General features: G+C 47.2%; 3 protein-coding genes and 2 long non-coding RNA genes across 8 annotated transcripts; 2 read left to right on the plus strand and 3 right to left on the minus strand.

The window, feature by feature from the left end:
- The first annotated feature begins 4026 nt into the window (after nt 1–4026).
- Nucleotides 4027–41198, plus strand: SLC16A2 (solute carrier family 16 member 2). Its single transcript, XM_056491445.1, has 6 exons — nt 4027–4366; nt 31585–31729; nt 35934–36396; nt 36758–36901; nt 37345–37573; nt 39104–41198. Exons 1-6 carry the CDS (start codon nt 4027–4029, stop codon nt 39322–39324), a joined length of 1542 nt encoding a protein of 513 aa, XP_056347420.1. The 3' UTR covers nt 39325–41198.
- A 1555-nt stretch (nt 41199–42753) lies between these two features.
- On the minus strand, nt 42754–45677 carry LOC130253130 (uncharacterized). Its single transcript, XR_008840520.1, has 2 exons — nt 44501–45677; nt 42754–44449 (listed from the first exon to the last, which is right to left on the minus strand). It is a non-coding gene; the product is annotated as an uncharacterized LOC130253130 (long non-coding RNA).
- A 10821-nt stretch (nt 45678–56498) lies between these two features.
- On the minus strand, nt 56499–70297 carry RLIM (ring finger protein, LIM domain interacting). Of its 3 annotated transcripts, XM_056491449.1 has the most exons (5): nt 70126–70297; nt 69443–69543; nt 60786–60974; nt 59889–59972; nt 56499–59054 (listed from the first exon to the last, which is right to left on the minus strand). In XM_056491449.1, exons 3-5 carry the CDS (start codon nt 60952–60954, stop codon nt 57520–57522), a joined length of 1788 nt encoding a protein of 595 aa, XP_056347424.1. In that variant the 5' UTR covers nt 60955–60974; nt 69443–69543; nt 70126–70297; the 3' UTR covers nt 56499–57519. The 3 variants fall into 3 exon arrangements, with proteins under 3 accessions (XP_056347424.1, XP_056347423.1, XP_056347425.1); XM_056491448.1 differs by lacking the exon at nt 69443–69543; XM_056491450.1 differs by lacking the exons at nt 59889–59972; nt 69443–69543.
- Nucleotides 70298–70376: 79 nt separating this feature from the next.
- LOC130253133 (uncharacterized) lies at nt 70377–74521 on the plus strand. Its single transcript, XR_008840521.1, has 3 exons — nt 70377–70578; nt 72963–73088; nt 74195–74521. It is a non-coding gene; the product is annotated as an uncharacterized LOC130253133 (long non-coding RNA).
- A 10849-nt stretch (nt 74522–85370) lies between these two features.
- Nucleotides 85371–240724, minus strand: NEXMIF (neurite extension and migration factor). Of its 2 annotated transcripts, XM_056491447.1 has the most exons (5): nt 240623–240724; nt 136998–137132; nt 101340–101464; nt 93054–97332; nt 85371–92296 (listed from the first exon to the last, which is right to left on the minus strand). In XM_056491447.1, the coding sequence occupies exons 3-5, from the start codon at nt 101413–101415 to the stop codon at nt 92092–92094; spliced, it is 4560 nt and encodes a 1519-aa protein (XP_056347422.1). In that variant the 5' UTR covers nt 101416–101464; nt 136998–137132; nt 240623–240724; the 3' UTR covers nt 85371–92091. The 2 variants fall into 2 exon arrangements, with proteins under 2 accessions (XP_056347422.1, XP_056347421.1); XM_056491446.1 differs by lacking the exons at nt 136998–137132; nt 240623–240724 and having other exon boundaries at nt 101340–101476.
- Nucleotides 240725–252579: the final 11855 nt, after the last annotated feature.

A 252579-nucleotide genomic window follows, 5' to 3' on the forward strand; every position in this document is an offset into this window, starting at 1 on the left:
TTTAATACAACATAGATTCCTTTAAGACAATATAGATTCCTTCAATACAACATAGATCCATGGATCATATTTAATTTAATACAACATAATTTTAATTCAACATAGATTCCTTTAACAGAACACAGATCCATAGATCATATTTAATATAACAAAACACAGTTTTAATACAACATAGATCCACAGATCATATTTAATATAACAAAACATAGTTTTAATACAGCATAGATTCCTTTAGTAGAACATAGATCCATAGATCATATTTAATTTAATGCAACATAGTTTTAATACAACATAGATTCCTTTAAGACAATATAGATTCCTTCAATACAACATAGATCCACAGATCATATTTAATTTAATACAACATAATTTTAATACAACATAGTTTTAATACAACACAGATTCCTTTAACCCAGCATAGATCCACCCTGTTCCTCAGTTTGGGCCAGAAAGAGTGGTTTTGCTCAAGTGCATGAAAATTCACCATCTGAGCAGCACCACATTCCCCAGCCAGCCTGGAGCCCCTGGAATGGACCCTGCTGTGATTTCCATGCCAAAATGAAGCCAAATGTGGGATTTGGTGGCACGTGGTGCCCTGAGAACCCACTGCTCACAGCAGCACTTTAAAGCTCATTTTTCAGCCAAGCTAAGTAGAATCGACTTCAATCATGCTAAAAAAGGTGGAAAATGCCACCTGTGATATTTTTGTTCCTGAGCATTGGGAAGATGAGGCAGAGGAAGGATGTTGCAGTGTGCTGGTCCTGCCTCTGCCTTCTCCCTGGGACAAGCCTTGGGCTCCACATGCTGCATTCCAGCATCCCTGCCAGGGAGTGAGTTCTGCCACATCCTTTTTTTCTCTGGGACAGTGTCCCTGCCAGATGTAGCAGCTGTCTTTACAACTCCAATTAAAGAAAGGAGCATTGCTAATGACAGGAAGGGGCTGTGCCCAGCATGTGGATGTCTCAATGTCTCTGCCAGGAGCTGCTCACCACTAGAGATGTTTTCCCAGAGCTTTTGGCCCTGCAGCCAGTGAGGTTTTGTCCTCAGGACAACCCTACATGTCCCTGGTGCATTGGGAGTCTCCCTGGAACAGAGGCTGGACAGGGTTAAAGGAATAAAGCAGGGATTTATTAAAAAACCTTCAAAGGATTCACCTTGGCTGAGGCTACACCCAAGATGGATCCCAGTCACAAATTTTCACACTTTTATAAGTTTTGCTCCATTTCCATACTGGGGTTCACTGTCCAATTCCAGCTCTGAGTCCTGCAGTCCCATCCTCTCAGATTCTCTCCTCAATTTGCTGCTGTTTGCACTTTTTGGGCCTGAGCTGCCGTGGTGTCCTTGGCTCTGGGGCTGGAAAAGGATTGTTTTGTCTAACTAAGCTGTGAGGAGAACTTGCTGACACTTTATATGAAGTTCAGAGTTATGTATTAATCGAGTACAGAATCTGGAAAATATGAAAGCTAAAACTTAAGGCATCATCCCCATGTCACTAAAAACTGCAATTCCACTGGGAATTTGTATTCTCTGAGGCCACATCCTCCTGAAACAGAGATGTTTGCACAGATATTCCCATTCCTCCTCCTCCTCTTCTGCAAAACCAGGCACACACATTGAGCAGGAGCCAGTGCCTTTGTCAGAGGTGGTGGCACCACAGTTGGGAGCCAAGCACACACTGCTGACAGCCACACTTTGCCTGGTGGCTGGGGGCTCATCAGCTGGGACATGAGGGGCTCCCTGTCAGCTCTCCAGGGATGCCAGATGTGGATCTGGAGAGCCTGGAGGTGCTGCTGCCATCCTCTGCATCCCTCCCCGAGCTGGCAGGCTCAGGGCTTTGAGGAAAATCATGTGGCAGACACAGAAGGGTGTTTTAGCACTGTGCTCCACCAGGGAAGAGCAGCTTTATCTGGTTTTCCTCGGTGTTTCTTTCATCTTGTGCTTATGAAGCTGCAGAGCCTCTGGGTAGGATGCTCTGTGCTCTCACAGCAGGCACAGCTGCTCCTGCCTGGGTTTCCCAGAGCTTCCCAGACTGCATCTCCCTCCTCCATGAAACCTCCATCATCTCACCCAGCCCAGACTTTTAACCCCCACTTTTCCAGCCCTTTCTGTGATTTTACTCCCCAGCCTCACTGGTCCAGACCAGCCCAGTGATGCCTGAGCCAAAAAATGCTCTGTCCAGGCACCATGCAGCCAACATCCAGCAGAGATGCTGCTCCCTGATTTTGTGTCTGGCTCGAGGTCCAAGGAACACCAACCTCCTGTTTCCCACTCTGAGAGAGCCTTCTGCAGCTCCAGGGGGAAGAAGTCTCTATAATATGGTGTTTTCTATGACAAAGAGCTCTCCCATCTCTCTCACTGCTGTTTTTAATCCAGCCTTGCTTTGCTGCTGTGGAGAATGAACATTTTGGGGGGCAGCTTCCCTGTGCACCACTTGGGGTACCCCGAACCCCTTCTCTCTCAGCTTGCAGGGGCTTAAGGGAATAAAACCAGCAGGCCAGGAACCTCAGCCCGCTTTCTGGTGATGTGGATATTAAAATCTAGCTGCTCGTTGCGTCGGCAGAGGGCAGTGGAAGATGCTTCCAAAGATCCCGAGCCTCCCCCGGCCGCGCTGTGGAGATGGGGATCCGGGGAGGAGACTCCACCAGAGAGGAAGGGAAATAAAAATGCAGTTCCTCCAGCAGCGAGGCTGAGCCGGGCGCGGCGTTCCCGCCGGGCACCCCTCGGGCCGGGGGGATTTGGCTCCTCCATCGCCCAGGAGGGAAGGCGAGGGGAGCGGAGCGCGTTGCCCATCGCGCATCCCTCCCGCTCGGGTCTCACCGAGGCTGCTCAGAGCCGCCGCTCCTCATCCCCTGCCCGGGAGGAAGCGGATGGCGATGGAGCTGGCAGGGATTTGCCGGCGGGAAGGCCGAGTGAAAGGTTTTCCTGGCTGCAGCCGGGTCCCAAATCGGCTCTCCAAGCCCGGCCAGCCGCAGCACGTAGACAAAAGTCTCCCCAAGCCGCAGCCCGTGGCCGGGTGCTGCTCTCCGGCTGCGGGAGAGGCAGGGAGATGGTGCGGCCCTGCCCTGTAATTAATATCCCTGGAGGTAAAGAAAGAGCAGCGGGAGGTTGGGATGTATTATTTTACTCTGATAGGAATCTGACACTGACACAGCCATTAGGGGAAAGAAAGAATAATAACTCAGACTTGGCATATATGAAAGTGTAAATACCTTCAGCGTGTGAAAAGACAGGCTTTAATATATTGGTGGGTTTGTAATTATTTATTGAAAGAAGAGGAAAGGCAGAGGCGAGGGAACAGCTCCCGAAATCACTGTGTTTGGGTGGAGGAGAAGCGGAGAAGGCAGCGCGGGGTGACCCTGGGGACAGCCCCGATGTCGGGGTGATGCTGGGGGAAGCCGCCAGCTCGGTGTCACCCAAACGCTCCCCAAACTTTTCGGGGCCGGGCACGCCAAAAAAACAACAACAACAAAAGAAAAAAAACCCACTGGGATGGGCGGCGTGGAATGAAACGCGTCCCCTCTTTGCCGGCTCTTTGCCACCTGCTCGGGGGGCTCCGGGGGCTTCGCTGCGGAGGGGAGCGGCGGGGCCACCGAGAGCCCCCCGGGCCACCGAGAGCCCCCCGGGCCGCGCATCCCGCAGCTCTGGGGGGCCGTGCGGGGCCGGGGGGGCGGCGGCCGCTCCTCCATCGCTCCCTGCCGCCCCCCGCTCCCCGCTTGGCCCCGCGGGGGCGGCGCTGGCGGGGACCCGCCCCGGGCCGGGCCCTCCGCAGGATGCGGCGGCGGGGGCGGCGCGGAGGCTCGGCGGGCGATGCGGGGCCGCGGCCGGGCCCGGGGCCGCCTTTGAGCGCGGCGGGGGGACGGGAGGGGGGCGCGGGGGGACGGGCGGCCCCCGCCGCAGGTAGGGACGAGGGGGCCGAGCGGCGCGATGGAGGAGGAGGAGGAGGATGGAGGCGGCGGAGGGGAGGCGGGGAGTGAGGCTGCGGCAGGAGGGGGCGGGCGGGGGGGCCGGCCGGGGGGGGCGGCGGGCATGTGGGACCGGCTGCGGGGCAGTCGGGCGGCGGGCGGCGGCCGGAGCGCGGCCGCGATGGCGCAACGCGACGAGAAGGTGCCGGCGGCGGCGGCGGGCGAGAGCGAGCCCGGGGCCGGGGCCGGGGCCGGGGCCGGGGCCGCGGCCGAGCGGGGACACAGCGGGGCCGCCGCGCCCTTCCAGCCCCCCGAGGGCGGCTTCGGATGGGTGGTGGTCTTCGCCGCCGCCTGGTGCAACGGCTCCATCTTCGGCATCCACAACTCCTTCGGGATCCTCTACATGATGCTGCAGAGCGACCTGGGCGAGGGGGAGAAGGACCCGGCGCTAGAGTTTAAAACAGGTACGGGCTCGGCGGTCCCTTCCCCGGGGCTGGGCGTGCGGGGGATGCCCGAGCGGAGCGGGGAAAGGTGCGGCGGCGCGGCCGGCGCTGCCTCCCGGAGCTGGAAGCTCCTTCGCGGCTGTGTTGAACCTCGATTGCTCCCTGCCCCCTCTATCCTCGTAGCCGTGGCTATATTTATCTCCGTCAGCATCATGTGTTTCTAAGCTCCGATGTACTCAATTAAAAGTAATTCGGCTGAAAAACACGCCCGTAGCTTGTCCTGCCGGTGTGTCTTGGGGTAAAGCAGAGCAGCGCTGGTGAATCAGCTGCTGGGTGTGAGCCACCCCCTCTAGTTTTCTCTATTATTTTTCTGTTTTATGGGTTTTTCGAGCTTTCTGTCCGGCTGCCTGGCCGGCCGGGGGTGGCTGCAGGAGAGCATCTCTCACGCTCCGTGCGAGCCGTGTCCGTGCAGTGGCACAGCCGGCACGGGGCAGGGCTGGCAGCGCCGCCTGCGCGGTCACTGCGAGGGCAGCGCGGCTTCACCCGCGCTCCGCGTCCCTGAAAAGCGAGATCCACGGATCGCAGCTGCTGCGGGTGTTGGTAGGAGCGACGGGCCCGGCCAGGATGCAGCCTGGGTAGGGTTAACCTGGAGAAAAGGGATGTTTCTCGCTGCCAAGACCCCGCTGTTGGAGTGGGCTTGGCAGAGGGACACCAGCCTGCTGGCGTGGCGGTCCCGGCTGGACACGGCTGTTGGGAGGCCCAGCCTTGTCCCAGGTCCTGGAAGATCACTTCCATCCCTGGGATGGACACCTGTGGCCCACCTTGCTGTCATCTGCCGGGTGGAGAGGAGCACTTGGCGCTGAGGGAACCTGCTGGTGGTGCTGTCCTGACTCTGGAGCCAGCAGTGTGCTGGGGACAGATGAGTGCCAGGACCTCAGAGCCTTGTTTTGGGGAGCAGCGCTGCCCGCGCTCCCTCCCTCAGCTGGCGCACGGCCGGCGGGGAGCGCGCCAGGATGAAATTCATTACGGGATCCACCGCATCTCCAATCCCAAATTAACTCCGTGATACTCTTACCGGGGAAACGCCGCGACCATGTAATTACGGCCGCTAACGGAGTGCCACAGCGAGCTGCGGACGTGTGGCCAGTTGTAATTAGGGTGATTGATGGGCTGGGAGTGCGTGTGTGTGCTGTGTGATGCCCAGGAAGCTCATAGTGTAGCTCTCTGTTTCCTGCTGCCTGTGATTGTATCTAGAAAGCCTAAGGCAGGGCTCTGAAGGTAGAAGCGGTAACAAAAGAAATTAAATGCTGCGAGTTCTGGTGGTTTAAAGGCTCGGTGCCCAAGACAGAGGTTGTAGGAGTCAGCATCTGCCTCTTGCTCCTGCCACCTATTTATTTAAGGCTATGACCGCACAGAGGCCTCGAAAAAGCAAGGCGTGTGGGTGTGCGAGGTGAGCCCAGGCTGGGTAATTAAATTGCCTGGGTGACGAATATATTCATTTTGGAATGGGTGCTTAATGAAGAGGCCGCTAACAAGCTCCGAGGTTGCGGCGGCGGTGCCGGAGCCCGAGCGCGGCACCTCGGGGGCTGCAGCTGCTCTGGCTGGGGCTGGGGGCAGTGGGGTGCACCCAGGGCCCCCCTCCAGCCTTTCCTCCCTCGCTCCCACCCCTCCCCGCTCAGCGTTGCATAATTTCCCCGCGGCGCTCGTTTGCGTGCAAACATAATCAGGAAAATATCGCAGCTCCTTTCCAAGCGCTAAGTGATGTGGCCCTTCCTGAAAAGACCGGTGCTGTCTGTTTGTCCTCCGACGTCGGTCTGAGCAGCTGAGCCAGCTGCAGGCTGCAGCCGGACCCCAGGGAGCCCCTCCGGAGCAGGTTGGGAGGATGAGGATCCGCTCCTGGCTCCATCCAGCATGGCTGTGAGCGCGGCTCAGCCTTTTGTCTCCGCTCCTAAACCTCCTCCGGGTCTCGGGGAGGTGGGTTTGTATCAAAGAAGGGGTTTGGAGGCAAAATGGGGAGCGATGCTGTCAGCCGGTCCGGCATCCCTTTAAAAATAGGGTTCTGTTTATGCTAAAGCGGGTGCTAGTCGGCACTAAACAATAGCCGCCCCGGCTATAATTATCAAGGTTTATTTCTTGTTTGCATTGGTCACGTTTTCTTGCGTTTGATCTTGAGAAACGCAGGATCCGTGGAGTTCAGGTCTGGGGTCAGGCTCTGAAAACAAAACCCCGTGGCAGCAATGCATCGAATGCATAGGCTCCTGTCTTTAAAGAAATATACTGTGCTGCCTGTGTCAACAAGCACGGCGGGCAGGGGCGGGCGGGCTGCGACCACCGCGTGCCCCTTCCCCGCGGGACGCCCGGGCGAGCCGCACTCTGCACTCTCGCCTTTGTTTTCTTTCAGGGAGAGTGGAGGAATGCTGAGTCCGGGGTAAAAAAATAATAATAATACACGTGTGAGTGCTCGGCCAGGAAAAAAAAAATAAAAAAAAAATGTAGCTCAGCTGGAGAGCTGGAGAGGTGTTGAGTGATGCTCGAGGGTGTTTGCTGGGAGATGAGTGGTGATGTTTGCCTCTGGTTGTGCGAGGCTCGTTCTGCTGCTGGGGGATCCACGGGTCCCACACTGAACCAAAAGGAGCCAACCCAGCCCCCTCAGCTCCAAAAGCCCTTTTGAGAGGCAGCACATCCCTGGGCAGTAACTTTTACATCGGTGCCTGCTCAGCTTGGATGCTGCCCCAACCTTGGGAAAGGGGAGCACAAGGTGCCTTGTCCCTCACCAGGGCTGTGCCTTCAGCCTGAGGGTCCCAGAGGATGCTCCAGCTACCTGGGCAAAGCCAGGAGAGTGACATTTCTTGGTGCACCTTGTTCCTCCAAACACATCCTTGGTGCCATACCCCAGGTAAAGCCCCTGTGGGACAGCCTGCAGAGGAACAGAGTCTGGTTTTTAAAACAAAATCTCTGTTTATCTTTTTCTTCTTCCCTCCTCCGCTTTGTGTCAATATCCCAGGTATAGATTAACTCTCTTTGCTTAATATTTAATGTTTTGGTGCCTGGAAATGCAGCTGAAAGCATTCAGAGAGATGGCCTGAGGAGCTGGTCTGGTTTGGCTGCAGCTCCTCTGAGTGCATCCCTGTGTCCAGCAGCATCCTCAGACCTGTGAGCAACAATTTGGGGAACAGCTTCCCCCTTTAATCCAGCTGCAGACAGGGAGCAGAGGCTGCTGGAGCTCCCTGTGCTTAGGGAGGCTGGGATGGTGCATGGACCTGAGCCTGAGCAGATCCTGAGGCCAAGGCAGGGCTGGTGTCACCTTTATTCCTGAATTCCCATCCTTCCTGCTGGGGAATTTCTTTGTGCTGATTTCACATCCTTAGGACAGGTGAGCACAGGTGGAAAAGGCTGTTTTACTCCAGCATTGTAATGAAGGCTTGGTAAGAAACGGCAAGGGTTTGTCTTTTTTTGGGAAATTAAGGATTTCAGTGCTACCAGTCATATGAAAGAGGGGGTGGAGAAGCCCTGGGCTCCTCTCTGGGCTGAAGAAGATTCTGTGGGTGGGTGAGTGTGGCTGGAGCTTTAGGAGCTGAGAAGAGAAATCCCAAAGTGAGGGTAAAGCACAGAGTGCTTTGGGTTGGGAGGGACCTTAAAAACCACCCCATCCCACCCCCTGCCATGGGGACCCCTTCCCCTATCCCAGTCTGCTCCAATCCCCATCCAGCCTGGCCCTGGACACTTCCAGGGATCCAGGGGCCATCATTTCACAGCTTTATTGGCCAAGGGTGCTGTGGCCTCAGAATTCCTGGGGCTTTTCCCATGTCCATCCAGGCCCCCAACCCTCCTCTAACCCCTCAGAGGGATGCACTGACATGAGCACTATTTACATAGCCCAGATGGGGATGTAAATCCAGCAAAAAGAGATAAAAAAGACATTTTTATTACCTTGCCCTGCTAGCTGGGGAGTACAAAGTGCAGCACAGAGCTTTCCCAGATTTCCTGGGGGTTTCCCATGCTGGGATGCCAATGTGCCAGCACCAGGCTCTGCCCCAGCCCAGCTGCTTTGGGAGTTGTGACTCCAGGGAAGCAGGGGGCAGTTTTAGAGGAGCTGGGGTTCTGCCTGAGCTGATTGCAAGGTGCCATGTCAGATAAAGCAGCCTGAAAAGCAAACAAAGCCCAGTCATGTTGTTAAACCTGGTTCTTGGGAGTGATTAAGGTTATTAGGAGGCCAGAGTGCTGTTTCTAAGGGAGGTTCTTGTTTTTCAAGACTGCAGGGGCCCTCTCAGCCAGCACATTTGCCATTTTAGTGCTTCTTAATTTACTTTTAAGTGTTCTCCACCAGCCAGCCAAGAAGATGTGAGGTTGTATTTCCTGGTGGCCATTGTCCTCGAGTGGTGGCAGCTCCTGTGGCCTGTGAAGAAGTGGGACATAGAATTGTGCAGCTGGCTCAGAGGTTTTTGGTCCTTTTAGTTGTAATTAAATGAACAAAACCACCTCTGCTTTGTGGGGTTTGGAGCGTAGGTTAAATTGTGAAGGTGCTGAGTTGCAGCTCCATCAGTGAGACTGGGCTGGGAGCAGGAGGATGAGGAGGAGGGATTGGAGGGTGAAGGGGTTAGTGCTGCAGATCACAGGGCTGGGATGGACGTGGTGGCACCAGGGGACAATGGATGTGATGCAGTGCAAGGCAGAGCAACCCTTTCATTTCCTGTGTTGGGGAGAAATCCACAAGTGTGACAAGCCACCCTTTAGTTTCCTTAAAACCCCTCAGCAGCTGAAACTGCCCATCAGCTGGGGTGGTTCTCATCCAACACCTTCAAACAGACCTAACTCATGCTGGTTAAAACAAACCTAACTCTTAAACAGACCTAACCCATCCTGGCTAAAATAGACCTAATCCATCCTGGTTAAAATAGATCTAATCCGTTCTGGTTAAAACAGACTTAAGCCATCTGGTTAAACAGACCTAATCCATCCTGGTTAAAACAGACCTAACCTATCCTGGTTAAAATAGATCTAATCCATCTGGTTAAAATAGACCTAATCCATCTGGTTAAAATAGACCTAACACATCCTGGTTAAAATAGACCTGACCCATCCTGGTTAAACAGACCTAACCCATCCTGGTTAAACAGACCTAACCCATCCTGGTTAAAACAAACCTTACCCATCCTAGTTAAAATAAACCTAATCCATGCTGGTTAAAACAGACCTGACCCATCCTGGTTAAAACAAATCTAACCCATCCTGGTTAAAACAGACCTAATCCATGTGGTTAAAATAGACCTGACCCATGCTGGTTAAACAGACCTAACCCATCAGGCTGGGCCAAGCCCCATGGCTGGAGCTGCCACTGACCTCACTGGCTGTGAGGGGCTGGCTGTGTACAGCTCATGTGGGTGTTGTCACCTGCCTGTGTCCCTGGGACAGCTCCTCTGCCTCTCTCCCTCCTCATCCAGAGTCTCCAGACACATCTGCTCACAGGGATTATCCCCCTTCAGAGGCAGCACCATCAATCACCCATCCCACCAGTAAAAATCTAAAAATCCTGGTGGTGTCATGGGGACATCAGGGGTGGTGGGGGTGGAGCTGAATTCCCTGTAGGGCAGTTTGGGGAAGGAGGAACTACCTGAGTTTCCACCTCCCAGGGCTGATTTCTGTATCCCATGGTGTGCAGGGGGGCATCAAGCCAGCCCCATTCCTGCCATGGTGACAGGGAGGTGACACCCTTGGTGGGATGGTGGCACTGCCACTGTGCCTGCCAGGATTTGGCACCATTTCTGTACAAACCCAGAGCAGCATTTTGCTGTTTTATCCCTGTCACTCCTGGTGCTGGGGACCTCAGCCAGAGTGGCACTGCCAGCAGCAGGGAGACGACGTGTCCCCTCTTGGGGACATTGGGGACATTTGGGCTGATGCCATGGGCTCTTCCAAAGCTGTGCCCCCTTGCTGGGAACAAATGAGGCTCCATAATCATGGAACAGGTTGGAAAAGGGCTCTAAGATCACCAAGTCCCATCATATTGGGGTTCTGCCCACTGTTGGCTGCTGTCCAGGTGCCATATGGAATTTTCTGGCACATCACCAAATACCTCAGACTGTCCCACTCACTTTTTTTTTGAATGACCACCCTTCAGGGGTTTCTTGTGAGAGGGTCAGAGCATGGAGGAGGATGCCAGAATTCCCCAGCTGAGTCAGAGACCACTCACCCACACCCAGTTTTCCCTGAGGGATTGCTTTTCCCTGGATCTCTGCAACCTCTGCCTCCCATGGCATCACCAAGAGAACTGGACAGCAGTCCAGCAGGTGTGCAAATGGGGATACTGGGAGCTTCTGGGAGTTACTGGGATGGGAATACTGGGAATACTGAGGATACTGGGATGGAATTACTGAAAGCAACTATGCAGCTGCACCCATCACAGCGGGGATCTGTTGGGTTTTCCCTTCCTCTTCCTCGAAGGACCGATGATTCCCTATTCCAGGGAAGGAGATGCTGCCCTTTGGCGCCCAGCCCTGCGGATAGAGGTCTGGTGGAGGGGTGTGTGTGCCAGCTGGGCATGGCCGGGGGCCGTGCCCGCCCGTCCCGCCGGGCACCGCAGCGCTCGCTTCTCCCCGCGGCGCTCGGGGCGGTTGCAAAAGGCGCATGACGTGCGCTGGGAATTGCTGCAACACGCTCGCAGGAGCCATCCCAGCCTCTCCCCGGCACCTCGCACAACAGGTCCGGCCAGCTCCGGGGCGGCGCTGCCCGCACGCCCTGCCCAGCGCGGGGCTCCGGCCGGGACAGGGGACACCGCCCGGGGTAGGGGACACAGCCCGGGACAGGGGACACAGCCCGGGATGGGGGACACAGCCCGGGGCAGGGGACACTGCCCGGGACAGGGGACACAGCCCGGGGCAGGGGACACAGCCCGGGATAGGGGGCACAGCCCAGGATAGGGGACACAGCCCGGGACAGGGGACACCGCCCGGGGCAGGGGACACAGCCCGGGATAGGGGACACAGTCCGGGACAGGGGACACAGCCCGGGGCAGGGGACACCGCCCGGGGTAGGGGACACAGCCCGGGACAGGGGACACAGCCCGGGATAGGGGACACTGCCCGGGACAGGGGACACTGCCAGGGACAGGGGACACTGCCCGGGACAGGGGACACCGCCCGGGATAGGGGACACAGCCCGGGATAGGGGACACAGCCCGGGGCAGGGGACACAGCCCGAGATAGGGGACACAGCCCGGGACAGGGGACACAGCCCGGGACAGGGGACACAGCCCGGGGCAGGGGACACCGCCCGGGGTAGGGGACACAGCCCGGGATAGGGGACACCGCCCGGGGTAGGGGACACCGCCCGGGACAGGGGACACAGCCCGGGACAGGGGACACCGCCCGGGACAGGGGACACTGCCCGGGACAGGGGACACAGCCCCGCGTTCCACCCGCGCTTTGCGGGGTTTTCCCTCCCCTGTCCTTGCCTTTATTGTTGTAGATCCCTAAAAAAATTACCTGAGCTTGCCCCGTGTGCCCAGCGCATCCTTAGGAGAGCTGGAGCGGGATGAAAACGCGGGGGGGGAAACCTGCTGGGTCACAGCCCCGTGAGCGTGGCGAGTTGGTTTGCTGGAACTCACCCTGGGCATCCTTGGCAGCTGTGCCATGCTGTGCCACACTCTGCCACACTCTGCCACGCTGTGCCATGCTGTGCCATGCTGTGCCATGCTGTGCCATGCTGTTCTGTGCAAGGAATTCATCCTGGGCATCCTTGGCAGCTGTGCCATGCTGTGCCATGCTGTGCCATGCTGTTCTGTGCAAGGAAATCACCCTGGGCATCCTTGGCAGCTGTGCCATGCTGTGCCACACTCTGCCACGCTGTGCCATGCTGTTCTGTGCAAGGAACTCATCCTGGGCATCCTTGGCCGCTGTGCCATGCTGTGCCATGCTGTGCCATGCTGTGCTGTGCAAGGAGCAGCCCAGCGTGCTCTGAGCAGCCTCCCAGCCTCATATGGGATCAGCCCCAGCCCCCTCTGCATGCCCCAAGGCAGCTCCAGCTCGGGGATATCCCAAACCTCCATCCCCACACCCTGCAGGTGCAGGCAGAGGATCTCTGCACCCCACAGCTGCATGGGGAGCTCCTGGGGCACCCCAGGGCCAGGTGGGAAAGGGGTTTTGGGGTCAGTGCTGCCAGCAGCATGGTTCTGGGATAATCTGGCTTGCAACACCTCACACTGGAGGAGATGAGCTCACCAAGCCCTGCTGCTCTGCATCTTTGGGATTTTTTGGCTCTGAGTTCGGATTTAGCAGCTCATGCTGGTTTACCAAGGGGTTGGATGGGGCTTTGAGCAAGCTGGTCCAGTGAAGGTGGGCTGGACCTGGATCCCTGCAGTCCCTTCCAGCCTAAATTCCACGATTCCCTGCAGAGCAGCTGCCTCTCCTGGAGCAGCTCAGGCACTCGTGCATGGGCTGACTTGTTGGGGTTCGCCCCAGGCAAACACCGGGGCCCTTCTCCGGCAGCAGAAACAGCCCTACCACAGTGCCTGCAGCCAAAAACCTGCCCTGAGCACCCACCACCCCATCCTGGGCACCAGCTGGGGACCCCCTGCCCAGGGGCATCCCCAAAAACCCTTTTCTTGGTCATCTCACATCAGATGTGAGCACCAAAACAAAGCTTTTGTTTCAAGGTCTTGGCCTTAATCTGTCTGCCCTCAGATCCTGAGTGTAAAAGGGAGGAAAAATCCTCCCCTCTTGGGGGGATGTGGGTGTTTGCTAGGGAGACAGAGGGGTTTTTTTGCACAAAAGCAGGGGAAGCTCAGTGAATAAACCTGCAGGTGGGAATCACATCTAGTGGCAGCTCCTCCTGTGCTTCGTTTGATTCGAGGCCGGTGGAAAAGTATCATCTGTGATTAAAGATTGGTGGTAATTACATAATGGGTATGCACCAGATGATGCCCAGACAAGCTCCCTCCTGGGATTTCCCAACTTTTGGAGTGTTTGCAGTCATCCTAAAGAGCTTCCTTCTACCAAAGGCAGGGTTGTAATTATTGATTTTACGGCAGCGCCGTGGTCACCAGAGCGGGGCTGTGACCACCCTGCCTGCCCTGATAGCTCTGGGGCACGGGCAGGCACAACCCCCCAGCCTTGCAATGGCAATAAAAATGCCATAAAATAAAGGAGAACAAAGAAATGAGGCAGTAAAGCTGCTTTTTGGATCTGCTGGCACCGCGGTCGCAGCCGTGAGAGGTGACGAAAAGGCGACGTCAGGATGTTCTTGATGGTGGGCCAGCTGTTAATCCGTGTGTTTTAGCCAAATCCAGTTTGTTTCTTAAGATTTGTGGGAGTGGGGACAACTGGGGGTGTGGGGAGCTTGTCTGGGATTAAACCTGCCTGAGAGCCAAGCACGCCAAGCTCGCCAGCCCGGGGAGAGCTTAATTAAAGTCAACGGAGAAGCGTTTCCAAGAAAATAATACGGGGTTTTTAAAAGGGATATTTTCATTCTGGGCCCAGAACTTCTCTGCTTTTCCCTCTTCGGTGTCAGCTTTAATAAAACAAAACGAGATCTCCAAGAAAAACAAATTGGAGCTCTTAAAAGGCGCAGCGGAGATAAAAATCAGGAACAGTGTTGCTGGTAACACCTTGGGTTATTAAAAGGGAAAGAATGCTAACGATGCAAATCGCCCCGGCCTTTCTTGTGGCTGCTCCCTGCCCGGGGGGCTCGGGCACGGTGCCCCTCCCCTGGGGCTGCGGGGCCACCAAGCTTTGCCCTTCGCTGGCCAGGGCGCAGCACTTTGGAGTTTTCTTTCCCCAGGTTCTGGTGGCGGCTCCCGGGGTCAGGAGAGGTGTTGAGGTCGAACAGGAAAAAGCAAGGCTCAGGTTTTTAGGGGGCAGCAGGTTTTAAAGCAGGGTTGGTGCTGCTGGGAGGATGGCACAGCCCATCAGAGCTCCTTTAGAGGTGGAAACAGCAAATCGGGTTTTTTGTGGCTGGGGGTGGATTTGGTTGGAAAAGTGGGGTCACCTCCTCTGAATCCAGTGCCCAGTCTGGCACAGCTGGATCCCACACTGAGGGGCTGCTCTCACAGTGCCCTGGCCCCTGGCAGGCTCTCCTGGCTGCCCTGGCCTCCTGTTGCTCCCCAGGATGCTGGAGCAGGGATGTGGGAAGGGTTTTGGGGGTTTGGGTTTGGTCCCTCCACCATCTGCTTCTGCCTTCCCAGCCAGAGAGGACTCAGAGCTGCCCCTTTTGTTCCTTGTGCTCCCACCCTGGGGTGGCAGTGGGGCAGGGCACGGGCACAGGGGAGATGCTGCTGCCCAGGCTGGGAGGGGGGAAGCTGCTGCAAGGTCCTGTCTGTCCACAAAGCAGGAGAATCCTTTCTTTAAAACGCCCAGGGTGATGAATTGGAGGCCAGCTCCTGCTCTGCTGCTGTGCCCAGCTGCATCAGACAAGGCAATTGCAGCTTTACCAGTTAATTGCAGAGCATAATAATTGCAGTGGTATCAGGATAGGCAGCTGCCAAGGAGGGAATATTGGTGGTGTTGGGTTCCTACCTTTTTGTTTTTTTCAATATAAACTCATTGGTGCCTCAGCACTGCTGGAGGTATTTGTGAGACTCCTCCTGTCTGTTCCCCCCCCCCATTCCCCTACCCAGGGGAAAATTCAGCATTAAATAAAAGCTGTGCTGACTGTCCTGATGCCAGGGAAGCTTCTCAGAGTCGGTGAGAACCCAGCCTGGGAGGGGAAGGGGTGAGGACTGACAGGGATGTTGTCAACAACTTCGTGGACAGCTTTTCCCTTGCACCTTGGGAATGAGATTTCATCCCTTGCAGGTTTTTCCTGTCCTGCTCAGCAGGTGTGGGGTGCACACTCACGGCTGCACGAAGGCATGAGGCTAATTTTGGGGGTCTGGATGCCCTTGGGAGGGACAGCTGGGAATGAATCCCAAAGCCCTTTGCGCCAGGTTTTTCCACTCCAAACGTCACGTGCGAAACGCTCGATCGCTGCCCTGGAACCCAGATGGGAAAATGAAAATTTTATATTTGGCAACTCTTTCCCAGCCTGCTGGGGTGGTGTGGGAGAGGTGAGAGACATTGGCAGTGATATCCAGAGCTCTGCTTGTCTCTGACTCACGTGGTCCCAGTTTTCCACTCTCCCTGTGGAACCGCCAGGGAGGCTGAGCGCTCCCAGTGTCAGGATTTGGGGCATTTCCCCACCCAAACTGGCCTGGCTGGTGCTTTTCTGCCTCAAAAATGGAGATTTTCAAGACTCAGGGTGGGTTTCTCACCCAGATTTAAAGTTTTGCCTTGCTTGTCCTGATGTCTGCAGGGTCAGGTGATTAAAACTTGGTGTGGGGGTGAGGGATGGAGTCACAGGCTTTGAACTGGGGGAGCTGAAACCCCCTTGGGATCTGCATTTTAGGAGAGGACCTTTACTAAGGGAGATTCACATAAAATCCAATGTGCTGCCCAAAGCTAAGAAGTGAAGGCAGATTTTTTCTTAAAAGCTGTTGAACTCTGCCCTGCTTCAGTTCATCAAGCAAAGCGTGAAGAGCCTGGAGAGGAGGCACTGCAGGTCCTGCTCTGACCCCTGTGCCTGGCTGTTAACCCCTGCTGGCCCACCCTCATCTCCATCTGGAGACAAGATTAGCCCCAGTCTGGATTTTCAGAGCTGGTTTCCTCCCCTTGGGACAGCATCCTTCCAACCCCAGGGTTCCCAGCCACAGTTTGTGTTCCACTGGCCTCATAAACAAAAAATGACGCAGAAATAAAACCCACAGAAAACAGTTTTTTACAGCAGGCAGAGCTTTTCTACTCCACAAAGGAGCTTGTTTAGATTTTTATTGCCGGATGGAGAAGGACAGAGATTAAAAAACAACCCTAAAAGCTGTGGGGAAGATGATGTGAGGCAGAGCAGCGTGGAAAGGACGTCTCAGGGAGATTTAATGTTTCCTCTGCTGCCAAATCAGGATTTGGCTGCTGCAAAGTGCCAGGAATTGCTGGGTGATTCCAGCCCCTGGTCCTTTCTGTTTTATCACCAGGTTAAAGCTTCCCTGAGTTTGGGGGGATCTGAATAGAACAGAATTCCTGGCTGCCCCAAGGCAGAAATCAGCTGCAGAGTGCTCCAATGCAAGCAAGGCCTAGGCTCAGGCCATCAGCTCTTTTCTGATTTCATTTACTTGCAGCTCTCTCTCAGCCAGTGAGATCTGGCAGAGCTGCACAAAGATTTTGTCAGCAACTTTATTTCTACAAAGGGGTCAGACAGCAAATCTGAATACATGGAATATCAAAGGGGTTTTATAGGGTTGAGGTGGCTTGAAAAGTGACCAATAGAGTTATAAGCTGAAAACTATCCAATTACTTTTAGGTTTTAGGTAGAAAGTGACCAATTGCCTAGAAGAGATAAAGACCAATAAAAACTAAAATACAACACAGGGGCCTGCAGTGGGGGGGGACATTTCTCTAGCATGAGTCACCCTAAGGAAGGATTTCTTATTTTAGGGGGGAAGACTCCAGGGGGGCCCTACAGGGTGTCTGAGGCATGCAGAGGGAGATGATGAGCAGCAGGATGTGGGGCTGCTGAGGAGCAGCAGGTTGTTGGCCGGGTTCCCGTTAGCCAGGGTGACTGAGTCGCTCTCCTTTCCCATTTTCTTATGAATGAATCAGTTCTGGCTCGGCCCGATGGTCAGACTGGTTCAACCAGAAGCTGCTGGTATCAGCCTCATTAGCACAGGAGACAAAAACGAGCCTCTCCCTGGCTCTGCAGGCTGCCTGTGATCCCAGGGGCACTGCCAGGGCTCAGCTCCTGCATCTCCCCATCCCCTCCCTGCTCTGCCTGCCCCGCTCCTGGGCACGCTGCACCCCGAGCCCTGTGCTCCCCAAACCCACCACTGCTGCAGCAGGGGAGTTTTTAGGGGAAATTTTCATCTCCAGGTTGTCTGTGGGGAGCACAGCTCAGCTCTGTTTGCTGTCCCACTCACAGTCAACCCTTGGCCAGTGGAAAATGACAATTTTGTCACGAGTTCAGCTGGAGCAGTTTGGGGTTTGGGAGCCTGGCATCCTCCCATCACCTGCTTTTCCTCTGAGCAGGGATGGGCGAGGTGGGAGCTCAGGCAGCTGGGAACAAGGCTGGGGCTGTGGGGTGTGTTCCTACAGCCATCCCAGCCCTGGCACCTGTAGGACAGGGGTGAGTTTGTAGGGATGGGGTAATTTTGTAGGGACAGGAGTAATTTTGTAGGGACAGAATAGTTTTGTAGGGACAGGGATAATTTTGTAAGGACAGGGTAGTTTTGTAGAGATGGTAGTTTGTAGGAATAGGGCAGTTTTGTAGGGACAGGGGTAATTTTGTAAGGACAGGGTAGTTTTGTAGGGATAGGGTAATTTTGTAGGAACAGAGTAATTTTGTAGGGATAAGGTAATTTTATAGGAATAGGTTAATTTTGTAGGGACAGGGTAATTTTGTAGGGAGAGGGTAATTTTGTAGGAATAGGGCAATTTTGTAGGGATTGGGTAATTTTGTAGGGATAGGGGTAATTCTGTAGGGATAGAGCAATTTTGTAGGGATAGGGTCATTTTGAAGGGATGGGATAATTTTGTAGGAACAGAGTAATTTTGTAGGGATAGGGTAGTTTTGTAGGGACAGGGCAGTTTTGTAGGGACAGAAGTAATTTTGTAGGGACAGGGCAATTTTGTAGGGACAGGGCAATTTTGTAGGGACAGAAGTAATTTTGTAGGGATGGGGTAATTCTGTAGGGACAGGGGTAATTTTGTAGGGACAAGGGTAATTTTGTAGGTACAGAGTAATTTTGTAGGGACAGGTAATTTTGTAGGGACCCAAAAAAAGCCACATTTCCATGGGGAGGAAGAGGAGGCTCCCTGCCCACAGAGATGGGATGTAAAGCTTTTAACCCTGACTAGCAGCACCAGACCTCACCCAGCACCTGACAGAAGCCTTCATTAACCTGCCCTGTTGTTTATTCCCATTTCAAAGCCCTGGATGCAGCAAAAAAGGCAAAGGAATTTCCTCAGGAAAGCACATTAATGTTTCACCTGCCTCCAGAGCCCTTTCCTAGCACTCAGAGTGGTCGGGGCTGTCCCCAGATCCCCTCAGCCTCGTTAAACATTGTGTGCCTCTGGCTCCAGCCCTTGGGGGTTTGGATTTTAATTTATATGTAGATGTGTGCACAGATCCACACATTTCCCCACCGATTTCTGGATGTGGATCACGGATCCCCATCCCAGGGGCTCGGGGCTGGGTTCCTGGGGTCGGGATGGGGAGCAGGGGGCTCATCCTGCTGGGCTGGGGCTCTTCCCCTCCTGCCTGCAGCACCAAGGGCAGGGCTGGCCCTTCCCTGAAGCCACCCAGCGTCTGAAAAACTTTCAAATGAGAGCAGGTCAGCCAAAAGTGACAGCCCGTTGGCAAAGGGGTGTGACCTGCTTCTTGCTGGGCTTAAAAAAAAAAAAAAAAAAAAAAAAATTAGATAAAATACTGCTCCTTTTCACTTTCCTTTAGTGGTCAGATTTGCTTAATGACAGCCTGGTCTATTTTTTTTCTGAGATACTCAGTTGTTTTCAAATGTGGTCTTTAATGTAAGGAAGCTCCAAGAGATTAAAATCACATGGATGCTTTACCCTTCTCTTGCCCTCTGGGTGTCTGGTTTGATGATGATCAAGTGTTGTGTCATCTGGGGATCTTTTTCCTGGTGCTCCAGCAGCAGCATCCAAAGGCTCTGCTGTCTGTGCTGCAGAGCTGGGGGAACTCTCCAGTGTTGGGACAAGAAATAATTTCCTGCTGGGCCACCAGGAGAGGAGCCCAGATGTCCCACCATGGAGCTGTTCTGTCCCACTGACACTGGGGGATTCTGTGCCTGCCCCAGGGCTGATAAAAATGGCTTTCCTTCATTTATTTTGATTTTTAGAGATATTCTCAGTGTCATCACCTCGTGCTCCTCATGCCATGGGAGGGTTGGGGCTGAGCCTGGGACAACTTGGGGAGAGCTGAGGTGGAAAAGGCCGTGGAGGGAGGTGTTACCTCCCTTGTGAGTGAACCCTGGGGGCAAAACAACTTAAAAACCACCTGGGGAGAGCCTCCCTTCAGAGAACACCTGGAGCAGCCACCAGGATTTTCCCTTTCATATTCCCAGCCCTGTGCATCGTTGGGTATTGAGCAGATTTTGTCTTCAGGGAAATTTGGGAGCAGATAAGTAACATAACTGGAATATTTTGGTGATGTTGGGGTGGGTGCCACAGAGGGGGAATCCCAGCCCTCTCCATTTCAGGTTTTGCTCCAGTGGGGCTGAGGCTGAGGTTGCCACAGCATTATTTTTTTTTTCCTCTGGAGTTTGGAGGGCTCTGGGGCTGTGAGTGGGGGTGGCTCTGGGACAAACACAGGGGTGATTTATTTCTTCCAGCCTCACTCATCCTGGGGGTGCCCCAGCTTTGGCTGATGGGTGTTTGGGAGGTTTGGCTCTTCCCACACCATCCCCATCCTCATCCTCATGCCCATCTCATAGGATAACAGAATCATGGAATAGTCTGAGTTAGAAAGGACCCCCAAGGACCATCCAGCCAAATCCTAGACCTGCACAGACCCCCCAAAATTCCCACCCTGTCCAAACTCTCCTGGAGCTCTGGCAGCCTTGGGGCTGTGCCCATTCCCTCTGGGGGAAGAACTTTCCTGAAATCCAACTTCAAACCTCCCCTGACACAATTCCTTGTTGTCTCCATCCCCATCCCATCACAATGGGGAAGGTTTGGGCTGGTGGGAGATGGAGGAGAGCAGGGAGAACATGCAGTGCTGGGGCTGTTCCTCACAGGGGACAGAAGGTGCCTCACTGCCTTCACCTCCCTCAAAAATTGCAAAAATCAAGGTAATTAACTGTTCTCTGGCCAGTGGGGGACAGCTGCAAAGTGATGCTTGGAAATTTTGCAGCAGGGAAGGTGCTGGAGGTCAGGACTGTCCCTTGTCTAGGGGCAGGTACAGATTTGTATGAAACACCCTGCAAGGACTGAAAGGATGTGTTGATGAGGCACCTGGGGACAGGGCTTAGTGCTGGGGTAACAGTGGGACTCAACAGTTTCAGAAGGCTTTTCCAACCTAAACAACTCCATAATTCTATGATTCCAAGACTGGACATGCCCAGCACCAGAGAGTTTGGAGGAAAGGCAGTGCAGAAATCTGCCAGGACTGGGAGAAGGCCACAGATGTCCTGCAGTGGCAATTATTTGTCTAAAAACCAGTGCCAGGGCTCCTGGGTTTGGTGTCCAGCCTGCTGGGTCTCTCCCCTTAATGCTCAGGGCTGGCAAAGGGCTGGAAGTATTTTTCTTCCTGAGTATCCCTTAATTAGCTGAAAGGAAAGGCTGTCAAGTACCCAACTGGGAAGGAAAAAAGATCTTGGTGAGCCTGTGACCAGCCCAACATTTCACCTCCATTTATTTTCCCTGACTTCTTTGTTTCCCCCTTTGAAAAAAAAAAAAAAAAAAAAAAAAAAAAAAAAAAAAAAATTAAAAAAGGGTGTTTTTTCTCTTTCATTTAACTGCTATTTATTTGCTGGTAAGTGGAAGGAATTCAGCTGGGATCAGGCTGGCTCCTGCCAGCTCTGGAGTTGGAAGGTTTGTGTGGGGGAGATGTCAGAGCAGAGCAGGGGGGTTGTTTTCTTGTTTTCTTGTTTTCTTGTTTTCCAGCCGCTGCTCCTCGCTCTGCAGGTCCCTGGGTCGTGGCCAGCCAGGTTGCATGGCTTTAATTCTCCTTTTTTTTCACTGGGATGTTGACAAGTGCCCCTGGGAGTTGTGCTGGGAGGAGCGTGGGGCTGGGTTTCTTCTTCTCTTAATGGGAAACAGAAGATGGCTTGGGAGAAATTTGGCAAAGAGGGAAAATTTTCTGTCTCTTCCAGCTTGGAAAAAAGTGTCCTTTCTCACCCCTGTCTCACCACAGAGGGAGGAGGGTTCTCAAGCAGAGCCCAGGAGGGGGGCAGAGGAGGCAGAGAGTGCCCAGTGATTTCACAAGGATGGAGCAGCCACCAGCTTTGTTTGGGGGCTGGAGCCCAACCTGGTGGCCAGGATCCATCCCATCTTCTCCCCAAGGCATCAAGGGTTGGGATGCTCCAGGTGCTCTCACCCTGAAGCAACCCTGGGGATTTTTGGGATGCTGTGGGTCAGGTATGGTGCCACCATGCAGGTGGAGAGCAGTGGTGGGTCCTGTAGGGATGCACATGGGTTTGTGCCTGGCTGGGGCATGAAGCCCTGCCCTTGGCATGAAGGGCTCTGTTGGTTTGCAGCTTGTGAGCCAGCCCTGCTCTGAGCTGGGAGCCACAGGTCCTGGTGGGTCACAGGGCTGGCCAGGTGCCCTGGTTTGGAGGTGTCTGCCAGTATAGGCAGGAGCTTCTCTTTGAAATGGAGAATGTAAACCCCCTCACTCCAAATTATTAAAATTTTGAAATTAAGGGGCTCTCAGGCAAAGAGATGGGAATTAGGAATAAGAGCTCTTTACTAGGAAAATTAAAATAGAAATGCAGTATTACACAGAACAATCCCAGCCCTGCCAGAGTCAGAATCCAAGCTGACACCCGTCAGTCAGTCAGGGTGTTGGCACAGTCCCATTCAATGGTGGCTGCATCCTCCTGCAGGGGCAGATGTGGTTCAGCTGGAGCAGTGCTCCTGGAGAAGGTGCAGTTTCCTCTGAAGCTCCAGGGATGATGTGGAAAGGTCTGGCTTTCCTCTGGAATCCAGTGGAAAGAAGGTGCCTTGGTGTCCAAAATGTCAGTTTTTATCTGGGTAGGAAAGGCTTGGCTCCTCCCCTGGCTGGAGCATCTCCCATGGGATGATGGAATTTTATCAGTCATGCCCTGGGACTCACTGGCCATGAACAGGAGATATCTCCTGGAGGGAGGATGGGCTGTGGGAAAGATAAAGATGATTGCCCAGCTGGTTTAGAGATGGCCCATGAGCAGATAATGTGTGCCAGGAGATCAGGGGCACTGCCCCAGCTGGGGACAGAATCCACATTTCTGTCACATCCACCCAACACACCAGGCTGCTCCAGGTGGGAAAAGCCATGGCAGCCACTCACATGGGGCAGGGCAGGGCAGGGACTGCTCCCAGAGTCACATCCAGCCCTTTAGGACTTTCAGGTGAGTCCCCAAAAGTGGCAGTGCTCACCTGGATCACAGCCTGGGAAAGGGTGGCTGGCCCTGGCTGATCCCAGCTGGCCCAGTCCTCCCAGCTGTCTGTGGCTACAGGAACTGGTTACCAGTACAAACCTGCCAGTTACACAAAAACAGTGGGGTTCAGAGGAGATGACACATTTTGGGGCTGGAGAAGCAGAAGGGGTCACACTCACTGCTGGGGACAGGGTGAGAGTGCTGAGCTGCTCCCAGGCTTTGTGACCTTGCAGCAGTGGCTGCAGGAGGTTAATCATAGCCAAAGCCCAGTGAAGTTTGGTCAGGTCATGGCTTTTCCAGAGGCTGTTCAGCAGGCCCCTGGTGTCTGGGGCCAGAGCTGACCCACAGTGTCCCACAGTTAATCATTGCCATCAGCCTGGAACCTGCCTGCCTTCAGCAGTGGGAACTCTCTCCCCAAAAACACAAGGTGAGGAGCCTGGAGGAAACCCCAACCCACCAGGATGCATCAGGGTGGGGAGAGCAATGTCCCTTGACCCTAAACCAAATTGTAACCTAGACCCTAACCCAAACTGTAATTGTAACCCTGATATTGCCCTTGACCCTGACCCCAAAATTTTACTGTCCCTTTCATATTATAAGGTGGATATTGTGTTTATTGCCCTGGTGGAAATGGGAGAACCTGACACTGGGAGCCACCCAGGACCCCCTGTTGGGCTCTCACTGTCATCTGCACCTGGAGCTGGACAGAGGGGAGGGATCTGATCTGTTCTGATCTGTTCTGATCTGTTCTGATCTGATCTGACCTGATCTGATCTGTTCTGATCTGATCTGTTCTGCTCTGGTCACCCAGTCCCAGCTGGCAGCTCCTGGGGGCTGCTGGTCCAGCCTCAAGCTGCTCTGTTAGGAGATGTGGCTGCTTCTGGGAGAGTGGAAATCCCAAATCACTCCATATTAAGCCCAGGAATCATGAGACTTGGGTGAGGGCAGGCTCTCCAAAACAGAGCTGGGTGCTGTTGGTGGGTTCCCCATCCTCCCACTTCAGGGCTCCCATCCTCCAGTTGTACTGCAGGGACAACACTGAGGGGCATCACAGCTGGGGAGAAAAATGTGTTTTAAAGGAAGGAGAAGATGGATAAAATCAGGTTTTGGCACTATGTGTTTGGGATCTGGGGGCAGCTGGACCCTGGGCTGGTGCTGTGCTCATCCTGATGCTGGAAGCAGATTTTTATGGACATATATAAAAAATACTTTCTTCTCCCTGTGGGTGTGTTTTGAAAAGGGGCTTGGGAACAATGAGGATTAACAAGCAGACAGAGAATTAAATGCAGGGTTTGAGTCTTCAAATGTGTGCACATTTCAGAGAGTGTGTTTGTGCCAAGACAAACTCCATCAGGAATAAACATCGTTTTACATGAAAGGCTAATTACAGATTGGTGCTCCACGGGTGGGAGGAGGGAATTTTCACCAATTAAAATGGAACTTTTCTGTTTTTCATCAAATTGCTGGATGAAAACTCAGCCAGGGGCTGGCAAGGCGTTTGACAGCTCAGTCAAGGGGGGAGATGCTCGTCCCCAGGATTTGTTTTTTTCCCCCCCAGTTCTGAAGAATCTTTGCCAGTTCGTTTGGGTAGGAGCTGCAGGAAGCTCTGGTTCTGCCCAACAGCAGCTGAATTTTGAGACAGCCTTGAGCTGTCACCAGGGAGATGGGACATGGGCAAACATGGTCCAGCCCAACATCCCTTGGACTCACACAGCACCAGCAGAGCTTGGAGCAACAAAATCCTCACCCCCCTTGGGTGTGGAGATCATGGAAATTCATCTGGATGGGACCTGGCCCACGTTGAGGAGCTGCAGCTCCTGTCTGTTGGGTAACTTTGGTGTGTGGTAGGTGAATCATCCCTCAAAAATTGCAAGCCAGAGGCGAGGCAGAGGAGAAAAACCTTCCTGGCCTGTGGAGTGGAGTGCTGGGAAGAGAACTCCTGGGCACATGGTGGGTTTCAGCTGCACAGCACATGCTGCCTTGTTGGCTTTGGATGGGTTTCACAAGAATTTGCATTTCTGGAGCAGCTCTGGAGCCTCCAAGGCTGAGGCTGGGGATGGGGAGGACGTGATGCAGCCCAGAAACCAGCTCTGACACCATCTTGCTCCAGCCAGGGTCGAGCTTTATGGGTTTGGAATGAAATGGATGCAAAATGTGGCTGGGACTGAGTTTCTCTGGGCAAACCTGGGGTTTCTCCGTGCCTGCTGCTTGCCAAGCAAAAACCACAGATTTGCCTCCATCCCCTACTTAGGGCAGCTCATTTTGGGACTTTTCTCTCACACAAGCTGAGATCTGTCACTTAGTGGTTGCAGGAGGTGGCCTGGGCATCATCTCTTAGAAGTCCCTGGCAGTGAGGGGAGGCAGAGAGACAAAGTCAGGAGAGGTGTGGTGGGGGTTTTTAAAGCAAAATACATTCCCAGCCTGCTCTGCTCCAGGGCTCTGTGCTCTGAACCAGTTCAAAACTGGTGTTTTAAAACTCCCCCCATGGCAAAAGCTGGATTGGCACTTGCTGGGTGTGATCTCTGAGAAGCTGTTGCATTATCCATGGCCATGGGATCGTGGCAGGAGCTTCTATTTCTACAACATTTCCCTTACCCTCTCCTCATACCACCATGAACAGGGCACTGAAAGGGTCTTTAGCCAGACCTGCCCTTGAATAATTCCTCTGAATAATTCCATTTATTCCAATTTTCAGGCTGTTGTGGAATTGTTTTCAACAGAGGGAGGGGGGAGTGTGGGGAGGAAAGTCAGCCAAACCTGATAAAGGAGGACTTTGTTCTGAAGCCTTAGGGTATGGTACCAAGCAGGGCTTGCTATACAATTAATGAGTTTAGCTGGCTTTGAGCTGCACATGATGCACAGTGGCTGCCACCACAATGCCCTGCCCCACCAGCTCCCACCCAGAGAAGCCTGGCTGCTCCAGTCTGGTGCTCCCCACCCTTGATTTTGGCTTCTCAGCATCAATTTGGGGCTCCACAGCCTTGGTTTGAGCTTCCAATATAATTTTGGTGCTCCCCAGTCTTGGTTTTGGGCTTCTCAGCATCAATTTGGGGCTCCACAGCTTCAGTTTGGTGCTCCCCAGCTTCATTTTTGGGCTTCTCAGCATCATTTTGAGGCTCCTCAGCATCAGTTTGGTGTGTCCTGGTGTTGGTTTGGTGCTCCTCACCTTCAGTTTGCAGCTCCTCAGGCTCAGTTTGGTGCTCCCCAGGTTCAGTCTGATGTTCCTCAGCCTCAGTTTGAGGCTTCACAACTTTGGTTTGTGGCTTCTCATCTTGTCTTTGGTGCTCCTTGTCTTTGTTTTGTCAATTTGGTGGTCTTCAGTTTCAGTTTGGTGCTCTCCAGGTTAAATTTGGGGTTCCCCAGCTTTGGTTTGGGGCTCTTCAACTTCATTTTAGGCCATGTTGGTGTTCCCCAGGTTCAGTTTGGTGCTCTCCAGGTTAAATTTGGTGCTCCCCAGCTTCAGTTTGATGCTCCCCAGGTTCAGTTTGCTGCTTTCCAGGTTCAGTTTCTGCTCCTCAGCTTCAATTTGGTGTTCCCCAAGTACAATTTGGGATTCCCCAGCTTTGGTTTGAGACTCCTCAGCTTCAATTTGGGGCTCCACAACTTCATTTTAGGCCATGTTGATGCTCCTCAGCTTCAGTTTGGTGCTCTCCAGGTTCAGTTTCTGCTCTTCAGTTTCAATTTGGTGGTCTCCAGGTTCAATTTGATGCTCTCCAAGTTCAGTTTGGTGCTTTCCAGGTTCAGTTTGGTGCTCCCCAGGTTCTAATTTGGTGCTCTCCAGATTCAGTTTCTGCTCCCCAGGTTCAATTTGGTGCTCCCTAGATAAAATTTGGTGCTCCCCAGGTTCAGTTTGCTGCTTTCCAGGTGCAGTTTCTGATCCTCAGCTTCAATTTGGTGCTCCCCATGTACAATTTGGGATTCCCCAGCTTTGGTTTGGTGCTCCCCAGGTTCAGTTTCTGCTCCCCAGGTTCAGTTTCTGCTCCCTAAGTACAATTTGGTGCTCCCCAGGTTCAGTTTCTGCTCCTCAGCTCCAACCTGGTGCTCCCCAGGTTCAATTTTGTGTTCCCCAGGTTCAGTTTGGTGCTCTCCAGGTTCATTTTCTGCTCCCCAGGTTCAGTTTGGTGCTCTCCAGGTTCAGTTTCTGCTCTTCAGCTTCAATTTGTTGGTCCCCAGGTTCAATTTGGTGCTCCCCAAGTTCAATTTTGTGTTCCCCAAGTTCAATTTGGTGCTCTCCACGTTCATTTTCTGCTCCTCAGCTCCAATCTGGTGCTCCCCAGGTTCAGTTTGGTGCTCCCCAAGTTCAGTTTGGTGCTCCCCAGGTTCAGTTTCTGCTCTCCAGGTTCAATTTGGTGTTCCCCAGGTTCAATTTGTTGCTCCCCAGCTTCAGTTTCAATCTCCCCAGCTCCTTTCTGCTGCTCCCCAGCTCACTTCCCCACCCCTCTGTGCATGGTGGTGGCTTTTTCAGCTCTGACTTTCCCACCTGCCTTTGTTTAAGCCTTGCCCATCCCTGGCTGGGAGCAGCTCAGCCCGCAGGGGGTGTGGAGCACGAGGGGATGACGCAAATCCCTCCTGAAGGGTGAAACAGCTGCTGGGTTTCACTCCAGATGTGCTGTGGGAGCCCCACTGAGTGGGGAATGGCCACGAGGCTGCTCCCAAAACTCCAGTTTGGGCTGTGAAGATGCACAGTGAGGTTTGTCACGGCGGCAGCAGCGAGCCAAAAAGCGATTTATTCAGGAGGCGAGTTCCCCTTGCCTGCCTGCTGTCTCTGAGCAGCACCAGGTGCCAGGGGAAGGTGGCCCTGGCCTTGCTGGCCCATCCCTGGCCCAGCTGGGAGCGGGAGAAGCCACGGGAAGAGGGAAGACACTTCCTGCAGTGGCGGATCTGAGGTCACCTCCTGGCCCTTGATCCCTCCAGCCAGGGCTATGTGGGTCAGCGGGGAAGCACAGCTGAGTGCAACGTCCCTTCCTCCCTGGAGGCTTGGATTTAAAGGAACAAATGGCTTTGGCTTCAAGTGCTGCACTCTGATTTTTTAATGGGGTTTTTTGGAACAATGGGCAGGGTTTGGATCTGTGTCTCAGAGTGGTGAGATTTTCTTCCTTTCTCACCTTCCTGCTCCTACCTTGCTCTGCTCCCAGGAAAATGCCCGCAGCAGGAGAAGTTTGGCATCCTGTTGGATGGTCTGGCTGGAAAGCAAGCTGGTGTGGTGTCCAGGGGGGTGCTGACCCACCACAGACACACAGACATGTGCTCAGGGACCCCTCAGCATCACCAGCCCCACTGCAGGGGGGCTGAGCCCCCCAGCCCCCATGTGCCCATCCTCCTCTGCCACAGCAGCTTTGTCACCCACTGGTGGAGGGGGAGAAGGTGACCAAAGCATTTCTGGTCCCTCCTCCACCGTGGGCACATTGGTGGTGTTGGGCTGGTGGGCAAGTGGGTCAGCTCAGCAGTTTTCACTCTGTCCTGAGCCCAGGGTGAGGGGGGCTGGGGAGGATGGATCATCCTGGCCATGCTACTGCAACAGCTCAGGTGTCCCAGGCCAGGCTAGATGGGATTTGGAGCAATCTGGGATAGTGGAAGGTGTCCCTGCCCATGACAGGGGGTAGAACTGGATGATCTTTAAGGTCCCTTCCAACCCAAAGCCTTCTGATTTTATCATTCTGTGATCTCCTACACTCCTGCATCACTGCTCCCCTTGGAGATCTTCAACCACTGCATTCCCTGCCCATTGCTTTGGATCAGCCACCAGCTTTGTTATGTCAGGGTGGGAAGGAAGAATTTGTGGAGCTTCATCTGGAGCTTTTCCCCTTGTGTGAGAGCTGCTGGTGGAATATTCTCCTTGGTCAACAACTCTGCTCCAGCAAAGCAGCACCAGCCCCACACTGAGCTCTTCCCCTACCCCAGAGCATCCCCAGGACCAGCAGGAAGGTCCCAGCAGCTCTGAAAGTGGCTGGTGACACCTTGACTCACCTCTAGTATCAACAACCCAAAAATCAGAATTCACGTGCCTTTCCCCTTACCAAAACCAGAGCGCTTCAATGCTTTTTTTTTTTTTTTTTTAAATCTAAGAATATGGTTTCTGAAGCATTTTGTGTTTCTTGCATGTCATCAGCCAGGTTGGTTTCTCTGAAGACACCCCTGTCACCAGCCAGGACACCCAGCTCCAAAACCAGCCCCTCCAGCTGCTGCTTTGCTTGGACTCACAGCACCCTAAAACACAAATCAAGTCTTAACCCGATCCCTGTCAAAGTCCTGGCAGCTCCTGAGCTCCTTCCAGCCCCATCCTCAGCTGGATTCTCTCCACAGCTTCTTTCAGGAGCTGCTTGATAAGGCTGTGCCTCATGTGGGGGCCTGTCTGTGTTTCCATATCTCGCCCAGCTTATCAGCCACAGAGGGTGGGAATTAACCATCCCATTCAAACCCTCTGGAAATCAGAAATGAAAATTCCTCTCTTCTTTTTTTTTTTTTTTTTTTCTTCTCCTGTGGCTTTGAATCAAGAGGTAACTCCTGTAAAAGGGAGTAGGAGGGAAGGTGCTGAGCCCTGCCTGGTTTCCACTGGAGGAATGGCTGTGTCTGCCTTTCACATCCAGAAAAGTCCAGGAGAGTCTTCAACACCACAGATTCCCAAAAATAAACCCTTTTTTTCCCTGGAATTGATCCAAGGACTTGTCCAAAGGAGCAGGTTGGGGTTAGGCTTCACCTGAACTCTTCTTCCCCAACTTTTACCTTCGTGCCACGACTTCCCTCCAACCCAGGAGACCACTGGGGATAAAGCAGGGGATAAAACTCTGCACCCACTCTCGGGGGTGGGATTCCAGCCAGCACTGAGGTGTTTTTTCCCCAGCCCCCGATTTTGCCGAGGTTTCCTCCCAGCCCTGGAGCTCGCCCAGCCCTCCCGGCGTCCCGGGGCTTCGCTGGGAAGACAAAACCCCGCTCTGGAAGTCAGGCTATTGTTCTTACTAATTTTAACTGCATGTTCTTCCCAAGCCTATTTTTATTCATTGCTTGTGGTAAGCCCTTTCTCTAAGGTAGAGCAATTTGCCACGGGACTCTTCTTTTTTTTTTTTTTTTTTTTTTTTGGTGTGTTTACCAATTTTAATTGAGAGATATCTCCTTTTTTACAAACCCAGAGCTGGAGGAGCTTTTAAACACCCATTGCTGAGCCTCCTGCCCTGGGTTTGCTTTGATCTCTGCAGGTGAGTGTGCATTTTTGGGGCCAGAGATTGATCCTGCCTATTTGCATGTAAATCCCCGGGTTATTAAGATCCGAATCTGCCCCTTTAAATTTAATACTCTGCTTTATGCTTTTATTTCCGCGTTTCTTAAAGTAATTTCCAAAAATAACAAACTTCAAACATGATGGGGCCATCTAACGTTTTTACTGCCTTGGCTGGAGTAGAAGGAACATTTCTGGAAGTGCATTATCCCATTTAACGAGCCGTTCCCACCCTGGCGTGGCTCCCACCCCTCACCCCCTCTCTGAGCTGTTTTGGACGCCTCTTTGGATCTGTGCCACCTAATCCTATTAGAGGGACTTTGCTTGCACTGTGCCTTGTGTTTATAACCAAGAAAATCAGCTGGAGAGAGGGGGGTCCTCTCCCTCTCCCTTCCCCTTGTTCCATCTTTTTGCCTGGAGTAGAGACCAGAGCCCAGCCAGTCCTGCCCAGCCCTTGCTTTTCATTTTATTGCACCCACTCTGCATTTATTAAAGGAGATTTTGCAGTAAATTGGGTCCTTGTGAACTTGTAATTAATTTGGAAGGGTCAGCTCTTCCCAGCCTGGGGAGGGCTTCTTTGTGTGGTCCTTTTGTGAAGGGAAGAGGTTGGAGAGGTTGTTCTATAGCTGGGATTTGCTTTTAATAGGGACCTGGCTATTTTTTGAAGATCTCACAGCTCTGGAAGGACCATGAGGTTGTTTTTATGCAAGGCTGTGATGAAAAGGTTTGTAGAGCCCTTGGCTTGGGTAAAAAAAAAAAAAAAAAAAAACCCAAACAAACTCTTAAAGAGGTAAAAAAAAAGGTAAAAGGACCACATGCCCAGAGCTTGGCAGCCCAGAGCTGGCACCTGGAGCTTGGAGATGCTCCAGGAGGTCCCCCCACTTTGGAGCCAGGTAGGGCTGGGGGCCCCTTGTCCCTTTGTCCATCCTGCTCTGCCCCACACACCCCCCAGGGGACCTCTTGCTTCTCCTCAGGGCTGTCAGAACTGAAATTCTTTTCCTCACCACATTGCTTTTCTTGAAATCCTGCATTTCCTCCCCAAAATAGTCACCTAAACCATTAAAAGGAGAAGGTGGAGGGCAGGGAGAAGATGGTGGGCAAGAGGAAATGGCCTCAGGTTGTGCCAGGAGGGATTGAGGTTGGATATTAGGAAAAATTTCTTCACTAAAAGGCTGGTTAAGCACTGGCACAGGGCAGGATGGAATTGTAGTCCCTGGAGGGAATTAAAAGCCATGTGGATGTGGCCCTTGGGAATTTGGGGTAGTGCTGGGCTTGGCTGTGCTGGGGGAATGGTTGGGCTTGAGGATCTTAAAAGGCTTTTCTAACCTTAACAGTTCTATGATGGACTGAAAAAAAATCTGTGAATAATTAAAACAAAAAGATGGACAGACAGACAGACAGTGGTTTTCTCCAGAGTGGGCTGGAAGGAGACAGGGCATTGCCTGGCAAGGTCAGGGGTGGAATTTAGCCTGGGATAAATGTGTGTCCATCAGCTTCATCCTCACTGACCATGGGGAGAGGGGAAGGTGAGGGCTGGGTGAGTGGGCTGGAAATCAGCATGGGAAACTCTCCTGAGCCAAATCTGGGCAGCAAAGGGCTTGGAGGAGCTCAGGGGGGGTTTGGCTGTGGAAATTCCTGGAGTGGCATCAATGGGGTGCAGCAAAGAACTTTGAAACTTGGTGGCTTCCCTGGGACACAGGAACCCAGCAGAGAGCAATGCAGGGAAAAAACCTGTCCATGCTCCAAGCATCCCCAGCTCTCTGTGTCATTTATGAGTTGCACTATTAATTAACAGCACTGTTAATTACCTGCCTGGTGGGGCTGCCTCTCTGCCCAGGCACCTTCAAACTCCTTGCCTGACTCCCCTGTTGGGTGCCCCACCCTGACCAGCCCCTTTCTGCTCTCTCTCCCCAGCGTGGGTTGGCTCCCTGGCCATGGGGATGATTTTTTTCTGCTCCCCCATCGTCAGCATCTTCACGGACCGGATCGGCTGCAGGACCACGGCGGCCATGGGAGCCACCATCGCCTTCATCGGCCTCCTCTGCAGCTCCTTCACCAGGTAGGGCTGGGGAGGGGGCACCCAGCTCCTGGCAGGGCTCCTCTTCCTCCCTGTGCCCTGCCAGCACGGTGCTGCTGCCTTTTGGGCAAAGCTGGTGGGCCCCATCCCTGGGAGAGGAGACCTGGCATCCCTGCAATGTGTGCTCAGCTCCAAACTGTGCCCTTGGGTGGAAAGAGAGTGAGTTTTCCTCTGTTTGCTGGGATTTCAGCAGATTTCCCTCATTTTATCTTTAAAGCAGCAGGAGAGGTTGGTGTGCCTCTCACAGAGGAAAACTGTTCTCCTTTGCAACCATTTTCACATTTGGTGCTGAAAGTAAATGAATGCTTAAAATAATATTTGGTGGATTATGGCTAAGAGGGAGTTTCTGTGCAGGGCAGACAGGGAGGGGAAGGCAGACAGGGTTTGGAGCAGTTTGTGGTGTTCCTGCCCTGGCAGAGCAGGGCCACTGCTGCTCCTTGTTTTCCATGCCATGAATTTCTGCTGGCAGAAGTGTGCATTTGGATGGCAGGTGTACCTTGTGTGTCTTTCCAGCCCAGGAATCAGGGTTGGAATGGTTGTGGGAGCAAAAAGAGGTCAGCTCTGGGGTAATTTATGTGGCACTTATTAAACACAGTCTCAGAGGCTCCATGGAGACACCTCCAAAGCAGCATTTGCCCCACTTGTTCTGAATAAAAACATTGCATTGGGTTGGATTTCAGTTAAAATCAATATTGTTTTAATTAAAATGCTTCAAGGAGTGGGTTTTCAAAGCAAACACACACCAGTTTTCCAGAGGGCAGCTTGCCTGCACTGTGCTCCTCCTGGTGAGGGGATCCTTGTGCTCATCCCAACCCTGTTTCCCTGGATCCCCAAGCCCTCATCTGTGGGATCATGTCACTTCTGATGCCCAGACAAAGCCCCCAGGACTGTGGCCAATTGCAGATGGGATTTTTGGGTTGTTAAAACCATCTTGGGCAGCAGTGTGAAAGGAATCACAGTTCCCAAAAATAATAGCAGAAGGTGCAGTGGGTCCTGAGGGAAGCTGTGCCCTGCATGGATATCACAGGAGCTTCCAATGTAATCCTGCTTTCCTTCTAATCAACTGAGCTTGGACTTTTCTCCCCCCCATTGTAAAATGTTTGTGTGAAGAAAAAAGGCTCAGCTGCCAGGGACTTGTTGTGTTGGGCTTTAAAAAAAAAAAAAATAAAAAATCAAACAGTACAGGCAGAGAGGAATATCATTTCCAGGAGAGCTACAGGGCTGAAATCCCCATTTCCTGCCTCTCACTCTCAGACCACATTCCTCTGGCTGCTTTAAAGGGAGAGAGGAGCCCCTGTGCAGCTGGACCTCAGCGAGGGAAGCTGTGATGGCAGAGCAGGGCTGGAGCAGGGCTGGGAGCCTGTGGGGTTTGGCAGGGCTCCATCCCCATGGTGCTGCTCCTGAAACTCAGGGCTTGTGGCTCCAGCTCTCCCAGAACAATGGAGAAGCTTTTTTCTGGTCCCTCCTGCCAAGTCCCTCCACCACAGCTGGGGATGATTCCCCTGTGATGCAAGCACTGCCTTTGGTGGGCTCAGGCAGAGCTGGATCAAGGCTCATCCCCCCTTTATCTCCTCCTTTCTCTAAAATGGGTTTGTTTTGTCCAAATGGAGGAGCAGCAGTTCCCAGCACTGCACTGAGCTGTTCCAAAAACCCTCTGAGCCACCAAGACTGTGTGGCAAGACAGGCTCAGTGCCTCTTGTCTCAAAACATTGGGAATTTTGCATGAAAACAACTAAAGAAACCAAATATGAAAAGCAAAGCTCTGGGGGAGGCTGGTGGGGTCAATGCCAGGCTTTTCCTCTCTGCTGCCTTGCTCTGAGGTGTCTCCTGCACTTGTACCCAGCTCAAGCCACCAGAGACTTTGTGTGCTCACAAGAGAAATCCCAGTAAAGGTCCCCTTTCATCTACTTCTCCTTTCTCTCCACAATTTCTGCCCAGTTATTCCTGAACAGAGGAATCATCCAAATTTCTGCCAGCAAGAAGAAAACCAGGTGTCCTGGTTTGAAGGACAGGTGTCTGTCAATAAAGGCAGAAGCTTTTCTTTGAAATGGAGAATGTAAACCCCCTCCTTCTAAATTTTTATAATTTTGAAATTAAGGGGCTCTCAGGCAAAGAGATGGGAATTAGGAATAACAGTTCTTTACTAGGAAAATTAAAATAGAAATGCAGTATTACACAGAACAATCCCAGCCCTGCCAGAGTCAGAATCCAAGCTGACACCCGTCAGTCAGTCAGGGTGTTGGCACAGTCCCATTCAATGGTGGCTGCATCCTCCTGCAGGGGCAGATGTGGTTCAGCTGGAGCAGTGCTCCTGGAGAAGGTGCAGTTTCCTCTGAAGGTGCAGGGATGATGTGGAAAGGTCTGGTTTTCCTCTGGAATCCAGTGGAAAGAAGGTGCCTTGGTGTCCAAAATGTCAGTTTTTATCTGGGTAGGAAAGGCTTGGCTCCTCCCCTGGCTGGAGCATCTCCCAGTGGGATGATGGAATTTTATCAGTCATGCCCTGGGACTCAGTGGCCATGAACAGGAGATATCTCCTGGAGGGAGGATGGGCTGTGGGAAGATAAAGATGATTGCCCAGCTGGTTTAAAGATGGCCCATGAGCAGATAATGTGTGCCAGGAGATCAGGGGCACTGCCCCAGCTGGGTTAACAGATGGGGACAGAATCCACATTTCTGTCACATCCTGTATTGCAACCCAAGACACCAGGGCTGTTCCCACTGAGAGCTGGAAACAAGAGGAGGTCAATGGAGTCTCCTTGTCCCAGGAAAAGCAATGATCCATTGGCACCCTCACAATCCCAATGCCACCCTTCCCAGCAGACAGCAGCTGGCTGATCCCCAGTGAGCAGCTGGGAAATCCTGGCTCTTTAAGAATGCTGTCTCCTCTGAAAGGAGCCCCTGCTCATGCAGGGGTGTCTGAGCAGATGGGAGCCGTGGCATTTGTCTCCACTTATCCAACACATCAGCTCAGCTGCAGCACCAGGGCTGCTGTGCCCAAACCAGGGCTGGTCTGTGGGAGGTCAGGCATGGCCCACAAAGCCCAGCTGCTCGCCTGGCTCCCACAGAGGGGGCTTCTGATGTGGTTTTGTTCTGGAGTGGATGGAAATTGCCTTTCCTGACAGTCATTTGTCTCGGAGCCGTCAGGCACGGCGACCGTGTTCTGCTTTCTGCTTGGCAGGCAGGAGGGGTGTGTGTGATGGAAGGAATGATGTGCTTGTAAAGGTTTTCCCAACTTCCAGCTGCTCTGGTAGGTGTGGGCTGCTGTCTGCTCACTTTGCTTTGGGAGCAGCACTCAGTCTTGCTCCAAGGGTTGGAGCCTGAGCTGCCCAAAGGTTTTCCCCACACTCTCCTCCCGTGCAGTATCCCATGGCAGACCTTTGCAGCTGGATGCACGCCATGGGGAGGAAAAAAAAATTCCTTCATCTGGAGAGGAACACAACAGGTTGTGTGTGCTGCCTGAATCCAGGCTCCTTTGGCAGCTGCCTCTGCTGGGAAAACTGGGAAGCAGCTCCTTCCAAGGGCTCTCAGGACTCTCCATCTGCTCTGCAGAGCAGCCACTTCACTCCCTCCTCAAGTGCAGCCACCAATGTTAGGTATAAATGGCATCTATTAACTGTCTAATTTAAGCTCCCAGAGGAGCTTAAAGAAGAAGAGCTTAATTAGCCAGCCTGGAGCCTGGGCAGAAACACCACATTTCCTTCCTGCGTGCCATAACCAGCAGGGTTGGTGCCTTCAGCTTCCAAACACCGGGTGCAGAATGTTTTCAATTAGTCCTTTCAGTGGAAAAATTAAAAGGATTTCTAGCTAAAAATATCCCTACCTTAGAAAAACTTGCTTGCTGTAATTTAAGAACCGTTGAAGTGAGACACATTCGTGACACGTTGAAGGAAGTTGAAGTTGGAGTAAGTTGAAGTAAGTAAGTTGAAGTAAATAAGTTGAAGTAAATAAGTTGAAGTAAATAAGTTGAAGTAAGGTCAGCTTCCCAAGGAGACCAGGTTGGCTGCTGCCTTCTCCTGGTGGCAGAAAGCACTTCCCAGCTCCATGCCATTCTGCTGATGCCGTGTGCCAGCTGTGAGGTGAGGATTATCCCTGCTCTGCTGAGGGACTGAGCTCCCGCAGGTCAGGCTGCGCTACGCGAGTCCCGGGTCTCTGCAGGTCCCCACTCCGTGTGTTTCCCTCCCACCAGGTCGCTGGAAGTTCGTTATTTCACGTATGGGATCCTCTTTGGCTGTGGCAGCTCCTTCGCCTTCCAGCCCTCGCTGGTCATCCTTGGTCACTACTTCAAGCGCCGCCTGGGCTTGGCCAACGGCATCGTGGCCGGCGGCAGCTGCCTCATCTCCGTGCCGCTGCCCTTCTTCCTGAAGATGGTCGGGGGTGCCATCGGGCTGGCACACACTTTCCAAGTACTCAGTGCCTTAATGTTCATCCAGATCTTCTTGGCCATGACCTACCGGCCCATGCTGACGCCGTCTTGTGACTCCCAGCACGACGGGCACGACAAGCTGGGCAGCCGCAGCGTGAGGCAGCAGTGCTGGGCCCAGACCCGCAAGTATTTCAACCTGAGGGTTTTCAGGAGGAAGACCTACAGGATTTGGGCTTTTGGGATTGCTACTGCTGTCCTGGGATACCTCGTACCTTACATGAACCTGGTGAGAGTTGGGGCTGGAAGGGGGAAAGGAGGTGGGAAGGTGGGGATGGACAGGAGGGGCGGCAAAGAAGCGGCAAAACCCTCGAAGCCAAATTCCTGCTACATGCTGTGAGCAGGAATAGTGATGGATGTGGTTTTGTGTGTCCTCTCTGTGCCAGCACTTCCCAGTGCTCCTAAGGACCAGCAGCAGGAGAGGAAGGGGCTGTTGGGTTTGGGGTGGGTGGAGGGTGCAGGTCAGCACAAGGGTCACACAACCACCCCAAATCTGTGAGCTCTCTGCAGGAAATCTCATCATCTTTGGGGAGATGGGAGGGATCAAAGCACTGCAGCCTCACACCCTTGTGTCCTTCCCTCCATCCCAGGTCAAGTACGTGGAGAAGCGGTTTCAGGAAACCAAGAAGGACTGGATCCTGCTGGTTTGCCTGGGGGCCATGTCGGGGCTGGGGCGCCTGGTTTCGGGACGCATTGGCGACTGCATTCCCGGGCTGAAGAAGATTTACCTGCAGGTAAGGAGTGCCCAGCCCTCCAGGGAGCTGCTGGCCAGCCAGAGGGCAGGGATGGGATCTCTACATTGGTGTCCACACTCTGCTTAATATCTGTCAACCCCAAACCATTGCTGTGAGGGAACAAAATTTACTACACAATGTGTGAGCTACACTCTTGACCCAAGGGTTGGTGTCTGTTCAGCAGTCAGACTTCTTGGTGGCAACTCTACCCAAACTCCTGACACCCTTTCACCTCCTTGTGGTTTTTGAAGAACAAACTGCTGAAATCTAGCAGCTAATCCAGCAGCTAATCCTTCTTAACCCTTCTTAAAGGGTTATTCTTAAGGGCCTCTCCGAGACAGCAGCAGCAGCTGGATGGCTTTGCTGGGTCCGGGGGAGGCAGCAGTGACATTGACCCGCTCAGTGCCTCTTCCTGATGCCCATCCCCACTTCTGTCTCCCCAGGTGGCATCCTTCATGCTGCTGGGCCTCCTGTGCATGATGATCCCCCAGTGCCGAGGCTTCGAGGGCGTCATTGTCATCTGCCTCTTCCTCGGCCTCTGCGACGGCTTCTTCACCACCATCATGGCCCCCATTGCCTTCGAGCTGGTGGGGCCCATGCAGGCATCCCAGGCCATAGGGTACCTCATGGGGCTGATGGCCGTGCCCATGACTGCAGGCACGCCCATAGCAGGTTGGTGGCACCACCAGCACCCAGCACTGGGAGGGACGTGGTGCTGGCAGCCTCAGCCAAGGTGGGGTTTTGGTGTGAGACCAGAAGGGTTTGAGTTTGAGTTTTCTGGTTTATCACATCATGTGGTGCTGGCAGTTCTCACCCAAGGTGGGGTTTTGGTGTAAGACCAGAAGGGTTTGAGTTTTCTGGTTTATCACATCATGTGGTGCTGGCAGCCTCAGCCAAGGTGGGGTTTTGGTGTGAGACCAGAAGGGTTTGAGTTTTCTGGTTTATCACATCATGTGCTGCTGGCAGCTCTACCCAAGGTGGGGCTTTGGTGTAAGACCAGAAGGGTTTGAGTTTTCTGGTTTATCACATCATGTGGTGCTGGCAGTTCTCACCCAAGGTGGGGTTTTGGTGTAAGACCAGAAGGGTTTGAGTTTTCTGGTTTATCACATCATGTGGTGCTGGCAGTTCTCACCCAAGGTGGTGTTTTGGTGTGAGACCAGAAAGGTTTGAGTTTCTGGTGGAGGTTGGAGAATGGGGGTGGCATCACTCCATGTCACCTCTTGTGGCATCTCAGGGTTTTTCTCAAGGCTGATGGAAGGTGATCACTGAGCCAAGGTCACGTTAAGTGATTTCTATTTGCAGCTGAGCTAAAAATTGGCAGATAAAGCTTTTCTAGAAGTCCTTTGAGATGGAATAGAAGTTGGAGATGGAGCCTCCACAAGACCTGTGTCTGTGTTGCAGCACAGCAATGACCCCAACGCCCTTAACAGCCAGGGCTTTGCCAGAGCTGCCCTGAGCAGCAGGACCTCAGCACCAGCAGTGCTAAGCCAAAGCTGGATAAGAATCTCCAATCTCTCTGCTTCCGGCAGCAAAGTTCACTGCAGCACCCTCAGGGAGGAACATGGGGACAGCCCTGTCACTGAGGGTGCTGCCCCACGTCCCCTGAGGGGGCTGGCTGGGTGCAGGGGCCCTTTGCATCAGCCTGATCCCCAGGGAACACATCAGGAGACACTCAGAGAGATTTCCCAGCGCTGGTCAATGGCCATGTGTTATTCTCCAAGGATGCCTGGCTGGGTTGGAACTTGCCAGACAAATGCTGGGTTTTAAAGGCTTGGCTATTGTTTGTAACTGGAGATCCAATATCCATAAGGAAGGGCAGGGCTTCCAGATGGAGGCAAGCAGCAGAGGAGCAGCCCCTGCCCACTTTTCCCATTGCCTCCTGGCTGGGAAGCCTCTGGGAAGAAGTGCTGGGTCCAGCACGTCCCAGCTTGCGTTTGGGATTGTCTGGGATGTGCCGACTGTGTCCTGTTCTGGTGAAACAGGAAGGATGGCTGGGGCTTTCCTCCTCCCTTGGTACACAGCCTTGGCTGCACACATCCCAGAATCCAGGGCGTAAAAACTCCCAAGAAACGCAGAAAAAAAAATAAAATTAAAAAAAAAAAAAAGATTACTTAAAAACCCCAATCTCCCCGAATCTGGTGTGTGACGAGGGAACAAGCAGCTCAGCTCATTAGACTAAAGAGGCTCTAACTTCTCTCGCAGGATACCTCAACGATTATTTTGGGAATTACGACGCTGCCTTTTACTTCGCGGGGGTGCCGCCCATCATCGGCGGGCTGGTGCTCTCCGTGGTGCCGCTGGTGCACCAGAGGATGCTGAGGAAGCAGCGCCTGGACGGCGGCAAGGACAAGATGCTGGGCTCGGAGGCGGTGGTGAACGGGGAGCTGCTGCCGGGCTGCCCGGCCTCCGAGGCACACATGTGACAGCCCTGCCAGCCCTGCGGGGACACCAGCAGCCTCCCCGCGGCCCCAGCACTGCCCCCGACGGACCGTGATTCCCACTGGTTGCAGATGCACTACGTTTGTAAAGGAGAAAACGCGCAGAAATCTTTTTTTTTTTTTTTTTTTTTTTTTTTTTGGGACAGTTTTGGTTTCAAAGCCACCGTTTCTTGTTGTTGTTTTTTTTTTTTTTTTTAAATCCCCCTCCTCTAAGCGTTTTTCTAAAGGAGAGCTCTCACCAGGATTCAAACTTGATCGAGCTCCCTCTCCTCTCCCTGGTTTTCTAAACATCACCACAGAGGTTTACAGCTAATAAATGCCTTTTCCAAGCAGGCCACGGATGGAACTTGTTGAACCATGCAGCTGTCCATCCTCCTCCTCCTCCAGTGCCACTGGGGTGTCACATCCAAGTGAGACAGCCCCCTCCCCGTCCAGCACCTGGAGCTGTTCTGGAGCCAGAGATCCGAAGGAGGAAACGCTGCTTTAGTCTGATGCACAAACCAAATAAATGTCAGCCAGTCCCGCTTTCATCTTCTTCTTTCCTCCTTTCCCGCTGCTCTCCCACACCCCCAGGGAGCTGCAGCTGGGATGACAGGGAGCTCAGCTGGCTCCAGCCATGGGAGTCACACAGGAGCACACCCTTCCTGCAAAATATGCCTTAAAAACGCCTGGATGAGACCAGCAGCTCCCTTGGCCGCTTTCCACCTCCGTTTTCCCACCCAGCAATTCATGATTTGGGCTTTTGAGCTGCAAGAGAGAAGGGGCAGCTCCTTGTAGAGCCCACAGTGCCTGGCTCTGTGGGGCCAGATCCTTGGGATTGCCACCAAAATGGGAACTTTGGTGGCTTTGAGGGCTGGGACTGAGCCCTGTGTCAGCTCTGTGCTGGGATGTGACTTCCCTGCTGGCTCAGGGCACAGGGTGCTGTTTTGGGGAGCCAGTTGTGTATTGTGCAGCAATAAGCATGGTGGGGAGTCCCAGTTTTCCAAAGGGTTGCTCAGCCCCAGTAGCATTTAACTGTTGGCTGTGTGTTGTCAGTGGTCAGTGCTGATGCAGGGGGCAGGGAGAGTGAAGGAAATCACACAGTCAGTACCCACCACACTCAGTGGCAGCAGAATCAGGGCAGGAATCCATCACAGAAAACTGTAGAAATTCAAATTGCCCAAAAGCTGTGACTGCCCCAGCCCTGGGAGTGCTCCAGGCCAGGTTGGACAGGGCTGGGAGCAACCTGGGACAGTGGAAGGTGTCCCTGCCCATGGCAAGGGGCTGGAATGAGATGAGCTTTAAGGTTCATTCTAACCCAAACCATTCCATGATTCTGTGATCATCTCCAGGGATTGCTAATGAGCGTGGCTAATGAGTGAGGAGGGAAGTTCTCCTGCCCTGCTGGGTCCCTGTGTGAGCAAGGAGGCAGCTGGGACTGGGGAGCTTTTTCCTGGGAGAGAGCAAGAAACAAAACTCACGTTTATCCTGGCTGCAAACCCATCCTCCATCAGATTTTCATTTTTGTTCACCTGCCACTGAAAAGCTGAGGTGTCTGAAGAGGGATGTGAGTGGTGGGAACCATCCCTTGCTCTCCAGGCGAGTGTGGGGGTTTGGGACACCAGGACACGTCTGTGCTGTGGAAATTTGGGCTCAGTGGAGGCCCCTCCCACGGGCAGCAGTGGGACTTTTGTACATAATAGGCTCAGGACCCTGCATGTCCCTCTGGCCCTGTTTTTTAACCCCTGTTGGTTGATGCATTGTAAGGTCTCGTGCTCTTGTGGCCCCTCTGTCCCTGTACGAGCTGGAAAACTTCCTGGTGTGTTGTGACGTGTCTGTTTATGATATAAAATGAGATGTCTGCTTGTCTCTTGCTTGGATGTGCTTTTCCATGACTGTTCTTACCCCTCATGGCTGCATTTCATTGTCTGCTGGGCCATCCCTGAGTTTTGGGAGCCACGGGAGGCAGATGGAGCTGCAGGAGGAGGCAGGGCTGGAACCACCTAAGCCCAGCTCCAGCTGGGATCTGCCAGACTTAGCCTAAGGCTAAGGGTATTAATGTGGTGCTTTTTGGGTGGGAGCCTTGGCAGTGGGGCAGCTTCAAAGCCCTCTGACAGTTGAGGGAAATAAAAAACTGCTCATTGTAACTCCTTCTGCGAGTTTTGGGGCATTAATTCACACTGGAGTTTGATGAAGTTCATTAAATCATGTTTTGGACCTTAATGCCCCCCAAAGGAGAGATTAGGAGAGATTTAAATTCCAGAAGCAGCTTCTTCAGAGAGAGCAGAGCTGTCTCCAAACCCCATCTGGGCTGAGGCAGCAGCTGCACAGCAGAGCCCACTGATGGCTGCACCCAGTTTGTGTCTGGGCAAAGCCTCCCTGGCTCCTGAGGACATTTATGGTTCAAATTCCAAATTTCTGCAGAAATCCCCTTGCCTTAAACTGCTCCATGTGCCTGCAAAGGTCCTTGCCCTGGGAGGAGCCTGAATTTGGTGCATTTAGCACTGCAGTGGCATCAGAGCAGCCCAGGGGGGTTCTGGTACTCACATCTGTCCCCCCTAAATGTTGATCTTTCCCCTTGGCTTTTATTTCTGACCCTCTAGGAGATTTGGAGGTGCTTTCTTGGCCACCCCAGCTTGATCAGAGGAAGCCACCCCTCATCCTACCCCAGCCCCCAAAACCACACTCAGTCTTTGCTCAGAGTCCTGCCCTTGGTGGACACAGGGACAAACTGTGCAGCTTTGGACACCAGCCACGAAAGGTCCCATCAGCAAACACAGGTGGGGATGGGAAGGGGCAAAGGTTGGGGCAGTGTCAACAAGCAGGGAGTATTTGGGGTTTGTTTGGCAGATCTCTGCTGCTGCTGTGGGTCTGGCAGGGATTTCTGTGAGAGGTGGGATTGTGTGGCTGCAGCAGGGAGGGCTTGCACTGCTCCCCAAATCCAGCCCGTGGGGCTCTGCTGGTGTGACAGGAATGGGTGAAGCTAAAAAAGCTTCACCCCAAAGCCCCTCCTGTTCCATCAGGGTCATCTTGTCCCAGCCCAGCACATCCCCATCCCCTCTGGGGCTGCCTCTTACTCTGTTTTTAATTAAAACCCCAAATCTCTCCCTCCCTGCCAGTGCCAGGCTGTGATTCCTGCCCCTCTGCCTTGCTCTGGGAGGGAAGGGGGAGCCCAGCACTGCAGGCTTGGCCAGATTTGGGAGCCAGCAAGGCAAGGGGAGTGTGCTGAGCCCCTGGGGGGGACAGGGGTGGAAGGGAGCAGTGAGGGCCCCACTTCTGCCCTTGGCCAGGGAGTTTGCAGAGCCTTATGTAAGTGTGCAGAGAGCAGGACGTGTCCCAGCAGCTCCTGCTCGGGGCTGGGCTGGGGCTGCTCTTAAATCTTTACCTTAAGGCTGTTCAAAACCAACTTGTTGTCTTTTCTTTCTTTTCTTCTTCTTTTTTTTTTTTTTTTTTTTTTTTATTCAACTGCAGAGTGAGGCATTGGGTTGAACTCCTCTCTCTCTGCCTGAGGGATGGAGGGGGACAGCTGAGCTGGAAGGGCTCCAGGGATGGTTGTGTTTGTGACAGGATGGGCAGCAGGGCTTTGGGATTCATGGCTTAGAGCTTTTTTTCAGCTTTGAAACAATATGCAGGAGCTGCTTCACTGCAGCTTGCCCTGCCCTGAGGTCCTGCAGCCAGGCAAACACAAGTCACAAAAGTCACAGAGCTTAAATTGATCAAATTCTGGCCTCTCTGCCTTGAGGTTTCCTAACACTTCTCTGCTGTGGGAGCTGTGGGAAGGCCACATCCTAATTTCCAGCCAAGCAGAGAGCTTCTGCAGTCTGCTGTGGTGCTGGGGGGTTTGGGGACCCCCCAAATTCAGGAGGTTTTGGGGCTGCCACTCAAGGAGCTCCACCAGCCCTGGGCAGGGACCTTGTGCCCTGCAGTGCCATGGGAATGCTCTGCTGGCAGCAGAGGCTCTCCTGGCACGGGGGAGCAATTAGCTCTGGGCAGCCTGCTCTGAACCCTGGCTGACTCTCACATCCCTCAGTGGCCAAAGAATCCTCACCTGGGGAAAGGTGAGCTGGGATCAGATCCTCTGAATCAGAGGGACAGAGCCAGCTGGGACCTTTGCTGTCTCTCCATTCCTGGCTTGTGTGTGTGTGCTCCTGCACGCCACAATTTTGTTTGTTTTCTTTTGATTATTTTAGCTGAGACTCTGCTTCTCCTTTTCCAAAATTTCAAAACTGGGTTTTGAAAGCCAAGGCAAGCAGAGCAGCCCCTTCCCTCCACCTCTATGCCCCCAAACTTGGATTTGAGCAGCTCTTTTTTCTTAAAAAGCAAACTTTTTACAACCTTTAGGGACAGTGATGTGGGTGACAAATATTCCTTAAATCCTCCTCCAAGGTGCTCTGAGGGGTGGAACTGGCATGGAGAGGGGCTCTGTGGGCAAGTAACAAACTTAAATAAAGCAGTTTCTTTATTTTTGGCAGGAAAGCAAGCCCAGGTGGATGGAGCTCTGGCCCTGTGTCATTGCCCCAGCTCCTTTATCTGCTGGCACAGCCACTCTGTGGACTTGAGTCCTGGTGGCTGTGAGGTTATCATGGCTTTGGGAGGCTTTCAGGGGGGCTTTGTAGTTTCATTTTTTGCAAATATTTTGCCATGCCCTCGGTGCTCCCCTCAAGGCCCTGGGAGTGTCCCCTGAACCTCGGTGGTGAAACCCTTCAGGAGTGAGAGGAAAGACCAAATCCCTCCTGTTTTCTGCAAAATGTGGCTTTGTACCTCCAAATTTATCCTCTTTCTGCACCTCCAAATTTCTCCTCTTTCTGCACCTCCAAACTTTCTCCTCTTTCTGTACCTCCAAATTTATCCTCTTTTTGTACCCCCAAACTTTCTCTTCTTTTTGTACCCCCAAACTTTCTCCTCCTTCTGTACCTCCAACCTTTCTCCTCTTTCTGCACCTCCAAACCTTCTCTTCTTTTTGTACCTCCAAACTTTTTCCTTTTTCTGCACCTCCAAATTTCTCCTCTTTCTGTACCTCCAAACTTTCTAGTCTTTTTGCACCCCCAATTTTTTTTTCCTCCTTCTGCATGTCCAAACTTTCTCTTCTTTTTGTACCTCCAAACTTTCTCCTCTTTTTGTATCCCCAAACCTTCTCCTCTTTCTGTATCTCCAAATTTCTTCTCTTTCTGCACCTCCAGACTTTCTCTTCTTTCTGTACCTCCAAATTTCTCCTCTTTTCATACCCTCCTCCCCAAGGCTCACCCTTCCCCACACCTACAGCTTTAGAGACAAGACTTAGGGGCTGTTTTACCCAGAAATTCAGCTTTTTTTGCCCCTTTTGTACATTTTTCCTGGTGGTGTGCCAGATGTTTCCAGCTTTGTGCACAGAGGTGATGCTCCTCTGGTGCTGGGTGATGCTAAACTGCCTGAGCCCAGCTGGGATTTGGCTGCTGAGCCTGTTCTGCTCAATCCTTTTGGGAAAAAAAAACACAATTTCCCCAGGCCTGAACTTTCCCAGCATATCCTGTTTCCATTTCAGCCCGTTGGAGCCAGAGGCAGGATTTTTTTCTGGGGAGGCTGAGGGCAATTAGGAAATTACCTTCTCCCCCCTCCCCTGCCCTGAAATCCAGCAGGATGAAGCCAAATATTTGCTTTCAGCTGGGTGGATTTTGGAGCTGGCTCCACATAAGAGCACTGGGGTGGAGGCTTGAATTTTGGCCGTTTTGGGGGGTTGTTTTTGAAGCAGGACCTCAGCAGATTCCAAAGCCATGCCCTGCCCCAGCTGGCACTGCCCTGTGGCTGATGGAAAACAGCCTGCCCATGGGTTTTTGGGGTGGGATGCACCCTCTCCATGTCTGTGCCCACTAGAAGGACTCAATAAAAGGCTGCAGCACTGTTGGTAGCTTTGTAATCCCATTTTTTTCTGCTGTGCTCCAGGCTCTGAGCAGTGTGTGTGGCTCTGAAATTGCTCCTGGGCACCCTGGGCAGAGCAGCAGAGCCAGTGGTCCAAAAGCAGCTGCTCAATTCAATGCTGAAATCACATCCTGAAGCTTCAAATTATTCTTTCTTTTTTTTTTTTTTTTTTTTTTTTTTAATCTTTTATTTTACATCTGCTTGTAAATGATTTATAACCCCTCACAATTTTGTATCTGGAAGTAAAGTGAATGTGTCTCTTAAAAGTATGCCTGTCCTTTCAAAATGTGAATTTCTGATAGTTGGAATTTGAAAAAAAAAAAAAAAAAAAAAAAAGAAGTAGAAGAAGAAAAAGAAAGAAACCTACCCCATATTAGCACATTTTTGTAATTAATGTTTTATGAATGTTGTTTAAAAGATTTGTGTAGAATAAATCAGTTAAAAAAAAAAATAAAAGGGATTTGTTGCTGTGTTTTGCCAGGTCTCTCCTCATGGTTCTTAGCAGCTTTCCCAGATGCTGCCAACTCTCCAGAGGGGCTGGAGAGGCAAGAAAATGATTTTTATGAAGTGTTTGATGCAGCTTGAGGAAAGGCAGAGCCCAGCTCCTGGAACCTGATGGGGGAGATGTTCCCTGAGCTGGTGGCAGCTGGGAGTGCTGAAAGTCCTTGTCCCACTTATTTAGAAGTAAAAACGATTTTAAAATCCAGCCCTGAGAGCATCTGGGTGCCCAGAGGTGCTGAGGATGAGCCTGGAGCTGTTCTCCACTCCCCTGGGACCAGTTTTGGGTCTGGATTTCACCACCCAGCATCTCCAGGGGCTGCAGCATCTTCACCCCATGGGGGCCTCACTCAGCCACAGCACCAGGGCTGCTTTAGAGATTCATTATTATTATTTTTTTCCACTTGGCAGTGGTTGAGGGGCAAGATGAGGCCTTCCAGGTACCTCCTGGTCACAGGAGAATTAATCATTTTTGTCAATAAGAGAAGTCATGAAGGTTGGGAAAGATCAGGGTCATGAGTGAGGTTGCAGAGGCTGTGAGCTACTGAAAACACAGCTTTTCTCCAGGCTTTTCTATTAATGATTTGTTTATATCAGGTGCTTTAATTGCCATTAGATGAAAGCTGACACCTGCATTAATTTTGTATAACTCTCTCTTTTTTTTTTTTTTTTTTTTTTTTTTTAACGTGCGCCTCAACCCTTTTTCAAGTTGGTGATATTTACTGCAAATAGTGTTTAAAAAAAATAAAAAAGAAACCATCAGGAGATAAGAGATGGTAAACAGAGATGAAAAGGGAATGAGAGCACAGCAGGGAGCTCCTGCAGAGGAGTGTGTGCTGTGCAAGCAGGGACAGGGCAAGGGGAGGGAATGAGAGAGGGAAACACTCACCAGGAAAAGTGGGAATTTTGGCTGGATAGAAAAATGATCTTGGGATGGTTGGAAAGTTGTGGGGGAAGGGGGAGGAAAAGTGGGCTGTGCATCCATGGGGACACCAGAGAGGGGACAAGGGACACCTGAGAGGGATGGAGGGACAGCCAGGGGATAGAGGAGACATCTAGAGAAGGGATGGAGGGACATCCAGGGGATGGAAAGGATACCCAGGGGATGGAGGGGATACCCAGAGAGGGGACAAGGGACACCTGAGAGGGATGGAGGGGACAAGAAGAGAGGGATGGAGGGACATCCAGGGGATGGAAAGGACACCCAAGGGATGGAGGGGACAGCCAGGGGATGTAGGGGACACCAAAAGGGGGGATGGAGGGGACATCTAGAGAAGGGATGGAGGGGACACCCAGGGGATGGAGGGGACAAGAAGAGAGGGATGGAGGGGACAAGAAGAGAGGGATGGAGGAGACACTAAAAGAGGGGATGGAGGGGACACCCAGGGGTTGGAGGGGACAAGAAGAGAGGGGATGGTGGGGACACCCAGAGAGGGACAGGGGAGACACAAAGAGAGGGATGGATGGAGGGGACAAGAAGAAAGGGATGGAGGGGACACCCAGAGAGGGATGGAGGGGACAGCCCTCCCTGCTGCTCCAGCAGCTTCAGGAGCAGCAGCTCACCACAGCCCATCCCCATGAATTCCATATAAATAAATATATATACATCCACATGTATATGTGTATAAATATAAATATAAATATAAATATAAATATAAATAGAAATAGAAATAGAAATAGAAATAGAAATAGAAATAGAAATAGAAATAGAAATATATTAAATATATTAAATATATTAAATATATTAAATATATTATATATAAGTGCATCTCCAAAGGTGTTTTTAGGCATGGAAATCCCCTCTCAGCTAGGTTACAGGACAGGGAGCACCAGTCACCACCTCCTGCTCTGCCAGGCTGCTGGATCTGGCCCTAATTTATAGAAAAAAATGGGGAGAAAAGCATTTTTCCATCAGACAATACTCTGACTTTTTCCACAAAATGGCCTTGAATGAGAAAAAAAAACAAGCCACAACAAAATAAAAGGATGTTTCCATTACTGCAACAGAGTGGTTCAGTATTTAGATATCTGGTTGTACATTAACATTGAAATATCATTGATTAAATAAAGTTAATTAGATATAATAGCTGATATTTGTGCTACAAAACACGTGTTTTACATATTAAATACATATCATGACAAGTATGTTTTATATATCAAATATGAGCCACATGTCAATGTTTTGTGTTAATTTAATAGCTTCAAATTAAGATTTAGACCAATATGTGCAAACAGCATCTATCTGTCTATTGATTTTTTAAAGTTTACACACAGATTGAGGCACAAATATATCTATTTATGGATGTGCAGTGTGTACAGGAGCTGGGCACTGCTGTGCTCAGCCACTGCTGCTCTTGGGTTTGTTTTTTGGTTTTTTTGTGGTTTTTTTTTTTTTTTTTTTTTAATTTTTATTTTCTTTCATTGTCTTCTTCTCCATCTGTTTTCTTTTTGCTGGGCTTAAGTATTATAATCCTTCAGAGGAGAAAAAAATTAAAATAAAAAGCCAAAACTCCCATTTGCAAACGCCTTTGAAGGATGCACTGAGGAGTGGCAGATTTTTTTTTTTTTTAATCATCTCTGCGTTGAAATGAAAATTGGGAGGGGTTTAAATGCCGGGGAGGGACGAGGGCAGAGGGGAAAAGCGAGGAAAAAAAGACACGGGGAGAGATCTGAGGGAAACACGGCACAGGGAGGGGGAAATGAGAGACACCCCAAAACATCAGCTGGGGTGGGGCAGCCCGGGATGGTCCCGGCAGGAGAAATCCCTTGGGATGCAGGAGCGTGGATTGCCTTAGGATTGTCTTTGGGATGCAGAGCAGGAATCCCTTGGGATGCAGAGCAGGAATCCCTTGGGATGCAGGGCAGGAATCCCTTGGGATGCAGAGCAGAAATTCCTTGGATGCAGAGCAGAAATCCCTTGGGATGCAGAACTGGAATCCCTTGGGATGTAGAGCAGAAATCCCTTGGGATGCAGGGCAGGAATCCCTTGGGATGCAGAGCAGAAATTCCTTGGATGCAGGAGCAGGAATCCCTTGGGATGCAGAACTGGAATCCCTTGGGATGTAGAGCAGAAATCCCTTGGGATGCAGGAGCAGGAATCCTTTGGGATGAGGAGCAGGAATTCCTTGGGATGCAGAGCAGGAATCCCTTGGGATGCAGGGCAGGAATCCCTTGGGATGCAGGGCAGGAATCCCTTGGGATGAGGGAGCAGGAATCCTTTGGGATGCAGGGCAGGAATCCCTTGGGATGAGGAGCAGGAATCCCTTGGGATGCAGAGCAGAAATCCCTTGGGATGCAGGAGCAGGAATCCTTTGGGATGAGGAGCAGGAATTCCTTGGGATGCAGAGCAGGAATCCCTTGGGATGCAGGGCAGGAATCCCTTGGGATGCAGGGCAGGAATCCCTTGGGATGAGGGAGCAGGAATCCTTTGGGATGCAGGGCAGGAATCCCTTGGGATGCAGGGCAGGAATTCCTTGGGATGCAGAGCAGGAATTCCTTGGGATGCAGAGCAGGAATCCCTTGGGATGAGGAGCAGGAATCCCTTGGGATGCAGGGCAGGAATCCCTTGGGATGCAGAGCAGGAATTCCTTGGGATGCAGGACATGAATCCCTTGGGATGCAGAGCAGGAATTCCTTGGGATGCAGAGCAGGAATCCCTTGGGATGCAGGTAGCAGAAATCCCCTGGGATGCAGAGCAGGAATCCCTTGGTGTGACCGGGAGGGGCTCAGTGTTTGCCCCAGGCTGCCACAAGCCCGGATAAAACAGCTTTTCCCGTATGGAGCAGCTTTTCCCGTATGGAGCAGCTTTTCCTGGTGCTTCAGGCAGATTTCAGCCCCACGGCGCTGGGATGCGAGCAGACCGAGAGTTTGGGCTCTCAGCTCTTCCTGTGGCTTTGCTCAGTTTGCAAAGCGCCTTCTGAGGCTGTAGAGAAAGGAGGTCGAGAAAGCTGCACAGTCCTGCAGACACTTTATTTCATCCACAAAGGGGTCTGGGCAGCAGTCCGAATATATGAGGAATTAAAGGGGCTTTTATAGGGTTAGGGTGCCTTAAAAAATGAACCACATCAAGGATTGAAAAGCTACTTAAAGGTTTTGGGTAAAAAGTGACCAATCACCCAAGGGATCAAAAAATGCCCAATTAGCTCACAAAGAGATAACGCGGGGATCTGCAGAAGGGGGTGAAAATATTTCTGGTATTAGTCATTCTAAAAGAAGCAACTTCTTATCTAAGGGATGATTTTCCAAATGAGTCTCTCCCAATGACCTGCAGCCCGCCCTGGAATCGTGCGGGGGATTTTTGGGCAGGGCGGTGCAGAATTCCCCTCTGGGTCCCCGTGTCCCCCCTGTCCCCGTGTCCCCCCCGGTCCCCGTGTCCCCCCCCAGCCCTGGCAGGCTCCAGCCATTGTTCTGGCTGTTCTTCCGCCCAGCATCGCGATCCGCAGCTCGCAAATCTGTTCTCATCCCATCTGGAGCATCGCTCAGCCCGGCCCGGCCCCGGTCTACGTGGCTGACACGGCATCGCTGCCCTGAACCCCTGAACCTCTGAACCATGAACCCCTGAACCACGAACCCTGAACCTCTGAACCACGAACCCCTGAACCCTGAACCATGAACCCCTAAACCATGAACCCTCCTGCTCAGCCTCCCTGAACCCCTAAACCATGAACCCTCCTGCTGAGCCCCTCTGAACCCCTGAACCATGAACCCCCCTGCTCAGCCTCCCTGAACCCCTGAACCCCTGAACCCTGAACCCCTGAACTCCCCCTGCTGAGCCCCTCTGAACCCCTGAATCCATGAACCCCCCTGCTCAGCCTCCCTGAACCCCTGAACCCCTGAACCCTCCTGCTCAGCCCCACAGGACCAAGCTGTGCCCCCAGCCCCTCCTGGTCCTGCTCTGCACCCTCACAGCCCCCCTGGCTTGGCTCTCACCCCTTCTCTTCTCCCACCTGTGTTGATGTTTAATCCCACTCAGACTTTTTTTCAAAAGACTGTTTTTTCACCCTTTTGTTTTCCTTCCCCTCCCCATCCTCTGTCCTTCATCCCTTTCCATCTTTCCCACCCCCACCTTTCCCTCCTGGCCCTGTCACACCTTTAGGACACTGCTGGACACCAGCTGGCAGTGAGCAGCTCTCAGGGCATTCCCCACTCTCTTCCATCTCATAAATATTTCAATTTATTTAGATGTGTCTTTACAAATTAACACACAACCATCCCAAAGGTGCCAGCAGCAAAGGCTGAGTCATTTCCAAGTTTATTTAGGATTTATTTAGATTAGTTTAGCAGTACCCAGAGAGATTAACCTGTTTCTTCCACTGCATCTTTTCCAGCCCTTCACCTGCATGGTGAGCAGTGAATGATGCTCAGGGCAGGTATACACTGGTCCCACCTCCATTCTATAAATCCCTGCTCTGGAGAGGAACCTGAAATTAATTTATTTTGAGTTTTTACCCCTTTAATAAACCTTCTGGTACCTCCAAACCCACTGGCCAAGGTCTGGCTCTGCAGACTCCTTGGGTTGGGTCTGGAGAGGTGCCAGAGCAGTTCCACTGCTGGGAAAGGAAAGATTAAAAAGGTATTAAAGCCAAGAAACCAAACCAGGCACTTTGTCCTCCGTGGCATTTTCAGGAAACAATGAGCTGATGCTCCAAAGGGAAAATCCACTGGCCTCAAACTTTCAAGCTGGAGAAATCACATTCTGCAAATGCATCCTGAGAAATGAACCCAGAGTAAACACACCCCTGATGGGCACCAGGGGCTGGCACCTCCTTCCAGCCCTTTTCCTTGAAATCCCAGAACCCTGCTGCAGGGAGCCAGAGTTCAAGGAGCCCCCCACAAATGTGGGATGAAGTAATCATTGCTGAGGGGACCTGACGCCGGGATTTTCACATGCTCGGCTTAGCAGGGGATTTATTCAGGGGAACAGTTGGAGCATGTGGCAGCAGCATCTCATTAGTGTCACAGACAATGCCCAGCCAGTCTAAGACTAAAAAGTAGGGTTAATTTCCCCTATGTGAATTTATTGTGAGAGTTTAGGAAGCCACAACACAGCTGAGTTTGGATTTATTGTGTTAAAAATCCCAGAACAGCTTCAATCACACTTTAAACAGCTGGGAAGGGAAAAGAGGAGCAGTTAGTCTGTGCTGTTCTCCCCTTTCTCTTTCCAAACACTCCATCCCACTGAGGAGGGGTCAGAAAAGGGGAAAAGCCCCCAAAAGGATATCTATTCCTGCACAAGGTCACCAAACAACCTTTCTCCTCCCACCCAGCAGCAGGAGCAGCAAAGCAGCCAAACATTCCTCTGAGAAGGTCTGGATGTGCCACGGAAATATATCCTGAAGGGAGGAGTGAGACAACGTTAAAGGTTACAGAGTTTAAGCACCAAGAGGGAGGAACAAGGTTATATAAAGTTTTACAGGTCAGGACAAAGACCTCAGATATATTAAAGAAAATAAACAGAGGGGCGAAGTCAGCCACACATGAGAGCCAAGGTTGGCTTGGGCTCTTTAAGCAATCCAGGGGTTGATCAAGAGTTTTTGAGGAACAAATCCAGGGTTACCCAAACTGAAGGAATTCCTGCAGGGAGATGAGGGGCTGGAGACAGCTCCTGATACACAAAGTGTGGGAGTCACTTCATGAATAAAATCACTGAAATCAAAGCTAACACCTGTGTTAAACACCCAGCTTCAGACTGAACTGAACACTCAAAGAGCAAGAAGCATGTGGGAATGAGAGAAAAAACTCTTTATCTAAGAGCTCTCCCTATGGAGAGTGAAGCTGGAGCAGAATTCCAATCCCTGGAGCAGCCCACAACTTCTCCTTGCTGGAGAAGAGCATCACTGGCAGTGCTGAGGAGCACCAGCCCAGCTGTGACACACCAAAATGCCTTTTTTAGGGACACAGCCCCTTCCTGTCCCTCCTTTTGCACCGATGCCATCGTGCTGCTCTCAACTCCTGCTCCAGGAATGGCATTGAGGTGAGGGGAGCCCAGATAATAAACACAGCTTCCCACACCCTAAAAATCTTCCTTCCCACTCCAGCAAGTGTTTGCCTGTACCTCAGCTGCTAATTTTAGGATGGAGCTTTAAGCCACATGTGAGATTCTCCCAGTCCTGGCTGGATTTGCAGGGAGGCTCAGTTCTGACATGGGCACCTGGGGTCTCAGCTTTTCCTTGGAAAACAACTTGGAGATGCTGATCTTGTACCCTACATTATCCACTGCCAGATTTACAGTCTGGGACACAGAGGGATTACTTTCTTCAGTTTTATGTCCTAATGCAATAAATTCTTCTGAGGAGTTAATTCTGCACCATTCCAGCTCCTTCCTCTCTGTCTCAAGGGGAAAGGTGTATGGAGGAAATAAATTCCTTCCACATCCACCACTGTGTACTCCACTGCATTCCCACCATAAGAATGAACCCAAGGAGTGATGATCCAGCACAAAATGAACACTTCATGCATTTTATTGAGTCTATTTAAATTTGAATTATAACACCTTACATAGGGAACAAACTCCTCCTAAGTGTTAGCTGGCAAACCTGGTCAAACTGTGTCCAACAACCTCTGAGTACCAGTTTGTATTAAACAAGTCAAGAATAAACAAATGTAAAGCACTGTACAAAAAAAAAAAAAAAAAAAAAAAAAAAGTGTTACATTCACAGTGGAATTCAGGGCTTCCCAACCAACAGCCTTCCCAGCAGAGTGAAATTCAGAAAGGGGCTCAAACATTGTAGCTAAAGGGAATAAGAATCATAAATCAAATAGATTCAATGCTATGTTTTCCCATAAGACAAAGGAGATAGAGTCTGTCTGAGGTTGGGAAGCCCTGGTGTAACATGCAAACCTCATTTTTTAACACACCACCACTTATTTGTACTTTGAGTACGTTACCATTAATTGTGTCTCCTCAGCCTCCTGCTTTCCCCAACCCCCCAGTGGAGGGTAAACAAAAAGCCTACTGTACATAAGGGCTGGAAATATTTCTGAAGTTGTTATAAATTCCCTCCATGTGGCTCCAAGCCAACCTTCATCCAAAGCTCCTCCTCCTGGGAGAAGGCTGAGGAGCAGGCAGACATTTCCAGCTGGGCTCCTGCTCACTCCTGGCCTGCTCACACCGACCTTTCCCAAACCAGGACACCAATCCCATGGATGCAACATCCCAAATTAAGGGTGACACCTGATGGAGGTTTGTTCAGAACCCCCTCAGCCTTACCTGCACCTCTTCTCCCCCTGGCATCATCCATCCCCTCACTGTCATGATGAGACCACTGGGCTGTGTTTATCCACAGGAGCCTCTGGAGTGCCACATTTGCATAACCCAGACAAGTGACAGGAAACTGGGATGCCACTCATTATGGGCCATTGTGCCAGCTCTGGTGGGAAACCCTTGGTCTGCAAGTCCACACAATGGACAATTACAGCTCCTTCAGAGCCGTGGGTGTCCTGTCCTGCAGCTGCTTCCTGCAAAAGGCCTTCCAGATTCCCTGATTTCTATGCATGAAGTACCTACAGCATCAAATCGTTTCTAAAACTCAACTGCCTCCAAGTTCTCTGCAAAAAACTTGTTGGAAGAAATAAAAGATATGCACGTGAAAGGGAAATCCAACCAGCACCAGCAATTGTCTTGATAAAGTCCTCCCCCAAAAAAAAAATTAAAGTGAGCACCCACAAGTCTGTGTTGGTTCACAGAACTAACAGCAACTCATTAACTATTAATTATTAAAAGTGTGTGTTTGTCACAAGGCTTTGGCCTTGCTGTGGGCAGGGGTCTGTCCTGTCACAAAGGAATGAAGCTCATGCACCAGGAATTCCCAGCAGGAGTTTGGACATTTGGGAAAACCCCATGGTAACCACTGAGCCGGGTAATGAGGAGAATCCTTCCAAACCTAAATAAAAGCTGCTGGTGCTGAAGGCAGATCCCACACGGTGGCACTGTGGCCACACCTCTGCCTCTATTCCTACATCGTTCCTACAAACCAGAATGCCAAACTCGCCCTTTTAACCCTTCACACCCCTCCAGGCACGAGAGAAGATGCTGAGTCCCTCCAGAAACACAAAAAAAAAAAAAAAAAAAAAAAAAAAAAAAAAAAAGAGGGAAGAGCTAAATACACGTGTTCACTATCAAAATAATTCATGAAATGTAAATTAGTCTAATTATGAAAGTCTTTCACATTTTGTAAGCAACTGAAATGTTAATATTGGCTTTTCCTAACTCAAATCTAAATTTAGATAAACAGAAATTGAATTGCCCTAATTAAATGAGCTACATAAAGAAGTTTTTGCTGCAGACAATGAGCCCCCAGCCCCTTTAGCACACTCAGAGCTGGGAAAGGCAGAGAAACCATGGAGAACCTTCAATATCTCCCAAACTGAGATTAAATTATTTGTTCTTGGTACCATTTGGGAAACCTCCAAGATTAGCTGCTCTTGTTACAGAAAGATAAAGTGTTAAGACATGCTATTAGCTATAATAAAAGTGTGAGGGCAGCTCTACCAAGGTGGAAATTCCATGGCAAAGGTGGGTGACAGGAACCACAGCCATGCTTTGTGTGGGTTTGGGATAATGGGGTCCCTTCCTGGGGGTCACCAGCTCTGATTTGAGATGAACATCTCTGACTTTCAACACCTACCACAGTACTCATGGAGAGAGGGTTTTTTTATTCCTTATAATTCTACACTCTGTAAGTCTGGAAACTGCAAGTGAGAGTAGCTGCTCTGTGAAATTCAGAAGTGTTATTTTGCTGTGAAATTTTGGCACAGAGAACCCAGCACCCGGAATCAACAGCCAGCTCCAATTTTAACAGTGCTGAGTGTCCAAGGAAAAAACCAAACCCGTGAGCAGACTGATTGTTCTGTTCCCAAAGCAGCCTCGTGTTCCCTCTGCCACAGTGCTGAGCCCACCAGGAGGAAAGGGAGCTCATCAGGGCTTCCCACTGAAACAACAGCACAAAATGCACACGGAGAATTTAAAAAGAAAAAAAAAATGGAATTTTGGGATGCTGTGGAATCCTGAACTAGCTGATGAGATGTTAAAATGGCTTAGAGGAGTGATTATCATTTAGGCACCCACCACTGTAAAACACCAAAAATGTGTTTTAATTAGGAAAAGAGAGATAGGCCAGCTTTGGTTTTGTCATCTGAGGACCAAGCAACATTTCCCATCCAAGCAAGAGCAGCTCATACCCCTTCAGAACTACTGCCCTGGAGTGGAAATAAATAAAAAACACTTTCCCATTGCACATGTAAGCAAAAAAAAAAAAACCCAAACCTTGGAGAATAAAAGAAAGAAGGGGTAGTGAGGGTGAAGGATGTTTCCCCACACACACTCTGATGAGAGTTGAGGTACATTCTCCAATTCTCAACTGCAACACATCAAGTACATAATTTTAAAAGTAAATTCATTTTCATTCTGTCCACTGGGAATATAAAGAGCTTGTTTGGCTTCTACTCTTATTCTCAAGAATCTGCTACACATTTAAGTGCACCCATTTTTAAATGTAACCCAATACTAATGATGTGCTTTCCAGTTATTCCCTGTGCCACTTGCACCACAGGCTACCAACACCTGACCACTCAACACACCCAGAGGTTCAGCACAGCTGAAGCTCGTGAAGAACTGAAAACCAACCTGTCCACACTTGTTTGCTGAAATTACAAGGTTGCCTCCAAAATTGAGAGCAAAAGCTGATACAAAAATTGGGCACAAATCTCAGTGAACGAGCCAAGTACTCATGGGTTTGTATTATTCCATATTTGCAACCACACCAAGAAATAACCAGCCATTAGAACAGTTTCTAATTTTTATCATCTTTTTTTTTTTTTTCTGGTGGCATTACTGAGCCAAAACACTGCAATTATAACATTTAACTTCCGTTTCTTTAAATGCAATTTAATGTCTAATCCAACTGTTTTTATGTTACAGTAGCTGTTCACATAAATAGTACAGATATGCACTGCTCTTGACAGGTACACAGTCACAAAAGCAGCTCTCTTGTGTTCAGTTTGCTCTCTGTGTGGTGGGGTCTGTATGAAAAGCATTCTTGATTTCTAAGCATGGTACAATTTTAATTCTTAATGCGTTAGTACAACAGTGCATTGGAAAAGTACTGAGCTTCTACAAAAAAGCTTTACAATTTTAAAACAGATTTGTTGTTTCTCTTTTTCCTTTATTTAAACAAGCATAGGCAATTCTTATATTTCCACAACAAGATAAATATCCCAATTACGCTAACAGCTCATCCTACAGCGTGCCATAGTGATGGGGAAAGGGCTAACATTAGTGTTATTTACACAGACATATCCAATATTAAGCCAATATTAAGAGAAAAATTAAAAGTATGTTCAAATGTGCAATTAAATTAATATTATTTTTTTCAGAGAGTTGGATTTCTTGCAAAAATTCCTCTATGATTCATGGACACTGAGCTGGGATAACTTCTCAAAGAACTCCTCAGAAGCACAATCTTGAGGATAAATTGTTTATTGGACTGGGATGGCAAGGGATGGGCAGGAAAAAGAACTTAATACTCTTCACAAAAAAAAAAAAAAAAAAAAAAAAAAAAATTTTGAAGTGGGGAGATGTCTTTGGACAAGTGAAATTGAACACCCAAACCGACTAGAACTCGAAAAGCCTAATTAAAGAAATTTTCCAATTCCCAAAGCTTGAATCCAGAGAAAATGCTTCGACGAGGGAAGATTCACTCCGAGTCATTACTATACATTGAGGTACCACTCAAAAAGTGGCCATAAAGGAAGTGACTTCTTTGCCCATCACTATCACAGCAGCTGCCTGGCCAGGGGCTGAGCTCTCCTTCAGACCACGCTCTCCCTGTTGCCGGAGGCGAGGACGGCCCTGCGGCAGATGGGGCAGGTGGAGTTCTCCGACAGCCAGCGGTCGATGCAGTGCACGTGGTACTCGTGCGAGCAGGGCAGCTTGCGCAGCTTGTTGCCCTCCGTGTACTCCGTGATGCACACGCTGCAGGTTTTCAGAGCGTCGCTCTCGCCGAAATTCCTCATGGCCAAGTTGTCAATTTGTTCTTTGGTGAGTCCTCTGGGTTGGTCGTCGTCGTCTTCATTGAGTAGGAAAAATTGTGCGAGGCTAAGGAACGGTAGAGAACCGCTTTCTTCGAAAGTGACCGATCCCCTCACATTCCTGCCTTCCCTCCTGGCACCAGATGTGGAGCCGGCCTCGTGCCCACCCTCATACACCTCCCCTGAGCTAACATCCGCCCCCTCGCCACCCGAGGCGCCCCCCGCCCCGCCCTGCGGCTCAGCGGCCTCCACGGTGGGGCCGGGCGCGGGCGCGCCGGGATCCGCGTCGCTGTCACTGTACATGAAGTAGCTGAGCTCCCCGAAGCCCGTCATGATCTGCCTCAGCATGGTCTGGATGGCGACCGACGTGGTCTCGCTCAGGCCCGTGTTGAGGATGCGGCGGATGGGGATCCTGATGGTGCTGACGTACGTCCTGACGCCGGCGCGCTCCGAGCGCGAGAAGGTGCGCCGGAAGCCGCCGCGCTCGCTCTCGTAGGTGACCGTGTTGTTGGGGGTCTGCGAGCGCGAGCGGGTCCTGTTGGCGATGCTGTCCCTCTGCCGGTACTCGCCCGGGCGAACTCTTCTCACCTGCAGGTCCAGCACTATGGTGGGAGGCCTCTGCCCGGGAGCCGCGGGCTCGCCGGCGCCGGCGGTTTCTGAAGAACCTGCTGCTTGAGGAGCAGGCCTCGTTTCGGGGGGGGCGAACAGAACTGCATTTTCACTTGGCACCTCAGTCCCCGCCGCGTGCTGCCTTAAGGTCACGTGCTGCCTGGTTCTAGAGCTGCCCTCAGCCTCGCCCGCTGAGGAGTGCTCAGGTGTTTGAGATGATGTGCTGTGCTGAGCCCTGCGAGGGGCCTCGCTCACTGCATTGATGGGTGACCTACTTCTATCAGTCCTAGCCCGCGTCCGCCGCTGCTCTGGACTCCTGCTCCTGGCTCTCCTCTGCCCTCTAGGAGGGGAAGCCTCCTCAGCCGCCAGCTCCTCCGCACTGCTCCTTTCTGATCCAGGCTGCCTCACAGACGGTGATTCAGACCTTGGAATTTCAGAGTCACTTTGGCTGTTTTCCAAATCCTCCCCATTGGAAGGCTCTACAGATGGCTCGTTCTCAGTTTCTGGATTCGTGTTCCCATTATTCCGGTTGACATTTATTTCCAAACTGAATCTGAAGTCGCCACTATTGGGGTTAGTCCGGCTCACTGCTCTCCAGGACTGGTTTCCTCGCTGCCCGCTCCGCGTTGTATTTCCAGTCTGTCGGACTGAATTAAGCCAGTCTATTATAGAATCTCCATTTGAAACATCTTCTGCGGACTCTGCACCTGTGAAAAAGACAGGGAACTACCAAAATTAGAGTACTGAGCTAATTTTGGAGCCTTCTTTTCCAAGAACATAATTGCTTAGCTTAACAAGTGATAATTTAGAAGTGCTGAATCCTACCAAGTGCTACTGTGGTTTCACAGGCAGTGTGACAATTCTGTAACTACCAGAGCTCTTCTAAGGGAGCAGGAGTGGACATTGCTCCAATATGGACAGATAGGCTGCAGCCATCACAGAGCAAACAAGTCATCAAAAGAGCGTGTATTTTCTATCATAAGTAAATGGAAAGTCACATGTTAGGTGTCATAAAACATCGATATTCTGTGTTTTCCTTTCCAAACAATTAAGTGATCTATCGACCATGAAACAGAGAATTAAGTTTGTCCTGAACCTTTACCTGGCAAAGCTTTATATCAAATCTGTCTCACTGAAGAATGAACCCCAGTGGTCAGCTCTGTGCATCCCCCTCCAATCCCTACAGAAGGGTGACAACAAAAGCAATGCAGCATCTTTGGAAGGGAAGAACAGTGAATTAAAAAAAGAGGGATCACCAAAAAGCATCCCAGAAGGGAGCAAACAGAAAGGCAATCTTAAAAAATTGAAATAAAAAAAAAAAAAACTAAACAAAACTTTCTTTTGACAGAAGTAAGAGATACGTTATGAATGAAATCTGTCCCAAACTGACCTCTGCAACTGATACCAGACATAAGGTTCACTGAGTTTTGAAACAAAGCTCACCTTGCACCTGCCTAGGCTTAACTTGTTCCACTCCTGCACTCAAGTTAAGGTCCGTACGGGGTGCTAAAGTTAAGAGTTTGCACAAATACTGTATATACCTCTATTCTCATCACTGTTTTGCTGTGGCGGACCTTCTTTAACTTGGTGTAGCCTTCTCAGCAACTCTTCTTCAGTAATTTCACCTTAGAAAATAAGCAAAATTTTCCAAAAATATTTCCAAATCATTTATGTATGGCAAGCATTATCATAAGCTTCTAAAGAAGGTACAAGCCACTGCTTGTGTTCTGTCAAATTAATCCTGCCATAATGGCACTGCACGTTGCTACAGGGAAGTTCAGACACTTTAGCACTGCTGTCCCAAGTTTTCCTGAAGCTGAAATATCCAACAGTTCCATCCTATTCAAGAGAGATGTGCTCTCTGGTTCTGTAACCTCTACAACTGAGCAGCAATTTTTGTCATCCTACACCCATTAGAGTGTCCAGAGTGAAACATTTGAGGTTAACACTTCCACAAGCAGGAAAAGAATGTTTAAATTACTTGAGTTGTGGTTTGAATTAGGTATCAACCCATAAAGAGGAAATTTAACAAGTTGATTGAGAGCTGACATTAAAATGCCCATGCAGAATCTCATACCAAACTACTTACCCTGGTTACAAAGTCCTAACCTCACCAGCACAAAATCTGCACACTGATGCTTAAAAAAGATTTTTTGTCCATCTAAAGGTTCACAGCTGGAACTGGGTCAAATCTGGGTGTTCCTGCCAAGTTGTGCAAACACCAGACTTTTGTATCTGATGAATCCACACCATCCTATGTCTCCACAAGTCAAGGGACCACTTGAATTTAAATGTGCACAAATTACAAAAAAGCTACTTCCTACCACAGAACACAGCTGCAGCACACAGACGGGTGAAAGGGCTTCAGGAGAACAGAAAATGACACAAATTGCCTACAAGCAACTCTAGCAGGATGGACACAGGCAAGCATTACCTACCTGGTGTTCCTAGCAAATTGTTATCTCTCATAAGCCTGTAGTCCTCCTCACTCAGGCTGTTCACAAACTGATAGAAAGCTTCTTCTCGGTCTAATCGATCCAGCTGGCTCTGTCGTTGGGCTTCTGATTGATCAATACTTCCTTTATCACTAGAATCTGAGCTTTCCATCTTGATAACTAGAATAGTACCTACAAAAGGAGAGAACAAACCCTTCAGCAAATATGAAATACAGCATGAAATTTAGGCATGTTTGCAATGGAGAGTGAAGTACAGGTTAAAGCAGTTTGCTGATGAAGCTTTAGTTAGGAGCAGGTTCATCACCACAGGCATCAAAAACAAAGCATGAACCTCCTCAAGAAGTACAAACACTCCCAAATACTCAACAAAGCAGCAAGATGAACAACAGAATCTGCCATAAGTCTAAGCTCACCTTTGCATTCACAAAGTAGGTGACCATGATTATCTGCTTTTTGCATAAAATACTCCTAAATATCACAATATTTTATTTGTGATAAAGTATCACAAGTGCCTCTCCAAGCAGCCTTACAGAAGTGGAGTACAAGGCATAAGCCATCCCTGATCATGCTCTCTCTGTACAGCATTGTATGTTCCTTGCCTTTTCCTGCCTTCTACAGAAACACCCTATTCACCATACAAGTGAATTTTAACAGAATAAAGTGGTTATGAAGAACTCAAATAAAGAAGAAGATGTGGAACCCAGTACACAGAAAAAAAAGGAAAGGTTCTCATTCCCTCAAAAGACAAGAGTTTGTAGAATCAACTTCACAGTTTTACATCAAGAAAATAATTTGCTTTCAAGTTTTAGCTTTTACTGAACTACTGATGTTGATGAGCAAATTTCCAAGACAAAACTCCAGCACATACCAGGTACACCACTGCTTTAAAGAGCTGTCTTCTAAGGCTGCATATTTTAAAATATAATCTTTTCATATTGTTTTTCATTTGGATGGAATACTTGACAACCTCTCTCTTTCAAGGAAAATAATCGATGAATGCCGTGTCTGTATCTGATAAATATTATAAGGAACACATGCAAATGCAGGAGACATTCTGGCACTGGCTGTGCCATGCAAATGCAGCAAATGAAGATAAAATAACCACTTTCCTTGATCACTCTGCTCACTTCTCACAGCACCAAGACTTTTCCTGTACAACTGGTAGAATCTAGTTACTCAGAGAGGTGATTAAGAAGCTAATCTTCTGCATGCTGAAAAGCTCTGCAATAACATTCCCCATCAGAAAACATTCCTTTCATTTAAACCATACTTCATGTGACATGGAAATACTGGAAGAATAAAGCTTTTCTGCTTCTCACTGGAAAATTTCCAACACTTAGACATCTGTCTAGTGCAAAAAGCATCTTTTTTTGGTTTGTCAGCACAGCTGTCAAGTCAAGACTGCCCACAGTTTACATTAGTGCTTCTCCAGAGGAGCAGCACTGCATGATCTCCACGGGCACTTTATTTCAGCTGCTATGGTGAAAATTAAAGTCCACTGATGACCTTGGTGTGTAGCACCAGAAAAATTCCACAGGATAGGACATCCCATTATTGCAGATCTGCAAATTATGAAATTGCTGTTTTGACCCTCTCTCTTCAGTTGTGATGCAGCAGAACTTGATTTTAGGTTAGTGATATTAACTTATTGCCACTCGGGACTACCGGTGCTGTTTGGTTCTGTGAAGTTCTGCCATTTTACCAAAGCAATTCCACTCTCTTTTTCAGGAATCAGCAGCAATTACCAGGGTCACTCCTGAGTCAGATGGGATCCTATCAGCTTTCTCTGCATTTCTAAATCCCTGGTGCAATCTAAAGACTGCAGACTGGCATGTGATGTGCGCGGTGTGACGAGCTGTTAAACACCGATAAATGACCCCACTCACAGGACAGCTGAGCAACAGTTTCTGCAGGTGTGTTCAGCTCTGACCTGGCTCACTTAGGAAATCTCTGTGCCCTGCACATGCCAGGCACGTGTTTCTAAGGGCACAGCTTCCATCAACTCTTTTACAAGCTTTCTGTAACAGAATTATTACTCCAGGTAGCGTTACTTAAAGATATGCTTGAGTAGATACTTTTAAAAGCAGCTCTCGCTGGTTCTGGTCATATCTGAATAAAAGTCTCAAGTAGAATGAGACATTTGCATCCAAAATAAAACCCTGAAAAATACATCAGTTCTTTGGGAATACACTTCAAACTTGGAAACACATGGAATGTCTTCAGAGAGATGGCAATATTAACATCTTTGTAACCATCAGTCTAATTCTCCAGCTTTTAAAAAAGATGCACTACAAAAACAAAACATAACATTTGTTTACTACTTATTTACCACTGTCCTTTTATCTGAAAATCCCAGTGCTTGCAGGTACCTTGGCTACCTAATGCCTATGTGATGCAAAGGTATTTGCATCCTTCATTTTCTGAAATGGAATAGGCATTCTTGGTCAGGGAAAAAGACAGAGTCAAAGCAAGTCAAATGGGGAGAGGGGGAGAAATCTAAAAATATCTTTTTTATCAACAGGCTGATGTAGAGTTCAATATGTGATGCTTTAAGAAATGCCTGGAGTAAATCAGTACTACTCATTTCCAGGTTTGCTCCTCTTTTCTCCTCCATCACCTCTTCCCTCAAACCATAAAATCAGCTAGTGGTCAAGACTGAATAGAGTTTACTGCTAAGAAAAAAACTTGAATGAAGAATTAAATTTACATAAGGGCTATTTCTGCCAGTAACAAACTGCTGTATTTTCCTATTGAAATCTACTCACAGGTGACACCAGCCCCCTATATCCTGATGTCACAATCCCAGAAATGCTGTGAATCCCTATGGGATGTTTACACTGATGGAAATACAGATGACACAGAAACACAGCAACATCACATCCTCCCTACCTGACAGCTGACAGCAAATGGGATGATACTCTTCAAACCAGAGCTCTGACACTAAAACCAGGATTTCTAGCCCAAGGCTTCTGCTATTTTCCATCTCCTCCCTGTGCACTCAGCTCATTGAGCTCATTGTCCAACCTAAGCCTCACCTCCCAGCCTGCTGCAGAGCTCTCCATGGCCAGACTGAACTTATTGCAATGTTTAGACTGCTCCTGCCTCAGCATGGCTCCACAGAGTCCATCTGGCTGGACAGCAGGATTTTTATGGTGGGAGTTACCATGGCCCGGTGCAGAGAGGCAGAAATAACTTGAAAATCTGCCCCTCAGGTTGCTGCTCTCAGCTCACACCCTGCAGACAATTAAGACTGGCTGAAGGAAGCCAGTAATACAGGGAAGCCTGAGGAGGGAAAACCAACAGGTGTACTATTAGCTTAGAACAAAATAACCAACATTTGGTTATCTAATAAGCAGGTACAGTTCAACTCTGCTTTTCTTTCTTCCAGGGTAAGACCTTGTTCTTATCCAAGTTAAAAGATTCAGAATTTCCTCCTCTAGTATCCTTCCTTGTCAGCACTGAGTTAACACAGGGTGGGGAAGGTCACAATTATGAGCAGGAAGTTCAGATCTGCTGGTTATTGCCAACTTCAGCTGAGACACCCAGATATGAAAATCTCTTTATGGGGAAGTGAGGGGGTGACCACCTAAAGACTACACAAAGAAAGAGAATCAGATATAGGATAAACAACTTTCTCCTTAAGAAAAAAAAAAAAAAAAAAAAAAAAAAATCTTCAGCAGCTGAGTATCCAGAGTAGTGAATTCTTAATTGGTGTTCCCATCTTGCCACAAATCAGAAAAGTATCTTCCCTGCAGTTATGCTTGAACAAGCTCAGAGATTTCTGAGCACAAATGACTGCCTGTCTCCCCACTGCTGCTCCAGACTGCAGTAAGCTCACAAAAGCTATTGTTTGTTACATTCTTTTATTCAGGAGGAAGAAACACTATGTGTTTTTTTGATAGGGACAGTTTAAGAGTACTGGATATTCCCTCAATAATGCAAAGTTATCATTCTTACAGCATAAGAAGTATTTGGTTTTCTTTCATGCCAAGTTGTGTGCAAACTAAATCCAGTCAGGAATGTGCTACTGCCTCAAATCTAGTGAGACAGCAAGCAGGGATAATGTGTGTGTCACCCATTTGCCTTCAACAGCAGCACAACCTATCTCCATATTGCACAGCACTTGTGGACTACAGGATTCTTCCCAGAAAAAGTACTAATGGACAGTAATAAATCCCTAGTTCTTCCTTCTTCAATAATGTATAATATCTCCTGACATTAGTTATCTGTATTGAATACCAAGACACTCCCTTAGCCTGCATTCCTGGCTTTTTTAGATTTCAAAGAAATCCCATAAAACATTAGAACTCTCATTAAACCAACTAGGCAGAACTTAGAAAATCTGACAAACCCTGAAATCCCTCATTAGCAGGGTTAAATGAAAAAGCAATACCTTAAAATTAAAACCTTTCTGAGATTTATGGGGCAAGCCTCACATTTTAACAGGACAAGGCACAGAATTTAATTAAACTGAAGCAACAGCTCAGCTGCTCATGAGTCAGGTGTGCAAGGAACTCCTCTAGAACTGCCCCACGTTGGTGGTACCGGTATTTCAACCTCACCTGAGAATGTCTCGTGCCCTGTATGGCAGGAATGTTACCTGAGCTACCTCACGTCCCAGCATCTCAGTTAATACCTCTGGATAAACAAAAAAAGAGGATGGCAGTGTGGGTGCTTCAGAGGTGTCCTCAGCAGAAGGCCAACTCCTCATTTCTGATTCATACCCTCATCTTAATTAGCTACTCCAACCAGTAGCACCCCTTGCTTAGCTGCAGTCTGCAGGACTGATCAAACCCTTGCAATAGTGAGTGACTCAGGATGGAAGCCAGCAGCTCTGACTGCTGTGCTTTGGGTCCTTAGAGGCTGTTTTCCCTGCCCAAAGACACTTCAGCTGCAGGGAGGCAGAGCACAGCTGTGTGTCCAAGCACTTTCCATGAACTGTGACTTCAGCAGCTCTGACGTGCCATGGCAGCACGGCCCCAGCCAGCCCTCACTCCAATTCCATGGCTCAAATGACACAGGAACAGCAGCTAGAACAGGCAGTCCTCTCACCCCAGCTCCCTCAAGCACAAACAGAACCCACTTCACACACAGCACTCATCCAACACACCCCACCTCATTTTCCTAGAAGAATTTAAAGTTAAAAAATAGTTTCCATGCCAGTCGGTATCCAATTTCTCAATGCCTTGCTTCCAGCTAGTTTTAACAGAAACTACATTTTCATCTTAAATATTTCATCACTCAAGTCTGCAAGCTCAAAAGCAGAAGCAAAAACTGTCAGTGAATCCCATCATTAAAGGAAAAAGACACCCTAAGACAGTGAAATGAAAGTCATCTATTTGCATTATACATGGAGCTTCATTATGTCAAGTTTGTTTGGCTTTCTCTTTTTGTGCAGGTGCACAGGTTTCCTTTTGTGATCACACCACAGGCTTTGATACCACAGGTCCAAAATACTGATTTCCATCTCAGAAAGAGTAAAAAGGAACAAACTTTTCTAGTTTTCAAAGTGGCATCATGAATTTTGGCCCTGCTATTCCGGCTTTTTATTTCCACTGGGATGAACAGCAGATTTAGGTTCTTATTAGATTTTTAATAAACTTATCACAAGTTTTAAAATCAAGAACTCCCTATGTCCTCTTTAACTCAAAAATTATCATGAAACACACACCACTCTTGGAAAGCTGGAAGAAAGTTTTGTGTTCTATGGAAGTGTTGTGTGAAAAGTGCTATAAAATTTAAATGCCACTTTAACAAGGAGTGTTAAACACCAATTCAGCTTTTTCACTACCCCAGTGTGTTTCAAAGCAAAGGTCCTCAAACAAGATGTCATTCTGAACATACATTTCAAACAATAGAAGGCAAATGAATACTTTTGCAGAACAGTGGCAGAAAGTTCCACAGAATAAAAAAAACTCCAACAAACCAGAGAGGAAAAACACTTCAGCTGAACCAACTGTTGAGATAAAGAAGAGAAACACTAACAACTCCTGATAAGTCAGAAAGGAGTGAGGAAATCAGGGCAGAGCTTAGCAATTCCAGAGCACTGAGAACATGTGGAACCAAGATGGAGCTCTGAAAATAAAATGTAGTAACAACTGCCAAAATGCTGGGCTTTGCCTTTTATCATCTGCACTTACCAAAACAACACTATTCACACACAAGTGGAAAATAAAATGAAGATAACACTACCTTTGCCATCAAATTCAGATAGCAGAGAAGAGAAAGCTTGGTGTTTATGAGGTGCAGCAAGTTTCCAGCAGTGCAGGCTTGTGAAATAATGCTCTTTTAGCCCAGAAATGCTGCTGAGACAGCAGAAGGCCCACTCAACTCAAAAGAAGTAAAGTTACATACAAGTAACCAGTGCTGACCCTGAGACACAGCACTAGAACAGGCTGATATCCAAGGACAAGCAGAGCTTTGATTCCTGAAGAAACACAAGCCGTGGTTGGTGAAAGCACTAAGCCACAATCAACACTGATTTTCAACTAAAAAAGAAAAACTCATCTTTAAATTCACTGCTGAATCTGGCTGTCTCCACAGAACTGCTGCTAATGCAGGCACTGCTAGCAGTGACAGAGCAACAGGCAGAGAATCACTGCAACCACAACCACAGAGGAATTCCGATACGTGCGCTCCTGCTCTTGCTGGTAGCCGGAGCCCAACAAACACAGAAGTGGGAAATAAAATGAAGGCAAATTTATTTGAACTTCAACAGGTATCTGTACCATGAGAATTCCATTTCTGATGCCATCCCAAGGCAGGGAAGCTCCAGCATCCTAATAGGACTATGTGCACACACTCCTTGCTCATGGAAACCCAGAGTGCTCTGAGCACGAGATGATTTTAAATTACTGAGATAAATGTGTGCTGCCTTTTCCTACATTCCATAATCATCAGGTGGTTTTATGAGACCATCCAACCCTGCAGACCTCCCTGAGCCAAAAGCTGAGCCTCAGCACTTCTTCTGACAAGCACCCTGTTAATACAAACCTGCACAGCCTTGTGTTTATGATCTTACCTGCAGCCAGAACCTGGGCAAAGGCAAAACCAGCCCATGGGATGCTCCTGACTAAGTTATGACACTGCCACACTCCTTAGAAGTTTTGGGTTTGAGAAGCACAAGGCTCTCAAAGGTATTTGAAGATGGAAATGTTTCACATTTGGTTTTATCCTTTCACAAATAATTTCTGCAAGCTCAGCAGCTGATAAGTTTTCAGCAAGACTGAGTTGAAACCACAAAACCCTGGATAAACACCCAGTAATTATGTTTGCATTCAAGTGTTTTAACACATGGAAACTCAAGTTCTCTATAAGAAAAAAAGAATTTAGGACAGTCTAGTAATGTGTTAAGCTACATTAGGCTGGACTTAAATGCAATCTTTAGACTCAAGTATAGGGAGTCATAACATTATATTATATTGTGTTATGATTTTTAAATAAAAAGTACAATACCTCCACTGCAAGCGGAATCATTCAACTAAGATCTAGGGACTTATTCTGACACATTCCTACAGGGAAGAGGAATAAAGGAACAAGCAAGGCAGATATATTGATATAGAGGTGTTCTGAAAACATTTCCATCTAAGGATCACATTATCCAGTTCTCTAAAAAAACTCAAATACACATATTGGAGAGCAGACACTTGCAACACTCTCGTCCAGGAATTCAGTAGTATGGAAAATAAATATAATACAGATGGCAACCACTACAGGCTTGAAAAATACTGGTGTGTGGTTATTTCAGTGACAAACATTTACCCAGTCAGAGTTGCTGATGAAGGGAACACTGCAGTTGTTGTGCCTCAGTGGTCTAACATAACAAGAAACCCTTAATTTTATAATGTGTGGTGTGTTTTTCCTTCCCAGGACATAATTCTAAACTATCATTATTTTAATTCCAAAATGGTAAACCTGTAGAGGGAACAGAGTCAGTTTAAGTGCTAAGTGACCACTACAACAAAACTAAATATCTGACCCTCAATTAAGATAATTAATTGCCCAAGAAGCAGCCAACTGTTTATTTGTTTTAGAAAGACTTGACAAGTCGCTGCAATTAAAATTCAGGGACCAATTAGTGTCAGAAGTTCTTTTGAACATTTGACAAGTATTTTCAAGTTGAAATTACCCAATACTGTCAATGTGGGCAAGAAAATAAATGTGATGTGTGATGATACTATTGGGTATTATCAAGTCTGTATTCTTGTTTAGAAGCTTCTCTGTATCAAGGTTCCACATTCCTGAGAAACAGCAAAACAATACTACTATTATTTTAAAAATTCAGGTTTTTTTGCTGTGAAACTTTTTGTCAGGCTTCCACTCCACACTAAAATCAAGACATAAATTTTATAAACAAACCTTAATCATCACTACATTATATAAATATATATATATATATACACACAACCTGATTGCTCCTCAAAGTAGATCACGCAAGATAAACACATACATTTAGCTGGACTTGACAAGGGTTTTGAAACAGAGAAACAGAAACCTTAAATGCCAACAAACAGCATTAAAAGGGGCAAGGAAGCTACGGTGACAGAGCAAAGATGACGTGATTAACTGGGGAGAAACTCAGCACAGGAATAGCAAACACCACAGGTTTGAGCAGGTCACGAGCCGATCCAGAGCCTTACACAGGGATAGGAAGAGTTGTTCTCGCCTGTCTTCCACAACAAGGCTTCTCGCCTCAACTCACGGGCCCTGAAAAGCTGCGATTCCTTCAGCAGGCACTGAACTGCGGACGAGGCCCGGGATAGCAGCTATAACCACCCCTCCCGAAAGGAGCTGGTTCCAATTCCTCCCCCAGCCCAGCGGACACCCGGGGGGTGCCGGGCTGTGCTGCCCGCCCCGGGGGCGGCACAAACCCGGCCCCAGCCCCCGCTGGAGGATCGGGGAGGCCCTGCCAGGAGAATCCCCGGGGGCAGCGCAAACCCGGCCCCAGCCCCGCCAGGAGAATCCCCGGGGGCAGCACAAACCCGGCCCCAGCCCCCGCTGGAGGATCGGGGAGGCCCTGCCAGGAGAATCCCCGGGGGCAGCGCAATCCCGGCCCCAGCCCCGCCAGGAGAATCCCCGCGGTGACGGAGCGCGGCCCATCCGGGCACCGCCATCACCGCCCCCCGCTCCCTCACGGCCCCGCCGCTGGAGCCTCCCGCGCCCCGCCGAGCCGCCCCCCAGCGCGGCCTGACCCCGAGCGCGGCCTGAGGGGCCCCGCCGCCGCTCCCCGCTCCGGGCGGAGGCCGCCGCCGCCTCCCCCGGGTGCCTGGGCCTCTCCCTTCCACGGGCCATTTTGAGTGCCCGCCCCCGCCCCGCTGCTCACCGCCCGCCGCCCCCCCAGCTGTGGGTGCGCCGCTGCCCGCGCCGCTCGGGGCTGGCTGCCGGCTGTCCGCGCTCTGCCCGTGCCGCTCCGCCGCCGCGCCGCCTCCTGCCCGCTCAGGCGGCCATTTTCTGCTCCATTGTTACCAAGGAACGGGGGGCCGGAAGCGGCCGGCGGCAGCCGGAAGTGGAGGCGCGCGCGGCCCCGCGCAGGCGCGGCCCGGGAGGGCAGCCCCGCCCTCAGGGGCCGCCGCCATTTTGGCGCGGGGCAAAGGCTGAGGGTGGGGCGGGGACGGTATGGCTGCTCCTCACCTCACAGCCCCCAGGGAATGTAGAGAGGATTGGGGATCGGGGATCGGGGATCGGGGATCAGCGGTGTCCGCTCGTGCTGCAGAGCAGCAGGACCATCCGTGTCCCCGCGGTCCCCTAAGTGTGAGGGCGTTTCGTGTCACCTCAGGTGTGTGTGCGCCGGGCAGAGGTCACTCCTTGTATGCGGATGGTGCCAAAAACCCAGATAGATATTGGCAGTGTTATAAATGAGAAGCAAAAGTCTCGCAATTTAGCAAAATTTAGATTGCTTTATTTTATATAGACAGAGCAAGCAGCGCTGGGGAAAATGTGAGGGGTCACCGCACGCACCACGCTTCCACAGAACTTGGTTTGTAGCTCCCTTTTTATAGGATGGTTTTCCTTGTAGTAATCAATAATTGTTATTGTTTTGTTGTAGTAATTCTGCAAGGTAAGCAGTGGTGGTCAAAGAAACTTCCAAACTTCTGTGGGACAGCTCTTGGGACAATTGGTCATGTAACCATCTGGTCTTGGTGGATAAAAAACAGAAGTGGGATGTCTGATCTTAAGCAGATACTTTGTGATTGATCACACAAAGGCAGGAAATCTGATTCTGCAAAAAAACCTTTCAGATGATGGAAAACTTTTTTTTTTCTCTTTTCACAAACTGGTATACACAATATTCATAACAGGGGGATTTAAACAGAGTGGGTTTAATCATATATTTCCTTTTATCTAGGTCCATCTTTTTTTCTTATTTTACGTATTCTGGTTTATACAAACTCCAAAACTCCTATGATTAACACGAATCATTTATCAATTATCACAATGGGCATTCCTTTCCCTCCAGGCTTTGGCATTCCTCCACCTTTAACCATTGACATTCTAACCTCTAACCTATTCCTTCCCCTCTAACAATGGCAGAGTTTCCCCTCTCACCTGGTGTTATATAATACATACAGCTGCCATGCCATATGAAAACTAAGATATTCCTGTTTTCCCATGTGAGCCTTAATTAATTTAATGCCAGATTTCCCATGTTATGTAGGGTTAAGCACTTCAGCAGTTTCCCCCTCAGTGCTGAAATTATCAAGGGCAGTGGAGTTTTGAAAGATCCCATTTTAATGCCTGAAAAGTCTGAAGGTCTTGGAAGGAAATCATCTTCATAATATCCCATACATAGAGAAAAAAACATTCCTAAGGATTTACACCATTTCAGGAAGCCCACGAGACACCTTTGTTTCTCCTTTTGGTGGCTCATTATAAAAATAGCACTGTCAGGTTGAGGGGGGTGTTGCATTTAAAGGTTGTGAAAACTGTTGAGTTTCCAACAATACAACCCAAACTTCTTATGTAAACGAAGTGTTTTTATATATTCACACTTTAAATTTCCCCTGTCAGACTTGAGAACTCACAGGCAGCCACAGTGTCTGGGTGAGAGAAAAGGGAAGGGACAGGTACAGGGCATAATTCTCATCAGTTTTACTTGCCACAACCTTTGACCAGGAAAGGAAAATGCCAAAATCCTTAGTAATGGAGAGCAGGAAGGAATCCCACTTTCATCTGGAGCAGGTGTAGGTTCCCAACTATATTTTTGTTCAAATAACCAGTACATGAAGCAATTGAGTTCATTACAGCTGCAGGACAGGTGATACTTGATACAGCACACAGCTGGAGTGTTGGAGAGGTGATACCTAATGCAGCATAAAACTTGCTTGCAGATTGTTTACATTTTATGTTTTTGAAAGTAAATTGGGGTTGGGAGAGTGAGTTTGCAGACCTTTGCATCATTGCTGAAATTACATTTACTGCAGGGTTAAGCTGTGACCTAACAGCACTGCTTTGACTGTTAAATATGAGTAAAATTTAAAAAACAAAACAAAAAAAAAAAATACAAAACAAAAACAAAATAAGAAGACTTAATATAATGTCACAAAACAATTTTGTGGTTTTAATGCACCAAAATATTTGTCATTGGGAAAAGTTCTTTTTCTCCCAACCCATACAAATGGATGTTTTACACAGGCAGTGCTCCAAGCCCTACAAATTCCAGTGGCTGGAAAAACTGTATCCCCCAAACAGAGACCCCGTGGCTGAGTGAGGGCACACTTTTATATTTGACAGGCACCTTTGAAGCTGGCAAAAAATCCATTCCACTGTCAAAAGAGAGCAGGTGGTGGGCACAGAATTGATCCAGTTTCTCATGGGCAGCCTTGTGCCCACGATTGATAAGGCAGTGTGAGTGTGAGTACTGGCAATTTGCACAGCAGCAGGAAATTGCTCAGTGTCACCTCAAAGGAAATCAGGGGTGAGGGGACTGCCACAGGCTGATCATGCATCAAAGTGAATCCTGCCTTTTCTGGGCAAGGTCAGAGCAGGATAAAAGTGGCTTTGTTTAGACACCAATAACCTAAGCACCAAAATATTAGGGATTATTGAGCAAATGGGAGGTGGAGCATATTCTGTTTGGATGGACGGATGAGATGATGTTCCTGGAGCAGCCTCCTGACATCTGACACATCATTTTTGTCTCTTTCCCCTTCAACAAAACAGCTGGATCCTGCTGATTCACACCTTCCTTAGCACTAAAAACTTGGAGTTGAGGTCCAGGGCACACAGCAAAGGAAAAGTCTCTCCCTCGCTGTGATTTGGTGGATTTATTTGCAAATGCCCTCACAGGTACAGAATAAGCTCTGATTTTTCCAAACCACTTAATGGATTCCAGTATCCACTTGACATTAATAACAATTAATGACCTGTGCGCACACATCTCCTTAACAGCTTTGACAAAATTAGGATCAGTGTAGCAGCATATTTCAAAAAGCTTGTAGGGGAAAATATATTTGCATAGAGATCTTTGCAGTATAGGGAAAAATCCAAAATCTACAGCAAAAGCAGGGTGTAATTCCTATTTAAGTGTTTTCAATTTGCTGCTGTATATATAGCTAAAGAGAATTGCAACACTTTTCCATGGTAAGTTTAATGTTGTTTCCTTCAGTGAGGGTAAATAAATTTGCTTTAAATTCCCCAGGGTTTTAAAAACTGCTTATTAGGTATGCAGTGATAGATGAAAAAATGTTGGTTTTTTTTTTTTTTTTTTCTAAAAATATATTAAAATAACTTATTCACAATATAGCTAAGTAATAATCCAAATGCAGTGAGGTGAGGAAATCTGAATCTCTTGGGAGTTTCTAAACCTGAGCAAAAAAATTAAAAATAAGAAACCAAACTCAGATCCTTGTATACTCAAAGTAGAGGCAGAACCAGAGCAGGCAGATGAGAGGTGTAAATGCAGGAATTCTGATTTTTTTCCAGCTACCTGGGTTTAAAGCTGGGCTGCTGTTTACTTTTAAAATTGACTTTGTCTTTCTGTAGCTTCTGGCAGAAGGTTACACTCAAAATCTGTGATAAATGCAGGATGTGTGAACTTCTGCTGAATAGGCTTAATCCCAAAGGATTTCTCTGGTGTTTGCTGTCAGTACCTAGTTAGGTGCTATAAATCCAGTTGCACCTAAAAAATTCAGGCTACAGAAGATGAAGTAGTTAAAGCAAAGTGTGGCAATTTATACAACCCCAACATGTCACCAGCTTGTCCATGTCACCAGAGTGCTTTGTCACTGCACCTGAGCCCTGTTCAGGCCAGAATGAGCCAAAGTCAAGTGGGAAAAAAAGTGAGATTTTATTTTTCCTTCTGATTGACAAAATTGTCTTAGGCTGTCCAAGAATATCCAAGTGCAACTGAATGATGATTTTGTCCTTTCTCTCTGGAAAACTCACCTCTGCAGGTATTAATTCAAGAAATCTTGTCTCCTGATGAAGGAACTTCATCTCTATTCTGAAAAAGCTAACACTGCCAGATTTTAAGCACAGAAGTTGGTGGATTTTATTAAAACCCTGAGGCAAGAAAGCTCATCTGAAATAGTCAAATGGAAATGAAAAGCTCCACAGGTAGGACAGAATAAAATCCTAGACTGGAAAAGTTACCTCATCTTGATGAACTCCTTACTGTGCTTACCAGATTAACTTTGGTTTTGGTTAGCATTAATTTTATTTAATTTTAAAGCAATTTGCCTCTAGGATTATAACATTAGTCAAAAAACCATCTTTTAGTAGTGTGAGAAAAACACAGTTTGTGTCTTTTCTCATCGCAAAACTAAAAAAATAAAATGTATATCAAGTCTTAATCTCAGCTTTCTCCCAAAAGCAGCTGTGCCCAAACGATTGGCTCTGCATTCACACTGGTGCAGCTGAGTAATGTGTGTCCTGGCACAGCCTGAGCAATTCCCTCCTCTGTCACCTGTGTCCTGGCACAGCCTGAGCAATTCCTTCTTCTGTCACCTGTGTCCTGGCACAGCCTGAGCAATTCCCTCCTCTGTCACCTGACCCAAGCAGAAAGCCCAACCAAAGCCCCTGAGTGTGGAAATGTTCTCTCAGGGCAGCACTCAGGGCCCAGAGGAGTCTGTGTGCCCGTGCTGTGGCAGCCACTCACTCAGGATGGGGTACATGAGCAGCACTTTCCTCCTGTAGATGTCAGGGGGGAACTTGGCGTAGTACACCTTGGCTCGCTGCGTCTCCTCGTCGCTCTGGATCAGGATTTTGCCGATGCGGATGGATCTGCAGCAGTCCCGCAGGCCCTGCTCCATGGCCTCCCCTGAGGGGCAGCACAGACAGCACAGGGACACTGAGACAGGGCTGCCCAGGGGCTGCAGGGAGGGGACAGGCCCAAAGGGACAGCCCCCACATGGACAATCCTCACATGGAAAATCCCCAAAGGGACAGTCCCCACATGGACAATCCTCACATGGAAAATCCCCAAAGGGACAGTCCCAAAATGGACAATCCCCAAAGGGACAGTCCCCACATGGAGAATCCTCACATGGAAAATCCCCAAAGGGACAGTCTCCACATGGAAAATCCCCAAAGGGACAATCCCAAATGGGCAGTCCCCAAAGGGACAGTCATAAATAGACAGTCCCAAAGGAACTGTCCCCAAAGGGACAATCCCCACATGGACAGTCCCCAAAGGGACAATCTCCAAAGGGACAGTCCCAAATGGACAGTCCCAAAGGAACAGTCCCCACATGGACAGTCCCACCCCTGTGCTGGTGAACAGTTCTAAGCATTAGAACCTTGAAGCTCTTCCCCTTTGCCCTCTGCTCACAGCACACCAAGTCTCCTCAGTGCTGCCCAGCCCCTGGGTTTGGTGTTCCTAGCTGTGCTGAGCTCCCACAGGAGATCTGGAAATATCAGAATGGGCAGGTGGGGTTTGGGGACATCCCAGTGACAGAGTGTGGGGCTGCTGGCTTTGACAGCACAGATCCAAGGGTTTGCCCAGCACTGGGCAGTACCAGGGACTCTGCCCATGGAGCCTGGCTGGGCTGGGCTGGGCTGGGCTAGGCTGGGCTGGGCTGGGCTGGGCCCTGGCTCTGGCACAAGTGGGAAACAGGGGAGGGCACTTGGCCCCTCACAGGGAACAGCTGCCAGGGAAGAGGCCACAGGAGATCTGTTCAGCCATTTGTCTCCTTAAAGGTTAATGGGAGACATTCCTGGACACTCTGCTATCAAGGATACATAAGAAAAAATAGCAACTTAAATAATAAGCCAATAAATAATTTCAAAGAGATGCTGTAGCATTAGGAAGAGCAGGCTTTGTCCTGTTAACCAGATATTTTCCTTAATGTCAGTTTACAGTAGTAGAGCTATTAGAAGAAACCTTCAGCAAGAGACCAGATCTTGTCTTTCACTGTACTTTGATTGAGAAAGAGGAACGATGTGTCAATATGACACATATTAATTGGACTGAAAACTAACTGATAGGTCTCCAAGTGTAATTGTAAGCAGAACACTGAACACAGCAGAGCTCCCTTCCTGCCAGCTCTTGACCCCACACCACTTAATGTGTGATCACTGACCTGTGAGAAAATGCCAAATCATTACTGGTGATCTGCAGCTGCACAGAAGTTGGGGCAGGTCGCCAATACCAAACCTAATCTGGATCACTTAATGAGCTGAGTTTAAATAAACAACCTGTTTTTTTGTGCCAGCAGATGTAAAGTCGTTAGCCTAAGAATAGAGCAGCAGCTGGACTAAGGGGTGGGTGACAAAGTCATGGAAAGCAGTGACTCAGAAGAGGAATAATCAGCTGAAGATGAGCTCCTAATGAGATGCTCTGCCAAGAGTAGCTGATGCTTCCAAGGAACCATAAAGTGAGGCACCAAGGAAGACAGGAGAGGTTTTATTACCTCTGTGAGGGTTCCAGGAAGTCTTCCTTGAGGGCTGGAAAACACACCTTGATGAGAAAACACCCAAGGAAAATAGTTTACTAAGAAATAAAAGGTGAAGGGACATTTTAAATGCAGTCTCTGGGAAGGCACATGACAGATTTAACCCTTAAGGGTGGGGAGGCCCTGGCACAGCCTGAGTGGCTGTGGCTTCTCCATCACTGGAATTGTTCAGGATTGGACGGGGCTTGAAGCAGCCTGGGATGGTGGAAGGTGTCTCTGCCCTGGCAGGGGCTGGAATGGGATGATCTTAAAGCTCCCTTCAAACCCAAACCTTCTGTGACTCCATGATTTATCTGGCAGAGGGTTTTAGGAAGATGGACATCAGTACAGGTCACTGTGTATTTTAGAACTGGGGAAAGCTGTTCACTGGAACAATCCACACGCAGTTTGATGGCTGTGGCAGAGTGCCTGTCACTGAAGAATACTGGAAAAACTTCATGAGATAATTCTTTTTCCAAAGGAAACACACTGGTTTGAACAGGCGTTAATTCAGAGGAACCTGGCGGCCTTCATTAGGCAGGAATTGGGAGCAGGTTATGAGAACAGCTCCTGCTAGATTTGTTCTGGATAAATACAGAAACCCTGTGGCTGCAGGCAGGGGCAAAGGGAGGGGTGAACCAGGCAGCACAACCTACACACTGCCTTGGCTGTGCTGCCTGGATGCTCCCAGAGAGGTGAAAAGGCTATTTTTACCTCACCTATCTCCCCTTCCCATATTCAACACTTTTTTGTTTTTTCATTATTAACATTATCTGTGTGAATCCTGGCTGCCCTCAGCAGCACCAACCACAGGGCAATCAGGGTTTGCAAACAGCCACCAAAACGTGCCTCAGACAATTCATTGCTTTAACTCTGGCCTGTAAGAGCACTGTCAGCCACTGGGAAACTTAAACCCATTACAGAGTGAAAATATAATCAAGCAGCATCAGCTTTATTGCAGTCCCTTGGCATTTGGAAAGTGTCAGGTGCCCACTGGGTGTCTTGTTGTTTAGGGGAAGCAAAGACTCTGGGAAGGCTTTATTACTTCATTCATTTGTGTGGAGAAACCAGAATGGAGTTAAAATCCTTAAGTGAAAAATTTGGGAAAGAAGAAGTGAGAAACTACAGAATGGGGCTGGAGGAAGAGAGAAAAATTTCCAAGATTATTTTCTTATTCAGTGTTGATGATCTCCTTTTTACTTACATCCAGAATAGAGTTCTGATGGTCACTGTGTTGGGTTGATGTGGCCAGCAATGTGGATTCTGTCCCCATCTGTTAACCCAGCTGGGGCAGTGACCCTGATCTCCTGGCACACATTATCTGCTCATGGGCCATCTTTAAACCAGCTGGGCAATCATCTTTATCTTCCCACAGCCCATCCTCCCTCCAGGAGATATCTCCTGTTAATGGCCAGTGAGTCCCAGGGCATGACTGATAAAATTCCATCATCCCACTGGGAGATGCTCCAGCCAGGGGAGCAGCCAAGCCTTTCCTACCCAGATAAAAACTGACATTTGGAACACCAAAGCAGCCTTTACCCACTGGATCCCAGAGGAAAACCAGACCCTTCTACATCATCCCTGCACCTTCAGAGGAAACTGCACCTTCTCCAGGAGCACTGCTCCAGCTGAACCACATCTGCCCCTGCAGGAGGATGCAGCCACCATTGAATGGGACTGTGCCAACACCCTGACTGACTGACGGGTGTCAGCTTGGATTCTGACTCTGGCAGGGTTGGGATTGTTCTGTGTAATACTGCATTTCTATTTTAATTTTCCTAGTAAAGAACTGTTATTCCTAATTCCCATCTCTTTGCCTGAGAGCCCCTTAATTTCAAAATTATATTAATAATTTGTAGGAGGGGAGTTTACCTTCTCCATTTCAAAGAGAAGCTTCTGCCTTTCTTGGCAGACACCTGCCCTTCAAACCAGGCCAGTCACTTACCAGTCCTTATCTTGGGAGTGATTTCTGATGTCTCCCTGCAGTCTGGGAGCGTGTCAGTGACTGGGTGCTGGTGCCTGGTTAATCCCAGGGATAGCAGGGGGACCCTCAGTGCCTTCTGCCTCTTCTGTTTGGCAGCTGTTTCAACGGCAAATGCTAATTCCTCTCTCAATGTTTTGCTCTTTCTGGGAATTTAAAAATAACTTGCCTAATGAAGCAGTGCTGAGCAGCTCATATGTCCAGTCAGATAGGAGTGAAATGCTTCAGTTCAGAAAGCAGAGTTGTCCATGGTGGCAGTGCCTTTGAACAAGTCCCCCAAGGCCCTTTTTCAAATAATCCCAGGACTGGCTGAAATTAATGCTGGAAGAAATTCAGAGAAAGGGGGGAGAATCACGTCAAAGAGTCTGGGAGTTGGGAAGACATTTCTGGGTGAGCTGTAATCAGGCCCATCCTATGACATGCCTTTAGCAGTGCCATTTAATTACTCCTTTACGGACAGGGTTTGATGTATGTGTGCTGTAGCAGGGACATCCAGAACATGAAAGAAAAACGTGGCACTTACTGAAGGCTTTTCAAAGATCAGTGGAGCTCCTTGTCCCTTGTTAGAGCAACGAGAAGCTGAGCAGAGTGACAAAACTGCCTGTCCAAGGGCAGCCACCAAAGCACAAGCAGGGACAATTACAGGCTATGGCAATTTTCAACTTCTCCCTCAAAACCACCTTGCTTTGTTGCACATCTTTGTTTTTTCATCTCCTGGACCTGGATGTCACCATCCTCATTTAAGTTTACCCTGCAATGAGCTCATCTGCCTCAAGAGGACAGGACACATGAGAACCATGAAGGGTGAACATCCTAGAGGAGCTGGAGGAATGGTTACAAAAGGAGCTGGGCATGATATGCCTGGAGTCAAAATTGTTGTGGAAATTCAGGCATGGGAGATACCTGGCTTCTTCCCTTGGGCCAAGACTGGAGCCAGAAAGTCTCTCCCTGCCCACTTGGAGCAGTCTTAGCCTCTTGCATTGATTTGCTGCATTATTGTTTTCTTGATCTAAAATTGAATCATTTGCAGTGCCATAATACTTATCAGAGTATAAATGCTAATTTCTGATATTCAGTGATAAAATCCTATTTTTCCCCAAGTAGATGAATGATGATAACATTCTTCAAATCAACTCTTATTTTTCTTTAATTGCTTCTGATGCCTTTGGCACTGTTGAGTGACAGGGTCTGCTCTTCATCCTGGGAGGCTGCTGGGGGAACTCAGCAATGTCCTCATCTCCACAAGAGGAGATAATTTGTCCTAAAAAACTGGTGGTTTTATTTGGGGCAGAAAGGATGAGGAAAGCATCCATCAGAAGAGTTCTCCATGCAGAGGTTCACAGTACAACTCTATGTTAACCCTACTAATACCATAGGATCTGTATCACATACAGCATGTCCATGTGTTTTCACTGAATTGTTCTTAGAGTGCAATTCATCATTCCCTCGAGCCCTGCATCAAATATGCCAGGCTGCAAAAGGATGAAATGCAGCCAAACCACAGGGATCATGTGTTACTTTGTTCTGTGCTCATGCCAGGGAAATGAAGGACTTCCACCACTGGGATTAAACTGCTAAAACCCAGGAGCTTCTGTCTCTCTGTACAGAATAAAGAATATCAGCATTATCCTTCATCCTTCTACCAGGAAAGTGGCCTGTGTGATGTCCAGGGCAGTTCAGGCAATGACACATTTCCTTTTTTTGTGCTGGAATCATGACCTAATTCATAACTGTAGCCTTAAAATTAAACTGGTGATTGCTCCCAGCTTGGCCACACAGCCACTGTTCTCCTTAACAACACAAGTCTCCACCTCAGCATGCTCCCTGCAGGATGGCAGACTTCACACACTTGGCAATAATTGAGAGATCTGCACCTTTCTGTTCTCAGATCCCAACCCTCACATCAAACAGCTTTGGCCAGAGCTGTGCAGTGATGGTCTCACTCACACCTGGAGCTCTGTGAGCTCTTGGATTCAGTAAGAAGAATAGAGTGACTTTTCAGCTCTTGGTGTCCTAACTCCAGCAGAGACTGGAAGCATCACAAGGGGTCCTGCCATGCACCCACCTTGGAACAGAGCCAGGGCAGAGCAGGTGCCTCAAGCCCAGGATCCAGAGTGTGTCCTCAAGGGACTTGGGGTGATGCTAACTCCCTCTGGGCACAGGGACAGCTCCAGGCACTGCTGCACAGGTTCCTTTCACAGAACACCACACCAGGGGCTCATTCAGCAAGAAGCATCCTAAATAGTCTCCACAGACAATGCCAGCATTTTGCAGTGTTATCTGATGGGAGATGAAGGATTCCTTAAAAATAATCCTCCTGGTGGAAAATAATGTGATTAAGCAGGTTGCCTAATTCTCCCCCTCAGTATTAAACTGCCCTGTTTACCCCTGGCTGCAGCTCTGCCCCTGTCCCTGCCCTGGCCTGTGTCCCCTCCTCTGCTGGAGCAGGGGCTGGTGTCACACAGCCCTGTTTTAGCAGCTGCCTGCTGTAAAAATGTGCCCTTATCTCAGACTGCAGTTTATGATCAGTCTCTTTATTTCCCTTCATGTAATCATCAGACATTTCTGTGTTTTGTCGTGATAAATACCAGACTGTTGAATCTCTGGGGCTGCCAAGAAATGCATCTCAACATAGCACAAATAGAGCTGCTATTTTTTTTTTCATTCCTTCCTTTAGTTTAACATTTATTCCTGCTATTGTTGTCCTTAGGAGGATAAAGAGGGCTGCATCTCACTAGCCAGTTGCTCCAAATACACTAGATTAAAGATTAAGTAACATGATAACCCAAGGCTATGAAGACTATATTAATATATTATATTGAGATAGTCAAGCAAAGATGTGATAATGTGCTATTCATTATACAGGTGCACCAGTGCTCACTACAGGATAAAATTAGATTGACTCATCTGCAGGTCATGTACCTTCTACAGCTTAGAGCTGGCAGAGCTTTGCTTCTCCCCATGCTGAGACAGGAGCACGTCAGTGCCAGCCCTGCCTTGCACACAGAGGTGTCTGTGCTCACAGCACCCTGCACAGTGCAAGCCACCAAGGATCCTGGTCACCACACCCTTGGCATTTTTCCCATTCACACCCTTTAAATGCCATTGGTGTCTCTTTCCCCTGCTCCCAGAGAGGATGCAAAGAGATCCTGATGCTGGGCACCTCCCTGGAGTGGTGATGCTGAGAGGCAAACCCAGCTCACACAAACAGTCACTGCCAGGCTGAAGAGTCAGCACAGCTCTGTGTTCCCTGTTTTCCTTGATACCCACATCCCAGCTTCCAGCCACCCTTCCTGAGGCACGTCTGCCACACACCTGAGCTGTAAAACACCTCTTGCTCCTGAGAGCTTGAAGTACTTTTCTCTCAGAGAGTGGATTTGCTGTCTGGAACTGCCTTTATTACCACTCACCCCTATTGTTATTTCCATTAAAAGGTTGGAAGCCTAATACTGTATAATCATGTAGTCTGAGATCTCAAAATGAAATCTGAGGGTAAAGAAAAAAGAGGTCCAGGTGTAGACAAGAAGTAGAAGCATCTCTTATGGTTCTTGTGGAAAACAAAGAGGTGGAAGATGTAAAATTCCACAGAAACTCACCTGTGTTGGTTCAGGGGATCAATAAGAGCCTGCACTGTCATTTTGGCTGCCTGGGTTATCTCCCTGGGCAGCTCACCTGCAGAAATGCTCTCAGATGGGTGCCCTGTAGGTGTGTCAGCTGGTCTCCCTGGATAACAATCACTTCTCCTTCTGCATTTTAAGATGCCTCAATATATAAATTTTTAAAGAAAAATCCAGTAAGGAATTGTGATACCTTGTGGTATCACACAAAAAGATAAAAATCATTCTGTTTTAGCACTGCCAAAAAAATGAACTCCATCCCACCCAACACCAGCACACTGTCCCAGTTCTGGGATGGGGAAAGCTCTTCAGTGACAGCAAATGCTACAGAAACAGAAACCCAGACACTTATTTTGCATTCAGCTTGCTGGAGCTTGATATTTTTGGAATACTTTTTTTTTTTTCTCAATTAGATGAAATTTGTCACAGAGTTCAAAAGTTATGGAAATGGCCCAAAAGACAGGCTGGTGATGCAATTGCAGAAATTCTCTTTTCTTAGCAAATCAACTTAAATCCCCTAATGACTGGAGAAATGATGCCACAGCCCATTAGTTGGTGGCCACTTACATTCCAAGGTCGCTGTCACTGATGAGAGGGAGAGGATGGCTGAATCCTTCCTTTCTCATAATTAAAGCTCATGAGCTGGAGACTCATTTCTAAGGTGCTTTTTCCTATTGATCTGTAATGCCACTTTAGGGATTCTAACTAATAATATTAGATTTTCATCAGCTCAGATTTGGTCGTGGATGCTGCTTTCAGCTGAAAGAATCGAGTTAACTGCCTCTTGCCTTTTTCCTATTTATATTTTAACTCCATTGTGTGAGAATAATGTAACACCTTCATTCAGACAGAATTAGTCACTGACTTTATGTTGAAATCTTCAGCTTGTAGTAATCTCACCCACATTCAGCCAAGCAGGTAAGCACATACAGAAGTCTACAATTAAAATCCTTAATTAAATCCTTAAATTAAGCACATACTTAAATGCTTTGCTAAAGAGGGATATAATCTCTAACATGCTCAAGATAAACTGTATGTTTAAGTGCTTTATTGAACCAGTGCTTTTGCTGCAACATGAAGTACATTTGCCAAGCCAAAGCTGCTCCTATAGGTGTAATTCCATAAAAACTGGGGGATGGAGGAGCCTGTGGGCATTTAGCAACATAAATCCCACAGCACCTGTCCTGACAGATCACACCTGGAATGTTGGGAGGTGTAAGAAACCTCTGGGATGGGATGTTGCCAGTGGATCAGCTGTGCAGAAACTGGAATGTGTTGAACAAAGGACAGGCACAGCTTGGATGGCTGCTGGGTCTGCATGGCTGAGATTTTGGGCAGGTTTGGGCTCTGTGTTGATTTTGGGGAAGTTAAATATATTTCTAAGTTTAAAATATATTTAAGAAAAGCACTTATGAATATCCCAGACAAAGAAATTCCAATTTTTTCCCCTGCTGACTTCCTTGCATGAAGAGACACAAATACATCCACAATTTAAGTCATTACCTGACACCTTCTAGAGGCCCCCAGCCTGCCAGTGCTGCAAAATTGCTGCTTTGGGATGTAGTGAAGGCCACTAACCAACCCCAGAGACACTGAGGAAAGGCTGGTGTCACCCAGGACAGGTTTGTCCCCAGCCAAACTCTCCCCAGAGACAGCAGCTTCCTCTGGCAGGACAGAGAAGCTGGTGATATTAAATTACATCCCAATTAAAATCTGACTCTGCCTTCACTCACAAGGAGAAGCCACTTGGCCGTGCACAGACATGGATGACAGTTCATCCAGAAGTTACAAGTGTTTTAATTATATGTGCCTTTATATAATATAAATACAGTAGATAAACACAACCCCATTTAACAGGCCCTTTCTGTGGCATTTTTCTGGTGGATGAAGGCTCTGCTTGTTTAATTAAATGTGTTCTGGTGGGGTTGTGTCAGCACTTGAGAAAGCAACAAGATGGAACAGGGTCCCCAAAATGAGTTTTTGAGCAACATAACCCTGATTATGGAGAAAATGTGCAATAACAGAGAAACAGCAGCCTTCCAGTTTGTTCCAAACCCCATCCAGCCTGGCCTTGAGCCCTTCCTTCCCTATGCCAGGGCCTCACCACCCTCAGTGTCAAAAATTTCCTCCCTACATTTAGTCTGAATCTACCTTCTTTCAGTAAAACCATCCCCCCAAGTCCTGAGGCAACAGGACCTGCTAAAAAGTCTCTCCCCAAGACTTTCATGGAGGAGCTGGAACTATTTCCAGCCCGTGGGTCACAGGATTGATCCCACATAGCACAGACCTGATGGTTTTGGTGCTCTGGCATGTGTTTTATTTATTGGAGAGCCTTCTGTGTGTTTTATTTATTGGAGAGCTTCAGATTAAGCTCAGCCCTTCTCAAAGCTGAGCTGCTGATGGCCCCACTCCAGCCCTGCCCTGCTCTGGGCTCCTGAGCATCCACACAAGCACTGGAAGCACTGAAATCCCTCCTGTGCCCCATTTTACTCATCTAAAACCCCTCAGTGATCACAGGCAGCTTGTAGAGCCACCAGCTCTGGTTTTGGGGATGATTTCCCAGCCCCCTGCCAAGGGATCCAGCTGCTGAACAGTGTCCATGTCCTGCTTTCTGCTGGCAGGGCTGGAATGGCCCAGCCTGAATCAATGTCCCCCTCCTTCACTGCTCCTATCAAGTGCCAATAAAAGGAATTGTCATTTTTAAGACAACAACGTTTTATTCCTTCCCCACAAGAAATATAAGACAGTGGCATTTCACTTCTCCTTCCCAGGAAAAGGCTCCAGCCCCAGCTCTGCACCCTGGAAGGCAAAGCCTGAGCTCTGTGCTGACTGGGTGAAATTCCCATTTCTCAGCTAAAACAGCCCCACTGTACAGCAGAAGTGATCCAAGCCTTTCTTCCCACTTTTCCCCATCCACAGCCACACCTCCATCCCTGGTGTGCTCCACACTAACGAGCACCAGCCCAATTAAGCTGGAGAGCCCTGGGAGGGGCTGATCCTCAGCTACAGCAGCGATTTGGTTAAAGAAACGATTCCTAATATTCAATAAATGGCAGTTTTAATTTCTTCTTCATACATGATCTTAAAATGAGATTTTAAATTTTTTTATTTATTCCATAAACAATATAACAAAACTCAGCAAGTTAACAATATGACGTTTTCACCATACAGAGTCAGTCACAAATATTTAAAACCTTTGCAACAAGAACAACAAAACCCAAAATATTACAAGAATAATTTACAAGAGGATCTATAAAACAGCAAAGCGCTCACAAATTTTCCAGTTTCCTTTACACAATATCACTACACTCTTTCACAACATTTCTTTTTATTACAAAATTCCCAACAAAAGTTTAATTTTTTTCTTTGTATTTTGGTTTTTAAAACCAGAAACTCTTAAGTATACATCCTTTTATTAACACCCGAAGGTGCAAAAAAAGGGAAACCTCACACATACAAACACTTCACAGCACTTTTCTAAGAAAAATATACACTTACAAAATATTTTACAAATTGGCACACTTAAAAATATACAAGATTTTGTAGGCGTCTTAGAGTGATCCTTAAGAATTATACCTCAATTGACTCTACAGAATATTTATAAAGCTTATTCTAAAAGAAAAAAGGCAAATCATTTCCAAACATGTTAAAATTGCAGTGTAAAATGCGGAACAGAAATGGATATGTTACATTCATAAAAAGGGCCATTTAATAGTTCTTAAATGCTCAAGGGGGGGAATAAAAGTTTTCTTTAGCACCATAAAACAGGAGCAACTTCCTAACGAGGTGCCTCTAGTTCTATGGAAGGGAACTCAAGGAGCAGTACATTCACATCTCTGGAGGCAGCAGCGGAACAGAGCAGCTCCTTGCATTTCTACCCTGCTTCCCACCGGGAGTCAAGAGACAAAAGGAGTTTCACTGGTACCTTGGTTTTGTGTCTGGATGTGTGGTTTAGTCTAGGTTTAAGTCTTCCCTTTGTGCTTTAGAAATGGACGTCTGTCTGTCTGTCTGTCTGTCTAGCTAGCGAAGGGTAGTGAAAAGACCAATTTTATTTCTCGTTTCCTTTTGCACCAAGTGTTTAAAGGCTCAGTAAACGTGTCTGGCAACCCAAGTGTCCTGTGAGATGGAGGGAATCCTCCTGCTTCAGATCCCAATTCCCTTAGATGGCTGTTACTCCACTGTCATTAGTGTCACTTGTTTACCTGAGAAACAGATTTGAAAAGCCTTGCTTCTACCACAGACATTGTACTTGGTTTATTTTATATCTTTTTTTTCTTTTTTTTCTTTTTTTTTCTTTTTTTTTCCTTTTTTTTTTTTTTTTTTTTTTTTTTTTGCATTATTTCACACGCTGAAGAGATAAAGAGGCACATTCTCCAATAGATGTCAGTGGTTTGAACCATGCAACCTCCACTGGACCCCCTGGGAGCTGCACAGGCAAAGTCCAACACAACAAGTTGAGAAAGTAAAGACTGAGGGCCTGATCCTGCACCAACCCAAGTCCACTCACCTGATCCTCTTCCCACTTACACTGAAAAACAAGGGAGTTTTTTTTGGGATTTGACTGGCTGAGAAAGTACTTGGGGCACGGGAGTGAGCTCCCACCTAAGTGCTTTGCTAGATTGGGAGCTTAGGGAAAGAACATGGTCCAGCAGCTGAAGGATGACAATCCTTTAAACATCTTTATTTTGGTTCCTGGCTTGTTTTGGGCCATAATGCTGAAAAAATTAACAGTAATCCTGATTTTTTACAAGAGCAAAGGGTGCAGTGGTTTCTCCAAGCAATCACCAGCCAGCCTTGGCTTCTCCTCTCCAGGCCAGCCTCAGCAGGACAGCACAGCATGGCAAGGACAGCCCTGTGGCTGCCCCTGCCCTCCTCTTCCTCCTCCTCCTTCCAAAATGCCTGGCTGCCTCTGGTACACAAGTCATTATTCTCATGGTGTTTTTCAAAAACATCCACTCTCCTATGCTCAGGAAAGAAAAAAAAAAAAAAGCAAGATGTAAACCTGGTAAGGTTTATTTCATAATAAAAACCCAAAAGGTTTTTATTGGATCCCCATCACTGATATTTTTCTATTTACAGAAGCTCTGAATGCAATCTATGGCCGTGGGCTGGGTTTGCTCCTGCTGGGTTGCTGCTGGATTCTTTTCTGCAGGACATCTCTCCTGTTCCTGTGCCATGGGAGACTTGTGCTCCTGTGGCAGAGTGGTGAGAACCACCTCCCCTGTGTGATTCTCCTCTCAGATGGATTTTATGACCTTTGGAAGTGGCCAGTCCCTGCTTTCTAAGGCCAGTGCCAATTCTAAGTCGCTCAGACCACGGTGACACCATGGCCCAGCAGCACTGCTGGCACTGTCCTCCCATCCTGCACAGGAGTAAGAGTGAAAAGAGATGAAGCAGAAAAGACAGAATAAACATCTTTTGTGTGGCTTGGTGCCAAATGAGCTCCTGGAGCCCCTGGGACTGGGCAAGAGGATGGGCTGAGGTGGGAGCCAGCACAAGCAGGGACTTGGGGTGTGGGTGGTGGGCAGGGATGGGTGGGACCCACATCCCAGTCCTCCCACAGCTGTGAGCAGTGCCATGAAAAACAAATATGCAAATGGAGAACAAGAGCTTGTGTGGTGAGGGATGAGGCAAAAGTGGGAAGTGAAAACCTTGAGGTAGTGATAGGCAGGTGGAGATGGATCCTAGGAAAGTTCAAGGAGTTAATCAAGAGGGTTCCCTGGGAAACTGCCCTCAGGAACACGGGGGCAGAACAGAGCTGGCAGATCTTTCAGGATGCTTTTCACAGAGAACAAGAGCTCTCAATCCCCAGGTGTGAGGAATCAGGCAGGGAAGGCAAGAGGTTGGCATGGCTGAGTTGGGACCTGCTGGTCAGGCTGAAGGGCAAGAGGAGATGCACAGGCAGCAGGAGCAGGGACAGGTTTCCTGGGAAGAGTACTGGGATACTGTCAGCTTGTTCAGGGATGGGTGAGGAAGACCAAGGTGCAGATGGAGCTGAACATGGCAAGAGACATAAAGAATAACAAGGGCCTCTACAGGTGTGTCTGCACGAAAATGAAGGGTCAAAGCAGATGTGACACAACTGGCAGACTGGTAACTGGGTGAGGAGCTTGAGACAACCTCTCTTTCCATCTCCCTTGAGTGGTGGAACCACAGGACAGGAATTGGAGGAGCAAAGTCCCTCCCACTGTAAGAGAAAATCAAGTTTGTGACCACCTGAGGAACCTGAACATTCCTAAGACTATGGGACCTGGTGAGATGCATCCCAGAGCCCAGAGGGATTTGGCTGATGGAGTTACCAAGTCATTCTCCACAGTATCTGAAAAGTCCTGGCAGTCAGGTGAAGTTTTGGATGACTGGGAAAATGAAAACATTGAACCACTGCCCTGTCAGCCTCCCCCTCTATGCCTTGGAACACCATGGACCCTCCTAGAACCTCTGCTGGGGCTCAGGGAGGACAGGGAGGTGACTCAGGACAGCCAGCACAGCTTCACCAAGGGCAAGTCCTGCCTGGCCAGCCCAGTGACATTCCAGGACGGAGTGACTGCATCCATGGACAAGGGAAGAGCTCCAGGTGTCATTTGTCTAGACTAATGTAAAGCCTTTGCACAGTCCCCCACAACACCCTTCTAAACTGAAGAGATGGATTTGAAGGATGGATGTTCAGCAGATGAGGAATTGGTTGGACCAATTCCAGAGGGCAGTGGTCAGCAGCTCACTGCCCAGGAGGACATCAGTGGCCAGTGCTGTCCCTCAGGGTCTGTATGGGACCAGCACTGTGCAGTATCCTCACCAATGCTGTAGACACTGGGATGGAGTCCCCTCAGCAGGTCTGCAGATGACACCAAACTGAGTTAACACGCCTGAGGGACAGAGTGACATCCACAGGGACATGGACAAACTCCAGAAGTGGGCCCAGGGGAGCCTCAAAACGTTCAACAAGGCCAAATGTGATGTGCTGCACCTGGGATGGGGCAATCCCTGGCATCCACAGGCTGGGGAATGAAGGGATTTAGAGCAGGAAGAAGGACTTGAGAAAGAAATTTTTTATGAGGGTGGTGAAACGCTGGCACAGGTTACCCAGAGAGGTGGTGGCTGTCCCATCCCTGGAAACATTCAAGGTCAGGTCAGACAGGACTCTGAGCAACCTGGTCTAGTAAAGATGTCCCTGCTTTCTGCAGGGGAGTTGGACTAGATGGTCTTCAAATGCCCCTTCCCACCCAAATACTCTATATATAAAGGTCAAAAAGGAGGAGGGCAAATGGCTGGCTCAAGGCAATTGCTGAATTTTGCGATCAAGCAGCAGAGTAATGACCTTTTCAGACACAGGGAAGGGCCAGTGCCACACCACGAGGGACCCAGGCTCTTTAACATCTCCCCAGATGATTTTGGAGGACATGGGATGCCCACCAAAGCTGTCAGCAACTGGAATGGCAGAAGGACTGAAGAAGAGCAACAAGGCAGCTGGAATTTGTGATTAACACCGTTCTGAAACACCCACCTGGGTATTCATGGAGAAAACAGTCGATATGTTTTATGCCTGATCTTCATGCCCTATTGCACATTCCTCAAATGCAGTAAGTATTGCTGTCCCACCCAGTACAAAGGGTTGTCTTGTGAGTCCCATATTCATAACATGAAGCATAAGCAGCACAGTGCAGGCCAGGTGAAATGTGCTTTCAAATGATGGTTCTGGGTCAGAAGGAAGGTCTGTGCCACATCTCAGCCCTGGGCCTGACCTTTCTATGTAGGAGCAGCAGCCAGAACATCCAAGGGAAGGGAGCTGCCAGCCCCATCTCCTGCAGCACGCGGGGGGAATGCTGAAAACTGGATATGCCAACACCACAGCAGTGGTTGGAGCTGGTGGTAGCTGATGAGCCTATGAATAGAAAAGAGATCTACTGTGGTGGCTGCAGGCCAGCCCAGAGCCCAGGGATGGAGCCCTAGCACAGCTCTTGCCTCCAGAGTAAATCCTGAGCATCTCCTGGATCTCCCTCTTGGAGCCAGAGCTGGGGTGGGACACTGCCAGGGGCACCAGGGACCACTCTCATCCAGAGCAACTCGCTCTGGGCAATGCCAGCATTTATTCTGTGAAAAAATGAACTTAGAGGTTGTTTTTTATTACCCTTTTTTTTTTTTTTTTTTTTCAGAGTTTGTCCTTTCAGCTGTTAAATAAAACACACTGCAACTACTGAGCTGTTCTGTCTGGGATCACAGAGCTGATGAGATCTGTAAGAGCTGAAAACATGATTCTAAACTAACACTCTGCATCTCCACTTTGATTTTAAGTGATCACTCTGCTTTTCTGCTAAATTAACTTAAACCAATTCTGCTGCTTTGCCTGGCGCGTGGGTGGAAAAAAACTGACTTGGGGAGGAAACCTGAGCCCGGTCCTGCCCTGTGTGTGACACCATGTTAACGCCTGTGGCCATATCAGCAATGTGATCTGTCCCCTGCTAGCCAGGCTGCTCTTCCTCACTGCCTGCCAGTGCATAAGGAGTCCATCCCTCTGCTCCCAGTCGCTCCCAGGGCTCTTGCATATCAAGGTTTGTCATGAGAAATCAGCAGCAAAACGCACAGGCTCTCAGTTGCACAAGGAAAACAGATCTTTGTTGGGTTTGTTATTCTCGTGGAAGGCGAGGGTGTGGTGAGGAGGGTTACAAATAAGGCCTTTTGAGAATACAGTTAGCATTCAATACTTAACGCTGTCTTAATAAAAAGTCCAGTCATGATCCGGCCCTGATCAGTGAGATCACAAATAGCTCCGTTGGTCGTATTTGTTTCATGGACTGAATCAAAGAAAAGGTTCAGAGTTGTATTTTAAATGAATGACTCTGCTTTTGAAAGTTCAAACTATATTGGCATTGCAAGGTTAGACATGGAGGAAACACCAAAGCTATGATGGGAGAGCGCTTCTGACAGGCTCTGCATCGAAAATGTTTAAGAAACTATTCAAAGGAAAAGTGAATAGCACTCAATGTATGAAATGTATTAGTTCTGTTTTTATACCTATTTCAGAATTTATCCCAGGTTCTTATAAAATATATAAAACTGAGATACAAAGAATTAGCAATGTAATTTTGCATTTCAAATGATCTTCAGCTACAGGTTTTGCTTTAAGAAAACAGACACTTGAAAAGCAGCTGTTCTGTAGTCTCTAGATGCAGACACTTGAGTTCCTGGCAAACTTACCGTCAGTGGTTTTCTGAACTCCTCCACCATTGCAACTCTCTCCTATAATGAAACTCAACATTTCACCATTAAGTTTTTCTGCTCGTGGTTTCAAAGAGAGGACGTTACCATTTCCCAGCATCGGTTTCAAAGTTCCTTTTTTTTCTTTTTGTTTTTTTCCCCCTTTTATTTTTCCTTTTTCTCTTTTTTTTTTCCTTTTTTTGTTTTTTTTTTCCCTTTATGAGCTTTAAACCACAGGGTGAATCCATGAAATGAGGTAAGTAAATTTGGCACACTTTTAGTCATGTCCATAAAACTTTTGGTAAGTTGTATCAGTGAACAATATCATTTTTCATCGTGAGTTACAGGTGCTTTCGAAGGGGGATGGTTAGTACTTAACAACTGGAATGTTTCTAGTAAAACCAAAAGGCATAGCTGCAGAAAACACTCACAACCCAATGTTGATAGAGAAGTAAAAATATATACAATACAGTCACTTGTTCATAGTTTGGCACAATTTTTTGTTGTTGTGGGTAATAGTGCATAAACTACTGTACAACAGTATGACTTTTAAAACAGTCTTTCACAGAGAATACCAGATTAGGTTTGCTTTCAAATAATAAAATTCCCACAATTTCAAACTCTTCATTTCAGCACTTACATTTCAACAGACCACAAGGCAGATTTCGAAAAGGAACCGATGGGGGGAAAAAAATGAAAAAACAACCAGAAAAAAAAAATTGATAAGAAAAGAACAAAACATCAACCGTCTTTCTAGAAAAGGGAGTCTCTTCTTCAAATACAGGAAAACCCAAAAATGCTGTTTCTGCTTTAAGAAGAATGGAGTCTGATTCCCTGCAGGAAAAAATCAAACATTTGATGCCATCTTAGTTAGCTCGTCTGGAGTCACCACGACGGAGCGAACGCGCTAAAGGCGGGCGGGTAGAGAAGATGCAGCTTTAGATGATGCAGGTTAGGAGACACAACAGCAGAGGGGGCCAGAAAGCACTCAAAAATTGCCACGTGAAGCTCAATTAGGAACGAGTTCTCATTTGCAAAGTAAAGAGCCTTTAAGTTTTGAGATCTTGGCTTTTGGATGCAGAACCTCTTTTTTTTTTTTTTTTTTTTTTTTTTTGTGGTTTATTTTTTACAAAACGTTCCAGAAAAAAAAAAAAAAAGTCTTTCCTCGTCAAAATCATTAAAAAGAGCGTGTAATCATGATTTGTTTTTTTTGTTTTTGTTTTTCCCCCAATAAATAAGTAATTAAAAACTGAAGAAGCCAAACAGCAGAAAAGAGTAGCCTTGTTAGTTTTTTTAACCCCAGCCAAGCCAGAAAATCGGTCATTCTTTTAGGTAGCTTGCAAGTCATAGGTATTTTCATGCATTTAAAAATAATAATTAAAAAAACCAACCGAACAAAAAAAAAAAAAAAAAAAGAAACCAACCCCAAAACCGAAACCAACCAAAACTGTAAAAGGGGAACGTCTTTTTTTTTTTTTTTTTTTTTTTTTCATGCAAACTTTTGCTTTCAGGAAGGAAAATCTGAGGAACAGCGGGCCTAGCAGGTGGGAGGGAGGTTAGGGGCATTCCAGCCAGTTTGGTGCAGCATTACCTCAGTTTCTCAAAAGCAGCTGTCACGGGTGGGTCCTTGTGGGGCTGTTCGCGGTCCGTCCGCTTGATTTTACAGTTCTCATCCCTCAGCGATTTCGAACTGGATTTATGACGGTAGAGTTTTTTATGGGTAGGTCCATTATTGCCTAAAGTGCTCAGGTTACTATAGTTTTTATCAAAAAAGGGAGCGTGAATGTCCGTGGTGAAGCCGGTGGAGCAGTTGGGGCGTCCGGGCTCGCAGCTCACGGCTTTGCTGTTTTTGCTCGAGCCCTTGTTGTTCGACTTGTGGTTCTTCGCCGCCCCCGGCGAGCCACCGTTCACCTTCTTCTTCGACTCTTGGGACGTCCCTGCCAAAATTTTAAGAGTTTTCAGTTTCAGGCTGTTGGACTCCGGTGACCGGAATATGTCAGGGACGCTGTTGTGGCCGACGGGGCCCCACAAGGGCTCGATGGAGGCCATCATAAACCGCTGCACGTCGGCCATTCCCGAGGCGATGTTGGACAGGATGTTGGAGGGTTCCTCGAACTCCCTCTGGTCGTCGTCCAGGAGGCTGCTGGTGTTGCCCAGGCTGGTTTCTGACCAGCCCGTGCCCCCCTCTTTTCCCAGTGCCCACTCTCCAGAGAGCCCGTTGTGCTTGCCCAGCTTCACCCCTGCTGGCCCGCAGTGCTGAGAGCCCTCGGCCACGCCCTTGGTGGCCGCGGCCACCGTGCCCAGCTGAGTGACCGCCCTGCCGCCGACGGCCGGAGCCTTCTCGCCGTTGACCCCTGCTGCATTTTTCCCTTTCCTGGTGGATTTGGGTGACTGCCTGGAGTTTTTCCCTTGCGGCTTATCGGTTCCTTTGTTGGTTTTGGGTGATTTTTTCCGGGTGGCTTTCTGGGAAGAGCTTTGGTTTGTACCCACATTCTTGCTGGATGAACTTTTCCTCTTCGATTTTGACACTTTGCTATTGGTGCTAATTTGACCAGATGGCTCATTAAATGTTGACAAGCATGGACTCTTTTCGAGAAGGCTGACAGAATCTTCATCGTTGAACATATGGAACTGGAACTGGTGATTATTTAAAGCAAACCCATTATCTGCCTGATCCTCGGTCTGCAGGACCCCACAGTTCCACTTGACCTTCTCGGAGCTGTTGAGGGAGGCCTGGGGGCTCTCCTGAAAGCCCTTCAGGGTGCCCAGAGGCTTGGCATCGGAGCCAGCTATCTGCGGGGACAGGTTGGGAGTGTCTGGAGGGGACATCTCCGAAAGCGACGACTGGCGGAACCTATCAGGCGTGAAGTTGGAAATGTCTAAAAGGTCCGTGGACTCCTTCAAAGGGGTGATTTCATCTATGCTCTGCTGGATCACTAGCTTGGGACTGCAGTGGGCCAAGAAATCGTCATTAATATCATCCTCGCCGTCCTTTTCACATGACTTTAAACTTAAAGAACTGTAATTGCTAGAACTAACTGACAATGAACCCACTGAATCAAAACTAATGAGCCTGCCATCATCCGTACTGAGTGTACCTCGTTGGAAATGAAAGCGCCCCTCTCCATTATTGAAATGACATGACTGATAAGAATCATCAGACTGCACTTGTTGGCTATCCGGCATGTAATTTTTTTGGTATAGCAATTTGCCGCTATTCAGATTGACTTGAGCGTATCCAGAGGCGGGGAGGCCGTCCGTGCCCGGGCCGAACTCGCTGGGCATCGCGGCCGCCTCCGGCCCGTCCCCGGGGAAGTCCTGGCGCTCGCCGCCCTTGCTGGCCGGCCACATGCTGCCGAAGCCGCCCTGCTCCATGTCCAAGTGGCCGGGCGACTGCTGCAGCTCCGACTCGGAGGGCGGGGAGAGCACGCAGCTCTGCGCCGGCTGCAGGGACGGGAAGGGCTTCTCGGGCGGGACGATGCTGGGGAGAGGGTGCTGCTGCTGCTGCTGCTGCTGCTGCTGCTGCTGCTGCTGCTGCTGCTGCTGCTCCGAGGGGTGCTGGGCGAAGTACGGGATCCCGGTGTTGCTCGACAGATCCGAAGCATCTAACAACGTCTGCAGATACCCTCCGGGGATCAGGGGTACATTGGTGGTGATATTAGCAGATGGCAGAGGCTTGTCTGAAGAGGAGGTGGATGGTAGGAAAGGAGAATTTTTAGCAACCTTATCCTCGTGGCACTCTGGGAGATGGGAGCTGTCTGAAGCACAGGGACTGTTTTCGTCCTTCAGACACGCTGCAGAGTCCTGGTTTTCCAGTGCTGGGGAGTCCTCTGCCGTACTGGTGGCAGCTTTGATCTTCTTGCACTTCAACCTGGCCTCACTTTTGAACTTGATTCTGCGGAGCACTTTCCGCTCCGTCCCCTTGTGCTCCCGCTCCTGCGGTTTGCATTTCACGGCGATGCCCGCGATGTCGTGGACGTGCAATCCGTTGGCACAGCTGGGGGTGGCGATGGCTAACGCCGGCAGCCCTTTCAGGCCCACGTCCTCCTTACTGCTGCAAGGCTGCTTGTGATCAGAGGAGCAAGAGCCCAGCTTGTTCACTGATTGCTCGATGGCTTTAATTCTTTGAATCCGGTGCCTGTTTGCTAGCTTGCATTTTCGCTTCCGTGGGTGAGGGAGGAACGAAGCATCTGAGCCGTTAAGATAGAAATTCTGCTTGTGGTAGAGAGACGATCTGAGCAAATCCAGCCGACTCTGCTGCCTCTCCTGCCAGAAGCCCTTCAGTGGGGCCAGCTTCTTGTATTTGCTGAGCAGCTCCTCGTTCAGAGTAACAGTTGTCTCGTTGGCATCCACTTTGCTGAGCTTCACCAGCATATGCTTCTCCCCTTTAAACCTGTTAATGATGATGTACTTGATGATCACGGGGGGCTCCTTGCGAGAGACTTTTCGCCGTTTCTTGGGGCACCACTCGTCGTCGTCCTCCTCCTTGGGCCCGTCCGGGAGCCACTCCTTCTTGTCCAGGATCTTCTCATTCTCGATGGAGTCCACATCGTACAGGTAGTCGTCGCTGTATCGCACTTTCCTCTTGGCCCGCAGCCCGTAGTTCTGCTGGATGAAGGAGCCGGAGTGGTCCCGGGCCAGGTACCGGCTGCAGTCCTTGATATCCCGCAGCACGTCGTAGGAGGACTCCGTGCAAGTGCTGTCGTCGCTGAACTCCCCGGAGTCCTCCGTGGAATTCACCGAGTCCAAGAAGTGGCTCCTCTTGGAGCTCACGTACTGCACCATCTCTGTGCTGTTGCAGGATTTATTTAAGGCAGCTTTCTCCTCCTCCTCGCCGTCCTCTTCCTCGCCGTCCTCCTCCTCCTCCCCCCAGATGATGCCTTCCTCGGATTTGAACTGAGAGGGGTCGGTGGCACCGCCGGGCCCCCTTTTCAGGGTGCTCCTGCTGTCCCTTTTGGTGCAGTTGCTGAACACGCTGGGGAAGAAGTTGAACTGGGCGTCCTCTTGTAGGGTGGTGGTCTTCTCCCGCACATTGTCCTGGAAAGATTCGTATCTGATCTTTAGGGAGCAGACATCACTTCCCAAGGTGGAGTCGTCATCGTCGAACATGTAATTGTCCACGTCTTCCTCAGAAAACAGATTTACAGAAAGCTCATTTTTGGAGCAGAGGTCAAGCAGCTCAATTTTACTTTCACTAATGAAAGATTCAAAATAGCCCCATTCCTGGTTGGGATTTGTTAGTAAAGGTTCCTCACCATTGCATTTGTCTAATAGTAATCCCTCGTAATAATTTTTCTGAGTGGGGTCCTCTGAATCACTGTCAGATTTTTCTGCATCTCTTTTGTCCGCTGCCCTCGATTTATGCATAGGGAAGCTTAAAAGCTGGTCTGAAAGCAGTTGATCCCCATATCTCATGGTTTCTCCTGTGCTCATGCAGTGAATCCCTATATCAGAGACCGAACAGGTGTCGTAATCCCTATTTATATCCCCCACTTTCAAGCTTATTCCCGGCTCGGCGTCGATGCCGTCCTTGGACTCGATGAAGCAGCCCAGGCAGGTCCGGCTGGGCTGCATCAGGCAGTCCCCGGTCAGCGCCGACATCCCGCCCGCCTCCATCATGGCGAACGGCGCCTTGTCGCCGTCGCCCGGCAGCGACCAGGAGCTCATGCCCTTGGTCACGCAGGACGTCAGGGAGATGGCGTGGGCCGAGGGCTCGTCGGAGTGCTCGGGGACATCGGTGAGGCGCAGCGGGGACGGGGGGCTCAGCAGGCACGGCTTCCTGCCCGCGGGGCCGCGCTGGCCCGCGGGGCCTTCCCGGGGAGCCTCGGCGGCGCTGCACGGCCTCTCCTCGGCGTCCGGCGCGGGCGGCTCTGCGGAGGGAGCACAGCCACAGGTCAGACACGCCTGATGGGTGCTGGTGTCTTGTTAATATCAGCCTTCTGTTATTGCCCCAGTTCATGGTTTAGTCCAAAATTATATCCTCCCGCCCGCCTTGTCAATCTATCCTTGTCAGTCCTGCTTTGTGTCAGCCCCCTGCTCGGAATTCCCCTCTGGAAATCCTCTAAAACTCAACATCTCATTAGTCCATGTGACTCAGTTTTCCCCCCTACCTCCCTCATTGGACAATCCTTTGTGAACCCTATCCTTTACTCCTCCTCACAATTTATCCAATTTGCGAATTACCTTCCCCTTGAACCTCCCCCATATTTAAGCTGTTGCACCTTCGCCATTTTTGTCTTTTGCCCCCCAGATTCCCCAAAGTAATACATCCTTATTATTCCCTCCTTCCAACACAATCTGACAGCCAAAAAGGCCGTGGAGCCATAGCTCAAACCACATCTAAGGCCTCCTGTTCCTGGAGTGTGACCCACTCCAGGCACAAAGTGAGAGCAGCTCTGCCTGCTGGGTCAGGTTACCCCACCCTCTGCAGGTCTCAGGCTCTCCAAACCCTCTCCCCTCCTCCCCAGGGCTTGGTGGTGACTTTTCCCAAGCCCTTCCCAGCAATCCTGCCCTCCTGGATCCTGGAACATGGTGGTGTGTGTGGAAGGCAGAGGTAAACACGCTGCAGCCAGCTGGAAGAGGTACAAGAGCACATTTAAAACACCCAACCCATCCTCTCTTCCTTCCTCATATCCATACGGTTACCTGGAAACTGCCTCTCAAACCTCACAAATGTTATTAAAAAAAACAAAACAAGCCTAATAAAAATCTTCTCGTTAACAGTGAAAAAATTAACGGGAAAATAAGATTCTTAAAGAAACAAAGCACCCCACCCCCCCTGCGGGGTCTGAGCTTGCACACACCTGAGCTGCTTTACTGCTCCAGAGGCAGGAAGTGATGGCTGATTCTAAAAACCCAGCAGAGTCTTTTTGTCACTGTCCACGCCAAGGGAAGGCACAAGATAACACAGAGTTTAAAGCAATTATTGTTAGAATTATTGTGGGGTTTGCCATTCTTCCCTAATCACTAAAAATGCCTTTTTAGTCATGTCAGGATTTTTTCCAACCTAAGGATTTTTTTAGTTTTACCTCGTTGTGCTTCTTTTATGGCAGAATAAAGTCATGAATGTACTTTTATCTGACTCCTGGCTCAACGGATGGTATGACCCTTGAAATTTAAATATGATGTCTTTTCATCCATGAACATGCTCTGATATCTCTGTATTAAAAAATACATATATATATATTCCAATGAGTGCATTCATCCCAGCCTGAGAGCTCTGCCAGCCTGGAGCCTCGTGCTTTTGTTATGGCTCAGGCCTTTCCTTTTTGGTGGCTCCACTGAAGGCAGAGGGCTGAGAGCCTTCCAAGGAGGGACAAGTGCTTTAAAACACAACTGGGGCATGCAAAGGGATTTATTTGGCTGCTGTGACCCTCCACAAGTGCTCTTATTCCAAAGAGGAATTCTCTTATTTCTGAGAGGAAAGTGAGTCTCCTGCACCCTTGGCAGCCTGGGGAGGGGAGGTTTGTGCTGGCACAGGGAAAACCCCCCAGGTGGGGAGGATGGAAAGAACAGGATGCCATGGAAGGAGTGGGGTGCTTGCCTGTGCCAAAACCCCCTAATTTCATCCCAAAAACTCCCATTAGTTTTGTGCTCCAGGGGCCTTAGGGATGGAGCCATCAGTGAACAAAGCACAAACTGGAGCCTCACTGCACTCCCAGGACTTTAAACCTTTTCCCAAAGACTCCCTAGCTCCAACCAGGAGTGCAGTGCAATCCCTGTCACCATCTTCAACATGAACCACTTGGAAAAGACCAGACTGGCTTGATTGAAAAGGGTTAACAAAAAGGAAATAAATATAAAAGCTGATTTATGAGTCCCTCCCACCAGTCTTCAGATCAGAAATGCAGAGGTGGTATCTTTTTCCTTAAGCACCAAAACAAATTAACCACTGCAGTTCCACTTCAGAAGTAAAATAAAATAAAAATCAGCTTGGAGCTGACAGGAAGCATGGAAAATTTGAGGATAAAAGAAGAATGTCTGTGAATGCTGTAAGACTCAAAGAAGGGGGAGGCAGAAAGCTGAAATTCAATCTCAAAAGCTGCATTCAATAGGCAAAGCTGCTATTATATAAAATAAACTGTCTCTGGGCGTTTCTTTGGGTTTATACTTGTGTGAGTGAACTTAACTCTGGTGAAATACAAATGCCAAAACCTGATTTTCTGGGGCTCTGTATCAGCCTAAAATCAGGCTCCTGTTCAACTGATGCTCCAAGGGGATACAGTTCACACAGAAAACGCTGGAGAAGCAAAACCACTTTCTCCCAGTTTCACCCAGTTTCACCCAGCAGCTCATGGGCAAGGGGAGGTGGCAGCTGCAGAGCTCCTGGCCTTGGATCCAGCAGCAACTCCCACTCACCAGTGTTCAAACTGCAAGTTTAAACTGACAGAGGGCAGGCTGGGGTGGGATATGGGCAAGGAATTGCTGGCTCCAAGTGGTGCCCAGACAAGCTGTGGCTGCTCCTGGATCCCTGGGAATGTCCAAGGCTGGATGGAGCTTGGAGCAAGCTGGGATAGTGGAAAATGTACCTGCCATGGCACTGGATGGGCTTTAAAATCTCTTCTAACCTAAAGCACTCTACAGTGTTATGGCTAATTAAAGCACTTTTTAAGCCCTGTTTATTTGAATTCCATGGAAGTGATGTGAGGTTCTAAAAATCCCCTCCTCACTGCTCAGGGCAGCACAGATTTTGTTGCCCACTGGAGCAGACAAAAAGGCCACAAAATCCCTTTGCAGCTCCAGCAGCTGCAGCTTCAGCCTGTGTAGGCAGGAAGGGGATGGGCTGGCAGGGACAGAGACCTCCCAAATTACATCCCAGGGGGAACTGTGAGCATGTGCCTCACCTGCCACCAGCCTCAGCTCTGGGGTCCTCGTGGCTGGAATTGCTCCCAGGGCTTGGTAAAGAACATTTGTCTCTACACCTTGTTTAGAGCTGACAGAAAGATCTGAACATATGTCAGAGGACCAAGCCCCTGATATCTAACAGGATCAAATTTATATATAAATAAAATCCATCTATCTATCTAAAGATTTATGGCCCAATACAAAATGTAAAAAGGCATGAAATTAAACATGAAACACATTGAAGAATGAAAGCATCAGGCTCTGCCTCCCCTCTGCATTTACTGTGGCCAGAGATTACAGTCCAAATGACCTGGGAAAATGCTCAGAGCCTTATTTATTTCCATCAGGCTTTCAGACAGCTGAGCACTGCTACTCCTAATTAGTTATTCTGAAAGCAAATAGAGAATCAATGAAATAGATACAGACAATTTTGGGAGGCTGCTGCAAGGGGCTGATCCTTCCCCACCCATGCTGGAGGCTCCCAGGAACAGGAGCTGAGCAGGAAAGGGATTGCAGAACAGGGAACCCCACGTGCTGGGTGATGTGACACAGGCAGGAATGAGCTCACACATCCAACCTTCCCTTCCCACTAATCCTGGCTTCTTTCTCCTACCCAATCTCTGTCCCACTTTGTAGGGACTAAGTGTCCTCCAGCCAAAATTTTTCTAATATTGGCTAATGGGATCAAAATGCTAAGAGAGGGAAAAATTCCCAACAAATAGAGGGGCTACAAAGCCCTGGATGATTTTTTTCTCCAAGGAACCAAACTAAAATCTCAAATCCAAACTGCATGAGCTCATAAACATTTCCAGCCATGCCCATGCACAGGTAAAAGCAGCTCTTGTTAAGGCCTAAATAGGTGTAGATTTATGGCTGGAATGATTCCTGTGCAGAAAAAACCCATTTACTCCCCTGCTCCACCTTGCAGAGATACCCACAAACTGCTAATATTAAATGCACAAAAGGAATTGGGAAAATAAGTTGGCTTCCAAGTTGTCACTGCTCCCTCATGTACCATAATTAAGTTCCTTACCATTTTCCTTCACCCCATTAATCAGGATAGTTTCTTGGTCTTCTGAGGCACAATCCTGCTCTTGTTGGTCATCCATCAATTTAACCTCTTTCTGTTCACTCCATGCCCCACTGCATCTGGCCAACCTGCACATTTCCAGAAACACAACCAGAGTCAGTGCAATCCCCAGGATCAGCTCAGGGAACCGTGAATAAAGAATAACAACAATAAAACACCCCCACACAGCCTCTGCTGCCTGCATCCTCCTGAAGAGGACAAATCCAATTGATTTCGCCTCTCAGCTTGTCACTTTTCCACTCCAAAAGCCAAGTCTCATGTATTTCCTTCCCCAAAGTCCTGCTCAGCACCCTGCAGGACCCCCCACATCACCCCAAATTACTGTGCAGAGGCACTTCACTCATGTCCAGCCAGAGAGATGGAGAGGATTCATCCCAGTTCATCCACAGCAACTCTGTGGTGGAGCTGGAAAAAAATACAGGTACTGGAGTGACAGCTGCTCACCTGCTATCAGCTCAGCCCTTCCAGGCACGGGCAGGAATGAAAAACTTCCCCAAAAAGCAGATTTTGGCTCATTCCCCAGACCCCTGGGACTGTCCCCATGTCCTCACTGGGAGAAGCTCCATCTCCAGTGAGGGATGAGCCTGACTGGCCCTGGGGGGGCTTCACCAGAGCAAAGAACCTGAGATGAGGACCCAGCCCAGATCTTCTCCCTTCCTCCACCCTTCAAAGCCCCACCTGCCTAAGAGTGATGTGGCTGAAACCCAGGCATGGGTGGCACTGCAGAACCCTCACTGTGCTCCTGACTGACACAATTTCACTTCTTGAACTGCAAATTCAAGTCAAAATTTATTTCATGCCCTTCTGGCAACTCAAACTAATTTTTTTTTCTCTCTCACAGAACAGGTATTAAGATTGTAGCATTGGTTTAGGTGTTTTTCTGGGTTTTTTGTTTTTTTTTTGTTTGGATTTTTACTTATCCCATCAACATTTGTCAGTGTCTGCTGTTCCCACAGCACTCACTGCCCTGGGGTTCAGCAGCCAAGCTTCATTCATATTCAGATTTGCAGTGGAGTCCTCTTAATTAACGTGAAATCTTTACAACCGCCTTAGTAAGTGAAACCTTCACCCAACTTAAAGATGTTGTGACACTGAGAGGAAGATAAGAATAACAAGCATCAGTAACTCCATTCCTTTGCATATTTAGAGGAATATTTAACTAACCCCAAGAGTTTTCCTTTGATGCAAATCCCCCTCTCAAAGCTCTCCAACTCCAGCCTGTTTGCTGGTTTAAGACCCCTCTCCTGCCAGCACCCTCCCCACAGCCTGAGCTCCCTCTCTGGCCTTTCACTGCTGACATGCTGGAGCAGGAGAGACTCCACAAGCCAGAGATCAGAGTTATTTTTCCATGCAGGAGATTAATGTCTGAGTGTGGAAGGTGCTCTGTATCTGCCACTGACAGGCTACAGCTCCATGTAATAATACACAAATAATATCTTGATAACATCTCCTGCCTGTTAAATGTGCCTTCATTAACAGAAGTGTTAATGAATTAAGTTTTTAGAATATCTATTAGTGAAAATATTGATAAAATATTGTCAGCCTTGGGAGAACCAGAGGGGTCTCAGGAGACCAGAGAACATCCTGGCTCCACACATGGGTCAGTGTGGCTGCTGGGCAGGGGCTGAGGTGTCACAGGGACATTAAATCCCATCCAGTGCCACCACCTTCCACTGTCCCAGGTTGTCCAAACCCATCCATGAGGAAGGAGTCCATCTCTCCTTGATGCTGATGGATACTCAAGGGCCAACCTGATGGAACAGACAGGGGGGCAGGCAATGAGCACAATGAGAACAATGAGCAAACAGCACAAAAGGAGAGTTTACAGACCTTTCATCTCATAGCAGTGTGATTTTTTGGGATGTGTGTGCACAAGGGGGAGGGAAGCACACCAGGGATGTTCCCAGTGGATGAGATCCAAGGCTGGAGAAGACAATGAAGACAATGAAATGCAACAACAAAGGGGATGTGCTTGGGGACTGTGAGCCAGAGCTGAGCTCCAGAAACCAGCTGGGAAGAAATGAGAAGGGTCCAGGTGGGTGATTTTCCCAGGGTCAGACAGAGATGAAGCACAGATGGGACAGACAATCCAAGTTTGCTGAGAGCTGCTGAACAAGGCACCTTTGGGATCAGAGTGACCAGGAAAGGTGAGACCCCAAAAGGGACAGGGAGAAACAGCAGCAAGTGGGAAAGAAAAGCTGACAAAGGGGCTGGGTGGGATGCAGGACAGGAAGGAACAAAGAGAAGAACAGCTGGGTCCCAGGCAAGAAAAACGAAACCAGGAGAGGTCTGGGGGATAAAGGTGGTGTGCAGAGAATCCACTGGGCAGCAGGAGAACACAGAACACAAGAGTCACCTGCAGACTGAGCTACAAAGGGACAGAATACAGATTTCAGAGAGGCATGGCTGGGGTCATGCTGTCAGGAGAGCTGGAGGGAAGAAAATCAGGCAGCAGCTTGAAGTTTATGAACTTGACTGGAGCCAGAGTGGGTGGAGGAAGAGGATGGGGGGAGGAAGGTGATGGGCAAAGCTGTGGGGCTGGATGAACTGCAGGGCTGAGGAGGAGGAGGAGGAAGAGCAGCACAGCAGGGCTGGCTGTGCTTCAAGGACAGGCACAGCACCTTCAGCCACAGGCAGGGATTCAGAAGCACTTCTGCTGATTGCACTGTGGGCTTTGGGGCACCAGCCTGCTAAGATCACAGCTGGCACCACAGAAAGGCACTGGAGATGGAGGGGAAGAGGCCACAGGAACAAGCAGAGGAGCTGAACAATAATCCAACCAGTTCTAAGCACAAGATGGACAAATTGATGGGCAGAAGGAGGGGATTCAGCAATACCCAGGGCTCAGTGACCTGGAGAAACCCTGCCAGCCCTAGGGCTCAGGTCAGGTGAAAGAATGCAAGTGCCTCTAAAATTCCCCATTCCTCACAATTCCTGTCACTTTTCCCATTTCTAGTGCTAACAGGGCCATACAAAACCTGGTAGTGACCAGCCCACACATCTGGGAGAACACAAACACAGCACCACAAAGGAGCCTCTGCCACCAACCTCCTGCTGCCTTCAGCCCAGGGGGCCAAAAAACCCAAAATAATCTTTTGTTCTCTTTCGAAAAACCTCCTGAGACACTCAAGAGTTTTTATGGGTGTTGGTGTTGCTGGAGTGGAGGCAAATGTGGCTGGAAAATGATGTCCCAGCTGAGGCCCCACCAGCTCCCAGCACAGAGCAAGATCCTGGTGGAATGTCCCCTCACCAGCTCCTTGGAGTAAAACAGATTATTTCTTCTTCTAGAAATTACTAGAATCACAGAATCCCAAAATGATCTCTTGAACAGAGAAGGAAAATTGCAAAGCTAAAAATCCTGGACACATCCCTCACTCACCTCCAGTCACATAAAGGAGGGACCTGATGGTCACTTAAGCCCACCCAAACTTCAGGATTTAAGTATGTTCCTGTTAACACTGATTTTACACAGACAAAAGGGGAAATGCCATCCTTTTATACAACCAAAAAAACTCCATCTGCTCAATGGCTGCCCTGTAGAAAGAGAGCAACAAGTTGTTTTGCTTCTTTGTCATTTTTTTTTCCCCGAGACTGGTGCAGCTTTTCTAAATAAATGTTTACAAATTGTCCATCACTTCACTGTGTCAGAGGTGCCATGGGGAGATGATTTCCCCTTCAGGCTCTCCAGATCCCCAGATGCCAGCCCAAGCAGGAATTGTGCCAAGGGGTTTCCTCCCTTTGAGGACTCCCTGCAGATTCCTCTTGGGAAGATTTGGCTCGTGGCATTTCCCAGCAGAACCAGGGATGGTCACAGTGATGCCCTGGATGCACTTACAGGGGATAAAGCAAACAAATTGGTCATGATTGCCACAGAATCCAGTGCTTGGCCACCTACATCTATATATTTATATATCTATATAATCTATAAATACAAATATTTATCCACTGCTGGTTGAACATCACCTCATTCCTATTTCCTGGGTACCACCATTACACCATAGAGCTCAATACTCTCTGCCCAGACAGAGGAGGGGAAAAAAAAAATCTACAAGGCAAAAATAAGAAAGAGCTCAGGAGCCTGACTGCAAGTCCAGCTGCAGACATGGGAATTCTGTGAGTGGATGAGATTCTGAGCTGGTGATGGCTGCTCTGGAATCAAAGTGAAACAAAAGGTCCCCCACACCCAGACAAAACCCAACATCCCATTCACACCCAGCTTCCACATCCTCAGTGCTGTAGCTCATGAGGGTAGATGGAGAGGGAGTATCCAAAGTGAAGCAGAATCTTTTTATGGATTAGTGGGGGAAGAAAGTGAAGGAGAAAAAGAAACTGTGGCTCCTTTTTTTCCTGCAGAATTGTGAATAAGTGCAGGTGTTCTATATATGCAGTTGTATCTTTCAAAAAAAGAGCTTTAGAGAAATTAATTACATGTCAGAGCCTCTGACAGGTCTTTTAAGAATTGTGATACTTTTGAATGAAAACATTATATACTTAAAAAGAAATACCATGTAAATGTCTCGGAGATGTTTACAGTCAGTGGAGTAACAGTGGGAGAGGATTGAGCTCTCCCCGTGGATGGGGATGCTGAACACACCCTGCAGGACCTCAGCCACTGCTGCAGGAGCTCAGAGCAGAGCTCAGGGCCAGGAACTGCCTGGGAACACACCCCAGGGTCACCCCAAAATCTGAGCTCACTTCTGTCCCCCTCCAGGCTCCATCCCTGAGCTCCTCCCAGCAGCAAGGACATCACACACCCCTCCTGCTCTGCTGCCAGCTGGGGCTCTGCAGAGGACAAGAGCCAGCTGGTTTCTGCTGGGTTGGGTTTTTCCCCTTTTTTTCCCCCCTCTTCAGTCCCACAGCAGGACACAGGACAGAATTTCCCGTGGAGGAATTGTGGTGAGGCAGCACCAGAAGCCACAGCAAAGCCAGGCTGGTTGTTCCTGACCTGAAGGAAGCTGTTTGCCTCCCAGATTCTGAAATTCCCTGATCCTTTTTATTTCAGAGATGCCATTTGACCCTTGCTTTTTCACTATAATTTCATAATTGGGTGATAAAGGCTCAAAATTTTCTCTTGCCAGCACATGAGGGTGGGGTTTTAATAATAACAGCACCTCTCTGAGTAAAGCTCTGTTTCCATGAATTCACATTTCTGCCTGGGCCAAGGGTCTCAGATTTTGCCCATGACAAAATGAAAATGCCCATGAAAAAGGGATGTTGGACTTAGGGGTTCTGGTTTCAAAGCTCTTTTCCCAGGAAAATCTCACAAGGAAATTGCAGTTCCCTGGGCTTTTCCTATCAATGATGGAGAAAAGCCCAAGTGAAGGAGAAACAGGAAACAAAGAAGGGTTTTGTGGGTCAATCCCACCCTAAACCCTACAAGAAGGTAAAGCCTGACAGAGCCAAGGTTAGCTGGGAATAGGTTCAGGTATAAATACAGATAAAAACCTCCAATTAGGAATAAATCTGGGGGGGAAATAAAGTTGATTTTTTTTTAAAAAAAGGAGCTTGCAGAGAAAACGAAGAAGACAAAAACCACAAAAAGAGGAAACAATCTCAGAACTGGTGTGTTCCCAGAAGGTGTAAAGGATGGATGAGTTGTTAATATTCATAGCAAGCCTCCACTTCTCCTCAGCTGCAAGCAGATGCAACAATTACTGCAGAGCCCAAGCCCCAACTCCAGCAGACCCCTAGATATGATATTAAGAACAGGCTATTTAAAGCCAGCTCTCACATCAATGACAGTTTCTGACCTTACTCTGGGAGGACAAAAGGTGTGAGTGTTTCAAGACCTGTCACAAACAACTTGAAGGCAAAAGGAAGGAAGTGAACAAAATTACAGCCTTCCTGACAAAGCACATGTTAAATACCAAAGGAGCTTTCTCTGTAAATGTATTCTCAGCCATCAAGAGCAGCAGCTCATCACAAAGGGAAAAAGGTGGCAATTAAAATCCTGGAGGAGCTGAAACGCATGAGGGAACCTCTGAAATGTGGAAGAATTCAGAATAAAAGTGTCCTGGGTTAGGGAAGGCAGAGCTGCCAAAGCCCAGAGAGGAGAGCTCCAACATGCAAAGCAAGAAATGGAAAAAGCACTGGAGAGAAGGGGAAGCTGGTGGGGAAATGGGGAACAGAGAGACTGAGAAAATGGAAGGGAAAAGGATCACAAAGAAAGGTTGGTGGCCTCAGATGAGCACAGCTCCACTCCACATCCCCACAGTGACCTGAGGAAACCTGGATGATTCAAGCAAGGAAAAATTAAATATCCCTTTTTTTACCCAGTGTGGGATGAATTTGCACATGGGGCCAGGTAAATATTCCCCAGGGAATAATGAGGAAATGCAGGAGCCCAGGTGGAGCTCATGAGGGTTTCAATGAGTGCACCCCATTTTGAGGACAAGAAGTATAAAGAGAATTCCTGCCTACCAAGAGCAAGGGAGGATGATTAAGAAGAGTCTCTGAGGTTTTATTTTGGTCATCCTCTCATATTTTATAGAAGTGGAAGGAAATGAAGCAATAATTAGTGTCAGCAGCTGCAGAGTTTTGAAAAGCACTGGCAAGTGAGGGGGAGATTTTCATCTCCTGAAAATGAGTAAGAACACAAACTTTGGTTTAGCTGGGATGGCCAGAAGTAAAAACATTTCTAATTAACAGAATCACAGAATGGATTGGACTGGGAAGGACCTTAAAGCCCATCTCACCCCCTGCCATGGGGACAGGGACACTTTTCCCTATCCCAGGGTGTTCCAGCCCCTTCCAGCTTCCCCACCCTCCCAGGAGAGGTTTTCCTCATTCCTAACCTGAATTTCCCCTCTGGCAGTTTAATCTCCCTTTCCTTGTCTGGAAAGCCTCTCTCCATCTTTTTTCAGAGCTCCCTTTAAGCAGCAGAGGTGCCCAAATCCAGCCTGTGATGTTGCTTTTTGCCTTCCCTCCTCACATTCCAAACGTGTCATTTTCACTCCATCTCTGGATAGAAAGTTAAGATAAATCAGAAATGTTAAGGGCCTGGATTTCTGAGGAAATTAAGACTGGAATGATTAAAAAACTCCAACTCTCATAAATCTGCAAAGGTTGAAAATTCAGCAGTGGGGTATTAACCTCAAAAACCACGAGGACTCTCCAGAGCTAATTACACATCAGTCTGCTCTGAAATAACAAAAGAATAGTTTGGGATGGAGATTTCTTGATGGGCAGAATTGCTTCATTCAAATTTATTACCCAGATTCTCTTCCTGCTGCTGTATTTATGGATCCATTGACAAACCAGTGCCTGAAAAACAAACTCTTCCTGTGAACCTCATCAGGAAACAGGAGAAGCCAAGGTCAAGTGCATTAAGATTGCAGAAGCTGATGAAGAAAGGGGATGTTTCAGAGTCCCTCACACACTTATTATGAAATAATTCAGCTGAAGAACTGGGTGTAAAATGTTGTTCAGAGATCTGGATTGATGCAGAGCCAGCACAGCACACACAGAGTTGGATTTCACAGGGATATGCTGAAGAAAAGTCTCAGCCCTAAATTTTGCCATTGCCTCTTTCCCTATGAGAAATATTCTCTTCTTTTCCCTGTTAAAAAAAAGAACACCAGGTTTAAAAAAAGAAGGAGGAAAAGAGGAATTTTTTTTTTTTTTCTGTATGAATTTGTAATATATTAAAGTTTGGATTAAGGAGGGTAATTAGGCTGGTGCTGGAGGAGGATGTGAAAACTCATCAGGATATTTGCAGTAACCCTAGTGGGGTAAACATTCCTCTTTTCTAATATCTTCAAATTAGAATTTTAGAGGAGAAAAAGAAATTTTAACAAATCTCGTTTGTCTCTTATTAGCAATTAGCTGGCATGGACTCTGGATAAAAAGTGTTAATTTCTAAAGTACACATCATTTTCATAAAAGCACAGATAGGAAACCAAACAACAGAGTGCTTGGCTTAGGCACAGGAAGGAATTAAGCTGGAGCAAGGGGAGGAAGAGCTCATTCCTTCCATGTTTTACACACATGGAAATATTACTATTAAATACCACTATCATTAGCTATATAAAACTGTATACTATATGTATAATATATATATGTATATAAAATTAAAATATATATGAAATATAATAATAAACTAACAATATAAAAAATCTTAAAATAACTTTGTAATACTTAAATCTCCAACCTTCTATTCTATTCTATTCTATTCTATTCTATTCTATTCTATTCTATTCTATTCTATTCTATTCTATTCTATTCTATTCTATTCTATTCTATTCTATTCTATTCTATTCTATTCCATTCCATTCCATTCCATTCCATTCCATTCCATTCCATTCCATTCCATTCCATTCCACTCCTATTAAATATTAAGTTCTACAATCCCAGAATTGTTTGGGTTGGAAGGGACTTCAAAGCTCATCTTGTTCCTATGAGCAGGGCCATGCCATGTGCTGAATTCTGGGCCATGAGCTTTAAGAAACAAAAGAAAAAAGTGGCAATAATGAGAAATCCCCCCAAAAAGGGTGATGTGGAAGACAAAATACCCTTGGACAATTTCTCCAAGTTTCCAGCCAGATCCTTTGAATATTCCTGAAGAACTCCCAAGTTTCAGAAGGATTTTTCCTTTCTATGTACATATAAATTTCTGCACTGATGGCAGATGGGCCCTTCCACACAATTTCCTTTTTAAACTTCCAACTTCATGCAATTCCTGCATATTCCTTGTGCTTGGAAAGGAATGCCTGTGCTTTCAGCTCCAGAGCACAAAGCTGGGGCTGCTTCTGCTCATTTTGTTTTGCTTGTAAGACCTTTAATTACAGAAGCAGGTAGCATCTCTTAATTTCATCATCATCATCATTTTTCCCTGAGATCACCTTGGTGCAGCAGCTCTGCCTGGCAAGAGCCTAAAAATGACCTGCAGCACCTACTGACTAGAGTTTATTTTCCTGAGTAGTTTCCTACAGCTGGACCAGAGATTTTACAGGTAAAAAAAACAACCTCCCAGTCTCATCCCATGATGTGCATCCAAAGGAGGGAATGTTTCTGACTATAAAGGGAATCAGGGGAGGTGGGAAAAGGAAATGATCAAAACACTTATCACACTGAGAAAAGAACTTATTAGGCCCGATAAGGAGTTGGAATTGATGACAATTATAAGATACCATCCATTTTTAGCTAATAATTCAGAAAATGGATGAATTATTTGAGGAATAATATGTGATCATTTATTTAAAGACTTATACTAATGTATACGCTGGAGGAAGCAGAGCTGAGGTTGGAGGAACAGTTTAACTCTTACATTCCTGGAGATTCCTCCTTTCCACTCAAATGCAGATTTATTAGCACTGGATTTAGTTTTAGGGTTACAGAAAACATCAAGGCAGTTTTATACACAACCTTCTTTTCCTCCACTTTCCTCTTCACCTTTAAGAAATCCAACTTTTTGCCTTTGAGAAGAAGAATATTCAAAATTCCCAAACAGCCCTGTCCTCACTCCACAGACCTCAGCAGATCATACAATTAGATGGAAATAACAAATCTAAAGCCACATCTCTTAATTTTACATGGAAAGATTTTGGGTTCTGCAATTTTTGAAGGCAAAATCCCACATTGAGAGAGACTGCATCTCCTAAGATATCAGTCCAAATCCCCATCCGTATCCAGGTAACAATCTGGAATGCTGATATTTAAGAGGAAAAATATCTGGACAGCTGCCCCAGCTCCCTGGGAAGCAATGTTTAGTTAAAGTCTTGGATATCACTGAAAGAAGATGTGGAGATGTCACACTGAGGCTGGAGCATTTTCCAAGTGCTGAATTATTCACCCGTGAATCTCAGATGTGAAATCCAAATGCTCCGGTACTGCCCCGGCTTTAGACAATGGCTAATTCCTTTCTGTGCCACTGCAGGGTCTCTTCATCAGCTTTCTTTCATCCATAATCACAGCCAGGTCATGGATTATTAGTCATATTCAGTGCAGAATTCAAACCCTGCTGCACCAATCAGCCAGGCTGGGCTCCCCCCAGTTAATGCTCCCGGAGCTGTGAGTGCTCCTGGCACAGGGACACAGGGACACAGGGACACAGGGACACAGGGGACACAGGGACACAGGGGACAAATGCAGCAGCCACTCACCCCAGGGAACAGGGATGGAGCCCCTGAGCTGGGAGAGGACACAGAACAGAGCAGAGAAAGTCTATATGTTTCCCCTCCATGTGAAGAAAAAAATCATAAAGACAGGCATTTATCAGCCTTTGCTGGAGGTGTTACTTTGCATATCAAGCCATGAGGATGCAATTGTTTCATTAGGACTTTGCTGCTGTTTGTAACGTTTAATGAGTCTGGGAGAAGAGAGGAAGAAAATACTGCAGGCACTGCCACAGCCAAGATAAATAGGTAAACATCCCCTGCCTGACATCACTTAATGCATCACAGCCCTGCTCACTCAGGGCAGCCAGGAGATCAATTCTTCAGCAAAAATAAAAAACTCATATCCAAATCTGAGCTCACAAGGCAAGGGATGATGTGACAGGAGGGAAATTCAGCTTGGCTGGATGCTCCAGGCTTCTCTTTGTCTCCTCCTCATGCCAAGCCCTGCTGAGGGGCTTTGCTTGCCACAAAATCAGGGTTTTGTTGCTTTTCCTCAAAATAAACAACCTGACTTTTAAAAAACTTTCTCAGGAGTCAGCAGTGATGTGTTCCCAGCCTCTCAAGGACGCTTCATTGTCAGTTCCAAAGTGGCCCAGATAAATTGAGAGCAATGATGGAACTGCTAAGGAAAAGTAAAACCAAACAAAGAACCCAGCTTCTCTTTGGCAAAGCTAAAAAACATTTCATATCACTTCAAATCCCATCTTATTTCTGGTTATACTTCTGAGCCTCCCACTGTAAAGAGTAAGATCTCAACAAAGTCAAAACTCAACTGAAAACAGATTAATTAATGCTAGCTGAGGGATGAATTCATGGCTTTGCACCAATTCCCCTGGAAAACCAAGACCAGAAAACACACAGGATACACTTCAAGTTTTTCCCCTTGGGTGGGTTTGCTCATGTCCCCTCTGCCACCCACCTGTGCCACCCTGACCCTCAAACACAAGCCAAGATTTAAGGGATGGCCACTTCAGACCAGAACACCTCAGTTTCCAGGGGGAAGATGATGTGATGGACGGGCACCCAGAGCTCCCCAGCCCAAAATCTCCAAGCCCACAACAGAACATTGGCTGATATTCCTCCCAGACCCCTGCAAACAGCAAGGAGAGGGGAAACACAAAGGAAAATGGAGCTTGGCAGTGAAACACCATCGTGGATGTGGCTGCATGGTCCATCTGTACCCTGTGCTGCTCCAGCTCCAGCAGCTGCTGCCAACACTGCTGGCCTGAGCTGGCCAAAGCCCAGCAAATTCCACCCTCCAGGTCAGTGCCAGTGGATGGCCAGGGTGCACAATCACCATCTCAGAGAGGAGAAGGTCACTCCTCTTCTAAACCTCTCCTCCAAACCTCCTAAATCCAGCCCTGCTGCTGGGATAAGAGGAGGTGACCTTCACATCCCATGGCAGCACGAGGAGAGGCAGCCACCTCCAGGGGATTTAACAAAATCCTGCACCACCTTATTCCCTCTCAGCCTCAACACTCTCCTTTTCCACTCTGCAATGAGAAGGGGTGCAAGGCAGGAGCCTGCACATCACAGAGCACCTCGAGTCCTGCTCAGACTCCCAGACATCCAGGGCTTTTTTGGGCAGCAGCTTCCTTCTATTCTGGGCTCAAACTGATTTGGCAATTTTGAAGAACGTGCTGCAAATTGCTCTGCTAATCACAGCAACTCCAGCCATGGAACTGGATGAAAATAACATCAGTGCTGAGACACAGAGCTGAGATCAGCCAGGGAATGCTGAGCTGAGCTGCCTGCTCTGGAGCCACCCTGGTGCCTGCCTGGAACGCTGCAGCCTCCCCAGCTTTTCCCTGCTCTGCAGTGATTCCAGATTCCAGATGGCTGCTTGCATCAATTCTACAATAACAACACTTAGATTTTCAGTGTTTTCAGCACAGCAAGTGGTTTTGTCGTGGCCATGGCCTTTCCCAGGCTGCAGTGCCTTCCCAAAGCCACCCACGCTGGCACACAGGGATCTGACACCCTGAGTGTCACCCACACCATTCATCCAGCTCAAAAATAAGGGATCTCTCCCAGGAAATACTGACAGACACAAAAGATTTAAAATTCCTCTTATGCCAAGTTGCCTCTAAACCCTTTTACTGGAGACAGAGCTTTGTGACAAGTGGGGAAAGGTCTGTCCTGAGCATGTGGGTGCCACTGTCTGACCTCACACCCTGCTCAGCTCTGCCTTCCCCAGCATCCTCTGTGTCCTAACAGCCTGCAAGGAGAGTCTGTGCCCCCATCCTCTGAGATGAAGATGGATGGATCCCTCCCTTCTGCACCCCAGCTGAGATCCCAGCACCTCCCACCTGGGTCTGGAGAACTTTGGGCATCAACTCCCACTCCAAGCCAAGGAATCTCCCACCATGGAGACACAGTGAGACTGTGACACTGTGTTGTGTAATTTCCAGCTCATAACTTCAGATTTCTAATGAGATAAAATTAAAACTTTCAGTCAGATAAACCAAAAATCATGCTCCAAGCAGGGACACAGACCCAGGGCTGGTCCTGGTCACTGCCATGGGTCAGCCAAGCTGTGCTTGTTTGGATTCAGATTTGCATTCAGTGTGAGGAGCAGAGGGCAGGATCCTGCTCCATGTGGGACACACACCAGCAAGTGTGGGGGAACAGCTCTGCAGGAAGTGAGGATTAAGAACCTTCCCTGTGCTGAAGGGTGTTCCCACCAGGGACTGTCCCAAAAACCACAGAAGAGGGAAGGGGAGCAATGCCCTCTCTGCTGGCTGCCAAACACAAAGGGGAGATGGAAGGACAAAGCACCCAGCTCCCCCTTCCATCACTTCCCTCACATGGTGAAACATCCTCCACAATGGATGGAATCAAAGTCCACCACCAAGTTCAAGAACACATTTAATGCAGATCTATTCACTTCAAGGAGTGTCTGCACAATGGAGAGCTTTCCCCTTCAAAAATTATTCCAAACTGCATGCCTGCTTTTCATTCCTCTGCATCTTAACATTTAAAAACTACAGCCTATGTGTAATGAAGACACACTTTGTGTAAACCACAGCCTGTTCTAAAAAGTGGATTTCACAAAGACTTGGCACTGTACAGGGACAAGGACCACTTGTTGATAAATTACTTTCACTCTGAGAGAGGAAAAGTCATATTTGTACACACCCTAAGTGCTGCTATTGTTGAGCAATTTGATGGAAGTCCAGCAAAACACGCTGTGCAGGTTTTTATTTAACCTCATTTAAATCAAATTAAGCATCAGGGATGGTGTCTAGGGACAAAGCAGAGTCCTGGACATAAATGAACAAAATGTATCACTGAGTGCCACATCCAGGCTTCCCATAAACACCTCCAGGGATGGGGACTCCACCACTTCCCTGGGCAGCCCCTTCCAATTCCTCATTACCTTGACTGTGAATAATTTTTTCTTCATGTCCAACCTGAACCAGATGAGCTTGGAGCTTGGAACCAGTAAGATTTACAGTCCCTCCCAACCCAAATCACAGAGTGATTCCACAATTTGCTGATGGAAAGATTTGGTACCACTGCAAAAGTGACATGTGTGTATAAAAAATGAAATAATAACCAGATCCTTCTGATCATAAAGCCAGTGTGGGAACAGAGCTGAAAGTGAAAACATTCAAAGCACACAAGAGACTTTTAAAATCAAAGTCAGGGTAAAAAGTTCATGGGGTAAGAGGTGCCCAGAGAGAAGAGCCTGGGGTTTGCTCACCCTGAGCCCCAGGGATCTGTGATGGGGAAATGCCACATCCACCCCAAAATGAGAAAGTTCATTTAGGAAGATTTAGACTCCTGGAAATGAGTGCAGAGCTCCAGATCACAGAGAAAACAGGCTGCCTAAAACTGACCTGGGATTTCATTAGAGCTGATAACAGTGGGGGGAAAAAAACCTTCCCAAATGTGCATTACAAATTCAGTCTGTAGAAAGTCTTTCAAAGGTATCTTGGTTAAAGCAAATGCTGTGTAGGAAATCAGGGATTCTGCCTCTGAGAGCAGTGGCAGGAGCAGCAGCTGCAGGGAAAGTGGGGCTGAAAGAGGGAGGGACAGGAAGGAACCAAAATATTTTCCTGGTCCTGGACCTCTGGTGAACTCTACCTGCAAAATCCCAAAGCAGAATTGGTCAGATCTTGCCTTTGCTGAAAAAAAATACAGCAGGAATGTGGGAGTTTGTGAAGTCCAGCATGGAGGGTGACCATGGTGGGATGCAGAGATGGGGTCAGGTGCAAGAAGTGACTGCACTGTCCCTGCAGCCTTTCTGCTGATGCAAGGGAGGTGTTTTCCTGACTGAAGAATGGGAGAGTGGTCTGGAGACACTGACACAGACTCATAAAATAATAAATGGTTTGGGCTGGAAGGGACCTTAAAGATTATCCCATTCCATCCCTGCCATGGCAGGGACACCTCCCACCATCCCAGGCTGCTCCAAGTCCCATCCAGCCTGGCCTTGGGCACTTCCAGGGATCCAGGGCAGCCACCTGTGCCAGGGCCTCACACCCTCCCAGGAACAATTCCTGCCCAGTGTCCCATCCAGCCCTGCCCTCTGCAGTGGGAAGCCATTCCCTGTGTCCTGGCACTGCAGACCCATGTCCAAGACCCTGTCCAGCTGTCCCAGAGCCCATTCAGGCACTGCAAGGGGCTCTAAAGTCTCCCTCAGAGCCTTTCCTCACAGGACAGGAGTCACATCACTTCCATCACCTCCATGACCTCCCTGTGCTGGGGACTCCAGAGCTGGAGGCAGCTCTGCAGCTGGAGTCACTGTGAAATACCCATCCTCTGTCTCAGCAAGAGAGACAAGAGCAACAAAAACCCACTGAATAAACTCCAGAGCAAAGCATAAATCAAGTCCTAAACCATTCCTCTAGCTGTGCCCATGGCTCTTGTTTAAGGAAAAGCCATTAACACAGCATCTTAAAGTCACTTAGAGCATTCCTGCACATTACCCTGGCGAGGTGAGGCTGCCAATGATGCTGCAGGCAGAGCCTGGTTTCCCACCCTGGATCTTAAAAATGGGGACTGGCATGTCCAAGTATATTTAAAGCACAGGGGACAGGCTGCTCTCCCAGCAGGACAGAGCCTGCAGCAATCCAAAGCTGTGGCTTTTGGCTGGCCACGCTGGAGAGGTTAATGGGGATGGAGAATCCCAACCTGTCTGCTAAACCCACACGACATCCCTGCTAAAAACCTCCGAGCAGGAGCTGGGAAATGGGCTGTGCTGAGCTCAGCTGCACCCCAAGAAATGGGAGTGGTTTCCAAAAGAGCCAATTTAGCCTGGGCACAGAGAGGTGGAAGCTGTCAGAGCAGAGTGAGAACGGGAGCTGTCGGCTCAGCCAGCCCCTGGCGCCGCTTCCAAGGGCTGGGGCTCTGCTCTGGGAGGTTTGTTTGCAAGTTTGTCGGTATTTAAAAACATTTCAGGGGTTGGAGTGAGTCCAGAGAAGGGAAGGGAGCTGGAGAAGGGGCTCAGCCTGGAGAAAAGGAGGCTCCTCCTGGCTCTCCCTAATTCCCTGATAGGAGGGGACAGCTGGGGGGTTTGGGATCTGCTCCCAGGAACAGGGACAGGAGGAGAGGGTGGCTCAGGGGGAAATTGGGGAAATTCCTTCACCCAAAGGTTTGTCCAGCCCTGGCACAGGCTGTCCTGATGGAGTCCCCATTCCTGCAGGGATGTAAAAGCCACATGGATCTGGCACCTGGGGATTTTCCAGCCTGAATGAACCTGGGATTCCACGTCTGTGTAGGAAAACCAGAGCTCTTCTGGGAGCTGCAGCCTGCCTCACCCCTGCTTTAAAATAATTTATGGGATGGGTTTAGGGCTTCTGCTTTGGGTTCATCCTCACCTGAAAAACACAAAGGTCTTGCCACAGGACTGACTTACCCCAGCAAGAATTAAGTGCTGTAGAAAAGAAGCAATTAAACCACTCACAGTGATTCAGTCCATAAAACATTTTCACTGCTATTTGTCTGGGAATAACTTGCTAGAAATGACAGACCCCACTTATGTGTAATGGGTTTTGGAAGAGGTGGGAATCCCCTGGGACAAGACATCCTGTAGTGCTCTGATTCTGCACCCAACCCCAGCCAGGGCCCACTCCTCCTTGATCTTTCCAACCTTAATAATTCTGTGATTCTATGAAAAAAACCCAGATCCAAGGAAGCAAAGGAGCAACTGAAAAGCACAGCTCAAGGTGGAGACATCCAAGGTTCCCATCAACTGAAGACATCTTAAAAATCTGAGAATATTAAACATTTCCTGGCCTTTTTTCTTGAGTATTAAGGAGATAACCCATCACAAACTGCTCTGGTACCTGAAGTGGTCCAGAGAAGAGGAGCCAGGCTGGGGGTGCAGAGGATGCTCACTCAACATCCCTGAGCAGGAGCTGCCACTCAAAGACCTGCACAACCCACCAGGGTGGGGAGGACTGGGCAAAACCATCTCCCAGGGATGATTTTAACCCCCCAGGCACCTTTCAGCCCCACATTTCTGCTCCAGGAGCAGCCAGGCTCCCTCAGGAATCCTCCCCACTCCACCAGCCCACGGACAGGCAGGAAATTTCCACCTGTAAGGTTCATCCAGTCCGTGCCTCAGTCTGCCAGATGACAAATGTCCTTGGCTCCCATTTACTTCAAGATGTGCTGAGAGCCTTTCAGAAATTAAACCTCTTTATTCCCAGGTAAATGACTCATGTTTTGCTGCACAATCTCCTTCCCTATTATCCCCTGTGCCCAGCACTGAATGCAGGTGTCACATCTGCTGCAACTCCATCCCACTAAAGGCTTTTCTCCCTCCTCTCTTGGAGCCAGGAATATTTTTATTTTTTTTTTCAATAGCAAGGGTTGAATTAGCTCAGTTGTGTCAGGTCAGTGCTGCAACTCCCCTGTCTACCAGCACAGATTTCTCTCACTGTTGCTTCTCCTGGCATGGATCTGCCAAGATTTCATGAGCAGATCCCTGATAGCTGCTCTTTGGAGAGATGGGGAGGGAAATAAGAGCATTCCTCTCATTCCTCTCATTCCTCTCACTCTTTGGGTCTGACTGTGGGAGGGAGGTGAAGCCCCATGGAATTTCTGCTTGGATTTAAAAGGATGTGATCAATTTGGAACTCAAAGCACTTCCAAGGATTTTCCACCTCTGTTAACAATCCAGCAGCACTGCAGAGGGGAAGGGTTTTAAATGATCTAAATTTAGTGTGATCAGCTCTGACTGTCTGCTGTCTTTCCCAGTGTCTGAGCTCCTGGAGCTGAGACCTGACAGTCTCACCTGAACCAAAGCCTGTGCCTGGCCCAGCAGACTGCAAAGCAATCCCTGAAATATAAACCAAGTACAAATCAGAAGCTCAAAATTCAGCACACACATAAAAGAAATCAGAATTTACCTTTTATATCATGTGGTTTGAGCCAGTCTCACAATTTCTGAGCATTTAAGGATTCACCATGTCCTTTATCTTTTACCATTTATCCAGTCTGTTATTCTTCCCTGAGTCCACCCTTACACATTCACAGTTCCTGCTCTCATTTACCTGCATGATGTCACCATTGCATTAAATGGTTGATTTGCTTGGAAATGCAAAGCTGAGACACTGCATTGTTTCCTTCTTTTACAGAGCTTCAAAAACAAGCAAAAAACCAATTCTGAATGGCAAATTAAATTGGATTTCAAATAGCAAGCAAAGAGCAGTTGTGTTTGGTACCAATTCCCCATCAAAGGTCCCTTTAGGCACGAGCACCTTCTCACATAACAAAGTAAAGAAAAACCAAAGATGTACAAGAGATCTCTCTTGAAAATCTTACAACATGTAGATGCACATCCATAAAAATATTCCCCAGCAAGTTACAATTTACTTTTTAAAACCACAGCCCTAAAATGGCTCAAAATACAATTTCTGGTTTTCTGTTATTTTTTGGTGTTGTTTTTATTTATTTATTTTTTTTTAATTGCATCTGGGCTGACAGCTTGAACACTGAGCTGCAGCCTGTGAGACAGAAATACCAACTCACTTGTACCAGCAGTGCTGCTCCCAGTTGCTGTAATGATCTTAATCAAAGAGTATTGTGACAAAAAAAGGGATTCTGGTCTGCCTGCCTTTGGCACATCCTAAATATCAGTGTCCACATCCCATGTGATGCAGCTGGAAAAGAGAAATTCCCTCTATTGGAAAGGACTGGATGGGACCTTAAAAATAATTTTGTTCCATCTCCTGCCATGGGCATTTTTCCCCTATCCCAGGTTGTTCCAACAATTTGGCCTTGGACACTCCCAGGGATCCAGGGCTGCTCTGGCCTCACCACCCACCCAGGGAAGGATTTCTCCCCAAAATCCCATCCAGCCCTGCCCTCTGCAGTGGGAGCCATTCCCTGTGTCCTGTCCCTCCATCCCTTGTCTCTCCAGCTCTCCTGGAGCCCCTTTAGGCCCTGGAAAGGGCTCTGAGCTCTCCCTGGAGCCTCCTCCCCTCCAGGCTCAGGCTCAGTGTTCCCACAGCTCCAGGCTGTCCCAAAGCCAGCAGGAAGCCAAGGGGACAAACTCTGCCTCTTGTCCTTCCCCTCCTGCCACCCATCCCTGCCCCAGACTGCTGTGGGGAGAAAAAGGCTGTCCTGGGCAAAGGAGATGCCAAATACCACTAACCCCACTGAGCTGGAGTTCTCCAGCCAGGTGCTGCTGACCAGTGGGATTCCTGTGCTGTGTCACACCAGCAAGGATGACCCCAAACAGCACTTCAGGACCCAAAGCAACCACCTTTTGATGCTCTCATGATGCTGTCAATTACTCAAAAACAGCCCCCTGTGACCATCTCAGCTTGCCAGATCCCTGCCAGCCCTGCTGTACCCTGGGCAGGATCCTGCAATCCTCAGAGCCCCAAGGAGCCATTCCATCCCTGCTGTGAAAATGTCACGCTCTAATTTGTGGCAGAGAACAACAGAGGCAGGGAAAACATGAAGAGGAGGAGGAGAGTAACACCAAGGGGAAAAAAAAAAGCCTGGATAAGGAAGGGAGAACACTCTATTTAAATCCTGTGTCAGTTCCAGGGGAAGCAAACAAGGTGAGCAAACAAACATCCTGCTCCTGCCTCCCACCGACCAGAGAGGCAGAAATAGGTCCTGCAGGTTCAGATAATGAAAGCACAATGTGCAATTCCAGTCCTGCCACACACAGCCCCACGTGGAGCTGCTGGTACAGGCAGCAATGTTGGGAAGATTTCCCTGTGCCAGGTGGGCTGGGGAGGAAGAGCTGGAATGCCACCTCTCCTGTGGGTGACAGTGCTGTCCCAGAAAATGCTGGAAATCCTTCCAAGCCCCTGGGAATCTGTGCCACTGGGAAAAAGCAGGAGGAACACGTCTGGAATCTGGGGTTGGACCAGTGGAGAAAGCAGAGGAGAACCACACAGGATCAGCAAGGTTGGAAAATGATTTCCAAGGGGATCATCAATGACCTCCAAGATCACCAAGTCCTGCACACCACCATGACAAATAAAGAAAATCATGAAGTGCCACAAACACTTGGTTTTGGGCACTTTCAGGGATGGTGATTCCACCACTGCCCTGCTTCAATAATTAACCGCTCTTCCAGTGAAGAAATTTTTTCCAGCATCCAACCTGAGCCTCCCTGGCCCAGCCTGAGCTGTTCCCTCTCCTCCTTCCCTGGGATAAGATCCCAAATCCCCCTGGCTGTCCCCTCCTGTCAGGGAGCTGTGCAGAGCCACAAGGTCCCCCCTGATCCCCCTTTTCTCCAGGCTGAGCCCCTTCCCAGCTCTCTCAGCCTCTCCTGGTGCTCCAGCCCCTTCCCCAGCTCTGTTCCCTTCTCTCCAGCCCCTCCATGTCTTTCCTGTCCAGTGGCAGAGGCACTTTGTCCTGAAAAGCCTGGAACAGCAATGCTAATAACAACAGCCTCCAAAAGCCTGACTGTATTTATCCCGGGAAAAACAAAGAGTGAGCATCTGTCACCAGCCCCTGCTTGCCAAGATGCAGCTTCCAAAGTGCTCTGTGGAGTCCAGATTGGCAAATCTGGGCAAGCCTGGCCAGAGCAGCTCCAGCACGTGAGCCACACGTGTGTCACCAGCCTGGGCACGGTCCCTGTGTCCCCACACCTCCTCTGCCAAAGTGGGGCTGCCCCTCTCCACACCTTCTTCTCCAGGGTCTCCAAACCTGGCATCACAATCTCACCTTCAGCTGCTTGTCTCTGTTTTTCTAAAATTGTTTTCCACCAGGAAGAGCCTGTCTCAGCTCCACAAAGGCAGTCCCAGAGTCCTGCTGGAGAATTCATGATGAAAAGTTGGAGAAATCACAGAAATTCTGCTCATGGTGTCTCTGGGTAGTTTAGATCATAACAACAACTCTGTGGCTCCTGGGCAGTGTCTGTCACCTGTTCCATGGGCTGGTGACAGAGATGGCTGAGAAATCCACCTTGGATTTCCTCCCTGCCAAGCCACAAACTCTCCAAAACTTCCCAATTTCCTACTGACACCATACAGACCAAGGGTGACTTTCCTTCTGGGTGTCATTACCAAAACAATCACCACTGGCTGCAGCACCACTGGAAACCAAACAACATTTGCACTTCACTCCACAAAAGTGGCTTTGCTAGGCAGGAACATTCCCACCCCTGCACCCTGCCTGTGTTTTTGGGGAAGCAGAGCACAAACAGAAATAGGAATAAATGTTCACATGGAAACACAAGTGGATTTAGGTGCAGCTTCAGGCTTAAGAAAAGCACAACACAGATATGAGCAAAATAAACATTTCCTCTTTATTAGCTTCAATTAAAGAGCTATTTTGTTTGAACTTCCCTCATCTGTGTTTAAGCTGCACCAAATTTGCATCCTTATTTGAAGCCATAAAATCATGGAATCACTCAGGAAAAGCCCTCTGAGATCTTTGAGTCCAGCCATTCCCACAGCACTGCCAAGGCCACCACTGCCCCATGTCCCCAAGTGCCACATCTGCAGCTTTAACATCCCTTCAGGGCAATGATTCAGCCCTGCACAGCTCACACCAATTTCTTTCCATGATGAAATTTTCTTTAATTCCCAATCTAAACCTCCCCTGGCACAACTTGAGGCTGTTTCCTCTCCTCCTGTCCTGTTCCCTGGGAGCTCAGCCCCTCCTGTCAGGAGTTGTGCAGAGCAGTGAGGTCCCTCCTGAGCCTCCTTTCCCCAGGCTGAGCCCCTTTCCCAGCTCCCTCAAAGTGGGAAATAAATCTCTGGAAAAGTAACCAAACCTGGAAGTGAACAGGTGGATATTCACTGCCCACATCCATCAGTGGTGAAAAGAGAAATTTAATTTATTTAAACAGTGTGATGCCATAGTGGCCATGCTGAGCAGAGATGGGAAGAGCTGACAAAATTCCCCTCCAAAATTCCCTCTTTCCACCACAGGACAAAGCTCAGTGGATAAAGATCCTGATGCTGAACCAGCCTGAACCAGCCAGACAGGGAACACTCCTCACCAGCCCAGGGCTCAGCAACACATCTGGGTGAGGTTCTGCCAGCAGGGAAACACCAGGAATGGTGGTGATGATGACAGTGATGAGGAGGGAAAAGAATAGGGATGATGATGATAATGGCAATAATAACAGTCATAATAATAATTACCCCATTAATTTCATTAATTTTATGCAATTTCTAAATACATAATATAAATAAATTTGTAATATGGTGTGTACTATATATAAAATGCAAAATAAATAAATATATGTAGAGTAGAATATTTTAAATCATTTTAATTTTAAAAGCCCTGTGCCCACAACTGCCTAAATAACTAAATAAATTTGAAATGGTGCCTCCAAGTCTTTTTTGGCCAGGAAGGGATGGAGGTGCCCAGGGCTGAGATGGGTTCAGTGTTTACTTGGGGCTGGGGGGCTGAGAGGATCCAGCAGGGCTGGGTGCAGCAGGGATGCTCTGCAGAACTGGAGGCAGGATCCAAACCCATCCCAGCAGCCCCAGTGACTCTGCTGAGAGTGGAATCACTGAGCTCCCACTGCTAAAAAGCCCCTTTGAACGTGCTGGAGTGGCTTACATAAGATGGCAATAAACTGGCACCAAAAAAGAAAGCAAGTAATTACACTAGTGCCTTGTAAGCTTTGATTCTGTGCTGGTTGGGAACAATCTGAGGGTTTTTTTGGTGAGGCTTATGAGGATAACACTGAGAACAGCTAAGGTTTGGAGGTGGGGTGCCCAGCTTTCAAGGGCCCATGTAAAACACAGACCAGAGAGAAGCAGGAGACATTTCTGCCCTCTCCTAGCAGCTTATGTATTATTCCTTAAAAAAAAAATAAAAAACAGAAAAGGAAAAGAAAAGAAAAACTTTCAGAGAAGCGTGGTGCCTTTATTCCCTTGTGTTGTTTAAACCATTTTTCATGGCACGACACAATGAGCTTTCTTTGGGAAGTAGAACAGGAGCTTTTCCTCAGACCACAGTAAAGCACTTACAGCTTCAGTGCCTTGAGAAGGTGATGGATAAAATAAAGAAAAGGGAGAAGAAGCTAAAAGGAAGAGAGAATGAATGGGGAACTTGAATCAGGAAGAAAGAGCTGGGGGTAAAAAAAGAAGGAACAGGCATCAAGTGCAGGGATAATTGCAAAGCACCACCACACTCCTGGCCAGGGAAAAAAAGGAATTGTAGATGAATCATGAGGATGACAAAGAATCCCTTCAACAAGTTGTCTTTTATCACAACTGTGCTGCTCTACAGCTGCACTGCAACCAGGAGAAATTGCATCATGTCAACAGCAACTTTATAGAGATAAACTGGCTGAGCAGGGGAAAGATGCTGCAGTCACTTGTGCTTCCCTGCCAGGCACAAAGAATTCCCTGAGAACAGCACACACAGGGCATGAGAACCAAAACACACCCCTTGAAAGGGGCACCTCCAAAATATCCCTGGAGGGAACCTCCCAAAAATCATCCCAACCAAGCCTGCTGTGAGCAGGGGCATCTTTCACTACACTGGGTTACTCAAAGCACACTCCACCTTTTGTTGAGGTTTAAATTGGATTTTAGGAGAAATTTCTTTGCCCAAAGGGTTTGTCCAGCCCTGGCCCAGCTGCCCAGGGCAGTGGAGGAGTGCCCATCCCTGGAGGGATTTAAAACCATGTGGATGTGGCACTTGGGGACACAGTGGTGGCCTTGCCAGTGCTGAGGGAGTGGCTGGACTCGTTCTGAGAGGGTTTTCCACCCTGAATCCTATTCTGTGATTCCCAATCTCCCTCTGATCCTTCCCCAGAAGCACTGGAGGGTTTCTCCTGCCTCCCTCCCTGGGCTCCATGCCCTCCTCTCCCACCCCAGAACGGCTGCTGGCTTAAATGCAAATAGTGCACATGCAGGCACAGGAGCTTTTTTTAAATTCTGAAAGCTGAGACTTCTAAGTTTATCTCAGAAGGACACTGGAAAGATGAATAGAGAGAAATTATGCAGAGAAAGAGAAAATATTCAAAGAGTGGAATTATGTATGCATAATTGCCTGGCTCCCTGGGGTGCACGGGCGAGTACACCAAGTCACTTTGTGAAATCATTCCCCACAACTCCTGTATCCTAATTATAGTGCAGTAAGTGGGGAGAAGCTAATTTTTAAACAGTCCTGATGGGGTAACTGGAAGAACCATGAGGATGCTGTTTAACCCCTTGCCTACTGAGAGGCTTCAAGTAAAAGAAGCTGACACAGGAGGAATAAATGAAAAGTCAAAGCATCACTCTCTGGTTGATTTAAAGGTGGCCAGCAGGAGAACTAAGCAAGCACAAGCCTTCAGGTTAGAGGAGGAAATAAAAAGGGCAGACATGAAGAAATAAGCCAAAATTAAAAAAAAAAACACCAGTAAACATGACCTGTGCCCAGACTTCAAAGGAGACTGGAGGCAGCATTATGGTGTCTGTGTCTCTCTGCCCTGCACAGCAAATTCTCAGCCAAAAGCTTTATAAATCCTAAAGCCTGTGCAGGAACCTCTTTAGCCATGCAGAAAATGCAACCCCAGCTGCATTCCCCAGTGCAGCACAAGTACCTGCAGCAAAAAAAACCAAATTATTTAACGCTCTGGAATCATGGGTGGCATGGGAAGGACCTGGCTCCAACCTGGGAGCCCCTCACTGGTCACAGAAAGGACAAAACTGGGGGGTTCTCCTCCATTACCTGTGCAGTGCCCAAACCTGGTTTCTTCACAGGAAAATAAAAGGCAGTAGCAGGACATCCCTGCCCTCAAGGTGTGCCAGGGGAGGTTTAGGTTGGATAATTGGGATCATTTCTTCCCCCAAAGGGGTTGTCCAGCCCTGGCACAGCTGCCCAGGGCAGTGCTGGAGCCTCCATGCCTGGAGGGATTTAAAGCCATGTGGATGTGGCTCTTGGGGACACGGGGTCAGAAGTGGCCTTGGCAGTGCTGGAGGAACAGCTGGACTCAAAGATCTTAACCAAAGATCATTTTCCAACCAAAATAATTCCACGATCCAACCCGTGCTCTCTCACTGCCCTGTGAGTTCAGCTAATGCAGAAATCAGCCATCAAAGGCCTTTTATTCTCACCATGCTCAAGTTTAAGCCAAACAAAACCACTCCTGGAAGTCCTTAAACTCAGATATTTTGACTAAATTCCCTTTAAATTTCTCAGCCTGGTAATGTTTGTTCTCATTCATTCCAAACCCCTTCAAATGTTCCAATTAGCATTGTTTTTCCCCTATCAGAACAGATGCAGGCACACATTATTAAAAAAAAAAAAAAAAAAAAAAAAAAAAAAAAAAAAAAAAAGGGGAAAAAAAGATAAAATACACCATTTACCCATCCTAGATAGACAAAGAATGATTTTGTCCCTCAGCCATGCCTTGCACAATACCACTAAAAGCATGAAAACACCACTTAGGGCTCCCAGGGATGCAGCACATGCTGCAGCCTCTGCCTGCAGAACACCTGGATTCCAACATCTGCTGCCAAGACAGGCAGGGGAAAAGCAAAGGCTCTCACTCCAGGTTGCATTATTTTGAATCCCCAGGCTGTTTGGGTTTTTGTATTCCTACCACAGCCTCTGGAGGGGAGGGACCCCTGGAGATGGATCCCCTTCAGGGAAGCTCTTAGCCTGGAAAACAGAGGCAGGGCCCCTCTCTGAGAAAAGCCACCTCCAAAATTTTAGAGATATCCACAGGATTTAAGACCAGAAGACCATTCAGGAGGATCTCCTGCAAAAATAAGCAATTAAATCTTCCCCAGTCACCTCTTTGTTGAGGCCAATTATTTGTACAGAGGAGAATTTCCAGAAAGTTGTGCTCGACTTCCAGCCTTGATCTCAGATCCCAGCACGTGAGGAGCTCTCAGAGCAGCTTTACAAATGATGAACTCTGCCAAGCCCACATTAATACCTAACCCTCATGCTCAGAAAATTATATATTCTACTCAAATTGAATAGTTTTTTTCTTTTTTTTTGGCCAAAGTAATAGACACAATTTTGCTACTTAATCCTCTCCTATTGTCTCAAGCTCGCTCAAATTACAGCCATTTGAACTGTGATCTGAGCTCCCCTGTGCTTCAGCAACTAATTAGACCAAGGACAGTCAAACTTCCCAACTTCCTGAATACTAAATTCCTTGTCTGGCCAAGAGCCACAGGATGAGCACTGGGAGGGAAGGAGGGAAGAGCAGAAGGAGGTCCCAGGGGGTGATGGCTCCAGGGACATCCCAGTGCCTCCCTGTCACCTCCAAGGCAAGGGAACAACCACCAGGAGCTGACCAAAAAATCACTACTGAGTGGAAGAGACAATTAATTTTTCTCTATTTTCTTGGAAAGAAATGTTCTGTTCCATCTGAAAAAAAAAAAAAAAAAAAAAAATAGAGGAAAACCTGAGAAAGAGCCTCAAAACATTGTTCTTTGAGGCACTTGTCCCAGAAGAGGAGATTATGATTATTAATCTCATTTTGGGGTGGCATTCAGGCTCCAGATTTCAACACAGATGTAAAAGAAGAGTTTGAGGATGAGAAGAAAGGCAGGGACCACAACAGCAGCACCTCACCTCCAGCTCCAGCCTGGCCCCAGGGCACAGCAAACCAAGGATTTCCTAGAGAAGGTTCATTGCTGAGCCTGCCTGAGCCTGACAGGCACCAGCAGCACGGCCACCTCCTGCCTGACAGGGCAGCAGGGATCACAACACCTGAGCAGAAGCTGAAATTGCTGTCTGCACTTGCAAGTGGCCCTGTCTGAACCAAAATGTGCAAATAAATTTGCACTGCTGGTGTTGGGTTCTCTAGGGGAGCTTCAGGGCTGTCAAAGAGACTCCCAGAATTGTTTGGGCTGGCAGGGACCTTAAAGAACATCTTATTCCATCCCCTGCCATGGGCAGGGACACTTTCACCATCCCAGGGTGTTCCAGCCCTGTCCAGCCTGGCCTGGGACACTTCCAGGGATCCAGGGGCAGCCACAGCTGCTCTGTGCCAGCCATTAACCACACTAATTTCATACAATCATGATTATATGTGAAATACCCAGAGAAGAAGCCTGTAGAGATGTCATGACACAGAAAGATTGACTGGAGGCAGCAGCATCATGTTTGTCACCAAGAGACAAGGCTGGAGGAGTGACAGCAGGCAGAGGGCACAGGGGGAGGTTCACAATGCCAGATGTGCCTGCTGTCCTTCCCCACCTCCACCTCCTGCAACAAGATGTTAGACAAGAGCTCTGGGAGGAAAATATTCCTGCAGGAGCTTGTTCAAACTGCCTTTGATGTAACACAAAGAAAACCCTCAAGTGTTGGGAGGGCCCAGCCAGGATATTCCCCAGGATGTGCAAGGGATGTTCCAGAGGCAGAGACTGCAGGACCAAGAGCCCCTGGGCAAGGGAGGAAGGGGGAATCCTAGGAGAAGGCTGAATTCACGCAGATTTCCACAAGGATTTGCGAAGTGGCTGAGAGGACTGAGGCTTAGTCCCCTCCTGGACAGAGATGATCAGGTTGGGCTGGGCCATCCATGGTGGGGATGCTTCCAAAAGGAAGATCCAAGCAAGTCCCACCCCAAGCCAGGCTCTTGGCAGCACCCAGGAACAGAGAGCTCTGTTTCATCCACCCTTAGAGCTTCCACTGCCTGCAGATGATCTTATCCAAGATGGATGGATCCTGATATAGCAGCACTTGAGATAAACACTGCTGCAGAAGGGCCCTTGGGAGATATCTGGAGTGGAGTTTGGAGTCTGGATGGTGACTGAGGAACAATGGAACATCACCAGCTGCTGGGAGGAGCACTGTGCCACCTTTTGTACAAACACACCTTTCCTGGCTGACACTTCAAACTACCTGCAAAGCCATTTCTTATTTCCAAGCCTTCTTCCCACAGCCCTTCCAAAAAGCTTTTTGGATGTGTCTGATGCAGAGTTCCTGTGTCACTGGCTCAGAGTGCTGCTGCAGGTGAGCACATCTCCTCCCTGCAACCCCCAGGAGCTTTGGAGGGATGTGCTCCAAAATCCTGGGCATCACCACCATCCTGCTGTGGGCCCGCTGTACCCCAGTTAAACACCCCTTAAAAAAAAATAAAACCAACAAAACCACACAAACACACAATTAAAATGAAAATCTTGCCCCACCCCTTGGCCAGGTAAAATCACATGAAAGCTCCAGCTCTGGCTGGCACAGTGGCCAGGATCAGGAAGGGGAGGGAATGTTTATGAAATGCTCTTAAGCAATTCAATTTGAAAGCAATTTGTGCACAGCAGCAGAGCAGCCCTGGCTGCAGCAAACAGGGAGCAGCCTGGATCAGTGGCAGGGTGGAGGTGGGGGTAGGAAAGCAGGAGCAGCTGACTGTGGCATTGAGGCTAATGGCTTTGGAGCAATTTATTCCATGAGAAACACAGCTCAGAGCCACACAGGGTCTGTGCTGGGAGGGACAGTCCCCAACTCCAGGGAGGATCAATAACTCCAGTTATTGGAGTTATTAGTCCAAACACTCCAGCAAAAGCAGGAAACTTCTCCTCTTACAAGAATAAATAAATGACAATTAATGGATCCAACCAGAATCTGCAAAACCCAAAATTTCTGCTGAAAAAAGCCACACCCAGCAAGGTAAAAGGTAAAAAATGTTCCAGCATCACTCCTGGGCCAGCCACTCTCACAGCCACACCCTGGCCCTGCCACCTCAGCCCCAAACACAACCCTGCTGCCAGAAATGGCCATGGGCTCTGCATTTTCACAGAAAAACTTCCAACCCCTTCCCCTGGAGACACCATTCCCCCTCTCCCCCATGGGCTTCCTGCTTTGGATGAATATTCAAGGATGGTGAGAGCTGCTTTGGGGGTAGAACAAAGGGAAATGGCTTTTGACAAATGAGGGCAGGAATTGCCTCTGATGGCTCTGTGTGCCCTGCCATGCAGGATCAGCAGCTCTGCATCTCTGCACCAGCAGAATTTGCTGGGAATTGCTGCTGCTGGTGTTTGCAGCCCAAGGATAATGTGCTGCTCTTTCCACATCCCACCATCTCCATGCCCAAGCACATATGGTCTGGCTAAATGAGAAGCCTTGGAAAGGCTGTCAACAAGACTAGGGGAAGGTGGGCATCTGTGCAGAAACATATGCATGTCCCAGCACTGCTCTGTGAGCTCAGAGAGGATGCCCAGAATCCCACCAAAGCAGAACTGGACCAGGGACACCGTTGCTGCCACTTCTCTTTGTGCTGTGGGATTGCAAATCCATCATTGTGCTTCCTGCCTGGATATCTGAGATGTTCCCTGCTCTGGTCCAGCATTTCATGGCATTGCTGCTCCAGCCCTCATTTATGTGTTTGCTTCAAAGTCTTGGGTGTTTGCTTTATGTTCATCTGTAAAAATCTCCCCCACGGTACAAAAGGCAATGGAATAATCTACTATTTCAACCTGCACTCCTCAGAGAATTCTGCAGTTAGAAAAAAAAAAAAAAAAGAAGAAGAAGAAAAAGAGGAAAAAAACCTGGTTGAATTTGATTAAACCTTTGGAACCTCTCCAATATTTCCAGTTATTCCATCTGTAGAAACACTCTACTGGCACTTGGCACATTCAGAGCCTTAACTGCCTTCTAAATCAGCAGCAGTTCTGCCTAACAATTTGGCATTTGCACAGTGCCTTGTAAATCACCCACCTTACATCTCTGGGTACCAGGACCAAACCCTCCAAAAAGCCCATTACTGCCTCAGAGAAACTCTTCAGAAGAAAATACCTTCTCATGGCTTGTGTCTTGCAGAAAGGGGGGCACTGGAATTCAGTGGGCACACTGCTGACACTGAGGCTCCTGGGGTTACTGTGGCAGTGAAATGGAACCCAAGGCAGCCAGCTGCTTGCTGCACTGCTATCAGAGCTTCTTCTCCCTTTCTGACCTTTCTAGAACTCTCCAAAAAGCATTAATCTGTACCAAACCCAGCCAGGATCTCAGGCTGATGCCAGGGGAAGGTGCTGGTGTCCTGCTCCTCCTGGAAGGAACGATTACAATTCCATCAGCCAGGATTTGTTTGGTTGTTTGGGGTTTGTTTTTCTTTTTGGAAGTCAGGACCCAGGCTCAGAAGGGCTGCAGCTCCAAATCAAGGCACAGAGCAGCAGGAAATCACTCAGCAACATCAGCAGTTTGTGCATTTCTTGCAAACAAAGAGCAGAGAAGGTTGCTGTTGTTGCCTCCCTGCTTCCACCTCTTTTGTCTTCCCCAAACCTCCCCTTCCCAAACTGCTGCTGCTCCAAGCCCTTCTGAAAAACCCTGTCCCCTTATCTTTCTCCACACCTGACCCTCTTTTATGCCTCCCCATCCACAAAGTGTAAGAAAATCATCAATTTCAGCACTGCCTTCCCCCTCACCTGTGCCTCAGATGTTGTTTTCTGTGGGTCCTTCCAGCATGGATCTGGGCTCTGAAGTGTACAGGAGAGATAAAAAAACAAGGAAGAAGAGGACAAGGCAAAAAAAAAAAAAGATGCACACAGAGCTGACTCTCCTCCTGCTGCCCTGTGCTCCTAAAATCTCACTGATTTTCACAAGTGCTGTGAACCTGCAGCATCAGGAACCCAGGGTCACCTGGGGGCTTTGAGATGGTCACTGGGCCATGCAGGGTGACCTCTTGGAACCTGCCAGCAGGACAGAGTGCAGGGCTTTGTGGTTAAAGAGGGCTGGCCAGGGCTGGGAGGGAATTTCTGACTTGCTTTGCAGGTGGAGATCCAGCAGGCAGAGATGAAGCACTCTGGGCTTGTCCCACTATTGCTCCAACTGGTTTACTCATTAATATTCTTTAGGAATTAGCAGCTTAATTGATGCTTCCCAGGCTAATATTTTTAAAAATTGCATTTTGTCCATCCTTTTGTACCTTTGGCTCTTGCCCTGCTTGGTGTCTTTCTTCTTTTAACTCCAAAGAGGAATAATTTCCCTTCTTGGCTGCACTAAGAGACTTGTACCCACAGCATCCTTCACCCATTTTTAATCAGTTCCTCCAGCAGAGCAAGGTCCCATCCTACATCCACCATGTCTCAGCAGGATGCTGTGCCACATCCATAAGCCTGGGGTTTGGGTTCCCCTGTTTACTGGTTTAACCCCTCTGCAAGGAGCTGGTGGGGACTGGGTGTGACAGGGACACCCAAGGATGCTGCTCCCCCAGCCAACACAAAAGTATCAGTGAAAATTTCTTCCCCAAGGCATCAAAAACTCACCTACTATTTGCCAGCACAAACCTTAACTCTGGTGGAAAAAAAAATAAAAATCCTAATTGTTATTGTTGTCATTACATGAATAACATTTTGTTAGTAGCTAAAGAACAAGAACAATTAACTTAATTTACAATCTTTTGCAGTAATTTCTTTACAAAATTAACTAAGTTTAGCCCCCCAAAAAAATTCAAAACCAGCTGGATGAGGTGCAGGGGCTGGAGCAGGAGAAAGATCCTCACTGGGAGGTTTGGAGGAGAGAGATGAGCTCAGCTGAGTGCTCAGCTCTGCAGCCACCCTGCACATGATGAAAATGTTCCTTCCCAGCCAAAACCCCTAAAAATAATAACTGAGCAGAGCTGTGCCTGCAGCCAGCGATGCACACCAGATGACACTTCTCAACACGAGAGCAAAAGGGCAAATGAATCACATTACAGCCCATGAATAAAAACAGAGTCTCCTGCAGCCACTGAATGATTCCATCCTGGATGCACCAGCCAGTCTGGCCTGGTTTGCAGAGGTGCTGAGCATTCCCTGGTCCCACTCAGCTCCTGGGGACATGTGAAATTAAAAGCTCTCAGCTCTGGCCTGGGCTCAAGATCTCATATCTCAGCCTGCTGCACCCAAATCCAGCCCTGGGAAGGTGGGACTGGGGGCTGCAGCTCTGTTGGAGCTGTGCTTTTATTTCATGCAAAGTGAAAGGAACACACCCTGCCCATGATGGTGCCCCTGGAGCAGTCCTGCACTGCCCAGGATGCTCCCAGGAATGTTCTCCCAGCCCACCTTGGCTCATTCCCTGTGCTCAAGTGGAGGGGGATGGTGGCATGAGGGACCTGAAATGGAGAAAACAACATTTGGAAATGACCAGGGGCTCAGGAGCTGTTATGGAAAAGCACATGGAGAGAGGGAATAAAGCCAAATCCCAGTGCTGTGGCATTATTGGGAAGGGGTTTCTGCACAGCACAGCACACAGGGAGGGTGGGATCACCTCCACTCAGACCCTGCTGGGGTGCTGAGCACACCACCACCCCTATCTCCCTAATTTGGGCATTTAAACCCAATCCTGCTCACATTTTGTTTGGTAAGCCTTGCTAAACATCCCCTGCAGGGGTGGGGTTTCCCACAGCAGCTCCAGTGTCACATCCCTGTCACACCCAACACCCAACAGGGTGAGCTGCACCCCATTCTGGCACCAACCCTCCTGGGAGGGACTGAAAACCCTCCATACCTTCACTATTTCCCTACATCTGCTTGGAAAATACAGCCCAGGACAACATCAGTCCTCTGGCAAACAAAAGGAAGTCAAAGGCAAACTATTTATTGCCAAACCCTCTTCCTTCGTTGTAAAATACTGCTTAATTTTATCCCTCAGGCATCTATTATCTCATAGCCCATATTATTTTTCCAGCTATTACTGCTTAATTTTCCCCCATCCAAAAAGTCCATACAGACACCAGCCAATTTCTGTCTTGGCATAATTGTTCAGGAGAAACAAGCAGCTGTTTCACTGGGGTCCTAAAAAATTGATGGGGAATCAATGCTTCTCCTTTCTCTGTCCACAAGAAATCTTGGAGGAAAATCACATCCTTGCTTGGAGTCTCTGCCACCAGCACTGTCACCCTGCCAGGGGACACTCCCTGATCCCTGCAGAGGGAGGAGGAGTTGGGGGGGGATCCAGCAGACCCCTCATTTACAGGGTGGAAATGTGGTGGAAAAAATACTTTTTTTTTTTTTTTTTTTTTTTTTAATAACTTTAAATAAAAGCTGCTGATTTTAATCAAAGCTTAAATCAAAAAAGTAAAACCTGTGGTTAATGGAATCTGCCAGACTGCTTCTGCTTCCCATTTCTGATAGAATTTGTTGGTTTGGTGGTTTGTTTTTTTTTTACCAACAAAGCTTCTGTGGGGACTCAAAGTATTTCACAAAATGCCAACACTGGCCATGCAGGTAAACACAGGACAGTCTCCAGGCACAAAATCCATAACCCTTGTTTTAGGGAGACTTTGGAAAAGTGATTATCAGCATCAGCTGGCACAGGAGGGACCAGCACACACCTGGCAGGGTGGAGGTCTGCAGGAGAGCCCCAGGAAAGCATCTCTGCTTCCCAGACTAGCAGGGGGCAGATAAAGGATGGCAAACAAAAAACCACAAAATTGCAAAATACTGTAAAGGCACCCAAGGAATGAGCAAGTTACTGGTGAATCTGTGAATGTCCAGGTGAGTCTGTGGGTGAGATGGACAGACAGCCAGGAGCCCCCTGGCCTGCACTCCCACCAGCACTGTCCTTGCAGGGATGTCACAGAAACATGGAATATCCTGAGCTGGAAGGGACACACAATCCCATCCTGTCCCCTGGAGCAGAAACAACTCTCCTGGAGCTCTGGCAGCCTTGGGACCATTCCCTGGGGGAAGAACCTTTCCTGATCTCCAACCTAACCCTGCCTGGCACAGCTCCAGCCATTCCCTGGGACAGGGATGTATTTCAGCCTAACTCCAGTTTGGGTTGAACATTTGCTGAACCACTGCTGACACCCCTTTCCCTTCAGACACAGCTGTTGATGGTAGTGCTGAGATCCTGGCTGCTTCTGGAGCTGACTTTTTGTGTCACCAAGCACCTGCACATCCAGGGGTTCCCTGGTGAGTGGGCAGGAAGGGATTTGTGATAATGGAGGGAATGGGAAAACATTTCTTAGTTAGGGATTATGGAAAAACCTCCATGGGCTCAGCATGTGGCTACAGGACAGAGCATCCCCCACATCCTCCTTCATGTTAACACTTTATTGCTGCTCCTGACAAAAGGCATTTTCCTTCCCATCCTGGCTTCAGATGTCCAATTAAAAAAGCAGCTCCCAAGAAAATGGGAAGCATCAGAGCTTTGCTCCAGCCTTGGGTGTTCCCAGAGCAAACAGGAACTGCAAGGAGAGGCTGGATGGCAATGAGTCATGGAGGCAGAAGGGTGTGAAAACAGGATGAATGGGAAGGCAATAAACCTGCAGTATTTCACCCAGGGACTCAGCTCCTGGACCAGCTGCATCCACCAGCACCAGCAGAGCCAGGGCTGTGCTCCCATCAGTGGCACTGGCACAGGAGGGGCTGTGGCCACGTGGGAGCATCACTGAGCTGTGGCAAGGACTCAGCATCCACCACCTCCAGAACAAGGGAACAACTCCAGCTTCCACCAGCATGGGGGAAAAGTGATGGGGCAAATCCCACAAGCAGGAAAAAAAGCTTTGATGGTGGGTGCAGCATTGAAACTGTCCTGCTCAGGGGCTCTGTCCAGGAAGGATGAAAAGGCCTCACCTGTCCTGGGTCTGACCTGCTTCAGGAAGAGGAACATGAGAAATATGTTTAAAAAGGAAAAGCTGTTCCCTGCAAAAAAAAAAAAAAAAAATCTGGGAAACAATTCAAAGAATCAAATCAGGAAAAGGTCACCCCCAAAACTCCCAGAGTACCTTCATCCCCCATTTCTCCTGGAAGCACAAAGCATGGCAGCTTCTTTTTGGGACTTTTTATCTACAAACAAATCAGAAAAGCATCACCAGGAAACAGAGATGGGAACTGCCTCAGTGCTTTATTTCCTGGAGCTCCAGTCCATTTCAGAGTCACTTCTTTCTCAGGAGGATCTCGACAGGTTCCTGCACCTCCTGCCTTCTCTGCCCACCTCTTGCTGCAGAGATCCAGCCACAATTTCACATGTGGCAAGACCAGCCATGCACAGGCTTTGCCTGCACATCATTGTGGCATTTCCCAGAGAGCTGGCACCTCCCAAAACACAGAGCTCAGTGACCTACAGCTTGGGCACAGGCTGGGAACAAATCCCACCACCCTCTCCCCAAAAAGAAGCAAATTCCCCATTAGAGCTGCAGCAAAGTCAGGCAATCAGCAAGAAGGAAGCTTTTTAAAGAGATATAACCCAGGATTTCTGTGTTGAAACACACGCCACAGATGGTGGAGCAGACGAGGATTAATTCATGAATCATATTTCTTAAATGATACAATCTCTCTTTTCACTTCCATACTTTCCCTTTTTGACTCAGAAGCAGGGATTTAAGATGCCCTTCCCAGATATGAATTTTGCATGAACAAACATTGCAGGAGAGAAAAAAAAACCAAAAAAAAACCCAACAAACCCACAACAGCAATAAACCAGAAAACCCAGATGTTTAAAGAGAAGTTCTCAAATGCAAGAGAAGGCACATCCTTGTCCATCTACACAAGAACATGTGTGGAAATACAATATATGCAAGCACAGAGCTGGGAATGGGGTGGGAAAAGCAACTCCCCACCATTTGGAGCTCACTCATGCTTCAGCCAGGCTTCTGAATTTCACAAAAGCTGATTTTCTATCTCCTCCTTCCCATCTCATTCACCACCCTCGCAGCTAAAGGAGAGCCTGAAGGCAAACATTTCTGCCAGTCAGGTTGTGCCTCCTCCAGCCCCCATCAATGCTTCCCTTTGGAAAATCCCAGCACAGGCAGTGCCAGGCTGCTCTCCAGGAAAAGCTCCTGGAGCTCAGGGGCTGCAGAGAGCAGGAGCAAGGCAAAGCTCGCTGCCCCTTGCACACAGTGGGGAGGAGAGAAGGAAATGACAGGAGAGCCCTTCAGCAGCAGGAGGCTCCCACATCCCAGCTCCACATCAGCTCCAGAGCAGCCAGAGCCACAGCACCCTGTGCACAGCCTCTGCCTCCACCCAGGCAGGAGCAGAGCCAGCACAACACTCCAAACTGCCCCTCCTGGGCACTCCCTCACCTCCCTTTGATCAGCAAAGCAGAGTTTCATTTCATTTTTTCCACTTTGCACACACAGCAGCTGTGTGTGTGCTGAACAGCTTCTTTACACAGCCTTGTACTTCCTATTGGAGCTTTACACACAGAATAAGAGTGGGGAAAAAAAAAATAAATCACTTACCCTTCAATTATTTCAACCTTTCCCTGCTCTGTGTGTGACGTGGGCTTCTCTTTTGGTTACTATTTCCAGATTTGGTCTTTGGGTAGGTGAATGGAAGGGGAGAATGACAGGAGTTGTATTTGATGAGGATGGAGACTGTAAAATAAAGAGAAGCATTTTCAGCACAGAGCAGTCCTCCCCTATACATACAGATCAGATTATATTAAATTAAATTAGTGACACCTACATAAATGCTTCCTACTGTTTTTATGCACACATACAAATATCACAACTGTCAAGGAGAATGCTGCTGTCAGTGATACGGCAGGGGGGAAAAAAGAGCAGTTTCTAAAATGGAAGGGAAAAAAAAAGGGAAATCTAGGCTAACAACCAGTGTTTGAGGGGCTGCAGGAGGGCCAGGAGCAGCTGGAACTGCCAGGGGAGCACTGGGAAGTGCTGGAGCACAGCACAGCATGGACAGAGAAATGCAACAGCAGCCCTGAGAAAACGCTCCTCTGCTTCCCCAAACACCACATCAGCCTGTGAGGAAGGGAGGAAGGAGCAGAGAGCTCCAGGAAACACAATTCCCCATCCCCTGGAACGAGGGAAGGGCTCCCAGCACGGGAAGGAATTAATAACGTGGTCATGGTAGCAGCAAGCACCCCCCTAAAAACCAGATTCATCTCCCACCATCTGCTTTAGCAGCAGAATTTCTGCTGAGTGGTTTCCCCCTGCCCAGCCCCACATATCCCTGTAAACAGACAAACAAACCATTTGGCTTCCTGCAGTCCTGGGGAACGCAGCTGCTCGAGCAGGGCTGACACTGTGCCAGCCTTGAGCTGCTGCCATCCCACCCCAGCCCCTGCCCTGCTCCTCTGCTGCCTCCTCAGGGCTTGGGGTGCCCCCAAAATCACTGCCCACTGAATGTGCCAGCCTGGGATCCTTAAAACATCCTTTGGTTGTAGCTGAGGGATGAGAGGAATTGACTCCTCCGGATGCAACTGGCACCTCCAGCACCTCCAAACACCAAAAACACCCCCCAAAAAAAAGCACATTTACAAAATCACTGCGAAGATGCCACGGCAGGCAGTGGAAAAAACCAACCCCCCGAGTCAAGGAGATTGTCTGCTTGCTTGGAAAAACACAAAGGTCACTGCAAGGAGTATATAAAAATACATGCTAACACTGAAGAGGTATAAACACAACACTAAATAATGCTTTTTATACCCAGCTCAGCATTTAACACGCCCAGAGGCCTTTGATAAATCCCAGGTGCCTGAACAAAGCAAGGAAGCTTTTTCACTGCTATTTAGCAAAACAGGGAAAGTAAAGCACAAGAGAATAGAACTGTTCAAGACATCAAGGACCCAAGCAGAAAGAAACAGCCAGGTCTCCACATCCAGCTCTTCCATAGCCAAATGCCCTGCCAGGCTGCTGGATGGAAATAGAAATACTATTGTTAGCCCCAAGCCATGCAGACTCATTAACATTTATTTTAGTGCTATAAAATATATTTTTAAATGCTTGAAGAAATAATCTGGAGGAAGTGCTAAAAGCTTGGAGGGTATTTTCAATGTGTCCCAGCTTTTCCAGGGAGATTTGAGACCTCCTGGAAAGACAGGGACTGTCCTGGAGGCTGTGGGAGCATGAGGGGACCTCCAGGTACCCAGAACATGCAATTCCCTGCTCTTGCTTCTGCTCCCACATTGTTCAGTAAGAGGGAAATCTAAAAACATTGTTGATTTGAATTACTCGTGGACAGCAGAACCCTCCAAGTATCATTTCCCACGTTTTTAATGTGTGTGGGTGTTTATATGCGAATAACACTTGGAAACAGAGGAACCTGATGCCTTGTGGGGTCACCTCCTCACCAGCAGAAACTCTTCAGCAGGACAAACCCTGCTGAGCACCTTCCACAGAGCATCAGGTCCTGATATCTCATCCCAAAAGTTCATGGGGACAAAGCACTGCAGAATTATCAGGAGAATTATCTCTATCCTTGTGAAGAGCAGCAGCCCCATGGATCCTCCACCCTCAGCAGAGGGGTTTGGGTGGGTTGAGAGGAGCAGTGGTTATTCCAGAGGGACCCACAAACACAGCCAGAGGTGTGGGAGAAGAGATTCAACAAAGAATGGGATCCAGAGGAACTCAGGGACACACAGTGCCCTGGTTCTGCCACACCCCCATGCATCAAGCATATGGAGAATCCACTTTATCTTAAATAAACACTTCATAACACACCTCCTGTTCTCCATCTGACCCAGCCAGCCTTGGATTAAATAAAATAAAATAAATAAAATGGGAGGAGCCAGGGATGGAGAAGAAACAGTTCTCTCCCTTTTCCTTGCCCAAATGTTATTGGAGATTTCGTGTTTCACAGTCTCCCTGTGATTTTGGAGGGGGCTTTAATCAGTGTCTTGGTGGGGGAAACAAAGGACCAAGACCATCTGTGCAGGTTCAGTAGATGCCCCAAGCCTGGAGACAACACCTCCCCCAGTCCATGGGCTGGCACAGCCAAGATTTCAAGGTTTTCCCTTTGCTCTGCAGCTCAGAGGATGGCAGCCATTTGGGTGCCCCATCCTCAACAAAATCTGCACCAAGTTCAGAGTCAAAAGGAACATTTGCTGTACCAGAAAACCCACTGCAAAGCACAACCTGTGGCTGCTGGAGCTCAGAGCACTCAGCATGTCTCTGCAGCTCTGTGCTGAACCAACAGGCACAGCCACACTTGGAGCTTTGTACAGATCACACCACACACCTGGAGAGCTGCTCTGCCCTCCCTGCATTGCTTCCCTCGTGTTTTGATGCCCATTAAACTCCTTGTTTAGCTGCTTTATTCCAGCTCCTCGCTGCATAAAATCGCTCGTGCCGAAGCCGAATAAATAATGGCAAAACTTTCCCTGCAAAAACTCTGAGCTGTTATGTAAAGCAGGGAGGGGATCAGCAGATAGAGACAACTCAGAGGCAACCTGAGGGTTGGGATTCTGTGTCAGCTCCATACACAGGGGAAATAACCCTTTAATCCAGTGCAGTGTATTTCATTTACTGTAGTGTTATCCAGTTCGAAGATGTTATGAAAGGAATCCCTGGAGAGACTTAAGACTTCAAAACCAGCCTGAGTTTGAACTTAATTCCACTGTTGCAGAAGGCTGGAGCTGTGGAAGATGACCTTTTCCATACCTTGGATGCCAGGAGCCATCCTGCCTCATAATGTCACGCCAAATTAGAATATTCTCGTTTTGTTTTACTCGGGATTTTGTTTTGTCTTTTCTTTTTAATTAAAAGCATCTGTCACTGTTAATGAAGCAGGGGGGAAAGAGAAGACAAAATATCAGTAACACACAAAAAAAAAAAAATTAAAGCTGGTGGTGTCCAGAGAGATGGAGAGAGTCAAAAAGTTGGATAATTAACAGAGGAACTTTCACCTCCCCATGAGTCAGGAGCAAAGGATGCCCAGTGCCAACTCCTTGCTGCTCATCACCTGAACAAAACAAAGGGATGCTCCCCACACACATCCCCCAAATCCCACTGGCAGCAGGGCCTTGGGTGGTCTCTTCTCCAATAGGAAATGAGAGGGAAAATACTTCTGAAGTGCAAATCCCAAAGTTGTTCGGGTCTTGCCAAGGTTATCCTGGATGAAAGTTCAGAACTACTTGAAAAAGCCAAGCCACAAATCCATGTCAGTGGATCAGAAGCTGGTGGAACCCCAGGGATGAAGGTGTGTGGTCTCATCTTTCACCAGCTGCAGGAGCTTCACTACCCAGGGGGTATTTTTAAGGAACCCTGCAGGAATTCATTGAACAAGTCATGGAAATCCCAATTAAAGTTGTTCACTGCTGTTAGCTGCCTCCCTGGACTTTCCCATTTGGAGGTGAACCATAAAAGGCCAGTTTTCACTGGCTGCATCTTCCAAGTCAGACTGTGAGTGCAATTAAATGTAAATTTGTATTTTCCAAAAATAGGGTTCCCCCACAAAACACTAAATTAATTACAAAATGTATTCCTAATGTGAAATTATTTAGCCTGTTAAAGCGGTACAAACAGCTTTATTGGATCATTAATGGTTAGAAATGTTCAGTCAGCACAGTTGGAAAAAATGTAAACTAAATATGTCAGGGATACGTTGCTTTCTCCTCTCACTATTTTTTAATGTCTTATTTCATGGTAGATAAGTGAAAAATCTTTTTACCTGACTTAGTAAGAGGCTCATTTACTCATGCAAATTTAAAACCAAGTGTCATAATACAATGAAATTATAAAAACATATCAAAAAGGAGTTAGTGAGTCACTAAATTTAGCTCCTAATGGAGTTCAAGCTGGCTTATACAGTTGTGTGGTAATGGGAAGAGCTCTGGTGGTCTGTAAACACCAGAGCAGAGCTCAGCAACCATCCCCCAGTGCCTGGGGCTTCTAGAGAAGCCCTTTGGGTTTCCAGCCCTCCACACCTGAGGAAATCTGAGGGAAACTCAGATTTTGATCCCAGCCAAGGTGAGGGATACGAAATAAATAGATTTTAATTTATTTAACAGCATTAAATAATTAAAAGCCATCGCTGTGAGCTCAGGGCAAGCCCCAGGTTCTGCAGAGCTGCATCCCAAGTTCCAGCAGCAGACCTGGGGTGATCTGCAGGTGTGACCCTCAACACCCACAGGGAATTCCCTAATCCACACAACATATTAGTGCTGATGACTCGGTGGGCTGGAAGAGACTGAGCAACAGGAGGGCTTGGCTGGGAATGTGGGTAAATCCAAGGAACAAATTGAAGTGGTTGGATCTGAAACAACAGCAGCAATCTGGGTGCCAGGGCAGGAGCAGGATCCTGGCTGGGCTTTTTTACACTCACTGACAGTCCAAGGACAGCACTAACATGAAGTCTTTATGTTCTGAAACTATCTCATGGCAGGAGAAAGAATAGAGGGTGTAAGAGAAGAAGAAGTGAGGGACAAGGTTAAGAGATGACCAGTCCACCCAACAGAGCTCCAAAGTTCATCAAAACCAAAGCACCCGTGGGCAGGGTGGGGAAAAGAGGCCTCTGCAGAGAAACTGGCTTAAAATACAGGGAGGCAACTTCCTAAAGGTGAAAATGTCCCTGAAACACCTTTCAGTGCCTAAAGGGGCTCCAGGAGAGCTGGAGAGGGGCTGGGGACAGAGGGACAGGACACAGGGAATGGCTCCCACTGCCACAGGGCAGGGCTGGATGGATTTTGGGATGGAATTGTTCCCTGGGAGGGTGGGGAGGGCTGGGATGGAATTCCCAGAGAAGCTGTGGCTGCCCCTGGATCCCTGGCAGTGCCCAAGGCCAGGCTGGACATTGGGATTGGAGAACTCTGGGATAGGGCAAAACTGGGATTTTTCACACCACCAAAGGAAGAAATAAATAAGCCCAGTGCTCCCTGACCTGGCAGAAAATCAGGAAAATAAGGCCCTGTAAGGAGAAGAGGTGAGGGAAGGGATGGGAAAACATCTTGCTGCGTTAAGGGCTGTGTTAAAGGTTTGCAGCATCATCTCCAGACAAGCCCACTGATATTCCTGAACCCTCATCGATCCACAGGTCCAACCAGGAAGGAAAAATATCAGTTTTAGAAAATGTCACTGGCTGAGATGCAATAAACCCACCCTGTCCCCATGCACAGGTAAACAGAGAGATTTCCATGTGTGAGTGAAATCTGCCACAGAGCTTGGCTGTAACTACAAAACCCCTGACCTGTCCCTGTCTCTAACACTCCCAGGCTGAGACAAGGAATTAGGGAGATGTCCTACATAACTGCTTTAATTAATTTGTGAAATTTTGCACCTTTCTTGGAGGCGGGCGACGTGCCCCTCTGTGCTCCCTTGGATTGCCACCGCTCTCAATTTTTATTTTTATCCCGACTTCGATATGAATCAGGCTTTGCAAAAGACAAAACAACCCCACTTGTAATCATCCAGCATGCCAATTAAACTAAAATATACCCTGGAAATTAAAATTAAATGCCATATCTATGAAAAGCAGCAGACAGCTTCCTCAGAAACAACAAAAAAAGCCCATATTATAGGAGCAGGGCTGTGGCAGCCCAAAAGCTCTTCTATAACTTACTGCCATCCTTCACATCTGCATACTGGAGGTCTTCATCAAACTGGCTGTGTTTTTGCACGTTTATCATCAAGATTTATTGAAGTTGATTCCATAAATTTCATTGAGTTGTTCACTGCTGCTATTTGTTTCCAAGGCAACAAATGCACTTTGCCCAAGCTGCACAGTACATCACGATTGTTCAGGATTTGGGGGTCCCTGCCCCTGGTGCTGCACAGCACCAGCACCTCCCAGTGCCAGCTTGTTAACAAATTTGGGGGGGATTTCTGGAAAAAATAAAAAAATCATCCCTATTAGGGGAGAAAAATGTCAAATGAAGCAGGCTGCTGGAGAGAAGGTGGGATTTGTGCAAAGCCCCTGCTCCCATCTCATTTACACCTCGGAGGGCTGGAGGTTGAGAAATCCATTTGCAGGTTCAGGAGGAGCTGGAAGGTTCTTGCTGCACGAAATAATGACAGCCAGTCGCCTTCTTGTCATCCTTGTGCAGAAAGGGACAACAGAAGTGGTGAGGGGAATGGAGAAGAGGAGGATTTACAAACACTGCACAAGCATCTCCCTGTCAGCAGCACCCAGGAGCCACAGCCTGTGGCACAGAGAACTCACAGGCAGCCTTGGAAAAGTTCAGCTTGGGATAAGAAAAAGCAAGCACCAGCTGAAAGGAAGCATTCCCCAATTTCATGGTGTTTGAAAAGTGGGATCAATGCTGTCCTGGCCCCATCAGTGCTAGAGAAGCTCAGGAGCATCTCCCTCTGCACCACAAGGCACAGTGCTAATCCACACAGGATCACCAGGACATCTTGTAAATAAGTGACAGAGGCAAAATTCAGATGCAGCAGAGCAAGGCAAAAACCAGGTTCTGCTCCTCTGGGAAAAGCCTCCCACAAGAAGCCATTCCATCAGCATTTCTAAAAACAAAACCAATCTTGGGCACAGCGATGATGCTTCAACAGGACACAGCATTTTTCCAAAGATAATGAAGATATTTTTGTTTATCTGCCATAAGCAAATATCCAGGGCTGAAAGGAGGGGTGGCTGCCAAACTCAGCACACCAGTGCTGGCTGGTACAGACCGAGCTGGAAACTTCATGGTGTGAGTCAGGGAAGCCTGAAAACCATTCAACTCCCAAACCCAGTCACTGGAGTGCCATGTAGCTGCAGAGGAGACAGCCCCAATTATCCAGAGCACAGGAAGCTGCAATCCCTTCCCTTTCCTTTTTTTTTTTTAACAAAATTGCTCTTTGTTGAGTAGCACATTCCCTTGGATTCCCAGAGCGCTCCAAAAAGACAGCATCCCTGATGACAAAAGCCACTCGTTTTTCTGCTTTCAGCCTCAGAAACGTTAAAGGATTGTTTGCTTTCTAAGTGCAAGTCCAGATTTAAGAGGAATAAAGAATTTCTCTGGCAGGCTGGATCAATGATGCAGCAAGCCAAGCATGCGACCTCCCGCAGGGAGCCTGGGTCCGGCGCTCCTGGAAACAATAAAATAACCTCCCAGTGCTCCTGATCGACTGCACAGCGTGGCAAAGGGGGGGAAAACTCACTCCTGACCCTTGCTGCAAGGAGCCACCCCCTTCAGCTGTGTGAAGCCATGGACCACCCTCTTCCTCCAGGAATGATGCTGGAAACAGACGGTCCTTGCAGAACATCCCACGTCACTGAAAGCATGGCATGGGAGGATATTCTCCAGCCAGCAGCACAAAAGCAGGGAAGGGTATAAATAGCCTTTGAGGAGGGTGTATAAATAGCTGTAGGTAACATTTGTATGCTATAAAAACCCTTCGTTTTTGGCCCAGCTTTGCAAGAGTGAGTTTCCTTCCGTGGCACTTTGCAGAGCGGCTTCCCCCTGCCCTGCACTCACGGCAGGGAGAGGGCAGGGACTGCTCTGAACCCACCTCTGCACCCCTGGAAGAATGGCAGGAGTGAATTTCCCAAGGCCAAAAATTGGATATATTGGGTTAGATCCTTCTGCAGGCAGAGTGGGGTGGTGATTTTCATGTGCCTTCCTTCCCTAGATGTTGCCTGGCCACACATAGAAAACCCAAGATTACATGGCCACACACACATCTCATGCTCTCCCTTCCCAAAACAAATCCTGCCTGCCCCCTGAAGTGGGAATGGCTCCAGGCTGGGTGAGCACAGGCTGGTGACAGTGGCACCTGCCACCATGCCACCCCTCTGCCTCCTGCCGCCCACCAGGGCCATTCTTACCAACCAGCACAGGATAAAAATGCTCTTTAAAAGGCCTTATTTTCCTCCCAGGCTATTTGCTGGCAGTGGGTTCACACAGCCAAAGCAGTGGGAATTTCACAGGCTGACCAGCTCAGCACCAGCATCCCCAAAGATGCTCCAGCCCAACCCCATCCACAGAGCCACAATCCCACCTCCCAAAACCCCTGCTGAGAGCACAGAGAAGGCAGGGAGGGAGCAGCCCCCTCCTGTGCTGCTGCCTGGGCTGCAGAACAAGGCTCGGGATGAGCGCTGGCAGCGCTCGCTGCCTCCCGGTGAGCGCTCCCCGCGGCGTGCAGGTGCCTCCTCGGATGGCTGATTGCTTGTCAGCCTTCCCTGGGGGCTGGCAGCGAGCCTGGGGCCAGCTCTGCAGCCAGGGGGTCACCCCACGGACAGCCACTCCTCCAGAGGTGCTCCCAGAGCTGCTGCAGGATGGGGATGTGGCACAGAGAGGCTCAGCTGCACCCCAGTCACCCCATGGAACAGCCACTCCAGAGGTGCACTGCTGCAGGATGGGGATGTGGCACAGAGAGGCTCAGCTGCATCCTCAGTCACCCCACAGTCACTCCAGAGATGCTCTCAGAGCTGCTGCAGGATGGGGATGTGGCACAGAGAGGTTCAGCTGCACCCCAGTCACCCCACAGTCACTCCAGAGATGCTCTCAGAGCTGCTGCAGGATGGGGATGTGGCACAGAGAGGTTCAGCTGCATCCTGGGTCACCCCACAGTCACTCCAGAGATGCTCAGAGCTCCTGCAGGATGGGGATGTGGCACAGAGGCTCAGCTGCACCCCTGGGTTGGATCTCCTGCAGGATGGGGATGTGGCACAGAGGCTCAGCTGCACCCCAGTCACCCCACAGAGGATGGGACATGTGGTCCCAAATGCCTCTCCAGGGAGGACCAATGTGATGCCCCAGCCAAAACCTGGCACAGCAGGAGAGCTGCAGAGTGGAGCTGTTTAAAAAATCCCTGTTGAATTTGTCCATTGATTCATTGAGGCCAAAATGTTGTGCCAGGAATGTCCTGGAAACCCCAGACATGCAGAGCAGCTCACAGCATCACCTCAGGCAGAGAGACCTGGGTCCAGGACCCTGCTGTGTCCAGTTCCCACCAAACATCATCTCCCAAACTCCAGGGGCAAAGCCCAGGAAGCAAAATCACTGGAGCAAAACCATCCCAGGGTGTGGAGCAAAACCATCCCAGGGTGTGGAGCACCACAAAAAGGCACAAGTGTCTGGACAAGCCTCTACAAAGCAAACAAATCCAGCCTGTCAAATCTGCAGCTCCACTGGTAACAGCAGCTCTCCCAGTCCCATGTTCTCCAATAAAGCTGGAAGCACAGGGTTCCTCTGGAGAATCCCAGCATCCTCCAGATCAGCAGGTAGTTTGGCTTTTTTAAACTTTGCCCAAACCCTGTTTTAATTAATTTTGGGCACAGGGTGTTTCCCCATCTGGATTTGATCCTCCAGCTGAAGCTCTCCATGTGCTGAGTGTCTATACCAGCAGGGACTGTGTGTATGTGTGGGAGAATGAAGGACCTAATTCAGGGCTATGGTGAGATGAAAGGAAAAACCTTAATTAAAATAAGTTTTAAAGCCCATCAAGATTTTTTTTTTAAATCTTATTCAGATTAGCAGCCATCCTAAAATTCCACTCAGACTAAAAGTGCTGCTTCCCTTCTGCCATTGTGGGCTTTGCACAAAAAGCCCTTAAGACATCACACCAACCTCAGAAAACAAAAACAGGACAGGAAAGCACATCTGACAGTAATAGAATTACACAGACTTCTCCAAGATTGCAAGTAATGTCCTTATTTTGTAAAAAACTTCCTTCTGCCCAACCCAGCTCACGATAAGTGCTGCTGGGAGCACACCACTATTCACAGAGGGTCCAAACAGATTTCCTTCATCATGGAATCCTGGAATGGTTTGGGTGGGAAGGGACCTTGAAGATCCTCCAGTCCCACCCTGGACACCTCCCACTATCCCAGAGCTCTCCAATCCCAGTGTCCAGCCTGGCCTTGGGCACTGCCAGGGATGCAGGGCAGCCACAGCTGTGAGGAGTTTCCAGGGAGGAAAAGGCTGGTTCACACAAGGTTTGGATGATAAGGACACTCTGGATTCTTCAGAGCCAGCAAAACTGAGAGGAACAACCTGACTGAGCAGCTCCAACCACAAGTTTTCATCTCAGCTTTGGGAGCTTTGTCTCAGAGCAAAAGCAGAGGTGGGGCAAGGACACATTTCCACAACAGGTTGAATTTTAAAGAAAAAAAAACAAATCTCTGCATGTTCACAACACTCACAAGTGATCCTGACAGGGATGGAGCAATGAGTGATCAGCACACGAGAAATGCAATTTAAAATCACAATTTCCCAGTCCCTGACTCTGCTCCCACCACTGTTTGTGACCCCCAGGCATCCCCCAGCACCTCCAGGAAAGGATTTTTTGAGGAACACCTGCAGAGCTACAGCAACAATCTCACACAAACAACAAGGACAACAAGGAGCGAGCACAGAGAGTCTCCCTGCCATAATTCCAATTAACAAAACCCTATCAAAGGTAATAAAAATCCTTTGTGCTCAGAGATTTCTCCAGCAACACCAGTCCTGACCTTCCAATCACCCAGCTGCCCTCCAGCCCCAGAGCACAGGATGGGATTTGGATGCTTGCTGTGATATACAGGGAAGAGGAAAAACAGCATTTCCAGGCAAACCATTTGACAGATATTTGTTCTCAACTCCACAGCCAGGGCATTTACCTGTATTGCATCCCAGGTACCAGCAGTTTGATATTGAGTTTGCTTTAAGAAAAAGAAGAACCAAATTGATTTCTTGGGAGGATAAACTCGCAGCTAAAGGGAAAAAACTACAATTACACTTTTCAGCCATGAAAAGTAAATCAGATGGTGCTGAAATCCCAGCAGAAAACACAGATTAATTAAAGTCTGCACTTTCTAAATCTGTTATTCAACTAAACACAGCTGTTAAAAAAATGATGCCTTGCTGTAATTTCCATGTACATTCATACCACTGAAATACTGCAAAAAACATTATTAAGTGTGTTCAGTGGCTGCTGGAGTCAAACAGCAAAATAAAGCACATATATATCTTTAATTATGAAAAGGAACTGCTTTCTTTAAAAGAAAAAAAAAATTATTTGGGGTGCTCAAATGCTGCCTCCAGGGATGGGATGGAATTTATTGGGACCTTGAGGTGGAGCAAAGCAGCAGCAGGGTGGGAGCTCAGGGTGCTGCCTCCTCCTGCATCCATCAGAGATCCCAGCTCTCCTTCTGCTGCAAACCCACTTGTACTTCCAAGTGCCTTTGGCCATCTGTCCATCACAGGCAGTGCTTCCCAATTGCACTGATTTCATTAACCCCAATATATTTTAAGATCTTGCACAGATTAAAAAACCAAACCCTCCAAGTCACCATCAAGGCTCAATCTGAGCTCTTTGGAGAAACTGGGGACTTGGGTGGGACCTCAAAGGCACTCTGCAATTCAGCCCAGTCAGGAGAAATTTCCTCCCCAGCCCCACCACAGCTGTGCCTCCCCCATGGAAGAGAAACCAACACTTGAACCTCACCCCCTCTGCAAGGGGGAGAAGGGATGGGGTGTCTCCTAATCCCTCTGAAATCATTCCAGCTGGAATTAGGATGATCGAATACAGCCATATATTAATATATATTAATGTTGGCAAGAGCTCCTTGCCTTGATACCAGCCCAGAAAGGCTCCCTGGCAAAGTGACAGCAGTGCCACCAAGGTGACAGCAGTGCCACCAAGGCACACTCACAGGTACTGACACCTGGGGGGACTCAGAAACCAGCAGCTCAGAGCAGGGAGGGCAACCAGGCACCACCATCCCCAAGTGAGTCCTTATTTGCATCTAACCTCAACAAAAATTACCATCTTTTCATTGCCCTTCATCTCTTTTTTGGGATTTCTTTTGGTTTTTTTGCTTTTTTTTTTTTTTTTTGTTTTGTTTTGTTTTGTTTTGGTGGGTTTTTTCTGGTTATTGTTGTTGGGTTTTGGGTTTTTTCTTTTTTTTTTTTTTTTTTTTTTGAGGAATGCAAAATTGGATGGGAAAAATACATTCAAATGTAAGGAGATTGTGAAAAATACCTATTCTTAAACCATTCTGTCATCCCACAGCACACCTGGAGCTGCTGTCAGAGCAGGGAGGGCAACCAGGCACCACCATCCCCAAGTGAGTCCTTATTTCCATTTAACCTCAACAAAAAAATACCATATTTTCATTTCCCTTCATTTCTTTTTGTTTTTATTTTTGTTTTGGTTTCATTTTTGGTTTTTTGGTGTTTTTTGTTTTTTTTTTTTTTTACTTTTTTGGGTGTTTTTTTGTTTTTTTTTGTTTTTTTTTTAATGTAAAATTGGGTGGGAAAAAACACATTCAAATGTAAAGAGGCTGTAAAAAAAACCCCATTCTTAAATCCAGGGAGACCCCTGAGTGTCCTCCCAGCTGTGTGGGACAAGGAATGTGCTGAATAACCTGGGCTAAGCCACTCCTCCACTACTCTACAGAAAAAGACACTTTTCAGAAGGTTTTACTGCTGCTGCTTTTGCATAAAACACCTCAGTGCATTATAAGTAATAATCTGCTTATTGTTACTCCATTACCTAATTTACCCAACCCCATCAGCTGTGCACCTTCTGAGAGTTCCCAAAATATGATCAACTTGGAGCAAAAAACAATTAAAACCCAGGTAAAAAAGAGGAGCTGCATTTTTCAGGGATGAGAAAGATGCTCTGGTAGCAAAGTACTTCCTATAATCTTCCATTACAGGGTGAAGGTTTTAATAAAGTGCAATAAAAAAAAAGCTCACATTTTGATCTTTTCCCAGAGCTAGACATGGTTTAATTAGCTTGATCTCATTATGTAAACTGGAGAGGAAAAAAGAACACCATTAAAGCAATATCCCACTGGCAAATGAGACAACCTTGACATCAGCTATGATATTTTCTTGGAGAACTCTCCCCTGCCTCTGATGCAGCTTCCACACCTTTTCCTCATCACCACACCTTTTTTCCAGCTGCCCTGCTCAATCCACTGGCATTTCTTGGTTTCTGCTTTCCCCCCAAGCAGCCTGGAAAATGCTATTAGTGGGGAAAAAAAACAAAAAAAAAAACCAAAAAGCTAGATGCTGTCTTGATTGTATTTAGCCCAAGATCATTCAGCATGCTCTTTAGAAAAGATCAACTGGAACTAAACGTTGCCATAATATACTCCATCTGTTAAAGTACAGACTTTTTATAATAACACATTCAGAATTCAAGAAGAAAAGCCAGAATTACAAACAAGGTGTCCATAATGAGCCTCAATATAATTATTAAAGCTGATAAAGTAAACCTGGGTTTCAATACAAGGAAGTTATTTGGACCTTAATGATAATGAAAAGTAAAAAAGCATCTGTAATTTCCACTGAAATGTATTTCAGAAAGTCAACTAAGTGCATGTCACTTTGTTAAGACTATTCTTATTATTGTGTTTGCACTGACAGCAAAATGCTTCTTAGTTCCAGCTCCTGGGATATATAAAAATATGATTAGAGCACTATAACAATACAACAATGGATTAATTTGCCCAAGCATTACATTTGGATCTGAAAGACTTTGATAATTTATTTTACCAACTGAAAGGTGGTTATTTTGGGATCCTGGCTCAGAACTAAGTAGTTCAGTGCAGCTTTTTTTTTTTTTTTTTTCTTTTTTATTTCAACACTGTGAGGTTCCAGTGATTTTCAGTGTTTGCCTGTAACCCTGAGCTTTTGTGCCAAGCCTTATCCTGGGATTTAGCTTGGGCTGCCTGCTCCAAAGGGCACCACACATCCCACAAAATAACCAGGCAGGGGTGATTTATCTGGTAAAGCTGCTACCCAAGGAACAGAAAATGATGTTTTTTGGGAGATGTTGAACAATCTTGCCTAGACAGGCAAGGAGAGCATAGAGAATTAATCCATGTTGAACAGTGAAGGTAACAAAGATGGACCAAAAGCTGTTGGGAAGTCTGGCCTGGAGGGCAGATGACAGAAAGGAAAATAATTAACTCATCTGCTGAGTGCCAAGATTAGCATGGAATAATCACAGATTATCAGCAAATTCAGGTGCTCCCTCTCAAATTAGAAGGGAATTAGAAAGAAGTTGCCATTTTGGCCAAAAACAGGAACCAGAACTATATTTTTTTCAACAAATCAAGGCCCCAAGAACTCAGTTCCAAAGGAATGGGGTCTGCAGAGTCAGGAACAGCACAAGGATCAGAAACTTTTCTCCAGCTGAGCCCCTTTCTGGATTATTGTTCAAGGAATATCCTCAACTCTTAGGCACTGAGACTTATCATATAGCAAATTGCCCAAATCTTGCATCAGACTTTATTTTAATCCTGAAGGAGATTTTTAGGAAGATTGAAATTCCCCTGCTCTTCATTTTCCTCCATAACTCTAGTTATTTTGCAGTTAACTTTTATGCTTATTTTTCAGTTTTACAAACTAAAATTTGGGCAAGTATAATATTCCATGTGCCCTTTTTTCACTTGAGGAGTAAAGCAGGCCAAATTTTCTTTTTTTTAGTTGTTTTGGTTTTTTTTTCCCAGAAGAGAGGTAAAACAATAATAGGGTCAGGACTCAGTGATGTGGCTCTTTAAAAGAGCCAGTGAAGTTTTCTGGAAGGTCTCATTCTCCAAGTTTTAATTAAAGTCATAAAGCTTATAAATGTTCTTTGTCAGATTTTCTTCCCTGGAGAGTTGGTGGCAGAAGCTCCTGGGTGAGGATTACAACCAGGATGTGCAGTTGGCCCCTGCAAATGGGCATCAGGGAGGAAGGAATGGGTCTGAAAAAATTTTGGAATTTTGTGTGGATTTGAGCAGCCTGAAATACTGTCTGGAATTCCTGTGTAATATTTTGTAAGGGGTTTGTTCCCTCCCCAGCTTCCAGCAGGACTGATTCACAAGGCAGGCAGTGGGATAGCATGGATTTGGGAAAAGAAGAGGAGGATAAAGGGTAAATGGAGCCTGTCTGTCTCCACACAGAGTCATCCTAAAACTTTTCCTGCCCTGCTTTCCATAGGGAACCACGTGAGCTTCCCATTCATTACTATCAGTGCCTTGGCAGATTTGGATGATTGCCCAAAGCTAATGTTGCCAGAAATCCAAAACATCACAGGGGTGATTCATCTGATGCCTTGACAGCTCTGGAGCTGGGCTGGGGTGGGGGGGAGACCCAAAAACCCAAATACCAGGGTGGAGGGATCTCAAATGCTGCAAAACTCTGTTCCACAAAAATCTGGGGCTGGAGAAATCTCACAGACCCTTCCAGTACCTAAAGGGGCTGCAGGAGAGCTGGGGAGGGACTCTGCACCAGGAACTGGAGTGACAGGACTAAGGGAATGGGTTCAGAGTGAAAAAGGGAAATTGGGGTTAAATATTAGATAGAAACTCTTCCCTGGGAGGGTGGGGATGCCCTGGCACAGGGTGCCCAGCTGGGTCCCTGAAGGTTTTCAAGGATGGGGCTTGGAGCAGCCTGGGATAGGAAGGTGTCCCTGCTCATGGCAGGGATGGGACAGGAGGAGCTTTAAGCCCCCTCTGACCCAAACCATTCCTGGCAAAGCCCTTCCCCCTGATGCCATTTAAGTCTTGTTTATACAGTGCTCGCTCATCCAAAGAGTTCACAACTGGAGAACAAGGGAGGCTTTGTACCTCCTTGCTCTGCTATGTTAAAAATTGATTTAGCATAATGGTTTCAAAGAGATTCAAATCCAATTTTGTAAATCAAAGCAGGAACTGTACTGACTCATTCCACAGCAGCAGAAAGGAACCTGCTGAATTCTGAAAACGACCTGGGCCTCTGGTAACACACACACAAACACAAAGTGATGAACCAGACAAACCCACAGCTTAATAAGCTGCTTTTTACTGAGTGCATCTGCTCTTCACATCTCTGAGAAGGGATTTTAGAAGCCCAGAATGGTTTGGATTGGAAGGGATCATAAAGATCATGTAATTCCAACCCCCCTGCCACGGGCAGGGACACCTTGCACTAGACCAGGTTGTTCCATTCTAAATCATCATCATCATCATTTCCAGATCTTCTCCAGATGTTTTTCATCAGGAGAAGAAGAGCAGGCAGCAGGGTTAGCCACAGGTAGCATCAAGGCAGCATCATCCAGCTGTCCTGCTCATTGTGGGGTACTCATAGCTAAAACAACAGGAGATCCTTTCTCCTCCAAGCATTCAGCACCATTCAGGAGTCACTTCTGCATTATTCAGTTCTATAAATGGCTTTCAGCATTAAACCTGATTTACAAAAAGAACAAAACAAAACAAAAAACAGCTCGTAAACAAACACAAATGGGCAAAATAAGATAAATTGAGATAAAACAAATGTGCTCTGCACATGTTCTAAGAACTCCAACACACAAACTACCTCCTTCAAGGAAAACACATTCCCTTTAATATCCTGGATATGCAGAAATAGCTGTAAAGCAAAAAATCCACACATTCAGGATCATTTATAGAGAGTCCCTTTGATGGTGATGGCATCTCCTGAAGCAAACACAGCCCCAGCTGCCAGAGCTTCATCCAGGCAGGACAGAGATGTTCTGCTGGCTGCAGACAGATCTCTGAAACAAATTCTGCCTCATTTCTTACAAGAATTTCTTACAGGAATCCTATCACTAATTCACATACAAACAAGCAATCTGAGCTTTAAAGAGCACCTGGAGCTCTGCACAGGCACAGGAGGAATTGTGGATATTCCAGCTCAAGTACTTCCATAGATAAGGTGGGGTTTGGTGGGGTCATTTAATTTTGTTTTCTTTTAGAGAGAAGATATTGACATTTTCCCTGGCTTTCTTTTCAATTCAACACTTAACCTTCTTTATGCTACTGATTTCTCACCTAAATCAAGATCTCTGTGCTACTACACAGAAATATTTTGTGTTTATCCTCAGCTCCCCAGCTCTACCACATCTATTCCACAAAATCCCCATGGAAAGATAAGGGCTTGTCCCAGGGACACATTTATGGGGATTTGGAGCCACAGAAGCAGGAGGTGTGGAGGGAGCCCTCATGTCACAGATATTATCCCAATGCATCTTTTAGAGCAATGAGAATGAAGCAGTCACAAATTTCCCATCTTAAAGGAATTCCTACAGAGAATGGCACACCTGGGGTTGGTGGGAGGAATCAGATCCACACCCTGCCTGGGGGTGCAGAAACAGGTAAAACCCAGATCCCAGACACAAACAAGGCCCATCTACATCACCACTGCACCTTCAGAGGAAAATCACAGCCTTCTACAAAATCATTGCTTCAACAGAACCACATCTTTTAAAGGACCACACCATTTAAAGGACTGCTACCAACACCCTGACCTGCTTGGATTCTGACTCTGGCACTGGTTTGGGTTTGTTTTTTTTTTTTTTTGTATTGCTGCATTTTTATTTTAATTTTCTTAGAACTGCTATTCTTATTCCCACATCTTTGCCTGAGAGCCCCTTTAATTTCAAAATTATAATAATTCTGAGGGAGGGGGTTTACATTCTCCATTTAAAGTGAGGTTCCTGCCTTCCTTAGCAAACCAAGACTAATTTTGGCACCTCTGAGATGTTTGAGACAAAGTGGGTGAAGTTCTTCACTGATCCCCTTTTTTTTGGTGTCACAACAGGCACCAGGCATTGCTGACTTTGCATCCTCTTAATCCACCTGGGAAAATCCCCCTTCCCTGGGATGGGAGCACATCCCAAGACCTGCCAGCTCTGCCTGTGAGCCAGCAGTGCCACCAGAGTCATCCTCAGGAGCGTGGCAGCTGCCCTGGGGCTCAGGTAGGGACCAGGGATGGGGAAAGGAAAAAGAAATTGTTCCTTCTCCTCCTGCTGACATGAGAACCAAACACAAACATCCCTTAATTAGCAGCACCCTCCAAATCCCTGGCAGCTGCAGTTTTGATGGGCATTTCATCTAATCCAGCAGTTCTCTGCATGGAAAACAACCACCTTAGCCCCACGTGGAGGATTATGGATTTCTGTGAGTGCTGAGTTAACTCCTGATGCTTCCAGCCCCAGCCAGACATTCCCAGGGGACACACAAACTGCTCCAGCCAACTCCAGAATTCCCTAACTGGGAGAGATCACAGCCAGAAAAAAAAAAAAAAAAAACCACATTGTTTTCCTTCCTTTGAAAAAACTGTGAGGAAGATTTTGGAAATGCATCCACCTCTTCCTCAGCTCTGTCACCATCATCAAGAAGCAGCAGCTCAGCTCTCACCTGACAAAAAGGGATTTTGTCCCTTTTGCTGCTTTTATTTCCCATGAAGTGAGAGCAGAAATGGTGGGCTCATATCTCCAAGAGAAAATGATCTTTCCCAACTTCCCTGCTCCATCCTGGGAGCTGCCACCAGGGCAGGAGATCCTGAGCACCCAGGGAAAGGTGCTGTACTGAGAGCTGTCCTGCAGCAAGGAATTCATGCAAATGAGGAGAATGAATATTTAAATAAAACATTTATTAAGGACAGATTAGCTCTGTCAATCACTCCTCACTTTTGTTTTGCTGTTCGAGTTCGGAGTGGCTGCACAAAAACCCGTTTTGGTTTTCCCAGGGTATATTTAGCTCTGTATTTAGAAGTGCAGCATCCTCCAAGATTTTTTTTTTAAATTAAAAATGAAGTGCATTTCCTCGTGCAAAGGAGTACAAATTGCTACTTAAACTTTCTTCTATTGTCTATTTGCCTGCAATTTCCACCTCATTTACAGCCTTTTTGTGCCTGCCCTTTTGTTTAGTTTTTACCTTTGACGGTCTCTTAATTTCTCTTCAGAGATACCTGACACCTTTACATTAAACTCACAATACCCATAATTCGGGAGATTTTGGAGAAAGGCTGCTCAGCAGCAGCAGCTCCCAGCCAGGCTGAGAACCCTGGTGTCTACCAGGAGGTTTGGAAAATCATTTCCAAAAGGAATTTTCATTCCTCATCTCCAAAGTTTGTACGGAGAGGAAGGAGCACTGGCACACTCAGGTGGGCACTCAGCCACTCCATCCCTGCCCTCCCCAGCTGGATATGGGAGTGAAAATAAAATAAAAGATTTATGGGTTAAAGTAAGGACAGGGAGAGATCACTCAGCAATTACTGCCACGGCCAAAACTTGGGGAAATCCATTTCTTGTGCTACCAAAGGAATCAGAAATAAAACTGTACCTGAAAAGCACCTTCCTCACACCCCTCCTTCTTCCCAGAGCAGAATTCACTCCTGGTTTCTGCACCTCCCACAGGGGACTGGGAATTATTCCCAGGGATCTGCAGCAGGGCACAGCAAAGGATGACCAAAAACCACAAATGCTCCAAGGGGTGCCAGGACATCCCCTCACCTCCTCCTCCTCCTCTTCCTCCTCCTCCTCTTCCTCCCAGCTGTTTCTCACAATGACCTTGGTGCCACCACACCCATCCAGGTGTGCCCAGGTGTGCCCAGCTCCCCACTGATATTTGGGAACAGGAGCTCTACAACCACCCAAGAGTCTCAATTTCCTCCAGAACTGTCACAGAGTGAAAGATTCAACCCATCACCCAGGCTGGGTGGGCCCTGGGGTGGGGATGAGACCCCCACTCACCTCCCCCTGTCTCAGCTGAGTGACCAAAATAAAATCCCACTGTCTCCTCCAGCCCCACCCTCCCCACAGGCCTCCCAAACTGAACTCAGCCAAAGTATTTCTGCTTCATCTTGGTCCTTTTCAATCCTGATTTCCTTTCAGCCCGTGTTCCAGTGCAGCACTGCTGCTAACAATGGGGTTATAATATATTGCTGTTAGAAGAAATAATGAGAGTCTCCTCCACCTCAGCATCTCCCAGAGCCTGCCAGGGCTGGAGTGGCTCTTCAGTGCACACCAAGGACAGGGCACACTCCAAATGCTTATTTTGAAAAGCACTGAGCCCATCACCCAGCCCTCAGCAGATCAGTCATGCCCCTTCTGCTAATGCTTCCATTTTGTTTGCAGAATAAAGTGAAACTGGTTTGCCCCTAAATGTTTGCTCCCTGTCTCTCCAAGCACTCCTGTGCTCTTGTTTCCTCCTCTCCTCATCTCAAACCATGCCAGCTGTTTGGTTTTACTCCCCAGGCAGCAAAATCTGCCTATTTCCCTTTAATAAAGGACAGGGGAAAGCAAAAGAAAAAAACAAAACCCAAAACTCAAACCCAAGGACAGTCAGGAATTGGCATCTCCATCAAACACACTGGCATGAGAGTAACATTAAAAAAATAAAGCAAATAAGAAGACTCTTGGCCATTAAAATGTGAATTTCCCAGAATTTTCATTGTGCTCTCAGTGACCAGGGTTCCAATATCCTGAGGCTTCATAAAAGGGTTTCATAAAATTATTACAGAATGGTTTGGGTTGGGAAGGACCTTAAAAACCATCCTGATCTGCCATGGGCAGGGACACCTCCCACTGTCCCAGGCTGCTCCAAGCCCATCCAGCCTGGCCTTGGGCAGTGCCAGGGATCCAGGGCAGCCACAGCTGCTCTGTGCCAGGGCATCCTCATCCTCCCAGGGAACAATTCCTGCCCAAAATCATCCTTCCAGGGAACAATTCCTGCCCAAAATCATCCTCCCAGGGAACAATTCCTGCCCACAATCCCATCCATCCCCGTGTCCTGTCCCTCCATCCCTTATCCAAAATCCCTCTCCAGCTTTTCCCTGTCCTCTCCCAGCACACAGCAGCAAGGACAAAGCCCTGTCAGCTGCCAGCAGCACATTTTTTTTTTTTTCCCCTCCTGGAATCACCACCCACCACCGTGCAGCTGGGGTGGGAGATTTGATTTTCATCTACTTTGTTAAATTTCTGCTAATTGCTTTTAAGGTACTTCCTGCACCACTTCTTTATAGCTTAATTCCTCCTGGGCATTCACTCCCCAGCTTCACTGAGTGCAGCAGGAAAATGAGATCCAAGCACAGACTGATGATGTAATCACTCGTGGCCTTTGGATAAAAACAGAGTAGAAATGGGATTTTTTGGGAGGGTTCATGGTTTTTGTGACCCCTGGCCATCATCTTGTTTTTGTAAATTGATGAAAACTGAGCAGGAAAAGCTGCACTCCTATAAACACCACGAGGCTGGGTGTGATTCATTAAGTGCAGTGGTTTATGATTGATTAGCACGTTGGAAAGTGCAGCAGGAAAACTCTGAAGTGAAAAAGTTGTCCCAGAGGCTGCCCCTGAATCCCTGGAAGTGTCCAAGGCCAGGCTGGACAAGGCTTGGAGCAGCTGGGACAGTGGAAGGTGTCCCTCATTCCCTGCTGGAATGAGATGAGCCTTAAGGTCCCTCCCAACCCAAACCATTCCAGGATTTTATGAAGTTTTAATAAAATTCACCTCTAACCTTCCTGGTTTAGAATGAGAGAAGTTGTCACCACAAAGAAACTTCAGCACATCTCCAGCCATCAGCAAGCTGCAGGAATTGATGCATTAATGCTCTTTTAACTCCACAACAACAAGGATGTAAGATCCATAACTCCCAAACAATATTATGCACAGCACATACTTTTCATCATTATGCATTAATAGATTTGGGAGTGAAAGTTGGAGGGGTGGTGTTACATGTCAAAATTAATTATAATGCCAATAAGCTGAAATTCAACAGGGAAGATCAGGTTGACTAAATTATTGTGTTGAGTTATCAGCACTGAAAAAATCAACTGCAAGAGGCTGTAGCCTTTGGCTGCAAATCCAAATGTAGATTGAAAAATAATGAGAAATTAAAAAAAAAAAAAACATTCCCAGCCCAACCCATTGCAGAGGATTTGAAGTGACTGAGAGCAGTTCCAAGTTAGGCTGAATTTATCCAGGATAGAATCTGGATCTTAACTATTCATCACAATCTTAGGAAAATTTGGGACCAGTGGCCACAAATGGTTCCCAGTATCTTTCCACATGAGGCACCATCAGCATCCTTAAGGAGAATCAAATGGAGGCCAAAAATTCTCCCCATGCTGAAAAGATTAAAGCTGGCAACTTCAGAAGAACACCATGATTAATACAACATTATTAAAATAAAATTAAACCAAAAAAACCCCCCAAACCCTTCAAGCAGAGACCCTCCCCAAGGCCACAGCATTTAAGCATTTGCTGCTTTCCTAAGAGCTGAGTAGTAAGAAAAATCTTATTTTGCTCAAGGATGAGAACAAGCAAGTACCACATGGACATTTAATTCCTACAGAGCCAATTAAATGGGAACAATGAAATACAGTCTGAGCTAACACTGGACAAAAGGATTAAGGAATGAGGGAGGACTTATTTATAAACATCCACATGAAAACCTGGTTAGGAGAAAGTGGGGGAATTAATAAAAGATAAAAAGGAATGATTCCAATATGGCTAAGAAGGGGAATTCCTTTATTAAATTTGTCTTCAAAAGTAAATTAAGGAAAGATGCCTGTGCTACCAGAGTGATGGTGAGTTTACAAAAATAGCTTCCACTGAAGGAGGGGAAAAGGGAGTATCTGGAAAATGCAGACATTTGCCAAATCACTCAATCTGTGCAATTAACTGAGGAAATCAAGTGTTGTTATTTGTAAAGAATTATTTTTTAAAAGGGAAATCTGACAAATTCCTTCAAAACATAAGGCTAATACCTAATTCTGGAAATTACTTCAATGGATGGATGCAATTAAACTCTATTCCTAGCAAAAGAATGGAGAGAACATTAAAAAAAAATAAAAGTATCTGTTGCAGAGAGCAGCTCAGCAAGCTGCAAGTAGAGTCTTGCAGAGAAGACCTTGTCAGGCACAGTCAGTTAGCACAAATTATTTATTTAAGGAAAAGAAGAATGGAAATGCCACGTGGATTACAGGAGCATTTTCCAGAGTCAATCCTAAAATTAAAAGTAAAAATCCTGCAAAAATCTGAGCAGCCTCAATTCTCTCAACTTGAGAAGGGATTAGGATTTAGCACCTGCAAGGGCAACTGGAAACAAAGGAGTTGGAGAAAACAGCCAAGGAATCACATGGATCTGTGTAAGATTTCATTTTAGCAGCTTTGTTAGTGATGTGGGAGAGGAAAAAATACAGTTTATTAAGCTTCACCTACTATGTAGTGAAATGTATTGCAGGATTAGACAGGAAAAATAAATAAAAACAAAAGAAATCTTGCTTTGATTGCCTGGGACATCCCAAATTTGGGAAGGTGCCTCACCTTGTGAACAGCACTCAGGAAACTTCCCTGCCCTCTTCAGAAACTGCCAGATCTGAAAGGAGATGTCAAAATCACACCAAGATTTTTCCTTTTGGAAAAAACAGAACAGAAATTGAGGTGGTATCACCAAAGCAGAGCCACTCTCAAGAAGGAGGTGCTGGGGATGCATCACCCAAACAGGGACCTGCAGGGGCCAAGCAGCTCCAGCAGCTAAAAGGACAATTTGGTTCCAGAGGCAGAACACATCTCCCATTGCAGGATGTTCCAGTCTCCTCTCTCCACAGATGTAATTAATCCATAAATGGAATAATGTATTCACTTCTGGACACCTCATTACCAGAGAAGACATTGACAAATCGAGCAGAGTACAAAGAAAACAACAAAAATGTTTCAAGGTTTGAAGGGAAAAATTTCTCTGGGAAGATCAAAAGATTTGAATATGTCCAGCTCTAAGCAAGAGCACAGCTCAGTTGGGTGAGATGTGGAGCAGTCTGTGCTTGAAAGGTGTAAACATCAAGCAGAAAAAAACAGCATGGAGGGCTTTTAGCAGGAAAAATGGAATCAAATTAATAAAAAAACTAAAGATGAAAATCTTGTTGCCCTATTAGGAGGCACAGTTAGTCTTGAGGGATTGTGGTAAACATTTGCAAGGGAACCAGACTGGACAAATCCTTAATAAATGCACAGCAGCCAGGAGAGGGTTAGAAGTTCCATGGTCATCTCTGACATCTCTTATCTCAGATACTGATATAATCTAGGTGTGGACTTTCACATAGTACCTTACCTAAAGATCCGGACCAATTTCATAAAACAAAATAACAACATCTGCATGGCTCCCCTAACCCAGATCACAACTGGAGGACTCAGTCCAATCATCCCTCAATCTCCCAAACTGCAGCAGGTCCCTAATGGCAACAAAAACTGCAAAGACAGACAAAATGGGGGAAAAAAAAAAAAAAAGGGTGTTAAACCTGCTTTAAATAACCCTCAAAAAGCAGCTCTTACACCCCTGCCAGGGCCACAAACCTTTCCCAAGCAAACTCTGTCTCCAAGTCCATCAGACTTTGCCCAAGGAGATCCTGCCAGCTCAGATTAAGCCTTTGGATGAGGAATGTTCAACAGCAACACGTTCCTCCTCTGCTCACCTCAGAGTGTACAACTAACTGAAATCAACCTTCTATTGAAAGGAAGATAATTAAAAAACTACATTAAACCAGATGCAAGCCTAGAGCACTGTTTAATGACTCCTGTCATCAGAGTGACACTTGGTAGCTGTGCCCCATCCAGCAGGCTGTTAGCTGAAGGACTAAACCATGGAATTTCCTTTTAAAAGAGCTTTTCAGAGCAGCAAGTGGGGAGAAACCAAAACCAAAAGAGGCAATTTGATAGGAAGCCCCAGACCAAAAAGCCTGGTGTGGTTCTCCCCTCTCTGCTCCAGCAGCAAAACCTTTCCAGGCTGCCCCTGGCACCTTTCCTGCAGCCAAGAGCACTGAGCACATGGGATTGATTCCCCTTTCCTAAGGGATGGAGGCAGCAGCTCCTCATCCAGCCTGAGAACCAGAGCCCTGAGCTGAGCCACAGACAGACACAGAGCCATAAAACACCTCAGGATTCCTATTTCCCTTTTTTGCTTTTTCTTTTTTTTTTTTTTTTTTATTTTTTAAATGGAATTTTAACAAAAGGTTAAACTGTGAAAGAAGGAAAACCTGCAAGCCAGATCATGCAGGGGCTCTCTCCTGGTAGCCACACAGGGCTGTGTCACAGGTTATTGATGTGTCACTCTGTGCCCGGGTCTCTCTTTTCCTCCAAACATTCTGCAGCAGAACAAGAGGAGCTCTGCAGAGGTTGGCAGCCTGTGCTGCCCGGGCACTGCTTCATTACCATGACAAAGGGAGGTTTGAACATCCTTCAGCAAACTCATGGTTCCCTTCTAGCTTCCCACTGAAATCCTGGCACTGAGCACCCCCAGCTCCTGACACCCCATGCACTCAGGCAGAGGAACAGCAGCAAACACATTTCAGGGTGTTTTTGCAGCTCTGAATGGAATTGTACCTGTAGGACTCCCCCCAGTCTCTCAGTCCTGTGCTCACTGTCTGCAGCTCCTCTGGTAGCTCCCATCAAAGTCATCAACTTCTTGATCAATTCTTCCCTCTCCAAAACACTACAAGGAGGGCTGGCAGGCTTTCACCCTGTGAAAATGTCAATGTTTGTTGCTTGCTGAGGTGGGATGCAGAGCCAGGCTGAGCCAAGCAGCTTGTTTGACACCTGCCCATGTCAGGGGAGCAGTGTTCTCCTCTGGAAGGAATGGCAATAATGCAGACACAGATCTGTCCATCACCAGGAATGCAACTCTGGCATTTAGATCCTAACACAGAATGGCAAACTGAACACCCCAGCCTGCTGCTTCTGCACCATCCCTGCCCCCCAACCCAGCCTGCAAGGAACAGCACTGGAAATTCAGGATGCACAGGAGAGGAACAGCACAGCTGGGAGGAAAATCCTGGAAAGGAAGGGCATTTTGGTAGCTGGATGATGATACTGTGGGCTAACACGCAAAAAGAAAACTTGGCCATTCTAATAAAGCATCACCAAGCCTAAAGACAGGACCAGCAAGTGCTGTGGTTTGTCAGGAACACCCAGGGAGCCTCAGAGGGCACAGTCCTGAATCCTTAATTCTTCAGCTAATGTGGATTTAACGCTGAGATGTGATTAGATCTGTGTTACCTCTGCTTGGGAGGTACCACCATGTGAGATGGTCCCACTTTAGAGGCCACTGTGCTGATCCTCAGGGGCTCTGTGGGTCACACTGCATCAACCTGCACACAGCACAGCTGAGTGATGCCATTTGCACAGCAGTTCCCTGACTTTCCCCCCAGCCCCAATGCCCAAGAGGGTTCTTTCAGCTTGGCTAATTCAGAAGAAACTTCATCCAACACCTTCAGACCTTCAGAGGGGTCTGCACCAGACAGGATTTCAGCAGGAAAGCAAACACCCCCATCCTGCTCTTTCCTGCAAGGATTCTGCCCCACCACCACACTTTGTCACCATGTGCATGTCACCTCTCTGATTTGCACCCAGACTGAAGCTCAAGGGTGATGAGAGCCAGAGTCACTCCCCTGTTTGCCAATGTCCAGCTCACAAACCTCCACTCTGGGGCTATTCCACCATCAGTCCTTCAGTGCAGTCCCACAGGTGCCATCTCCTGACTCCACAAGATTTCCACAGCCATGCCCAGCTGCATTTCAGGAGGTGCCACAGCCTCTCTGGACACTCCCCTGCCTCAAGCTTCACCTCCAAGCAGGATGTGCTGCCACACAGGTTACACCAAGGCACGGCTGAGCTGGATGCAGGTGCTTCTCTCCAGTGTGATTCCAGGATCCTACAAAACCTGTGTGAGGAAGGGGTTTCTGGGCACCCAGAGAGCAGGAAGGCAGCTCTGGGTGCTGCTCTCCCTGGATGCCACCCTCCCTGAGCCCCAGGGAGTGGGTGACACCCCATCAGCAAGCCCTGGTCCCCTGAGGCTGCTTCTCACCCAAGACAAGCTCGTGCCTCCATGTGAACACAGCTGACATCCTGACAAGCACAAGTCTGCCCCAGCTGCTAACAAGACTCTCTCTGCTTTTATTTTATTTTTTTTTTTCTAGATGCTGTGCACAGAACAACCAGGTTTCTCTGTATAAATTGTAGGTGCTAGAAAACAAGGTGTTGAAATGACTTCGATTACACTGGAAGAATATCCTACTGTGTCCTTAGGGAAAAGAGAGAGGAGAGAAAACACATTTTTAAAAAAAATTTACTGGCTCCTGTATAAACCTACTCTTACACTGGGGTAATGTTTAAAAAGAAGAAACAAAAGAGCTTTGTGCAAGTTGATGGAGGAGGAAGGTGAGTCCAGTGAGCAGATCCACTCTCCTACTCAGCAGATCACCAGCAAAGCCACAAAAGGGAATCCCAGAGTGGTTTGGGATGGAAGGGACCTTAAAGATCATCCAGTTCTGCCATGGGCAGGGACACCTCCCACTACCCAGAGCCCCATCCAGCCTGGCCTTGGACACTTCCACAGACCCAGGGGCAGCCACAGCTTCTCTGGGCAGCCTCTCAGGAAGAATTCCTTCCCTGTCTCCCCAGGGCAGGCCAAGCTGCAGCAGAGCTGTGCTGGGATGCTCTGCAGCAGGAAGGATCCGGGATGCAGGAATGGGAAGCTCCAGGCAGCTGCTCACACCCAGCACAACTCAAGCTGCCATGAGAAGAGGTCATTTCATTTGACTTGGGGATTTTTTTTTTTTTTTTTCCAAAATGTCTGAACATTATGTTTTTTTCAAGTCCTTAATAAATTTTTTTTTGCCCTAAATTTTTTCATGGAGTTTCTCAGCTCCGCTTACAACAGTGCTTGCCACCCCATGGGGAAAAGACAGCAGGCATGGATTAATTTTTTGAGGAAAGCTGCTTTCATGCCAATGCACTTGGCAATAGAGAATACAAGAAGAGCTATCCCAAAAATGCAGTATTTATGAGAGGAGTGGTTTCTAAAATTGTTTTTGCTATGGATACCAAGAAGCACCACCTGATTCCTGACTCCCCTTCCTGCACATGTCTTCCTGGGATTATTTTTAAGGTGACATCTATTTCACAGAACTACAACTTCAAAGCAAAACAGTTCTAGCTAGACAGCCAGCATGACCTGTTCCCAAAAGTCACCGTGGAGGGTTTGCAGATGGAAACTGCACTTTTGTACCCACAGAAAAAATAAAACGTTGCCCGCAGAAACAGAAAGATTCTGCCATTTAATTATCTCAGGCCAGAACTGCAGGTATCAATGCTTCAGAGATCAAGAACAAACAAGGCAATTATTCCCAGAAGTCCTCCTTTTACCCCTCTAACAATCACCAGGGTTACAAACATGCCAAGGTCAAAGAATGTGTAATAAAGAAATTTATTTCCGATTGGAATGCAGGGAAAGCTGGCGCTGTAATGGTGGCAGAGCAGCACTGAGATTAATGCACAGCTGAAGATCAGAAGGACTATCATGGAGCCACGTCTGGGATGACAAGGAATAAAATTACCAAGCTTCTTTCCAACCAGTTCCAGCTCCTTCCCCCTCCAGACTCCCACTGAGCTCAGCCACGTTCCCTGTGCCCCTGGCTGGCTCCAGGATCTGCAGGGATGCTCTGGGGCTGAACTTTTGGGATTTGCCCTCTCCAGTGTGAATGGAGAGTAGTGGCAGCCTCAAAAGGAACTAAAAGCCACATAGAACAGCAGTGAAACATGTTCAGTTCTCTGGATTTATTCCTCAGCTGCACAAACCTGGGACCCCACAGGGAATATTCATGGGCAGGACACCACGAGGACAGGGAAGCATTAAGCACCAAGCAAATCCTCCCTGCTCACCTACATGGACAACACAGGCAAAAGTGAACATCATGACAGTGACAGACAATTTTGTAATTTAAAATCTCCCTAAAAAGCCCAAGGTGTTGTTTATTTGTTAAAAAGAAAAGCCAAACTGTAAACAACAACTTGGTGCTTACACTGAGATTAAAACCACCCTTGTCTTATCTCCAACACAGCAAGGTTCCAGCATCTTATTTTTTTGCCACAGCAAATAATGATATTTTCATTTATAAGGGCAGGAAAAGTGTAATTTGGTCTAAAAACAGAGGAATACCCCATGTATTCCAGTGGTCAGAAAAACCAGAGCCACATCACTGCTACAGAAAATTACTGATGCTTACAGACCAAAATAAACTAAAAGGCACCAAGCTTTGGACTTCTTAAAAACTTTGTAAAAATAATACAGTTTTTCTTTCAAACAGATACTTTCCTGTACTACTCAACCTGCAACAACAGCATTTGACTCAGATTTTCCACGTGGTTCCCACTCCCTCTCAGCCAGAAGATTTTTGTCATCAAAGTTATACATTTGGGAAGTTTTTGAAAAGCAGCAAAACTGTTCATGTGCAATTTTATGCAAAATATGCATATTTAGGAGAACAAACATGGACCAGGCACATACCACAGACTCTGTTTATAGAAACTTCAGAGCAGGAATATCTGTCCTGCACTGGGCACTGCTGAGGAACCTCCTGAGGACAGTTCTGGAAAAGGACATGGAGGTGTCCAGGGGAGGGAACAGAGCTGGGGAAGGGGCTGGAGCCCCAGGAGAGGCTGAGGGAGCTGGGAAAGGGGCTCAGCCTGGAGAAAAGGGGGATCAGGAAGAACCTTCTGGCTCTGCACAACTCCCTGACAGGAGAGGACAGCCAGGGTGGGTTGGGATCTGCTCCCAAGTAATAAGAAATAGGGTGAGAGGAAAAGGCCAGGGGAATTCTAGGTTGGATATTAGGATATTTTTCACTGGAAGGGCTGCCCAGCCCTGGCACAGCTGCCCAGGGATGAGAGGAGTTCCCATTCCTGGAGGGATTTACAGACCTGTGCATGTGACACCTGGGGACACGTTCAGTGGTCGGATTTGATGATCCCAAAAGTCTTTTCCCACCTAAATGACTCCACAATTCAGTGTTAAAGCACATTAAGCATTACTTTAAACCCTCAACCCCCAAATCAGATGAGCACAACTCACTTTATTTTGTGGCTGGGCTTGGATTCAGCCATGCACCAAACAGTGTAGAACAGCTCAATCCGGATTTAAACACGGATATCCGAATTTCCACTCCTTCCAGCCAGCACACATGCTGTGAAAGGATGACACTGGACCTGATATTATACACACCACCCAAACACTTTTGCTCCCCTTTGCTAAAGACAGTCTGCTGGGCTGAGTCCTTCCAGCTGATTTTTGTAAATGATAGGAAAAAGTGAGAGTGGGATCATTTTGATTTGGCTGTGTGCATTACAACTTGCTCACTGGCACATGCATAGCATTATGGCATGTTCTCAACTTTTTTTTTTTTAAATTGAAAAGTCTGAATTTCTTGCAAAAAAATTCCACCCATTGACTGCTCTGTGTTTGGCAGGGAAGGAAAAAGGAATAAATAGAGGATGCAGCATTTAGGTTAAGGGAAAAAATACTATCTTTGTTCCAAAGCATAACTTTACTAGAAAAATATTGCAAATTAAAAACACCTAAAATTAAATGTGTGTTGGAACTTTGCCAGCCTTTCCCAGCACCTGCAGCCAGCTCCTAACCCTGGCTCCCAGCAGGATGGGGCTGCAGCAATCCCAGAGCCTCAGCTCAGACACCAAACCCCACCAACAGCCTCCTCCAAGGGCTTCTCATATGCAGTGAGCAAATTCAGACAAAAAAACACACAAGTTTTTAGTATTAAGGAAGGGGAAAATACTATAAAGTCTGTCCTAGAGCACAGGACAGACATGGAGAGCTCAGCCAAGTCTGCTGGGGTTTGTGCACACACTACAACTCTACAACTCTACAACACAACCAGGCAAACCAGCAGTAGCAGCAAACCCCCAGTAAAGGCAAGAAGCTCTGGTTTGGGTGGGAATCCAGCCTGGCTGGCAGCAGCAGGGAGTTCTCAGCTCTCCCAGCACAAACCCATCACACAGAGAACAAAAACCAGGGCAGAGAGAGACAGCATGGGGGGGATGGCTTACACTGAAAGGTTTACATTATGTACTGGGGGAAAAAAATTGTTCCCTGTGAGGCACAGGGTGCCCAGAGCAGCTGTGGAAGTGTCCAGGGCAGGCTGGGCAGGGCTTGGATCACCCTGGGATAGTGGGAGATGTCCCTGCCCATGGTTGATCTGGTCACCAAACCACTGAACCATCTGTGAAGGGAGAGTTTGAGGAGAAGGAGGAGAGCTGGAAAAAAAGCCATCAGCAAAGGATGTGCTGTACTGAGCCAGAAACCAAAATCCATTCCTGGAGCCAAACCCAAGCCCTCCTGCCTCAGAGCTGGGGCACTGAACCCCAGTGTGTGTCACATCAGTGCCACCAGCATCACACAGCCCAGGCAGGAGCCCCCAGCCCCTGAGTCAGAGAGTGCCCCCAGCCCTGCACAGAGGGAAAGCAGCAGGACTGTGCAGAGCTCAGCACCACCAGCAGCACTTCCAGCCCTGCCACAGCCACAGCCACAGCCACAGCCCCTGCTCCTCCCTCCCCAGGCACACACTCACCACTGAGTCTCTCTTATTACAGTGACAATTCTCCACTTCTCCCCGGGGATCAGAGCATGGAGCTGCTCTCTCTCTCTCTCTGTCTCTCTCTCTCTGTCTCTCTCTCTCTGGTTTTTGTTGCAGCTGCTGTTAAACTGTGCTCACAGATCGATGCATTCCTCAAAAAACTTCAGGAAGCTCCTGGCTGAGCCCTGCCAGGGAAGGACCAGCCACATCCTGCAAAGGAGAATTCCTCTGACAGCCTCTGCCTACCCAGGGGACAGTCACACACCCTGCACACCAGGGAGAGCTCTAGGGGTGGGAAAAGAGGTGAAAAAAACCCCAAATTCTCCTCATTTTCTACCAGAACTGCTGTTTGTGCAGGGATCATTTTGGGCATGATGCACAACCACTGCAGGCACTCCAGTATTTTCTACTCAATTTTGCCTTTACCAACAGGCAAATACAAGAGACCATGGTTTAGGGCACTGATTTCAGACCTCAGGTTGTAAAGGACATTTTAAGGTGCACAGTTCTATAGGAATTGACCACTGACCTCCTCTGGTCACTCTGCAAATGCTGCCCAGTGGAGAATGACCTCCCATCTGTGGAATTGCCCCATCTGAACCATCTCCATCAAACTTTTGGCTTGCTGGGCTCCAGAGGGACAAGGAGAGACCACCAGAGTCCAGGGAACAAGGAGGGAACCACGGTGACCTGGTCTGGCATTGCTCCTCAACACTTTTCTCAAGGAAAAGTCAAAGGATGCACAGAAATGAGCAGCACCAGCTCACAGCAAACCCTTGCCAGGATAAAGATGATGTACAGGCTGCTCAGGGGTTCTGCAGACAGGCTGATTTTTCATGTGTTGCCACAGAAAGGCAGTGCCTGATAACAATAACACAGCTCCAAAAGGGCCTCACCACCCTGGCTCCAGATGCACAAACAGCAGCATTTTCACCCTGTTCCACAGCCCTGGAAGGAGACAGACACAAATCCAGCCTGCTGAAACCTCCTTTTTTCAGCAAAATACCACCAGATCCAGCAGTGACCTGCTGCTCCCAGCAGTGCCTGAATACCCACATTTATTTGTATTTTCCAGAGGGATTCTGAGCCTGCAGCCCCCTGCAGCACACACACAAAGGAGGGAGGACCAGCACAGCTTCTCCAAAGAGAACAGAGTTCCTGAGCTCTGAGCCAGCATGGCACAAAGGTCACATCATTACTGCACTGGGGGGGTGGCCAGGGGAGAGCAGGCTTGAAATATTTGGGGAATAAACGCGTTTGCTAATTCATTTTTTTGTTCCGTGCGAAAATGTAAATTGGGTGCAAAAATAAAACAAACAGAAGAGGCCTAATTATTTATACAGGCATTTTAATCAAACAATGAATAGCACACAGCAACCTTCTACATCAATTAATAAAGCTGGCTTCTGCAAAACAAAAGAGTTACACCATGTGCCCTAATTATAAAATCCAGCCTGGAGATGCTGCTTTTTTTATTATTATTTTTTTTTCCCCTCCCTCTCTACACCTGGCTTAATATATCCCCACTGCATTCCTGAGCTGAGGACACTCGTTAGCCCCACTCTCTAGTCACAAATTCATTACTGTGCTGCATTTCTCCTCCTGGCTCTGGCAGTAGGAGTGGTCACACTGCAGCACTCCAGGCAAACCAGCAGCTAATTGAAGGCAGGGGCTGGGGGGGCTGAGAGGAGGCTCTGCCTCCTTCTCCCTGTGCAGGAGGCAGCTGCTTCCACTTCAGCTGAGCACATTTCAGGAGATGAGGATAAAGCAGGAGCCATGAGATGTTTGCTTTGGGTTGCAGGGATGTGTGGCATTAACAAAATGCACTTTACTTGTTCCTCCTTGGGCTCCACTTGATCAAACACTGTTTGAAACATGAGTGACCAAACTGACTAATGATGAGCTGTCCCCTTCCTGACAAGTCAGGCCTTGTGCCTTCTGAGAGCTGATCTATCAAAAGCAGCTCCCTGCACATCCTCAGGATTTTGGGGCTCAGCCTCAAGATCTGGGCAGGGGTCTCAGCATTTCCAGCAGACAATCCCCAAGCATCAAATAAATGCATTTTGTCCCCAGTTCCACTGGGTTTGGGGAGCAGAGGATGCTGCTTGTTTACTTTTAAGTAGCAGCATAAACATTGATAGATCTATTTAGAATTATGGCATTAACCACAAGTTTTATGAATCAATCACCCCAAAACTTCTCCAGGGCTCAGGTTTGACTCAGGGCACGTGGAAATTTGGGCCACTGAGGCAGAAGAGACACTGGGGTCATTCTGCCCTGTAAAAAGCACAGATGAAGCTCTCCCCCATTCTCACCCAAACAAACACCTGGAAATTCAGAAAGTGCCTCAATTCATGTTCTCAGATTCCATCTCCTGGAAGCTCAGCCAGGGTTTGTGCTGCTCTCTGAGCCCATGGAACCTGTTGGCACTGCCAGGGCTCAGCAGCTTCTGCTCAGAAGCTGTACAAATGGGTTATGAGCACACAGTGTTTTCAGGACTATTTCTAAAAAGGACAGCTCATATTTTGTGTTCAGCGTTGCAGAACATCTAAAAATGGTGATGAAGTCAGACCAGCATTTATCCACACAAATGGGAAAATATGTCTGTGAAATAAATCTAAATAAGAGCGACAGATTTGCTTTTGTCTCCTTTAGCAGCACGAGGAAAGAAACTGATAAATGAATTTAAAAGAAAAATCACGCTCAGTTAATAAATTTGGTCTAAATATTAATCTAGAGAAGTGTTACATGCTTTAGGAATTTGGGGAAGAGGATTTTAAAACCCAGAGTGTGTGTTTACAGATTATGTTCCATTTCACAACAGGTAGGACAGGCTGGTAAACAGCAACAAAAATGATGATTATCTCTGGCTGGCACCTCACAGAAAGCATCCAGATTTACTTTGATTAAGTCCTTCATCCAGAAGTCAGGCACTGTAGTGCCAATACTGCATGTGGTACTTTCCACAAGGCAGGAAAATACAAATATAGAAATGCAATTGCAATTGGAATCAGTAAGGAAAAAAAAAATTTTTGAAACACACCAAATGTAATCAGATACTATTGAACTTCAATTATTCTTTGTTACATTAAAAAAAAAATTTGTTAGTATGTATTTGATTCTCCTAGAGAATATCACTCAATTAGAAAGCTCTCCAAATTTCAGAAGCCATGCTTCTGTGGAGTAAGTGAAAACGTTCAAAAATGTACTTGTCAGTTCCTGTTGCATAATAGGCCTGGTGGCAGAGGAAAGCAAGTTGCACATGCAGTGCCTGCATTTCCAAATTACCAACATGAGTCAGGGCTGGGGCTGGGCTGCACAAGGAGCCCTGGGCCCTGACTCTGAGTTAAACAATAGAGATTTCAACAGCCCTGCCACTGACAACAGCAGCAGACACACAGCCAGAATACTTGAGACAGGACACAAAACATCCTCTCCTCCCTGCTACATCTTGACATTGCAATTCCAAGAAATAATGGGAAAGCAGAAGCAGCTCTGGATGTGCAACACTGGGCACCTCTGACACCCCATCCTGCCCAAAAAATGGTCCAAAGAGCTCAGACTCCACCAGAGAAGAGATGGAGAACCTCTGCCAGGAGGAAAGGGTGAGGGAGTTGGGATGGTTCAACCTGGAGAAAAGGCTCTGAGGAGCCCCAGAGCCCCTTCCAGTGCCTGAAGGGGCTCCAGGAGAGCTGGAGAGGGGCTGGGGACAAGGGATGGAGGGACAGGACACAGGGATGGATGGATACTGGGATGGAATTGTCCCCTGGGAGGGTGGGCAGGGCTGGGATGGAATTCCCAGAGCAGCTGTGGCTGCCCCTGGATCCCTGGCAGTGTCCAAGGCCAGGCTGGACACTGGGATTGGAGCTGTCCCTGCCCCATAGGAGTGACACTGGATGATCTTTAAGGTCCCTTCCAACCCCAAATATTCTGGGATTCTCTGATTAAAAGCCAAGACAGCAGTGATGAGTTTCAGATCTGTTCCTCCACTGCAGGATTTGCAGTCACCAATACAAACTCAGGATCAGCAGCACAAACAACCTTTCCTCATTTCTTCCCATCCCCTCAAAGTCCTCTTCAGAAGCAGGGGACACTGAAGAGCATCTCTGTTAGCCAGGGAAATATTAACACATAATCACTGTTAGATTGTACAACCTGACACCAACCTTTTCTCCTCCTCTAGACCCTGCACCCAGCTCTCCAATAACAACATTCATGAGAGTCCTTTAACAACTCCTGTAATGATTCACTTAAAAAAGAAAATAAATCATTTTTTATTGCAGTTCCCTGCCTCTTTAGGAAGATACAGCATCCTGACAAATAAAATGTACCTACTGAACAACAAGACCTTAGCTGTGACATTGTGAGCAGTGAAATAACACTTGGAGAATAGATGTATTCCAGAACCAAATATCCCCAGGGAGCTTGGATGTTAAAAGCAACAGCACTTGCAATTTTGGAAATACACATCTGAAAAGTCCTTCTAGGCTACACCACGAATTTCACAGGTGAGAAACACAGGGAAAAAAAGCCCCCCAAACCTAAGTGCAAACCAGAAATGTGCTTCAGAGGGGAGAGATGCTGCAAGCAGGGCTGCTTTCTCAGCAAGCAGCAGGACTTCCCCTCTTTGTGATTTACAGATACTTAAAAACAAGTAGGTTAATGAAGCAACAATACACTGACTGCAGAGTGCTGATTAATACCAACTTCCCAGCACTGTGATCCATGAGCCAATTCAGCACCAGGGCAATGTCCAAGCTGTCTGGCTGGGCTTATTAAGGGGGAAAAAAAAAAGAAAAAACAAAGGCAACAATGCCATTTATTTGGTGTTAACTAAATAAAATAATTCCTAAGAAATAACTGCCTGCATCTCCACGCATGGGGACTAAAACTCCATAGTTTACAATATTCTGCTTTCCACTCTGCATGTTGAGCTTGGCTTGCTCCTGTATTTTCACTGCTAGCTCTTTAATGGTTTCATTTAGAAGAAGTTTGGCCCAACCAAGCTGCTCTGCAGTGAAACCACCAGGGCTCTAAATGTGCCTCTGGCACTCTGTGATTCTCTTCTCTAAGGTAAAAGCAACACCCCTGGGCTGGGCATTAGCCACAAACACACTTGGGAAGCCTCTTCAGCACTCAAGGAGATGAAATTCTCTGTTGGGAAGCACAGAGCATCCCAGCTGAGACATCCCAAGCACTGTGGTCCTTCCAGTGAACCACAACATACTGCAGCAACATTTCCCTTTTTTTATTTTTCCCCACAAGAAAAAAAGCACAAACTTGCAAAAAATGGGTATTTCTACCTGTCACCTACAATGAAGATTTCCTGAGTCCAAAAACAGGGTTGAGGGGGGAGCCTGGAGTGGGGTGGGACCATACAAGGAGGTTTTTTGAAGCAGCTTTTCCATCTCGGGCGAGGGCGTAGCCAAGCTCAGAAGTGATCTGCACTGCACAGTGGCTGTTCAGCAGTCAATGATACACTACTGGAGGTCTCAACCCAGTTCTCAGTGAACAAATGGCTGTATAAAAATAGCCATTACCTAAGAGGACCATTTTCATTCCAGGACAAAAGAATGTCGGGCTGGAAATTGCAGAATTAATCCCTTGAGTCTGCAACCCACCACAACCTCTCGTGTTTAATTTGCAATAGGGAAAAAAACATCACCTAGAGGTGGCCAAGAACAAAGATCATGAAATAAGAATTAATTTTGAAATTAACTACCACTGAAACAAAGAGCAAATTGCACCCTCCCCTAAAAGAAGGTTCCAGGGAGACCTGAGAGCTCCTTCCAGGGCCTGAAGGGGCTCCAGGAGAGCTGGGAGGGACTGGGGACAAGGATGGAGGGACAGAACAAGGGGGGATGGATTCCCACTGCCAGAGGGCAGGGATGGATGGGATATTGGGATGAAATTCTTCCCTGTGAGGTCTTGGGGTGCCCATCCCTGGAAGTGTCCAAGGCCAGGCTGGATGGGGCTTGGAGCAGCAAAGGCACTGGTCAGAAACAATGAACCACCTAAAATAGCAGTCCAGGTGTTCTCTTCCTCCCAGCCTGCTCCACATCCTCATTCTTCACACCAAAACTTGCCAAACTGATGCCAGCCACAACCTGTCCATCCAAATCCTGGGGAAGGGCTGGGATGGAAATGAAAAGCTACAAATCAGCCTTCAGGAGAGCACCAGGGATGGAAGGACCATTCAGACAAGCAGAGCACTCACTTGTTGTGACTAATATTGTCAAAAGGAGTGGCAGATCAGCACCAGGTTAGAACCAGACACAGCAGCTGCTTCCAGTGACTAACCAGGGCAAGCAGGGATAACTTTACTGAAGCAGCTGCCAGAGGAATCCTCCAAATACACCCAAACAAGTGAAGGTGTAGAAAGCTGTTAATGTTAATGACAGTTCAGCTTTTTCCTCATGTGCTGAACCTCAGCAAAATGCTCCTGAGTGATGCCAGCAGCAAATTTTGTCCCCCCACCACTCCCAGCTCCCAAGAGCTCCACATCCCCTCTCCTTTCTCACCAACCCCAAAACCAAGCTGCTGCACACGAAGGATTCAAAGGACAAAAAGAAATATTAGAATAATCATCATCATAAAAACTCAGTGAACCCATTTTTTAGGGTTCACAGAGAACCTTTTAGGCACAGCCTGAGTGTCAGGGGCACTCTGAGAATGCTGGTCTGCAGGTGGCAGCTGCATCCTGCCATCACTGGAGTGTAAAAACCATCTGAGCACTCTCCTGTGCTCCCTGGGTATCACTGGGTATTCAGGGAAGAGGTTTTCCCTAAAAGTTTACCTCTGGATTGGTGCTGATAGGAAAGAAAAACAAGCAGATGTTGGAGGAGAAACTTGAATGTGCTCGAAGGGGATTTCAGAGCAGTCAAAAAAAGAAAAATGTCCCTGGGGGATTTCTCTGGATTTCATGTTTAGCACAGTGCATATTGATTAAAAGCAGTCACTGGTGCAGGGATGTAATAACACAATATTGGGTTAGGCTGGGACTGACAGCTGCAAACACCTGTGGGGTGCCCAAGCACATCCCAGGTACCAGCAGAGCTCTGGACAGGGAGATCTGCCCTCAGCACAGCTCCCAGGACAGTTTAGCAATGCAAACCCTTCCAAACCTGCTGCTGCTACCCTGTTTTCCCAGCACAAGCCTCGATGGGCCTCAGCTCCCAGAGGAAGCAGTGCCTGGTTTGGTTCTCACTGTCCAGCTGGGAAGAGCAGTCTGGAATGGAGAACAGCTTTCAATGCCCCAGCAGTGGCTGCTAAAAGAAATGAGGGAGCAGGCACAGAAAAAGCAGCTTTTATGCATTTTGACTTGAAAATACTGGTAAAGTTGTGTTTAGCCCAGTTGCAGTCGAGTGCCTGCTGCTGGAAGGGGGCAGGAGGAAGCCCTGGGGCAGAGCCCATAAGGATGGGGCAGAAAAACATCTGGAGGGGACCAAAGACACCTCAGACAGAACCTCCAGCCAGGAAGCTGAACACACCTTTTTTTTTTTTTTTTTTGGTGAGGCAGAGCCTCACAAAAGCTCACATTTCCTCAGCTCCCCCTTGATTTATAAATCTGCCTCTTGCAAAGCCCCATTTCCTACACAGGAATTCCCATTTGCTACCACAGTCTTTAAACCCACAACTAAAATCTGTCATTTTCAACGCTGCCCAAGTGGCAAACCACAAAGAAAAACTCAAAAACCCAACCATGGAGGTCTTTAAAAAAAAATTAAAAAATATTTAGAAACTCCAGAAAAGCTTTCTGGCTGCTGCACAGCAATAGGAAAAGCACTCAGTAAATCATCCTGACCACTGGACAAGGGCCAGCATTCCCTGAGAACCTGGCTGGCAGCAGCACTTCCACAGGTTCTCCACCACAGGCTGCTTCAATTTGCTTTTTAACTACCCAGAGATATGACATCAGCCTTTGCTGGCAAAACAGCCTCCAAAAAACCCAATAAAAACGAGCCCAAGTGATGCTGAGCTGCAGCTGTGTGTGTGCATGGAAAGGTTTGGACAAGGGACCCCTCTACACAGAATAAGTAAAAAAAGACCCAGGTCTATTCAGAAATGAGAAAGTATAGATAAAACAAAAATTTCCTAAGATTGCCATACCCCACTTCTTTTTTTCTCTCCTTCCACCCCATTTCTCTCCACCTGTTTCATTCAGGGATTGTCACAGTCCCACACAAGGGAGGGACCTCCACTGTGCCTTACAGAGTCTTGTAGGGGAGGAGAAGCTCAGAATTTGCCTACATGGCTTCAGGTATTTTTCTGGCACACCAAAACCAGAGCCCTGTATCAAACCTGCTGGTAAATACCCACAAGGAGCAAAAAAACCACTGGGTAATAGAAAAGAGGCAGCCACACAGCTCACACACAACATAAATCTGATTTACTTGGTGTATAAAATCAATCTAAAGCAAAGGGGGAACAAGCCCTGTCTCCACATGATTTTGGGGGTGTTTGCACACCCACACACCATTTTCCAATTGCTATCTGCAAAGGGTGCACTCTGGAGAGAAACTGAGGCAGCAGGCTCAGGGATCCAGATTTTTCATTCCCATCTGTGTTTAGCCTGTTTCTCCTCTCCTCTGTGACTCACCAGAAAAAATGGAAGTAGAGGAAACTGCTCAGAGATTAAGCTGAAAAGCAAACACAGAGAAAAAAGGGATGACTTCACACTGTGGAGTCCAAGCAGTCTGGTGATGCTGCACAGCAGCTGCTCCCAAAATTCACCCTGGTGCCACTGCCCATCCATCTGCAGTGAGGAATCACAGGGCAGGGGGGCTGCATGCACTGCTCAGAGAGATCTGTGAGTCCCTTAATGCCAAAATGTCCTGAGGACAAGTGGTCTCCTAATTGGTTAAAAAAGGCAGAGAGGGTCAACCTGTGAAACATCAGGCTTGTGGCTAGCTCTGTACTCAATTTCACTACTATTTCTCTCCTCTCCACAGTCAAATCCTGCTATTTACTCCCACCTACATACCATCAGGCAGATGGGAGACACTCAGCATAATTCTTCACTCTGATCCCTCCCCGTGTCCCTCCAAAACCTGATTTGGTTTCCTATGCAGCAAGACAAAAATGATATTAAACTGCGGGGGGAGGAGGGGGAAAAAAAGCCCCACAACCCAACCAGCTATGCTACACACAGGATTTGCATCTGATCCCAAATTTCCTTCACAGCCAGTGTGTATGTTCTGCAGATTTCCACCATAGCAGGACTTTCATCCCCTCCCTCTGCACAGCCACTGCTTGTCTTGCAGTGTGAGATTGAAGTAGACAAGTGTGAAAGAATCATATAGGGCTCAACATCATTAGGCTCACCCTGAAAGCACAAGAGTTGACAGGTCTGAGGAAGCAACTTGGGATTTTCCCCTGGGGCTCAGATTTGGGAGCTGGGAGGTTGGGGAGAGAAAGGAAGATCTTTAAAAAATAAACCCAGAGAGGCTGAGTGTTTGTGTCTTTGCAATCTTGGGGGAGCCAGGATGTCAGAAATTATGAGGAATTAAACAGCTCTGAAAAGCCTCCAGTTAAACCTAAACCCAAACTGTGAAAACACAATGAAAGTTCAGCCCGTTCGAAATAATGTGCTGGGCAAAACATTAACACATTTACACTTGAAAGTTGTGAAAGAGTCAGAATCACCCTGCTTTGGATGTATCAGTCAGACTAGATCTGATCTAAGGACAGAGCATCCTGCACATACATAAAAGAAAGTACTTGAATAGGCATCATAACACAAACATCCATTTATTTTCTGCCAAATAAGATCAGTGTTCTCTCTCCACAAAATAATGTTCCCTGCAAAATGCTGGAGCTGAGCTCACTCCTTTTTTTTTTTTTTTTTTTTTTTTTTACAGAAAAAGACCAAATCAAATGGCCTCAAATATTTCAGTTATTAAAACAGGCTCAGTTGCACACTTCAGGGCATTTGTCCTTAATTCAAACTGTTGGGTTTACACAAAATAAAACATAAAATTCCCTCACCTTAAAGGCTGGCAGATCAGCTCTGCCTGAAAAGTCAATCAGTCTTTCCACAATGGCAAAATTAAGATCCTGCCCACTAAAAAAATCCAGTGGTTTGTTTAAAACCATCATCATTCCAGGTAATCCTCAGGCTTGTGGATGGAAAAGTGGAATCTCTGAATGGGAGCTGCAGCTTGGAACAATATTTGTGGTTTTAAATTTATTTTGTATTTATGTGTGGAAATTAGTGCAAACCACTGAAGATGAACTCATCAGTGCTGATGGGCACTGAGATCAGGATCAAGTCTGATGGCCACAAACCAGGCAGGCAGGTTCATTCTGTGCTTCTTTGTGTCTGCCTTAGCTCAGAAAACAACACAACCATGCAGACAGCACAGAGAGAAAAGGGCACCAATACAGCCAGAGTGGAGGGAGATAAACAAACCAACACCCCAAAATGAACCAATGTGCACCCCAACAGCTCAGAAAGGAGGTGAGAGACAAAGAGCAAGCTCAGGGAGTTGTGTAAAAAGTATCCCCTCATTTTGGGGAGGCTGATCATGACTTCTTGAATAAATACACCTGGCACACAGGTTGCAGTGGGAATATACACTCATTAATTGCCAGACCAGTGTCAGCTTTCAGATCCCAGCTTGTCCCACAGCAATGGCTGTAACTGAATACAAACCCTGCAGGTCACTGCTCTGCCTGGGGTATTAAACAGCACTGAGGAATAAAAGGCAGAATGAATATTTCAAGGGGCTGCAGGCACCAGAAGTAATGGATGGGGATGAGAGCTGAGCAGCTCTTGAGCTGGGCTGTTCCATGGCACAAACTGGGCTGGCTTTCCAAAGCCATGAGCAGCCAAAATTCCCAGAAGCAAGCCACAGTTCATGGCATTCCCATTTCTACCCTACCCAGGTGGGAATTTCATCTGCTGTTTCCAGGCATTCAGCACTTCTGAAATAACTCTTCCCCATCACATGTGGGTGCACAAACACTAACTCTCCTAAAAAAATTTGGTTTATCTTCCCCTGACTCCACTGCAACAAGGGGGAAGTTCCTTCAGCTGTAATCCCACAGTTCCTAAAGCTGTTGGGAGGGGCTGGTTGAGATCTCCTCTTTGTAATTTACTGATCTCTGACATCCCCCAAAACCGATTTAACAAGTCCTGCTTGTTAAAATGAAAACCAGGCAGGCAGAAACTCTTCCTGCTATTCAGGTGCTTGCCAGAAAACTCAGCTGCAAAATATTTCTGTGCAGCACCGAAAGCCTCTCCCAAAACCTTTCATGTGTCTCTCTACACGTCAAGCTCCCTTTCTTCTTCCTTTTATCTTCATATTTAGATAATTCTCACTAAAAGCAAGGTGGTCGTTCTTGTGAAATTACCATAACATCTCTTGATGGACTTTTAAGATCTCTGCTGCTTGTTACACAGCGCTGCGATGTGTTTTGCCAAGAAGCGAGACATTGTTTATTCTTGTATTAGGGAGACAAAGTGTTTCCCACTTAAAGGGCTTCATCTCTCCCAAAAACGCGGTGTAGCAGAAAGAGTGGCAGAGGTGGAGGGAGGAGGCTCCTGATGGCACCGGAATTTCAATTCCATTGATTAGCCAGCATCGCTGGAGGAAGGAGATTTAATGCCCAGCCCGGTGTAAATTGGATTCCAATTGCTGTCCCTGTGTAAAAGGGGGTCTCACATAAAGGATTAAACGCAGGCCAAGGGTGCACAATGAACCCACTGGCTCATTCACAATCAGCTTTGTGTACTCATTAGAAAAGGGAGCTAATCACCCCAGTTTGTGCTGGTTTCAGAGCTGCCAGCACAAAAGGCTGTGACCTCCCACTGCGAGTCAAAGACAAAATATCCCACTTTCTCCCATGTACCAAAACCTCTCATTCTGTGCCTCCAAAATTCAACCTTCTGATGGATCCACAATAAAAATTAGCTATGGTCAGCAAGACTCAGCTACCCCTAAAATCCCAATTATGTTGCTTAATATAGGGGGTGAATTAGGAAAACTAAACATGTGTCCAGTAAGGAGCCTTCCAGTGACCTAGTTCTGTCCCAGTGTGTGGCTTGCTTGTAAATGTGATCAGAGCATGTGCAATGCCACAAAGCCCAGAGATTGTCTAAGCAACCTGCCAGGTAATCAAAAATCACATTTGAAGCAGCACATGGAAGTGTATTCCCACACTTGTTGGCACGGGAGTTAAACCAAAAGTCATAAGGAATTAAAGGAGTTAAACCAAAAGTCGTAAGGAACTGAAAAATGGAAACTTTGCTGCCAGTGCAGTTTTGGAACAAAGTGCTGGGCAAGGGATGTTTTGTTCCCCCACAGCTTCTTGAGTCCTACAAGCTTGAAAAGGAAAAATACTCCAAGGCTGGAGAGCAGCCCTTGCTGTGACATCCCTGGGTGAAACTCACAGCCCAGAGGTTGGGGTGATGGGCACCTGGAGCAACCCAGGAGGGAACAATCCAACACATGTTCTCACAAAATCCTCCCCAAATTGTGACCAAACCCTCACAAGCAATAAACACCATCCACTTAATGAGGATTCCAAGGAAAAGTATATCATAGTAACAGTGAGGGGTTAGGAAAGGATCAGATTGACCTTGAATGATGTTAAATTATCCTGTGCCTAGAATATACCCCTTGGTTCCCAATTTCTCTTTCACTACAGAACGCCCCAGGCCACAGGAAAACTCCCAGCATCCATCCATTTTCAGATCAGGAAAAGAAAGTTTGAAATCTCAAACAGTCTGAGGACCCAGAACCACAAAATGCCTTCACTGTGCACTGTGCTCTCCCAAAGAACCAAGGGAAGCAATTCCTGCTTCTCTTGCAAAGGAAATTAAATCAATGCAGCCACAACACCACAGCACTTCTACAAAATACAAGCAATGATACCAAAAGTGAATGGTAAATCAATTTATGCATTATTTTTACACCCCTCCCAAGCAAGTGTAAAACCACAGGCAGGCACAACCAGCACCACACACATCACCATGTGTGTGCCCTCCCAGCAGGCTGCCAGACACATCACTGGTGTCCCACAGAGAGCAAAGCAGGTCAAGAAAACTGAAAAAAAATGCAGAGAAAAAGGTCAGGGTGGTATTTTTCATATTATCTGTAGCACAACTATTTTATTTTTCCTTAATAGAGGATGTTTAATAGTTTGGAAGAAATTCAGTCGACCTTTAAGAAGGAGCAATTCTGAAGGAAGACAATCCAAAAATATGCTTGAGGACCACTCTTGTCGGTGGGGAACAATTTCTCTGTCCACAGGGACCTCTGTCAGGCAAATAAAATCTTCTGTCAGCAGCTGCACACAGAACCTCCAGTGCTGCAGGATAAAATCTGATTGTGTGCACATCTGAGGAGATGGTATCTATTCACTGCCTATTGGCACACAATGTGCTGGGTAAAAACAGTTTAAACTAAAATCTCATTCTCCTCTTTAGAAAAAGAAGGAAGGAAAAGCTGCAGGCCTATGGCAGCAACTCCAGTCCAGATGTCTCTCTCTGCTGATTTCTATGTAAGTATCAAGTGTTTCATTAAATTATAATCTACTGGCAATAAGAAGGCAGAATACTCTGGATGATTTTCAGTGTCACCAAACTGAACTATTTTTTTAGGAGATATGAGAAAAAGCCAAATCCAAATGACACATAGAAGTCACAGAGCATTAAAATTACCCCCTGATATTTTAGACTGAACAATGCCCCAACAGTCAGAGAAAAAAAAAACCCAAAAAAACCCAAACCCAGATATTTTTGTTGTTATTGGAGTTGCATCATCTGCATCAGTTTCAAGTCACTGTGTCATAATAATATTAGCAATAATATTCAGTGGTTTATTGTCCTGGGAAATCAGTGCTTAGCAACTTGACATTTCACTAACACGATGCCCTTACGACAGACTGAAGCACTTGAAAAATTCCACCTCACAATTCTGCCACTCAGCCAGCAGCACCCTGCAACCAGCACACGCTTCTCCATCAATGTATTCACAAGATTCTCCCACCACGATGATAATACTCAATCCACACTTATTTTCCAGATGATCAACTGGACTTCTGCATGCCTTACAACCTGGCCTTTGGCATTCTCAGCAAGAGCAGCATTAGGTCCAATGATCATTATCTCCATGACTTCAATTTTCCTCTCAGCCTCTCGCAATCTCAAACCAAAGCTTTCCAACTCCTTATCCACTGCAGCATGAATAGCATCTCGCTTTTCTATAATGTCTGCCAAGCACTTAGCAAGCCCAGCACTGCTTGATAAGCTGAATCCGTGCCTCCTGACAGTACAGAGCTGAGAGCAGCCAAGCCTGACCCTCCCAGCCAGAAGGAAGTTTGAAAGTGAAATATCAGGGCTCAAAGTGGCCACTCTGCCTCGTTTTTCCTCCACTGTTACTGCAGGCACACAGTGCCTGACATCCCATTCCTGGGGTCACACCAAGCTGCCCATACAGTCCAACCATCACCCCTGAAGGTCCATGTAGGTTTATTGCAGCTTAGCTGGAGGAATGAACTTTCCATTCCTAAATATTGGATTATACCCCAATTCCAGCAGTAAAAATCATGGCAAATAAGGGGGCAAGTGTGTAACTTGGCTTTCAGAGTTACAAGATGTCTTGGGCTGCAATACAGGATGTGACAGAAATGTGGATTCTGTCCCCATCTGTTAACCCAGCTGGGGCAGTGACCCTGATCTCCTGGCACACATTATCTGCTCATGGGCCATCTTTAAACCAGCTGGGCAATCATCTTTATCTTCCCACAGCCCATCCTCCCTCCAGGAGATATCTCCTGTTCATGGCCACTGAGTCCCAGGGCATGACTGATAAAATTCCATCATCCCACTGGGAGATGCTCCAGCCAGGGGAGGAGCCAAGCCTTTCCTACCCAGATAAAAACTGAGATTTGGAACAGCAAATTTCCTCTGAAATTTTTAATTTTTTTAAATTTTCCTAGTAAAGAACTGTTATTCCTAATTCCCATATCTTTGCCTGAGAGCCCCTTAATTTCAAAATTATAATAATTTGGAGGGAAAGAGTTTACATTCTCCATTTCAAAGAGCAGCTCCTGCCTTTATTGGCACATACCTGTCCTTCAAACCAGGACACAAGAGGTGAGAGAAGCGCCCTGGGCTCAAGTCCCTTCCCCAAAATCCCAACACTGCCATCCTTTCTTCTCCAAATGTGCCAATTCCAGATGCACAGACCAGATGAGCTCTTTCCTACCTCATGGAGAGTTAGGGAAGAAGCTACCTGGGGATAAAAACCCCATGGCACCTCCCTTACAGAAATATTCTCACTGATTTCCCTTCTGTGGGTTACTTAGGATCCCCATGTCAGGGTTTGGGAGCAGCAGGGTTCCCACTGCACCTCTCCAGGGATTACCCTCACCCCCAGTGCCAAGGCTGATCTCTTCTCACTGATTTAAACCCACACTGCTTTTTTCAGGGATCTCTGAAGACTCAGTGTGGGCTACAAAAAAGAAATTCTATGAAATAAAAATGTCTTGGTTGGAGCAGGGGGAAGGGGGAGCCAGAGAAGGAGAGAGGCTAGAAAAGACATTAACTCTCTTAAAAATCAAAATATAGACAACTACAATTTGATTCTTTCATCACCTGAAGAATATAAACAGCACCAAACAACACACTCTAGACAACTATTACCTGAAGGACTCCAACAGAATATCTGATGTACAACATCTCCTCTGCTCTGAACTGCAGCCTCTTCCATGAGGGAATCACAGAATTAACAAGGCTGGAAAATCTCTCCAGGATTATCAAGTGCCACCACCAAACCATGTCCCCAAGTGCCACATCCATGGGGTTTTTGAGCCCTTGCAGACACAGATCCCAGCCCTGCCCTGGGCAGCCTGTTGAGTGGGAAGCAGAAGGGGGATGGAGGACAAGGAATGGTGTTCATGTTTGCATTTAAAAGTGAGAACTTGGAGAGGTGGGAAAAAAGGACTGGGAAAGGAAGAGAGGGCTCTGAGAGCCACTTCTGGAGATGGGAACAACATGAGGATGAAGCAGCTCACACTGACAGGAGATGCTGCTCCCCCAGCAAGCCCCTGTCAGCAGAGAGCAGAACCCAGCAGCTTGATTCTGTATTTGTTATTTCTTTCTTTAAGAACTGCATAAACGTTCTGATTAATAATAATGGACCTGTTACTGCTTCCACTATCCCCAAAGGGAGGAAAATCAAGTTTGGCATTTGCAATTATGACTGCTAAACCAGGAGTTATCAAGTGTCATGTTAGAGAATGGAGGGCTTGATCCTGGGCAGTGCTGAGTGCTTCACTGAAACTATCCAAGCATCTATTAATTTTTGTTTAATATTCCTCAATTCATTCTGTGTCTAAGGGCTGGGTCACAGCAGAGAGAGGCACTGGGGACAGGGAGGAAATCTGTCCCCTGGGAGAACTCAGCCTGGCTGAGAGGCAGCAGGTGGGCAAGCACGGATCACATCCCAATCCTGCACAGAATCTGCTCCCTGCTCAGGTGGGCACATGGCAGAGCTGGAAATCAGGGTCAGACAGAACCCAACAGGGTCAGACAGAACCATCAGGGTCAGACAGAACCCATCAGGGTCAGACAGAACCCAACAGGGTCAGACAGAACCATCAGGGTCAGACAGAACCCATCAGGGTCAGACAGAACCCATCAGGGTCAGACAGAACCCATCAGGGTCACACAGAACCATCAGGGTCAGACAGAACCATCAGGGTCAGACAGAACCCATCAGGGTCAGACAGAACCCATCAGGGTCAGACAGAACCCATCAGGGTCAGACAGAACCCATCAGGGTCAGACAGAACCCATCAGGGTCAGACAGAACCCATCAGGGTCAGACAGAACCATCAGGGTCAGACAGAACCATCAGGGTCAGACAGAACCCATCAGGCTCCCAGAGTCCAGTCCTGAATTGTACCCTTAAGGACTCCAAAGCATTTCTTGCTGGAGCCAGTGGATGTCTCCTCCTATTTACATAATATATGACCTAATTTTGTGTTCACTGAGTATTTAATTACAGCCAATTGAATGCAAAAATGACTCAAAATACTCCCAGCACTAATAATTAATGTTTTAATTGTGTTTTCTTCATAGGGTTGGGGTTTTTTGCCTTGCATGCAGCACTTAAATGATTTGAGCACATATAAAAAATATTAAATGAAGAAAATGCATTGCTCCTTCTGGAACCAGCTCAGAAGGGACCAGTGCTTCTTTAAAGTGGTGGCCCCTCCTTGTTCTCCACAGACTCAGGGATTCTGTATTTCACATCCTGCTACCAGAATGAAGAATTCCAGCCCATTTTGTGAACCTCTGTCAGCTCACCCAAGTCCATCCCTCCAGGACAGGGCCTTGGCAAGGTGTGGAGCATCATCTGCTGCCCCTGGCAGAGCTGAGACACAACTGTGCTGAGAGGAATCTGAGCACAGCTGCTCAGCACAGCTCACCACAAAGTGCCTCTGTGAGGAACACCAACCACTCACCAGGATCTTCCAGATATTAAATAAGGATCTCCTTAATATGTGAGTATTTCCATCCCAGGCAAGGCTGGAAATTCTCATCCCATTGTCAAACATCTGCAGCAAATCCAATGCTGACCATTTCTCAGGGAACAGCTTTGCAATGTTGTATTTCAGCTCATCAAAAGGCTTTGGTATGACCATTTAATTAGGCCAGTTCCAAACATTTCACACTTCAGATTTAAAAAATAAATAAAAATTGAAAACGAGCACAAGGATGAGTAACTGTAGAATTGTTCACATACCTTAGATTGAAAAGGTTTACATGTCCTAAATGCTTCAGGAATTATGTGTACTGAACCTATAAGGCACAAACTCATCAAAGAATCCTACCACAGTGTACTGGAGCAGTATCAGTCCTCCTGCAGCACATCCAGGAATACTCTCTGTGTTTTCTTCCCTGGGAATGACTCAGATAATGATAGCAAGTGGCAAATTAAATCATACCAGTGCTATCTGAGAGCTGCAATCCTTTATAATTAGGGGGTTTTGTTTGTTTAGGAAAAAAAAAATCACATTTATAAAAAGCTTATCTCACAGATAAAGGACCATTGTTTTTAGACTGTTTTTTTAATAATGCCAGCCTTTAAAAAAAGAAAAAAAAAAGGGAAAAAAAATCCAAAAACAAACTCTAAAAGATCTTCTAAGCAGAGGGTCATTATAAATAAAACAAAACACTAGCCTGTAAACCACTGTTTCTGCAGAGCCAAGAAATGCTCATAGATACACAATATGTTAATCCCACTCTAAGTTAGACCATTAGTTTTCACCTTGAACCAAATTAATTATTCTTTCCAAAATTATTATAACAGTAATCTCCTCCTCCTGATTCTTTTGCTGAAATAATAATTCTATTACTACATGGCCATAACATACACCAAGAAAACAGAGTGCTGGAGAAAAGTACTTTAGCATTTGAGATCAATACAAATTATTGTGCTCAGCATTTCTCTCTCCAGATATTTACACCATGCTCATCACCTCAGTATCCCAGCTCAATACAAGAAAAGCAAAAACTTGTTCACAACACAGCATATTTAATCTTCAAGTGCTTGACAAGCAGCAGCCAATATCCAGAACTCCCTGGTGGCTCTGATGGAGCAGCTCAGGCTGAGAGGTTGAACAGACAGAAGATGACTAGGACAGGGTTTGGGCAGGAATTGGGCTCACCTGAACCCAAGGTGTAGCAGCCCCTGAATCTGCAGGCACAGAGCTCATGGCCACACTCCCCAAAGTGAGTTCAAACCTTCCCTTCACATCCCTCCAGCTCTGTGCCCATCATCTCCCTGGATATAAAGAATTGTCCTCTCTGTCCTTTCCTGCCTGGGCAACTCTGGAAGGTGCTCCAGATTCTCCAGGTTTTTAAAGATATTCTTGTCCAGTGCCAAACCCTTCTATGCAGCCTGTATTTAACAGGGATCCAAGCACTTCAAAATAAGATGCTGCAAAAGCCAAGTCTTCTATTAAATTTAATCCCAAGCAACCTCTGACATCAGAGCCACAGTGACTAATCCAGCAATGATCAGTGAATGGCTTTGCTCCACAATCAGTTCAACCAGGAGCAAAAAAAGACTGGAAACAATCCCAGGATTTGGGTCTTGTGCAAACCTGGTGCACATCACCCACACAGCCCCTGGGAGGGATGGCAGAGTGATGGCTGTGTGATCACTCAGTGGTTTTCTGCTCCAATAGAAGACATTCAGGAAAACCAGAGCTGGAGAAGGCAAGCACAGGTGCCTCTGTCATTTCCTCAGGTACAAGGTACTGGGGCTTGGGAGACTTCAGTGCAGAAAAAAGCTCAACATTACCTATAAATATCTTTTAATGCATCACTCTTATTGTTTCTAATGCCTCAGATTAGGTTTGGTTTCGTTTTTAAATGGAAATTAGGTCTTCAACAACCTTGAATGCTCATTCTTGATCTACCAGTTATTATCTATTCATCCTTGCTTTGGTGAGGATTGCTTGAACACCTCTTGGAAATGAACAGCCCTTGCTAATCACTTGCTTAATAAACACAGCCCCAACCAATATCTAATCTGACCTCTAACCACAGAGATCCTAAATAAGCTTCTGTTTTTATGTTATGTTTTGTAAGAGTCCAGAACATAGAAGGGGTGAGAGTGAATCTGGAGAAATTACTCTAAGGACTTGCTTCATTTTTTTTATTTACTACCTAGTGACATTCAGTTCTTAATCAGCCATTTTCTAGGAAGGTTTTATTAATTTTAATAGCAAACACACGACACAAGCCCATATATTCATTTGCTTTAGCTGCTATTTAACTCTTGTTTAACACAACTTAGGACTGGAGCTCAGACACACATTTTTCTCACTAGAACAGCTATGACACTTCCCAACCCCTGTGATTACAAGGTCCACAAATATTTCCAGGAAAGGAATAAGTGGGGTATTACCAGAATCATTATAACCACAAGTTAACCAAGGAAGGACAATTCAGAAGAGAGTGGATAAAAAGTAAGGAGGAATTTCTAATTTGGAGGTCTGGTGGTTGCATATCTCCCTGATTCTTCCTGTCCAGACCAGGGCTCTCCATGCAGGAGAAGAAGCTGGGGGAAAGGAGAAGAAAAAATAAAGCTTCCTTTGTCTTCAACAGATTTTATAGTTTCTGTTTAGTATTTCAATGAAATATTTACTTTTCTTGTACTTTATGCTTTAATTATTCATTACTGGAATCAGTTTAAAGAGCTGCCATGCTCTTAAATGAAGTTCTAAACCTGATACCTTGGAGCTCCCCATTTATTGTAGTTTAGTGACTTTCATCTCAAGTCTGCTCTGACAAATTCATTCCAGGCACCACACGAGGAGCTTCTGTAAGGGCTGCAAACAAATCACATGCTGAGGCAGCAGCACAGGCAGAATTGGCTCATTCTGCCCCAGCAGGATGGTGAAAGGACATCAATGTGTGGGTTAAACACCCCTGGGGGACATGGAAGGGGTTGGTGTCACTGTGGGTCCACCACACAAGCAGCAGAGGTGATCAACATCCAACTTTAAAGGCAAAAGATAAGGAAAAAAGAGGAGAGAGAACCCTGAGTTGGCTTCATGGTAGCTGGTGACACAGCAGGACACACAGACACACACACAGCCAGCTTCTCCCAGGTGTGTGAGAGATCTGCAGCACATGGAACACCCAGACAGGGCTGCAGAGGGTTTGCAGATAAACCCTCATCCCCCCACACTCAGAAGAGAACAGAAAAATACAGCTCAGAACAGAAAAATACAGCTCAGAACAGAAAAATCCAGCCACAGCAAACTCAAGCTTAAAGTTCACCTGGTGCCTCTGCACAGCAAGACGTGTCTGTGGTCAGCCCAAAGCCCTGCTGGCACTGGCAGGGTCTAACAATAAAATTCCTGCCCAAAACTCCTCAGTTTGTCTTCACAAGGAAAAACCAGAGCTGTCATCACCTCACCTTCACTAACCCAGGGCAGCTTTCAGAGGCCAAGTCCCTGCAAATGGTGCAGCTTTTTGACAAATTGCTGTGGTCAGACAGCCTGAAGGTCCCTCTCACCTGCCAGCAAGTCTGAAAATGTGTTCCCTGGTCTGTCCTGAAGTGCAGCCCGTGGCAGTGATGCTGCTGAGCCCCAGCTGCTGGTGCGAGCACCGATCACAGAGACGATTCCAGCTCGCAGTCCAACCCAATATCACTCTGAAGGGAGAGGGGAATAGGAACAAGCAGACTACACTGGTCAGTGTGACAGTCATTTGTCACCAGCTGAACTGTTGTCAGGTCTGGGGCACTTCATTCCTTTCACTCCTTCGGCGTGGTGCTGACTGAGAAGCAGCCTGGGGTGTCTGTGCAGATCTGCAGGCAGGATCCAGCAGGCAAGGGAAGGTTTTATGGAGTGCTTCAGGGAGGGGCAAACCAAGCTGGCAGCACAGCCTTGAGGGGGTTCTTGTCAGGATCACACAGAGCAGCTTGGGCAGGAAGGGACTCTAAGATTCCCTGGGCAGGGACATCTCCCATTATCCCACCCCTGGACACTTCCAGGGATGCAGGAGCAGCCACAGATCTCTGGGAACCCTCTCCCCATCCTCCCAGGGAAGGATTTCTGCCCAGTATCCCATCCATTTCTGCCCAGTATCCCATCCCTTTCTGCCCAGTATCCCATCCCTTTCTGCCCAGTATCCCATCCCTCCCTGCCCTCTGGCAGTGGGAAGCCATTCCCCCTTCCCTTTTATCACTACATGTCATTGTAAAAAGCCCCTTTCCAAAATGCTCTGCTGTTATTTCACGAACAGTAGATACAATGTAAAATCAGACCCTGAGAGTAATTACGAGGTTCAGGATAATGCTACTATTATTTCTGGTGCTCAGTTTCTCTATCTGGTGTCTAATGCATCCCAGAAGCTCATTATTAATCTCAAAAAAAAAAAAAAAAGAAAAAAAAAAAAAAAAGTGTCTCTATCTAATTCACGAACTGTGAATACTAAATACTTTCAGATTGTGTTTTGTTTGTTGTTGTTGTTTTTTGAAGAACTCAAAATTTTCAAAACATCTAGAGGGCTCCTAAGGAACAGCATAAAACAAATACTTTGCATTTTCAAAATTAAAATTCTGGAAGAGGCTCTAAACCTAACACCAAACACTTATGCAACTTGAATTTTAACCATCTTCACATCCTTAATCTTCATCATGTTTAGTACATTACATTTCTTTGACAACTAATCAATCAAAGGCATCATACCTTCTGTAAAGCTGCCAATTTAGTGTCATTTTGCCCTCTCTCAACAACGATTTATTTTCTACTGAAACTTCCTTGTTTATTTTATATATGTATAATTTTTATATATAAAAATACAGCAGAATGAAGAGGGGAAATAAGCAAAGCAGCCAACACAATATTGCAGCACTCAGAGAAGAAACCCACGGATCCATCGAGGGCATCCCCACGACTCGGTGTCCAACAAGGGAAAGCAAAGAATTGGCTCTGAAAGGACTAAGAAGCTCTGGAAAGAGGAGCCAGCAGCAGGAATGAGCTCTTCTGAATGAAGAGAGGAGGATTTTTCCCAGCTCTGGCAGAGGGATGGTTGTGAAATGCAGGCTGGTGGTTGTGCTGCTGAAAATAAACCCCGAGCACATCGCTGTTGGTCCAGGGCCTGCCATAAATGTCACAAAAGATAAAGGGAGAGTGGAAAGAGAGCAGCACTAAATACTAACAGAGGCAACAGCACTGAACTACTGGAGGAAATGGCAGCTCCAAAAACACAGATCTCCCCACAAGAGGGAAGGGAACACCAAGGGATGCCCACCAAGAGCACCTCCAGGGGAATTCTGCCGAGGGAAGGGAGATCCTCCTGCCAGGGAGGTTCTGCTCCTCCCAAAAGCACAGGGGTTTTCAAAAAGAGATTGATTTCCTAAACACCACCACAGCCACATTCCACTATTTTCAAGGGAGGTGAATTTGAAATGTCTGTTCAGGTGTGATGGCACCTTCCAGGAAAGGGCAGTGAGGAATCAATTCTATGGATTACTGTGATTGAGGCAACTTAAAAAAAACAACAGAAACAATCAAATCTTTCAAAACAATTCAAAGGACCAACCCCTAAAGCACCTGACAGCCCCCAGAGCAGATCCTTGCAGCAGCACACCTGGCCCATCCCTGTCTGCCCCAGATCCTGATGCTTCCTACAAGCTCTCAGGGAGCACATTTTTCCCAAAATAACCTCAGGGTGAGGAATGCAGACCCAGGGATTGCTCTGGCTAAGTGGTCTAGGAGAATGGGACATTCCCAAAAGGCCAGCATCCCTGCAGAGCCTTGGAAAGGGCAGGAAGCTGGAGAAGAAAAGGCTGGAATAATGCCTGGAAGCAAGGCATGCCATAACTGACTGGTAGCTGATAAAAGATGTACCAGCCCACAAGCCTCCTCCTCCTCAGTGGTGAAGCAAAACCATCCCACACCATGCTCTGAACCAGCTTTGGGAAGAATCCAAAGATTCCAGAAGTGAGGCTGAATGACAGAGAGGAGGGGAGGCTCCTACCTGTGGGAAAGGCTCACAGGTGCTCTGAAACTCATCACAGAAACCTGCATGGGAAAATAGTAACACTGAAAATTCAAACACTCAGGGAGGCACACAGCAGCCTCCAAAGTTCATAGGATTTCAGTTTCAATGGCTATTCAGAAATTTTACCAAAATTTCCCAGTCACCTTGGCTTCCCTGCCAGGCTGGGGAGCAGAGATCTGGGTGGGCTGCACAGTGACCTTTCCACACCCCATCAGCACCCCTAATCTGCTGAACTAGCAGTTCCTCCTGCTGCTTTTGAATACATATCAAATGACTTTGGAGCTACCACTCAAGCCTTAAAAGCTTCTTACAACCACACCTGCAATCCAGTGTGCTGGGCACTGAAAACCTGCAACACTGCAAGCCCTCCAGATAAAAAATTCTGCCTAAATTTTGCTGCACTGGCACCTGGAAAATAAAATTAAGTGGTCCAAGGTCCCAGTAGGCACTAAAAGCAGACCTCCCACTTTATTTCCATAAGTTGTACCCAACACCTTGTGTTCAGAAATTCCTGTACTTCCATTTCCTCTCTCTGAGACTTCAGCAATACAATCATTCCCTTACACTGTGCAAATTGAGAAATTAAACTTTGCCCAAAAACTATAAAATATGTATTTCTATGCAATAAGATGTGTCAGAGTCCAGATTTCAATATTTTCCTCGGTTCTGATCATGTTTCAGGGGTTCTTGTATACATCACAAACAGCATTTCCTCTGCTCCACCCAAAAACCAACCATGGCTGGGTAACTCTGGAAGGTTGGCCAAGCCTAGCAGGAACTGGTTTTAGGTGTCTGTGAAAGGATCACTGAGGGGAAGGGATATTAAACACCCAATAAAGAAATGCAGACATATTAATCAGCTTGTACTCAGCACCCTCCAGCCTGTGTAGCTCACTTTAATCTGGCATCTATTAAAAGGTGTAAGACAACACTGCTCCCACCACCAGGTCCTGGGCCACTGTGCTGGCAGGTGACATGTCCCCACAGCTGTTCCTCCTTCCTCTGCTTCTAATGAATCCTGTTTACTCCTCTCCTGTGCACCTCCAGGCAAAAATGGCCCTTTAGCTACTGTACATCTTATTTGTCCTTGCTTTTGCAATAAGCACTCACATCAATGAGTGTTTAAAACACTGCAAAATTCAAAAGAAACTCCCCTAGGTGGTCTATGCATACAAATAAGTATATATTTTGCTTTTTTCATAAAAAGACACCCTGCAGGTTTCAAGCTCCTCTCACTGCAAGAGATATTCTCAGGCAACAATGCTGATTTGGTGTAAGCTGATCCATATCACTGAATCCTGCCTTTGTTTTTGGCAGTCCCCTTTCAAGGTGACTAAATTAAAGTGGAAGTACAATTCCAGGCAGCCCAACAAGGGGCAAGGCTGTTTTGCAAAATCTAAAAGGCTAAATAAGATGAAGCAGACCTTCAAGCTAAAGAATTAGCTCATTAAAAAAAAAAAAAAAAAAAAAAAAAAAAAAAAAAAACACAAAAAAATAAACCAAAAAAGGCATTGAGAATGTCACTGGTCATCATGGAATCAGAATCCTGGGAAGGTTTGGGATGGGAAGGACCTTGAAGACCATCTCATTTCAGTCCCCCTGCCATGGGCAGGGACAGCTCCCACCATCCCAGGCTGCTCCAAGCCCCATCCAGCCTGGCCTTGGGCACTGCCAGGGACCCAGGGGCAGCCACAGCTGCTCTGGGCTCCTGTGCCAGGGCATCCCCACCCTCCCAGGGAACAATTCCTGCCCAATATCCCATCCAGCCCTGCCTTCTGGCAGTGGGAAGCCATTCCCCCTTGTCTCTCCATGCCCTTTTCCAAAGTTCCTCTCCAGCTCTCCTGGAGCCCCTTTAGGCACTGGAAGAGGTTCTGAGCTCTCCTCAGAGCCCTCTCTCCCCATATCAGAACTGGAAAAATTTCACCAGCAGTGAAACCAACACCAAAGCTCCTGTCTCAGAGCCCCTCACATTTCATGGTCAGAGTTTAAGAAGCTGCTTCCTCAGGGAACCTGACTCACATGAACACACCTGGTCTGGCTCAGTTCAAGCAATTCAGCCCAAAACACATGGCTTGTCACTCACCCCAGCCCCTCCAACACCATTGTGCACAGCAGATATAGAGAGACAAATGGAGAAGATATCTAAGGTCGTTCTAAGTGTGTGAGCCTGAAATTGCCAAGAAAAAATATTTGCTGTCTGCACCTGTGTGAAATTGAGATCAGGGCTGTAAGTGCTCTCAGCACCGTGCACGCTGTGGCACCAATACACTAATCACCCAAGGGTTCAGCAGCCTCGTTAAAATGCATCAGCAAAGAGCACATTTCCTCATCTGACAGGCTCCAAAAATGAGCTGCTGCACCCTCCTTTTGCAGCAAAACCAGGGCTTGTCACTATGGGCACCTGTGTGCACCCTGACTGAGATGCCTCTGAGCCCCTGCCCCAGGTGAGCACTACCCACAAGTGTTTTTTTGGGTGCCTGCAGTTCCAGGGGTGCTAAAGCCCATTCTCAGCTTTTGCACAGAGTAATTCAGCTCAGACAGAGCCATTCCTCACATGCATCCATGGCTGTGACACTCCAGCTCACCACACAGGAGCCTTTCAGTCTGGCTAAAAACCACATCCCTCAGGTGAGCCACTCAGAGGTAGCCCTGGCAAGTCACTGCTGGGAATTCACAGCACACAGATCCCCAGCAGGACACCTGGAAGGCAGAATCTCCAGGTGTAACACCTGCTATTCCTGCCAAGACCAATTCCTGGTGTGGCAGTCACTGGGCTCCTCTGCAGCCCAGCCTCACATGGAGCAGTGACCCATCCTCCTCACCTGGGCAGCTGGAGGGTGAAAGCAGCCAGCCCAGCTGGAACTGGGGGAGCTGAGCCCTGGCACAGGCAGAGCAGGGGTTCTGCAGGCCAGGCTCTGCTCACAGAGCCCCCAAACCAGGCAGGACCTGGGGAGAGCCCAGGCAGGTGCTGCTGCCAGCACTGCCAAGCTCACCAAACACACTCAAGGCCAGACTGCTGCACACTAAAATAGCTGCTGCATGAAAGGCACAGCCAGCTCTGCATATTCAAGATCAGAGCAGAGATAGATGATGAGATTCTCTGTGCTACACACAAAAGCCAAAAATCACCAGTGCATTTACAGTTCAATATTCGCCTAATCCCATCTTCATTTCTGGTGCATAAATGAAGCTCATTACAAATTATTTTCTTCAGAAAGCTACCAGCAACCCAAAATAATTTATGAATGTGCTGTTTGCATTTATACATCCTTGACACCCACAGCAAACATCAAAACAAGGAATTCAGTCAGTCACATTGGTTGTAATACACGATTCCTCTTTTCTCTGGATTCTGTCCCAGCTACACCCAGCAAGCTCCTTCAGCAGCATCTGTTATTGGGTGTGCACACACAGGTACACATGTCCACTTTGTGGGGGCTCATTCTCATCCCATCCTGCTTTCCTGCATGAGCAAAGGCATTTTGTGACAACACAATTAATACTGAATAATTGAATAATCATTGGTACAAAATAAATAGTAAAATGTTCTGACCCTGCTCTCGGTGTTGCTCCCCTCTTCACTCTCACATTACCCCATTTGCCCACCAGCTGCAGTAAATGGTGATGTTCTGATGTGCAGGGACACACCAGAGATGGCAGTGAGTGCAGGAATCACACAGCACCACAGCCTGTCCCACCTGAACACCTGGAACATCTGCCAGCCCAGGCAGGGCTGGTACAGAGTGCAGCAGTGACCTGGAACACCTGCCAGCCCAGGCAGGGCTGGTACAGGACAATACCCACAGCTGGAACACCTGCCAGCCCAGGCAGGGCTGGTACAGGACAATACCCACAGCTGGAACACCTGCCAGCCCAGGCAGGGCTGGTACAGGACAATACCCACAGCTGGAACATCTGCCAGCCCAGGCAGGGCTGGTACAGGACAATACCCACAGCTGGAACACCTGCCAGCCCAGGCAGGGCTGGTACAGGACAATACCCACAGCTGGAACATCTGCCAGCCCAGGGCTGGTACAGGACAATACCCACAGCTGGAACACCTGCCAGCCCAGGCAGGGCTGGTACAGGACAATACCCACAGCTGGAACACCTGCCAGCCCAGGGCTGGTACAGGACAATACCCACAGCTGGAACACCTGCCAGCCCAGGGCTGGTACAGGATGCTGCCATCCCACCTTCCTGCTGGGTGACTCCCTCCCAGCACCCAGGAGGCAAAGCTGATATTTCAGGACTTGCTCTGCTTTCAGCATTTCCTTCCTTGAGCACTTCAACAGGATACAGATCTGAAAATAAACAAATTCAGGGACAGAATTCCCCTTTCTTTTCAAACTATTATAAGAGCATACACACACCCCACCCTCCCATGAACACATCAGCACACAGAGCAAGGACAGGATGAGCACTGCCAGATGTGCAAGGGCTGCACAGCTGGCCCAGGGACACAGGTGACACTCTGGAATTGCCTGGAGCAGGGTGGATTTGTTCAGCCCCCAAAGCCTTTCCAGGCACTGAACACAATGGAGTGTTAAACAGCAAAGCCCTGGCTGGTGAGAGCTGAGCAGACACAGGAGGTGCTGGGGAGGAGGGAGAGATGCCTGAAGCCCCCACAGCTGCCAACCCCCAGGGCTGGGCTGCAGGACAGACCCTGCTCTGCGAGGAGGGGCTCAGGTCAAGGTGGAGTGGGGGCAGATTCCAGCCCTGGGTGGGGCTTGGAGCATCCTGGTCCAGTGGAAGGTGTCCCAAGGCAGGGGGTGGGATGAGATGAGCTCTGAAGTCCCCTCCAACCCAAACCAGCCTGGATTCCATACAGATTTACCAGCAGAACAACCCCCATGGCTCCCAATGCTCTGCCACGTGCAGAACCCAGATCTGATGTCCCAGCACATCCCACACATTTGGATCTGCAGGATCTGACCACCCCAGAGAACCCAGCACCACAGCCTGAGAGCACCACAGCTCCCTTTCTTCCTCAGGGCTTTGTGTTTGCAAGAACCAGACACAAAGAGGGACTCTTATTATCAGCTCTGTGCTGAACACACACACACAGAGCCCTCCTGATTGCACACACCAGGTAAAATCAAGCATCAGGAATTTTCCTCAAACGTTGTGTCAACCTCACTCCATCAGCCAATAGCTCTTTTCCTTCTAAGTCCTTGAACAACAGTTATTTTATAATACATTCAATGTTTGGTCTGTGTAGTATGGCAATTCAGGGAAAGAAAAAAAAAGCAGGGAAAAAAAAAAGGAGAGTATACTACATTTAACACATTTGCAAATATGATTAATCAAATATAACATCACAAATAAGCAGTCCCCTCTGCTCCCCCCCAAAAAACAAACAATAAAAAAAAAAATAAAGAAGAAAAACCAAGAATGCAAATTTAGGAACTCAGAATGAAGCTTGGAAATTTGCCATTCATGGAGAAGAAGGGATATGGCTTATGAAATAACCCCACCATTTCTGTGTATAATCATTCTTTTCAGTTTGGCCTCCCTAAATTAAATTGGTTTTAATCTTTCCTGCTAAACTGGCACAACGTTGACTCCAGCTTTTGGGTGTCCATTTGTTCTACCACATGACATCACAAAATGCCTGCCAATAACAGAGAGATGCCTAAAAGCCTTGAAATTCTTGGCTTTGGGACTCCAGGTTTTCTGAGAACTGTTAATTTACTTTGGCTTAAATCCTAGATTTTGGCTCCACTTGAGAAAAGTATTTCTCACACAGTAATTAAACTTGTAGTGGACAACACTGAAGCAATAGGGGACGAGCTGCAAAGACAGGATGTTGTCTAGGCACGTTTTTCTGAGCTTTCTCTTCTTGCAGCCATGAGAAGAAAGCACTGAAGGACCAGCAACACAATTTAAGTTCTAATTAGAGGAATCAAGGAAGAAGAAATGGCATTTGTTAGACAAAACTTTATATATAATTACAAAATTGGAGAAAGCCAAGCTGTCAATTGGAAAACAAACTCAGACCATGTAAAATTCAGAAAAGGAAGCAGCAGCAGCAAAATTATGGAATATTTCCTGGGGTCTGAGCAGCATCCTTGTGCTGGTGCTTGTGCTCTCTCACCTGCATGGGGATTCTCCTTGAAAAACAGAGTAAAACCAGGGGACAGCACAAAGAGAGTGTCCTGACCCTCAAAAACCAGGGGACAGCACAGACAGTGTCCTGACCCTCAAAACCATCCAGGACAGAAGCCCCTGGCTGCTCCTTAATGGGAATTTGGCTCTATTTCCCTGCCCTGCTCGTGGAGCAGCAGAACAGAAATGGCACAAGACTGCAAGTTCAAATACATTACAAAATAGTCTGCAAAAATAGCTGGGCCTTGTAAGAAATATCCTTCTCCATGGAAACCACCAGACGCTCCCAATTCTGGCAGACTAGAGAAAAGGGGTTTGTATTATTAAAGGAAATGTCTGTGTACTTGGGCTTTTAGAATTCTAACCTTCAGCAAGACAGGGGCAACTGCTGGTGGCCAGCACAGCTCAGAACTTCCCACACCTTCCCTCCCCTCACCCAGGGAGAGGAAATTCCCCAGGGACAGAAGGATGGGTGGGGAGTTTGCTCTGCAGGTCTCTGCAGTGTTTTAATTACAGATCCAGAATGGAAAGAAGCAAGGAACAAAAAAGACCCCCTGGGGTTTTAAAACACCTGTCCACACAAATCAGGCACCTCCACGGATTTTTGTGTGGAGTGAGGCAAAGCAGTGCTCCTGTAGCACATTAATAAATGCAATGTGTATCTTTCAGCATCTGTGTATTCCAAACCTCTCACACTCAAAGCAAGTGCAAGATAAGCCATTACTATTCTCTCCCTCACCCAAAACAGTTTCCACTTTGGATGCCAGGTGGGGAACTATAGATTAATTAACTCCCAACTGGCACTGATGGGATAATTACAGTCTCCTGTCTCTGGATTTCACTATTTCCAGCTGAACTCCCACACCAAAAAGCAAATCCTAACCATGAACCTCCACTTCTCTGCTGATTCCCAACAGGGCACTGACCCCTTACCTGTGGAGGCTGGGATTCACAATTCAGGAGAACTTAATAGAATATTTTTAAAGAAATAAAAGTGCTGCAGCCTCAAAACATGAAAGGGCTGGGCTACAAAGGAGCACTCATATAGAGAGCAATTATATTTTTGATATCTAATGGTTCTGCCTCAGGAAGCAAGAGCTGGCTAGCATCAAACTGTATAAAAGAAAGGATTATGGGCTCATGAAAAAAGAATGCCATTTTGATTTAAAACCCAGCAAAGCATAGTGCAGATTTGTTATTTTAACTCACAGTGCTTAATTCCTGTAACAAGCCTGAATGCCATTAAGGACGAAAAATACACGAAATACTCGTGGTACAAGACATTAAAAGTAACCTCAGTTCTCATCAATGGCTCTGAGCATGCCATTCTCTGCTTCCTGGAGCTGCTCTGCACCTGCATAATGCATCTGGGCTACACATGGCTGCAGCAGGAAAAATTAAACAAAAAAAAAATAAAAAAAAATAAAAAAAAATCAAACTCATTTCTGAGAATCAGCCTCTCCCCAGCATTTCCCAGGTTATGGTAAGTCCCAGCCAAAGGTGCCCAAAACCTCCTCCTGACTCCCCAACCATCACCAAAAGCAGCTCCCACCTGGTTTCTGTGATTTCATTCATACCACAGCAGAGTTTTTAAAAGAAATTCTCTGTATTTAATCCCCAGCACCAGCAATCATCATCACGGGTGAAATACAGAATTTGCACAAAAATAAAAAGATTTAGTTCTTCCTCAATTCATGAAATTAAAGGATAATCCTCAATTATTCAGAATACTTTTGTAGTCTGGTATCTCAATTTGCCTTTTACTTTTATAGTGGGGTTTGGGATGGTTTTGTTGTGGGCTTCTTTTGAAGTCACTTGTGTCCAGAGGATTTAGAAATTATGCAAAACTGGTTGCTGCTCCCTGTTTTAAAGAAATGGGTGTGTCAGTGTGCCTTGTTTCACAAAGCAGCATGAGCAAATAAATAGATAGAAATATGTTCTTGCTGCATTAGTCCATTAAAAAGATAAAAAACCACAAAGACTTCTAGCAAGCAGACATGGAGATGATTTCTGCAGCACCTGCACCCATCATCAGGACAAATGTCACACTGGGCAAGGACATGAGAGAAGATGGAAGAGGGGCCAAGGCACAACATGAGAGTGGAGAAGTAAATCTGTGCTAAAATTTGGGGTCCCTGGGAGTGTCCAGGGCCAGGCTGGACAGGGCTTGGAGCACCCTGGGATGGTGGAAGGGTCCCTGCCCAGGGAATGGGGTGGGGACAAAACAAGCTTTAAGGTTCTTTCCAACCCAAACCACTGGAATGCAATTTTTTCCTGCTCAATCATCCCCAAGCATGTTTGAAACTCCCCATTTTTGTTTGGTAACCATGAGATAAACACACTGGAAACAAATGAATAGGCTGTGATGGTCAGCAAGGCACCTTTTAACAAGATTTATAATCCATTCATACAAGTTCCTCTGCTTGTCAAAAACCCCAATCCCACAAGGTGCACCTGCTATTGCTCAGGAGGGAGAAGCATCATCTCCTGTCACACCCCACCCATCCCAACCCAATCCATTCCCCCCAAAATCATCTTCATCTGGCCATTCACAGGCTTTCCCAAAGTCCCATCACTTAATGAAAGCTGTGCAGGCACACTCAGAGATTTCTGTGCAAAAACTGGGGGATGGTGTCAGTGAAGGAACAAGAAGTGTTCTGCTGAGAGCTGGAACAGGAAATGCTGCTCCCTTTCTGCTGTGAAATGACAGCTGGATTTCCTCTGCTGACATCTCTTTCCATGGCCATCACTTCCTTATAAACCCTCCTGAAAACCCAGTCCCTGAAACTTTACACCAAATTATCCAAAGGGAATGTCAAATTGTTCTGTTAAAAAATAAAATTAAGTCATAAACAAGCCATCTAAATAACTCCACTCCCTCCTTTTCTCTCCCTTTCCTTATCCCATGCCTCAGATCCCAAGCCTGCTCCAGGTCACATTTGTGTATTTTAAGGGGTGCAGGTGACTCTGGTTTTTGACTAATTCCAGCTGGATCAGCAAAACAAAACAAGGATCTGAGTAAGATCTGGGTGATTCAACCTGGCTCCTTTAAGAATACTCCTATAAAAACAAGCCAAACCAAAATAATTTTCCAATATTACCCTTTAAGTAAAAGCCCTGGGTTTATTTTTCCTGAATCAATAAAAAAAAATTTATAAGGGTTTTTATGACTCTTTTGATATTTATAAGAGCCGTTTAGAAGGGAATAAAAAAACCCTACTGACTATTCAGGAAAATAAAATTTTATTCAAGAAAGAGCTGCCAGAAGCCTTGGCTAGTTAAAAGAACTTGCTAATTTCTATAAATCACAGTAAGCTTAAATGTTGGGTGAAGCCACAGCAGGTACATTAGGGCAAAACTGTATTCTCTTCCTAATGTCTTTCAAACAATCAGATCCAGACAGAAGAAAGAAAATTCACTGCTTTCAAGTGATGAAGTATGTCCTGAACAGTTACAAAGTAATATAAAAATATTCAAATATGAAATGTGAAGACAAAAGGCTGACAGAGGACAAGCACTGCACCAGCCAAATTCAGATTTTTAGCTTCTCAAGGCTTCATGCACTCCTTACCCCATCCTTCCATGGGTCTCTACAGCTTCAAGCAGTGGAAAAACATCAAGGAAATACAAAATCCACAGAAATACATGGATGTACCTCTGCTTGCTCCAGCCAGGCTCCACCAGGATGAGCTCCATGGAAGCTTGGGCAGGACCCACTCCCCTCCCAAGGAGATGCATTTCAGTGGGACAACACATTCTAGATGGACCCATCAGGAGAAAAACCCTTTTTTAGTTTCTACAGCTCACTTACAGGAAGTATCTTGGATTTTTTTTTATACTGTTTAAAGCTTTGATTTTTTGGTACAACCATGTCACAGCTCAGAATCACTCACAATGAGAGGCTTGTAAGAAGTGGCCTCTGCTCCTTCCCCACACAAGCTCCATTTCTGGGAAGAGGGAAACACCTCAGGAACATTTTTCAATCCTCACCACAAAGCCTCCAGCTTGCCTTCCACTGACCTGTATTTGCAAACCTGCATGCAGAACATCCCTCCTCTCATTTTAATTTAATTTAATTGAGAAGCAGGTGCCTGCTGCAGTCCCCAGGGCACGTTTCTATCCTCCTGCTGATGTTCCAGAGGTTCCCTGCCACTCCTGCTGCATGAGGCAGGCACCAGCTCCTCCCAACACAGCCAAAAACTGCAGCAGCCTCGTGTCCTGGATGGATGGATGGATGGATGGATGGATGGATGGATGGATGGATGGATGGATGGATGGATACACAGCCACCTCCTTGCTCAGCTGGCAGCTCCCAGTGGTAAAGGCATCCCCAGGGTAATTCCAGCTGTTCCAGATGCCTGGAGCAATGGTTGTGCCCCAGGGTGGTGGCCAGGGGCTGCAGTGTGGTTTATTCAGGACCAGACCCTTTGCAGGGATCATTACAAGCTTTAGCTGGTCATACATGAGCTGCAGATTTCAAACACAGAGAATTAAGGCCACAATGGCAAAAATAAAAGTGCAGTGGGAGTGATGCACAATTTGTACAAGGAGGGCAAAACAGAGCAGGGAGGAGCATGGTGAGAATTTGTTCTTGTAGGGAGAGAGGCAACTCAACAGGCCTGGGCTGCTTTCATCATTTTATGCTCTGGTTTACACCTCTTAATACCCAGAAGGCAAAGGTCACTAAAAGGACACAGTGCAAGCAGCTCCAGCCATTCCATATCCAGTTTTAACAGATCTGAAACCCTCTCCTCTGAAGTCAAAGCAAGAATTTCCCTGAACACTATGTGCCTCTTGCTTCTGTCTTTTCTTTTTGTCATTTAATTTTTGACAAGTACTTCAGTCAAGAATATTCATACTCATCCTGTCCACTCCTCAGGAGGATGGGAAGGTGTTCAGTGCTAAGTGCTTGGATAAGCTTACAGGTTTAATCAGTAATAGAAGCAATCACAGCCATCAAACTACTAAGAAGAGCAGTAATGGGATTATCTGTCAACACAAACAAAAGGATAAATACAAGCAAACCCATCAGTCCCTGAAACCTAATTCTCATGTTAATCTTGAGACTATGGCAGAAAGATTAAAGAACCCTCAAATCAAATAAAAAGGTATTGATTGTAAAATTCCTCAAACAAAGTAGGTGTTTGTGGTTTAGGATAACCATGAGTATGGCACCAGCTGGTTAAGGACAAAAACTGCACCATCCCAAAGGAGCAGCAAACAAGGGATACAAGTCAGAAATCTCTTCCAGGACAGGGCTTGGAGCAAGCAGGGCTAGTGGAAGGTGTCCCTGTCCATGGCAGGGGGTTGGAATGAGACCCCCATTCCCTGTCTCCCTGCACCTCTGAAGGGAGGAGGCAGAGCTGGGAAGAAGGGAGAGGTGGGGGGCAGATGTTCTGAAGGTCTTACTTCACTTCTCATGATCCTGCTTTGGCTTTGTAAGCAATAAATTCAGTGAATATCTCTAATTCAAGCCTGTTTTGCCTGTGATGGCATTTGCTGAGTGACCCCTCCTGGACCTTAGCTCAGCTCAAGAACCCTTCATTACATTTTCTCTCCCCTGTCCAGCTGCAGAGGGGAGTGAGAGAGAGGCTTTGGTGAATCAACCCACTCCATCTCCCTGCACCACATTCAAGCAGCAGGAAAAAAACCCCAACACTAAATCACAACACAGCTGAAGGCAAACACACCATGGCATTCAAACTCCCTCCCACTTGGCTTCACTGGTGTGAACACAGCCAGAGCTCAAACACCCTCTGCCAGAGCCCTGCACAGGCAGGGCAGCACTCAGCCCTGAGATCAGCCCCTGAGCTGTCCCTGCTGCCCTCCCACAGCTGCATTTTACAGCTCAGCACCACCTGCCTCTGCCCCTTAAACACGGAACCTGCTGGAAGCTGGGTCTGGCAGGAAAAGTGTCCTGGGGTTTTGCTGCTGGGAGAGCAGGGGCAGGTGCACACACATGAACACACGTGTACAAACATGAGCACATGTGTACAGACATGAAAACACATGAATACACGTGTACAGACATGAACACACGTGTACAAACATGAGCACACGTGTACAGACATGAAAACACATGAATACATGTGTACAGACATGAACACACATTAATACATGTGTACAAACATGAACACACGTGTATAAACATGAGCACACATGTACAGACATGAACACACATGAATGCATGTGTGTTCATGTACACATGAACACACGTGTATAAACATGAGCACACGTGTACAGACATGAACACACATGAATACATGTGTACAAACATGAACACACGTGTATAAACATGAGCACACGTGTACAGACATGAAAACACATCAATACATGCGTACAGACATGAACACACGTGTATAAACATGAGCACACGTGTACAGACATGAAAACACATCAATACATGCGTACAGACATGAACATACGTGTATAAACATGAGCACACATGTACAGACATGAACACACATGAATGCATGTGTACAGACATGAACACACATGAATACACATGTACAAACATGAACACACATGTACAAACATGAGCACATGCGTACAGACATGAACAAACATGAATACATGTGTACAAACATGAACACACATGTACAGATATGAACACAAACACACATGTACAAACATGAACAAAAATGTACAAACATGAACAAAAATGTACAAACATGAATACATGTGTACAAACATGAACACACATGTACAGACATGAATACACACATATAAACATGAGTAAATGTGTACAAACATGAACACACATTGTGTACAAACATGAACACACATGTACAGACATGAATACAAATCTAGAAACATGAACACACATAAACATAGATGTACAAGCATGAACACGTGTACAAACATGAACACAAGTGTACAAACAGGAACACACATAAACAAACATGTACAAGCATGAACACATGTGTACAAACATGAACACGTGTACAAACATGTAAAAACATGAATGCACATGTACAAACATGAACACATGTGTACAGACATGAACAAAGATGACACACATGGACAAACGTGAACACACTTGTAAAAACATGAACACACATGAATACACATATTCAAACATGGACAGACATGCACAGACATGAACACAAGTGTAAAAACATGAACACAAGTGTAAAAACATGAACACATGTGTAAAAACAAGAACACCCATTAAGAAGACACAGACCCTGGCAGCAGTCTGAGCACAGGGAGGGAGCCAGCCCTGCTTTCCTCCTTTTTCCTGCTTCCCACCCTTCCAGAGCACGCCCTGCCAGCTGCCCCTTACCTGTGACGGGCTCAGCCCAGTGCCAGGGCTCCATCCAGATGAAAGGTGTGCAGCATGACAGAGCACCCACCCTGCCCTCCTGGCAGGGCAACCACAGCACCCACCTGAGCCACGAGCAGGGCAGGCTGAGAGGGCCAGAGCAGGAAGAGGCTGGGGCAGGGGTAATTTGATGGCACCCAACTTCTGATCCAGTTACAACCCAGCGCTGGGGGACTGGCAGAGCTGTTTGCACCTGGAGGAGTGATCCCAGAGCTCGCTCCTCAGGGCTGGAGCCTCGGTTAGTGAAGGGATCCTCATTTATTTAATAGGGTGCCATCAGGCTCTTGCTGCACAAAAAGCCACAAAACAGGCAGCACAGCCACTGGGAAGGCTCAGAGAGGTACCTGCCTGTGTTTGGTATAAAAAGGAGTTATTTCCCTGACCTGCTCTGTTCCAGGATTTCACACGTTTTTAGGAATCTGTTCCCTCCCCTTTTTTCCACAAGTGCCTCGAGTGCACGCTGCTCTGTGTGTGACAGCACAGCTCCAGGCTCCCAAGGAAGGCTACACGAGACACCAGAAGGCTCCATATGCATTTTTCATCTTCTTACACAACCTCCACACGTGGCTGAGGAGATTTGCTGCAAACAGTTCAGCCATCCACCTAATGCTTACTTAATGGGAGTGTTTTCTGAAAAACACTACAAGAATTTTCAAATAGAAACAATTAGCATTCACAGTAATTTGCATCTACTTTCCCCCATTTCTAAAGCAGCAGGCTCTGCTTTAATATTAACCCCTGCTTGCTCCTCAAAGCCCAGTGAGCCACACAACTCCCATTAGAGACCACAGGAACAATTCAGTTCAGTGGGGAAAAGATTACATGGCAGTGCTGGAAACTTTGGGGGACGAGCTTTTGTTTTTAAGCATCCTGTGTGTCAGCAGAATGAGCAGCTTCCATCACACCACAGGGTTCCATTTCCTAATCCATCCTCCTATGCATCCAGGGAGTAGTGATGGGATTTACACGTGCAGCATTCACCAAATCACTCCCCCATCACCTAAACTGCCCTGAACTCATGATGGGCTGAGACCAGAGCAGCCAAGCTCCTACAGAGGCTCAAAAAACCCCTGAGCCTGTGGTGGAGAGCAAGAGGGAAAGGTTTCATTAGCCAGAAATGTTGATGCAGGCTCATTTTTGAAAGGCAGCTATCCCATGAACATTCACATCTTGGAAATCACAAATTATGCTGGGAAGTCTGGGAAGAGCAGGTCCTACCTTCCAGACCCTGCAAGACAGAGGAAGGTGAGTACCTGGCTCAGACATGCCTGTGGTTTGGTGGGTCCATCCCTGGGCCCAGGGGATGCAGAGGAAGGTGAGAGGAAGGGGACAAGAGGAAGCCCAGGATAATTCCCATGAACCAGGCTGTATTTGCAAAGGTGCCCGAGAGAGTTACAGCTCAATCAACACCAGAGAGCAAACTCTACGAGGCAAAGAAAAAAGGGAGCAGCTTCTGATTAAAACACAGCAGCTTTTCTGCTGTCTAGCACAGAGCTCCAAAAGAGACCTGGGTTGGTTTTTTTTTTCCCCCTCTTCTAAAACCCAGAAGAATTCCATGTAAAATAAGTCCAAGTTTAAAGATCCACATCTGACAGCATCTAAGCAGAGCCCACTTGAGCAGTGCAGTGCTGTCCCCTGTGTACACACGCTGCTATTCACTCTTTAAGAGATCACAAACTCCTTTTCCTGCAGGACCTCTGCCTCCTTCAGCTTGCTGGTTTGATGGGAAGCAGCAAGTGATGCAGAACAAACAGGAAAAGTCTTGTCAATCTCTGCCTGATTCAGGAACAAGTTCTGTTGGCAGGGCAGATGTGGATTTACAGCCGTGCTACTGAAATACCTGAGCTCTGTAAACAGGATGGCTGGTGTGCAGGGAGGAGACAGATCCCAGGAGCATCTGGATCCTTCAGAGGATGCTCTGCATTGTTCCTGGTGAGCTGGGTGGGACACTACTCACCATTTACAGAAGAGACACAGAGTCAACAAAAGTCCCTCTTCTCTCTGGTGACCCATGACAGCACCCAAAGAAATGGCTGGAGCTGTGCCAGGGGAGGTTTAGGTTGGAGATCAGGAAAGGTTCTTCCCCCAGAGGGTGCTGGGCACTGCCCAGGCTCCCCAGGGAATGGGGAGCCCCCAGGGCTGCCAGAGCTCCAGGAGAGCTTGGACAGGGTGGGATTGTTGGGGGGTCTGTGCAGAGCCAGGGGTGGGACTGAAAGACCCTGGTGGGTCCCTTCCAACCCAGGATATTCTGTGATTCTATGACATACTTAGTTGTTTAAACCATTACAATACAAACCATAGAACCAAGGGATTTCCAAGAGATCCTCTTTGCAAAGCATCTTCTTTTAATGTAGGTGTTGAAGGGCTTTCTGGGTAAGAAGGCTTTTGTTTGGTTTTTAGGGATAAAGAAGTTGAAATACCATTATATCACCAAATTACCAAAACGTGTCTGGCATCAGTAAGACACAAAACAGCCTGAACAACAGAGGTCCCATGTCAGCAACTCCTGAACAAGGTGAATGCAGCAGATCTGAGCTGGTGATAAATGAATCCCAGAGCACAGGCTGCTGACCACACACTGCAACACAACCCACACCTTCTGCTCCCCAGATCACCTCAGAGCCTGCAGCTACAGGGCAACTCCCAAAACCCCAAATGATGCAGCTGTGCAGAAGGAAAAGGGTGTGTTTCACCATCATCCAGCTGATCAATCAGAGGAACAGTGACACAGCCACACACCACTCCTGGGGCAGGAGCCTGCAGAGCACCAACACATCTGGCAAATTTTGATGTGACTATTTCCTCCACACAAAAATAAATACAGCTGAAGGCAAACCTCAGGAAAAGGTAAAACTAAATATCACATCAGGCTTTGCAAACACCTTTCTTTGCCTACTCATTAAGCCATATCCTGTAGTAACTACAATGCCAGGGAGATGAGGGTGCTGAGTGTGTTTGCATTTCCCAGACACAAGGCTCAGAATGAAAAGCCACTCTGAAAGCCACACCACGCTCTCCTGATTTTCCTGGGAGCTCAATTAAAGATCTGCTCAACCTGCCTCCATACAAAATTCAGCAGCCTGCAGGACTTTGAAATGCTTTATACCCTGGTGTGGAACAGCCACTGGATCATTAATACTCAACTTCAATGTAAATGTTTAAAAACTATGCAGGAGTTGAAAATGAGATCTGTCTCTGCCAGTTTGGTTTGTACACTGGGAAAAGTCACATCTTAAGAACTCCAAGCTGCCAGCAGCAGGTACATCCAGCACAGTGCAGGGGCACCTGGAGAACAGCACTGCAGAGGTGATGCTCAGGCAGTGAAACAGCAGAAAGCCTTGGCTGAAGCCAGAAGATCCACACCCAGAATTAAATCCAGAGTACAAGGATATTTTTAAAAACCAGGAAATTATCATTCCCATTAAAACTTCCTTTGGAAACTACCTTCCACCCTTGAAATTCAGCTGTTTATACTTGGCTTTTTCCCTGGCTGGCACAGCGCTGATGGCTCTGCTCACACCAGGAGCTGACACATTCCCAAGCACAGGAAACACAAAGGAAGCTGAGATCTTGTCCATCACCTGGAGATAAAAGTGTCATCCCAAACTTGCCTCCTCAGGCTCTGGCTCACTGCAGCAGCTGAGACATGCTTGGAAGTGCTTGCTAAATAAATCACAAAATACATACATCCAAAACAGCTCTCCTGGAACTTTGGGAACAGAAAGATCCCAAGCAGCTAAAACACTTCCAAAACCAGTTTTCAAATAACAATTTATCCTCATGATATTCCTTTAACTTATGCCTGAATTATTTACCTCTTCTTTGCAGATGAGGATCTGTAAGGAAAGGCTAAGGAATACATTTCTGGGAACTGCAAGGTGTTGAGACTGTTCATACACCTCCAAAATTCTAAGGAAAGGGAGGAAAAAAAGATAATACAATCTGACACAGATTAAATGTCATCACACATCTGTGGGAATGTCTAAAGAGCAGGACCTCACAGTGCCAGGTGTAAAGTGCAAAAAGGAGACTGAAGTCCTTGTCAGAGCAGCTTGGAGTCTATGATCTATTAGGAGAGAAAAAAGTGTTTAGCAAACAGTAACAGGGCCTGAAACAAGAACCCTCCATAGGATCTTATGGACAGGCATAGCAGGAAGGTAAATAACCAGGAAAAATGATGACAGTGAGGGACAAAGCAGAGGAAAAGATGAAAAGCTCTGAGTGAGGACAAGGAGAAGAGCAAGAGGATGACAGCCAGCGATCCCAGCTTCTCCCTCCCTTCACCGCTCCTGGTTGCCCCACAACAACCCAACACCCACTTCCCTGCATCCTGGGATGCTCCTTTTTCCCTTTATAAATCCCTGAGCTCCCACAGCAGCCAGCATGTCCCAGAGCTGGGACAAGGACACTGCCAGAGCCTGCTGGGGAAGCAGCGAGGCTTGGCTGGGCTGGACCAACCCTGCACACAGGCAGTGCTGAACTCATCTCCTCCCTCCTCCCTCTCTCTACAAGTAAGTGCAGACCTAGGAATGTTTATTTGGGATGTCTGTGTGTGTTTGGAGGCAGAAGGATGGGTTTGCCTGCCTCCTTCCCAAGATGTGAACCAGCAGAGCCAAAGCAGGGAAATCTGAGCTATTTCTGTAAGGACTGATGGGGAGGAAACAAGGGCACAGTTTGTAAAGGTCAGAGCCTGTGCAATCATACATTTTGCATGGGTGAAAGTCACTTCTGTGACAGAGGGAACAAAGGAGTGACAGGAAGGTGGAACAGCAGTGGCAACACTTCAGCATCCCAGGTAAAAAGGCAAATTGCTACTCTCCAATTTGCATGTGTTTGGGAAGGTGGTTTCAGAAGCAACTTTTATATTTTTCATGGATTAATCCCTCATTTTCTTTTCTTACACAATTTGTTTAGAAAAATCTCCTGAAAGCATATTCTAAATGTCAAATATTGTAGAAGCCACAACAGAAAATAAAGGCTTAGGCAAAAATATATATTGCAAACATCACCTTTTTCATTTGGTTGAAGTCATTTACTCCAGTAACACTGTCATGCTGAGAAAATGATCTTTTGTCTATAACTGCTACATAGCTATTAAGCATTTTAGCATGTAAGTATGATATTTTTCTTCTTTAGTGTGTAGCTCTGCTTGGATAGTGTGGGGGAAAATAAAATCAGTATTTAAGCTTGGATAGGAAGTTCAAAAAACAAACACAACAGTCAACAAGGAGATGGTGTTTACACTGCAGAGAGAGAATTAAAACAGCATTTAAGTAGAAGCACAAATGGCTGCCCCATGACAAAGTCAGTGATGACACATCTACAGCTTGTTCCACGGGTCACTCACTAAATAAAAAGTGCTTCTTAGAAAACAAGAAACAAGAATTTGCCTCAGCAAACCCCTGCCTGGGGATGGTGATGAAGTAAGAGGTACCAAATGGATGTCTCCATTTACATATCACCCTCAGCAAGCCAAACAACTCTACACTTGGTTTTTGCTTAAAAGAGAATTCAGAACTTGAAGGAACTTCAGGTGGATGCCCAGAGCCATGCTCAGCAGCCAGAGCAGGGGAGGGAGCAGGGAAGGGAGGAGGAGCAAGAGGCCACATCCTCCCTTTGCCACTCCAAGGTGCAAAGACTTCTCCAACATGCCAGATTTTTAAGAAGCTATCACACATTCATAACACTAATTGATTTTCATAGAGAAGAGAGCAGATGAGGTCTCTTTGGGAACTGCCTGCTACATTTCTGCTTGAAAGGAGATCGCTGCTGGTGTGCCTCAGCTCCTTCATAAAAAATTTAATTAACAATATCTCCAAGAAGGGAGGCACAGAGAGGTCCCCAGCTATCATGTGACTGCAATGCACCAGGGCAAATGAAACCTGAGCAAACAGCACCTGGCACATGTGACAGCCTGGCCAGCATCCCCTCAGCAGCAGGGATGGGCTGGGAAGCAGCAAAGGACACAGAGGCACAGAGAGATGTCACTGACAGCTTGTGCCACTCTGGATGGCCACACCTTTCTACCCGTGAGCTGGTGGCAATGCCACAAAGCAAAATGTTTAACAGAGCATGGCTCCTGCTGGTGATCCTCGTGGATCTGTGTGTCAGGAGAGCTGGGGTACAGAGGGACAGCCCTGTGAATGGAGTGTCACAGCACTGCCACCCCTGAATGGCACCAGGAACAGAAAGCCACCATGTGCCAGGCTGGGTGTCCCATCTGGCACAGCCACAGAGGGGAAAAGACAAAACTGGATTTCTCTTCCCTCCATCACCACTGGGCCCTGCTGCCTTTCCCTGGAAGAGTCTCATCCTCCTGTGGAAGGAAGCATCTCAAATCCTGGGGAAGGATTTGTTCCTTCCACAGACTGAAAACAGAGGAGGGGAGAAAGATCTGAAAATAGCCATTACAGTCCAACACTATAAACAGATTATCAAACTGTCCCTGCACACAGACACAAATGTCTGAAAATTCCCCACCCTGCACAGCAATTAGTGCTGATTTCCAGGAAATGGTGTGGCCAGCAGGACTTGGGAAATTATCATTTCCCTGTGCTGGGCACTGCTGAGGAACCTCCAGTCCTGGGGGCAGTTCTGGGCCCTCAGGACAAGAAGGACATTGAGGGGCTGGAGCATGTCCAGAGAAGGGAATGGAGCAGGGAAGGGGCTGGAAAATTCCTGAGGGAGCTGGAAAGGGGCTCAGCCTGGAGAAAAGAGGCTCAGGAGGGACCTTGTGGCTCAGGAGGGGACAGCCAGGGGGGATATGGGATCTGCTGCCATGGAACAACTGCAAGTTGCACCAGGAGAAATTCAGACTGGGTATTAGAAACACATTTTTCCCAGGAAAGGCTGCAAAGCTTTGGAATAGGCTGCCCAAGGAAGTGGAGAGGTCACCATCCCTGGAAGTGCTGGAAAAACATGTGGATGTGGCACTTGAGGACATGTTTAGTGGTGAACCTGGGTTGACAGCAGGACTGGATGATCTGAGAGGACTTTGCCAACCCTGAACACTTCTGTGATGGGCAGCAGGCAGTGCCTGGGCTGTGCTCTGATCCCCTGTTTTGTTATCCTTTAAAAACTTGCACCACTGCAGACCCAATGCCAATACACTTGATTTATTATCTATAATGTCAAAATTGAAAAGGTTAATCACCACTATTAGTCAGTGAAAATGAGGCAGGATTATCACTGGAATGACAACACTGACAGGAGCAGCAGGGGAAGGGAGGAAGGGCAGGCACAAGTGGGACCTGCCCAAACCACCCTGGCATCACCCACAGGAGGGGCAGAGGCAAGGAAAGAACACAGCAAAACCACAAAAATGTGAAGAATTACAAAGTACCTGGTGTTACTTCTTAAAATTTTAGTTTTTCCTGCCTGTGCCAAGGGCCACAAAGCTGGCAATGCCCAGGGAAGGGTTTTAGCAGGAGGGTGAGACCAGGATAAGGGAGCAGACACTCCTTACAGCCCCTGGTGCCATCCCATCACCTCGGCTGGGGATTCCCACTGCAGCCCCAGCCACTTTGAGTCACCTCACAGGGAACTGCTCTCCAAGCTTGGGTAAATTTATCCTGAAGAATGAGCTGCAGACTCCAGCACTGCTGCAGCTCCTCTGAAAGGAAGGCTGGGGGAGGGAAGGGAAGGGAACATTACAAACACTGAATACCCACCTCACCCATCTCCAGTTGGCAGCATTATATTTTTCTTCAGCAGTTAAAAAAATAAAAAAAAAAAACACCAAACCAGCACCACTAAAGGGATGCAAGAACTATTTTTATACAGGCTGCATTTTCCAAAAGCCAGAGATGTGGGCAAGAGGAGCTCCAGGGCACCCACCTGCTGCTCTGCTCCTGGGAAAACACCAGGAAAAATCTCACTGGGAAAGGGCAATGCTGCCAGATATTTGAAAATTAGACCAAGATGGTTTTGTCAGGGAGGGCAAAAGACAAAATGAAAGCATTGCATATCATTTCATGATGCTAGCTGTACATCAGCTGCAGTACTCACTGCAGTATTTCCATACAATTAGGAACTTGATTATACTTATTTTGAAGGTCTGTTCTAAGATGAAACCCAGCATCAAAAAAGGAAGGCCCTGGATCTACTCTGGGATCTGCTTTCCAAAACAAACCAAGTGTTAACATGAAGGTTTCAGTGCTTACATAAAAACATAAACAAGATTATTCCTTAAAGTTGTTGATTGCTGATGCCTTTGTAGACTGGGAGACATTAAGTAACTTATTAAAAAAACCCAACACAACTGTTCATAAACATACCTATTAACTATTTAAAAAAAACTGTTTATTATGAGATTATAGGCTATTATATATTCATAAAAACAGGCTTTACTTTCACCATTTTCATGTAAACAACACTGTCTTGGTGATTTTTTTTTTAAACTGATTTAAACTTGAAAAGACCAAGTATTTACATTAATCATTAAATTTTGAGTTCTGTGTAACAAGCAACTGCAGCAACTATTTTCCTGTCTTTTTATTTATTAAATATAGCAGTCCAGTGGTAAGGAAGGCATGCAAATATAGAATGAAATATTTATGCTTGGTGAAGTATCTTCAAGAATAAAAAAAAATATTAAACTCTGTGAGGTGCAGGGAAGGTAAATTAAGGTGATTAAAATAGTGCTCAAACCCAGACATGTAGTGCTAGTGGAGTAAAAAAACCCTCATGAATGAATTCATTATTTGAGAGGTTTGTCTTTCAAACTTGGGCAAAAGCTTAGCAAAGATAAACTGATGTCATTCCCAAAAAGCCACATATCCAGTAGCTACAGGTGATACTATACAGGTGATGCCTTTGTCTGGAGGGGGGAAAAAAAGAAAGCCCAAAACAAAACAACAACAGACAGCAAAACAACCAACAAAACCCAGACCACAACAACAACAAAAAAAAAAACAACACGCCGAGAGAAAAAAAAATAAAAATAATAAAAAAACAACCACAAATGGGGTGGGGGTGAACCATACGTTTGCAGGTGGTGCTGGGGGATGGAAATCCAGGCAGGAAGGAGTTAAGAGATGCTCCAAAAGTACCTGACCCTGCTATGCTGTGAGAGTGCCTGGTTCTGACACACCATATGTTCTGCCAGAGCTGCAGCAGCGGCGAGCACGCCTGAGACAAACCCACCTGGGCTCTGGGGAACCCAGCTCTGCCCACCTGCCTCCCTGAGCCCTGCCAGGCTGGGCACAGGCTGTGCCACCCACCCCACACCTGCTGCCAGCCCTGCAGCATCCTCAGCATCGCCTGGGAAAACTTTGGGAGGGTCAAAACTTTGCTCTGGCCGTGCCAAACAGCACAGAGCCTGCACAGGATGCAGTGCTGAGATTCCACTGGGAATGCTGGGTTCTGGGCTGTCTTCCCCTCCCCAGCAGGATGCACAATCACTGACAACAGGATGTGCTGAATGGGAAGGGACCCACAGGGATCACAGAAAAACAGAATATTCTGGGTTGGAAGGGACCCACAAAGATCATCGAGGCCAGCTCCTGGCCCTGCACAGCACCATCCCCAAGAGTCAGGGCAGATGCACTTTTATTGCACTCATCAATCAGTGTAAATGCAGAATTGTGCTGTTGCACATCTCCATTTGGTGCAGATGCAATGCTGGGCCATCCCTTGGATTTCCTCTGCTCAGCTCGCCCTGGCCAGCCCAGAACTCTCCACTCTGAGCAACAGCACTCTCACCACCAGGTCATTTATTGTATTTCTAGGTGTGTGAATCCTCCTCTTCCTCCACAGCTGTTTTCTGCAAGGGAAAACTGGCTGCTGCTGCACTAATTTCACTATTGTACTAATAAATGCAGACAAAAATATCCTAGAGAGGAAAAAAACAAAACCCTAAATCAGAATCAGTAAATAACACATCGTGGCACCACACTGCACATCTAAGCTATGGTGAACAAATCCCTTCAAGAATTTCCACATCGAGAATTCATTGTTGATAGAAAACACATAAAGAATAGAATGGTTTCATTTTATTGTTTATACTGCACAACAGTATCTGGACAACATAATAAAATAAAAGGCCAATCAGATTTTTATATCTATTAACATTTACAGGACTTGGAAATTAATTTCAAATCTTGCTGTCAGTTTCCCCCCACCCCCAAAGAATTTACAAACAATATTTTCTTCCAACATGAAACCTTTGTTCCCTACTACAGCTATGTGAAAAATCTATATATAAAAAGGGAAAAACTCTTTGAATGTACTTGTATCAGTATCTTCACAAAAACAGCCGGGGAAAAATACAAGAACTCTGATGATCTTTTCTCAGGATTGCTTATTTTAAATGCTACTTGCAGCACTGGGAGGTAAAAAAGCCTTCTTACAAACAACAAATTTTGAAGGTGATGACATCCCTTTGCAAACAGTAGCTGCTGCCAAACAACTAGCCACACTTTTTTTTTCTCCCCCTCTACCATACCTACACTTTTAAGGAACACTCCTTTTAATAAGAGCGAGAACACACAAAATGGGAACCCACAGGATTGCAGCCTAAAAGCCACATGCCAATTTTTGCTGACTAGAAAGTCGATTTTTTCATTGTTCCCCAAAAAAATACCCAAAAAAAACACCTACCACAAAACCAAAAATCAACCTCACCACAGGACCTAAAACCAAACAAACCAACCAACCCCCAAATCCTTCCACCAGCTCACCCCAGCATTCAGAATATAATGGAAAGAAGACAGGAACACAATAAACTCCAATTTCAAATTCAACCTCTGCCTGCACTTCTCAGCCCGAGCAACCCATGCTGAAAGCATTAGCTGGGAATCAATTACCAGCATTTAAAACAATTTGTATAACCTCAGATACAAAAATTCTGCAATGCATTTCTCACAGAGGTGCACCCAAGTATGGCAAATGTAAAAGCAAACATCCAGTTGAATGTCAAAACGTTCATTCCAGGGTGCTCAAAATGCTTTTTATGCTAAATTATCACATGCAAATATAGGCAATATGACATTTTTTGAGGTGAAAGAGCAGGGGGGAAGCTGAAAGAGGTTGGTTACTTGCAATTGGGCTTTTCTTGCCAAATTTGATGCATTTGATTTTCAGAATTAACACAGCCTCCAAGATGAGTGTCTAAAGCTCATGTCTCAATATGCTGCATATTCAGTACAAAAATTAATTAAGAGATTACCCACTGAAGGTCACACACACATCGACAAGGACTGGAAACAATTTTGTAGCGGGGAAAAAAAAAAAAAAGAAAATAAAAAAAAGCTTAAACCTGAAAGAAAATAAATTGTGGTGCTGAAGAGCAAGAAAGAGCTGTGCTGATTTCAGACTGTGTTGGGTTGATGTGGTCAGAAATGTGGATTCTATCACCATTTGTTAAAACCGGGTGGGGCAGTGATTCCTTATCTTCGTGGCACATATTACCTGCTAATGGGCCATTATTAAGATAAGATGGGGCAATCATCTTTATCTTTCCCACAGCCCATCCTCCCTCCAGGAGATATCTCCTGTTCATGGCCAGTGAGTCCCAGGGCATGACTGATAAAATTCCATCATCCCATGGGAGATGCTCCAGCCAGGGGAGGAGCCAAGCCTTTCCTACCCAGATAAAAACTGACATTTTGGACACCAAGGAACCTTCTTTCCACTGCATTCCAGAGGAAAACCAGACCTTTCCACATCATCCCTGCACCTTCAGAGGAAACTGCACCTTCTCCAGGAGCACTGCTCCAGCTGAACCACATCTGCCACTGCAGGAGGATGCAGCCACCATTGAATGGGACTGTGCCAACACCCTGACTGACTGACGGGTGTCAGCTTGGATTCTGACTCTGGCAGGGTTTGGGATTGTTCTTTGTAATACTGCATTTCTATTTTAATTTTCCTAGTAAAGAACTGTTATTCCTAATTCCCATATCTTTGCCTGAGAGCCCCTTAATTTCAAAATGATAATAATAATTTGGAGGGAGGGGGTTTACATTCTCCATTTCAAAGAGAAGCTCCTGCCCTTATTGGCAGACACCTGCCCTTCAAACCAGGACACAGATACCACATTCTGCAGGTACCACCCCAACCAAAATATCACCCCTGGGTGTGTGTGAGCACACCTGGCAGCGAGAACGGCTGAAAGTTGGGAAGTTTGAGCGCTCCAGGTTTTGGTTAAAATTTGGAAAAGTGCCCTGTGAGGAGGAGGAGGAGGAGGAGGAGAAGGGCAGGTTTGGTGGGGGCAGAGCTGTGGCCGTGCCTGGCAGTGGCAGCAGCTGCTGCACGCGCTCAGCACGGCTCCCCACTCCAACTGTTTATCAGATGCGAGCAGCACTGCGGCATCCAGGAGCGGGGATGTGCTGTTTTGTTCACATTTTAATGTGCCATCTTGCAGTAGATGCTTGCACAGCAGAGTAAATACAATCTCTATATATACCCTGCGTGGGTGGCAGGGGTTATTTCTGACTGTCTTCATTACACTTCATTGCCAATTTGAATGTAAAAAAAAAGAAATATATATATTATAAAAAAAAATAATAAAATAAAACCCTCGACAATTCTCCAAAGTGATTTCAGTCTGATTTTTATAATTATTTCCAGAACCTTTTCATTATGCAATTTTGAATCCTTATTGAAAGCTCTCTCTCTCTTGCAAAGTTATCCTTGATGCAAGTCAAGCAAACCAGACAAGCTCAAGCTTCTCCCTCTTCCTGCTGTATTAATAAACACAGGCATGAATGACATTCACAGTGTTTAGCCCGGAGAATAGTTTAATAATAATGCTGCATCTCGCTTTATGGGGAGGGAGCTAAAAAGGAAACTCAAAGGCTAATAGGTACAAATATTGTGCTTCAATTGCAATAAAAAATAGTGCTGAACTGTAAAAATGTAACTGATAGCAGCAATCTCAAAGATGTGGGTTGTGGTAACCCTCAAGCTAAAGCCGATTAGGTTTTGTTACATGGGTCCTTTGTGTGTTTTTGTGCTGCTGTACCAGTTAAATTGACCTCTACAGGCATGTGTGTTGCTTTTATCCTTTAATGGCTTCCCATTCCAAACCCAACTTAGGCTAGCAAAACCAAATAAATAAAAAAAAAACCCCATTCCACCTGTGAGAGGGAGATCTCTGCACGTGAACACCTTGCACTAAAATCCTGGGAATGCCAAGCAATTAGCAGGATGGCAGCGGGATGTGAGAGCTGTCAGGTGGGATGCTGGGGCTCCAAAATGGAAATACAGTCAGACACCAGGCAAAAATGCCCAGCCTGCCAGCAATAAGCATTTCAGAGGGAACACACAACCTGCAGAACAACACCAAGGAAAAAAAAAAAATTCCCAGACTTTCCTTATTTTTGATAATTGCCTGTAAAAGTCTGTAATCAGCTCTACAAATAAAAACCAGCGACTCTAAATGTAAGTCCAGCCACTTCCATTTCCAGCACAGTTGGTCTGTATTTCCTCTCTGGGGCAATAATGCAAGCAGCTGGCCCAGCCTCTTGCTCTGTGTGATGATTTTTTAAAAAGTAGAGACCTCAGGAGTTTATTTAAGACAAATCTTTGGCATTTGATGATGTGAAGGAGCCCAACCAGCACGTCCACGCAGAACAAGCCCCCTCGGCTGGAACAGGGACCAGCTGCCACCAAAAACAGGCTCCAAAAAAAAAAAAAAAAAAAACAAACAAAACAAGGAGACAAGAGAGATGGGAAAATTGGTTCCAAATGTTCTCACATTGAAACACCTTTATTTGCCCACCCAAAACAGCCCAACCTCAGGGAAACGTCACTGAGTCGCTAAAGGGAAGTTTTAGCCACGTTCTAAATATGTGTATTTTTCTGGAGCTTCAAGGAGGCAGAATTAGTCAATTTGGCTACAGGCCATGAAACATAATTAGTTATGTGAAGTATGTTTAAATATGTAACTACAACTGCTAATAGGAGTGCCCAGCCCCATAAATACGCAGTGATATGATGGGAGAGCAGCTGGGCACAGGCAAAACGCCGGAGACGTTCCCAGAGGAATTGCCACCTCTTCAGGAAGAGAATTCAGAAATTACAAATCTAAATAATGACACGCAGTGCTGGAATCAGGAAGGAAGGAGGGGGAAATGGTCCATCTTTAGAGCAAGTGGGAAAAGATAGTTTGGGGCTTGTGAGAAGAAAAGTAGGAGGGATCTGCTCGTGGAGCAACAGCACATTCCCTGCCTTTGGGAAATTCAAGGGTCAGTGAAAAACCAATTTCCACTGGAAAACCACCTAGAAGCCCTGAAAATCTCCCAGACACAACAGCCCAAACCCCCAGAAAACCTCCCAGACACTGCTAAGCAGTAACAAACCTGCAAGATATTAAAATAAAAGAATGGTGCATTAAGTGATGTGGTAACTGCAATTTGTCATTTAGCACCGTGAATCTATGGATTTTAATGACAGGGTCTCATTTACATCTAACAATCAGTGTACTAGAACATTTCTTGAGAACTGGGGGTATTTTCTTGTCTCAGTTGGAATATATAGAAATTTCTTCTTGATTAACAACAGACTAAAGGAGTTTTGCCCTGAAATCTCAGTTCCTTTCTCTCTGGAGCTGGATGAATATCAACACACCAAACTGCAAGCCTGACAAGAAAGCTCTCCAAAATTCAGCTGTTTGTAATAATTATGTATTTAACAATTCTTCCACAAGAATAACATTATAAAGCACCTTTCATTTTATTGTTCATTTATATCACACATCTGCTTTAAAAAAACTAGCAGCATATTTTGTTCTTAATGCTACATTTTGGATGTGACTTTCAAAAGCATTTACAGCAACTTAGGAGCATAAATCCCACTGATACTCAACAGTATTTATGCCCTTAATGCCTGAAGCCATTACTGAAAATCTCATTCTTTTCCAGAGCTTTGGAGATATTCCAGAGGTCGTACATGTAGTAAGAAATGGCAAGTGTCACAAGGTATTTTGTATTTTACAGAAATGCTATGCAGCTTTAGGACAGGCATCAAGAATACTGAATACATGGACTTAAAACAATAATGGGGAGTTTAGGAAGCAGGGAAAGGCTCCAGTCGAATTTAGCCAGTGAGTTTGGGGATAAGGTTGTTCTCTGTTGCATCCAAGCCAGTAAAAGTGGGATTCTGATTCTTTTTTATTCCACTGGAACACGGGGTTTATTCCACAGGAAGATGGAGATGCAATGTAACCACACTGTTACACACTGACCATCACAAACCATAAATGGCTTCTGCTACTCTGACAACAACCACCAAAACTTTAGGCCTCCATTACAGCTAAATTCAACTGCTGAACAGTTCAATTAGGCCATTTAAAATGCATAGTTTTGGGCAAGTCCTAATTAGCTTTCAGCAAGTAGAGGAAGCCCCAGCCCTGATTAACAACCTCATTTACTCTGAGACACTCCTGCAGAGCCTGGTGATCACTGCCTGCACCCACCACTGGAGATCAGAAGTTGGAGTGAAACTGCAGAAAATCTTTTATATAGACCAGACAATCAGAGAATCACAATGGCCTGGGCTGGAAGGGACATTAAAGCTCATCTCTTTTCATATAAATAAGAAATTCCTCTATCCCAGGTAGCTCAGAGCTCCATCAGACCTGGCTCTGGACATTTCCAGGGATGGAGCAGAACAGTCTGCAGTGGTCCTTGTAGCTGCCACTGCTTCAGGTCTTCCTAGAACATAAAAAGTACAATAAAAAAATCAACACAATGCATGGATGAACATCCACCAGCTCCTGTTATGTACAGGGAACCCTGCACTGAAAGATTCAATGGGAGAACAGGAGGTTTTTTTGCTCTGCAGCCTGACTGCCATCACTGACATCCTTGGGAACTGGGAGTCCCCAGCACCTTTACACAACTAACCATAACTTCCCACTCTCAGTTTAACCTTCTGTGAAAAAAAGGGATTAAAAACACTTGCTAAAGAACATCACCAGCAAGCAACAGGACCAGAGTGTTGCTTTTGCAGCAGAACTAAACCTGATGGATACCAAGAGCATTTAGTACTTGTACACAATCACACAGCCATGATGTGTCTGTGGTAAACTTCCACATACTGCAGAAAGAATTTTTATGGAAAAAAGTGCACAGGAGTTTATTCACAACAGACTCAGAGCTGTATTGTTATTCTGTCATCAACTGAGAAGCAAGAATAAAACAGAAACTTCCCAGTGAACACAAAGGAAAAATTACCCTCTGAACATCTGCTTACAAATCTTAGAATCAAGCTTTTCACAAAGCCTTATCTTTTAATTACCTCCTGCCCCCTTCCACACCATCACTTTTAGCTTGCTAATTTAATTTCTTGGACATTTTTGCACTTACAAGTTTGACTGTGTCACTTGGTTAAAGCAACCAAAAATCAGGGTAGTGGGGAGATGAACTACCATAATCAATTTTATATTTTAAATATATACAGACCAACATTACAGGCTGCTGTATTCTGTAGAACTGCTGCTCCCCAATCTCTGCCATCCCATCACCACCACTGCTGCTCCCCAATCTCTGCCATCCCATCACCACCACTGCTCCCCAATCTCTGCCATTCCATCACCACCACTGCTCCCCAATCTCTGCCATTCCATCACCACTGCTCCCCAATCTCTGCCATCCCATCACTGCTGCTCCCCAATCTCTGCCATTCCATCACCACCACAGCTCCCCAATCTCTGCCATCCCATCACCATCACTGCTCCCCAATCTCTGCCATCCCATCACCATCACTGCTCCCCAATCTCTGCCATCCCATCACCACCACAGCTCCCCAATCTCTGCCATCCCATCACCACCACAGCTCCCCAATCTCTGCCATCCCATCACCACCTCTGCTCCCCAATCTCTGCCATCCCATCACTGCTGCTCCCCAATCTCTGCCATCCCATCACCACCTCTGCTCCCCAATCTCTGCCATTCCATCACCACCACTGCTCCCCAATCTCTGCCATCCCATCACCACCACAGCTCCCCAATCTCTGCCATCCCATCACCACCACAGCTCCCCAATCTCTGCCATCCCATCACTGCTCCCCAATCTCTGCCATCCCATCACTGCTGCTCCCCAATCTCTGCCATCCCATCACCACCACAGCTCCCCAATCTCTGCCATCCCACCACCACAGCTCCCCAATCTCTGCCATCCCATCACCACCCTGCTGACAGCAGTTCTGCTGCCTGGGCACCTCTTGACCTGCCAGATGGTGCCACCTGTTCCACAACACTCAAGAGACATCACAGCCAAAGTGTGGCTCAGACCAGAGCTGTGTTTTTTGGAGACAGCAGTCTGATGCTCCCTGCAGCTCCAGCTTTCCCTTAGGCACAGCTATCACCCCACATTTTTTTGCTGGGCTACTCTTCTGCCTGGGAGAGCTGGAAAGAAGAGAGGAGCAGCAGCCCAGCTGCAGAAGATGAGCAGACATTCCTCCTGCCCCAAGACAAGCATCAGCTGCCACCTCACAGCAGCCAACGAGTCCCAGGGCTGGGTGGAGCACACACACCTGGCAAGTGACTCCCAGCCCTGACTGGGATTGCTGAGCTGGCATTAGACAAGCTGTGCATCATCCCCAGACACCTTGATTCCTTCTCTTACAGTCCTGGTCCTGGACATACTTCAGACACATGATGAAACTCTCCCAAGAGAATATGCTGAATTGTCAAATCAAGACTTTGAACAGACTGTTCCACTCAATCCTTACTTAGTTTTCATTTTTTAATGCAAGGCTTCAACAATCAGCTCAGGAGAAACTAAAAGCAGAAGCCAGGCCACCAAGGACCTGTCCCACACACATCTCTCTGCTGGTGTGGCTGCACCATTACTGCACAGCTCCAGCAGCTCAGCAGGGATGAGGATGCACCAGTTGGACAGCACTTGCACAAGCCCAGCCTGTAAAACCCAGACACCTCTCCAAAGTGCACAATTCCCTGCAAAACACTTGTCTGCCATGAAACTTGCACACAAAGGGAACCATCCACATAACTGACACCTGCTTTGAGCCAGGAAATAATCCTACCTCCCTAATGTCTGATCTACAAATGAGGTCTTTATTGTTTTCATTATACACACTGTTTACACATGGTTTCATAAAACTCACCACTAACAACTCATCTCCATAATTAATTGAAGTAGGTGGAAACCAGAGTAAGGATTAAAGAGAGGTTTTATCAGCTTAACTCAGAGGTGTCTTCCTGAAGCCACACACCTCCCCTGTGCTGCTGCTGCCCTGGGGAACAGGGAGCTCTTGGCATTTTGGCACCTCCACTTTGCTCTCTGTGTTCATCTGCACACAGACCAGACAGCCACAGGTGGGAATTAGCCAAGGTCTGAGTTTTAACTCAAAATCTGAGCTTTAAATGGTGACTTTAAAAATGGTGACTTTTATTTTGACTTAGTAGAAGCCAAACATTATTCTTAGATAATATGTCTAAGCACTAGGAACAACAGCTTAAAAAAAAATAAATCATGATTTAGGACTAAATCCTCTAGATCATCTAATCACATTATTTAATACCTTGACTGTGCATTTCCTGCCCTGACAGGAGCAATTCCAACCCAAGTCAGACAGTTCCATCACCAGCACACAGCAAGTCTGCCATGGGGGGGGACTGACAAAGACAGAAATATTCATATTATTCCTTTCAAACCAAACCCATAAGCAAGTTCAACTTAATATTAAGTGATATAGTTGGCTTATTCTCTGCCTGTCTTTTTTCCCCCCAAAAATTCAAGATATTCAACCAGGTACAACACAGAATCAATCTCTGCAGCTTTAAAAATATCAAAGGCAATTTCCAAACTGAAATTTTCACCAGGCTCCCACCACACCAGCAGCCACTTCTAGAACAGCTCCAGGCCCTCTGAGACCTTCCCTGAATTCTGCAGCAATCACACTCCTAAGGATGGGCAGGAGTTCATATTCACTTTTCCTGAAGCATCTGTCTGAAAAGGGTGGATTTTAATGGTGTTATTTACAACTAACAATGTTATAACCCATAAAAGCCTGAATTTACAGGGTTTTTTTCCTGCAGTAATGTTTATCTGACAATAATTTTGCAGACCACAGGTTTACAGAGCAGGGACACCTGGTCTCCAGTTTATTCTGAGGTGCAATTAAGTGGCAGGCAGAGGTTCTGCTGCTCACCCTCCTCTCACTCCTCCATCTCCTCCTCCTATTTTACCTTCATCTCTTATTTTATTAATGTTCCTAAAACTACAGCCATCCTGGATGTATTTATCTGAAATCTCCTTCCATTGAGGGTCCATGAAATTGTCTTTATAACCCTTACAACTTGTTTAAGCTCAAACAGTCACTCTCAGTCTGCAAAGGAAAATTGGAAAACTGAACCACCTCAGTTCCCATTCAGTTCTAAAGAAAAGCCTCTTTCTGTTCTTGCAAAACAGAAATTAATACTGGATAGTCCTGGATGTTTAAGGCCACCGTGCTCTCTAGATAAGTTAAAAAATAATGAAAACCAGGGTTTTGAAAGAACAGCAAGAACTGTAAAGAAGGTTCTGTTAACCTTGAATAAATATCCTGAAAAAGGGTATTGGAAGCACACAGAAATAGTGGATGAGTAAGAAATTGCAAGACACCTCGTACTTAACAAACTTCAAATAGTTTCTCTTTCCTGAGCACATTTCAGGAAACACAAAGCTGCCTTTGTTAAAATGAGCTTATTGCATCAGTGTCACAGCCAGCCTGGGCAAACCATGATACCTGGAGCTTCTTTTACTCCTGAGAACCAAGCCCTGTCCAACCCACCCAGCTCAAAGCAGCAAATCCAGAATATTTCAGTGCCACACAACTTGATCCTGATGCTTCCCCAGGCACAGGGAGATCACACAGAGGCACTCTCACATCATCAGGGCTGATGGACAGTTCTGTATTTGCTCAGAGATAACACCTGCCTCTCACAGGATTACTTTAGCACCTACTATAATGTGTTTAAATGAGATGTAGGTCTACAGGCACCTGAATTTGCTTTTTGATATATTTACTAAAATGCTGGCAGGTTTGATGCATGCTTTGCAGAGGTCTATTTTTTAAAATAGAGGAATTACACCTTGTTCTTACTTAGAAGTTCCTAAAATATTAGGCTAGACAGAGATCCAATTCCAAGCTTTAAAGTACTTGATAGATCTTGACAACAGGGCTGGCTTTTATGCATCATCTTGTAATGCAATAAATTTTGCTTGAAACATCTTCACCTGTGCACCACAACATGTCACTGTGACACAGAAAACCTGACATGAAAATAAAAATAAATTAATAAATTAGTTGCTCAGAGAAAAAACTGTCTTATGGCCAGAAGAATATACTTCCTATGAGAGACTCAGAGAGATAATCCTATTTTAGTTTATTGAAGGATAATTTAAGTTAAGAATAATTATGAAGTACAAGTAATCAGGCAGCACAGTAATTTAAGACTGGAGACAAAGGTATGAGAGCTGATAGGCACAGTCCTCTGCTTCCAGACTGGAAATGCAGTTAATGAAAAGCTGAGATTTTAACCTGAAGTTAATGTTCTACCTCAGCGATGGCACAGGAAGTTTTGAAGGTGTAACCTGAGCACCCAACAATAGAAAACAAACAGAAGAACCCAGCATTTCTCAATTTTTAATACCTATGTTTCTGCATGCTTGCTTTTTTGAAACCACATGGAGATCTGCTTCTCAAAGAAAGTTCTTTTTTTTTTTTTTCAGCTAACATTATTTGCCAACCTTCCCTTTCATTGTTGAATTCCCCCTTTTGCTTACACCCCCTCTGCTGATGGCATTCATAAAAATCCTCTCAATTCTCCTCATTCTCCTTTTCCAACCCTCCCCACAAAGACTTTTTTTTTTTTTGTTCAAATACAAATCAAGCCAAAGATTTGGCTACTTATCATGGGGGAACACCAGCAGCATCCAGCACAGATTTAGGAATACACATTTCTAGCTCTGCCAGCAGCACATTCCTTGTCCAGTGTCCCAGGACAAGGTGCCCACACCTGGGAGCAGGATCTGATGTGCAGGAAGCTAATCCTACACACTGTCCAAGGATGTTTCCAGCCCAGCAGCACAGGCTGTGTCCCTGGGAAAGGAAAGCAGTGTTTTCCATAAAGCACAGCCTCTCCTCTGCAGGATACAGCTCTCTGCATGTATCTGCTAACAACATCTCAGGATTTCTCCACCCCCTCCCCATGTTTCTCCTTTTTGTCAAGCTCTCCAGCATTTGTTCTGGGATCTAATTAAGGTCCCTTATCACCATGGCAAGAGGGGGGCAAGGTCTAACAAAACAGCATTAATGAACCAATTGTTTTCACTGGGCACATACAGAGTTCTAATCCCCAAGATTGGAACATATCAACACTTGGAAAAAAGAGATTAAATCTAAAGGAGCCTCTGCTGTTTACATTTTTGCAAGACTTGAACTAGAAGCTCTGTATTACTGGCATAATCCAACAGCACCTCAGAACTTATTTTTAATGGGAGTTTTATTCTGATTAGGACAGGCAGCTTCATTCTGTCTCCTCTTCTGAGCATATGCAGAAGTCTCGCTCCTACCATCTGACTCTCCTTCAAAGAGATGAGCTTCCTGTAAACTTCATTAGTTAGATGCCATTTCATAGGTAATTCAGAACCTCTTCCCACCTTTCTGGGTTATTAAATCTATTAACATCCCAGGATATTGTTATGTAAGTACTGCTCATCTCCATTATGCAGCAGAATTAGAACCAGGTTTGCCTTGTTTCATCTCATCCCCTGTGTGAACTCAGGGACCAGAAGCCAAGAAAACCTCCAGGGGAAGCAGCTTTGATACTGAAGGGAAAGACAAAGGAGAAGCAAAGAAGTCCACGAGGGGAAAGAAACATGGGCTTCAGGTGAGAGTTGTAAGGGAGAGGTGCTGTTCCCTTGCCCTGAAAAAGTAAATTCTTCACTCCCCCAGCACTGATATCCTCGTTCCTTCCCTTCATCATCCAGTAACATCCAAGCATTTTAATACCACCTTCAGTCAACCCCTCTTGGAAGGATTCCCTCCAAGAAATGTCTCATTTAAATGCTACAGAAAGTGTTCCTCTTAACTCTACCCCCTCTTGCCACTGGCTCCTCAGTTGCCTTTTGAAAAAAAACTGCTGAAAGAGGTTAATTTTTGGACAAGAAATCAGTCCTGGCCACAAGTAATCTGCAAAAAGAGCTCTCCACCTTTCACTAGAAGTCTTGAAAACAGAATCCTGAACCTTTCAATTAAGCATGAGAACTCCTCTGTGTCATCTAAAGAGGAAGTTTTTCAGCCCAAACTTTGAAGGTTGCCTCCTATTCCCATTCTGTGAAATAAGACACAAACTGAAAATGTGAGTCTCCAACACAGGATAAAATGTAACGTTTTATAAAGCAGGAAAGAGCCATGGGATACAACACACAAGACACAGAAAAAATGCAAGGAGAAAACTCCAGCAGAGGAGGAGCTAAACTTCTTTTTTACTAAAAGAAATCAGAAAGTATTTTTAAAGCAGTACTGAGAGACTTCTTCAACACACTTCCAAACTAATTTTCAGCACACTCCTGGGAAGCAAACACGTCCATATCAATAATCCCATTAAACAAGTGGGGTGAACAGGACAGAAAAGTGATGGCACTGTTATAGGGCCAGGAGAGAAGTCAGCACTGGCTCAGTGATACCTCCTGTGTATTTTAAATGCAAACCTACTTCCCTTGCCCACTGTTCTGCTGTCATCACACATTTTGGAAAATAAAAGTCAATGCCAAAGAGGGGGACAGCAACTTCACATCCCCTGTACTTGTAAAATCCCTGCCTGCCCAGCTTGGTCACTGTCCCTTCTGGACAATAAAGAGTGTTCTGCTCAGAAGAGCATCACACAGTGCAAACAGAGCTGGGTGTTTGCTCTCCCACCCTCTCTGCAGGACAGGATCACGTGCAGCATTGGGATGGTTTTTAGTAAATTCAGGTTTGCAGGCAGCGTGGGACAACAAGACTGTAAGAACACAAACACTTGTTCTGTGTGTTTATGCAGATGGGAAAAAAAACACATGCAAAGCAGAGTTTGTTTTGTTCTTTGCTCCCATGTTCATGGTCCCACTGGCCTCAGCAAGCACTGGTCACACCACACAGGTTTTGAACAGGGTCAAGACAAAGTGTGGCACTGCCAGAAACAGGCTGGATGTTAAACCTTCAGTCCTCTGGTTATCACATGCACAAGGCACTCACCTCCTTGAGGACAAAAACACTGAACTGCATTCAGAACTAAGCAGGAGGCTGACAAAATAAACAAAAACTTGGCTGGGTTGCAATGAGCTACAGCACCCCATCTTTCTCACCTCCTGTCCTGCCAAAAATGCTGAGGATTTTGTAGAATCATTAAGGTTGGAGAAGAACCTCCAAGACCATCAAGTCCAACCATTAACCCAGCACTGCCAAATCCACCCCTAAGCCACATCCCCAAGTGCAACACTTTGGAGGCTAACTCCAATAATATTTCCTGTGTGAGTGGGCTCAACCTAATTTTATTTCAGGCACAACCGTAATAAAACTACTTCTTATTACAACACATAATTAGTAGCTAACTTTCCAAATTAAAAATGGCCATGAAATTCAAAATTGGGCTATTCTTCTACAAACCAGTTATTTTTTTTCCCTCAAGCTCTTCCCAAATATAAAACCACTTACATTGACAAATGCCACAGAATTACAACTCTGACCTATTGGGTAAATAAAGTCAATGTGATTTAAAGTGATTTAAAGGGCTGAGAGTTGGACTTGATGATCCCTGTAGGTCCCTTCCAAGCCAGGATATTCTACAGTTCTATAAAATTCCAGAAATCCTGTGCTTACAGAGCCTCCCTACCCTGCACATACATTCAGAAACTAAACACATTATCTAGAGGTAGTAAACACATTTGTAATGGGTGTCACTAATCTCTGCCATCGGTGCTGATGAATAACACTGTTAGCATGGATCAGCTCGCCCACCAACTCCAATCACAGCCCTCCCCTGCCCAAGAGCCACACAACTTCTCCAATCACTTGCTCACAGCTAATTGGCAGGTGCAATTTTCAGCCAGCACTTTCTTCTCCCTCCTCAGCATCTTCCTTTTGCAGGCATTGCCCACAGCACCAGCCCTGCTCAGCCACCTCCCTCCCAGGCGTGTCCCAGACCTAATCTCTGCTCACAGCTTTTGAGCACAGCTCTTCCAGGCAGCTGACATTTAAATAAGCTCTGTATTGACTTTCCTCTGCTGTACCTCGAGTCCTCCTTGTTTTCCTTATGTTCATATTCCAACTCTGCTGCTCTGCAGCTCCTTCTGAAGGTGATGGGAGCAGAGCTGGACTGATAATCAATAAATACCTTCACCCTGCAATCCCTCAGGGACTGAGTCCAGAAGGAGATTTCCCTCTCTCCCCATGCATATTCACTATTTTGGATAAACTTTTAAAAAGCTCTTCCCCAAATCTCACAGACAACGCTAAGCCTGTGAACTTTCCTTTAACTCGCATTAAACCGATACAACTTTTAATTAAAAAAGTAATTTTGAAAAATTGCTTGTGCGGTGCGGAAGGTGATGTTCAGACAGCATCACTGATCCCTGGAGTTCTGCAGCCTTGAGTTTAATAAACTGAATTTTCAAAAGTAAACACAGCTTGCATCAGCACGAACCTTCTATTTCAGCCTTGGATTTTCCAGCCTCTCCTTGCTCAGCCAGAAGAGGATGTTTTCAGAGCACTGAATTCTGCATGGGTGTCACTGGATTGGAAAGGAGAAAATTCCCAGCCCTTGGAGCTGTGTCCACCTTGCCTCTGCTGGAACAAGGGACCACCACAGCTGAGGAAAGAACTCCCAGCCCACCTGCTTCTTGGTGAAGGAAATCCCAGGCACAAGGATTGCCCTAAAATTCACACCTGAGCCTCTGTGATTTTACCCTCACACAGCAGCTCCTGCCTCCTCCAGCTGTAATTTAGGATTTATTTTGCATAATTTGTTATTTCCTGTAGTAGGTAATCCAGCAAGGGGGAAGGGCAGAGGGCAAAACAAAAGCAAAATAAAAACCAACCCAAAATGTCTTGCCCTAGGCAGATACAAGTCAAAAACACTCTCAGATTTTGTTCTGTTTGTTTTTATAACTGTTCACCTGTTCTTTGTGTTTTAAGTTCTTTTAGAAGAGTCTTTTCAATTCTCTTTACTCCACAACTTCAAAAAGATGCTCCATGACAGTGGGTGTCATTTCTCCCTTTTCTCTCCTCTTCCTCCTTATCAATTTATCCCAATTATCCCACTGCCCAGGCTCAAACAAGGGCTGGGGAGCCAAGATTCTTGGCTTCACTTCCCAACTGTATTTCTAGCAGGTCATTAATTTCCCTGTGAGCTGGTTTGCTCCTTTGTAGAGCAGGGAGAGGTGGGTTGTGCAGCTTCATCCCTGTTTATAAAACAAATACTCTGAGAATCCACTGTGCTGATCTGAAACACCAGGCATCCTGTTATTATACATAAATAAATATAAATACAGCAGCTGCCATTTTCATTCTACTTATTTGCATTTCTACTATTTTAAAACTTCTAGTATTGCTAGAAATGCCAAAAGGAGATGATTTCATGTTCTCATGCCTATGCCACAAAGAAATGGTAGGCCTGAATGCATTTTTTTTTCCCTCTGCTAAAACTGTACTTCTAACTGTATTTTCTCAGTTAAAGCTTCATAAAAAAGCAACTTTAAAGGTGTTGTTTGCAGCTGCAGTGAAATAAACACTTAAACATTCAGCACTACCCATGCTGAGTGAGGCATTTCATCCTCACATCCTTTAACTCTGAGCACCACCAGTGATTATCCTGTAGAACTTAATTCTATAGAGCATTTTATTAAATATGTATTTAGATTTGGTCTCAGCTCCATAAAATATTTAATCCTGTGCCTAAACATTAGGTACCCCACCAAGTTTGGATTTTAGGCTGTCTGGTAGCACACACAACAAACTCCAGAAGATAAAACACATTCATTCTTTATCTGAAGAGCTCCACTCCACAGATCAGCCTTTCAGAGATGTGCCAGCTCCAGCTCTAACTAGCTCTTCACACTTTTTTTTAAGACTAATAGGCTCCACATATTCATCTCCAAAGGGTATAAATTCCCTTCCTCTCTTTCTCTTTTAAATATGTCAGGCAACATTACAAAAAAATAACATCTGTGCCACAGTTATGCAACAAGCAGCATGATAACCATTAAACTGCACTTTATAGAGAGTGGGCTGAATTAAAAAATAAAACAACAAAAAGGAAATGGGAAAAAAGTTGGAAAGTTCACCTTTAAACCTTGGGATCAGGGAGGGTTTCAGCACCACTACCCTCCCTTGCTTATTGTGTTTTGCTGTCCTTCTTCACTGATGCTTCATGGCTATTAATGGCAGCTGAATCTGCATGCCATGAACTGCAAAAATGGATTGAATCTGGCTGGAAAGGGCTTAAACATTCAGTAAGCAGATGAAGAATCCCAGAAGTGGTTTTAGTATGTGTGTACATTTTGTCAGAGTATACCAACAGCACTGTATATTCTTTCCTTGCAACACTAAGCAAGCCTTCTCTTTTCATAAATATAGGTCAACAGAGCTAAACTCTGTTTTTGCCTCAACTCCCACTTTAAATGCATAAAAAATTAGATTTTTAGGGAGCAGAATGAAAGGAATGGTGTATTTCATGCTATTATATACCCAGCCAAGGATCCCAAAGGGTTTGTTTGGGCTTTAAAAACAAAACAAAAACCCTTGGCATTTGTCAGACTAAAACCATTTTTCTTTGGTCTTTGCACAACCATCCTTTCCAGATTTGAATAAATAACATCAAACAAAGTATTTTGACTTCCATTTACCATGCAATGCACAGAAATTGTTCAAGGATAGAGCAGAGTGTGAAGCATTTGGGGACTCTGAGGAGACCCTGCAGAGTCCCCATCAGACCTGGAAATGCTCATTCCAACCTCTCCACTCCCCTCTTGTAATTTATATTTAAGCAGCCATATATTGCCCCAAAAAGAAATTATTCAAACAGCCACAGATAACAAGTTCAGCAGCCACCACCACAGGGTATGGCTGTACTCATAAATGCAGGGAGGGGGATGAAGGTATGAACAAAATAACAAAAATATTGATTAAACACTGAGCCTCACATCAAATTTTCAACCTGACCCTCACACAGAAGTGATTTAACACAGCCCCTTCAGCAAATGCAAACCAAATAACAGAATATAATATAGGATAATACCCTTAAATATAATTATGTATTATATAGATACAATATATTTTATATATATATATATATTATGTAAATATTGTAAACTGCCTTTTAACATCAGCCCAGGAATGGAGGGTGAGAACTCATAAATTATATTGTCAGCTGCAGATTTCAGATATTTTATGTTTATTGCTGGCTGCAATGGGGAACATAACCCTTCTGCTTTCACATGAGGTTTAAGGCACAAGACAATCATTAAAGCATTTCTGATACAATATTTGGACTCCACCACACACAAACTCACTGATCACAATGCAGATGAAGACTTTCCCATACCACACCAGGCCAAAAAGACTCAAAATACAATTTAAGCAGCATTTTCCTCTGTTCCCCACCACCTCCACTGAAATGTCCCACCAGCAATCCCTTCCTCCAGTCCTGCTCTTGGCTCTCTGCTGCCATTAAGGTTGTTTTGTTTTTAGTCTCCAGCCACTCATTTCACCCAACAATCCCCCCCAGACCACATGCAGTGGTTGAAAAATTAATGCAAGAACTAAGATTAACTTGAACTGGTCCTAGTGAGGATTCCAGGACACAGAGGTGAACACCACAAACAAGGGAGGAAGGCAGGATGTAGTTTATAGGGGAAAAAAGAAGCTGAGATCCCAGGGTTTGCTTAACACACCAACTGGAAGCTGTAATTCCATCCAGCAGCAATCAGAATCAGTAATTCCACACAAAAGCAAGCACAGAAGGGCCAACACATCAGTCACTAAGGAGCTCCAGCTCTGCAGCACAACCAGTGCCCATCCTTCCTGCAAAGGCAGAAATGCCTGCAGAGGGTGAAATCAGCACCTGACCCTGTTGATGATTAAGCAGCAGATTTTAAACACCCTTTGCAGAAGAAGAGAGAACTGTAAGCAGCACGTGGTTCTTTGCTCAACACTGTACAGGGACATGAACTATAACCTGAAGGTAAATCCTGAAACACAACTTTGTGCTGCCTAAAACAGCCATAAATTGTGATGCTGAGTGATCAAACCAATCCAAAATTCACTCTTTCAAAGCAGAAACTCCTTGGAAACACAGCCTCCCATCCACCTCCCAAAAGGCTGCTGATGAGGCACCATTCAAACCCAGCAAGGAAGGAGCACAAATTAACCAAAGAAACAGCCACAATAAACAAAACTCCTCTTCCCTGCAGTACAAACTCTCTCCATCAAACAATAAGCTAACCAGACAAATAATACAATTAAGTAAGTGAAGGTTACTGGGTTAGGACAAATTATTTGTTCTGTGGAAGGTTTGGGCTGAGGGGTTCCTCCACATTTGCCATGCCTGGCTGGGCTGATGCCACGTGGCTCCTTCACATCAACCCAGGGCTAGCAATGCTCCTGAACTCCAGTGTTACCCATTAGCCATGATGTTGTGTCACAGGCAGCTGAATTCCTGCAGGAGCTGGCAGTGAGTGCTCCATGCACTGCAGAGGGAACCTCTGACACACTCACTGCATGGACAGGTGATTTTGATATAGGAGATTTTCTCAGAGGCAGGCATAAACAAAGCATGGGAAATTATTGTGTGCTGCTCCCTACAGAGCCAGCAGTGCCAAGGAGGTTGGGGTTTGTTTGTTTGCTTTAACATGAGCTGGAAAATTGTGGTCAGCAGTGCTTCCCCTTCTGATCTTCCCAAAAATTCCACCCATCTTGCCACGTTAAATCAATGAAGTTAACCTGTCCACGTAATGTTAGCAATAACATTAAACAAAAAACTCACACCACAACTTTTTGTGGCAAAAATCATCCCGTTCCCCAACAGTTTTCTTCATGCAAATGAGAACAGTGACCACCCTGAAAAAGGCAATTTTCATTTTCCCCCTCAAGGTTCAGCAAGAGCCAAGATTACTAATTGCTCCATTCCCTGGAGCAATATGAAATAAGACCCAGCATCCATCTGTATTACCACTGAAACACCAGCATGACCCTTCAATTCATATTCAGAATATTAAAACATGACCTTGTGAGGCTACCAGAAAAGAAAAAAAAAAAGCTGCTTGCTCACCAAACAGACACCAAAGTCCCTGTGGTTAAATTCCCAGCCACTCTCCTTGTTCCTATGAAGCAGTTTCAGTGTTTCTCTGAAGTCAACTGTGAAGGTCAAGTATTGTCCTGACTGGCCAGTCACAAACAAACCCACTTTTCATATCCACCTGTGCTTCAGCCACCCAGGAAAATCCCAACCAAAACCCCAACCAGAGGAGGAAAAGGACACAAAATTAGTAGCAAAGGGTCCACACCTGTCTCCAGAGCAAAGCTGATGCTTGCAGAGGGTTTGACTGACCCATCCAGGGACATGAAAATTGGGGCCAGTGCAGTGGATGGGAAAGAACTTTTTTTTTTTTTTTCATGTGTAAAACTCATAGTTTCAGCTAAAATACGAAAAATTTTAAAAAGAGCTTCAGTGGCACTTCTGAAGAATAAAAAAAAAAAAAAAAAAGGCTTTGGAAGCTTTAGATTTGAAGCTTCACAAGCTTCTTATGAAAAATGCAAGCTTTGAAAAACTTCTGAAGAATTAATATTCTTACTTTGGGCTCTTCTACTGCCAACGGACTATGGATGCTGTAACTAATAAAAAATAATTAATGCCAATAAACAGGCCCTTCATAAGGCTTCAGCTTCTTTCCTCCATCAAAGACTCAACTCATTCATTGGGACATTGTACAGGAAACAAAATTCACCCACAGAACTTGTCTTTTCTACACTTGGTTCCTCTGTGCTGTAACTCACAATTAAAATCCTTCCAATTGCAAGGAAAGGAATCTGAATTTTTTAATAAGGACACAGCTCCAAAACAGGGACCTCACCTGGAATGGAACTGGGAATTTGTGCCCCAGGTCTCATGCTGGGAATGAAACAAGCAAGAAGTTCTCAGGAGTGCTCTGAGCACCCCAAGCCACTCCTGAGTCTGGCCACGTCCTGCAAGATTTACAAGAGCTCATTTTCCTGATAACTCCATCTGAGTGTCCAGATACCCTCAAAAATGTTACAGTCACACTGCATCAGCCTCTTCTCAGCAGTTTCAGCACTTCAGGAAAAGGACAGTGACAATGTTGGGTTTTAGCAGGTGAGGAGCTCCTCACTCCAGGGGAGAGCAGAGACACAAAACACCTTGGCTGTTTGGTTATTTTAGAAACCCTGACACCAGCAGGGAACACCCCAAAGCAGGAAGGGACCTTCCCACCAAACCCACCACGAGGATGGGTTCTGCACAACACAAACCCAAGAGAAGAGCAAGAGAAGGAAGCTGATAAATTGGCAAAAAAACAAACCCTAATTGGTGTCAAAGCCAGCCTAGAAGCTCTGCTGCTCCTGCCAGCCTCAGTGACACACCAGAGACTGGCACTGCATCACCACTCAAGGTGACATCACAACTCTGACCTCAAGCTCCCTCTTTAGCCACTCCTGGTCTGGTGCAACAGCTCCTGGCAGAGACAGAGATCACAGTCCTGACAGTGGCAATTTAGAAGGGTGTTAAACTGATGGGGTGAGTTAATTAACTGGGGTCCAAGCTGTTGGGCCAGCAGATTGTGGTTCCACCTTCCAGGAGGGAGCAACACCAGTAAATCACAACAAGGAGACTGATCAGAAACTCCTAGTCACACATCCACCCAGATTCTGAAGATGCAGCACAAAACAAAGATGTATAAGATCAGTGAAAGGCAACAATTAGCCAGCAGAATTTTCCATCATGGGAGACCATCGAGACGAGAGCTTGGATAAATTAAGCAAATCAGTTATCTCGTAGTCAAAAGCTTTTTTTAAAAGCAAACAAGACTGCAAATACGAGCTCAGATTGCTGGGCATCAATCACCTTCTGAATGCTTAAGGGTTAGAAGAAAACTCTGCCCAGGGATCACCAGATCTCTGTGCAGCTCCTCCAACAGAGCTGGCACAGACCCTGCCTGTGACTGGAGGGCACTGGGCCACGTCCCTGGATTATTCACAGGGCTGACGTAGCAATGCAGACACAGATCCACCTCATCCCTGTCACTCTTTGGAGACTGCATAATCATAGCTCAGCCCATGCCAGAGCAACATGAGGAACACCTTCTGTACAGAAGAAATTCTCAAGATTTAAAGTTTTAACACAAGCTAACAAACGCCAGGGATGAAAGAAATCCCGGGATGAAAGATCTCCATGACACCTGCTTTGAATAAAAAGACATTGCTACAAAAATATCACAGACCTGCTGGTCTAGAGCCTTTGCTTCATGTCATTCCCCAGACATCAATTTGCAATAGAGGCACACAAAAGCAGCATTACACAGATTACATGCTACTCCCCTGAACTGCAAACAAAATCCACCCAGCACTACCACCACGGTCCAAAGCACCACGGCACCAAAGCCACTTCCCCTGGCCCTTCCTAAGATGAATTTGCTAAGGATAAGGGTTCAGCACTCATTTGCAGAACTGACAGCTCCTCCTGCAAATTCTGCTCTGGCTCAGCTTTCCCAAACCCTCCCAAATTTCCCCACTGCTACCAACCCCCTCTGGCACTGGCAGCAGGACAGGTTTTATCCTCAACTCCTGCATCCTTCAGGTAAACCCCCACACCTGGATGCTCAGACCAGTTCATCATCTTCAGCATCTAAGCAACACAATACGTGGCAATTATTTAATGTTTGGTTGTAACAGCACCCAGGAGCCCTAAAACCAAAAGGCTGAGATCCCACCATGCCTCTCCCACCACATACAGGTAAGAAATCAGGTGCTAGAACAGCCCAGAGCCCTGCACAGGTGACACTAAAGGGTATGTACAACCAGCTCAGAGAAAAGAGGGAAGAGCAAGGTACCAGCAAAACATGGTTTGCTCAGTTTTATGCCACATGGCTCATTTACTCACTGCTGGCAGCTTCCACAAAATCAGGCTCGTCAAGCACCTGACTGTATACACAGGTAATGATTATAAAGCCAAGTCAAGCGGGGCTAAAAGTACACAAAGATCTAGCATAAAAATAAAAAAGTGCAATCCTCTCCCAGGTGGAAAACAGGACTTTGAACGTAACAGGTGGATTACATAACAATTATTTTGCTCCCAATTCTCAAAATATTTTTTTTTAAATACCCTCACAGACCAAAAGCTGTCATTACTGAGAAGCAATAGCAATTTTAACCTGGTAAACAGTCAGGCTACCCACCTCTCTGGAGGCCAAACACAAACTCAGCAACAACAGCATCAAAGAGCCCCCCCCACAAGGACCAGGGCAAGGCCTGGAGCATCCATGGCTCTCCTCCCTGGATTCTGCCCAAGGAAAAGATTATTTCCTAATGCTGCTTTTTGTTTGCAACGGGGCATAAACTTCAAGGGGATGGTTCAGTGCTGTGCTGGGGGAATGCAGCATGATTGAGTTGTTGCTACAATGGAAAAGCCTTAATATCCAAAAAATGCACCTCACATCTATGGTTGGGTCCCACACCCAGGAGCCAACCTGGACCCCTTTGTTTGGGAACACTTTCTGCCCAAGCCTGGGGCCTTCTTCTGTGTGCAAGCACATTTTTGAGTCTTTTCATAGGTTTCTTTGCAGAGCCAGGAAAAAGATACACACGTGACCCATGACAAAAACATCCACGAGGCCCCACCACCTCAAAAGAGAAGGACAGCACCGAGGCACTGCCCTACACAGACTGTCCCTGTCCCAGCTAAGGAAGTTAAAACCCACTGGCCACAACCTCTTCTCTTTTTTTTTCCAGCTGAAAGAGACTCCTCAGCATTCAGAACAGTTTAAGTGGGCTGCCAGAGCCTCGCCTCCAAAAGGCAACAGCAAACACAAAAAAACAAAAAGGGAAAACAAACGCACAAAAAACTAAAAATCCCCCTCCCTGCCCCCAAAGCTGAGCAGAGGGCGAGGAGCAGAGGGAAAGGGGATGAGGCACACGGGGAAGGCGGCTGGCTGCTCCCCTTTTCTGCCTCCCTTTTATTCCTGCTGAGTGTAGTAACACTTGAACTGGCTCTCTTTATTTGCAGCCGGATACGCGCTTTCAAAGATACTGTACTACTGTGTAGGCCAAGCAGGGACTCTCTTTCTTCCCTTGGTTAGGGCTTTTGGGAAAATAATTATTCACCAGAACTGCCATCGTGAGCAGAGCAAGCTAAATCAATGTAGCTTTGTATGGGCCATTGCCACTGCAAAGCAAATACTCCATCAAGACATGGATCAGTGAGAATTTTATCACTAGGAATGCTTATGCACATCTTTGTGTGTTTTTAATATCCACCTTATCCCTCCCCACGCTCCTGCACCCCACCCTCCCCACGGATTTGTCTTGTGTCACTGGCAGCTATGGGGCTTGGCCACGAGATCCACATCAGTAAAAACGTCTTAAATACACAGGTTTATTCCCCTTAAAAAAATTATAATAAAGCATTGGTGCAGAGCAGATTTATTCACTGAACAGGTTGATTTATTTAACAGACTTGACATACATCAAAACCTACTATAGGCTTACATAATTGTTATCCATTTAGCAGGTCTGGTTCTTTTGTCAAGTATTTGTTTTTCAAAAGTGATTCACTAAAGACTGCTGCCTTCTGCACAGCTCACGTACCTTAACAAATGCAGTCTTGCATGGGGTATTAGCCGGAGTGACTTTAAATTGCATCCTACCTGCTTGAGCACTACCCCTATTTTTTTAGCGTCTATATTATTCCTTTACAAAACCACCAATAAAATAAAATAAAATTGTAAAACAGCAAAGCTCGAGGCAGGAGCGTGTGTAGAGGCACAGGGAGCCCCGCTGGCAGCAGCGGGCTCGGTGTTACCGCAGTACCACGCCGCTCCAGCGATGCCAGCAGGTACCTCCGGCGCGGCACAGCCGAGTACCAGGATGTTGATGGCTGCACAGAGGTTTCGGGGCCGGCACGGGGCAGGGGGAGAACCGAGCAAACCGCCGGAAACGAGGAGAGGGGAGGAGAGAAAAAAAAAAAAAAAAAAAAAAAAAAAAAACCTCGGGAGGAGGATTTAAGGAGCACGGAGCCGTTTTGTTTTCCCGCAAGAGGCTCAGCGAGGCCTGGGCTCGCACAGGCGCACCGCTCCCTCCGGCCTCACGCACCCACCCACGGCCGCCGGCCGCGGATCCCCGGAACGCGCCCATCCTGCGCGGCTTCCCCGCGGCGGAGCATCGCCCGCAGCCGGCCACCGCCGCTCCCTCGCGGCTTGTTTGGGTTCACCCAGCGCACCGTGCATCGCAGCCCAGCAAGGATTTCATCCCCCCCCCGGCTCGCTCCGGCATCCTCCTCGCACACACACACCGGGCACATCCCGGGGCTCGGGCACGGCAGCGCCCCGGTGCCGACCGCACGGACCCGGCGCTCCGCCGCCCGCCAGACAGATGGTTAATTACATTCACAGCCGCATTTTGCGCTGGGATAGAGTTTCAGACAATGAGCCAGTTTTATTTGATTAGCCAGTTCTCTAGTTTAATGCGCGCGGTGACAGCTACTCCCATGGCTAGGGCTTTTTTTTTTTTTTCCCTTTAAATAAAAATAAAAATCCCATCCCCCCCCATCCTTCATTATGTTTTTGTTCTGGCCGAGGCTGAAGTAAGCGCGGCCCCCGCGGCCGCCGGGGGGCCCGGCGGGGCGGCGCCCCCGCCCCGCGCTGCACCTGCCCGGCCCGGGGGGGACACGGCGCGGAGCTGCCGCCCCCCCATGTCACCTCAGACCACCCTCACACACACGCACACCCCGCAACTTCCCCGCAGGCCTCCGCGCAGGCCGGCGCTGCCATCAGCATCCCCTCCTCCTCCTCCTCCTCCTCCCCCGCTGCCCCCGCGGTGCGCGGCACGGGAGGGGAGGTTGTGTGCGCGGCCGAAGCTCCGCCGCGGCGGGACTCACCTCGGCGCGGGGCCCGCGATGGAGCGGGGCTCCCCCCGCCCGCCGGGCGCTGCCGGTGCTGCGGCTCAGCGCTGCTCCATGCGCCCGGGGCCCGGCGCGCGCAGGTGGACGCGCCCGCCCCCGGCCCCCGCCTCCCGCCGCCGGCCCCCGCCCCTTCCCCCGCCGCCGCCGCCGCCGCCTCACGGACGGGCCCCCCGGCCCCGCGCTTCCTGCGCAGGGACGGGCGGAGGGCGTGAGGGAGGATGGGGGGGAGCGGCTCCCGCCTCGCCTCGCCCCGCCGCCGCTGCCTCCTCCTCCTCCTCCTCCTCGTCGCCGCCGCCCCCCCAGGCCTGCGCCCATTCAGGAGGTGCCGGGCAGCGCCGGCGCTGCCATTGTTCGCTGGGAGCGGGACCCGCTGCCCTCAGCGCACAGCCCGCACACGCCGCCGGCCCGGCCCCGCGGGAGCGCGCACCGCGCCCGCTCCGGCCATAAAGGGCGCGCGGCCGCGGCCGGGCCCGGGCAGGTGCCGAACCCCAACCCGAACCCGAACCCGAACCCTCAGCAGCGCGGGCAGAGGGGCCGCGAGGGGTCGGGGGAAGGAGGGAAGGACAGGCCGGGCCGGGGGTGACACCCGCCGGGCCCCGGCCCCATTGTCCCCTCCCGGCCGTGGAACTCGCTCCCATCGCTGCCCACCCGGCTTCATTCTCCATAGCGGGTATGGGAACCACCTTAGCGCTTGCAGCAGCTATTCCGATTTATTTCCGTGATCGCGTTATTAGTAACAGCGTCTAAAAAGTGTGTTTTACCTTCAGCTGCCCATGAGCGGGAGGAGGCTGCCTCGGCTCAGGATGGCCGGGATGCCGGGCGCTGCCTTGTGCCGAGCGGGAGCGCCACAAACAGCCACGGCAGGAGCCAACATCTCCGGATTCTGAGCTGCTGACATCCTCCCCTCCGCACAGAACCCCAGCCCTGGCTCTCGCAGCCCTCTGTCTCTCACATGAGCACCGTGGCCGGAGTTTCTGCGCTGGGGACTGCAGGAAACTTCTGTTGTTTCATCTCCTGAGTCAACAGAATGGTTTAGCAAATAGGAGGCAAACCAGGCACACCTATTAGGTTCATTTAACTTCACTGTGATATTTAAAAGAGGTTTCTGGTCTTAAGTTATTGCTTGAGTTTACTGTTTTTTCATCTTAAACAACGCATAAAGTCTAAAAATGGATTGGCTAATTCCGTGGCTAAAATATCAAAGTATCAAGCACTTAAGTCCTTGTTCCCACAGCATCAGAGACCCCCATCCATGCAGTAATAAAACAGGAGTGCATGACAACACACAGAATGCTCTCTGAATTCAGAGCACTTTACACATGAACCTTCAGCACTGCAAAAAAAAGAACTAATCTCATTTTTTCTTCATTAACAGCAGTACCCAGGATGAGGACATGCCATACATCACACGTGAATAAATTATTCATTCCCAGTGTGTCAGGGCACACACTTGAAGGGGTGTAGAAACTGAGACCAGCAGTAAATTATTTGACCAAGGCCAGAGAGTGAGGTGGTGTCATAGTTACTGGGAAGTAGCACTTCCCAGTCCTATCCCAAGTGATCCAGCCTCACCACACTGCTGTGGGAATCACACACATCAGTCCCTGTACCTCTGCATGTTTGTAGTGCTGAATTTTGTTTCACTACCCTGTCATTTTCTTGGCAGAAAGATTTGAGTAATATAAATAAGTAATTAATCAGGGTCAGGTGAGATGGTGACAGCACACCTGGCAGTGCTCACTAAAATAAACACACAGGTGGATGGTGGTCATGAACTGCTTGCAAAATGAGCTGGGGGCAGGTTTTGTCCTCAGCAACCTCACATTGGGGCTGTGCCCTTCAAAAGTGCCACCAAAGGCACACCAGCAAATTTGGCAGCTCTTCTGCTGAGGCACCTCCCAGGGCAGGAATAACGGGGCCAGACCCACTGCTGGGGGTTGGGTTTTCTTTTTCTTTCTTTGTCACTTGTGGATTTTTTTCCCCATTGAGTTGCTGAGAGGCACTGATGGCTGAGTGCTGGAGATCTTGGGCAGGGAGGAGGAGGAACTCCTTTGGTTTTTGGGAGTTTTTCTCTCACTGGACGGGGCTGGGGCAGTTATGCATCTCTTTCCTCACAGAGAAGGAGGTCCAGGCTGTCTCTTACTGCAGGGAGAATTCACTGGCACCTGAGGGACCTGGCACCCTCTTCTCTGTGCTCTGGGAATCCTAAATTTCAACTCTCCCTGCCTTGCTCAGAGCTGGGCCCTGCTGACCCAACACCACTGTTTATTCACTATTTTTCTGGGTTTCTCCACTCAGTACCCACGTTCTCCTGCCATCCTGGGATGTTCTGCAGCTACCACCATCCACCACCCCAGGATTTTTTGCTTATTCCTGCTGGCTGTGATGGTAACTGCACCAAAAATGTGCCTGCAGCCAAGAGGACTCTTACTGGGTCCCTAGTTCTGTTTGTTATTAATTCCATAGTTATTGTTGTTTTGTTTGCCTTGTTATACACACTAGCAAAGAACTGTTATCCTCCTATCTTTGCCTGAGAGCTCCTTAATTTCAAAGCTGTAATAATTTGGAGGGAGGGGGTTTACATTCTGCCCTGCCTTCCCTAGCAGACACCTGTCTCTCAAGCCAGGACACCCAAGTGCTGCTGCTGCTTTGGGAAGGTGCCACGCTGGAGCTGTGTGCTGCAGGTGATGGCAGTCACCTGGGGATAATCACCAAGATTAGAAGTAAACCTGGGGAGAGCCTCGGTGGAGATGAAAAGACACATTCAATTAAGTGAGCCTTGCACCTGGATCCAGTTTAGAAAGACAACCCAAGCATTTAAGTGCTGTATTTTAGAGGGAACACAAATGTAAGGCTCAAAGATGATCCTTGGGGCTGTGAAACAATACAATGCCTTTAGTTCCTCTCATCCACACCACTCATTGAAGGCCCTTCAATTACAGAACCACCACAACAGTGATCGATAGGCAGCACGAAGTTCTGCACAGCATCTCAGGCAACCTGCAAAATTAACGGGCTGTGCACTGAGATCCTTTCATGCAGTGCCACAAACAGATGTGGAAGGGGCACTGATGTGAGGGAAGCAAAGCCACCCACCTTGACAGGGTTTTCATTTTCCAGGCTGTCGAATAGAGGCTCACAGGTGCCAGAAGAAGGTGCTAAGGAAGCTCCTTTTGGCAGGAAGGGAGTGACAGCCCCTGAGCCAGGGGTGGTTGTGGTGCCAGCCCAGCCCCACAGCCCTGCTGTTCTCTGCTCCCCCCATGCAGCTCGCTGCTGCAGCCAGCACTGTGATCATTCACTGCAACCTGTACCAGGGAGCAGATCAGACAGTTACAGCTGTCCCAGCCTTCCAGCTGTCTTCACACAGAATCCATGTGCCCAGACGTGGATATGTGCCAGGAGCCTCTGCCTGCTGCTCTCTCTAGGAAGCAGGAGTCAGTCTAAGAGAAAAGAACCTGGGTTATGAAAAGAGGCTAATGCCATGGTGGTTTCCAGGTCTCCAATTTCCATAATTCCTTCTTTTCTAGATTCATGGGAGCCTTACTGCAGCAAACCAAATATGGGTCAAATCCTTCTTTTTCTGTGGCCTAACTAATTTCTGCCATACATTAAACCATACCAGAGGCAGAGGTTCCCATGGCACAAGTAGAACACAAATGGGATTTTCAGAAGATGTCAAATCCTGCATTTTTGGGTGAACCTGGTAAAACATAGTTCAAGCAGAAAGCTCCTCAGATGTTATGAACCCTACAAACTCAGAGAGAAAGGCAGCAGGATGGCAGGAGACATCACCCTCCTATCCCACTCTAGCACAAACAGCTGGAAAGGATTTCTTTCCCACTCTCTCAGACTTCCAGGACCAACTTCTAAACAAGAACAGTCTAACACAGACCACTGGCAAAAGGAGAAGCACTCCAGGAGCAGGACAAGGTTTTGACTCATGAGGGTGAAGGACTCCCCCTCTCTCCTCCTTCCCAGGGCCTGGTGTGCAATTCAAAAGCAACAGGGTGCTGTGGGAAATAACACTGAGCCTGCAAACACTGAGTCCTCCTTACTGAGAAGAAGAAACAGAGCTGGAAGCATGAACTGCACACACTGAATTTCTCCTTTCCTCTCTGGCACACCTGACAAGCCTCACAGCTTTGCAGAAAACCATCCCATCCCCCCAAACCAGCAGTCCAGGCTGAGCCCCTGGCTGCAGAGACTCCCCAGTGTCCCAGGCTGTTTGCATCCCCTCCTGGAGCTGTCTCAGAGCACTGCAGCACCAGAGCTGATGTTTACTCCACACCTTCTCTTTGCCTGATGTTCCAGACACACCCAGAGATGCCCAAGGCTGTCCCTGACCTCACAGGGAAAGACAAATTTCCAATGTGCCTGACAGAGCTATGGAAGGACCGAAGGTGAGGAGGGGCCCAGAGCAGTTTCCAGGCTTCTCCATTCCTTGACAGGCTCCTTGCTCCACCAAACACCCACAAGACACCAACCCCTGCCTCCCAAAGCTAAAAACCTCCTTCTGCAGGTCAGGCAGTTCCAGCAGCCTCTGAAGCTCCCCTGGCCCCATTAAACTGTGCTGCTGACGGGCTCTGAGCCCCCAGATCTGTCCCTGTCTATTCCTTTGTTTCTCCTCTCACCTTCCTCCCAACATTCAACTTTATATTGTAAATCTTCCTTTAAATTGTGCATTTCTCTTACCAGTGTCCATGACCAAACAGCTCATTATTGGTGCCTTCTGAACAGGAGGAAAGAAAAGCTGCCATTTGTGCCTGGCCAAGGCAAGTGCTCTGTGCACAGAAGCTCTGTGTGCCCTCCTTCCCTTGGCAGGAAGAACAACCTTGGCCACTTCAGGGGAGGTGACTGGATTAGCAGGGGAGAAAGGGAAAAAAAACAAGGGAAGAAGAAAAGCAACCAGTAACAACCAAAGAGTCTCAATCATGGCTTGGTGTATTTGCAGTGAGCCAGAGCACAGGCTGGAACAAAACCTGGAGAAGGCAAAGGGATCAGGACATGACAGAGTCAAAAACTGCTGTGGATTCACTGGAGGTTTGATTATTTCGTTTTTTTTAGGAAACATGAAACTCTTTGTGCCCACAAGCACCTTGTGCTTTTCACTCTTATTTCAGGTGCAGAGGATGCTGCAGTGGTGAGCAGAGTCTCACAAAAATCATAAAGGTAAATTCCTCTGTTCTCTGAAAGGAACATTCAGGAAATGCCTGCTGCCTTTGAACCCAAACATCCTGGATCTGTTCTCCTCAAGCACCAACACCTCAGTAAGTTCCCTGTGCTGGTTTGCAGCTCACCTGGGTATATTCCATGAGCAGATTTGCAATTCTCCTGGGTACATTCCATGAGCTGGTCTCACCTCTGCCTCAGCCTGCACAACCACCGAGGTTCAGCTCTCTTTAAGCCCCATCTAATTATCAATTTAACTGCAGCAAGAACAACAGCTTTGCTGAATATGCAACAGTCTCCTCATTGTATTTCGATGGGGGGAGAGAGAAGGAAATGGAATTTCATTTAAAGTTCAGGCATGTCTGTGGGGATTGTCCTGTGTGAAAAGACAGAGGCCTCTCTGTCTCAGGTGAATGTGGAGTCAAAGACATTTTCCTGCTGTGTCCTGGGTGCAGCCACAGCCACCTGAACACAATGGCACAAACCCTGGCGCTTCCCCTGCTCATTTTTCTAAAGGACTGTAGTTCATTAACTCCAGGAACGCAGTTTCATTAATGTGCATTAACCAATGACTTTCCCATTACTGCTGCTGTCTCCAATCAAAGACTCATTTATGGAAAACAAGGGCAGAGGGAACAACATGCTTTGGCAGCTGTAAGATCACACGCCCAGAGCTTTATACCCTCTGTCTTATATTTTTTACGTTAAAGTATCACGAGCTATTACCATATTTTTCATTATTATTTGTGGCACTAAATACTGCAGCTCCCAGTGCCAGATGGCGAATATTCAGAATAAAAATAATGCAAGGCCAATCTTAGAAAGACTCAATGTGAGTGTAACAGCATGTATTCATCCTCCTTTCCTAATGCACATGGTTAAAATATTAGCAGACTTAAAATCTGGTTTTCCAGTTTAGAGGAGTCACATATTACAGAATGATATGCATGCATATATACATATATTTAAATATGTACATATAAAATTTTTAATTTCTTTCCATTTTATTTGCATGTTTCAAGGGTCTTAACGTAATACATGGGCACATCTTTTCACTCTTCAGGAGGTTATTTTAACCAGGAAAGAAAAACCAAATAGTTTCAAAATGGAACATAAGCAAAACCCTTTTTCTAGAAATTGTTATTGGTACAAAATACTTTTTTTTAATATATAAACAGCTTGAGTCCTAAACTTAACCAGATGGAAACGTGCCTACAAAGCGTTGGATCTAATTCAGAAGAGACTGACAGCCAACAGATGAGCCAATTTAGCCCATCCCATGCCAAAAATGGTCAATCATGTTATCTTATGTGTGACTCGACTCTGGCAGATGCCAACTCTATCCAAACAACTTCAAGCATCTTTTTGGAAGACTGGATTATTTTACACACACTTTAAAAAAAAATCATAATAATGCTCGATTTTTCTGGAAACCTTCCACTTAGCTCCAGCATTTTCACAAGAGGTTTTCGATTAATTTATTTTAAGGATAAATCCTTTTATTTTATAGCCTAACAGAATAAATGCTTTCCAATCCAACAAAGCCTAGTAAAAAAATTACTAAACTGCAGTTTAGTGACAGACCCCCATTTGTTTAAATATTCATACAAGGAAAGCTTTACACCTGTGCAAATCTTACTCAAGCCAAATGTTTGCTTTTAACAGCACAAAGAAACATGATAGGAAGTACAAGTTAAAGGTGTTTCCTGTATCCCTCATTACCTTCCCCAAAATTAAGAGTAAAGGTAAAAATAAAGGAGTTTTGTAGATGCTGAGTGATTGCAACCAAAGCTTTTAAAAAAATTTGTAATTCATAATCTCTCAGTGAATTTTCTTTTGTTGCTTTTTAGAAGACCTATCAATCATCTGTCTCCACCTTCAACAGGACAGGACTCTGTGTCCTCTGAAACCCACACACTCTGGGCAGCACAGTGCTGCTATGCTGATTTTTTCTTGCTCCTAATTTGAATAATAAAAAGGAAAAAGCCCCTCTTGTTCAGTGATTACTCCATCACTGACAGCACAGGACCATTCAATCCCTCTCCAATGCATCACATCCCCTGTAGCCAAGCCCTGGATTTGCTGTCAGCTTGGGCTCTGCTTAAACTCAGTCTGAATTCTAGCTTCCCTGGGAGGTCTCAGGTGATGAGAGTTTTTTGTTAGACTGAGAGCTGCAGAAACCACTGTAAACACTCAGCAGCTCATCATCTTTCACTGGACACCTTGAAAGGACACATTTTAAAAGATGGACGTTTTCAAATCCATTGTTTCCAGGGAGAACAGTGCCAGCTTTCCTGCCACACAGAGGGCAGAGGCTCTGCTCAAAGCCAGCACTTTGGGTTGTCTTCTTGGCAATCACACACAGGGTTGCAATTTCATTTTCCATTTGTCCAGGAGGTAATTGCACTGCCTGTGTGAAGTGACCTTCCCGTGCACGGCACATGGAGCCAGGCAATTATCCACGGGACTTGCAGCAGCCTCTCCATTTCCAACCTTTTTATAGAGCCCTTTGTGATGGCAGTCCCAAGATTTTGAGATGCACAGACATTGATCCAGACTGAAGTCTGGACATTTTTAGAGATCTTCATTCTAAGACAAACAGATATTCTAGGGTGTGTGAGCATTTCCTTACATTGTTCCTGCTCCTCAGTAATAAGATGGTGTCAAGGTGTGTGTGACCAACAGACTTGGCTGCAGGTGTTCATGGGGGACTTGAGGCAGCTCTTACAGAAAAGGTCACACACATTGAAAAGATTCATTTCTGTACTTCCCAAGCATAAAACACTCAGTTTTCAGTGGATTGAAACACCAGGGTTTAGGTCACCTGCTTGCATCAAACTTGTCTCTAATTCATCCTTGTTAGTTTATAGATTATAAAAGCATGAAGTCATGGAATTGTTTAGGTGGGAGAAGACCTTCAAGACAGAGGATTTATAGATTATATTGTTCTCAAACCTTGTCAGTCCCAAGGTTGGTGGGAAGGTATGGAATCTTTGGAAAGAATCACAAACTGCTGGAGAAGCATTTGGAAAAAATGGAAAAGTTAGATTTTATCCTCTAGGTGAGTTTGGGCTTTTAAAATAACAATTATTTAACTTCCTTTGTTTATGGATATTTAACCAAACACTTCAGTCAGCCTCAGCCAGGCTGATCCCAGCTTTTCATTGGCCCAGATAACCTCTGGCTGAACAGCAACTCAGCACTCAGACAGTGCCCACGGCTTCCCTTCGTAATCATTACACATCCACAGCCACTGCCCACCTCTGCTGTCCAGTCTGCAGAGCAAAAACTGGGTCTGGGATTCAAAAACTTTGTTGGCAACAGCTGGGTTATTCAGCAAGTATAGTTTTTTCTACAGCCATGTTATTTTCTGCACCTATTTTAAAGAGCAGCACTGGCTGAGTTGAGTTGGCTGTGATGCCATTACCTGCTAAATCAGTGTTCCCTCCAGTTCCTGTGTCAGCACTCCCACAAGTCTTGCAGCAGGTTCAGTAAGAACTTCAGGCCAAATGTGTATTAAAACAAGTAGATGGTGCCTACAAAACACACCATAAACTTTCCTGTAAGGGAACCCAACCTCCAGCCAGGGCACAGCTGACTCATGCAGGGAGTCTTCAGAATGACACAGGTCTTCCCCTTGCCTGCTCACACTTATGCCTTGTGTGTGTTCCTCAGGTGATGCTGGTGCACCTGGGAGTTTACAGCTCTCCTGCCACTGCCCATTTCAGGTTAAGTCAGGGCTGAGTTGCTCTGAACCATGAAGCCATTAGTGAGTGTTCACTCCCCACACAGCCAGCACTGGGCACCCCAAAGCACTCAGAGCCAGAGTTCACCACCTCCTCCATCTCCTGCTCCTGCAGAGTTCACAGGCCCCTGGCTTCACTTCTTCACCTCCAGCAGTCAGGGAGGAACAATCTGTTGAGAAACTTCTTTTTAATCTTTCTCAAGTATGTGGTCATTTGTATAGAAATCCACCTGGATGATGGCACAGGAAGCTCCTGATTGGGAACACAACCACTCCTTTTCCATGAAATACCGCTCCCATCTCGCTGCAGTCAGTGGAATAAAAACAAGTGTGTTTAACAGATGTCACAAACCATTCCCAGGCTGTCACAGCTTTCCAACATTTTCCAGTGGATTGTTATTACCAGATCCCTGCAAGTCAGCAGCAAGCAGTGCTGCCTCTGACTCTGACTCTGCTCATCCCGTTCCACTGATGACGTGAGCTGTCAGACTGTAAACTCTGAGTTGTCAAATAGCTGTAATTTGCAGATTTAGTAAAAGAGCTTAACATTCCTTTGAGTCAAGTACTTAAGAGATGTATTCCATGGGATTTATGGGCTGTGAAAGTCTGTGTGGTTTGCAGCTAGAGCAGGATCTCCATAGGACAGCTCGAGTGTCAGTAAAGCAGCTTTGGCCTAAATCAGACTGCCATTAGATGTGAGCTTATGTCCCACTGAAGGAATTTCCACAGGGACTCTGGTATCAAGTCAGAAAACAGCCATTTGGAGGATTTGCTTTTCTAGATACCTACTGGAATCACATGAGCATTTATTTGCTGGAACTTGACTGCTTCCCAGCAGGCTAAATAAGTTAGGGCCTTCAATAAATTAAACAAATCCCACAAAATAATTGACAAAACCCACTGTTTTCAGCTTCCAGAGCTGATCATCCACTATAAAGTAGTTTTTTATGTTTCCCTTTTGTTTTCACGAGTGTTATTTGCATTTGACTTGCCTGTCAATGGTTCCATTTCCATCAGGAAATCATTTCAGTGCTGCAGCCCAGTTGCTGCTGTTCCCTTTTCACTGGACATTCTCAGCACATTTGTACATACCAGGGCTCGATGGTGTGAATTAGGAGTTACTCACCTGTGAATCACACACACATCTCCTGAGGGAAGACACAAAGTGTTGGAAACACCCCACACCAGCACATGCTGGACACGTGCCTTTTGTGCCAATAAATTCTTCCCAGCTTGATGCCATTGCATCGTGGAAATATCCAGCCAAATCTTGCAGAATTAAATAAATCATGTACTAACCTAGGACAGAAGTTGCACAAAGTCTTAGGAATATTTAAGCAACTTTCAGCTACTTTTTGGTACAACATAATTTGGTTTGAGAATTCATGAACTGCTGGAAATTCCAACTATGAGTTTTGCTGGGAGCATAGCTCAGGCAACAGCAACTATTAAAAAACTCACCTAATGGGCTAAATCTTGCTCATGCTGCTCTTCAGGAGGTAACATTTTAGCCATGGAGCTCTGTAGAAGGTTTCTGTGGTCAGCTGGAGATTTCTAACATCAAGAATTCCAGGGACTGATAAGAAAGCAGAAGACTGAATGCAATTGCTCCACATGTTGCAGCAGTACAGCACCCAAAGACACCTCCAGCAGCCAGGTTTGCTCTGTGCAGCAGCACTAAGCAGAGTTCTGGTAAACACTGATTTTTAGTGGGTGTGGCATTCAAATGGATCTTTCCATGCTGTGGGAATTGTGCACAGGCTGCTGTCTGCAAAGCTCCTGAGCATTTTGGAAGCACAGCTACCTGACCCAGACATGCTGCTGGAAATGAGACACCTGGAGAGGCCCAGGAACACCTGAGCCCCAGCAGACAAGAACCACCTGGAGAGGCTGTTGGAGCAGGCTGCTGTTTCAGGTGACCTGAAGCCCAAACTGGAATTTGCAGAGGCTGACACAGCTCTCCAAGCTGCATTTCACTGAACAAACCCTGCAAGGTTGTGGCTACAGAGGTCCAAAGGCAGCACAGGAGCCTTCAGAGTGTCCCATTGCACTGAGGTCACCTTTATGGCAGCATCTCTCCACACAACACGTGGGATAAAGCCCAGCCCTAAGAGAGAAACTGCTAATGCTTTCTCCAGTTTATACACAGGAACATTTTAGGGAGAATTACGGAATTACAACCTCAATAAGGGGAGAGGGAGGAAGAAGAGGCACAAGGTGAGGTCATGTCTAAGGAGGAGAGATCAGCTCACACAAAACCCCAAGGAGCCCTTGCAGGTGGTCACTGTAATGCAGAGCCCAGACAAGCACTCACAGTTTGAAGGGATTGAATGGAGAAAATCTTCCTTCTCCACTATCCCAAGCTCACCACTCTGCATTTCTCTTCCTCTGACATTTAACTACTGTAAAATAAAATACTGGGTTTTTGTTTGTTTTTTTTTTTTTAAAGTCTCTGCACTGTACAACATCAGGTCATTAATTTTTACCCCACAGACCTCAGAAACATTGTGTGTGTGTGTTACCAGCACAGTTCTTGTGTGGGCTTTGAAGTGAAGCAATTTCCACAAGGCAGAAGGAACAACTCCAGCCTAAAATACTTGTGCCTTGTGCTCTTCCCCCTCCCTTGTATCCTGCCAAGTATCCTACGTTCCTGCAATCACAAGTGGAGGCACCGACACGCGATATCACTCATCACCTTTTCCAGATTCTGCAAACACTCTTTTCCCCAGAGAACATTCCCTGGTTTTAATTGTAAATAAGCTGAATCTTTTATCTGTGTTCTTCAAAAGCCAGGAAGATTTTCAATTCACCGAAGAAATAAAGATTTTTACAACTCTGTGAGCAAACACACGAACATGTATTTCCATGTTTTAGAAGCTCATGGCCCATTCTGTAATTCCTCATTGCTTGAATGGTTCCCTCCCAACTACAGACTGACCTTAACATTCAATTTTCTCTAACAAGTGTAATATGGAAACTCTTCAGCTGTTCAACCTCCACTTTCCTAAATACTTGTTGG

The sequence above is a fragment of the Oenanthe melanoleuca genome, chromosome 4A (genome assembly GCF_029582105.1).
Source record: "Oenanthe melanoleuca isolate GR-GAL-2019-014 chromosome 4A, OMel1.0, whole genome shotgun sequence".
In the NCBI taxonomy this organism is placed as follows: Eukaryota; Metazoa; Chordata; class Aves; order Passeriformes; family Muscicapidae; genus Oenanthe; species Oenanthe melanoleuca.

Excerpts from the sequence above, each read along its gene's own strand:
- SLC16A2 (XM_056491445.1), top strand. The coding sequence starts at position 4,027 with ATGTGGGACCGGCTGCGGGGCAGTCGGGCGGCGGGCGGCGGCCGGAGC. Across the intron at positions 4,367-31,584 it reads GGCGCTAGAGTTTAAAACAG|CGTGGGTTGGCTCCCTGGCC; the intron begins GTACGGGCTCGG and ends CTCTCTCCCCAG. Across the intron at positions 37,574-39,103 it reads TGCAGGCACGCCCATAGCAG|GATACCTCAACGATTATTTT; the intron begins GTTGGTGGCACC and ends CTTCTCTCGCAG.
- RLIM (XM_056491448.1), bottom strand. The coding sequence starts at position 60,954 with ATGGAAAGCTCAGATTCTAGTGATAAAGGAAGTATTGATCAATCAGAA. Across the intron at positions 59,973-60,785 it reads CAATTTGCTAGGAACACCAG|GTGAAATTACTGAAGAAGAG; the intron begins GTAGGTAATGCT and ends TTATTTTCTAAG. Across the intron at positions 59,055-59,888 it reads AAACAGTGATGAGAATAGAG|GTGCAGAGTCCGCAGAAGAT; the intron begins GTATATACAGTA and ends TCTTTTTCACAG.
- NEXMIF (XM_056491446.1), bottom strand. The coding sequence starts at position 101,472 with ATGTGCAGGTTGGCCAGATGCAGTGGGGCATGGAGTGAACAGAAAGAG. Across the intron at positions 97,333-101,339 it reads TAATGGGGTGAAGGAAAATG|AGCCGCCCGCGCCGGACGCC; the intron begins GTAAGGAACTTA and ends CTCCCTCCGCAG. Across the intron at positions 92,297-93,053 it reads GCTGCTTTTGAGAAACTGAG|GGAATCAGACTCCATTCTTC; the intron begins GTAATGCTGCAC and ends TTTTTCCTGCAG.